Source organism: Monodelphis domestica, chromosome 1 (assembly GCF_027887165.1).
Source record: "Monodelphis domestica isolate mMonDom1 chromosome 1, mMonDom1.pri, whole genome shotgun sequence".
Classification (NCBI taxonomy): domain Eukaryota; kingdom Metazoa; phylum Chordata; class Mammalia; order Didelphimorphia; family Didelphidae; genus Monodelphis; species Monodelphis domestica.
Genome location: NC_077227.1, coordinates 539,160,540 through 539,407,458, shown reverse-complemented (window position 1 = coordinate 539,407,458; position 246,919 = coordinate 539,160,540). Strand labels below are relative to the sequence as shown.

General features: G+C 36.1%; 1 protein-coding gene across 3 annotated transcripts; it reads right to left on the bottom strand.

Moving 5' to 3' along the window:
- Nucleotides 1-7,390: 7,390 nt before the first annotated feature.
- MBOAT2 (membrane bound O-acyltransferase domain containing 2) lies at nucleotides 7,391-234,249 on the bottom strand. 3 transcript variants are annotated; one of them, XM_056813330.1, is made up of 13 exons: nucleotides 234,233-234,249; nucleotides 148,524-148,669; nucleotides 139,275-139,352; nucleotides 85,056-85,151; nucleotides 68,722-68,777; nucleotides 41,924-41,978; nucleotides 33,512-33,695; nucleotides 30,995-31,187; nucleotides 26,600-26,703; nucleotides 18,679-18,743; nucleotides 17,911-18,043; nucleotides 15,662-15,813; nucleotides 7,391-14,124 (listed from the first exon to the last, which is right to left on the bottom strand). In XM_056813330.1, exons 3-13 carry the CDS (start codon nucleotides 139,304-139,306, stop codon nucleotides 13,899-13,901), a joined length of 1,296 nt encoding a protein of 431 aa, XP_056669308.1. In that variant the 5' UTR covers nucleotides 139,307-139,352; nucleotides 148,524-148,669; nucleotides 234,233-234,249; the 3' UTR covers nucleotides 7,391-13,898. The 3 variants fall into 3 exon arrangements, with proteins under 3 accessions (XP_056669308.1, XP_056669306.1, XP_056669307.1); XM_056813328.1 differs by lacking the exon at nucleotides 234,233-234,249 and adding an exon at nucleotides 182,540-182,854; XM_056813329.1 differs by lacking the exon at nucleotides 234,233-234,249 and adding an exon at nucleotides 158,101-158,583.
- Nucleotides 234,250-246,919: the final 12,670 nt, after the last annotated feature.

Genomic DNA, 246,919 nt, shown 5'->3' with positions numbered 1-246,919 from the left:
TGGAAGCACCAGCCTTTGAGGAGGCCCCTCATCTTGGAAGAGGCCTCATGGCTGGAAGCCCAGCTAGATTTAATCCTCTGCCTTCCTCCCCTCCCCTCCCTGGGCTGGGGCCTCTGAACTCCAGCCTATTATCTCTCTCCCTTTCTCTCTTTCTTTCTTCCTTAATATCTTCTCTCTATTGTAAATAAACCACCATAAAGTTCCTTTCTGACTTGAGTATTTCATTGGGATTTAGAATTTAAATCCCTGGTGACCAACTAAAATATATTCAGTCTCAATCCTAAATTTTAGCCTTAACAGTTGTTGTTATTATTATTGTTAATTGATGGAAGAATGGTTATATGGAATAGAAGTCATTCAGAAAATAATAAAAGGAGTGACAGTCCAGTTAGCAGAAAATACAAGATACAAATACATTAAGTGATAGCATTAAATATAGAGAATCATTTCCATAAAGTCAGTATCTTAGAATATGAATCAGGTGGCAACACATACTGAGTCACACTATTAGTAACTAGCATTCATATGTAGAAAACAAATATTTACCTTATGATTAGTGACTCTAATTTTTTGTAGGAAAATGGTGAGAAACTCATGATCTCTGATATAAAATCTCCCCCAAAACTCACTGTTAGTAATTTTTTCCCCTGATTTATTCCAAAGATCAGATGATAGAAAACACAAGTTTGAGTCACCTAAACTGTTTTCTTATGCTAATATCACATGATTTTTTCTGGATTATTTTGATGCTTCAAATATCTACTGGTACATTTAATTCCACTGCCTAACTTGCTACCATTGGTAGAAAGGCACTATCTGCCTTAAAGTCTTAGATCTTGGTTTTCAAAACCACTTTCTTGGCCTTTTTTATTGTTCCCAGGTCCCCACTTTTCTCAAAGATATAGTCATTAACTAGCTGATGGCCTTTAATTATGTCTCTAGCTTTACTATTCCCTGAAATCTCAGTTAATTGTTGAAATTTTGTGGCTTTTAATAGAGATGAGGAAGACCTGCCCTTGCTATATCTAGTACCACCCTGCAAAAATAATTCCCAATAGGTCACAGATTGAGGGCATGGCTCCCTATTACAGATATAGAACAGTGCTTTCTTGATCCATAAATAAGGAAATTGAGGAGGGAAGTCACTTAATGGAACTCAGCCCCTTCCTTCCAAATTGACTTCTTCCTGGTAGATCTTTTAGTTTAAAAAGTCATTGTCTCATTCTCTAGAGTAGAGCTGATAAATAGGAGCAAATGACATAGTATGAATATAGATAGGAAGCAAAGGATTTGAGGTTTGGACCCTTGACTTTATTTCTTCTTCCGCTTGCCACTAAAGAAGCAAGAACTCTTATATTCCCCTATTGCCTACCACCAAGGGAACAGGAACTTAGGTGCTCAGCTCTTGCTTTTTCCATCTCTCTCTTTTTGGTAGTCAAAAAAAACATGGGAGCTCCATGCCTCTCAGTCCTGCTTGCTGCTCTGATTTTGACATAGGCTAATAAGTAGCACAGACCTGACTTTTAAGTCTTTTTCTCCTCCTTTTCTTTTTTCTCTGCTGGAAAATCTATGTGGTTGAAGTCCAGATATGTCTAAAAAGCCTTCTAAGAGGTAATCATAACCAGTGCCCTCTCACTTTATAGAAATAATTATGTATTGATATTTCCAGGATTATTATTTAGGTTTTAGGAAAGGATTTACACTTGTTGAGTAGGTCTCCCCAAAATGCTTGGTAGTTCATTTATACTAGGTTGGTATAACTAGGTTATAACTAGATTAGTGAACTAAGAATTTCTCTATGATTTATATTCTGATGATTCCTATTAAATGTCTTTCTATAGAGCAAAAACTGTGTAATTATTTGGTACCTTTTTCTTAACTGGCATACTGAGATTAGGTCCAAAAGATCCTGGGAATCCTGTTACCCCAAGCTATTTGGAGGTGCAGCACTCAAAACTACTGAAAGTTGGTGGGAATTTCCATCTGCCCTCTAATACCTGGTTTGTTTCCAACTTACAGTCATCATTACTGATAGTGGAATTAACATATTTGGAATTTAAGACTGATTGTGAAGTACATGATTTTTCAGTGTAAGGAAGGAGAAAATAGAATTTAAGAAGTTGAAGTCAAGACAGCTAGACTAGAATCAGTACACAGCGAAGAGATCTGTGCTGAAACTGTCACCATTCTGAAGGTACTAACTTTTTGGATGGATAACTTTTTGAGATCTCAAAGGAAGGAAGATAAAAGGGGGCACAATTGGCAATTTAATTGCAGGACAGAGTGTAGAATTGCATGGCTGATACAGAGAAGGGAAGAATGTAGACAGTATTGGTCTGGTAAATAACTGAAGGATGGAAGGATTGGTGAAAAGTCACAGTGAGAATAAAGAAAAGGATTGGAGGCTATAAATCAAGGGAAAGCTAAAGTGATCAAAAATTATGATCAGATTAAGGAATTTAAGAGTTCATTAACATTGAAACAAATACTTGTGATTGATGGCAAACTGAAGGAATAGCTGAATGTAATGGAGATAAAAGAGAGTAGACCATGATTTATGGCTTATCTAGAGGCCATAGTTACTTAGTGTTGAGGCTGGGATCTTAAAGCAAGTTTTCTTTTCTTATTTATCTAATGTTCTATTTATAATTAGTGGGAACATGTATAGAAGATGGCTGGAAGCTAGAACATGGCAGCTGAGCAATGGAATCCACCCACACCCACACCCACCTCCAGCACTTCACAACCCAAAGAAGCTGGTTGCAACTTTTTTAAGCTGGTCCAAAGCTATAGATGAGAGAAATAAAGCCCCGAGAGGGTGATCTGTAATACAAACCTGAATTCCTTAAATATTATTATTCATTTTCAAACCTAATAGCAAAATATAAAAGCCTAAGAAGGGTCTGTACCCTGAGACTGGATTCCCCTATTCCCATCTGTCCATGCAATGCTCGTCAATACCAAGTTTTACATATAAAGAGTAGCACACACTTCAAAATAGATAATCAAATTTTATACAACATTTATAGCATCATAGTATAGGAAGGGACTCTAACTAAGTAACTTACCCAGGCCAGCTATTTCTTTATTTCCCTCTCAGCTGGAGTCATCTGTACATCATTAAGCTGAAGACAACTCTATCCAGCAAGATCTCTTCAACCCTGGAACTCACACCACTTGTTTCAACACCCTCTTAGCCCCGGGGCTTCTCTCTCTGATTGGAGAGGTTGGACAGCTCCTCCTAGGATCTCCATCTAATGGCTCCCAGGCCATCTACATCTTCACTTCCTACCCAATTGCACTCCTCTGGTCCATCACATCTCTCCCAGATGCTCCTCTCCCCTTTGCAGCTTCTTTTTTGTGTTGTCTTGCCCCATTAGATTGTTAGCTCCCTGAGGAAAGGGACTGGATTTTTGTGTTTTGTAGTAGGTATATAATAAATGTGTTTTGATTGAGTTTGTCCTTCTTAGACATAAATTAAGCTAAGATCAGGGAAACTGATTATTGTTGTTAGAAAAAAAAAAGAATATGATTTATTTTCCAAAATATGCTTCTCGTCACAAACTCCTAAATAAATGTCACATTATAATACCCATCTATAGAAATGCAGGACAAAATCTTTTTTCGTATCATTTGCACAAAGCAGAGCAGTGGTAGTCGTTCAGGTCCTGCTACAACTCTTATGAAGACTAGATTGCTCTATATAGATAAGTACCTCAAGGGCAATGGCTATTGCAGGAATTTAACTAGATAGGAATAGGGAAAAACAAAGTCAGAAAAACAGGCATGCCTTAAGTCAAGTGTACCATGTTGACAATTGCCCAAGCAAACCCAAGGCTGATTTAGCATTCAGTATTTGAGGATAAAAGCAATCACATGGAAAGGAGTCATTCATTATTCCTCCAACTAGATAATATCCTCACCTTGCACCGACTAATGTTCTATCCAGACTACAAAAAAAAAAAGGCTCACTTATTGTGTGAGAACAGAAAGAGGCACAGAGAGTCTTGTCTGCCAAATGCCACTGATCCTTACCTTGTGTTTGAGGGTTCACATAAGTCAGTTCTAGTCCCAATTCTCAACACTAATTAGCTCTGGCATCATGTCTAATTTTATATTGGAATCAAAGTGCTGCAATCTCAATTGGACAAGAGCTTACACCAGTGACTGAGTCAAACAATCGATAAACGTTTATTAAGCACCAAGTATAGGCCAGGTACTGTACTAAAAATGGGGATAGAAAGAAAAGTAAAAGAAAGTCTCTGCTCTCAAGGAGTTCACAATCTAATGGGAGAGACAGTGTTCAAACAAATATATGCCAACAAGATATATGACAGGCTAGTGAAGAAATCATCAACACAGTGAAAGCACTAGAAATAAGAGAGATTGAGAAAGGTTTCCTGTAGAAGGTGGAATTTTAGCTTGGACTTGGAGAAATCCAGGGAATTCAGGAGGCAGAGATGAGGAAGAAGAATATTCTAGGCATGGGGGATTGCTAAAGAAAACACTTGGAGCCAAGAGGTGGAGTGTCTTAGTTGAGAAACAACAAAAAGGTCAGAGTCACTGGATAGAAGAGTGTGTGTGAGGGTGTTAGGAGGGTGGAGATCACCTATAAAGGGCCCTGAACTCCGAACAGGCCTTTGTATTTGATACTGGGCAGGATAGGCAGCCACTAGAATTTATTAAGTAGCAGGGTAACATGGTCAGACCTGAGCTTTGACAGCTGAATTATAGACTCAAGTAGGGAGAAACTTATGGCAAGGTGAACCAGCAAGCTATTCCAATCATCCAGGTATGAAAACATGAGGGACCATACTAGGGTGATGTCATTATCACAGAAGAGAAGAGGGCATATTTAAGGGCTGTTATAAATGAGAAATTGAATAAGCCTGGGTAAAAATTGAACATGGGAAGAGGGGGTGATGAGCAATAATGAGAAGTTGAGGATGACACCTAGGCTGAGGGACTAAGAGGATAGGATGGTGGAACCCTCAAAAGTAACAGGGAAGTTTGGAAAGAAACAGTGTTTGGGAGAAAAGATAATGGGTTCAGTTTTGGACTTGCTGAAATGGGCATTCAAGACGTTTGATAGGCAGCTGGAGACGTAAGAATGCAGATCAGCAGAAAAGTTAGATCTGCTTTAGAAATTTGAGAATTATCAACATAGAGATAATTGAATACATGGGAACTAATGAGATCACCAATTGAAAGATATATAAAAAAAGAAGAGGACCCAGAAGAGAACCTTGCAAAACACCTAAAGTTTGAATGACCTGGATAAAGATTAGAAAGAAAACCAAGGAGGGTGTCATATGGATAGGAGGAGGACTAAGATGGAGGAGAATCCTGAAAACTCTGAGAAAAAAGAATATGAAGGTGAAGATGATCAAGTGTTAAATGTTGGGAAAGATGAAACTGAGAAGAGGTCATTGGATTTGGCAATGAAGAGGCCATTAGTTACTTTGGACAGAGTAGTTTTTGGTTGAATGATGAGGTCAGAAACCTTACTGAATCATTAAGAAGAGGGAGAGAGAAGTAGAGGCACATATTGTAAATGTCTTGCTCAAGGACTTGAGCCACAAAAAGTAGGAAATAATGTGTAGCAGTCCACACCTATCCAGGGACAAGGGAAACAGAATGTAAAGATTGTCTTAGAAGAGAGCATGCTCAGTCTTGCGCATGGCTGGGAAAGCCTCTGACCCTTGACCCCAGCTTCCCCCAGGTTAGGCGGGAAAACAGGTTTCTTTGTGTTCACCTGGCTAAGAGAAACCACACCTATACCTTGTCATTAACCGATGATAATCATCCCTATGTATTGTGTACATTTGCATATCAAAGAGATTAAATACAGGGCCACAGCAAGCTCCGCCCTCTCTTCCTCTCTTGGATCTCAGCTCTCACTGATGTCTGTCCTTGCTGGAGCTTGGCCTCCGGCAAAGCTCCATCTTTAATTCCTTTCCTTATCTTCCTCTCCTACCTGGGACCTGGCTTTTGGCCAGGCACTCTCTTTTCTCTATCATGTCTCCGACCTGTGTGGTATTAATTGTGGATCTCAGGATGGATCATGCCTCTGAGACATCCTAAGATTGGGGTTATGCTGTGGCCCCATTATAATCAATAAGGCCTGGTTTATGACTCATTTCTGTCACCTCATATCTATAACTTGGCTTCACCACGCCCCTCGGGGTATCCAAACCTCTATCCTTTTTCTATCTTCCTACCTTGAGGCTTCTTGCGGGTTCAGGGAGCCTCATAATGGGATCATAAGGATGATGGAAAAATCAAGCAGACATGAGAAGGTTTGTAGTAAGCAGGGTAGCAGCCAATAATCAGAAAGAGATTGAACATAAGTAATGTGGAAGATAAAAGAGGGAGTAGTCAATACATTGGAGGAGATGGATCGGAATAGGATTACATGTGCAGATAGAGGGGTTTGCTCAAAAAGCCAACATATGGCATTTTTGACAAAAATGTGGGAAAATTGAACTACAGTTGTTTTCTGACACACACAGTGCCTAGTAACACTTCCACAGTGTTATTTATAATCATGTAATATGCATATCTCCAGGGTTTAGCAAGCTGAAGTTCAAGGTCCAATTTGTTTTCCAGTTGTCTCAGGTATAACCTTTTCAACTAGTGACTACTATTATTTTTTGGTTGGATCGGAGGGCAGAGATTATGTCCTGCTTGAATTTCTCCATTCTCTGTATTTAAATGAAACAAAAAAGCCTAAAAGGGAACTGTGATCTTGTATTGCCAAAACTTATTGCCGTACATGTAGAGTTAGAGTGGACTTCAAAGGCCATCTAGTCCATTTTATAGATGGAGAAACCAAGGCACAGGAAACTTATATAACTTGCCCAAGGGTATAAAGATAGAAAGCACCAGAGGCAGGATTTTAACCAAGATTCTCTGACTCTCCAAACTATTCTTTAGATTGTATCACATAGTCTCCTGAATAGTATATGCTTTCTGATATATGAGTTGCAGTGAGAGGTATGATAGTGCTACTGAAGAATCTGCCACTGTTCACATGTTAGAATATGACTAGTGAAATATTTCCTTCACTAAAGGAAAGCATTCAGTAATCACTGTAGTATTTTGAGCAAGCATTAATAAAAATACATTGACCTAATTTTGTTAACTTTGAATTCTTTAAAAATGTTCATTTCCAACAGTTCTATTTTATTAAAACAAATATATACAATTATATTTATGAATACATGAGTTCAAGCATCAGACGATTATCCAGCAAAGAGATGATTTATCTTTATGATATCCTCAGGTAAATTGTTAGGTCTAGTAGTAAGGGGTACAGAAAAATTTCCTGAAAGATTTTACCTTCTGGTTGTTCAATGAGAAGTCCTAGAAATTAGTAAACACATTCAGATATTTTTAAACTACTATTTAATCGATTTTAAAGACACACAAATTAGAAAAAAAACATTTATATGTAAGTTAAAAACACTTTTAAAACATTGCAGTATGCTTCCAGTGCAGCTCTGACAAAGACTAGAAATGGATAATTATTAAAATGACATCACAGTGTAACTAACAGTGGTATTTTAAATTTACCTATTACCAATACCTAGTTTATGGATCTGTTGAAAAATAACACTTTCTTAAAAAATATATTTTGGAATAATAAAAATGAATATCACAGACACTGTATTCTAATTTCAACCAGGAAGGCAAGTGAAGGAATACTACAAATACTGACTGCTAGAGCTGTTACTTTCTCCCTACTGGAAGGGTCTCTCTTCTGCAAAGATGTAAAATTCTTATTAAAGTAGAACAAAAGCTGGGATTAATTAATCACATTCTAATTTCTCAAATGGAGTAATTTTTAATAGTACATTCAGTTCCCCGAATGAGTTTTTGCATTCACTCCTTTTGTTTGGCCTTCTGAAGACAGGGTTCATTTTTTTCTAGCTGACCTAAAATAAATTTTGTATGCTGAATTGGAACAAATAACTTTTTAGTGGTCAACTCTTTTCAAAAAGATAAAATTTAGAAACAACAAAAATTAGGTAAACCAGCATAGTTGGATTAAAAATATGCTTAAAATTAGGAATTTTATGCCAAATCAGCAAAAAGGCATTATGATAGATGAGTAATTGTTCCATTAAAGAGACAACACAGAAGATGATTGCCAACTAATTTCTCGGGAAGAGATTACTCTAGAGTTGAGATTGGGTAGGAGCCAGACACTGTCAGAAGATGGTAGCCTGTGTCCCTCTCTCCACTAGGGCTTGTTTCAAAGTAATGAACAAACCATTTCTTTCCATGGTTCTGTGACTTCTGGTTGGCCATCGTATTCCAATTGATAATAGCAAACATTGCCAAACAACCCTGGAGAGATGGCTGTCAGTGGGGAAAATATGGTTTGACCTGGGCCTTTACACAATAATTTCTATATTATATAGCTTGGATTTTTTTCCCTTTCAAAATATAGCATTAAAACAAGGAAATAAAAATCAGTTTTAAAGATGTAACAAGTTAGCTTTGAAGTAAAACTATGCATTGAGATTATATTTCAGAAAATGGTTTTCTTCATCGTGGGGTTTACATAATATTAAAGAAGTATTAAAATATCTAGGAACAGTATATTAAAATCATTAGCCAATGTACCAACTAAAAATGGAACTGGCTGTTTCCATTACACAATAATAGCCTAGATAAAAGCAGCTAAATCACTGATTATGAGGGCATGATTACAAAATACCAACATGACAAATCTTTTTATTTTAAAAGAATACCTGTAATTTAAACAATTATAAATATATACTTTTATCACACTGTATATGCAAACATAAATAGGAGATGTAGATCATAAAATTTTTGATATTCTAGGCTCCAAATCCTCAAATATTTGAGAGGAAATTTTTCTTTCTGAAAGTATTTGTTTTCTTGCACATTGAGAAAAAACATTAACTTATTTGTGCAAGAAATAGAAGATGAAATAGATATCCAGTTAAGACCTCCAGTTTTAATCTAAGATAATTATATAGTAGGTAAGGGCAATGAGGAATAATTTCACAGTGTTCCTTAAAATTCTATCTACATTAAAGCTGATGTTTTATTTTTCAGCTTAGATGGAATTTTAATGGCTGAGTAACCTCCTTAGAATATAGATTTATAATGAAGACTCTGGACAGGTCTTTAGCTGAAACCAAAATAACAGGCACCATTCTAACTACTTCTCTTTTATGTTATTTTTAATCTTCCAATGTAATGCATAGTTTGGAAAACTTATGAATGAATAATTACAAACAACTGGTAGCAAAAGAAAAATTAAATAAGCATATATTAGGAATGCATGAACTCTAGCTTTTCCATTTATGTTCAAAATCATTGTATATAAATTACAAAGATTAAAAATTAACTATTTAATCTTGAAAAAACCTTATGTCAACTTTTACCTAACATATGAATTCTCTGATTAAATTAATGACAAACATTTAGCTTTATTCAAGTAAAGTACTTGTAATTTAAAATATGATAAAAATAACTTTAAGATGAAATATGTTTTAAATAATTTACAGTGAAATAATTAAAAAAATTAATTAACATGCTATTTCCTGGGTCATAAAAATCAGTAAATGGTGGAGGGGAAGAGGCTATTTAGTGTTACTTTTTTCTTCCTGTTTTAAAATCATACAAATAAGGGGGAAAAGCAGAGAAAGCAAGAGGAAAATCTGCCATATTCTCATTTTTACAAATTAGTATATTATTAGGGAATCATTTTATGAGCTCTATTCAGCAGAAATGCTACAATGACAAGCCTTTTGATTCACTGGACTAAAGACTTTTCCTGTTTCCATGACAACCTTTTGTGCAGTTATAGCCCTGTTTCATAATATTAAATGAATACAATTTATGCCAGTGGTCATATCTAATGAACTTACACATATCGAAAGAACTTGCTTGCTAATTCCACCCAGGGCACACCAGCCCCACTATGCACACTGTAAAAAAGTAGAGTTGAAAAGGGACCAGCTAATAGATAATCAAACTAGTTTTATGGGTGAGGAGGATTCAGACTCACCTAAGTTAAGGGACTTGCCCAAGGCCACATTAGTCATTAATTGCTGAACCAGGGCTAAGAAAATAGGCCTCTGGCCTTTCTGTTTTAGAACCAACAATAATTAAAAATGCAGTGTATTCCCTGAAGCCTTTCTTGGGCTACACATTTTCCTAGGTTTAAAATATTCAGAGCTAGAAGGGAACCTCGAGTTCATCAAGTTTAATTTCCCTATTTCATAGAGGAGAAAAATGGAAATTTGTGTAGACATATATATGTATATATATACATGCACGTGCTCCCTCTTTTTCTCCCCCTCTCTTCTCCCTCTCTTTCCAACTCTAACAGAGTAAAAACCCAAATGTTATGCAGCAAGATGAAGGAATATGTTGTTTGTTAGCCAAAAACATTTTCTTTATTACCTTTAATTACAAAGAAAATGTTTATTTTCAAGATAGAGAAGTGAACTGTGTAAAACAGTGATGGATTATTACTGATTTTAGTCAATATGATATTGATGATGACTAATTTAGATAACTGAAATTAACTATATGATAAAACAATAAAAACAAGGAGGGAACAGTAAGAACAATTAAAGTACATACTAAAAGTATAATAGATTCAAATCTAAACTGTGCTTCTGACCTATCTTGTATATATTAGTCACAAAGTAAAATTATTAGCACATTTCACTAATGCCAATTTTTTAAAACCCTTACATTCTGTCTTGGAATCAATACTGATCCCAAAGCAGAAGCACTGTAAGGGCTAGGCAATGGAGGTTGAATGATTTGCCCAGGGTCACAGAGCTAGGAAGTATCTGAGCCTACTTTTGAGCCCAGGACCTCCCATCCCTACAGCTAGTTTTCTATCCACTGAGTCACTTCACTGTCTCTCACTATTGCCAATGTAAGAAATGAAAAAATACAATCTAGCTGCACTATTATTTCAGTTTTTATTTTTTTTAAAACAAGTGCCTATTAGAGTACATCACTTGGGTTTAACACTTCTTAAAGACACAGCAATATTTGGTACTCTCAAAGAAATAGAAACCTTTACAATATTTTACAAATAATCGATCAATCAATATGTATTTAATAAAGTCTGCTTATCAAGAGCCAGGGTCTGTGCTGGGGATACTTATGGCATTGGTCCTCCCTTATTTTGCCATAAGATAAAATACTCTCTTTTAAAGAGGAAAAGTGAGAGTTAGAAACCAGAATAGGGGCGCTACTCTGCCATAATCCCTCCTGGACCAGAGGAAAACTACTTATTTAATTTGTCAGGGGGAAAAGAATCTGCCACATAGATATAGGCACATTTTATGCCAACAAACTGAGTGACTGAAAAAGATTTTTACTTTTTAAATGGCTACAGTACCATCACATAAGCAGATGGGAATAGTGAAGGGAAGAGAGGTGGCGGCAGCACAGAACAGAGAGGACTCCACTGGAAATACAGTCCTGGTTCTACCATTCACCAGCAGGGTGACCTTTGGCAAATCACTTTACACCCTGTTGGACCTCAGATTGTTCACCTGCACAATGAAGGGCTTGATTAGATGATCCTTCAGGGGCTCATCCAGCTCTGTAAACAAATTGTCAAACTAATAGAAATGGATGCTGATTATTTCTTTGAGAGCAAGGTAGATTCTTTTTTTTTAAAGTGTTTGAACTTCCCCCTCGATCCCTACTTACATATAAGGCTGCAACACAGACCTTGTGCTTTCCACTAACTAGAACATTTAAATAAAACCAATATACTTGGGACTCCTATAAAGAGTGCTTAGGCCTTCTGCTACATTCATCAATAAGTGAAAACTCTTTTGCCAGTAAATGTGACTGGTCTTTTCTGTACATTCATTTCTGTCCTCTCATATTTATTATTTGTGCATCTTAATTTCACTACATGATCCAATAATAAAACAATATGCTTTCATTTTCCATTCTTTCCTGGGAAGTTCTTAGGACAGGGCCAGCCCCACCTACATTTCCAGACAGATGTGAAACAAGAAGTTTCAACAAAGACTGAGCCAAGGCAGTCTGTGGTATTATTTCTAAGGCTCAAAAAAAGGCAGCTCTACATTTTTGCTGATTAGGACCTGCTAAGTGGCAGGTGTCTTAGCTTTCTTTGCTTTTCCTAAAAAGAAAAAAAAAACACACAACAAAACCTACCTCTATTTAGTACATTCCTGTAACACTTAAGCTATTTTGGTCTCAATCTGTTACTTGTAATTTATAATTGGTGACATATCAAAAAAGGTTTTGGAGTCTGTGTAAAGTTTGCATTTAGTAAAAATAAGGCAAAATAAAATGTCAGCTAAAAATAAATGAAAACACATCTTTCTCCCTTTTTTCAGTGGCTCAATAAATGAAGAGCCCTTCATACACAAACACCAAATATCACAAGGTTTAGGAGCCTTGAATGATTTTATGATGCTTCCTGCCAATACTATCTTAGTACAAAATAATTCTATGGTTATTTTTAGTCATTAACTCAGATAGAATTAATGCAAAAGGATTATGTGGCCCTGGGAAATAATGAGAATGTTGTAGTATTTCAAGGAAGAATAATAAGAACATGAAAATGGCCAAAGCTAAAACAGGAACATACTTTTGTACTTAGAAAACTTTAAAATACAGTAAAAGGTCTTCAATGACAGCATTTTAAGCAACATTTAATCATTCTAAATATTATTTTATATAAGCTTTTCAGTCTTAATTTATCAATCCCCTTAAACTTCTCAAGGCCTGAATTAGGTTGTTATGGTTAAGGGGCAATTGTTCAGTGATGAGCGTAAGATAACTTGCTTTTGTACTTAACCAAATAAAAATGTTTTACTTACTTCTATGACACTGTTTTACCTCTATTATTTAACTATCCTTTACTAAGGAGGTTTTATGCTTGGTAAGCTTTAGTTTTAAAATCCTAAAGAAATTTGGGTATTAAATATGTGAATATTCTAAATACAATGTTAAAATAAATTCATAATATTATGGGATAAGTAGCACTTCTGCTGAGCACCTGGTACTTACTTGCAATATATTGATCTGGGTCCTATTTTGATTGCCAACTTGTCTCAAATTGCAAGGTCCACTTAGTGTTTTCTTCTTTTTTTTAAAGTAAAAAAACTTAAAATATCAGTTTTGCCATGTTTAATTTACATATTTAAGAAAATCCTCTTAGAGGGGTTCAATCTGACTGACACAATATAATTAAATTCAGACAATCTAGGCTACCTATATTTTGGCATTGGTAATGTTTACAGTTCTGTAATCTACTTAAGTTGTTTTGAGATAACTGTAAGAAAACCCTCAAAATACTGAGATGTTTATTGCATTTTACAAACCATTTACAACATTCTGATTAAAATTCTTCCTTCTAATTTCCTTTACAGCATTTGACATTAAATATTTGAAATCTGCTTTTTACACAAATATTAAACATGAAAATACCATTTAGAAACAATTATTTCAGTAAATAGAGGGTTTAAGGCAAAGCATTCATCCAGAAAAGTTAAATTTCCTCTTTTCATCTAGATCAACACAATTGTTTCTACCCCCTCAGTGCCTTAGGATACACAACGTACATTCATCAAAGGGGCCCACATATGACCCTACGGACATACGTTGAAGTCCTGAGTGCACATTGAAATAATGGAAATATTTTCATATAAGGCATGACCCACAGGGACATGGCACAAGAGGGGTCAATTCACTCTAATTGCAGTCTATTTTACAATATATATATTCCCTATATATATATATGTCCTTTTTGTCGTTTAATTTTATTTCAATTGAATACAAACCCCTGCAAAAGGTGCTAAAACTGGTTTCCGAAAACATGAAAAATAGCCAGCCTAATGTTCTCTCCATCATTGTTTTAGTGTTGAATGTCTGGGAGTTATTTTTTGCTGTTGATTGCGGACATTATTTGTTTCTAAATAACTGTTCTGTTCCAAAGGGCTGTCTTCTTCCTCTAATTTTTTGGATTGTGAGAAGTGCTCTTCTTGCTGTATTTTCTTTTCTCTGGTAGGTTTTTTTCCTGGCAACAATACCACAACCAAGATGCCAGTAATGTGAAGACAGTAATACCAGGAGCTGAGAGAAAAAACAATTATTTAATCAAATTGTGAGTTATTAATAGTGCATAAATACATTCCTTATGTCCCATCCAGCTTAGGATATTCCACACACTTCTCTATTTTTTTCCCACATGTTATACAACTTTGTAAGCTATTACTATTATTGAGTATTTATAAAACATTACTATATAAACCTGGACTGCATATAAGCCTGCTATTAAATGTAACATTCTATTCCTCAGTAGGGACATCATGCTATGTCTAAATATAGTACATTTTAAAAAGCAAAAAATGCTTCATGGGTAATTAGATCCCTTGAAAATACTTCAAAGAATCCACATTAATCTAGGAAACTTTGAAAGTAATAACTCAAAGACAGTTCTGTGATAAAGCAGGCTTTGAAAAAATTTAACCTGGGACATTCTTAAATATCTAAACTACCTTATAACAAAATGAGGGAAAAGACGATCCACTAATGTAAGTTCCATGAAGGCTGTGCAAATTCAGCAAATAATAACAGTGATATTTCTATAAATTAGACAAACTGAAAAATGAATTAGACTAAAAGAAAAAAAACCCTTAAAATGCTGATATGACTAAAACTAAATTCCATCAGGTACAAGTAACATTATTGAAAGAACTTTGGAAACAAAATCCAGTCCCCATTATTTAAACACAGCTATAACAATTTACAATTTAGTTAAATAATTTTCAGTCAGTTTTTTTATGTCTCACATCTTATATCATGAAGGTCATCTGAGAAATAGCATTAAATATTCCATTTAGGAAACTTCCATTTTATTTTTTTTTTTAGTAAAATTAAGTTCACTTCTCTTGATTAGTCAGCTAACCAACTAGCATTTCTGCTATGTTATAGGAACTAGAGCCTTCAAGATCTTTCCTACAAGGAACTACAACAACCTCCAGGAATTGAAGCATAGTAAAAGAAGCAGAGCCAGGAGAACATTGTACAGAGACTGATACACTGTGGTACAATCGAATGTAATGGACTTCTCTACTAGTAGCAATGCAATGATCCAGGGCAATCCAGAAGAACTTATGAGAAAGAATGCTATCCACATTCAAAGGAAGAACTGTGAGAGTAGAAGCACAGAAGAAAAACAACTGCTTGATCACAAGGGTTGATGGGGATGTGATTGGGGATGTAGACTCTAAACGATCACCCTAGTGCAAATATCAATAATATTGAAATAGGTCTTGATTAATGACACATGTAAAACCCAGTGGAATTGTGCATCAGTTATGGGAGGGGTTGGGGGGAAGGGAGGGAAAGAATATGAATCTTGTAACCATGGAAAAATATTCTAAATTAACTAATTAAATAAAATTTCCTCAAGAAAAAAAAAAAACATTTCCACCTCCATTTAAAAGTCCCATCATATTAGAGAGCACAACTAATAATGTATCTAGATGTTAAATAATGTGGCCAAAATATAATTTGTCTATTCTACCTTATTTTCAAGGAGTTTCTTTTAAAAAATTTTTCTTAAAAAATAAATTCTGCCAATATATTTTTTAAAAGATACACTTACCTGAAAAACAAAATGGAGGGTTTTATAGAGAGAAGTACAAATGGTACAACTGTGTAACTTATTGCTACTTGAGTTGTTATCCATGTTATAACATCATAAAATAATTTAACTTCTGGAGGTTCAATAAAGTTATGTCTAATGTTGTTTCTCATCTGAAAGAAAAATACAACAGCAAAAGTATTAGCTTTCTTTTGTAAATTACACTGATCATATATTTAAGATGCTATCCTATTGTAGCTGAGATCCTTATAGATTCTTTAAATTTTGAACTTGTTAAAAAGGCAGGTGTTATGCATTTTAATGTTGTCAAGCAATCTTCATTGAGATATATGTCAATACTATAATTTTTATCAAGAAATGAAGAGCAGGATATTAATTGGCAGTTCTCACATGAAGAAATAAAAACTATCAATAAGCACATAAAAAGGTGTTCTAAATCACTCCTCATTAAAGAAATGCAAATTAAAACAACTCTGAGGTACCACCTTACACTTAGCAGATTGGCTAATATGGAAGGAAAGGAAAGAGATAAATGTTGGAGGTGTTGTGACAAAACTGGGAAACTAATGCATAGTTGGTGGAGTTGTGAATTTATCTAACCATTCTGGAGGGCAATTTGGAACTATGCCTAACGGGCACTAAAAGACTGCCTGCCCTTTGACCTAAAATACCACTGTTGGGTTTGTACCACAAAGAGATAATAATTTTTGTACAAAAATATTTATAGCCACACTTTATGTGGTGGCAAAAAATTGGAAAATGAGGGAGTGTCCATCGAGTGGGGAATGACTGAACAAATTGTGGTATATGTTGGTGATGGAATACTATTGTGCTAAAAGGAATAATAAAGTAGAGGAATTCTATGGAGACTGGAACAACCTCCAGGAATTGATGCAGAGTGAAAGGAACAGAACCAGGAGAACATTGTAAACAGAGACTGATACACTGTGGTTCAATCAAAGTAATAGACTTTTCTACTAGTAGCAATGCAATGATCCAGGACAATCCAGAGGAACTTATGAGAAAGAATGTTATCCACATCTAGAGAAAGAACTCTGGAAATGGATGCTCAATCACATAGTATAATAGGTATGTGATTAGGGCTGTGATGTTAAAGAATCACTCTACTGAAAATATGAATAACATGATTGAACCATAATACATGTATAACCCAGTGGAACTGCTTGTCAGCTCCAGGAGTAGGGAGGAGAGAGTAGGAGGGGGGAATATCATGAATCATAGAACCATGGGAAAATATTCTAAATAAAAAGTTAAAAATGTATATATAAAATAAAGATAATAAATTCTTAGAATTTAAAACAAATGCTCATGTTTCATTTTACTAAATTTTGCTTAAAGGATGGATATGGTCATATTTCACTTATATGGTACATCATATCTATCTTTCAAATAGTTTATTTAGAACTATTTGTTAATTTAACAAATAATTCTTTCCTTTTCAAGCTGCATTAGAGTATTCTATATTTTTTAAAACAGATTTAGCCATATTACTCTACTGTTCTATTATTATTCAATATATAAAATATGTAGAATCTCTTCTCCCCAAAGACTGGTAGTGATTTCTTCCCTTCTTTGATCTTATTGCACTTGATACAAATTCTATGAACTTGGTTTAATTTTATTAGATTCATAAAAATGTGCAGAGAGCAGGGACTATCTTATTTTTTTAACTCTCCCCAGTTAAGTGCACTGAAATTATCAAGTTCTCAATCAAAGTTTGTTGAATGAGTAGATCTTTGCCAATTCACTTTCCCCCTTTCCTTTAAAATAGACATTAAAGCTTACTGTGTCTAAGAGACACTCTCATTTATTAACTCCACCCTACTGTAGCTACTCAACTCATAGCACAGAATCCAGGTAGAAGTGGGGTTCCCTCTTCCAATTCTATTTTGCACTGGCTCCTCTTCTGTGGCTCTTTGGACTACCTTAATTTTTTTTTAATGTGTGAAGCCCAGGAGATTTTAAAATCTTTGTGAGTTGAGGTAGACCCCTGTCTCATTTGAATACAATAGTCTTCAGAGAATCATCTTCTAGATGGGGGGAACAGCGATCACATTGTTAATGGAGAATATGCCATCCAGTCTACTTGGAGGTCGAAGCAGACAGAGATCTGGTTGGCAATATCATGAAGTGATCACTTGAAACATTTTCAGAAATGAAACTGAACTGTCTCTTCAAACATACGTAAAAACACTATGATTTTGAAACACAAAATTTTAAGTACTCACAGTTCGTGCTGCTAATGTCATTACCATCCCTGTTAAAAATGTTAAGTAATATCCTGGATATACACCATGCCAAATGGCTGAGAGGATGAAAGTCTGAATGGTTGGGCTAAAGGAGGCTCTCTCATAACAGACCCTAGGAACCCAAAGGGAAAGACACATACATATAAGAAGACTGATGGTGATGACAATAATACTAAATAAACGTCATATAATAATACAAGATTCATTCCTTATAGATAATTGGATTTTTTGGTGGGGAGGGAATCCTAACAGATCAAATGAATTTTCTTTTTATCAATATCTTGCTGTTACCACGGGTAGGTTACTTAACCTTAGAAAAATAATTTCTACCTATTTAATCAGCACATTCAAACATAAAATGTTACTATTTTAAATGCATGGGCAGTTCATACTTTTTGTTATAATTCTACATACCTTTTGCAAAACACAAATTTTAAATATAATAATTATAATTGGCGTTCACAACTATTCTTGCTATATGAATTCTTTTCTATTCTATTGATATGTTTAATTAATTGCTAAAAAGGAGGTAATGCTCCCTTTCATCTTCAAAAACTGTTGTGGTATTAAAGATCATCTCCATTTCACACAGATCATAAAATCAGAATTAGCCATAATGTTACTTTAAAACATGGAAGGCACTGCTAATTTAGCCAAATCATAGAACTCAGCAGTTTTCAGTAGCAAAAAATGCAAAATGTCAACAAAGACTGGGTTGATAGGAATCACATATCTAAAAACACATACCTTTTAAGCCAAAGAGCTGTCTGAATATTCCAATTATCAAGAAACATTTTAAAACTAGTTGAAAACTGTAAGAAAAATGTTCTTATTATTTTCAACCAAACAAAAACAATGGAATTTCAGACGGATATTAATTTATTTAAAATAACTTATGCAGTTAGTCAAAACATAATTTTACAATTATTTATACTTGAAAATGAATTTCTATACAAATTATACCTGTAACAGATATCTAACTTTTACCTTTAGTGTTGCAGCATACTAACATTGATACATTGGACACACTGTAAGCAACAATTCATTTAAGAGGTTGCCTCTGGAATTCTCTATGATGATGACCCCCTCACCCCCAAGGTACTTTCTCTCTATCCTACACCACTCCACCTGTACTCTTCAGCTTGATTTTTGGTGTCATTTCCCCTTAGATTCTAAGCTCCTTGAGGGCAAAAACTGTTTCTTTTCCCAATGCCCGGCACACAGTAAACACTTCATAAATGTTTATTGCTTCACTAACAAATATTTACTAAAGGGATAATCACCTTCTAAACTCAAATGATATACTTTTATTGATGTAGTCTAAGAATATATCAGCTTTCTTGCCTGCTATATTACATTGTTGACTCACATGGTTGTCCAGATCCTTTTCAGATGAAGTGTGGGCAATTCATTCTCTATATTTGTAGAGTTAATTCTCAATCTGAGTAAGACTTTACACTTATTCCTACTAAATTGAATCTTATTTGACCTAGCCTAATATTCCAGGTGGCCATGATTTTTTATATTCTGCCTCTGTTATTTAGTATGTTATCTATCTCCCCACACCATCATCAGAAAATTGTATTAGTATGCCTTCATTAATTAGGACATTAATATATCCTTATTCCAGGCATTGTAAAAAATGTAAATTAATATTAATCCAAGCACTCCTTGTGAACTTCCTTCCAAGATGGCATCAAACTATTAACTATGCTTTGGGTCATTCATTTTATTTGGGTCATTCATTCATCATAGTTCTAAATCCATTTAATTATAAAGAGTGATAGCTTGAAGCTATTTTTTTCCCAGAAGAAGAGCATGAAACACTTTATTTTGAATGCTTTGCTAAAATCAGATAAACCATTGCTACAGAATTTTACTAGTTTAGTAACCATGTCAAAAATGAAATACTAGTTTGGTTACATATGGGCTCTTCTTAATGATTCCATGCCAGTTCTTCCTTTTTACAGCTTCCTTTGCTGGACATTTAACAATATCTGTTCCAGAATTTTGCCAGAAATAAAAATCAAACTTGAGGACTGTTAGAGGCTTTTCTATCATGTGATAACTGCCGAATAGCTTGTCTAAGACACCTACATATATGAATATATTCAATAAATAAGCCCCAACTGAATGGTAACCTGCTTATTATTATATCTTTACCATGGTTTTAAGAATAAAATCCAGCTTAAAAGAATTAAGGCTCTCAACAAAAGAATGGAAGAATGGAAAAATTCTTATTATAAAGAGAGTCTTAGATTTCTACAGATACTTTTTGTTCCACAGGATAAATTTCTTTCAGGGGAGCTTCCTTTGCCCTCTTTATAAATGTCTTTGACTATACAAATTGTTGTTCAATCATGTCTGGCTCTTTGTGACTCCACTTGGGGTTTTCTTGGCAAAGAAAAAAATCTGGAGTGGTTTGTCATTTCCTTCTCCAGCTCATTTTACAGATGAGGAAACTGAGGCACATATGGTAAAGTGAGTTGCCAAAGGTTACACAGCCAGTGAGTGTTTGAGGTTGGATTTTAACTCAGTTTCTCCTAACTATAGACGTGGTGCTCTCTCCACTATGCCACCTATCTCCTCCCCCCGCACACTGTGCCACCTCTCTTTGTTCTTTGTTTTACCATGTAGCCACTTATGAATTCATAAACACTTGTGCAAAAGAGTAACCTCACCCCCTGTCCCTGGGGTTCTGGGCAAGTTTCTCAAAGCCTAAACAAGGACATGGGAGTAAGCCATAAAAATAGGCCTAATCAATCTACCAAATTAATCATAGGAATGAGTCAGCACCAAAGTCCCTAAGCATTTATACATGGGAGTACAAGTAAAAGATAACCTCTTATTTCTCCACCACTCACTTTCTTAGAGCCTGGGAGTGGGGGTTGAGGGAGGTTGAAGAGAACAAATATTTATTAAGTGGTTACTATGTGCCAGGCACTGTTTTATAAATATTTTCTTATTTGGTCCTCTAAATAATTCTTGGAGGTAGGTTCTATTATTATCCCTACTTTATAATTTGGGGAAACTGAGGCAGACATAAGTTAAATCACTTTCCCAAGGTCACACAGCTAGTAAGTGTCTGAGGCTCAGTTTAAATTTAGTTCTTCTTCACTTCCTTCCAGGGTTCCATCTACAGTGCCACCTAGCTGTCTAAAGGGAAGAGAGGAAAACAGAGAAAATATGCTATTACCCCCTCCCATGCTTTTATTTATCTTGTTTTAGATGCTCTTTATAGAGCTGTAATCAGCCATGTGGGTTTGGTTTCATCTACCTAAATCTCATTAATAGTTATGAAGTGAGTTTTCTCTTTTCTGCCCCAAGACTAGGCCTCCCTGTTTCACGTAGGGCAGATCTCACTTTTAAATGGATGGCTCAAACCTGTTTTGTTTTTAGTCTGCATTGGGGCTCCCTCCTGCACAGGCGGCCGAGTGGTCCCCAGGCTTATCACACTCGCCTCAAATTTCCTGTAGATGCCCTTTCAAACTCCAGCCTTAGACTACTACACCATCTGCTTACCTTCACCCCACTTCTTGTACTGCTGAATGAAGATGGGAAAACCCACCAATAGGGACTGCCTGGACCCACTATAAGTTTGTTATATAGTCTCAATAGGGCCCTCAGGAGATATTATGAAGGTAGAAATGACAATACCTAAGCTTGACTGGATATGGGATGTGAGAGAGAGTGAGGCATGGAGGGTGACAGCTGAATGATAGGGAGTGTGGTGAACCTTGACAGTAACAGAAAAATTAGATAGGGGTGGTTTTGTGGAGGAAGATTTTGAGTGCGGTTCTGGAGACATTGAGTTTAATGTCTACAGGACATCCAGTTAAAGATGTCAGAAAGGCACTTTCCCCCACTCCCTAATTGAGCTGCTATTCCAGTTACCACACCGAATTTTCCAAACCTTTTCAACCCTTTCCAATTTTCTCAAACTTCTCACAGTTCTCTCAGGTGAGAACCTTGATCATATTTCACTGAAAAAACGGAGACGATTTACACAGCATTCTCTCTTCTCCCCAATGTTCCTCCTTTCCCACTGCTCAGATACCTTCTGTCACGATCTCTTTCTTCACTCCTGTTTCACACAGTGACATGGACTTTCTCCTTGACAAAGCAAACCCCTTTACATGGACAAGTCCTCCAGTTTTATCCCATCTTCTGAAACAGATTATCCACTCCATCATTTCTACTATCTCATTAATATTCAGTTACTCCCTGGCTACTGGGTACTTCCCTAGTTATTACAAACATGCCTATTCATTCTTCATTCTCAGATCTCTTCACTTGATCTCTATGTCTCTACTACTTCTCTTAAATTTTCTCTTCTCCCTCTATTTTCCAGATCTATCACCTTGTCGGTGAGATATTTTATGTTCTCTTCTAATTTCTTGGTGTTTTGGCTTTGTTTTATTAGTTCTTGCTTTAAAGCCTGGTTTTCTTTTACAGTTTGGTCAAACTGGTTTTGTAGATGCGTGAATTTCTTTTGCATTATTTCCCACTTTTCCTCCCAGAAGGCTTCCATCTTTTTGGTCATTTCTGATTCAAATTCTTCATGGGTTTGTGGAGAGTTTCCATTTCCTTTGGAAGATTTTGGAGCATTTTCTTGTATATCTTCTTCTATCTGCTCTGTATTTTGTATTTTGGCTCCATAGAATGTGTCCAAAGTCGCCCCTTTCTTCTTATTTTTCTTGGTATTTTGGGGCTTCTGTGCTTCTGTGGAGTTTGCCATCTCTGAGTGTGGAGGATTAGCTTTTCTTATCTCTGTCTGGTGTTCAGAGGCTTTAGTCCTGGGCAGATTGTCGGTTCTATGAGCTTTCCCTGGGTTAAACTGAATATGCCTCACTGGAACTGGAATGGAAGGGTCGGACCACAAGGCCACACTCTCCCCCCAGCTTGCTTTCCGGAAGTTGCCTTCAGAATCGCTGGCCGTAAGGCTGTTTCATCGGCCTGCGGGGGGATGGACTGCAGCTTCCCCAAGCTCCGAGGGCAGGGACTTTCACTGAGACTTGGATAGCAGGATCCAGCCCGTGAGGCTGTCTTGCCCGCCCTGAGGGTTGACCCTGCTCTCTGCAGCGGGAGCTCCAGGCAGTGACTTTCACTGGGACTCGGATAGAAGGCCCTGAGGGTTGTTGTTCCTAGGACCCTGCTCTCTGAGCCCGGCCGGGCTGCGGCTTCCCGGAGCCTTGGACTCTGCGCTCCTACCCCTTAGGTCCAAGTGATCTCAGGTTCTGGCTTTTGAGGGGAGCCGTACCTTTTGATCCGGGTCCAGGTCCAGGAGGAGGGTTCCCAGGGTCTGTGCTGTTGATCGTTTTGAATTTCGGCGCCTTAGGAGCTTGTAGTTTGAGATTGGTCGGGAAGGGTTTTCCGGAGATCTGAACTTTAGCTTTCTCTAAGCCGCCATCTTGACCGGAAGTCCTGTCTCTACTACTTCTCATCTTTTATATCTCCTTCCTTTTGTGGATAATCTCCATGAAAAGGCTGTCTATAACTAGTACCACAGATTTTTTTGCTTCTCAAAACTCTGAAGGATAGCTTATGACCATCCAATTGAAAAATCTATCTCAAAGTTTATCTTAACTTACAAATTGAATAGCCTTCTTCATCTCTGCAGCCTTTTCCCCTATCCTCTCCTTTCCTTGATTTTCCCTTTTCTTTAGATTTTCATGACCCTACATCCATTCTCCTGTTTCTCCTACTTAACTGGCCCATCCTGCCTCCTTAGCTGAATCTTCATTCATATAATTTTTCCCAAGAGGGGGCTCACCCCAAGGTCTATAATGGATCTTTTTGTCTTCTCCCTCTACACTATTTCACCTGGTAATCTTAAAACCTCCCAAGAGTTCAGTTATCTCTCTGATGCTCAGGTCTACTTATCCAGCCTCCAGTCCCAATTTTCAAATGCCTTTCTGACATCTTTAACTGGATGTCCTGTAGACATATTAAACTCAATGTCTCCAAAACTGCACTCAAAATCTTCCTCCACAAAACCACCCCTATCTAATTTTTCTGTTACTATCAAAGTTCACCACACTCCCTATCATTCAGGTTCACATCCAACTGTCACCCTCCATGCCTCACTCTCTCTCACATCCCATATCCAGTCAAGTTTAGTTTTGTCATTTCTACCTTCATAATATCTCCTGAATGCACACTCTTCTCTCCTCTAACACTGCCACCACCCTGGTGCAGGTCCTTATTACCTTATGTCTAGAATACTCCAACAGCCCCAAACTCTCCTCCTTCTAGTCCATCCTCCCCTTAGAGGCTAAACTGATCATCCTGAAGTATAGGTCTGACTTTGTCATATACCCATCCAACAAACTCCAGTGGCTCCCTATTACCTTTTTCTTTGTATGCACCCAAGACATATGCTTAATAAATGCCCATTGCCTGACTGGCACAGGACAGGATTCACCACTGTTCTCTCAGATCCTTTTCTTCTTGGCTTTCACAGTGAAGCCCTTCCTTTTTGTTCTCAAGGGATACTTTTGTTATCCCTGATTAAAAGCAGGGAAGGAGCCAGTAGATATAGAAAACTTAATATTAGAGCAGACTGAAATTCAACCCAGAGCTTACAAATAATCTCCACTACCCTAGGTCCAAAAAGTGGTCACTCACCCATCAATCCAGTCAATCCCATGGTTGTCCATTATCCTTAGTATAGATCTAATTTTTGCCAAGTTATCCTGACATCAAACCCAATGTTGACTCCTTTCTTTTGTACTAATTGTGGTATCTCTTCCTGTTTCCATTCTCTATCATTTAAAAAGTCTGAGATGGGTGTTGTGTCCTCTGTGCAATTTCAATTCCCCTTATTCTATCTTCCTGGACTTCTCTCTTTGGTCAGGTACTCAACTGGCTAGTAAGCATCTACTCTGTAGCTATTATATGCAAAGCACTGTGTATATTTATGTATATTTATATGAGTATAAATATAGAATTAATACAAAATAATATGATAGACAGATAGATAATTTATAGATGGAAGGAAGGAAGGAAGGAAGGAAGGAAGGAAGGAAGGAAGGAAGGAAGGAAGGAAGGAAGGAAGGAAGGAAGGAAGGAAGGAAGGAAGGAAGGAAGGAAGGAAGGAAGGAAGGAAGGAAGGAAGGAAGGAAGGAAGGAAGGAAGGAAGGAAGGAAGGAAGGAAGGAAGGAAGGAAGGAAGGAAGGAAGGAAGGAAGGAAGGATCCCACAGACTGAAGTTCTACAAAAGAAAACAGTTCAGTAAGCCTGGGATCCTTCCTATCTACTGAACTCTGTTATCTGCTTTTCCAACAGCAAATGAGAGGCCTGCCTGAAGAAAGAGCTGCTGGGGGGGGGGGGGGGAGAAGGGATGATAGCAAACCAGTAAAGAATAAGAGAGTTTCTGGAAAACCTGAAGAGCACAGGTGAGATTAATATAACAATTCTGTAACTGACCAAGTCAGCACAACTTCTGGTAGATTTAGCAATATGTGAGCAGAAACTCAGAAGGAGATGATGCAAGTAAATCAGGTTTGGGGTCTAGCAAAAGAGAGCAGAGGAAAAACAAATGAGAAGCAGATTTAAGGATAAAGGATAGTGTAGATGAAGTATGACACAATGAACACATTTATAGAGTAAATGGACAATCTATCTCTGAACTTGTAAATAAGGGGATGACCAAGAGCATGAGAAATCTGAAGTTTGAAGGGATGCTTCAGAAGAGGGGCAAATGGAACTTTCATGGGACCTGTGGGGGGTGGGAGAGTTCCAATTTCAAAAGCAATTGGAGTCATTGAGAGAAAGATCTCTTCTTGTCTGGGACTCTGTGGGGAGTTGGGTGGAAGAAGTACTCATCTCCAAATCCTTTTGCTGGAACTGAATGAAGATCTCAATGCCCAACTGAAGCCAATCTTTGGGATAGAGAATATATTTTTCCCTTAGGGGAACCCAGAGCATATTCCCTGAAGAGATTCTCCTTGGTCAAGCTCTCAAGAGTTATATTAGGAAAGAAATATTAGGGACCTTCCTTTTCCCCTCTGTCCTTTCTTTCCTTTCCCTTCCTTTCATTTCCTCATTCCTTCAATAACTCTATACCAGAATAAATTAGATACTTTTAGTGATAACAGAAATTGATTCAGAGTCTATGTAGTAGGAGGAGAATTTCAATCCATCAATTTAGAAGGAAGCTGTGGGGAGTATACTTACCCTCTAGTTTGACTGACTGACTCCATTAGTAACTGAATAACTCAGTAGAAGAAAAGAGGAAGTGCCACCTACAATTCAGTCCCCAAACAGCTGTTCAATGGTTCCTTCCTTTTTCTAAGTCCCCCTCACTATTACAACTTGTATGATCTTGGGCAAGTCATTTCACTTCTGAGTCTTATTTTTCTCAAATGTAAACTAAGGCCAAGTTTCTTACTAGCTTTAATGCTCACACAACACAGAATCTAGTTTTATGTTGTTATGGTTTTCTTACATTTTACTATTAAAGTGACATGATGATGAGCAATGCCTTTGAAAATGAATTAATGTGTTCTTTCCTTCCCTAGAGAATAAATTAAAATTTATAGATTTCAGTACTGAATTTTATCAATGATTCACAAATCATAAAGCTTAAAAAATGTTATTAGAGATATCTATTCCACACTTGAGATATCAGACCTTAAAACAGTCTACATAATAAATCATTCACCTACCTCTATTTGCTGGATTCTCAAATTGGAAATTAAGTCCCAACATTCTTTTCCATTTTTATCATAGCCTTTAAAACCAAATCCAGCTGCATTATTAATAGCATCAGCTGTATTAAAAAAGAGTCAAGGAAAAATAGTTATTGTTATAAGCAGATATATAAGGAGGTTTTAAACTGCATTTTTACACACAAATACATGTAGTCTAAGGTTATCCTAGCATTATTTCAATATAAATCTAACATTTTATTGTTGAAGTAGCATGTTGATAGACCATGTCCTTGGAAATGGAGTCCATTTTAAATGGTTTTTAGAAAAAAGGAAAATATATAACTGGTGTCAGAATATAATTCCTTTTATTTTGTACTTTTTCATTCTTCAGCCAATCTAGTTCAGGTATAAACTGTCTTCAGTATTTTCCTTATATAATCTTTTTCAACTAATTTTAGTTTTATGTATTTGCTTGATTAATTTACTTAATAAGCAACAGAGGAAACTACTGACTCAAAAAAGTCAATTTTCCAACAGGTCATTCAAGAGAAAACAATTCATAGAATGTATATCACTCAACTTTTTGTCTAATATACATATATTTTTGTCTAATTTGTCTAACATATGTATATTAGAGTATAATATGACTCTAAACTAGTATTCATTAAAGAGTAACAAAATAATAGAATATATATATATTTTTAGTATTGTATATGTAATATTTTAACATATTCCACAATAATTTGCTCCTATATTACCTGTATAGTCTTGGGCAAATCACCTTGCCTCTGGGATTCATAGACAGACAGACAGACAGACGGATGGATGGATGGATGGATGGATGGATGGATAGATAGATAGATAGATAGATAGCTAGCTAGATAGATAGATAGATAGATAGATAGGGAAAGGGGGAGGAGGAGAGACAGAGACAGAGATAGAAATAGAGAGGTGGGAGAAATCTTATAAGTAGTCTAATACAACCCCTTCATTTTGCAGAATGTATATTCTAGAGATGTTAACTGACTTTCCCAAGGTCATAGTAAATGTCAGAAGTATTTGAACATGGGACATAGGATCATAGATTTAGAGATGGAGGGGCCTTAGAGGCTTTCCATATTAAATTCCTTCATTTTGCATTTCACTTTGCATATGATCCTCTAGTTAATAAAGTGAGAAGTAAAGTAAACTTAGGCAATAATACATTCACTGAGTTAAGATAAAATAAAAACCTTAAATAAAACAATTCAAGGTAAAACAGAGGTCAGTCACTGTTTTAATGCAGTATTTTTCTTGCTGAAGTTCACACCTCTCCCACAATGAATAAATGGGCCTTTTCAACTATCTGAGGGAGCACAATATAAAAACCAGTTGTTATGTGTACCATAATTAAGATGGGGAAGCCAATATTTCTGAAAGACTACTGAATTTATAAACAGAGTGCCTTGATTCAAATCCCATATCTTCTACTTGGCCTTGGGCAACACCCTTAACTTCTTGAGGCCTCAGTTTCCTAATCTGCAAAATAAGGGGACTAAATGATGTTTGATGTCCCTTCCAGATGTAAATCTATGAGCCCATGAAAGCAACTACAGTGAAACTTCTTAACAACCACACTTAACGCATTCTGGGTTTTATTTCCTCTCCTATAAAAGATTAGACTAGTTAAGGTAGTTCACTTCAAGTTCTAAATCTATAGTGTTTTATGTATGCATTAATTGCAGCTGTATTTCCAATCAGTTACTTTTTAAATCTTATTTGTTTTTCTTGAGGAAAAAAGTAGAAAAGTCAACTACTGAAAATAATTTTTATTCATTCTCCAATTCCCAAAGGCCACAAATTTGAAAGTGAATTTTTAAACCATTCTGAAAATTTTTATCACTAGTCCTACAATAATTAAGAAAAGACTGATGAAATAAAAACCTCATTTTATACAACTACAATGACATTCATTCACAATTCCAAGTTCTTCATGAAGATTAACTGAACCTCTAAGTAGTTCTAGAAGTTTAATAGTATTATTGATACTGATAGATTTAAAATAATAAGAGGCTAGACTCATAGAACATTATTATATAACTTATAAATTGCATATCTCCTTAAAAATTCTGTGTTCTAACAAATGGGCCACAATTCTCATAGAAGCCTTAGTAGCACTATAGGATGTAGGAAAATGCTCACTCCTAAATCAAAAGCAGAATTTAATTTTGATAACAGGCCAGATTTTAGACATTTTTAAGAACCACTGCTGGTGAAAGCCATATTAATAACATGAAATTCTATAAGAATTAAAAAAAAAACTTTAAAAATACTATAAAACTCATGACAACAAAGTATTTTAATCTATAAATTTATAAAAATTAAAATAAATTCATTTGTTTGGTAAGAAAAGTAGGAAAAAAATGACCTCTGAAGCCAAATCATATACTTAATTCTCAGACTATGAAAAGCGCCTAGCTACTAAAAGCAAATCTAAAATGGCTTATAAATAACCTTAACCCTCTATTTGGTTAACTTATTGAATTATTTATTTATCCAACCAGAATTTACTGAGGACCAATCCTGTGTGAGGCTAATGACACTTTCTCTAAAGATATTAATGAACTGGATATTTGAAAAGATTATCCTCAAGGAAAGGTTCTGGAGGCATGGACTTTGGGAAAACTTGGTTCTCCCCCTCAGCTTATCAAAGCCTTCAAGGTGGAGTGGCAGGGGAACTCTCACTATTCTGAACTACATTTCCCAAAAGTTTGTGCTGCCTGTTCCCAGAATCTTTCCCTGCCTATAGGAAAATCAGTCTGAATATTAGATTACACAAATATAAGAAAGAAACATCTTGCCCTCTGAATTTACAGCAGAGAATCAGTTTCTTATATTTTGTGATTTAAAACAAAAATATTGCAAATAGAACTTCATTTGGAAACTACAAAAGGAAAAGAGTCATTGCTATAATGTAACATTCCCTTTAATAAACACCTCTCTTTATGGAAAAGATGCTAAGTGAAAGAAGAATGGCATTCATCATTTCATGTCCTGGTGGAATACTAATTTAAACAACTGGCAAATATATTGCATTTTTTGATAATTAGGAATTTATTACAAATATAAAGATAATAACATCTTGAATAAAGAACAACCTTAAATATAAAGAAATAAATGGCATATGAAAAAATGAGGTTGATACACTCTGAGTTTGAAAGGACTTTAAAGGTCATCTAATCCAACCTTTGAATTTTGTATATGAGCAAACAGATCCAAAGAGGACAAGTGACTTACAAAGGATCACAATGGTCTCAAGGGAAGAAACCAGACATACTTAAGGAAAAAATATAGTTTTATTTATTAAGTCACCTAGTGGATCTTAAAGTCTTCAATTTTAACCTCACCTTAAAGTCACTAGAAGACAGAATAAAGAAAGGAGAAAATAAATGCATAGTGCACATGCATTTGATCACAAAAAATTGCTTGATTTCAAAATCGAGTATTTTTCTGGTACTAAATCAAAGGAAATGATCACATGGTTCAATGGGGATATGATTAGGGATACAGACTCTAAATGATCACCCTAGTGCAAGCATTAATAATATGGAAAAAAGTCTTGGTCAATGACACCTGTAAAACACAGTGGAATTGTTCATTGGCTATGGGAAGGGGCTTGGAAGAGGGGAGGGAAAGAACATGAATCATGTAAACATGGAAAAATATTCTAAATTAAGTAAATAAATATACTTAATTTTAAATAAATAAATAAATCAAGGGAAAGCTATACTAAATGATTTAGCATCTATGTGGTCAACCAAACTGAATATATATATATATATATATATATATATATATGAATATATATATATATGTATGTATTTTTTTTAAACCCTTACCTTCCATATTAGAATCAATACTGTGTATTGGATCCAAGGCAGAAGAGTGGTAAGGGCTAGGCAATGGGGGTCAAGTGACTTGCCCAGGGTCACACAGCTGGGAAGTGTCTGAGGCCAGATTTGAACCTAGGACCTCCCATCTAGGCCTGGCTCTCAATCCACTGAGCAACCCAGCTGCCCCCTAAACTGAATATTTAAATATTAAACTGTAGTAGCATCAGTTTATTAAGTTAGTCAGAAGAAATAGGCTTCAATACCAATGCCCAACTTTATTTTACCATATTATAAAAACAAATCCAAACTCAAATGAAATCATGTTATGTCTAGAAACCTGGGGAAGAGTATTTTGTTTTGTTTTTTAGTTGCTATCAGGCTCTGAAGTCAATTCAAAATAAGTAGGAGAACTCATTTTAAAACAATCTTAAAATCAACTTATACACCCTCTGAGTCTAATTTTAAAAAATCATCTTCCTTAAGATGGCACTCTTAACCACAAAATATATTGGCCTAAGTAGTTTTAAATTTCACTTACCTAAAGTCCATGCAAAATAATACTTAGGTCTGGCAGCCATAATGGAGATATATAAGTAAATAACTTTTGTTGGCAGTGAAGCTGTAGCTTGAAAATGATCATCAATGTTGTATTCTACAGGTAATGTTTTGGAGACAGTCAAGTGAAATAATAAGGAAAGCCCACAAACTAAGAGCTTCTGCATTACTGCAATCTGAAAGGCACAAAGCAAGAAAGGATTTAGTGAATTACATCAACTCCTTAGAATGGGAAGAATATAAAATCTAGTCCTGAAATTATATTTCCAGTAACTGAAAACTCACTAAATATTAGACAAGAATGTTTAATTCAATAGAGTGAAAGTAAAACATATCTATTTGTGTTAAAATTAAATTTCTATGAAGTTTTTTGGATAGGAACAGTTTTCTGGTTTCAGACAATGAGGAATTCCCCTTATCAATGCAATCTGCCAACTTCTTAACAACTTCTAGTCTTCTAGGGTTACGGGGGTGGGGGTGGAGGGGAAGGGGCTGGGTGGTTCAGTGAATTGAGAACCAGGTCTAGAGATGGGAGGTCCTAGGTTCAAATCTGGCCTCAGACACTTCCCAGCTGTGTGATGCAGGGAAAGTCACTTGACCCCCATTGCCTAGCCCTTACCACTCTTCTGCCTTGGAATCAATACACAGTATTGATTCCAAGACTGAAGGTAAGGGTTAAAAAAAAAGAGTTTAAAGAAGTTAAGGAACTTGCCCAGGGTCACATACCCTAGTCTATGTGTCAGAAGCAAGACATGAACCCAGATCTCCCCGATTCTAAAAAAAACCTCTCTATCCCCTATGCCATGCTGCTTCAAAGCAAAGTATTATATATTGTAGTAATTATGTTCATTCTATCAAAGGAAGCCACTAACATTAATTTTCCCCCAGATGAAATCATATTTATATACTAAAGTATAAAGTAAAGAAAAACCAAGTGTATAGCCAGTCAGTTTATAACAATATCTTTATCCTTAGCAAATTAAACACTATTTTAAAGTTATTTTTAAGAGGGGAAAAAAGCTCAACTAGCATTTCCAAGGTTTTTATCCTTGATTAGTAATCAAGATCACAACCAATAATGAAATCACAGTTCACATTATTTCCTCAGACTGTCAGATTCTTCTTCATCATAAAGTAAGACTAAAGAACACATCATTTATTGAACATGCTCAGGGAATGAGATAATTAATATGAATTAACTTTCTAGGTAATTGAAGGTTATCTTTTTCAGCATCAAGTCTTTGTTGAGGGAAATCTTTCTAAAAATTATCATTTCTCACTGACATTTTTAACAGAGTAATGATAAAGAGATCTTAACTCTCAGGATGACAATGTCATCATTATGATCCTCAATCATTATACTCTGTTACATGGAATGAAGAGACATATTCAGAGGCTCCTGAGGTAAGTGCAGAATATAGTTACTTGCCTCTACACTGAATAGCCCCATATTACTAACTTTCTGAGTTCCTTTATCCTCTATTGTTGTTGTTGTTGTTGTTTTATAATCTGTATCACATTTGTTTCTTTGTGTTGCTGGCCTCTAGCTAGCAACAACCTGCATTACCCTTTCCTCTACTGGGCATGGAAAAATTAGACAAAAAACTTATTAAAACTGTATTTAACAGTAAATATGTACTTAGTGAGGAACCTGAAGAGGTTTGCTATGGGTCAGGTATGGGAATTTTAACTTCTCTTAAGGCCTCAGAACTATTTCTTTGCAAAATAAGGCCCCTTTCAGAGCTCTAACATTTTTAGTGAACTATGTTACATTCATTTTGGTGTCCTGAAGGCTTGGGGGAGCCTATTCCCAAGTTTTTGGACATGTTTAGGTTAGTTGAGATTGCCTTTTAAGTGACAGCCAGGCAGATGAGGTATTTGCTATGTTTTTATTAGTATAATTTTAGGAGGATTAAGCTATTCCAAATTTCTAGAGTAAAAATCTAAAACAACCACTGGGTTGTTTAAGAAGTTTTAAGTCATTATTTGAGAGATGACCTTTAATGGTTCTGATTTCTCAAAGTTCAGTGATTAAGTATTCCTTTAAAGAATCTAGTCTCTAGTGATATAGTAAAAACAAATGCTTTGAATTATATCTTTTTAGTTCCCTGATTTTATTTATAATTTTTCATTAGGTTATTTACTACTTGTATGAACTAGGACAAGTCACATAAGCTCTGTAGACCCATCTTCTCATCTATAAAGAGAGCAGGTTATATTAGATGATCTCAAAGGTCACTTCCAACTCTAAATCTATGAACTCTTGAGCATCAACTATCATTTGAGGTGGAACATAGTTTATAGAAAAAGTAATCTTGTCTTTGTTAATGAAACCGTAGGTAGGGACATTTATCTATTTAAGTATCCAAAATTATTTTAATGAACATTTTTGCTTAGATAAAATAAATCACAAATATACTTGAAAATGTTAATGTCTATAAGTAATAATTCAGAGTGAACTTTTCGTGCAATCTTCCGGTACAAAATTCAGAGTTCTTACATTTGGAGATGGCTCTGTTCTTTCATATTGTCTTTCTTCTTTTCCATTTGCTTCAGTCTGTGTCACTTGGTATGATCTGCCTTCAATGAAAGTAATATAGTCTTTGTAAGAGCATAATGGGCCTGCCAGGATACCCATGAAATTACAGTTGTAACTTAAATACTCCAGCAGACTTGGCATGCGTCTGGAATTCAAAGACAAGCATCTTGTAAGATGTAGCATAATATTTTTAAGAGGTTTACTACAGGACTATCCATTCCTCATATTGTTGTTTCTCCTATTTCTATTTCTGAAATAAATGAGTTCTTTTTGTTTCAATTCCTTAATGAGAACTGCAACCACAAAGAGCACCAAAGTTAAAAGGATGAATTTGGGAATCATAAATCTCTGTAGAAATATTCATTCTATTTCCCACTAGGTAGCATGACTTAAAATGGATTAAATGTAATGATGTGTAAATTTATGTAAATTATTCACAGATATGAAATATTTATTCCACGGACTGCTCATTATTCTATGTGAGTCCAAACAGACTGCTGCTTAGTATGAAAAAAAGTTAACAATTCTGATCAATTTTAATTAATTATATTATAATACAATTGTCATAATTATATTATATATTATATAATATCATACAAAATACATTATGTAACATTTTATAATTATTATAATAAGTAATACAATAATTAATACAAATGAATGAAGAGAATTTGTGTTTTTCTCTTTTAGGCTAGTTCTACAACAAAGGGCAATAGACTTTTTGGGAAATGATATGCTGTCAATGATTGTAAAAGGAAGAAAAAAAAGCTCTTTTACATTCTTTCTCTTCCTATGACATGAGTAAAAGGACTATCTTGGAATACTTCAATATTTCAAAAACTTGTGATTTCACTGCACTGAATATTCTCTCTATTCATGCAAACCATAACCTCTCTATGATTTAGAAGGTCTTTAAAAGTTATTATGGCTAGAAATCTCATCACCTGGAAACCAATATGAGTATATACCCATCCAAATTTTGGAAGGCTGATCCTTAAAGAACATATATATACTATCATAGGATCTGTCCTTAAAGCCCTTGCTGCATAGAAAGACTTGTCAGGGCTTGCATGTGAAACTTCAGATTCATCTCCATGCCATCAAATGTCACTAGAGTGGTATTTGCATGGAAGATCTTGGGACACATATTTCCTTAATCTGAAATCTTACTCCCCCCACCAAAAAAAAGCAAGAAAGGCCTATAAGATACAGATACATTTCATTTCCAATAAATGGGACTAAAATATTTAATTTCTATGTTACATAAATATATAATCATTTAGCAAGACTGAAAAACTGGCATTTAAATCATACTGTCATCCAATGAGGTTTAAAGGAAATAACGGAAAAATTTAATCATTTTTTAAAAGGATAAACTGGATTCAAATAAGCTTCCCTTTAGGGGCTTCAAAATTAAGGCGTTAAGAACAAACAGCTTTAGGATTTATTAACTTGCAGTTTTAGTTCTTTGTTTGAAATTCTGAAAGAGTATTCTATATTTCCGTTTCCTAATAGCCAACCCCCTCCTTTGACACCATCCTCCACTGGCTCAAAAATCAGGAACTTTTTTGTGATAACCATAGAAAAGTGATACAAATGAGCTACAATAAACCTGCTAAATTATCTGAATCCTAATTGTAGAACTTCTTATACTCGGGCAACTAAGTTCTATATTCTTCATCAATCAATTCAATAACCAAAACAAAAGCCAGTTATTAAAACATTAGTATATTTTACCATGGTCAAACTGAGTATATTCTAAAACTAACAAAAGCTAAATTCATTGATCTATAATTTTTGGTTCAACATTAATACCAACCAGGTAAATTATTTTAAGCTCTTCAACTTTTTTGGTAACTTAACATTAGCTAAAAATATGTATTTCAATAGTATAATACTGATGATAACTAACATTTATACAGAGCTTTAAGATCCACAAAACACTCTACATACATGATCTCATTTTGATGCTGACAATAACACTAAAGGGAAAGCTCTACATTCCCCATCTTATAAGTAAAGGAATGGAAGTTTAATTAACAAAACCAGGGATGTTAATGAAAAGAATTGAGGCTGGGTATTTCCTAAGTCCATCACGTTTTATTCTACATAATTCTACCTCTCCAAATCTCCTATAATGCTATTGCATATATATAATTTAATAGATAAAAATTGTATTTTTCATAATTTTTAATTCTTACTTGGGTATCCCTTAATGTATATTCTGATTTATTCTTCTAACAATCTCCTATTAACACTGATACTTCTTAATGAAACTATTTTATATAACAAAGAAAATTAGAAACTTAAAAATATTTTCATTACATAAAACTGATAACTGCAATAAGATTAAGTCATTCCTTGTGTAAAAATGAGGTACATGCACTATTAGCTGTTAGCAGAGTATAATAGTAAAGCAATAAACTATACAGAAATAATGACTTAAAAGTTCATTTACTAGGATAAAAGATCTAATCTATTGTTTCAGAAGCCATCATAAAGTATTCCATTAGTCAAAATCAATAAAAATAGGTATCTATTTGTGAAAATGAATTATAATTGTTCAAAATTTTAGAAATTTTCTGACTGTTAATATGACAACAATAAAGAAAACCACAGCAATCCACTTTATAATTTTTATTAAAACCTGCTTATATCAATGCATCATAGTTAACAGAAATGAGTACTAGCTTATGGATTTCCTCTCCTATTCAACCCTGGCCATCATTGTCATGAATCTTAATACTCAAACTGAAGACCTCCCAACAAGCTGATCTCACAATTTCTTTGCTTCTTCTACAAAAACAATCTCCTCCTTTCTCCACCTTACTTCAACCAAACATCAGCACTGTCATACCTTGTACTTTATCATCTTTCAGAAGTGTGCCCTGCAGCTCTGGAATCTGGAGTTATCTAACATACAAATAATACCATTTCTAAGATCTTGATATTTCCCTCAGATCTAACATACACATAATACAATTTCTAAGATCTTGATATTTCCCTCAGACCACAACCTCTTATCTGTCTATTGCATCCACTAAACTTTACTCTTTTTCCTTATCATGACCTACTAGGGGACAAGCCCAGGACTTGGGATTTCATTCATCTGAGGAACTTCTGGGTTAGGAAATTCCCTCTACCAATGCAAGCTGGCATCCTGTCCATGAACTGGTTAGAGCACAATTTGGTGCCCAGGGTCATTGTATGTGTCAGAGGAAAGTTCTGAACCCTGGCTCCTAGGCCAGCTCTCCAAATTCTCTCAGGACCTGCAAAGGAACCTTTCCTCCAGGCTACATCCAGAGCTCTGAGGCTTGCCTTCATCCCCAGCGCTGGTCCCTGATACTTCTCTAGTCCCCACTCTAAAACCTCCAATCTCCCAACTTTCCATCACTCTCACAGCCTGTGAATCCTTCTCTCTGGGTTGTCTTCGCCATCCAATTTCTCTGATCCTACATGAACTGGAACTGATACCATTCTCTCCAAATTCATGGGCCCAAAATAACAACCATAGCAATGGACATTTATATGACTCTTTGAAGTCTGCATCCATTCATCCATTATTTTACCTAAAACAGCACAGTGGGGTAGATAGTACAGTTACTAACATCCCAAGATCACTGAAGAGAAATACAAGAATCAGAGACTTGAGTAGCAATGACCTAGTCGCTGGGCTAGGAAGTGCTGCGAGCAGGAACTGAAGTCAGGTCTAGCAATGTATCCACTATGTCACACTTTCTACCTAACCTCAAATGGATTCTGGTTGCTGATAAACATTTCTATTCTACTTTTCTCTTCACCCTATTTCACTGCTCACACCAAATGCTTCATTCTTTTATCTTCTAGCTTTTGTCTATGCTAACTCCCATAATTTCAGCAAGACAACACAGCTTTCAGCTTTAGAGATGATTAAGGCCATGTGATGAGCTTCCTCAGCACTGCCTCTGCTCTTCAAAACTTATTTGTTTCACTAAATACTTCTCCTTGCTTATAAGCACAGAATTTGAGAAATCCTTAATTAGTCTTAAGAAGACTAATGACCTTTATTTATTATTTTTATCTCTTTTCTTCTTCCCTTCCTTCCTATAGCCCCCAGGAATTTGAACAGGCATTCTTCCTTGTGTATTTATCTTCATCTGTCTAAAAAGATCTCTTTCTAACCTTATAACATAAGGATACTACCATTCTCCCAGTCATTTACACTCACAACCTGAGTACCATCCTCACTTTTTCCCTCTCTCTCACTGCCATTCCTCTCTGCTTCCCCCTCCCATAACCAGTTGGTGGCCAAGGTCATACAAGATTCTACTCTCCCAATATCTCTGGATTATGCTTCCATCACCCCCTTGACCTGCAAGGAGCCTGATCCAGGCCTTCCTCACCTCAAACGGGGATGACTCCAATTGCCTGCCAATGTTTGGTAGCCCTGATGCAAGTCTTTCCCCACTCCAGTCCTTCACATGGCTGTCAGAGAGATCTTCCTAAAGTATACATGGGGCCATTTCACCCTCTTTCCAATTCAATAAACATCAGTGGCACCTTTTACTTTCAATATAAAATACAAAATCCTCTGCTTAACTTTTAAAGCCCTTTATTACTTGGTTCCCTCCAGTGTGAAAAGTTCTCCTCCAATCCCACCACCTCTTCAGTCTTCTTCTTAGCTTGGTGGTTCTTGAATTTAGTAATTATATTCCTCAAAGCTGTCATCTGAGGATTTCTTTTTGGAGGTGATCTGTGAATTCTTTAAATTTCAATTTTATTTTCTTGTTCAAAATCTCTGGGCAGTTTTCTTTGATAATTTCTTGTAACATGATGTTCAAGGATTTTTCTTGATTATGGCTTTCTGGTAGCCCAATAATTCTCAAATTGTCTCTCCTAGATCTATTTTCTAGGTCTGTTGTTTTTTCAATAAAATATTTCATGTTTTCCTCAGTTTTCATTCCATTAATTCTGCTTCATTGTTTCTTGATTTCTCATAAAACCATTAGTTTCTAGATGGCCAATTCTGATTTTGAAAGTACTGTTTTTCCTCTGTCAATTTTTGGTTCTCCTTTTTCAATAGGTCCATTTCTTCTTGCATCAGTTTCATTTCTCCTTGCATCACTTTTATTTCTTGTTCCCACTTTTCCTCTACCTCTCTTAATTGGTTTTTAAAGTCCTTTTTGAATTCTTCCAGAATATGTACCCAATCCATATTTTTCTTTTGGACTTTGCATGTGTTTCCTTTGCTTTCATTGTCCCCTTATATGTCTATACTTTGCTCTTTGTCTCCATAAAATTCTTTAGTTAGGTGCTTTTTTTGTTATTTTCTCATTTTTCCTATATAATCTTGAGTAGGATCTGTTTTCTGGAAAGTTGGGGTACCCTCAAACTTCAGTCCTTGCTTGATGTAATTCTGAATTTATTTTCCAGATCTGAGTGCTGAGAGCTCTGGGAGCCCCCTCCCCCTGCTGATTCAATTGACCCGTGAGATGTTGATGGCTTAAGAACTTGCCTCAGGCTTGGGTATAAGCTTTTGATCTCACTCTGACCTTGATCAGATTAGAGGCTGATCAAAGTTTAGTCCCAGGCTTAGGGTCAAGTTTTTGGTCTTGCTGTATACTTGATCCAATCAGGTATATCCTAGAGTGCCCTGTCTTAGCTCCACCCTGATCTTTAGACAGAAAGATCATTAATTAGTACTTAGTACTGTCAGCCACCCAAACCATGTACTATGTCCTTATCCAAAGCCCAGACTGGAAATCCTGGCTTCACACTGGGTCCACACAGATCAGTCCCCTTCAGCCCAGATTGCCCTGGACTTGGACTTCAGATTTCTCCACAAATTTGAAATTTCAAGGTGTATGGGTTGGTTGGACCTTTACTTTGCCCATGCAGGATCTCAGGATCTGACTGTTGGCTTAGTATTAGGTTCCAAACTTAGGACAGCATATGCGGGTTGGGGTGGCTTGCTCTTCCATCCTTGCTACAGCCTCTTGCTGGCTCTGCTCTCCTTTCACCCCAGTTCCCCAGATGATCTCCATCTACCTTTTGGGTTTTTAATTTCTTAAAAGTTGTTTCACTCGGTCTCCTTGTTGGTTCTTGCACAGCTGCATTCATTTTGTGGTGATATTTTAATCTTTGTCAGAGAGGATTTTCCCAGTCCTCTCCTATATTACTCCCCTCCACATATTCTGTGATCCATGACATGGGTTCCTTATTGTTTCTTGAACAAGACATGCTATCCCTTGACTTTGGGCATTTTCACTGGTTGGAAGATTCTTCATGCTCATCTCCCATCTCATGGCTTCCCTGAAATCCTTCATATCTTTGCTAAAATCCTACTTTCTACAAGAAGATATTCCTTTGATCCCCCTTAATGCTAGCTGTGCCTTCTCTATGTGATTATCTCCAATTTATCTTTTATATAATCTTGTTTGTACCCAGATATTTGTATGACATCTCCCATTAGACTATGAGCACCTTGCAAAGAGGAATTGTTTTTTGTATTTCTTTCTATCCTCAGAACTTAGCATGGTGCCTGGCACATAGAAGATTGTTTAATAAATGCTAGATTTCCAATTCCAATCCACCTACAAATCCTTTTCTTTTCAGTTCAGTATGAAATATCTAGATAAGAGACTACACAGATTGTCTCCACTTCCTCTCAATCCACTTTATCCTCAAATATTTGAAATTTATAATTTTCCTCCACAACTCTTCTGAAGCTACTCTTTTCAATAATCACCAATGAGCTAACAGCAAAATGTAATGATTTTTTTTAGCATTCATCCTGTTTTACTTATCCACAGAAGACCCTGTTGATCACTTCCCTGCTCACCATAAATCACATTCTATATACTATATTAAGCCTTAAAAAGAATTACCCACACCATGTAGTTTATTTTTAGTCCATTTTATGGATTTTTAAAACGAGGTTGAGAAAGTTTAAATAATTTCTTCATAGTCACAGGGCTAGTAAGTGCTGGAATAAGGATTTGAACACAGGATTCTTGAATCCAAGTTTCGTGAGTTTTTTCCCCCACACCCAGTTTCATCCCTTCTTGGGCATTCTCTCACTCTCTCATTCTCAGCTATAGGGACACTTCATTTCCTTTTTTTTTTTGTATTGCCACATTTTCCCCTAGGCCCATCCTTGTTCCTCTTCTCTTCATGTCTATACTATCCTTCGGCATTCTCTTTCACTCCAAGAGCTTCAACCTTCTCTTTAGTCCTGACCTCCCTTTTGAACTTGAGGCCCAAATCTCCAATAGTCTAGAGGATAAGGGTGAAGGTAGATTCTATTTGTATCTTTCTTTCTAAATCTGTTCTAATTTCTCTAGTTATCTGTGAAGTCACCCATTTGCCTGTTTTCTGTGTCTGAAATATGGTTTGTTTTCCCTTACCTCTGCAATCTAATCAGTTAGCAGCACTTGTTGATTTCTCTTCCCCCAAATCTCTCATCTATCATTTCCTCTCTATTCCCACTACCACCAACATCACACAAGTCCTCTAGCTATTGTCTAGACTACTATAATAGCTTCTATCCCCATTCATTCTTTAGGTCTAGCTGATCTTTTAACTATTCTAGAATCATCTTTCCTTGATATATAGATCTGTTTGTCACACACAAGAGCTGAGAAACCCCCAAGAGATCCTGTTTGCCTGTGTGGAAAGTTAAAATCTCTTCTAGGCATTAATGGCCCATAATGATCTGAAGTTCACCTACTTTTCCTATCGTATCTTTCTACTCCTTTGCTTTCTTCCCACCCCAATCCTTCTACCAAAATATCTTGCATGTTCTGGCCTCTTTGCTTTTACTGACATTGTTCCCTCTCCTAGAAATATTCTTTTCACCTAATAAATTACTACTTATTTTTAAAAACCAAATTCAAGTGCCTTTCTCCCTTTCCCAACAAGACATCCATCTCTATCCCTGAGAACTGATAATCACCCTGTCCTTCAGACCTCCCATAACACAGTTGGTTCTGCAATTCTCAAGTGAATTAATACAATTAATATTGCATGTTATCATAAGGTGGTTTACTATTTTACTCCCTACTGTGACATCCATGATGGCAGGAACTATGTTTTATCTAAATCCAGAATCTAGTACAATATTCTGAAGACATTTAATATTTGTAAGGTGAATGCTAAATGAATCAAAACAGGAAATATATCTTTTTTACTTATGAGGGGAATTCATTTTTATTTTTTTGAATTGTCACATATAATATAACGATAACATTCTTTCTCCTCTCCCACACTACATAATGAACATGCCAATTAAGAGATGAGACATCAATATGAAACTCTAAAAATATTATTAACTTTGAAAGATTGTTGAACACAAAAAACCAAGAGACTAAGAATTAGATACTATAAAGAACATACCTTACAGCTAAACCTCTCTGTGATGGGGTTAGTTCTTCTTCTTTTCGAAACATACCTATAAAGCAAAAATAAACTACTTCATAAATGATATTTTTAAGCGATACATAGCATCTGATCCTAGAACTGGAAAGGAACTTCATGGAGTTGGTGTGCATCATTTAATGGAAAAGTAAACTGTTGCTTAGAGTCAAAATGATTTGTCCCAAAGTACAAAGCATCCCTTATCATGATCCGAGCTGGAGGCAGAGTCTAGGATTTCTTCCAATATTTTCTATTTTGCCACACCACCTCCTTTAGGAATACTATTATTCTTCATAAACAAACATCAATTATAACCAATGCTACAGTGAAATTTATAGCAGCATTTTTCCCTCCATATGTTTGAACAGTATCACCAGTGACCTAGAAATACCATTACTTTTTATATAGGAAAACCTAGTAATCTCAGATTTATAAGAAATTAATAATCATGGAGAATTGAAGCCCCTAATGTGCAAGTCTCTAAAAAGAGCTAATTGCTAATGAATAAATATAAATAATCCCCAAAAAGATTCACTTGATTGTTTATGTGAAGTTATTAGAGTCTGTAACAAAAGCTATATAACCATGAAAAATAAGTGGCTTTTACTTCAATAGATTACTGAACTCATTGCTGTAGGTACTTATTCCAGGGATGCAGATCATAACATATTGCCTTCTTTTTCTGTGTGACTTTTGACATTGTCCTGTAATCCTCCCTTAAGGGTTAATCCAATGGAAAGGAGTCTGTCTCTAAATTTCAACATATTATAGATACCAAAGGATCAGACTGTATTCCTACTGGCCATTCCTTTGACATGAGCAAGTCACCTCCTTTTCTGCTAATACATCTCTGATAACATTCTTTATACTATTTCTATTGTCCAGTTTTTCATTGGCAATAGATTGCAGGGTATTCACAGGTATCATTTGCCTCTCCAAGGCCCTGGAGTATTCTTTCACAACCCTTTGGAGACCATAATGTTCCATGACTTGTAGCCATACAACCCCAGGAGAAAAACAGAATTAAAAAGATGCAGCTTTGTCTTAGAGAAAACCTGGGACCATTAAAAGAATTTTGAAATTTTCAAAAGCCATTTGACTTTCTCTTCTCCTCATTACTTTATGGGCCCTACTACATCAGCTTCAACTTCTGTCTAAAATACACACCACTGCAAAGAGCTTTACAGGCTGTCATTCAACTGCAAACCACTGTCTGGACAGCAGGTATTTTTCATTGCCTTGGTTTTCCCTTTGTATGTTACTGATTATGTCAAACTCTTTTGAGGCATTATATATTTCATCCAGAAATCGCTGCCATCTTCCAGGACTTGACATAACTAGCACAATGTCATCCTCTATAAGGAGCATCTGGTGGATCTAACCTTCGACTGGGACCTTATTACAGAACTCCTCCAGGACAATAGCAAACACACCTTTTGATGAGCAAATATCTTTCTGTTTTATATCTCAACAGAAATTAATGGTTAAAGGATCATGGAAAAGAAGTTATTCTTGTGACTTTTCAGAGAATCTTGTACAATTTTCACATATGCCTGGGAAATATTTTGTTGGAAGATAGCCTTTAGGATGGCATTTCACTCTAATGAATCAAAAACTTTTGTTTTTGTCAAACTGCATTCTCTGAATCCTTCAGTCAATTGTTTGTTAGATGATAAAAATGTGAAATGCAATAGGATCAAATTTTTTGAGCTAGAATGGGTCTTAGATGCCCTTTAGTCCAAATAAAACCCAGAAGTGAAACAACTTGTACAAGACCAAATACAGTAAACAGCTGAATGTTGATTACAAGAAAGGACTCAAAATAAAGTATTCCAAAACTCATCTACACCGAGGCTTGTAAATCTGCCTCTTCTCAATTAATAACCCCAACATAAAAGATGTACTCGGTGCATATGTAGAATATTTTTATACAAATTCCCATATAAATGGGAAAGTAAATACATGAGTTAATAGTTATTGGAATTTTCTCAGTTGCCTTTTTAAAAACAATAATAATATTTGAGATATTTTTCCTCTCTTGGTAATTTCCTCTTACCTTCAGAATTGATTCTTCAATGTACTTAAAACCATGATGTTCCCTTCTCTACCTGGACATCCTCTGCCTATATTTGGTCTAGATGTGCTCATCCCCCTCCAATTTGTGGCATGTCTTCCACACTACCCAATATTCCCACTTCTCCTTCCAGTCACTTTAACACTGTCTTCTTTTCTTTAAATACATGAGGCAGAATCAGTGCCTGCCAATTCTTGCCAGGTCAGAGGAGCAGGATGAAGACATAGATATTGCTATAAGGGATTTTTGAGCCTGCCAGACTGTTTATATTCAGTGTGGTGGTCTTATAGAATTGTTTAGGGGTAGAGACACAGAATGAGAATTCTAATTATTGACATTCCATGGGGTTGAGTCATCTGGTTTTTATTTTGTTATGGGGATTCTGCCTTATATTGTGAATTCAGCTATAAATTACTCTATATCTGACATGATTTCTTTTAGGCTTAGACATTGTAAAGGTTTTAAGAAAACAGCTCCTCTGACATCTTCCAGGTTACATGATATGGCCTACATTTTTTAAGGAGCAGCAAGGGCTAGTACCCAAAGGCCAGTCCTAGAATCCAGAAAACCTGGGGTCAAGTCACAGTTATGATATACAAAGCATCTGGTCACAGGCAAGTCACTTATACTGGTATATCCCTGATGATTCTCAAATACCAACTGCTTACTGCTTATCTGTATTGCTAGAGAGATTTTCAATTTAAGGTGGTTTTTTAAAAAATCAATGAAAACAATTCTGAACCAAAAAAATTATTTGATTTTATCATTCCTTTGTAATGTACTAGCTATAATAGCAAAATTTCCTCTAAATGTTAATATTATTCTTTCTTTCTTTCTTTGTCCTAAACACTGATGATAAAAATCACATCACAAAATCAAGATAAACTATCTTTCCAACCCAATAAGCATTTATTTAGCACCTACTATGAGTACTGGGCAGCTAAGTGGCACAATAGAGTGCCAGCCTGGAATCAGGAAGACTCATCTTGTAAAAATGGAGATTTGAACCCCAGACTTCAATCCACAGAAGTCCTTGGCAGTTCCCAGAATTCCCTATAATATCACCTGAATTCCCACTTGGGCTGAGAACAAAATTTGTATTTAAACTGACTGTACCGCCTACTTGCTCGCTCCATTTCCGCTTCTAGGCTCACCCGTCTCTCTAGCAGGCAGGCAAAATGTAGTGAGTAGGTTACACGTGCTTTTCTTGTTTTGTATTTCTTTATCCTTGGTTTCTAATAATATTTAACAAACCTCTAAAATATAATACTTTTAGTAGAAAAGCTAATTTAACTGTTACAGTCTTACTGAGTTTAAATCTAGCCTCAGACACTTACTATCTGTGTGACTCTGGGCAAGTCACTTAACCCTCATCTATTAAATGAGCTAGAGAAGAAAATGGCAAACCAATACAGTTTCTTTACCAAGAAAATCCCAAAAGGGTTTATGAAGTCAGACACAAATGAAAAACAATTGAACGTCATCTACTATGTGTACTAAGGATAAAAAAAAAAAAGACAGCTCTTATCTTCAATAAGTTAACATTCAATGTCCCTCTTTTAAGTTTTAAAAATCTAACAGTATTATCAGCTGTAAAAACATCATTCATACTAGTTTCACTGATGATATTACTATAGGTACACCTTGCTGAAATACAGATGGTAGTCTCCTGGATTAGTTGACTAATTCCTTTACCATCTTCACTCTATTTGCTAAGTAACTGCATTAGTATGTAGATTAGTAAGTACTCTACTACCAAAATGGATAGTTAAAACATCAGGTTATTAGTGTTACTGAAAGTACTTTGGAAGAATTCTTAAACTAATCACAGAAAAACACACAAGAAGCCACATTTTGAAGGAAATGCAGTTGTACTTATAAGCACTTTGCAAGATGCTACTGGAATAACATTGCTTTAAGATCATTTAAAAATATAATTGAAGGAGTAATTTTTTCATGTTTTAGAACAACTTAATCTAATACTCAAATCCAGTACTGTCTTTCAAAAAAACCCTCTCTGGTAACACCAGAGGTTTCAGAGTTTGTAAGAAGCCCATTTTTGCTTTTTCTTTTGGGGCCATGAACAAATATAAGTACTTCTAGCAAAGTTTAAAATCCTTTACTGAAACTTCCGGGTAAGCATGGTGGCAGTTTAGACGCAAGATGCTTCCTCTCCTCAGCACCCACCAATATAGACTACCTCAAAAGACCAAAATAAAACCAAAAAAACCCCCCAAATTCATCAGAACGAAGGGACTCTACAGTAAGGCACAGCATTGAAGGTACATGGGATTTGGGCATTTCCACACTATAAGGAGGTAAAAAAGCTCCCACCCAAATGTGAGCTGATCTACCCTACCCCATTCCACCTATGGAACCAGAGTCAGAGCCAGTGCACGCCAGAATCAGTGAGTGAGCAAGGGACACCTCTAGAGTCAGAAAGGGTGGCACCTCTAGGTCCTTGGGAGCTGACTAATACCACCAAAGAACTACCCCTGAGAGCAGATAAACATGAAACCCTGGCAGGCTAGGGAGCGCAGACTGTGGATGTTCTGAGGAAAGTAATGCATAGAAGGACAAGGAATAGCTGAAGTTGCAGAGATTCGAGAGATTGCCTCAGGCAAAATTCTTGCTCCTTAACTCCATACACAGAGAGCCTGCCCATCTCATGCAGATTTCTAACTAAAAAGGAAAGGAAAAACTTCCACAGTGATGGCAAATTGTTCCAGGACCTTCAACCTCCCTCCACCAAAAAAAAAAAGAAAGAAAAAGGCATTGACCCTTGAAAATTTTTATGGAGGAAAAACCTAGGCTACAGAGGAAATACAGGAGGGAATTCAAATAAACCAAAAACCTTCCACAAAATGGAAATTGTCCACAATTGAAGAATTTAAATTGGAGTTTATCAAAAAAGATGGAAGCCTTCTGGCAAGAAAAGTGGGAAGTGGTTCAAAGAGAAAATAACAGCCTGAAGGACAAGAACTCCCAATTGGAGAAAAAGCTGGATGCTACGAAAAGCAGGAGAGACCAAACCGAAAAGGAAAATCAAAAGATTATAGATGACAATCAGTCCTTAAAGACCAGAATTAGGCAACTGGAAGACAATGATCTTGCAAAAGAAACAGAATTAATAAAGCAAAGTGAAAAGACTGACAAAATAGAAGAAAACATAAAACATCTCACTGACAAAGTGACAGATCAGGAAAACAGGTCATAATGAGACAATTTGGGAATCATTGGCCTACCTGAAAAGCCAGAAATAAACAGAAATCTTCACATCATACTACAAGAAATCCAAGAAAACTGCACTGATGTTCTTGAACAAGGGGGGAAAATAGACATTGAGAGAATTCATAGAATACCCTCTACACTAAATCCTCAAAAGACAACAATCAGGAATCTAATTGCCAAATTCCAGAGCTTTCAAGCTAAGGAGAAAATCCTACAAGAAGCCAATAAGAGACAATTCAGATACCAAGGAACACCAATCAGGATCACACAAGACCTGGCAGCTTCCACACTAAAGAACTGCAAGGCCTTGAACATGAAATTCAGAAAGGCAAGAGAAGTGGGTCTTTAACCAAGGATCACCTATCCATCAAAACTGACTATATATTTCCAGGGGAAGTATTCAACAAAATAGAAGATTTCCAAGTATTCGTAAAGAAAAGACCAGAACTAAGTGGAAAGTTTGATATCCAAACACAAAGATCAAGAGAAACTTGAAAAGGTAAATAAGAAAGAGAGGGAAAAGGGGAAAAATGTTTTTTATTCAAACTCTCTTCTTTAAGGGCTACAATTAGATCAAATTATATATATATATATATATATATATATGTAGAGAGAGAGAGAGAGAGATACTAATATATAGGGAAATGTTATTTGTAACTCTTAAAATTATATTCATTATTATAGTAATTAAAAGAATCATTCACAGGAAGAGACTGGGGCATTAAGGGCTATAAGATAATATGCAAAAAAAAAAAGAAAAAGGGAGGAGGCAATCAAAGATGGCACCAAGAGATACTTGAGGAAATAAAATGAATAGGAAAATCTTTATCACACAAAGATACACATGGGAAGGGGAGGGGAAGAATACTCTTATAAGAAGGAGAGGAAGAGAGTGCTAATAGGTAATATTTAAACCTTACTCTCAGTGAAATCAATTCTGAGAGGGAAGAGCATCTTGAGCATTTATCTTATCCTACAGGGTAAGTGAGAAGGGAAAACTAAGGCGGGTAAGGGGGAGGGAGTACAAAAAGGGAGAGAAAGAGAGGGGGGAGAGAACTTAACAGACTCTAAAAAAACAAGAAGGGAACAAAAAAGGGAGGGGCCAGAAAGGGAAGCATATTAAGGGAGGGGATTAGGGAAATTGATTAAAAGTAAACCACTGGTTTAAAAGGATGTAGTAAAAAATAAAGGACAGAACTAGGAGAAGATATCAAAATGTTAGGGAATACACAAGTGACAATCATAACCTTAAGTGTGAATGGGATGAACTCAACCATAAAACAAAAACAAATAGGAGAGTGGATTAGAATCAAAAATCCTACCATATGTTGTCTACAAGAAGCACACCTGAGTCAAGTAGATACTCAAAAGGTTAGAATTAAAGGTTGGAGCAAAACCTATTGGGCCTCAACTGATAGAAAGAAGGCAGGAGTTGCCATCATGATATCTGACAAAGCCAAAGTAAAAATAGATCTGATTAAAAGGGATAGGGAAGGTAAATACATCCTGATAAAAGGGAGTATAGGCAATGAGGAAATATCAGTAATCAACATGTATGCACCAAATGGTATAGCATCATCCAAATTTCTAATGGAGAAACTAGTGGAATTGAAAGAGGAAATAGATAATAAAACTATACTAGTTGGAGACCTGAACCTACCACTATCAAATTTAGATAAATCAAATAAAAAAATAAATAAGAGGTAAAAATATGACTGAAATCTTGGAAAAATTAAAATTAATAGATATATGGAGAAAAATAAATAGGGACAAAAAGGAATATACTTTCTTTTCAGCAGTACATGGTACATTCACAAAGATTGACCATTCACTAGGTCATAAAAACATAGCAAACAAATGCAGAAAAGCAGAAATAATAAATACAGCTTTTTTCAGGTCACAATGCAATAAAAATAATGATCAGTAAGGGTACATGGAGAGCCAAATCAAAATTGAATTGGAAATTAAATAATGTGATTCTCCAAAATCTGTTTGAGAACAAATAATAGAAACAATTACTAATTTCATTGAAGAAAATGACAAGGATGAGACATCCTTTCAAAATCTATGGGATGCAGCAAAAGCAGTACTCAGGGTAAAATTTATATCCTTGAGTTCATATATTAACAAATTAGGGAGGGCAGAAGACAATGAATTGGACTTGCAAATCAAAAAAACATGAAAGCAAACAAATTAAAAATCCCCAGAAGAAAACTAAATTAAAGATCCTAAAAATTAAGAGAGAAATTAATAAAATCAAAAGTGAAATAACTATTGAACTAATAAATAAGACTAGAAGCTGGTATTTGAAAAAAAGTAGACACAGTCTTGGTCAATCTAATAAAAAAAAGGAAAAAGAAAATGAAGTTAAAAGTATCATAGATGAAAAGGGAGAGCTCACCATCAATGAAGAGGAAATTAAGGCAACCATTAAAAACTATTTTGCCCAATTATATGGCAATAAATATGCCAATCTAGGTGATATGGATGAATATTTACAAAAATATAAATTGCCTAGATTAACAGAAGAAGAAATAGAATTCTTAAATAATCCCATATCAGAAAAAGAAGTTGAACAAGCCATCAAAGAACTCCCTAAGAAAAAATCTCCAGGGCCTGATGAATTCAGAATTGAATTCTATCAAAAATTCAAAGAAAAGCTAATCCCAATATTATACAAACTATTTGGCATAATAAGCAAAGAGGGAGTTCTACTAAATTCCTTTTATGACACAAATATGGTACTGATTCCAAAGTCAGGCAGGTCAAAAACAAAGAAAGAAAATTATAGACCAATCTCCTTAATGAGCATAGATGCAAAAATCTTAAATAGGATACTAGCAAAAAGACTTCAGCAAGTCTTCATGAAGGTTATTCACTATGATCAGGTGGGATTTATACCAGGAATGCAAGGAGGGTTCAATATTAGGAAAACCATCCACATAATTGACCATATCAACAAGCAAACCAACAAAAAGCACATGATTATCTCAATAGATGCAGAAAAAGCCTTTGACAAAATACAACACTCATTCCTATTGAATACACTAGAAAGTATAGGCATAGAAGGGTCTTTCCTAAAACTAATAAACAGTGTTTATCTAAAACCATCAGCCAACATCATCTACAATGGGGATAAACTAGATACATTCCCAATAAGATCAGGAGGGAAACAAGGATGCCTATTATCACCACTATTATTTTACAGTGTACTAGAAACAGTAGCAGTAGCAATTAAAGAAAAAGAAATTGAAGGTATTAAAATTGGCAATGAGGAGACCAAGCTATCACTCTTTGTGCATGATATGATGGTCTACTTAAAGAATCCTAGAAAATCAACTAAAAAGCTAGTGGAAATAATCAACAACTTTAGCAAAGTTGCAGGATATGAAATAAACCCACATAAGTTATCAGCATTTCTATATATCTCCAACAAATCTCAGCAGCAAGAATTAGAAAGAGAAATTCCACTTAAAATCACCCTCGACAATATAAAATACTTAGGAATCTATCTGCCGAGACAAACACAGGAACTATATGAACACAACTACAAAACACTTTCCACACAATTAAAACTAGATCTAAACAATTGGAAAAACATTAACTGCTCATGGGTAGGATGAGCTAATATAATAAAAATGACTATCCTACCCAAACTTATTTACTTATGCCATACCCATTGAACTACCAAAAAACTTTTTTACTGAATTAGAAAAAATCATAACAAAGTTCATTTGGAAGAACAAATGATCAAGGATATCCAGAGAAATATTGAAAAAAAAAATGCAAAGGAAGGTGCCCTTGCAGTCCCAGATCTCAAACTAAACTATAAGGCAGTGGTCATCAAAACAATACAGTATTGACTAAGAGACAGAAGGGAGGATCAGTGGAATAGACTTGGGGCAAGTGACCTCAGCAAGACAGTATATGATAAACCCAAAGATCCCAGCTTTTGGGACAAAAATCCACTATTTAATAAAAACTGCTGGGAAAATTGGAAGACAGTGCGGGAGAGATTAGGTTTGGATCAACACCTCACACTCTACACCAAGATAAATTCAGAATGGGTTAATGAATTGAACATAAAGAAGGAAACTATAAGTAAACTATGTGAACACAGAATAGTATACTTGTCAGACCTTTGGGAAAGAAAAGATTTTAAAACCAAACAAGACTTAGAAAGAGTCACAAAATGCAAAATAAATAATTTTGATTACATCAAATTGAAAAGGTTTTGTACAAACAAAACCAATGTAACCAAAATTAGAAGGAAAGCAACAAATTGGGAAATAATCTTCATAAAAACCTCTGACAAAAGTCTAATTACTCAAATTTATATAGAACTAAATCAATTGTACAAACAATCAAGCCATTCTCCAATTGATAAATGGGCAAGGGACATGAATAGGCAATTTTCAGTCAAGGAAACCAAAACTATTAATAACCACATGAAAAAGTATTCTAAATCTCTTCTAATCAGAGAGATGCAAATCAAAACAATTCTGAGGTACCACCTCACACCTAGCTGATTGGCTAACACGACGGCAAGGGAAAGTAATGAATGCCGGAAGGGATGTGGCAAAGTGGGGACACTAATTCATTGCTGGTGGAGTTGTGAATTGATCCAACCATTCTGGAGGGCAATTTGGAACTATGCCCAAATGGTGCTAAAAGACTGTCTGCCCTTTGATCCATTCATAGCACTGCTGGGTTTGTACCCCACAGAGATAATAAGGAAAAAGACTTGTACAAGAATATTCATAGCCATGCTGTTTGTGGTGGCAAAATATTGGAAAATGAGGGGATGCCCATCAATTGGAGAATGGCTGAACAAATTATGGTATATGTTGGTGATGGAATACTATAGTGCTGAAAGGAATAATAAACTGGAGGAATTCCATGTGAACTGAAATGACCTCCAGGAATTGATGCAGAGTGAAAGGAGCAGAACCAGGAGAACCATGTACACAGAAATTGATACACTGTGGTACAATTGAATGTAATGGACATTAGTGGCATTGCAGTGTTCTTGAAAAACTTGGAAGGAACTATGAGAAAAAATGTTATACACATTCAGAGGAAAAACTGTGGGAGTAGAAACAGAAGAAAAACAACTGCTTGATCACATGGGTCGAGGGGATATGGCTGGGGATGTAGACTCTAAATGAACATCCTGATGCAAACACCAACAACATGGAAATAGGTTCTGATCAAGGACACATGTAATACCCAGTCAAATTGTGCGTGGGCTATGGGAAGGGTGGGGATAGGGGAGGGAGGAATAGAATACGATTCTTGTTAGCAAGGAATATTGTTTTAAATTTACTAAATAAACATTAAAAAAATAAAATCCTTCACTGACAATTATTAAGTGAATGACTTCAAGCAAATCTCTTTAATGATAATTGTTCACATTTATATAGCACTTTTAGGTTGCAGCTACCATATATTGTCAGTGATATTATTCTCCTTTTTACATATTAAAAAAAATAGCCTGTGACTTTTCCGAGGAAACAATGATAATAATTAATCATATAAACATATAATAAGCTTGAATCTCCAATTACTTTTCAGACAACTCAAGCCGGATGTCCAGCAGACATCTTAAACTAAATATATCCAAAACAGAATACATTATCTTTTCCCTAAACCCTTCTTTCCTACAACCTTCCCTTTTATCACTCAATTACTCAGATCTGAAATCTAGGAGTTGTCTTGGATTTCTCATTTTCCCTCATACCTCCCCCCTCCCCCCACCACTTCCAAGCTATTTGTCAATTAAACTGTTACAACATCTTTCAAATATGCTCCCTTCTATCTTCTGACAGTGCTACCCCTCTGAAACAGACCTATATCATGTCATACCTGAGTCTGTCTTAAGACTCTCACCACTCTAATTCATCCTCCATTTAGCCACTAAAGTGATTTTCCTAAAGTTCAGTTCATATTGTGTCACCACACACACACACACACACAGAATATTTGCCACACTTCTGCATGTAACAAATAGAACTCAGGTTTAGAAAGTGCTTACAGGGTGGTGAGAAAAGTGATTTATAAACTCAAGTTCTAGACAAATGAGTTCTGTTTATTTTAACAGTGAAATTATTTTCTGACCATCCTTAAAAGAAGCTTTGTTTAAAATAAATAGTGTGATAAAGATCTGTAGATATGTTTACTTTTGCTGTTCTATGACACTATTTGTCAGCCCTAATGAATGACAAATCCTGGACCCTAGGTGCCGTGCAATGTGCTGAGAACACAGGTACAAAAGGGAGCAGTCCCAGTCCTCAAGCAGCTTCCACTCTAATGGTGGATCTACACAGCAGATCCTCTGGCCAGGGATTCTGGCTCTGGAAAGCACCAGGGAAGGGACAGCTAAACGGCACTCGCTTTCCAGAAGCCAGGGCAGAGGGGCAGATGAGAAATGGAGCACCACGGCTGGAGTCCCAAAGATCCAAGTTCAGATTTGGCCTGAAGACATACACTAGCTGTGGGACCCTGGTTGGATCCTTTCTGTGCCTACTTCCTCATCTGTAAAATGGGGACAATTCTAGTAATATTATCATAATACCTGTTAATGATAGATCATAATAATAAAATAGAAAGATATTTGTAAAGCACTTTGCAAATCTTAAAATGCTATATAAATATTGGCTTTTCCTATGATTGTTAATATTTGATTTTATTACTATGCTGGGAGCATCAGGTGGGAAGTGGCTAGGTGGGATGGGGTGGGGTGGGGTGAGTATGGGTGGGTGGGGTCTGGGCCTAGGAACTAGATGCAGCTAAGTGAACATGCCCTCACTCCCTGGGCAAGGCAATTCAGTCCCCAAAGTAGAATTCCTAATTCTTAAGAGACAAGAAATAGATGGTAACTGGCTGGTGGGGGCACTACCTCATCCAGGAACTTTCATTAGCACTATCTCCTCCCGTCCTCAGCCTCAGCCTCTCCAATTCTACGGGCCACTTCCCTGCTGCCAAGAGACATGCCCCAGCAGAGCCCATCCTAAAGGAGCTTTGTTCTGTCCTCTTCTCTTGCCTCTTTCCTTCCTTTCTGTCCCAGGCTCCAATTCTCCTCCTACTTTTCCCCTGCCCTCCTCTCCCCTCTTCCTAACCCATGTTCAAATCTTATTACTTCTATTGCCATAACACCTCTGGCACCTGTCCCCTGGCCTTTCCTACAAGGTTGCTGCCTGTGTTCAGGTCCTCAGCTCTTGCCCAGACAATTGTAATAGTCTCGAGGGTGAGCACATACTCCTATTTCCACTATCTCTGCCCCAATCCGCCTTCCAAAAGGCCACAACTCCTCTGCACAAAAGTCTTTGCAGTGGCTCCCTACTGTTGCTAACATGAAATACACATTCTGCAGACGGGCATTTAATGCTCTTTCTAATGTATTTTTCAAACGTACTATTACTTCTCTTTTTCTAGTCTATGAATCAACCAGACTGCAATGCTTGCTGGTCATAAGACCACATGTAGAGAGCTGGAACAGACCCAAGAGGCTATCTAGTCCAATCCTTATATTTTGCAGAAAAGGAAACTGAGGTCTAGGGTGGTTGAGCTACCTAAGGCCACATGGGTAATGACAGAGGCAGGTAACTCTGAATTCTATCTCCTACCTCTGTTTATTTGACATTTTGACAATTTATTTGACAAATAATATTGACATATTATTTGATCCCATGCCTGGAATCCCCGCTTCTCATCTTCATTTGTCAAAATCTTTAGCTTTCTTCAAGGCTTTGTGTAAGGACTTTTACTCCAGTAAAGCCTTTCCTGGGTCCTTTCTCTTAAGGCTCTTTCTCTACTCAGAGTCCCTTAAATTTACTTATCTATTAATTCAATCACCAACAGAATATCTCTCCCTGAAGGCAGGAATTGTTTTATTTCATTTCTTGAAAACCTCAGGTACTCTATATAGAGTAGTTTAATGTTTATTGAATTGATTTACTGGCTCAAGAAACACTGATTAACATACTTCTGGGTAGCAATACAAGAAACAGCCAGAGCAGCAGTTGTATATAACTGTCAAACAGGGTTCAGAATGACTAGAAATGGAAAATGGCAAAAAAAAAATTGCCAGGCCTTTTGGTTGTACATGATCCAGTCAATGATTAAAATCCAGAAGAATTAACTCATGAACAATTGTTGAATTTTATCAAACAAAATAAACTGTGGATATTTTAGATATATATATATATTTTTTTTTGAAATGTTTAACTTTTATGAAGCTTCTTTATTTTGTTGCCTAGTACATTTCCTCCCCACCAAAAAGAAATCCAAGAATTTTTATTTCCTTCATAGTCATTTATGCTATGAATTTGTAGAGTCCTTGCCAATGGTTTTCATAAAATGTTCTTCTCTGGGTGGAGAAACCTGATATTTTAGATGAACTTTGATGATTTTTTCTTTAGCTTCCTTCTGTTTCTGATCATTTTCTTTCACTTCAGGAAGTTCTCTCTGCTCTTAAGAGTGCTTATGCTTAATATGTTGAATTCCCACATTAACTCTTTTGAATGGAATCTTGCCCTTAACCAGTATGCTTAACAATGCCTATAGCATGTTGAGTAACATTACAGGTACATTCAATCTTTCCATGGTAACATTTCGGAGCATTCCTGGCTGAACTGTGCCAATATACTTGATATCCATTCACATATATGGAGCCAAAAGGATAGCACCATGTTTTCTAAAGGATCTCAAAAACATTTATCATATCCTCCTCCTTTTTCCTTTTATATTTCTCATTCTGTCAACTTAATAGGAGATGGTGAAGTCAGCAGAAAAGAAGAAAAGCCTAGTATGCTCTAATTAAAAAGGAAAACAACAAGAGAAGAGTACAAACATGGAACACTACTGATAGAAAATTCATTTTGTGAAAAACAAGCATTTATGATTTTATAATACATTTATCGAAAAATTGCATTTTGCACTGCAACCTCACGAGACTTTCTCTTTTCACACAATTTCCCTGAAAGGAGACAATCACAAAACCTGGTACCAGAACATAATTGTATAGTGCAAATAAGATTTTGCATGATGCTCTGATAAGAATAATTAATCCAAAAAATGTTTTTCCTTTTCAGTTATACATTTGAGTGTTTGCCTTGATAAAATAAAATTCACTTAAGAACTTCACAACATCTTTATAAATATGAAGACTCAACACCTTTGGACTACTGAGAGTTAAAAATGTGCACATTTTGATTAGGGCTTTTGGCTTTAAAAATCTTTCTATTACAAATATTAATACTATGGAAATAGTTTTTGAACAATGATACATGTATAACCCAGTGGAATTGCTTGTCAGCTCTAGGAGGGGGGAGAAAAGCAGGGAGGGAAGGAACATAAATCATGTAACCATGGAAAAATATTCTAAATAAATAAACTAATTATTAAGAAAGGAAAAAAGTACATATTTTATTGGCTTCTGAATATATTTATGAATGCTTCATACCAGAATGCCACTAAGAAAACAAATACATGAACCATTGCCAAAATGAATATATCAGAACACTCATTTAATTCTAACATTTTAAAAACACACACTATACGTAAGGTACTGTACAAGCTATTTCAGGGAATAGAGAAATAAGACATATCATTCAAGGAGCTTTTAGTACAGAGAAAACAAATACTCATGTAAATCTAAAATAAAAAACACAGCACATGAGATGCAGTAAATAAAATGGGAATTTAGATATTTATAGAAATACCAAAATTTAATTCTTGCTCCAGTATTTTAAAAAAATGATTTTAAAAGGGCTTTTGAATCTAATAAGGAATCTACTTCACGATTTCAATGGATGTATGACTTTTTTTTCAATATAGGGTCTCCCTTCATGTGAATATCACTACCCATCTCTTCCTCCTATTGCTATATGACTCTCATGTACATCCTCTGGTGATGGAGGTCGGGCCTTCCTCTAAGATTCAAAGACCTTCCCCTAAGTACTACATGGACATTAGTAGATTATGTGGGTTCTCTACCTGTTATCACTTGCTCTCACTACATGACTAGCTCAACTCTTTTATACTCACATTTCTCTAATGATGATTTTTTTTCTTTGAAGTTTTAATGTATTTTGTTTTTGTTACAAACATGTCCAGATCACCTCTTACTCTGTGAGAATTCTCTTATGACAAAGGAAAACAATTTTAGCAAAACTAACAATACAGTGACCTCATCTCAAAGTACATATAACATTCCATACCTGTAGCACTGCCTCATAATCAATTTCTAAAGTATTTTTAAATGAATAGGAATCTATTTCCTATCCCTCTCAATACCATTCCCACCCCATTGAGCAAAAGAAAAAAGAAAAACAAATTCCAAGTAATGAATATGCATAGTAAAGCAAAACAAATTCTTTCATTGGCTTTATCTAAAAACATATCTCATTTTGTACTCCAAATCCATCACTTCTGTTAAGTGTGGTTAGCCTGTTTCATCATCAGTCCTTTGGAATCATGATTGGGCATCGTGATGATCATGATTGTTAGAGCTTTCAATGTTGTCTCTGTATGTTCTTGCTGCATAAATTGTTCTCTTGTCTGTTTATTTCATTCTTCTGTTTGTAGAAATCATCAAAATCACTTGATTTTATTATATTGATATCAAAGTAAGAATTGTTCTGGTTCTGCCACTTTGCTTTGCATCAGCTCATTTCATCCTTCCTATGTCTTTTTGAAACCATTTATTTCCTCATTTCTTATACCACAATAAAGCTTCTATCACATTCATATACTAAAATTTGCTTAACCATTACCCAATTGATGGGTATCCTCTTAGTTTCCAGTTGTTTGCCATCACAAAATGAGTTACTAAATATTTTTATACACCTAGGACCCTCTCCTTTTTCCTTGATCTCTTTTGGGTAATAGGTCTAACAGCTGTGAAGATAGGTTAAAGGGTATAATATGGACTGCTTAGTAACCTTTTGTGTATAATACAAATTGTTTTCCAGAATAATTATAACCATTTGCAGGTTCACCAAGAGTAAATCAATGTATCTGTTCCTATAGTCCCTCCAACATTTTTCTTTTTATCATCTTTGCTACCCTGATAGCTATGAAGAGGAACTTCAGAGGTGCTTTAATATGCAATTCTCTAATAAATGATAATTAGAAAAAAATTTCAAATGTCTATTGATAGTCATGATATTCTTTAGAGCAGCTTCTTCCTGTACAATTCTAAGTAGTAATATCTTGAAATATATGCATTATAGTTAAGGGTACCATCTATCTCCCAGTCACTCAGGCTTACAACCTTGGTTGTAACTCCTCACTCTTACTTCCATATTTAATCTGTGGCCAAGGACTGTTGATTTTTACTTTTGTAATTTTTTTGTATAGTTCCCTTTTCTCTCTCTGCCACCCTGCCAAGAGCCCTCATCAGCTCATGCCGGAGCCACAGCAATAGCCCAATGGTGTGTCTCCTTGGGACAAGCCTCTCCCCACAGCTATCAAAGTGTTTATACTAAAGTGAAGGTCTAATCAGGTCATCCTATTATTCAATAAATTACAGCAGCATCTTTCATTCTTCTTATATCTTCCATCCCTCTCCCCACCATCTCTGCACCCCAGGGGCCCTGTGATACAGTGCCACTGGCTCTCTAGCTATTTCTCAAACAAGACACTCTTTCTCCTTATTGGCCATTTTCACTGACAGCCCCCCATGCCTGCAAAGCTCTCTCAGTCTCCATCCCCACCTCCTGGCTTCCTTTAGGTTTCAGTAAAAACCCTATCTTCTACAGGAGGCTTTCTCTGACCCTGCTTAATTTTGAGTCTCTTCTCCTTTTGTTTATTATAAGCTTATCTTGTGTAGAAAATTTTCATAAATAGTTGTTTGTGTATTGTCTCTCTCATTCAATTAAGCCAGAGATTTTTTGCCTTTCTTTGGATCCCCAATGTTTAATAAAATCCCTGGAATGCAATAAGTGATTAATAAATGTTTATTGACTGACTGCCTCATGTTCATCACTAGTCTTTGTAAAAATGGATTGGAATCCAGGACTTCAATACCCACAATCCTTTGCTCCACTTCCCCAACATGCTTTGTAATCTCACGCAATTCTGAGGTGGGCCGAGATCGAGGAAGGATTTAAGCTGATTGCAAAGGCTTTTGTGGTCTCTTTTGGACTTCCGTTTTGGAGCAGAGGCATCTCTTCCATGATGTGAGATTATCTTGTCTAGGCCACTCTGGCCTAGGCACATGTTTCTTATCCTGTCTTTTCTTTAATCCATAACTTTTAATAAACCTCTAAAAATTCTAATACTCCTTGCAGAGAGAAACTAATTTCTACCTGCCTCAGTCTCCCCTAAATTTTAATCTTTACATCTTTCCACTGCTCTTTGGAAGAACCTCCACTTAAGGTCTTCAGGGAATGTGGTATTCCAGGGCTCAGAGCAGCATCAGAAAAAGTGTTTTTAAAAAAGGAATCTTTGTTCCAGGGAGAAGCCTGGACTTATTAGCAAGCTTCTAGGATCTCAACAAAGTCAAAATCATCCAATATATAAGAAGCATACTATTATGTGGTCACAATAGCTAAAATGCTTTTCTATACTTATAAACCAAGACTCCCAAAGTGAGGGGATTAGAAAGGAAGGAAGGATAAGGAAATTCACCTGCTTATCTGAGTCTACCTCTGCCAAATACTGGCCTAGCAACATGTTATATGTACAATCTAAAAAGCCCACTAGTATGGAGAGGCTCGTCATTAGATAGGCGACTATAAATCAACGAATCTTTGGAAATGACATGGCAAGAAACTGAAATAAATAGGAAATAATCCTGTATGAATCCCTTCTTCTGCTGCTATGATGATGCTGGGGGGAGGGGAGCAAGTAGATAGACTGTAGTAAGAACAGTTTTGAAACTGTCTAGAAAGTTTATTATTAATTTTTAAGGATATTACTTTTAAAGGATAATCTTTGCTCAATGAATAAGAGTTTCACAGTACTGGAATAATTGAGTTGCTGCTATTGATATTAATTTTCCCTATAGATAAAATCAAAGAACATGATGAAGTTGCTTCTATGTGGAGAAATAGCTCCTCAGAGGCCAACAAAGGAACTGTTAAAATGTTAACTTATACCCCAAAACAGTATTCACTCAATGTTTCTTCAATTCACCCTAGAGTGCTTCTAAGGAAGACAAGCTAAATAGAGTACCATGAATAAACTTCAGGTTTGGAACAATTTCCATATTAGAAGATGGAATCAATAATTTGTAAGGAGAAAATGGCAATATCTTTCAAACTAAGTCCATGTATATTTTAATATTTATTACTTCATTGAGTAAGTAGAAAAATATTAAGGTGAAAACTATACTATAATCTGATGTGGGATGATTAAATAAAATACTCAAAAGTCTCACTGATACCTTATATATATTCTCTTCAAGAAGAGAGATGGTGAACGCTAGAGTAAAACATAATGTATAATCATCATAACAAAAATAAAATTGACTATATCTTTTTTTAAAACCCTTACCTTCAGCCTTACATTCAATACCATGTATTGGTTCCAAGGCAAAAGAGTGGTAAGGGCTAGGCAATAGGGGTTAAGTGACTTGCCCAGGGTCACACAGCTAGGAAGTGTCTAAGGCCAAATTTGAACCCAGTACCTCCAATCTCTAGGCCTGGCTCTCACACCACTGACCTACCCAGCTGCCTCCAAAATTTACTATAACTTAATAGAGAATAAACATAGAGAAGTTACCTCAAAATTATTCGTTTGTGGTCAATTAGGAATATCAACTGGTTAAAGGTCAAAATTAATTGCCAAATTAGCAGAAAGGGCAATAAAAGTGGTACGTAATTTAAATAGCTCAATCTGATCACTTTTTTTCCTGATCACTTTTTAAAAGTTAATAACTTCCCCCAAAGGTGAAATTGATAAAAGTAAGGATCCTAAAGACTCAGACTGTATCATTTCTTAGGAAAACCAAATGAATATATAATAGTTTTCACAGGAAGACCACCAAAAAAAAAAGGTCCAAGAAACCACCTCGACTGGGAGACAGCTTTTCATTAAAAAAAAAAAAGCTGCAACCATCAGGGGCAACAATGGTTTAGAAAAGAGTTCACTATAAAACAAGAAAGAAGAGGAAGAAAAGAAAATTCTAAGCAGTATGACATCATAATACAATGAAAAGCAGATAGAATAAAACTGTGGTAAGATGAAAATGGTAAGACCTAGAAGAGCCCACATATCCCACAAATACTCTAGAAAAGCTCTAAAAATGCACATTAAAGAATAATGAAAAAGAATCAGCTATAAATTCCTCTATTCAGTCTTAGATATCAGAAAAGGTCTGGTATCATAGTGCTAAATTGTGAAACAAAGATAATCTAGAGTAAACACAAAGTAAAATAAGAAACTGCCAGAACCACAGAGGGATAATAAGCCAGGCAGTGCCCAGCACATGCTACCCAGGAGCCCTACCCCTAACTGAGACAAGAGACAATCTGGAATGACCCAGGAGTCCATCAGTGGCAAGAGTTTAGGGGAGATCCATGACCAAAGTGAGCGATCCAGGGGCCAATCTGAAACAGAAATAGGGAAAGAGCAGCACCCAGTACAGATGACACAGGGGCCTGCCCCATCCTCATGCACAATAGCAGACAGGAATATAGCAGTGTCGTAGAGCAAGTGCAGTAGGAAACAGCCAGTGCAGTGCCCAGTGTGTGGGGATTCAGGGGATCGAGAGGAGGCAAGAGACAGGGCCAGAATCTAGGCAACCTATACCTGACCACAGGTCCATGCAGCCCATACTCTATCTAGCATTCAGGCATCCTGGGCCAGAATTACAATAATAGACAAGGTTAGACAATGCCTGTAAAATGTAGGGCCTAGTCTTAGTCACAGAACTTAGAATTAAGCACAGCCTTACTCACATCATCCAGGAATATGGGAGTGTAGTTGGACCCTAGCACAAGCCCCCAATCCAGAAAGTGATGCTAGAGAAATGAGTGAACAGGAGAAAATGTCAAATACAACATAGAAATACCTTGGACTGACAGAAGCTCAAAAGGGTAAACCCAGAAGAAGAGAAAAATTCCACAAGTCCAAGTAGAACCTCAGAGAAAAAGAATGTCCTGGCCACAAGGACCATAAGAGTACCTGGAAGAAATGAAAGAAGAGATACAAAATGGAACATATAGGGAGGAAAAAATGTCAGGGAGAATTAATATCTTAGAACAGATGGTGGTAAACTGGAATCAAGAATTCAACTCTCTGAAAACTAGGATTTAAAAAAAATAACTCCATGAGACAATAAAAAATAGTAAAACAAAAGCAAAGAACTGAAAAAAAGAATAAAATGTAATTGTATGTTACCAAAATAATTGGCCTGAAATATAGGTCAAGAAGATATTTTATCTAAGAATCAGTGAACTACTTAAAATCCATTAACAATCAAAACCATAGTGTGAATATAACATTTCATTTCAAGAAGTCATGAATGTAAATTGAACCAAAGAACAGGGTGAAAATAGAAATAATCCACCTATCATCTGAAACAAATCCCTAAATGACAGTTTCTAGTAATGCTATAACCAAAATCCAGAGATTCCAAATTAAAAGAAAAATTATTGCAAGCAGACAAAAAGAAAGCATTCAAGTACCAAGAAACCATAATTGGGATCACACAAGATTTGCCAGCTGACACTATAAAGGAATACAGAACTTGAAACATTGTGTTCCAAAAGGCAAAAAGAAAAGATTTTGGCAATACTGAGTAGACAGAAAAATCCAGTTGAAAATACCTAGAGAATATAATAAAATATAATATAATTATACTGCAGAACACAACTATCAAGCACTTTTATAGTACAAAGGGACCTAAATAATTTGAGAAATATTATTTGGGGTAGGTTGAGCCAACATATTAAGAAAGACAACACTATCTAAATAACTTAATTTACTTATTCAGTTCCATACTAATAAAACTTGAAAACAATTTCTTAAAAGTGAAAAGGAAGGTGGCCTAGAAGTAACAAATCTCACAGTATAATACACAACAGCAATCTTCAAAATGATTTGGGGCTGGTTAAAAAATAAAGATAGTCTAATGCTTGCTAAAACTAAAAACTGGGTTCAAATCTGATCTCAGACACTTCTTAGCTGTGTGGCCCTGGGCAAATTACTTAATGCCAATTGCCTAACCCTCACCACTCTTCTGCTATAGAACCAACATTCTGTATCAATTCTAAGAGTAAAAGTTTTGTTTTAAAAACTGCTTTAAAATGGACAGTAATCTGGCAGAAAGTAGGTGTAAGCCATCATCTCAAGACATCTTCAAAGATGAGTCCAAATAGATAAATGACTTAGATATAAAGAGTGATATCATATGGGAAGAGTTCATGACCAAGGGCAGAGAGAATCATACAACAATTTTAATAACAAAAAGCTTTTGCCCAAATAAAACCAAAACCAGCAAAAATTAGAAAGGAAAGAGAGGCAAATACAGGGAAAAAAATCTTAGTAACCAAGTTTTTCTGATAACATCTAATATCCAAGATTTCTAAGGAACTGCCCTAAATTTATGAGAAAAATAATTGTTTCTCAACAGAAAAGTGGTTAAAGGAGATGAACAGGATTTTCAAGGAAAGCATTCTAAAAATGCTCCACATCACTAAAAACTAGAGAAAGTCAAATTAAAACAACTCTTAGTTTCCAACTCACACTCATCAGAAAGGTTAAGATGATAATTGTTGGAGAGGGAGCAGGAAACCAAGCACACTGGTACATTATGGGTAGTGCTGTGAAATGTCCTAAAAACAATTTAGAATTATGCTGAAAGTCACTAAAAGTCCTTTGACCCAGAAACATAACTACCAGGTCTATCCTCCAAAGAGAACACTGCTCATGTATTAGAGAATGGCTAAACAAATTATACTATATTAATGTAATAGAATATTATTTTGCCATAAAAATGATAAAATGGGTAGTTCCAACAAACTGTGAGGAGATGTATGAACAAATACAGAATGATGTCAACAGAACCAAGAGACCAACTTAACAACATTAGAAAAACAACTTTGAAAGATTTTAAAACTCTGATCAGGCAAAAATAAACCATGATTCCAGATGACCAAACATAAAACAGGCTACTCATCTCCTCACAAAGCAGTAATGAACTCCAAATTCAAAATGAGATCTGTGGATTGGGGAAGAGTTTATGACCAAAGGAGAGGATCACAGAAAAAAAATGGACAATTTTAATTATATAAAAGTTAAAATTTTTAATTTTTCAAATTATACATAATTTAAATTATGTTTATAAATGGGGAAATTTTTGTAGTAAGTTTATGACAAAGGTCTCATACCTATTCAACATAGGGCACTGATTTAAATCATAAGAACAACTATTTCTGATAGATAGATGATTGAAGGATATAAACAGCTTTCAGAGGAAGAAAATGAAGCTAATAACAACCATATGGGAAAAAAAAAAACACCAAATCATTACTAATTAGAAAAATGCATCTTGGGTTCTAACTTATACTCATCAGATTGACAATGACAAAAGAAGAAAATAAAAATTGTTAGAGGGGCCCTGGGAAACCAGACACACTAATACACTACCAGTGGCATGATGAACTGGTCCAGCAACTTCTATGCCTAAAAAGTAAAGAAAATTTTGCATATATACCTGTTGATCTAGCTATTCTAATACTAGATCTATACTTGAAGGAGATCAAAGAAAGAAGAAAAGAATATATATGTAAAAAAAAATATATATATATATATAGTAGCTCTTTCTGTTTTAACAAAGAACTAGAAATTAAGGGGATGACTTTCTATTGTGAAACTTAAATTTTGTTATACAAATGTAATGGTACACTGCACTGTAAAAAAAATGGCACAATGGACAAACCTGAGAAGACCTGTATGAATTGATACAGTGAACAGAACCAGGAAAACAATTTATACAGTAACTACTGTGCAGATGGAAAATTTGCAATACCTGGGCTACCTTCCCCGCATCCTTTTAAGTTATGTCCTCATTTTACATAAGAATGCTTAGGAGATAAATTGGGCTGAGACTCATGTTGTGGGGTTCTTTTTTTCAGAGCTTGTGCTTTTGGTGAAGTGCTGCAGGGGTGAGTCTCTGTCTCTCTTTGCTCTGCTCACTTGACTGAAAGAACCTTTTTTCCTTTCCTATTATCATTATTATTATTATTATCCTATAATTTTTGGCAAACAGGAAGGGATTTCAGAACTAGAGGAACCAGATTTCTTTTTCTGCTGTGGTCTTCCCTCTCCTCTTTTCTTTCTCCCTTCTCTTTCCAGGAAACCCTTCAAAGCTTTCTCAGGCTCATTGCCTACACTTGACCACCAGGAGAGCTGGGTAACCAGGTCTCTCCCTCACAGAGGCTGTTCCTGCCAACTCTTTCTGCTGCTACTGCTGCTTGCTGTTCCTGCTACTGGTAAGCTTTAAATTTCCTGCCCCAAACCGCAGGCCAGTGGAGGGAGATCAATTTTTCCTTTTCAGGTGGGATACTGGGCCTCTTTCCTAACTAAGTCCTGTTCCAAAAACAACAACAACAAAAAAAAAACCCACCCCACCCAGTTTCCTATACTCCCTCTTTACCTGAATTTTTTCCTCTCATTTTTTATATTTACAGCATATGGTACCAATATTGAAAAGATTTTTTAACTGCTTTAATTTTTGCAATAGAATAAGCTAAGATGTCCATTTGCCTAGCATATATATGCATTCCCAAAAAGCTTTGGAATTTCAACCTGCCACTAACTTATATCATGAGACTTTTGTTCAATGACTATGTCTGAATCAAGGCAAAAACAGACCACAAAGGAGCTCAGAAGCTGACCTGCAAAGTGCCACATAAGTACAAAAGGTAAAAAAAAAAAAATATATATATATATATATATATATATATATATATATATATATATATATATATATATATATGGGGATTGATGACATTCTGCGCAAATATCACAAGGACTTGATCATGTATGAGACCTGAGGTTGTGGCTGTTTTACATTTGTTAAATGCAGGACTTCCTTGTACCACACTCTTTATCAAGTATATAACATCAGTTTTTCTGGCTCAGGATCCATTATCCTTGAAAGCAAGGGAAAAAAAAGGTCGAACCAGGGAATGCTATTTCCCATTTGTTTCAAGACCTAGTTTTTTTTTCTATTTTTTTTTTCATGATGTGACAACTTATTGTAGTCCAGACTGCTAAACTGGGTTAGTGAGTGATTGTTGTTGCAGGCTTATGGGACATGGATCACTACAAGAACCTGTTGTGATTTGTGAATATTTTTTCCCTTTTTCCTATAATTTTTTTCACATTTTTGAAATTCTATATTTCATTTAGAGGTCATTTTTAAATTTCCTTGATTTCTTTGATGTTTTTGATAATTGATCCATATTCCTTATTACTTGACCATGTATCCTTGTGTGATTCCTAAGTATATCCCTATATCCTCCTCAGGGGGGAATGTGTTTTTATTTTGTAATGAAAAGTTTTAAGTTCATTTTGAGAAAAAAAAATTTAAGGGTAAGAAATTTGCTGCCTTCTGGAATCCAGAGATTGAATTCCTTGTGGAAGATGCCATGGAGATGCCTGCAGAGACTGCATGCTGCTCTAGGAGTTCCTGAGCAAAACTGAATATGCAGATCTGAACTTTGAGGGGTTGAATACATTTGTTTATATGTACTTTGTTGTACCAAAGGGGACTTCCCCCTAATTGGTTTTTTTCTTGATTCTCTTTTGTTTCCTTATCCCCAAATTGTTGTATTTTCTCTATGCAAAATTGTATATATCTTAATTATGTTTAAAATGATCCATTGGAGAGACTGGTCTCCCAAAGGATCACAGGAGGAATTGTACAGATGGAAAGTTTGCAACACCTGAGATACCTTCCCAGCATCCTTTTAAGTTATGTCCTCATTTTACATAAGGATGCTTAGGAGATAAATTTGGCTGAGGCCCATGTTGTGGGGCTCTTTTTTCAGAGCTTGTGCTTTTGGTAAAGTGCTGCAGGAGTGAGTCTCTGTCTCTCTTTGCTCTGCTCACTTGACTGAAAGAACCTTTTTTTCCATTCTCTCTGATTATTATTATTAAAATCCCAAACTACATTATACATATGAAAAACAAGGCAAAAAACTTGAGAATTCTGAGCAATGTAACAACCAATAATGATTTCTAGAGGACTGATGATGAAGCCTGGAACTGACCATTTATCTCTTGGCAAAGATGTGAGGGACTCAAGATGCTGCCTAAGACAGATGTTTTCAAACACATCCAGTATAGGAATGTGTTTTTCTTGACTATGCATATTTGTTACCTGGGCTCTAATGTGTTTTCCTTTTTTTTTTTTAAACCAACTGGGGCAGGGTAGGAGGGAGAGAAAGGAATGTAGTAGGTAGAAAGGAAGAAAAGAGGATCTATTAAGGAATCTTTTTTAAAAAATAAAAAGGCTGAGAAAAAATATAACAATAGAAAGAAGGCCAAAAAGACCCAAAGAGAATTAACACTGCTCTAAATGTTAAAAGTTGAACTTATCATATTAGCAAGAAAAGCAATTCATACAAAAAAGATTTGCATAGTATAATGTCTGTGTATATACATATATATAATCCTCTCTTTATTAAAGTTTTTAAATTTTTTAATATATATACAGTGAGTGACCCAGGGTCACTTTTACCCTATAATCAGGTACTATACTATGCATGCTCTACTCTTCTGAGATACCCCTATAATGTGAAATAAAAGCAGGGTCAGGAAAATACTTTTTAAAGCTTTTATTTTAATTGTCTTCTATATTTACATTGCCCTTTTTTTTTTTAACACATCTCTCACTCAGTGAGCCACATTTTATAAAAAAGAATAAAAAGAAAGAGAAAAAAGCATTTCAGTAAGGCTAGCTAACACATTAACTGAGTTTGACCTAAGGTCTCTGAATAAATTTACCATTTTTCCCTTCTACTATTCTGCTTCTAAAATATATTTTTAGCATGCATGTATATATTTATAGTATAAATATTTATAGACACTTGTATCTATACACACATATAGACACATTATACATAATTATTACTAAGCTAACATCCTTCCCAAATTCTTCTATAGATTTTCTGAGATTTGGAGTGCCACAAAAATGTCATGGGGAAAAATTATTGTAGTGATAACTCTGAACATATAATTTCATTGTTTAGAGAACTTCTTGTATAGAAACTCCTTTCCCAAATGGAGAAGGGTCAACATTTCTAAAACTTGTAATCTTACAGAACATCTAGAGGATAAGTGACTTATTCATGGCCATATAGTTAAAAAAGTTTCAGAGGTCTGAATGAAGGCCAACTCTTCTGTCCATTGAACAACACCTTTTTTAGGGTAGATTTTATTTATCTGAAAAAATGGAAGAAAAAAGTCTTTGATGAAGAATTTAAAATAAGTAAATTCAGCTTAAAATCCTTACCATCGTGAATCTCATAAGCCAAACTAGTGATCTTCTGTGTAATTATCATCATTGGGCTGTGGCAAAGAAAATGAAAACATTTTAAAAGAAAATCATAAGCACAATACCTAAATATTTTTAAATGATTTCTTCATTGTTTTTATGACAATAAGTTGATTAGAAAATTTCATTCTACAATTTGTTTACAAAGATATGTTTCAAAGAAAAAGAGAAACATATCAGTAGTAACAAAAACAAATGGTATTTTTTAAATTCTGAAATGTAATTATAACATGTTTCTATAATCTTAGTGTAATCATTTTTCAAATAAAAAAGATAAAAATGAATATCTTATGTCTAGTAAATCATGAATGTTGCTATTTCAATATGGTTACATTTCTAAAGAAAAAATTCATATTGGAAAAAACAAGTATTTTCCTGATTAATCTGAAAAGTTAAGTACAAAAAGAGGTCCTTTACTCCTTCAAAGACATTTACTAGTGATAGTTATCAGATAGCCAAGACGACCACTTGTCAAAGTCTTAAACCTATATATATAATAATGAAACTAAGGGGCTAAGCTTCATATATTGATGAACTAAAGTGAAAATAATGTGCACATAACTAGAGGCATTTCAATAAAACTAATCAACACATTCACCAAGTCTAAAATTATATGCAAAGTTCCATACCCATTATTCCTCATCTCTGCAAAAAAGAGAGGAAGGTGATTCTCCTCATCTTTTCTTTGGAAATAAGTCTGGTCATTATAACTATATAGCAACATTATATTTTTATATATGATACTCTGGTTCTACTTACTCCACACACTACCACTTCATGTTAAGTCTTTCCCAAGATTCTCTGAATTCTTTCTATTGATGATATTTTTATAGTATAAAAAATTCTATTATGCCCATATAATACAATTTGTTTAGGCATTCTCCAAATGATGGACATTTACTTTGTTTCCACTTCTTTGTTACTACAAAAAGTACAGATATGAATGTTGTGTTGTATATAGGGACTTTCTTTTGGTCCTTTGTGATCCTTGGTTATGTATCTAACAGTGGAACCTCTAGGTCAAAGAGCATGGAAATTTTAGTCTATTTTTTAAAAAATCCAAATTGCTTTCCAAGATTAGGCTAATCTACATATTCAACAGCATTACTGGGTATATCACTGCATATTTAAAAAGTATACAAGAAGGGGGCATCTGGGTGGCTCAGTGGATTGAGAGCCAGGTCTAGAGATGGGAGGTCCTGTGTTCAAATCTGACCTCAGATACTTCCTAGCTGTGTGACCCTGGGCAAGTCACTTAACCCCCAATGCCTAGCCTTGGACCTTGGAACTGAGACTTAGTATTGATTCTAAGACAGAGATATTGATTAAAAAAAAAAAAGAAAGCTATCGCAAGTCCTGACACAGAGGCATGATATATTAGTAAAAGCAAACTTCAATTATCAGTCAGTTAACATAACAGTTAACATATCAGTCAGTTAAGCATTTACTATGTACCAGATGCTGTGTTAACAGCTAAGGACACAAAGAAAGGAAAATATATGTAGTTTCTGCCCTGAAGGAGCTTCCATTTTAATATGGGATACATCATACAGACAACTACGTATATATAAGATATAGATAATGTAGACGAAATCTGAGAGGAAAGTTACCATAAGTGGAGGAGGAGAGGCTTCCCCCAAAACAGAGCCATGAAGAAAGCCAGTAGGTGGAGGGGAGGGAGAAAGCATTATAGGCATAAGAAACAGATAGTGAAAAGGGAGGATGGAGAATAGCGTGAGAGCTCCAGAAAGGCATCATCACTGAGTTGTAGAGTTCACTGACGAGAGTAAATGTAAGATGATTGGAAAGACAGGAAGGGGCTGGTTCTTGAAAAGCCTCAGAAGCCAAGCAGAAGATTTTATATTTGATGCCGGGGAGCTCCTGGAGTTTATTTAAGGCAGTAACATGATCACGGAGTTGAGGCTGACATTGACAGTGTGAGCATGGTCCCTAGGATGAAGGTAGCGCCCCTGACAGTAATAAGGATTTGAAAAGAAAAAAATGTCTGAGAGGGAAGATAATGACTTTGGATTTGGACATGTCAGGTTTGAGATGTCCCCAAAAGCAATTGATTATAATATATTAGAGCTCAGGGAGACGTCAGGGTGGATATATTTGCCTGTAACCTAGAGGCTTTGAAGCAATTTTAAGCTTTAACAGCTTAAATAATTTTAATAGCTGAAAACTGTGCTAAGACTTTTGGGACACCTTAAAGAGCTGAAAATCATCTGCAGAGACAATTGAACCCATGAGAGCTGATGAGATCACCAAACAAGACAATATAAAGGGAAGAAAAAAAAAAGAAAGCCCCAGCCAGAGCCAGGGGAAATACCTAAAAAGTTAGTGTAACCAGGAGGAGTAGCCCAGACTGAGAAGAGGCAGAGAGAGAGTCAGGAGAAGCTAGGAGAGAGCAGCACCATGTAAATCTGGAGAAGAAAGAATATCCAAGAGAGGAGGGTGAATGACAGGGTCAAAGAGCCATAGGAAGGTCAAAATGAATGGGGACTGAGAAAAGGTCATTAGGTTTGGCAATTAAAACATCAATGGCAATAGTTTCATTTAAATGATGAGGTTAGACATGAGAATGCAGTTAAGAGAGTGAGAGGAAAGGAAATGGAACCATCAATTCTAGATGTCTTTCTCCAAGAGTTTAGACACAAATCAGAGAAAAGACATAGGATGATAACTTATGGAAATGGCTAGAACAAGTGAAAATTTTTAAAGGATGGGAAAGACATGGGTATATTTATAGGCAGCATGGAAGCAACCAATAAAAAGGGAAAGAGTGAGAGTAATGGAGGTGGAAATCTGCCAGACAAAATGAGATCATTCATGGGCAACAGTTAAAGATTTTGCCTTGACAAGGAGAAGGGACACCTTAATTAATCTGAATATATGCTGAACTTTTCTCTCTGCCAAAAGCAGAGCAGGAAATGCATTTTTGACTTGCCTTAATAATAATTTCATCCTTAAAAAGATAGAGGAAATGATATGGGGAAACAATTCTGAGGAAGTAAAAAGAGAGAATTATCTAAAACCATACATAAGATACACAATTACTTTACTAAAACAACTTAATTTTTAAAAAATGCATGTAACAGCAGGTGAAAGAAGTATGGCTAATAATGCAAGAGGAATACTAAAGTTTAGCATGATTCTATAAGAATTGTGTTAAAAATTCTAAAGCTCAAGTTAAGCTAACTTTCAGAAAGAAAATTATGGGGAATAAAACAGATTATTTTTTAAATTATATTGAGGAAGAGAAGAATAAAAGAGGGAACATGGACATTGAATGGAGGGAACCATCAAATATGTATACATCAAAGGCCTACTATGTACTAGACACAATGTTGAGGTCTGGAGATACAAAGACATAAAAATGGAAAAAAAGAAATAATTCTTGCCCTCAAGAAGCTTACATTTAATTGTAGGAGTCAATACATATATGTGCCATAAATGTTTTACTCCTTGAAACATATGCAAGAATGAGCCTGTAAGGTTTATCTCATGAAGCATGCAGAGAATTCTCCTGGCAGAATTTAAGGATACATATGCATCAGTGCTAAAGAAGTTGAGCTTTGCCAAGTGACTGCCCTTACAAGTGACTGATTAGAAAGACCTATATTGATTCAGAGGACTTTAAAAAGCAAGTGACTGTCCTCTGTCTTACACTTTCTTGGCTCAATGAATAGCAAATTGTTTCCTTCTTGGGCTTTTTGTAAAGGATGAAGAAAAAGCTGCCTTTCCTCTATGTTAGTTGAAACGGTGAACTCTAAGAATGGGCCCCTGGCCCTTCTGTTTTGTGTTCCTGCCCTAATTACAGTTGACCAAACAGAAATTCAGATGTGAATATGTATTTAACAATGAAAGCAGGCTCAAGAATGTGATATTGGGGTCCATCTTGGATCCTTCGACTGGAGATGACTGGCCCCAAGAGGAATGATCTGAAATTATGTTCTTCTTAAATAAGATGAACATCAACACAAGAATGAAACCAGCACCCACCAAGAGGTCAGAACATATAGACCTGGAAGGAATTGTCTAGGCAGTGCAAAGCCAAGGAAAAATGAGACATGTTGATTTAGGGATCTCCCAAAATATTTCATGTCTTGATATTTTAAGTATTAATCTCCTTGGAGAATGTAATAGTATATTGTTATTAAGTCTTAAATCTTTGTCATTGCATGTTTGTGAATCTCTTATGTTAAGCATTTCTTTTGCACAGGGAAAGGCTGTCATCTTATACCTGTTCTTCATTGTACAATGAATACCTTTCAACATCCTCTTTTAGGAGATACCTTGACCTAACCTAAGCTTTAAATAATTCTTCCTCTTAATGGAAAGTAATAAATGCCTAAGCATCCCAAGACTAGCAGTATTTTTATGCATATGAATAGATATAGAATATTTACAAGGTAGTTTTTAGAAGAAGGGCAGTAGTAGCTGGGAACATCAGGAAGTGCTTCATGTAGAGTCACTACTTAAGTCAAAGTGATCCTCAGAGGTAGAAACTGGAGACTGGAATGATGATTCTCAGAAAAGAAAAAGAAAATTCAAGAACAGAGGTCTGAATCAAAAAGACTATAACTATATATATATATATAAAGAGCTATAACACTGGGCCAAAATCTATAAATATGAAACTTAATAGCAACAAATGTAAAACAAAGCACAAAGTTTGCAAATGTTAAGTTGAAAAAATATCAAATTAATAAAATGTGTTTGGGCATCTTTTGAAGAAAGATCTTGGTAGCTTTAACAGGAAAGGTAATGAGTTCTGTTTTGGACATGCTGAGTTTAAGCAACCTAAGGGGCATCCAGTTTGAAATGTCTAATAGGCAGTTAAGAGAGCCAAGATTAAAGCCTGGGAGAAAAACTAGGCTTGGCTATGCTAGCAGTCATCTCTAAAGAGGTGAAAATAAAATCCCTGGAAGATTAGGTGATCACAGAGCAAAGAGAAAGAAGAGAGTCAAAGATAGAGGTTTGCAGTATCCCTTTAGTTATAGGAGTGTTATATGGATGATGAACGAGTAAAGGAGAAGGAGTGATACCAAATGATGACAGAGAGTTGCACAACTCTTCTGTTTTTACTTTCTCTGCCAAGAAGAATAATCTTTGGACTGGAAAGCACAGAACAAAAATGGATAACAGGGAGGTGGCACTCAAGATAAATGAGATAGAGGGCTACTCTTGATGAGTTACATTTGAAGGCAATTAACAAAGTGACAGATGTTACTGATGAACCAATGCCAGAAATACGTTAAAGGCCATAAAGAACTAGAGAAGTGCTATAGGAAAGGAGAATACTATCCTGTTTCTTAAAAAAGCTGTAAACCATTTGCCAATGAACTCGATTGATTACTGGGATATTGAATGGAAGTTAGGGAACATCTAGAAAAGTAAATGGTGAGGGGCAGCTGGGTGGCTCAGCTGGCTGGATTGAGAGTCAGGCCCAGAGACAGAAGGTCCTGGGCTCAAATCTGCTCTCAGACACTTCCTGGTGACAATGGGCAAATCACTTGAACCCCATTGCCTAGCCCTTACCACTCTTCTGTCTTAGAACCAATACTGTATACTGTGGGGGGGGGGAGGGATAGGGATACTGTGATAGGGATTTAAAAAAAAAGAAAAGAAAAATAAATGGTAAATCAGGGTGGTAGGGCCACAATTTCTTGACACAACTCTCTTTCCATATATAACCCCTAGTGGTTTCTGTGATGAAGCTTCCTCCCTTGACAAAAACCTAAGTGGTCCCAGCTCTGACACTGTTTTCCTAGCCTAAGACCAATAAAAAGTCCAAGCCAAGGAGATTCCATACTTCTCAGACCTGGAGGTACCTGAGACCATCTAAGTTGCTATGTTTGATGACTAACTGACCAGAAGAAGTATTTCACGGTAGAGACAAGGAAAGCTAGGTTCAATAAAGCCAAGTGCCATTGTATTCTTAGTACATTATGGCCAAAGTAAACCTTCTTATGCATGCCTCATTTTATCCCAATATTAAACCTGAACTAAGAGGCTTTAGAGCCAAATTTTTAACAGCCAGGAAACATCAAGAAGGTCATACAAGTCTAACCTAACTTCTTTTTCTGACATGGTTCCTAGCTTGGAAGACAAAAACCATGAATAATTCCTTTAAAAACTAGAAAAAAAAACATATAACTTTGTTCCAAGACTCTGATCATTAATGTCAAGTCAGGCACAAAACAAGAACATATATGCAAAACTATGGTTATCATGTAGGAAATCCAGTAAAAGGCCTAAACAGATGAGGGTTTCCTTCCTGATGGTCAAATTCCTCTGGATCCCATGTGCAGACAGCACTTAGTGACTGCAACATGGCCAAAAATAACACAGTCTTCTAAAATAAATTTATAATCACTTGAAAGAGTTTGGGCTGCATTAAAATAGGTATTGCTTCCAAGAATGAAGTGGTCATAAACTCACTGTACTATGCTCTTGTCAGACTACATCTAGAAGGACACTGATAATCTGAAGAATACCCAGAGGAGGGATAAAAAAATCCTAATAACAAATATGCCTAATCAAGCAAAACAAATTCCAACATTAGCCTTGTCTGAAAATGCACCTAATCCATCTGCCAAGACCCTGTTCATCATTCTTTTGGTATTATGATCATTGTAGTGAACACAGTTCTGAAATTCTTTAAAGTTGGCTTTCTTCATATAATGTTGTTAAGGTATAATTTATTCTCAGGATTCTACTCACTTTAATCTTCATCTGTTCATTCAAATCCTCCTAGTTTCTTTGAAACTGTCCTTTTTGTGATTTCTTATGGCACAGTAATTTTCCACTATATTAACATATCACAATTTATTCAGCTGTTATCTAATTGATGAGCACTCTCTGTTTCTAATTCTGTGCTATAATAAAAAGAGATGCCACAAGCAATGATTTCTGTGGGATACAGTTGTGGTATCACTGGGTGCAAGTGTATGTTCAGTGTAGTGACTTTTGGGACATAGTTTCAAACTGCCTTCCCAAAATGGTAGAACCAATTTATAGTCCCGCCAACAGAATACTAGAATATCTGTTTTTCCCTAGTCAACCCCTCTAGCAACTGTCATTTCCCTTTTCTGTCAAAATTTGTCAAACTGAAGGGTATGAAATAGAATCACAAGGTTGTTTTAATTTGCATTATTCACTCTTTAAAAATATTCTTCACAGCTCAGGCCCCATTTTAAGAATACATCCTTTACAAATCCTTTACATATAGATGTAAAGCAGCTGATGTTATATATTTATGTTTCCAAGCCAATTAAGATAGCCCTTAATCTTTCCTTTTGTGGCTAAAATATAATTCAATTTTTAGTCCTTCTTTATAAAGTCAATATTCTAACTTTTAAAATAATTTGGTCTATATAATAAATTCTAAGAACACCTTGCATTCCTGGGAGTTGAATGAAAAAATTTTGATTTCATTCAATTAAAAAAAAACACTTTGGGGAAAAAAATCACATTCTTTAAATGAAGAAAATTAGTCTTGATTCTTTTCACAGTACTTTTGGGTAATTTCCTACATTTAACCCTTGAATTCTATACACAATACATAGAAAGACATAAATATAATAAGGATTAATATTGTATTTTATATATCTTTGTGCTTTTCTTCCATGATGATTAAGGTTTTAAAAATTAAACTGTACAATACTCCTGTGAATTTAAATGGTTGTAGTGATTTATATGAAAGATGTGAACAAATGAAAGTAGAAACATTTAAAAGAACTTTTCCCAAATTCTCATGCTATCAATGACAAAGCCAAGAATGCTGCATTGAACTACTGTCTACTTAGCAAAAAGATAAGGTGAACCAAATTTGACTTTCAAACTAATTTCTAAGGAAAATAAAAATTAACTTGGATTTGTTTTTCTATTTAGATAGTATTAAAATCCTATTTCTAAAAATGTTTCTCCAGAGCAACCAGGTCCACTTGGCCCCCTGATCACAAAAACCTGGACAATAATAACCTAATCAGCATCAGAGCTGGGATTCTGGTAAAAGAGGACCAAAGGATATACCTTCTTATAAGTAATAGGAACATAGACATCAGAGTTCTAACCACCCAGTTTTTTCCCTTCTCTACTGGCTAAAGGCCAGAGACCTCCTTACAGCTAGAGAATGGGGAAGACCTAGCAGCCTGTGAAAATCTCCTTTCCCTTCTTGAAAACTATCTTTACCATTGCAGATTAAAATATGGCACTTACACTCCTAATGGTTGACTAAGGAAGGTAAGGTAGAATACTTCCCATGAAGCATTGGCATCATGAGGAGGGACATATGTTCTTGGACCTCTTGCTCAGGGTTTGTTCCGTGTTCTCTGGAACATACAGCAGAGATCAGAAATGTGCTATTAAAGCCTATAACAGCACAAAGACTTTTGGGGCACTTTGCATAGCTATGTAATTGTGATTTGCATTGTTGGAAGGAGCATCCAATTGAAGAGAACACAGATTCACTTGAGTAGTTTATATGAATTTATGTTTTCTCCCCCAAGAGACTCTAATCTCTTTAAGAGTAGGGTTTTAATTTTTTTATTTTATTTTTATCTCTGAATCATGTGAAATGTGCTTTTTGATGGAAATTTTACCTTTTACTATTGATAGCATATATTTATTTGTATTGTAACTTAGCCTCTTGATTACTTTGAATGTAGAGACACCTTCAAACTTCGTTTTCTCTGATATAAGGCAAACCTTACTGGAGTCATGTGTATCAGTCTATTTTCATAGCAGAAGGCTTATTGCTTTAAGAAGAGCAATATCAAATTTGAACAGCTTCTCACCTTTTTGCTAAAATGGAAAACAAACTGAATTTGGAGTCAGAAGATATAGATTAAAATCTGGTTTTGTCCCTTAATACCTTGGTGATCTTGGGCAAGCCACTTCACCTTTTTTAGGCCCCTGTTTCCTTATTTGTAAAATGAGGGAATAGGCTTAAGCAACTTCCAAGATTCCTTCCAACATTAACTCTATGGTGCAATTTTAAGTATGAGTACTATTTAAATAAATTAAACAACCCCATCCTGCCCTTCCGGTAAAATTCAAGATGCTGTTCTGATAACTATAACCAGGTGAGAATACTTCTCACCTTAGTCAATCATCAATTTCAAATTAATTTCAATAAAGCCCTGGACCAATTTATTTCACCTTGAAAGACATTTGATGAGCCTGAGTGACATCGTACAGCAAGTCTGTTTGGACTGGTTGAGAAAACTTGGTCATGCTCTGAGTCATCTATAACATAGCAGATAATTCAAAGTTAATGACTGAAGCTTTTGACAGCTTATAGTGCCTCTGAGAATAACTGCTAGGAGCTAGAGAAGAAGAACCCATGCCTTGGCTTGAGGAGAACCTTGTGAGCTTCAAAAGGCCTGGTAGATTCTGGACTTCCTATCAGTAAGCTAGCATCATTCCCAAATAGCTGATGGCAGCACCTTCCATTGGGAGGTGATAATAGACAGATATGCTAAGGAAAAGCAATTTCAAGGCAATGCAGGGAACCTAGTAGAAAGTTCCACCATATCTAAGGAGAGAAAATTACTTCCAACAACCAGGAACTATGAATCCCCCCTTAATCCTATGCATTCTCTAAGCTTGAGCCCACTTTCCCCTGGACTTCATTTGCTGGAGAATTTGTCTCTCTCTTTTTTTTTCCAAGGGAAAGGGGTATATGTAGAGAAGGATGCTTTATACCAGCTCTTCTCAGTATACTACCTTAGTAAGTATGCCTTTCTAAAAGCTAGTTAATAGTGGATTAATTGATATGAACAGATCATTTGGGAAGCACACCTATTGAGATATGCAAGCTACAAAGTATTAGAAGGATGCCCCCAAACCTTCAGCACTATCCCCTAGGACCCTGAAGGGAGATATATTAGTTGAGATCCGGAGACCCAATTTGCCTATGTTAGCTATTATTGGGAGAGTAAGTCCAGAGCCAGCATACACTACATTATGTTCTCTTTGAGGCAGGTACATTAAGTTCAGCAAATTTTCTCTATCCACATCTGAAAAAAGGAACATATGCTTCCTCTATAATGGGAAAACATCCCAAAATTCTCTGAGCAGTATAATTTGTATGTAACCTAAAGTGTTCTAAAATGAGTTACAATGGATTGAAAAGGAACAAACTGTTCAACATTTCACAGTTTCAACTAAAGGAAACCAAGTTATCAATCATGGGATTGTATTTTTGAAATGGGAGGAGAGTTCGTCTAGTCTACCTCCCTCATAAATAAACATAAATTTAAAAAAAAAGTAATAGAACCAAGGCCCAAGGAGCCTGGAAGGCATACTCAAAGTCACAAAGAGAGTATGGGTGTCAGTCAAGATTTGAACCCAAGGCTTCTGACTTTAAATGCTATTCTCTTCTTATTCTAATCCCAAAATAAAAAAAAATATACGTGCATATATATATATATATATACATATCATTTATTTGTTACAAAAAAGGTAGTAAGATTTATCTCCACTATACAATATAGTAGAATATTTTTCAGAAAGTTAACATTAAAGTGGAAAGAAAAATTTAATACCAATTGCAAAGATCAACTTCCATGTATTATAGACTATTGAGCTAAGCTCCAAGGCTGAATTTATGATATAAAACTTATGCATGAATGAAGTCAGGGCAATAAAGTAGTGCAATTAGCTTCTCTGATTACCTTATATCCAGTAAGAGCCTGAAAGCAAACTCCTTTACTCAGGCCCTTTATTTAATTAATTAATTTCTTTTTAAAGAAGCCCTTACCTTCCGTCTTAGAATCAATACTGGGTAATGGTTCCAAGGCAGAAGAGTTGTAAGGACCAGGCATTGGGGGTTAAGTGACTTGCCCAGAGTCACACAGCTAGGAAGTGTCTGAGCCCAGATTTGAACCCAGGATCTCCTGCTTCTGGGCCAGTCTCTCAATCTACTGAGTCACCCAGCTGTCCCTATACTCAGTCACTTTAAAAAAGTGAAAGAATAGCCACTTTTCAGTCCAGAACCTAACATCTATGTATTCTTATAGACTCTATGCCTGAACAGTGCTGCTATGGAAACGAGACCCAAGCAGATGCTGCCCTATAGCTTACCGGTTGTTGTTATCTTTGGAATTTAGTTTCTGAGATTCTGTTTAGAAAGTTTCTGGGAAACAGAAACCAGAATAAGCATCCATTTTTATTCCCCACCATATGGCAGTTGTGGACAGTGTTAAGCAGGTAACCTATTTCTAAGGACCAATTCCTCTGCCCCTTCTTCTGATTGCAGATAATGGGAATTGGAAATTGAGCAGTTTTCTTTCCCCTTGCTGGCTAAGAATTAATAGTGCATGCATGACGTTATTCCACAGCAGCCAGAAAGAACCTGGCATCTCCCCTCACCTCAAGGTCCCAGGGTAAAGAATAACTAGCCCAATGCTCATATCTCCATTAAGATGGTGGTTAATTTCCTCTTCCTTGGGCTTAATTTAGGAGAAGTTGGTCCTGCTTTACAAATAGCAGCGAGAGTTCTGAGATTTTTCCTATCCAGAGTGTTTGCTAACCTTGATTCTATACCCTACCCCATAGTGTATGTGTGTGTGTGTGTGTGTGTGTGTGTGTGTGTGTGTGTGTGTATCTCTTTGTCTGATTAATTCTGCCATGGGAAGACATGTGAACCTTGTAGAGATGAGAGGAAACACCATTAAGCAGAAGTTAAGATGAGGAAATACTGTCTACATTTGGCACACTGAAACAATAACCCTCTAGTAAGTGTGCATACATATATGTGCTATCTATGTTTATGCATGTGGGTTCATATACACATGGAAGTATCCACTTTAGAGGTTCTTAGCCCAACTGTTCTTCACATTGACAAATGGGCCAGCTCAACAGTACACCCTAAAGGCTCCTTATCCTGACTCTTACTCTCTCTGGTAAATTGGGCTTGTGGAAAGCAGTAAACTGTAGACTCCTCGGGGGTCTTGGAAAATACACTCTCGAGGGGCTCTGGGTACCTTTTCTAATACTATCACTCGAGCTGTCTTTCTAGAAGGTTCTCCTCAGTATTATTAGTTACTATCAGTTAATCAGCCATTGTTAATTAGTTTTTAGAAAGGAGTATTTATTACAATAGTATAGTTGATTCAAAGCATGCCCCAGAAGTCTGTGTTACACCCTTTCCACAAGTACACAAAGTACAAGAGAAAGTGAGTCCAAGGGTGGCAAAGGGCTAACTCACAGTTACTAGAGCCCTTTTGCTGGAGTCTTCAAGATATTCTTCTTGGGTATGATAGAGCTTTTCTGCCATCTGTGTCTAGTCTGTCCTTGGATCTTCTTTTAGATATTGTAGTCAAATTAAGTCAGAAACTATGATGGGATGCATATGAGAAAACGGAAAGTCCTCTAGACTTCCTAAATTCCTATGGTCTTCTCCCATCAAGTGAGAAGGGAGCAGAGGGAGACCAAGACTCTGATTTCCCCCCACCCTCCCAAATGACTGCCTTCTCAGGGGTTTAGCTTGAATGTTCTCTCCTCTCTGTTCAAATCTCTGGGTGTTCTGAACCAGCTCTCTGGTTTTAGATCAGCCCTAAAGGAAGTTAATCCAAACCTTTTTTTCTGAATAATGTCATTTCAGGTGATGACTAATTTACTCTGTCAATCCCTTCCCTGACACACACACACATACATGTGTATAATGTATGTTTAGAAACATATACTTATTTACATGTGCACATATATATATATGGGTGGGTGAGGATACACACATATGTATGATGTTCCAAAAGTTTTAAGCTTTAACAACCTAAATAGATGTACACACACCACCTCCATCTCTCTCCCTCATAGAGATAAACTCTGGAAGCCAAAAGGGGATCTTTGTTCCCCACAGAAGGTTCATCCATGAATCCTCCAGTTACAAGGAAAATTGTCCTTAAATTATTTGTCTTGCAGGAGGGGAAGATCTATAACTAGACTAGGAGATGTAGCAACCAGTCTGACTGTTTTCCTACTTGTCCAAGTGACTAGTTGACCTTATAGCTTTAACAATCTTAAAGAAAAATAAATCCCTTAAATGCTTTGAGTTGGGACCAACCTCTACATAAATTCCTTATACACTGGAACTTTCCTCATTTGATATTATATGATGTAGTTTGATAGAACAAATTCCTTGGAGAGAATGTAAACTCCTTGAAGGCAAGAACTGTTTTATTTTTACCTATATACTCCTTATCCCAGGTGCTATCACAGTGCCAAGCATGTAGTAGACATGTCATTAAATACTTGTTGACTGACTAATATGTATGTTCACAAGTACATGAAATTTATGACCAAGAAAGGCAAACAGTCCCAGGAGATAAATATATAAATGCATTCATTTTGAGGAAATTGACATATATTAAACACAAATTCAAAGAACTAACCTATTTATTCAAACTTGGAAACATAAACTAAATGATAATAGCAAGGATATATTAGTGAACAGCAAACTTGTGAGATCCTTCACTTGATGACAAATTCAACTTTGTGAATAACAGTAAAGCAATGGAAAGATCTGCTACTTTAGACTTGATTCTGACTAGCCAGGAAGGAGTTTGGTCAAATGGAATCTAGCTATAAGAACCTTGACTTGACCACATGAACTGTGCTTAGAGATTTTAACAAATGGAAGAGCAGTCAGACATATACTCTAAACCACAGGAAAACAGATGTCCTCCAAGTCAAGCCTAGGATTTCAAAAAGAGAAGACTCAAGCAAAAAGAGAAACTCAATTAGCAATGCATTTGCAAATGATTTTGATCAGGAACAAAAGGGAAAAGATATCTAAAGTTAACTACAATGGCTATAAAGGGAGTTCTCTGATTGCAAAATTTAAAAGGAAATGTATAAATGATAAAAAAAAGAACACAGAATCTTGGACAAAACCAAGAGTTTCATCAGTCTTTAAGCATGCTCGGCTTCTAGTTCTCTGGATTTTTTTCTCCTCCAGGTTGGTCCTAGCTGCTCCTCTTCCCTTTAAGTTTTGCCATCTCTCATCAGAATGGAGGATCCTTGAGGGGGCAGGGACTGTCCTGTGTGTGTGTGTGTGTGTGTGTGTGTGTGTGTGTGTGTTTTCCCAGTATTTAGCACTGTGCAGGCACAAAGTAAATATTAATAAATATTTCTTGACTTAATAAATGGCTAATTCCCAGAAGGAACTGTAGCTTCCAATAAATGATGAAAATATGTAAAGGGCACCCTTTTGTTCTGGGCTAAGGAAGGAATAAGTCCAACATAAAGGGCACATAAGATGCATGTAATCTTAAAAGAAATTACTCAACTCTTATTTTGTTTCTGTTTTTTCTATTAAGCAAAATAATCTTCAGAGGAGAGTTAAGAATACGTGGTTAGGTGGTGACAAAAGAGTATGAAAGCATCTAGCTATTTTAAGTGAATTCAAATCTTGAGGATCAAATAATTATACCTCAGAGAACTGAAAGAGCTTACAAATAAGATTGCCATCTATTACTGATACTTTTATAAGAATCATCAATAATGGAACAAGGTTGTTATCTTTGACAAAACTAGTGACTTGAGTATATGTAATTGAGTTCTTTTATAATTACCACATTGATTATGTATCACAAAGCTTAACAAATAGTACTGATTTCATTTTTATTTTTTCAAAGTATATCTTTAAATTGATCACCTTAAATATCCTTCATAACCTAAATTTACCTATGTGTAATATATATCATCCACCTCATATTTTTCTAACATCCACAATTATATTTATGCATTAATAAATATTTATTGTATAAATACTATGGAGAAGGATATAAAATAAAAATAAGATGCTACCTACCCTAAAGGACATAATTATGTGTTCATGAATATCTAATATAAAGAGCTCATGTTTCTTCACACCTGTGATCATTGAGGACATCTGTTATGATCTTAGCCACATCATCTTTTACACTACAAGACCCCTCATCTTTTTCTCTATTGTTCCGATCTTGGTTGTAAAGATGTTTACTACTCTCTTTACTAAGTTAAGTCTTCTACAAGGGTCCCTCTAGTGCCTTAGTTCATCAAACATTTCTCTCTATTTTATATTCAATGTCTTCTCTACTGAATTCTTTCTCATGGCAAAAATACCCTTAGGGATACATTATCTAACTGTTATTCTGTTATGTTTTCATTCATTCTTTTTTCCATGTCATTTTTCTCTTGGTTCTCTTTCTTTTATTTTTCAAATTTTCTCAGTCTCCTTCCTTGATTTATAAGTCTTCTTCCATATCCTAAGTTTTCTCAAATGATTTGTCTACAACCCTTTTCTCTTTTTTCTTTACACTCTTGATTTGTTATTCATTATCATAGCTTTGTCACCTCTAAGCAGATGACTATCAAATCTATATATCCAGCCACTATCTTTCCCCTGAACTTCCAGTCCTACATCTCCAACTACTTTTTAAATATTTCCATTTAGATAAAATAATAATTTCTATTTATCTAACACATTAAAGTCTGTTTTGAGGAAAACACTTAAAATTTCCTGACACCTCAAGCTCAATACATAAAATACAGAATTTGTCATGTTTCCTCATAAACTTCTTCCCTCCACTTGACCACCTTATTTTAACTGATGCTCCCTGTCACACATCTGAAACTTTGAAATTATCTTTGATTCATCTCTCTTTTTTATTTCCATATTCAATTAGTTATGAAATTCAGTAAATTCTACCTCTACAATATTTCATCCTTGTCTTCCTTCAAGTTAGTGAGTGTGATATGGATGACAATTTAACAGAGACTAGGAAAGGGAAGAATCAAAAGAGAGCAGGGTCATAAGAACCCACAGGTGAAAGGGTAGTTACCAGTGTAAAATACTACCGATTTGAGAAGCGTGATGAGGACTTCCAAATGTCTTAGGTTGAACTTATTTCTTTAATCTTCAAATTTTCTAATAGCATTTTATATTTATCATGTCCTATCTTTAGTCATAATAGACCTTCATTTCCTTGAGAGTCAGATGTGGTTTTTGGTTTTTTTTTTACTTTATATCTTCCCAAGACAGGTTGAACTATAAAGCACAATATAAAGATGCTCCAGAAGAGGGAACAAGGTTTGAGACAAAATCAGAAATCATCAATGTTTTATGATAAACTGAATATTTAAATATATTGTGTCTAAATTGGATAACTTGAATAAAAACAAATAGAAATGGTAAAATAACAGCTATAAAACAAAGTGTGTTACACAAAATAATCAACTCATTTAAATATTAAAATATATCATATAATTATCTTTCAAGATAAACATTTTATTCTTACCCTGAAAAATCAGCAGAATATTGCCCATAATCGAAGATATAGACTCTGGTAATTTGGCACACTGTAAGGTATCCCAAAGCAAATACAAAACAGTATCTGGAAAGCAAAGATATATGATAAATCATACAACAAAATAATTCAGAAATTTCCACACTAAAACCCTATGATCACTATTCTTTGAACAATGACTAACATTATCGGGGTCTTTTCTTAATTTTCGCCCTTCTCAATCTCTCATATTAGTTTACACTTTGTTAATTATCCCCTCTTCTCTGGATTTTCATGACCCTGATTTTTCTTGGTTCTTCTTTCTTGGTCTTATCTCCTTTATTGTCATCTATGTCATTCATTAACTGTTGCTGTATCCCAATAGCCTATATCTTACACTCTCTTCTCCCTCATTTGGTGATCTCACCTTCTACTGGTTTAGTTATCACTTCTATGCAGATGATTCCCTAATCCATATATCTAGCCATAGATGGTACAATGGGTAGAGTGTCCAGTCTGGAATCAGAGAGACCCAAATTAAATCTCACCTCAGACACTGTGTGACCATTAGTAAGTCATAACTTCTGATTGTTTCAGTTTCCTTAATTTAAAAATGAGGGTAATAAAAGCACCTAACTCATAGGGCTATTGTAAGGATCAAATGGGCTAATTGTAAAGCTCTTACCACAGTGCCTGGTACTTAGTAAGTGCCATAGAAGTGTAAGCTATTATTGTTATATGTATATACATACATGTATGTGTTTTTCTACATAGCTTTAGTCTTAACTCCAGAGCACCAGCCCCTCGTGACCAACTGCCCACTGGGCTTTTCAAGTGACTGTATGTCTGAGAGACATCTAAAACTCATCCTGTCTAAAATAGAATTTGTGCTTCCCTCCATTAAGCTTCCTCCCAAAGACTGTCTTTCATCACTAGAATGTCAGCTTCTTTGAGGTTGATATTGTGTTAGTGTCTTCCAAACTTGTATTGGTCTGATTGGCCTCAGCTGAAGACATTATAACCTGACTCCAACACTGTAATTTCAATGATCTTCTCTGAAAATGAAGGATGACACCACCACCACCTAACAATGTTTGTATTCCCATCGCTTCAACCATATACCTAAAACATTGTCAGCAATGGCTGCTGACACAAACAGTTCTTTATTGTTATCTAATACCTCACACATTTACTAGATGAGTGAAGCTGGACAAATAATTTAACCCTGCTTGCCTCTGTTTCTTCATCTGTAAAATGAACTGGAAAAAAAAAACTGCAGACCATTCCAGTATTTTTGAAAAGAAGACCCCAAGTGGAGTCACAAAGAATTAGAGAAAACTAAAGCAACTGAGTAACAACAAAGCACATACATTTAGTATTGCTATTAATTTACTGTCTATGGTACCTTTTAGTAAAATGTAGTTTCCAGTCTATTTCTTTAGGTCTATTTTTGTTGTTTAGTCTGATATCATGATTGCTACCACTGCCTTTTTTATTTCAGCTGAAACATAACAGATTCCACACTAGTGTCTTATTTTCAATCTGTGTATACTTTTCTATTTCAGATGTGTTTCTTGTAAACAACATATTGTTGGACACTAGTTTCTAAACCATTCTGCTAATGGATGAGTTCATTCCCATATTCACAGTGACTATTGTTAATTTTGCATTCCCTTATAGACTATTTCCCTATATTTTTCCTTCTCTTTGTTTCCTGCCTCATCTGAGAGTTTATTTTACTCCTAATGAATATGTCCTTTAAATCCTTCCCCCTTTCTTGTGGCCACTTTCTCTATTTACCTGTTGGGTGAAGTGTGTGTGTGTGTGTGTGTGTGTGTGTGTGTGTGTGTGTGTGTGTGTGTGATCAAATTCAAGTTCAAATGAGAGTGAGGTTCAGATGTCATTTACTGCCTCCCTCTTGATTTCTATAACACCTCAGATATAAAATAAATTATTTTTCATTTTTCTTTTCTATTTTTGCCTATGTATTCTTCTTCTGAAATTTTTATTCTTCTTTTAAGCTGCATATTTGATCAAAACATAATATCATCACTTCTAGGCCCTCTATGACTCTGAGAGATAATAGATTTGTGAGGGATTACATATATATGCTCTCTTCACATAAGAATGTAAATAATTTAAACCTGTCTTATCACAACGTTTTTATTCTTCTTGATACCAATGTTTGTATGACAAATTTCCTACTCAGAACTATTTTGTTTTTATTTCAGTAAGAATTTGTTTTGTATTTCAGTAGGCATGCTCATTAGTTCTCTATTTCATTAAAGATCCATTTTTTCCTGTCCTACTATATCTAATTTTGAATAACAAAATCATTTTTTGTTTTATTTTTAAATCATTTGCCTTCTGGAATATCATACTCCTTTATGGTATCAGCTGCCAAATCATGTGTGAGCCTGAGTATGACTCTTGAATTCTATCTTTCTAACTGCTTGCAATTTTTTTTTTCCTTTTACTTGGGATATCTGGTTTGAGTCTATAATATTCATGGAAGCTTTCATTTTGACTGGTGGACTCTTTCAATTTCTACATTTCCCTTTGGTTGTATAAAATCTGGACAGCTTTCTTTTATAATTTATTGGAATTTGATGCTCCTTTTTGTCACGGCTTTCATGTAGTCTAATGATTCTAAATTTTCACTCTTCAATCTGTTTCCCAGTTTAGCCATTTTTGCTATGAGATACCTCATATTTTATTCTATATTTCCAATATTATGATTTTGTTTCAATATTTCTTAATATCTTTTGGACTCAATAGCTTCTATTTGGTCCATTCTAATTTTCAGCTAGTTATTTTCTTGGGTATGGTTTTGTACCTCTTGTTCCAAGCTGTTAATTATCTTTTCATATATTTCTTCCAAATCTCTCATTTCCAAAACCCATTTTTGTTTTATTGTTGTCATTTAGTTTTTAAAATCATCTTAAACCTTAACAAACAAAAATACATCTTGCTTTATCTATTTAAGGAATTCTGAATGGATTCATATCCAAACTGCATTTTCTATGAATGCTTTGACTTCTAGATATTTTCAAGTCATTCTCTTATTCTGAATTTGTCTTATGCTTGCCTATCTGCATAATAACTCTTTATGATGAAGTTTTTTGTTTGTTCCTTCTTTCTTCCAAATTCTTGATTTTGAACTTCATGTTAGAGTTGGGGGGTATGTCTGAGTTGAGCTTGTCATTCTCCTTGCTTTCTGGGTCCAGGTAGGGACTTGCAATTTTCTAGGGCTTCCAAAGTGATGTAATCTGGCATGAAATCCGCTTTCCACATCTGTGCTTTCCAAGTTTTTTTTTTTTACTTAGTTTTGGATTTATTGGCTTATCCCTGTTTTGAAGTTTCATTAGACTACTATTGGACTCAACCATTAGAAATTTCTACAGGTTCAAAGCCACTGAATTTTAGGTTCCTCTTAGGTCTGGGATTCCTATCCTGGTTATTCCACTCTGGACTTCAGCCTGGGCTAGAAGTTAGGATGGATTTCTTGTTCTGTTGCTATGATCAGAACCACACAGTTATGCTTTGCTTCTAAACTTGTTCCTTGCTCAGTACACAGCTGGAGCCTATAATCCTCTTTGCCAGTCTGAATGAAAATCCTTTCCTCTGTCTATCATGGATCTATGATCTATCTTGGCCTATGTTGTCTCCTGTTCCAAACCCTGGAGCCAAATGGTCTTCACTTTCTCAAACTCAAGGGTACAAAAGTTTGTCTTGGTGTGATCACAGCAATTTTTAAATCACTTCACTCTTTGGCTGGGTCTTCCCAGATAGTGGAAAGGTAGTCCCTTTCCATTGAAAAGTTGGTGACTATTAACTCTGTTAGTGAATGTGCAGAGATTCAATTCAACAGTCATTTTTAAAACAGTGCCAGGCCCTCTTCTAGGCTATAGGGTTATAAATAAAAATGAAACAGTCCTTATTTTCAAGGTAAGACTTTCTGATTGATTTACTGCCATGAGGGACAGGCAAGGAGTCATCCTAAAGTTTGAAACAGATGTCTGTTAGATTTATTGCATTTGACACACTGGCACATCATTAGGCTTGGTGATAGCATGGTACAGTGGAACGAATGTTGGGACTTGGAAACTGAGAATCTGAGTTTGATCTTGTTCTGCCTATGTGACTTTGGATATTTCTGGACTTCAAGTTCTTCATCTGCAAAATTAGAGTTGGATTTAGTGTCTAAGCCCACTGAAGATTCTAAATATTTGATTCTATTGTTATAGTGAATGGGGGCTTCAGAAAGCCAATACCTCACTTGCTACTTCAGAGGGCTTTACCTTGTATAAAGGTATTTTTGTCTTCTTTTTTCAGCCTTCCAAGCAACCTCTGTTCACAAACAGAATGCATTCAATATCTTTTCAAGATTCATCTAAAAACACTTAATGAAACTAATCCTTGCACTACTATGCAATCCTAGATCAATTAACATCCAAAATAGTTTTTAGACTAGTAGGAAAACAGTGTCCCAAAACAGTTTTTACCTAAAGTCTATGAACTTTTAAAAATTTGATAATTTTATTTCCATATAATTGGTTTCCCTTGTAATATTTTCATGTTATGTATTTTAAAACATTATTCTGAGAAGAGCTTCAAAGACTTCACCAACTGCCAAAAGAGACCACAACACCGAAAAATTTAAGAACATTATGGAGTAGACTATAAAGAGGCAAGATTTAATTGAAAGAGATTTGGGGTCCAAAGAACTAGGTTGAAATCCCAACTCTATTACTTACTACCTCACTGATTTTGGGGAAGTTATTTAATTTCTCTGAGCATCAAAGTCCACATCTCTAAAAGAAAGGAAACTCCACTAGAGGACTGAATACTGAGGTTTCTTCCTGTGATCCTATGAAAAAGCTATATAACAATAATCTATGCAAAACCCTAAGGAGAAGTTTCTATTAACACAACAACCTGAAGAATACACACTGGGACTATCTTATTCAACTAATTTCCTGCAACTAGTAAAAATAAGAGAGTCAGCTGTGTCAGTTTAGTTAGTAGAAAATTAATACCTGTGATACTGCCCAAAACAGCATTTCCTCTGGGTTATTTATACTCGAACCAAAACAGCAACAGACTCAATCAGTGTATTCAGGACATGCTCAAGAAAGACCTTAAGCTCAAATCTGGTTTTGCTGAGAAAGAACTGTTACACAGTATTTATAAAGCAGCATAATTTAGGATACATAATAAGAAATTGCTGAAACCTTAAGAAGCAATGCAGCAGGGAAAGATAGGCCTGAACATAATTATACTGGGAAACTTTAAAAAATAGTATAGAGTCACACAATTTAGGGCTGATGGGTATTTTAGAGTTTGTCTAAATTTCAGAGTTTGTCTCATTTTAGATATGAGACAGCAGAGGTCTTTCTAGATTAGGTCTCTTGACCAATACTGTACTTAGCAGTGCTGGTCAGCACTGATTTTTCTTTCTTTTCAGCTACCTATCCTTACTGATAATATTTGATAGAGCTAGCATAATACGAAAAAAACAAAGGGGAGTTAACATACAGCCTCTGACAAATACCAGTTGTATGGCCCCAGGGAAGTCTCCCAATCTCACTGTGCGCTAGGCCAGTTAATGTCAAATAGAAATAGGACTGTGAAACATAAGGATCCTTGCAGGCTGGATAATGACTTAGTATTAAATTTTAACATTTTCTTGTATTTTCATTTATTGTTAAATATTTCCCAATTACATTTTAATCAGGTTCAGGCTGAATGTTTTGACACTTCTGCTCCAGGTACTGTTGTTCATCCTTCATTTCAAAAAAGACCCCTGACATCTTTACCAACTAGGAGGAAGGGAGATCAGAAAAAGGGTCAAAGGGAAAATAGTATTTTAGTTGTGCTGTAAGCTATGATCAGGAATATTTTTAAATATTATCATGTGTTTTTAATATCACCTTCATTTTCAAATATGCCATTGCTCTACCTAGACAGCAATCCATCATAACAAATAACAAACAAAGAGGAAAAGCATTTTGGCAAAACTAACCAATATTTCTACCATGAATTAACAGAACAATGTTCTGCATAGTTCCCTACTTTTACAAAGAGGAAAAGCAATACATTTTTTCATCAAGTTTGGGTCATTATAGATTATAAGTTTAGTTCTGTCTTTTTGTCTTTTATATTTACATCACATATATTGTTTTCCTTGTGTTAACTTTATTCCGCAACAACTCATAAGTTTTCCTATGATCCTCTGTATACATCATCACATTGTGAAGATGGCATTAACTGCCCTTGCCTGTTTTTAGAGTTAATCATCCGAAGTGTATGCATCCCACTTATTCTTAAGTATGGGGAGGTCTGTGACCCATGTGTGCTATAGTAGTTGACTAATCAAAAACCCACTGACTGCCCTCTGGGAAGTCCTAAGCAAACCTATAGCTACAATTGGTCCACATAAAGTGGAAGGAAGGCACAGGAAGTGACGAAAGGAAGGGTCTTTAAAAGGGGCAAGAACTCCCTGTACCTAACGCTTTCACCTTGGAACTTGACCTTGGAGGAGCTCTGGCTTGGGAGCTGGGGACTGCTCTTCTTTTTCCCTTAGAACTACCACATGGGTGAGTGAAAAAGGCTGACTCACTTTCCTGGCTTTTCTGAAGGTACTAGCCTCCAGAGAAGACCCCTTGTCTTGGAGGAGGCCTCCTGGCTAGAACCCTTGTTTAATTTACCTCTGGATCCCTTTGCTGGGGCGTCTGAAGTCCTGCCTGGTTCGGACCAGGCCAGAGTAAATAATCTCTCTCTCATATCCTTACTTTTACTCTTTCCCTCTAGTTTACAAATAAATGCTATAAAGTCATTCGAGCTTGAGTAATAATTTTTGGCAACCATACGCTTATAAATTTAGTCTAACCCTTTAATTTTTAACCCTCACAATATTCATAATTTTTTGTGGTATAGTATTATTCCCTTACATTCTTATACTACAATCTGTTTAGTCACTCCCCAATTATTGGACATCTATTTTGTTTCTGGGTCTTTGTTGCAGCAAAAAACTGCTATAAATAATTCTGTACATATGGGATCTTTTTCTCTCTTTACCCTTAATGTATGCTTAACTGTGGAATCTCTAAGTCAAAGACTAAAGTTATTTGAGTCAATTTCTTAGCACAATTAAAAACTGCTTTCCAGAACAGTTGCATAGTGTGACTCTCTTTCTATAGACCTTTCAGGATAGACTATTCCCTCTTTTGGCATCTTTTCCAATGTGCTGGGTTTAATGTGAAACCTCAGAGCTGTTTTAGTGTAGCAATGAGGTCTTGTTTTGGGGAATCAGGCAATGGAAATAGAAAAGAGCCTATAGATATAATAAATGATAAAAAAGAGAATAAGAATAGGCAAAACCTAGTACTAATTGGGAAGTGAAAGAAAGGAAAGAATCAAAGATTACAACCTAGTAAAAAGTAGTATTTCAGGTAGAAAAAATAAATTTGGACAGAGTATTTTAAAGTAAAGCATTTACTGTCTCTGGGCCTCAGTTTGCTCATATATGAAATGAGGGAGTTGGATTGGTTGACCACTCAGGTCCCTTTCAGCTCTAAATCTACAATTAGATTCTAATATTTTGGGGAAAGAGTAAAATCTGTTTTAAGCATGCTGACTTTAAACTGCTGGTAGAACATCCAGATAGAATGTTCTATCCACAGATGTCAATAATGTAAATGTAGGAATAATCAACACAAGGTAGAAACCATGAAATTATCAAAGGGAGTAGGGTGTGTGTGTGTGTGTGTGTGTGTGTGTGTGTGTGTGTGAGAGAGAGAGAGAGAGAGAAAGCTAAAGATAGACTCAGGCTAACAGTAAAGAAGAGGGTGAAAAGAACCAAAGTTATTTAAGAGTATCCAGTAAGAAGAGATTAACAATGTCAAAAGCTGTAAAGAAAATCACTTTAGATGAAAAAAAATGAAGATATAAATATATCACATGCTATCCTAAAATCTGAGAAAGGCATAAAGAAAGGATATAAAGCATTTGATTCATAAGTTAGAAATGAATGAGATATAGAAAATACAATTATTCAGAAGTATTATTATCTAGTATTTTATTAAAATATTACCTTGGTAAGAGCCTTATTATTAGTTACTAGCTATTTCTTACAAAAATCCCATGCAATATTTTTACAGAATTGGGAAGTTCAGAACTAGCAGTAATTTACCACTAGTTGTATGCTGAGCAAATCATTTGACCTCTCTAGGACTTGAGTCCAATATGAAAGATGATGGCACATTTGGACAAGATGACCCTTGAGGTCTCTTTCAGTATATGTGCCCTCCTCAATCCCATCTCACACTATCATAAGCATACTGCACCCACTATTATACCTCAACTTCTTTTATTGACTAATTCCTTCCTTGATATCTATAAACATATAGTAGCCTTCAAAAACAAACAAAAAACTTCCCCATATTCTTCCAATCATGCAATATTATCCTACTCCTTATCCCTTTCATAGCCAAATTCCTGGAAAAACTGTCTACACAGGGTGCCTTAACTTCTTTCTTTTTACTCTCTTTAGCATTCTGTATTCTACCTTCTGCTCACTACTCAAATGAAACTTCTTTCTCTGTAGTTACAAATAATTTCTTAACTGCTCAATCAAATTGTTTTTTGCCTTGTTTCTCCTCTTTCTTATCTCTCTGCAACATTTAACACTTTCTGGTCATTCTCCCCTCTCTGGGTTTTTGTGACAACCTCTTGATTCTCTTCTGAGTCTCCATTTTTGGATCCTCTTTCATGTCATGCCCTCTGTAAGTTTCCCCTCCCCCCAAGGCTTCATCTGGGGCTTTATCCTACTTAACACTCTTGACTGCAGACCCCATTAGCTTCAATAGTTTAATCATCATCTCTGCTGATAACTCTCAGAACTACACATCTACTCACGTCTCTCTCCTGAGATCTAGCCCTATCTCTTGGACATTGAAACTGGATGTCCATAAGCATCTCCCATGTCACTACACCCCTCTCAAACTCCTGATGACTCTGTATTAGTTCTAAGATGAAATATAAATTCTTCTATTATGCATTTAAAATGCGTCACCATCTGGGCCTTCCTACCTTTCCAGTGTTCTTACAATTTAGTCTGCCCCCCTCCACACTATGGTGTAGTCATAGTGGCCTCTCTGATGCTGTTCTTTTTTTTAACCCTTTCCTTCCATCTTGTGTTGGTTCCAAGGCAGAAGAGTGGTAAGGGCTAGGCAATGGGGGTTAAGTGACTTGCCCAGGGTCACACAGCTGGGAAGTGTCTGAGGCCAGATTTGAATCTAGGCCTAGTTCTCAATCCAATGAGCCACCCAACTGCCCCCTCTGATGTTCTTAATAAAAGCTTCCTCTACATAGACCTGAAGACATTCTCTCTTTTACCACTGCCTCTTGGAAACCTTGGTTTCCTTCAAGACTTAGATCAATCATGACTACCTACATGAAGCATTTTTCCCAAACTCCCCAGCTATTAGTATTAGTGCCCTCCAAAATTATTCCTATATTATATATGGATATGTATACAAATATTATATATATACAAGGAGTTTATTATATATTAAATACCACCTACATCCTGCATATTCATAAACACACATACATATATATGCATCTCTCCCCTGAGAATACAACCTCCCAGTTGTGAGACTGTTTCATGTTTGTTTTTGTGTCCTCAGCATTTGGCACAGTTCCTAGGACATATTAAATCTTTAATAAATGCTTGCTGACTGCTATCTATTTGATCCCCTTAACTATCTAGGATAAGAAATATCTCTTTACAAATACTCACTACAACCCTCTTGATAAATGATCATTCTGTCTCTGCTTTTTAATACTTTCAGGAAGGGAGAATACATTATTTCATGAGGTAACCCATTCCACTTATGGATAACTCTAATTGTTGAGTTTTTCCTATCATCAAACTTAAAGTCACTTCTCTGCAACCTTTACACCTTGTTCTTAGGTTTGCCTAGTAGGTACAGAGAAAGTCCAATTCTCTCTACGATGTAAAAATCTTTCAAATGCCTTGAAGGTGGAGAGCATAGTGCTCTCTCTCCTCCTACCACCAAGTCTTTTCTCCAGGGTAAGCATAAGGTTTCAGGTGGACCCTGAAAGAGATTTCTGGAGCCACTTGGTTCAATCCCCTCACTTTATAGTCAAAAATACTGAAGCCCAGGGAAATGAAATAAACTCAAGACAGTAGAGGGAATAACCTTATCAACCATGGGATTTGACGACAGGTCCTCTGACTCCAGATTTAGCCCTCTTTCCATGTACTATCTGGTCATTCAGTCTAGGTTCTCTAAATTTCCAGTTCCTTCAAATAATGTTTATATGGCTTGAGCTATGGCTTATCACAATTCTTGTTGCTCTTCTCAAGAAATCCTCCAATTTACCAATGTTCATTCACAAAAAAAAAAAAAAATTGGTGCTCTTAACTGAACACGAAATCTTGGCTATAGCCAGGCAACAAAAGTTCTGCCTGCTTTAATGCAACCCCAGGTCTTAGGAGAGTTTTGCGATGCCTATTATTCACACTACTGACTAATGATGAATTTTATAGTCTTCTAAAACCTTCAAGATCATTTTTAGGACCAACTTTCATATAATCATTCCTCCCCCATCTTTATTTGATTCTTGAACTGGAGTGTGAGATTGTTAATTTATTACTACTAAATCTCACCTTCTTTGATTCACCTCAATTTTCTAAACCACCAAAATCTTAAAGGATCCTTTCATCCAGCATGTTAACAATCTTTCCTACTTTTGGGTCATCTAGATATTTGATAAAGATGAATCAAATTAGCCAGGTCACTGAAAAACAAATAGCAGCAGATCAAGCACATTTTACTGGAGTTCTCCAATGGAGACTCCTTGTCTTGACTTTGAACCACTACTATTCAATTTCTTCAGCCCAGCCATATAACCAGTTCTGAATATATTTAACTGTAGGATTATCAGGTATACATCACTCCATTTTTTCCAAAATGATAGAATGAGAGACTTTATCAAATGCTTTGCTGAAATCTAGGCGAATGATTCAAAGAAATTTGGGACTACTTACAAAAAGTGATATAATACATAGGCATTCCCTGATTTACCCACATTGCCACAGATAGTATGTGTCAGCAGTAGGTCCTGAACCCAGGTCTCTTGGTTCCAAGGTCATCTTCTCTCTATTCACTGTTCCAAGCTATTTCTCTTTATCATTTCAATAATAACAACAAAGGAAAATAACACCAATTTAGTTTATTCTTGCACATGCTTTGTCAGATGTTTACCTTTAGATCACCTGAGTGGAAGCCATTCATACAATTTAGCTCTGACCTACCCATCCAGATTTATCAGACATAACTCCCCCCTACATATTACCTTATAGCCCAGCTGTCCTACATTATACTCCCTTTATACAATATTCCATCTTCCAACTCAGTCTTTTGCTAGTGCTGTCCACCATGCCTAGAACTGTTATTAATCTATCTTCATCATCTACTTTGGAGGAAGTCCAATGACTTTATTATCCAATCTACATAATTAGATATACATATCCTGCAAGTAGTTTTATCTGTCAGTTAGCCAAAGGAAAAAAATTCCCCAAAACTTTTCCTCAGATATAGATTTTTTAAAAATATCACTATCTGTGAATTAGGTACGTTGCTTCCATAGGTATGGTATATCATTGGAAGTATGTTTTTAGCATTTCTATATCACGTTCCTTTTGCCTATCAAATCCAAAATATTGCTTTAGTTGATGAAGTTAAAACTATTTCTTAAACAAAATCTTAAAGACATAAATAATATTAATGTCAATATTTCCCAAAGGGTGGGCAAGTGGATTAGCAACAAAGTATATTTAATTTGTTAAATTTCTTCCAAAAATAAATTACAGCAACAATAAATTTCAAATGCTACATATTCTGTTAAAAAAAACAGGCTATTTTTTTCATCCTGTTTCAGTCATCCAACAAAAATTACTATCTAAGACAAGTCATGCCTTTCTCCTTAAAACATCTTATAACAAAATAGCATTTTAAAGAGTGGGATCATAAAGTTGTCTAGGCCAATTTCTTTCACAATGAAAGCAGTCACCAATTTACAAACAAGTGGTATTGCAAAATTCAATTTAGAATTCAATTGACAAAGTTGGACTAGATGGCCTTTGAAGTTCTTTTCAGTTCAAGCTATAAGATCCTATGAACTGTTTGGAACCCATGAGAAAAATTCCCAAAGAAACAATGTTATACATGGCAGTGAGCTAGCACATACAAGCCTATTTATGAAAATGTATTCAATGGAACAATGCTTCTGAATTCCAATGAAAAAAATCAAGACTTCCAGGAACTTATCTCTACCTTCCACAGTGATGATGACAAGAGAGCCCCCCCTCTCTCAAACCCAGATAGTGTAAAAATTAAAATTAATATATAATAACTTTAAATATTATATTTTATAAGATTTATTAATAATCACTAGAAGTAACAAAAAATGTAAAAAAATAAAACCATGTGCCCATGGCTAATCTACCTGTTCAAACAACCCATTCCACCTGTGTCCTGACCCAGGAAGGAAAGAGAGCTAGCCACTGAAGACCACCCTATTTATCCCCTGTTTCCATCAGCATGTAATGACAGGATGTCAGTGGACTCCTGGGAAATGTAGTTCAAAGGCACAAGATTTCCAATTACACACTAGGGAGAATTCCTACTTTACCAACACGCTTTTGCCTTATCAGAGCAGCACTGGGTAGTCTCTAAATGTTCCCCAAAAGAGAAGGTGTATGGAAAAACTCTTCATAAGTCATGTATTTTTGAGACAGAGAATGCTTGTGTAGCCAAATGCAATTTAATATATTTGCATTAAAGTGATTTTGGTATTTTTCAATGGAAACTGTAAGGTAGGGCTTCCTAATTTATTTTTATGTCATAGATTATTCTGGAAGTCTAGAGAAACCTATGGACTCCAGAATAATGCTGTTAAATTCATAAAAAAAATATTGGATTATAAAGAATATCAAAGTATTTTAAACAAATTCATGGACCTTAGGTCAAGAACTTACTGTAAGGGAAAGGGTAGCAATGGAAAAACACTACTAACCACACTGTGTATCTTTAAGTTTTTTATCAGTTAATAGCTACAAAACACAACTATAACAACATTTGTTTTGAAGGGTGGTTATAAGTCCTTGTAAATTTCACTTAAGAGAGACAGAAGTCATTGATCTGTTGATAAGAGAATTATTTAACAGGATAGAGAGGCACTGGCAGCAATGCAATGATCCAGAACAATTCTGAGGAACTTATGAGATAGAACTTTGTCCACAACCAAAGAAAGAAGTGTGGGAGTAGAAACACAAAAGAAAAACAACTGCTTGATTACATGGGTCGATGAAGACATGATTAGGGATGTAGGCTCTAAGGAATCACCCTAGTGCAAATATTAATAATATGGAAATGGGTCTTGATCAATGATACATGTAAAACCCAGTGGAACTGCTTATTGGCTACAGGAGGGGGGAGGAAAGAAGGGAGGGAAAGAACATGATTCATGTAACCATGGAAAAAAATTCTTAATTAATTGACTAAAACATTAAAAAAAAAGACAGGATATAGAGGCTACCTCTTCCCAAACCAGTGGGGCTTGCTGATTTATTAACAAATGTACAAATTTGGTTAATGTATCAGGCTCTAGAGGTGTTCTTAAGTCTCTTGTCTACATGGCACAAACAACATATTCAGAGTCTTTCACATGGTACAGGTTTAATCTCTGAGTTAGGTTAGTGTCTCAGATAATTTTTATAAATACTCACAAGTAATCAGTAGTAATTCTGTATAATGCCATATCTCTGAACCCAGAGACTCCCAGCCTAGTATACTTTTAGGTAGGTATTTTCCCTCAAAGTAGCTCTGTTTATGTTTTAATAAGGAAGAGGTCTATTACTATATTGTATAGGTACTACATTAAAGCATGCCAGACAAATACTATGACATAATTATTCTATTCATTCTTTTGTTTATTAAAGTAAAATAAGTTTTCTACTACTAGACATCCAGTTTATCCACTCAAATTCCAAGCTCTGTTGTCATAATTGTTACAGATGAAACCTTTCAATTGACATTTGCAAATAAAATTGGTGGACCTGTCTCCAGAATATAGTAAAAAAAGTGTCAATATTCAAAAAGATTACATGAGTCATACAATGTAAAAGTCAGTTCTGGATTGTGTCAAATATTTAAAACTTCAAATAAAAGATTCTGACATTCCTTGGCTGAACATAATTTCATTAGTTAGGGATTGAAAATAATTAATTTCTCACATTATATGCCTAACTGTTAAAACTATATACTTTTGCATTATTCATTGGAGCCATGTTCTCCAGCAACTATATGACTCTTTGGAAATCCTTTATAAGCCTCGGTTAATAGGAAGAAACTCTACTGCTTCACATTTCTTGCTCAAAACCTGATACTTTGGCCCCCACTCACACAAGCCACAGTGGGAATGGGAAATCCTCCAGAAGTGCCCTGACAATTAAAAATTATATGAAGATAATTCTTACAAGGAGTAGGTCAGAGTACAGATTCATCACTTCCAAAGTGCTTTAAAAAGTTCCTTCCATTCTATCTCTGTGCCTTTATTGTCTCTATTTCCAAGCCCCTCCAAGAGTGCTTTCCAGAAATCTCTGTCCAATCCAGTATTCAACACTGCATTATGTGCCAAGAGAACAAAAGGGAAAAACAATATAAGTCTTATCTTCAAGGAGGGCTCATCCCATCTACCCTCTACAGGATAAATTCAGTCTTGACATGGTTTGCAAAGTGGAAGAACAAAATAGAGTGGGGTACTACTCCCTTTTGAAGATCCACTGAGTCACTGGCTCTTCCTGTTCTGTAGTCACATAAAAGGCTGGCTTCACCATCCCCAAAGTGCCCAAGGCACATGGAGCTGGAAACAGCCAGGCGTCACCCCTTCCTCAAAGAGCCCAAGACCTGAAAAGTATGTGTGGCCAGCAAGAGTCAGAAAAGGTAGCTTTGCACATGCCTTGGTTTACATAGAACTTTCTTCATAATAATCCTGGGAAATAAGTGGTTTAAGTGTCATCACCTGTTTTAAAAATGAGACAATGTGAATCAGAGAGGTTAAGTGACTTTCCAGTAATGACACAGCTCCCAGTAGCAGAGCTAGAACATGAATCCAGCTCTCCTGTGGTTCACGATCTTTTCTCCCAGCCCCTTCCCTTCTATTAGTAGACTTCAACATAGAGCTTGTGACTTGCTCCTCTACCCCATCTCAGCCAGATGTAGGAGACATCATCCCCCACCAGTGTTCCTGCATCATATTTTGTCAGCCTGTCTTTCTCTCTGCTCCAGACTCTCCAGCTGTTCTCTGTCTTCCCTATGGTCTCTTGTACCCAGGTTTTTTCTTGGGACCTTGCCCTTGCAATAACCACATTCTCCTGTTTCCCCTGTTCTCTTCTTTCAAGACCCCTGATCCCTTATCCTACCTCCATTCTTGCCTTGCCAAGCTCTCACTGGGCATCACTTCCACAATCTGCTGCCTTCCCTTCTGGTTACATGCTACTTAATGAAGGTGGAAAAAATCACAAAGGTAGACCTAGTCCTCTACAAACCCATGTTACATAATCTCAGTTGGCCCCATTGCAGCAAGACAATCCTCTTGCACCTCTCTGATAATTCATTCTAGCCCATGCCACAGTTGTTTAGTTATGACCAAGTCTTCATGACCACATTTGGGGGTTTTATGGCAAAGATACTGGACTGGTTTACCATTTCCTTCCCCTGCACACTTTACAGATAAGCGTGAGGCAAACAAGGTTACCTTGCCCAGGGTCACACAGCTAATGACCAAGGCCAAATTTGAACTTAGGTCTTCCTGACTCCAGGGTTAGCATCTACTGAACCACCTCGCTATCCCCTTCCTCTTGTCATTCTTATCTAATCTGTGGCCAAGTCCCATCTATTCTACCTTGGCCACCTTTCTTGTCTACATTCCCTTCTCTCTGACACTGCCACTAACCACTTCATATCTGAACAACTGCTTGTAGCTTTCCAGTTGATCTCTCTGTCTCATGTCTCTCTCTTCTCCAATCCATCTTTCACTCAGCTGCCAACATGACCTTCCTACCATATTACCACCACTTCTTCCTTACTTCCCTATTCAATGCTGGAATAGCCCAGTGGTTGCCCCTCCAGGATCAAATATAAAATCCTCTTTTTGGCTTTGAAAGCCCTTCATAACCTAGGTCTTCCCTACCTTTCCAGGCTTCTTTTACACCTTGCTTACTTCCATACTAACCTGCAATCCAGTGACACCAACCTCATTGCATATACTAACAAAAATTTATTAAACCTATTATATCCTTATTTGAAAAGCAAGCTATACATAATGAAGTTCACAGTTTCAGGTACAAAAAAGATGATATGAAGATTTCTAATAATCAAAGTTGAATGAGGCTTTAGCTACAGAAAGAGAAGCTGAAATTTGAGGTGGTAGTCACAGAAAAGTCAAAAGATGAATGAATTGCATTGTAAGTCATAACTGAAGTGAGAAAAATGAGAGAATTTACTTGAAAATACCATCCTGAACTATGAAAAAGAATAGGAAAAAACAATTAAGTCTAGCAATATATGCAAGATACAAAATGGAAAGCATTATGAAAATTAAAAATAGAAGATTTCTTTCAGAAGAAATTAAAAACTAAGAAATATTCCTGCCCTCAAAAGATCATTAAATTATTAGTCATAGAAACATAAGGTTTGCAATTGGAAGAAACCTGAGAGATCACTTAATCCATAATCCTCCTTTATAGAAAAGGAAAAGGCAATAGAGAAGTTAAATAACATGCCTAAAATGACAGCCAAGGTTCAAAACTACATTCTTTAATAATTTATATTTTTATTAAGCATTTTAAAATTAGAATTAATGTATATATAAAGTATTGTGGCCCCTATTTCCATATTTATAATTTTGGACACTAAGAATAAATATTTTACTTATTTATTTATTACAAATTACATGTAATAAATTTCCAGTTAAGTTTTCTAAAGTTATATGGTCCAAATCATCTCCTCCCCTTCCTCCTTCTCCCTGGCCCAGAGCTAGAAAGAAATTAAATCTGGGTCATACATATATTATCATGCAAAAATATTTCCATGTTAAAGAATAAACATTTTAAAGAAGGATTTTAAAACTTTGTATATGCTAGACTATAGCTCCCCCTATATACTCTACTTGGATTTTTCCCCCTTAAGAACTTTAAATGCAAAGTTCTGACAAATTATGAATACTATTCAAAATGCAAGTTCTGTTGGGGTAAATATATTTATCCCTACCTATTTCTATAAACTTCACCTTCAATTTCTTAAGAATGAAACTCCAACTATTTGTGTTTCAAGATGAGAATGAAGAACATTTATTAACTGTTTACTATATGTCAAACAATGTCCTGAATAAATGCAAAAGTAATAGAGTTCTTTCTATAGCAATGATTATTAGTGTTTTGTTTTTATATGGCCGGTTCTTCCTACCAGAAATTAATAGTTTTAACATTTGTCATCTTTCAACTCCCACAGCAACTGAGTGCTATACAGGCATTTTTCAATATGCAATAAGTGATACTACCCCAGAGCTCATTTCTAGGCTATGAATAGAAAAAATCTGCAAATATTATCACCTACCCAGTCACTTCAAAGGGTTAAAAACAAAGCTATTCTGACATTCTGACAAAGAGAAATGCATGCCCATTATTACTTATAACATCCTTTCACTAAAATGCTTGGCAGTTATCCAAGTTGTCAGAAATTTCCTCTGTAATTCATTGTCTGTTTTTCCAGCAACTTCACTGAATAAGGATTATGTTTTTCAGGCTAGCTTCAGAAAATAAAAGAAAATTACATTCAGTTTTATTCTAACATAAAGCTAATTTATCCAAGTCTTTTTAAATGAACTCATACAAAAACCTGGGCAAAACAAAATATTACGTCAAAAGTAGCATTTATACAGTGAGACCACAAAAACTAATTCTTTATAAAGAAGAAAAACAAAATCTGTCTAAATAATTTGGTTAAAGCTTTAACAAACAAAGGGATTAAAAGAACTATTAGATTTTTATGACATCTAAAAATATGTAAAGTAATTCCAAATCCAAACTGATTTTTAAAGTGCTTTAAATGTTAACTCTGCTGCTCAAACCAGTTGCTCCAAAAGCAAAATCAGCAATTCAAACCACTCTTTCATAAATATTTTTTAAATAACAATAAAATAAAGTGGGGAAAAGTAAAGGTGAATGCAATATAACTGTAATAAGCAATCTTGGTTCAGAAGAGAATATAATGAAAATCACCTACATTTTTTTTAAGAAGTAGGAGGCTATGGAGTTAGAATGTCATTTTTACTTGTTACTGATTCACTGTTAACATGTATTTCCTTAACTTTTTTTCTTCATTAATAATGAAGGTAAGGGGGTAGGGCAATGTTAAGTGGGAAGGGAGGAAAGAGCACATTTGGAACTAAATGTAAAATTAAAGGCACCAATTGGTTTTAAAAACACAGGTCTAATGATTACCAAGCTATCTAAAGATACAACTTTTGAAATTTTACTTTTGTTTTCCTTGTTTCAAAAAATTTTAAGTATATCAATAAATCTTACTAAAACTGAGACTACTGAAAAGGGAAAGGAGTGAAGGGAAATAAAGGGCTGGCTGTCTCTCCTATTATGAGATAATACTAAAGAGTAAATGTGAGATTCAGAAGTTAAATTCAAAAAATAGTCAACAATGTGGCACAAACTGAATGACTTCTATATGAGGAAAGGAAAAGAAAGGGGGAAGACAAAAGAAGTAGTGGTGTTGTATACATTTTCCTTGTAAAATACAGAAAGGCAAGATGTTCCTTATATTAGTGCCCAATTAGCTAAATATGCATCTACTCTGGTAATATTTAATTTTAAACTACTTCTAACTTAAATCTCACCAGTTGATATTTAATTCTTTGTTTCTCCTTTCCATGAAATCACCACTCTTACTTCAAAACTTAGATGGATTAAAGTACAACTCTGGTAAAAATAAGATCATTTATTAAACTGTGGAACATTTCAATAGATTCCTCTTGACTTGAGGATAAAACTAATTTACTCACATTTGGCTTAAATATTTAGAGTGAAGTTGATCACATATTATCTAATATATGCACCAACCACTAAATAATCACTCATATTATATATATATATATATATATATATATATATATTACCTCTAAGTCTTAACCAATTTACCTCTCTCCCTCCCAACCTCCGCACTCCAAAAAGAGGTGTCCTGGAAAAAGAATTACATTTTCATTTATACCAGTCTTCAAATCCCTTGACTCTCAGCAGGTTCTTTAAAGGCTTGAGGTCTATAAATTACTGGATTCTGTGGCCAATTATATGAGGAAGGTAAAGGCAAGAAAGGCTGATTGTTAATTTGTCCAGCTCTTTATTTTGAATGAGTCTTAATATTCCAGATAGTAGTAAACACTAGAGATAATGAAACATAAAGCAACCAAATTATGACTCAGACTGATTTTGCTTCTAGTGAAATAGTTTGGCAATCTGACAGCTGGAGTGGCATGCTTTAGAAAATTAATAGCCATGTCAGTGTTATGAGAAATGCTTTCAAGAATCAAAATATAGACTACATTGAACAGTGTCCAGAAAGAAATGACATTAGTAACAAAAGTTTTACATAATCATAAATTCAACTCTGATTAATATGCTAAAATATGATGCTTAGTTCCTTTTAATTGAAGTCATGAAGAAAATATATCCTTCATTTTTTCAGAATACAAGTTTGTACAACTATTAATACCTTCCAATCCCAAATCATACTTTTCTGAAGTTGAGTTCAGATTAAAATGTATATGTAAACTACATAGTATACTGAAAAATTATTGGCCTGAGTTTAGATAGTACAATTATGATGCCATTTGCCTTAAATTCCTATTAACTGGTTTAAAAGGCTAGGGGGGAAAAAGCAAATATGCTGACCAAGTGTAATGATTTAAAAATAAGATTTATGAAATGTTCCATATTGAAATTTGAATCAGATACATGATAACCAGATACCTGAGCTTTCCCATACAGCCCCAATTTCAGGAAGAGACAGTAAACTTTTAAGGAAATTTTGAAAAAAGTGAATCCTTTGTCAGATTATGCATACCAGTTTTTAGTTAGGGAAATGTGGTCACTATATATAAATGGCCTATCCATACAAGGATATTTTTTTGCAAGTTTCTTACCAAAATAAAGCTTCAGACCCATTTCCTAATTACAAAGGCTACAATCAGAATAGCTATGTCTACAAATTATAAAGGTTTTAAAGACGTGTACATCAAAACAACTAAGAGTCTTTAAAAAGCTAGGAATAAATTCTTTCAAGTGAGTCATAAAAACATAAGGTAGACATTTTTATTGCAATCCTTTTTGTGACAGCAAACAATTGCAAATTGGCAGTGGAGATTGGACATGCCCATCAATTGGGGAATGGCTGAACAAGTTATGGTATATGAATGTTATGGGGACAATTTATACAATAACAACAATATCATAAGGAAAAATAACTTTAAATAACTTAGGGACTTTGTTCAACACAATTACCAGTCATGATTTCAGAGAATTAATAATAAAACATGTTATCCACTCCACGTAAAGAGTTAGTGGACTAGTGTCCACTAAACCATTTTATTTTCCTTTTTGTGCATGACAAATATGGGAACTTGTTTTGCTACTTGTAATGGATTTGGGTTTTCTTGGTTTTTTAGTAGGTATGAGAGAGGCAAAAGGGAGGAAGTCAGCTTGAAACTGGAAAAAAAATGAATTAAACAACAACAGTAAAAGCCTGGCAATTACATGATGCCAAATAATACCATGGAGCCTCTTTAATATGATCCACAATCATAAAAAGAAATCCTCTGGTAATCTGCACAATAAAAACCAAATATAATATTAAAACTTTTTTTTCATCCAGCAAACTACTAAAAGAATACAGAAAAAAATAACTATTCAAAAAGTCTTGGCTAAATAGGAAAAGAGTAGATCACCATAAATCAAGAAAAAGAAAACTGATGCAAATATTAAGGGGAAAAGTCCTTTATTTTAGGCTCCCCATTATATTTTACTAGTTAGGGTTTTTAGATTAAACTAGAAAAATAAAAAATTCAATTAATACTTAACATAAAAATTTTATAAAGTCAGCATCTACATAATGCAATAACTGAATTTAATGAGCATTTAGTTATCATTTATTTGGTGCTATTGAGAGTTAAGAAATAAGGGTAGAATCAATACAAATTCTGAAGGAATTTTTTTCTGGTTTAGGATAAAAAGAGTCCAAATAAAAGTTTCCACAGTTATGGTGGGAGGCACTACTAAAGTTGGTGTCATATTATAGAAAATAAGTAATCTGAAGAATAATTAGATAATAATGATAATGAAAATTTATAGGAAGTTTAACAAGTTTAAGAACTTTAGAAGTTCTTTGACAATTCTTAAAGAATTAAAGGAAAATTTAAATTATACATTTAATCCAGTGAAAATGGGAAAGTACATGATTCAAAGAACATAATAAATAGCCAAAGGGAAATTATGCAGTATTCAGAATGAAATCAATAGTTATACATGAAAGCACACAGAACTAACATTTAAGAAAGAAACTAATAACTTAACTTTGTTTTTAAAATAGTGAAATGCAGGTGCTTACATTTCCACAATGTAGTGTAAACCTTAAAATTTCTTAGACTTATGAATGTTGGAAATTTCATACTTGGAAAAAATTTCCTACTGATAGTAAGAACTCTATTGGAATGTGAAACCCCTTGGCATGGGAGGATCCTTCTCCTCCCTACTTAAGACTACTTTAGGACAGAAACCTTTTGCTAAACAATGGAAAGGGCTTTGACCTATGCTTAAGCATAGAACAGGAAGTTCTTTGAGTCATGATTGATTTTAGAATTGATACAATAGAGAGACTTGGAATGACAGAACCAGGTCTTGGAACTTACAATCTCCACCCTACTCAGTCTAACAGGATTTAGGAAGGGCTGCAGCATAGATCAAGATTTAATTATTTGAGAATATGACCTACAACAGACATGTGCAAAGGAAACAGACCTCTGGGCGGTCCTGGGTTAAGCTAGAGCCACCATTGGCACAGGGGAGACATCGACAGTGATTGGTAGATGTGAGAACTGAGGGGAGGGGACTTAGATGGTTTCCTTAAAGATAGCGGGGTCTGAGGAGAGAAGGGAGGAGGTTTTGCTCTGAGCAAGGTGGCTCTGAAGGAGGACTGAGGAGGTTGCTCTGTGGGAGGACCAGGAGAGAAGGCTGGCTCTGAAGGAGGAGAATTCTCTGGAAACATTTCTTGAAAGGAGGCTCTCTTGAAGGTGGAGCCTGAGGTTGGCATGAGAAGTCTTACCTAGAGAGATCTTGGGTGAGTGATAAAACCAACTGACTGATTTATTCATTCTTATTCCTTTCTTACTTTCTCTCTTTTTCTATTGATTAATCAGTGTATTATAAATGAAATTTCTCTATAAAACCCAGTTGGCTTGGGCATATTCATAAATTGGGAATATATTCCCTGGCGACCATCTTATATTTATATAAAACCAAGACACAGTAGAAAACATGTTTCAGTGGTCATAATTGATATATATTTCCCTTGCTCCCAAAACATTTTAATTATCACAGTTTATGGCTCCCACTCTCTTATCTACAACTATTTAACGCTCAAAAGTATTTTAAATCTAACAGTAGGGAAAGGTAATTTGATTAATGGGAAGGGAATAAAATTTAGTTTAAAAATAGGTTGTTGTTTTCAAATTTAACCACTAATCAGGATATTTTTTTCAGGGTCCCCCCACACATACATACACACATTAGAGCTGGTAAATAGTTGCATTAAATTCCTTTAGTCAACATTGACATGAAATTTCAAGACTTCCCTAATGCCTTAAAAAAGCAAAGAGACATTCATATTATGAAGCTAGAATATTATAATATTGATGTTATCTCTGTAATATTTGAATTTCAAAGTTTCCAAGGCTTTGAAAGTTTCCACTGTCAACAAAGTCATATTTTACCTTACTTTCTAAGATAAACCCTATGTTCTTCCACACTGCCATGCACACATAGTCTGCCAGCAGAGTTGCTGCTGCTTCCCCCTCCCTGGAATGTCCTCTCCTCTTCAGGAGGACTTTCCAGGCCTGAATGATGATCAAGCTTCTGAATGAAAACTTCTCTTCCAAGGCTGAAGCCTCCCAACCTATTTAGGCCACTCTCAAAAACCATAAGATACAGGATTAGATGGCACCTTAGAAAACATCTTGTCCAACTCCTATTTTAGTTCATTTTCTTCTCCAAATCCTCACTTTAGAAGGATGAAAGAGGCCCTGAGACTTAAACAGCTTGGTCAAGCCCATCCCATTAGCACTAACAAAGCTGGAATCCTTCACTAAATTTCATTTGGTCTATTCCACACAGGGGAGGAAGAAAATGCTCCTATTGGGCTGCTGGGCAGAGGGGAAGAGGATGTGAACAAATGTGGTCAAGCATGGTAGGGAGGGGGAGGGAAACAGCTCCACCCAAGACCTTTCTAGTGAAGAACTGGGGAGGGGGGGTACATGCCCATAGAGAGCACTCTGTGTGCCATCTTTGGCACTCATGCGGGATGGAATGCTGTGCCCCCCAAACCACATTCTGTGCCAACCACATGCTGGGTACACCTCGCTCCCCCTTACCCCACACAGGGGAAAGAGAAAGCACTCCTATTGGGCTGCTGGGCAGAGGGGTGAGGGATGTGAATGAATGTGGTCAAACCTTTTAGAGATGGAGTGCTATGCCCTGCCCTGCCCTCCCACCCCCCCAGACCACATGCTGGGTACACCCCATTCCCTCCTTACCCCACCTAGGGAAGGAAGAAAGCACTCCCTTTGGCTGTTGGACAAAGGGGCTCGGGAGGTAAAGGAAAAAAAAAAGCATCAGGCATGGTGGAGAAGGGGAGCGGAGCAGCTCCACCTGAGTCCCTCTACCTTTCTAGTAACAAACCCTGAGGGTGTGGAAGGAGGGTAGCCAAGTGCCTACAGAGAGTGCTCTGCATGTCATCTTTGGCACCCATACCATAGGTTTGCCATCACTGTCCTATGTGAATCTTAAAACTTCTCAGACTTGTGAATGTTAAAAATTTCCCTATTGGGGAATTCCCCATTGGAACAATTCCCTACTGGGAACATTCCCCATTTAAAATGTGAGAACTCTACTTGGATCAGAAATGGGAGGACCTCTACTCCACCCGTACTTAGGACTGCTTTAGGGGAGAGAACTCCTTGCTGAACAATGAGAAATGCTTATACCCATACTTATGCCATGCCTATTTTTAGAAAGGGGTGCTAAGTACCTATAAAGGCCAGGCAACTTGTGAACTTACAAGGAGCAAAGAGGTGAAAACTTACTCAGAGCTTTCCTGATGTGAATTACTCAGAAGTTTTAGTCTACCCAGAAAAGGTGAGAGCAAGATGTGAATTAAGAAGGTGATAACAAAATGTGAATTAAGAATGGTCTGTCCTTTGAAAAACATCTACTGTGATTGGTGGATGTAAGAATTTAGGCGAGGTGACAAAGGAGAAAATGCCCTATATAAGGAGATGAGAAATCTGAGTAGAAAACAGTCAGCTGGGAAAGGCTGCCTTGAAGGGACTCTCTAGAGACTCTCTTGGGGACAATTCAGATTGAGGCTTGGAGCTGGTGAAGTCAGCTGAGATGGAGCTGGCCTGGTGTCACTAGAATTCTTGCTTAGACAGATCTTGTGGTGAGTGATAAAAGACTGACTGATCTCTCTCTCTTAAGACTCAGGTCTAGGCCATGTTGGCTTAAGGCCCTTCATACTTATTCCTTTCTTATTCTTTCTCTCTTTCTTTAATTCCTCGTTGTATTATTAATTAAAGTCTCTATAAAGCCCAGTTGACTTGGGTATATTCATAATTGGGAATATTTCCCTGGCGACCACCTTATATTTGATTTTAAACAAGACACTGTAGTGAAAACATATTTTCTGCGGTCACAATTTACTCACCCACTCTTATATCTATCACAATTTATATCTTCCATTATTTTAATTCACTACAGTTTACCACACCCAACTCTTTTAATTATTACACCTATCCTAGTCAATTCAAGAGACTTAAGTTCCCATTCTGAACAAGGCTGTGCATTTAATCACACTGATAGAGATTCGGATGTAGTAGGCATGAAGGGAAGTCCTCTTCCCCTGCTCCCCTTTACAAGGCCATCTCCTGGGGCTGCTTCTGGATCTCAGGGCTCACAGACCACAGAAGGGAGAGTGATGCTAGTCTACACCAAGCTAGAGAGGGCCATGCATGCAGGGAAGCCGGGGCTGGGACCAGATGGAGATTGATACAATAGCAGCCACAAGAGGCAGGATCACAAAGACCAGCACAGCAGAGAAACATGCAAACCAGACTGAGCTCTTCACTGGTACGGCAGGTGAGTCATGAGAACTCCATAGAGCCTGGGCCGGAGAGGAAAGAGGCTCTAGAACATGACAATATGGCCCGGAATGTCTACAATTCCCTTAAAAGGAGTGGGTTTTCCTGACTACCACACAGAGAGAAATAGGAGGCACCAAGTGAAAAAACAGGAGGCACCAAGTGAAAGCAGGTGCCCTTGTACCAGGACAAAGAGACCCAGCAACAGCTGTTCCTAGAGGTCTAACCCTGCTTCCTACCCAATTCTAACCACCACACTTGGGGGCACTATGCTATTGTGGAAGTAATAAGAGCTAGCATTTCTACAGAGCTCTGAGACTTTTCAAGGGTTTTATAGAGACTCGTTTATCTGTAGTTAGTTAGTGGTAGTCTTTCGGTGATCGAGAATGACTGAAAAAAAAAAGTCTCTATCAAGTAATATCCTGATGTTTCATGCTCCTAGTAGGAGTTTCTTTGTATTTTTTCTTTGATTACGACCTCTTAAAGGGGTGACCCGCCAGCCGCAGTGTGCTGACCGGGGGTTTGTAGGGCAGGCAGTGTTTGGAACACCTTTTCTAGTCTCCTCCCTTGATTAGGGTGAGCAGTGCTATCCTAGAGAGGGCTGCTCAGTCGCCCAGGATGCTGCCCAACGTCCCTGCTGCCCACAGGGCCGAGCGACCACTGGTCCGTGGGCCGCCTACATGCAGGATCGTGACTACAACTGCCAGTGGTCACCTCCACCTGTTGCGTCGTCACTCCCCCGATCACCGCAGGTCTTGAAGAGGGTGGACGGGGTTAGGATAGATGAGTGTGCACAAAGATACTTGTATGTGAAGGAGATTTAAGTGGAAAAGTCGATGCACAGACACAGTTCCACTCTCTCAGCGTTGGAAGCCTGGGTCCAGTGGCACGAAAAGTCGTTACACCTGGAGACTTCCTCAGCTGCATTGGATGGCCATGTTGTCTTTTGTGCTCCAACACGCCCTGAGCACTCCACAGTGCCTTGCTGCGTCGCCCTCTCAGCTGTTGAACCTTCTTGTTGGTTTCTTCCGCCTGTTCCCCCGAAGCAGTCTTCACATGCTGGGTGAGCAAAGCCCTAGTTCACCAGGGGTCAACGACCCAATGGCTACCCTCACAAGGTTTAGCCGGCTTGTGGAAGCCGTTGCCCGGGGTGTGGCCACTGCCGCATGCTAGCAGCTACTGGGAGCCACAAGTGAGAGCTGGGTGTCAGGTGAGGGTCAGAGGCTGGAGAGCTGCCCTAGGAGGGCACGGCAAGCCCTCCATACCAAGGTGCTACCCCTCCCTGAGCACCCCAGTACTATCATTATCCCCATTTTACAAATGAGAAAACTGAGGCTGAGACAAGTTAAGTGACTTGTTCAAGGTCACATAGCTAGTAAGGGTCTAAGACAGGGCTTGAATTCAGCTCTTCCAGACTGTAAGTATAATACTATCCACCATGCCCTCTCACTGCCTACATACAGTGCAATTACATGTAATTACATGTAGTAACTGCTTCCTAAAGTTCTAAGGCCTCTCCTTTCTCAACCACTACAACTACTGAGGATCTGAAAAAGAAAGTCCTTGCCACATCAATGGAAATACCATTAAAGAAAATAAATTACCATTTGTTACCTAAGGACTATTTCCAACTGACTGGAAGTTAGAACCTGAAAGTGTTTCCTTCCTTTTACAATGTGACTACTTTAGAGCAGGGAATCTCTTATTATTCTACTTGCACATGTCACAGTATATTGTACAGAGTAAACACTTTATTATTTTTTTTCATTCATTGTTTCTTCTGTATATCCTGTAAAATTGAAGCTGAGCTGGGCAAAAGTCTTGTACCTAATATTTGTTGGTTCCCTGATAAAAGAAAATTTGACTTGAGGGCTGGGCTAGGGTGGTGTCTGTGTGATTATAAAGAAAAGATAACAGATACAAGAAGGCACAAAGCAGGTTGGGTACTGGCTGGATATGTGGGATGAGGAACAAAGAGGAATTCATGATATGAGAGAGTCTGAGTTCCTGGTGCATTGGTGGTAGCCAGGACAGAAAAAGGGAAGTTCACAAATGGTCTGATTTTGGTGGGAAAGCTCATGAGATCTGTAGTGCAACCCCTACAGTCTTACTGGTGACTGCCTCCAAGTACAAATCCTAAAGAGGTCTGCTTCCTCCAGACAGAAAGTAGAAGATCTGGGTGGCAGCCAAGGTATGGTCAACTTAAAGATGGAAGGGTTCCCCCCCCCACCGCCCCCAGCCCTTGGTATTATAGCTATAGGTTAGGTAATGACTGCCCTGAGGAGCTGATGCCTATTTCAGAAGGGGAGAGCTTGAGACTATGCACATTGGTGAGCAAGGGTGGACTGAGGTATCAGGCAATGAAAGGTGAAGATAGTCCTGGGTTGTACTGAAGACAAGCCTCCATTTTCTCTGTATGGTTGGTTCTGTATATCTGCCTTCATAGGTCAAAACCTCTTTTGCCTTTACTACACTCTACAGTGTGGGATACTGACTTGTTTATATACTTACTTCCTCTTCTGCCCTCCTTCGTTAGATCCTCAGTTCCTAGAATTCAGAAACTACAGTTTTTGAGCTGTCTGTTCTCAGTACATAACCCTGGGAGCCTTGTGCTTCTTAAAACCTCACTACATTGAATGTGCCATTAATACTTCACCTGAGCTAAATCCTTTAGTAATTATTCTGCAGGTAGAATCCATTTATTTAAGAGTACCTATTGAAGTATTAAATGTTCATATCAGTATGTTCTGATTTCTTACCAACAAGTAAAAGAAGCAGCTCTGCTGTATCTGAAGACAGCCTTGCACTATACTTTTCTCCCAAAACTAAAAATGAGCTAGTTTCTTAAAAGCTTAAAAGTTTAAGTTAAAGCAAATATCTAAGTGAATAATTATTTATCTTGATTATACTGTGTACCTTTTAGTGAGAAAACAATTCAACTGAACAAACATGCATTAAATGGCTTCTGTGTGCAAGCATTGTTGCTAGTTCTGGAGATATATGCCACAGTTAAATAGTCTCTGTTCTTATAAAACACACATGTTACTACAAGGAAACATATACACAGTTAAATACATCTACACTGTAGAGTTCTTATAGGAATGAAGCTATGTGCATGCTCATTTCTCCATTAAACTATAAACTTTTTGAGAGCAAGGACTGCGTTTTTGCCTTTCTTCTTATACCTAGAACTTAGCACAATTCCTAGTAATCAGCAAGTGTTTAATGAATGCCTGTTGAATGAATAAAAAATAATTTTGGAGGGCAGAACACTAAGAAATGGAGGAAAATGGACTAATCCTATCTGGTAAGGCCCCTCAGTAGAGTGATGAGATCAAATCTATGCTTTAGGAAAGCCACTTTGGCAGCTTTATGGAAAAAGGTTTGAAGTGGAAAGAGGACTCACTAGGGATATCATGTCTTATGGTTAGCTGCATATTAAATAGGCAGTAAAATATTTCTAATGATGACACAGAAGCCAAAATTGGCATAGAGGATATCAAAGAGCTATTTGATAAGGAACAGGGGTGAGTTCATCATTTATCAAATGCAAATAATAACATTATAAATCCAGTTGTTTCACTAGTTCCGCAAAAACAAAAACAACACCTAGAATGAAGCTTCTAGAATGTTGGGTAGATACTCTGTTGAGTATCTCTGAGAGAATGTGAACAAGAATTATACAAAATGAGAAAGCAGAGCTGAGTTCCAATAGGTACTAGTGGAAGTATTACCAACACTAAGGAACTCTGAAATCCACTAAAACACCATCTACAAGGTTTATAAATTTATACAGCCCTGTTGCCTCAGTTATGTACCCAAAGAAAATAATTCTCCAAAAGATCATTCTAATTCAAAGACAATGCTACACCAGTAAATCTAGTATTTAGAATCTTGAAGTCAAGATGATATTAAAACAGAACCAAATCCCTTTATTAAATCTATCTGACAGGGTACCACATTGGAACTTTGACCTTTTCTAACTAGTTCAAGGATGAATCAGCAGGGAGGAGATTACAAAGTCTGTACTCCATGTTTAACAAATGAAACATTTATTACAGTCTACTGTTGATTTACCACTTATAAGTTCTGCTTTATAACCTGAATAAACATAAATTCATATCCTTTACATGAAAAATATCAGTAAGTTTCTTCCTTGTGTACCAATACTCTAACTTAACATACACTTTTTTAAAAGCCTTTTTTGATGTTTAAACTTAAGTAGGCAGTTTATTTCAGAGTGATATTTCAGATGTGTCAATATGGAATGGGAGAAAGGCACAATGGAAGGACAAAGGTATGGACATGTATTAAGGAAGAGAAGAAAAAGTAAAACAATAAAAGGAAAGGTTAACGGTTGCACTGTTAAGTTTTGTACAAGTATGCTGACTCAAGCATCTGAAGAAACTCAAGAGCAAAACTATGGAATCTTTAAGCAAAATATGTAACTTATTCTTTGTTGAAGTACAAAACAAACTGCCTAGGTTTATCAAAAAAGTTTTTTAAAAGGACATCTGTACCTAGCCTCATGGACATGACCCAGGAGCTTCCAAGACTCTCTCCTGAAATGTTGAATGGTATTATTGCTCACCTCTCACCCCAAAAGACCCTTGACCCAAGGCCATATCTAGCAAAGGGTTGACATGAAAGTCAAGACTTTGTCTACCTTGTGCCCCTCCAAGACTTTACCCAGTAAAAGCATGACACCCTGGCCTCCTACCCATTTTCCCATTCCTCTGCCTACTTCTCTACTTGTACAGGGGAGGCCTCCTTGGATCTCACAGAACTAGCAACTCCATCTACCCTGAGGTAGACTCTCAAAGGAAACCCAGAACAGTAATCTTGTTCCTCCAATTTCTCTGCAATCACTGAAACTCGTTAGCATAATCTTATTCCCTATTCTCATCCCATACTGATGATCACAAATGCTGTATGAATCCTGCCCTCCATTCTCATGGGGCCCCTCCTTTATGTCTACACACCTGAATCTTACCATCCTTGGTTCCACTCCTGCCTCCTTTCACTGTGCCCTATGGAATGCCTGATTCATAATGAACAAACTTGCTATTGTCTGAGGTTAACAAAAAATATAACCATTAGCCAGCATGTGAGCATTAGGAAAGAAGCCAATCATTCCTGAATGGGCAGGCAGGAGCCCCTGACAGGCCTGGATAACAGCACACATGACCCAGACTGCCCAATCAGAAAGCAGAGTAGGTCATTGGCTGTCAATTCCAGTCCCAAACACAAGCCCATTCTTGCTGCCCTTAATTTGTATGGCCTGACCATGTGCCAGGCTTTTGGGAATCCCAGACCTGAAGAAGCAGCTCACTGCTGGGGAGAGTGTGGTGGTTAAAAAAGACCTAGTGATATCTTTTTTTTCTCTCTTGTACAAATAAGTAATTATAAATCTAATATAAAGCTCCAAGATTAATTTTAATTACAATTTTAAACCTTTTTTTCACTCCTTCCATTTTCTAGGTCTCAGAAAGACAAAACCTCTCCTCATGAGCATTTCTTGTGCCACCTTTTTTATTACTACACTTTCTTTTGTAAACTCTTTCCCCAACTCTAGTAATGAAAGGAAAGTCAGAATACTCTAGCTCCTCTCAGCCATTTCCAGACCATTCCCCCACCAACTTCACTAATCGGTTTCTCCTCTTTTGAAGTTTACACTATCCAAATATATCAAGTTCAAATCCTTGTGACTATTATCTAACACTTCCAAGACATTCTCCCTTCCTCAATATGTTCTGTGCCTGGCTCTCAGTTTTTCTCTCCTCCCCATCTCTTCCCCTAATATTTGGGAACTTCATATCTATTGTTACTCTATCAAATACTCGTGTCCCACTTCCTTCATTCTTCTAATCCACTTCAGTTACAGTGATGGTCACACCTTTAACCTTATCATCCTATCTCTCATCTTCAGTCTCTTAATATCTATTTATTCTTTCCCTGCTGCTTACAAACATGTCATCTTCTCCATAATTAAAAATTTTAATTGATCCAATAGTACAGACTAGCACAGATCCTTTATCTCTCCTTTTTTTAGTGGCTAAATGTGTTAAAAAAAGCAGTCACTTCATCTTCCAATTGAAATTGGCTTGAATGTTAGAGGGGGGGAATGGATTTCTCTTTGTAAAATTAAATTAAATTGTCTTTAAAAAGGATAAGCAAGTGAAACTGAGAAGCAGTTGAACAAAAAGGATGAAAGCTGGGAGAAAAGAGTGTCATGAAAACCTACACTGAAAACAGTTACTAAAAGGAGACAGTGACTTTCCAGAGGAATGGTGATGGAGAAAAGGCCATTCCAAGTCTGTGTTCTTGTCATCATAACAGCTTTTCTAATAAGAGTCAGTTTTTATTAACTTATTCTTCCAAGCTTACTTTTTGAACTGGGACTTTGTGTTATCTCCTGGCTCTTTGCACTTGGTAAAGGGAATGTCTGGGCCTTGTTTGGTCCTAATTTGTATTCTTTGGGTACTGCTTTTGCTTTCTGTGGTTACTGAAGGTCAGGAGCTGCTGAGTCTAGGACCTACAGAGCTTTCAGTGTACCTAAAAAAGTTTGATCTAGGGCCAGGTCTGAGCAAAGACAGTATGGCCTTAGCTTTGCAAGCTACACAACACAACTGTGGGCTGATTGTCCCTACCTGGAGACCCAGTAACATGCTACTGGCCCCAGCCCTCATTTTCTAGTTAAGTTTCTAAGCAAAAGAAAAACAGAATGAACCTTGATATAAACTCCTTGTCCAATCAGGACAATGCAAGACCCTGCTCCAGGGTCAGAGTCAATCAACAGTCAACTGCTGCATATTTCCATTCCTACTCCTTACCCAGAACACAAACTAGGGTCCATGACAACTTCTGCCCCTAGGCTCATATCTCCTCACCATGCAATGGATCTTCTACCCAGATGTGGAAGATGAGCAGAAAAGGTGACACTTGAGTCCTAGTTCTTGCACAGTCTACCTTGGTGGATCTGAGGTTGCCTCTTGACCAAAAACATAGTTTCACGCCCTGTTCCACATGGCTCTCTCCTGAATACACCATGAATCCATAAGCCTCTGTCCACCTCCCAATGTTGTCCTGGGCTGAAAAAAATTACTGTAATTTTCCCTTGGATATCCAATACAACTTGATCTGGTGTTCTCTGTGTGTCTTTGCTGGTATAGTTGTGGTGGAGAGCTAGGCTTTATTACTTCTTATTCTGTCATTTTGGGTAATGCTTCTTTTTTGCTGGTTCTTCATGTCATTTTATCAAACTGTAGGAGTTCTCAAAGGCTATGAACTCTTTTTTCTCTATATTATTCTCTATATTATCTATCTCTATATTATCTCCATATATTCTATATATATATTCTCTATATTATCTCTATATTATTAAACTTTATTGTCTACTCTACTCCTCTACCCTACAATTGTCATCTCTCTGCAGATGTGTTAGGTTTTCTGCTGAGCTAAAAAATATCCCAGTCATTTAAAATTCAACTTGACCAAAACAATCTCATTAACTTTTCCCCCAAACCATTCCTTTTTCATTACTTCTCTATTACTGACAACAACACTATTCTAGTTACTCATGTTTGTAAGTGTGATGTCATCCTAAACTTCTCAACTGCATTCATCTCACATATCCAATCCATGGTCAAATCTTGTAATATCAACTTTCACATCTTTCACACATGTTCTCTTCTCTACTCTCACACAGGCACAATTTTGGTGCCAGCCCTTATCACTTCTCTCCCAGACAACTGCCAAAGCCTTCTAACAGGTCTTCCTATCTCATAACTCCAGCTATCCCTTACAACGTTATTACCAGGATGATTTTTCTAATGTAGAATTCCAACCATGTCATCTCTCTTTTCAGTAAGATCCAGTGGTTTTCTATCTCCTCCAGAGTCAAATATAAAGTCCTCTTTTGGGCTTTAAAGCTTCTTATAACCTGTTCTCTTCCCATCTTTCTGGCCTTCTTAGGCCTTACTACCTTTTTATATATTCTATGATTTAGCCTGTCCTTGGAGGCCTATTTATAGTTTCTTCAACACGATATTCCATCTCCTATGTTTTTGCAATGGCTTTTCCGTGATTAGAATGATACATCCCTTCATCTTTACCTCTTAATTTCCCTGGTTTCCTTCAAAGAATAATTTAGATTCTACCTTCTGCAAGAGGACTTCACCAATTCCTCCAGTTGCTAATTCCTTCTCCTTTCAGACTACCATCACATCTACTCTGTATAATCTTCAGTGGACTTATTTATATGTTGTCTTGTACAATAAGTAATGTAAGTATGCATGTTCCTTGAGAGCAAGGACTATTTGCCTTTCTTTTTATTCTCAGTATACTATATACCATCACTGGCATATAGTAAGCAATTAATAATGTTACTGACTGATTTAAAAGAAGACAAATCATTCTCCAGTTGATAAATGGTCCAAGAATGGTCAAAACAAGCAGTTTTCAGATGAAAAGTCAAAACTATCTAAAATCATATGAAAAAAATGCTTAAATAATGACTGATTACAGAAATGCAAATTAAAACAACTATGAAGTAACACCTCATAATCTATCAGTATGGCTATTATGACAGAAAAGGAAAAAAATGTTGGAGGGGATGTGGGGAAATTGGGACACTGATGCCCTGTGAGTGGAATTGAGAATTGATTGAACCATTCTGGAGAACAATTTGGAACTATGCCTAAATGGCTATAAAAGGATGCATATCCTTTAACCTAGCAATGAACTAGTAGGTCTATACCCCTAAGAGATTTTTTTTAAAAGGACCTATATGTACAAAAATATTTATAGGTGCTCTTTCTGTGGTAGTAAGGAACTAGAAATTGAGGGAATGCCTATCAACTGGGGATTGGCTAAACCAAGATGCAATATATGACTGTGATGGGAATACTCCTATGCAATAAGAAATGATGAGCAGGATCCTTTCAGAAAAACTTGGGAAGATTCACATGAACTGATGCAAAATAAAGTGATCAGACTGAAGAGAACACCATACACAGAAACTAGCAATACTGTGTGATAATCAGCTATGAATGACTTGGCTATTCTCAGAAGTACAATGATCTAAAATGATTCTGAAGGACTCATGATGAAAAATGCTATCCACCTCTGTGGACAAGAGAGGTACAGACTGTACTGCAAGGACTTCTCTTGTCCACACCTCCAGGGAAAGAACTGATAGAACTGATGGATTCTGAATGTAATTAAAGCACATTTTTTAAAACTCATTTTATATTTGTGGAGGCTTTTTGGTCTGTTTCATACAGAAATATGTTTTCATGATAGAACATATGTAACCTATAGCAAACTGCCTGTTATCTTTAAAGAAGGCTGAGGGAGAGGGAGGGAGAGGGAGAGGGAGGGAGAGGAAGAGGGAGGGAGAGGGAGAATTTGGAACTCAAAGTTTTTTAATGAATTTTTAAAATTTTATACATAATTGGAAACAATATTTAAAGTGATTTAAAAGAAATAATGCTACTGACTGAATGATCCATAATTGCCCAAACTGATTTGTTCAGTCATGTCAGTCATGTCCAATACTTTGTGACCCCTCATTGGGGTTTTCTTAGCAATGATACTAGAGTGGTTTGTCTTTTCCTTCTCTGGCTTGTTTTACAGATGAGGAACTGTGGGAAACAAGGTTAAGTAATTTGCAGCATTACATAACTCATCATTACATATAGTAAATGTCTGTGGCCAAATCTGAACTCAGGTCTTCCTAACTCCAGGTCTGGCGCTCTATCCATTATAGCAGATAGATACCTGACAAATCTTATAGCCTTTGCTTAACTCCTTATCCTTCCTGATCTCTATAACATTTGACATTTCTGACTGCCCTTTCCTCTTGGATACTCCTTCAGCTCTTTAGAGTTTGGGAGTCTTTTTTTTTCTTTGACATTGTTCTCTCTCTTGGTTCTCCCCCTACTAGGTTAACCAATCTTCCACCATCTCCTTTACAAGATCATCATCCATATTACATCTATTAACTGTGATTATTACTCAAGAATCTGCATTAAGTCACCATTTCTTCTCTCTCTCTCTCTCTCTCTCTCTCACCCCCTCCCCCTGCATTTTCTTCTCCTCCTTCATCCTCCCTCCTTCCCCCCCTCTAACTTTGTCAGCTCCCACTGATTTAATTATAAGACTTCCAGAACTAATATCCCAATTGAACTCATTTCCTTCATAAAATACTTGTGCAATTTTGAAAATTTTAACTTTGTTTCTATCATACCTACTAACTGTGACCAGGCAGCTAATGTCTGGTGGTTAATTTTCTTGACCCTGGGGTATAAGTAAATGATTAGAATTTCAAATCAGCTAGACAGAGGTCATACTTATCTCTATTCACTTGAATTTAAATAAATACACATTTATTAAGCAACTAATATAAATATAAGGCAGTGTATTAGATCCTAGGAAATATTAAATAAGACATTTATTGTAGAATAAATGAAGAAAGAATTTATGTATCCTTACACACAATAGGAACTCTAAAACATCTGAATGGATAATCTAGCTATCCTAAAGAATTAAATCTAATTTTAAATTTTCTACTATAACTATTATATGTGTGTATATTTATGTTTAAAATAAGCAGTGATCTCAATTACTGAAAGAATGATGAAGATAGAATGACTAAGACAGTCAAGGTTCTAAAGACTATGCTATGAGTACTGGAGAAGGAACTAGACAACTAGGGCTATTTAGCCTGAAGAAGAAATGACCTGAAACAGCTATTATGTCACTTCTAAGTATTCTCAGAGCTATCATATGGAGAGGAATAATGCTTGTTTTCCCTGACCTCTGATGACAGAAGCAGTAAGTGGAAATTACAGAGGTAGATTGAGGATCTGACCAAAAATGGACTAGGATGCCTAAAGGTCTAGTAGGTTCCCTAATCATGTTTGCTGTCTTGATGATGATAATATAGGATGGGATTTGCTCCATTATCATTTTAATCTGTTCAATAAAATAAACTAGCCTATACAATCCAGCAAAGATATTTAGGAGTAGATTATTCACTGATTAGATTGATTTAATACACAATTGAAACAGACAATGATATGCTGGTCAGTTGTTCCAAGCATTTAAAATTTGTTTCACTTCAAAGTTATTTATAAGGATTTAGAAAGACACAAATTATATACACTTAAGTATTTACAGATATAAAGAATACAGGGCTTGACAATATCTAATCTAGAAGAGTTTTTGTGAACCCCAGATTCCTGACAAATTGTTCTAGCTATCCCCCCAAATTGAGATTTCATCTTTTGTCTCCATGCTTTTTCTCACAGGCTAGACAACCCATGTCTGTATTGCATTTCTTCTTGTTCTTCTCTGTGTAGAATTTATAAGGGTTGTATGAGCCTTAAAGCTCATGTCAGGAGTTACTTGCTATAAGATTTTCTTAACCTACCCAGTTAGTACTTTTTCTTTCCTAGAGTTATGTTTTTATCAATTTATTTGTACATATGCTATATTCCTTAACTAGAATTTAAATTCCTTAAGGACAAGAATTATTTGATTTTACACTTCTAGCACCCAGAATAATGTCTTTCACAGAGTAAGTGCTCAATAAATGCTTACTGAATTGAATTAGACAACTCATGCTCAGAGATTTCTTGATTCTGTATCTTTGTCTAGCCTTTTAAGTTCCATTCTCTTCCATTTCTTTAATTGCATGAGTAAAAGATATGCATGAACAAAAATTCACCCCTTTAGAAGCCCTGAGGATTTTATGGATCAATCATCAATTGGCACTGTAAAGCCAAAAAAATATGCTATACATTGTTAAAACAATAAAGTCATGGTATCCAAAACAAGGGAGGTTATATAGTACAACTTTAGTCTTTTAATTAATTTTACTGAATCTAAAGCATTGTGTCTGGAGGTACATGCTACATTTTAGTAAGGATGTTAATAACAGACACATGTCTAACACGAAGATCAAAAGGAAAAGGGAGTCCTTATAAATCAGGGGTTCTTAACCTTTTTTTTGTCATTGCCCTTTGACAGTCTGGTGAAGCCTATCCTTGCTTTGAATGTTTGTTGCCTAAATTCATATTGAACAAAATGCTACATTTTAGGGGTTAATAATAATAAAGATGTAAATTTTTCCAATCTAAGTTCCTGGAACTCACCAAAATCTATACATGGACCCCTAGGGAGTTTATAGACCCCAAGTTAAAAACTTCCAAAGATGAGAAAGTCCTTTCATTTAATCATATTTAGCAATAATTTTGTGCTAATTGCCTCGATTTCTGAAACACTGCAAAGACTCCTAAGCTGCAGTCATTCAACTGGACTAACAATTCACAAGGAAAAATTAAGTGTATGAAGAATGTCTGCTGTTCAAATTCTGATAAAAACTGGAGCCAACTTAAAGAATTAGTCTATCAGTATGAATAACCTAGACAGAAACTGTAGAGGGGCATTTAAATAGACTCACAATTAATTTTTAGAAAGCAGAAAAATGTGCTAGAAGGCCTGTAAAATGTTTTTAATTAACCCAAATTTCTTGAAGCAGGCCCAACTCTTTAAAATTTGGTGTTGTTTGGCCAATCACAGAATAATTGAGACTCCCAAGACTTTAAGTTATGGGTCACAAAAAATGCAATAAAGTGGCAAATAATGAGTGGGAGCAGGTTACAAGATGTTACCAACAGATTTACACAAAAATGGTATAAAGGATGTCATTAGAGAGCTATGACTGGGGAAAAAAATGATGGGCCAGTTAAGTAGCAAGAAGGTGAACCAATAGACAGACAGAACACTCCATTCAATTAAAAGTAAATATATTATTTATGTGACATTAGAAGAGAAATGAGGACTCTTTTTGAAAGACGTGAACATAATATAACCCGAAAATGTTCCATTCAACAAGCTGAAGGTACAATATACTAGCTTAAAGTTATGCCCTTCTTTACTAGAATATTTATTGATGTGAAAGAATTCAGGAAACCTGGAATGCCCACTAACTCATCCCAATAACATCTCAATATGCTCAAAGATATCCTAAATTCAAATAATGCCTGAAACTTTTTAAACTAGAGAACAAGATCCTTCACCATCTTAATTGGAGTGTATTTTCTCAAAAATTAACTATTAATATAAAACTCAAAGAGGCTTTCTTCAAAGAGTATGTAAAGTATAAGACATTTTCAAACCAATATTTGCAAATTACAAATGACCACATGAAAACATATTCCAAATCACAAATACCTTTGTTCCAAAGTCATCATTTAAAAAAATGAAAATTCAAGAAATTCTGCAGATTCATTTTACTCTATGCAAATTGGTTAAGATGAAAAAAGACTTGAACAATATTGCAGGGACTGTGGAAAGACAGGCATAAGGATGCACTGTTGGTAGAACTAAGTGACCAGTCTGTTCCCTTTTACTCAGCAATTCTACTTGATTGCATATAACACAAAAGAAACCAAAGGCATAAAGATCCAACATGTAGCAAAATAGTCAAATTTCCACTCTTTGTAAGCAGTAAAAAACTAAAAACAAAAGTAGGTGCCCAGAAATTGGGAAACAGCTAACGTGATGGTATATGAATACAATAATGTAAATTGAGGAATAACAAATAGGAGGAATTTAGCTTAATATGGGGAAATTTATATAAACTGAGGCAAAGTGAAGTAAGTAGTCAGGAGAAAAATATACACAGTGATTAAAACAAAACAGATGAAGAAATTATTAAAAGGAAGTGGAAGCCTGAGCAATGGAAAAAAATAAAAAAGGTTTTGAAAAAAAAAGGGAATGAAATATGTCTTCACTTCATCATAGAGAGGTGAAGGATAACTAGAGAAAAATATGATATATATGACTAGGCAGAAACTCTGTATGAGATGTTTTTGCTTAATTGTTTTCCTTCACAGCAAAGAAGAGTTCAATATGAAGGGCATAGGGATGTGATTTAAAGATGAGAGGTATCAATATACTATTTTTTAAAATTCTAAAACTAATATCATTAGTCTGACTAAAAATAATTTTTGATGGAAGAGACCTTCAAAATTTAAGAAAAAAAAGAAAAAAGGTAGAATTGAAGTAATAATAATCTACTTAATAATTCTGCCATTACATTTTATATTTCTTTTGTAGTAAAAACATATATGATGATAAGTAAACAAGATTTGAACCCTTTTTAAAAGTAGCTCAACCAAATTATTTTCTCAACTATCGAAACCTCAGAATGAGGTTATATCCAATTCAAGAGGTATTTACTAAGCACTAAGGGAATCAGGAAATTTTTCCTGTATGAGATAATAAGCTGTACCTGGAATGAAGCTAGGGATTCTGAGCAGAGGTGAAAAGGGAGATAAAACAATTGGTATATTTTCTGATGTAAACACACACAAAAAAAAACCAAAGATCAAGTGATAATAAAATTTTCTTCCCTTTGCTTTGGGTATCTTCTTGAACAGATATAATCCACAGTTGCCTATTTAGGAAATAAGGAATAATTCTAATGTATAACTAAATCATTGGGACATTATAACATATTATAGTCACAAACACTTTGTCCCTTTAGTCCAAACTACTAAAAGACTAGTCTAAGTATGATCTTTAGAGAGAACCAAAGAGAGAACCTATTACCCTTAAGGGTCCGGTTTACTTCTTGCCATATCTTGTTAACTCTCTTGGGGAACACAGAATTGTCCTCAACTGAGGCTAACATTTCCCCGATGGATATCCAACTGAGCCACTAACTCTTTTTAATTAACTATCTGAAAACAGATTTAAGTAGGCTTTAGTCTTTGTATTCTAGGCAGCACTTGGAGGTAAGCATCTGTCCTTAACAACAATTTTTGGGTTAGGAAAGGAAAATATTTTTATTTATACATCCAAATTATAGGTGCTCTGCTAACTTACAAGACAATAGAGAAAACTTAAGAACACAAAAATGCAATTTTTAATAAAGATGTTAGAAATAAACAAAAACTTTATATCTTGACACTCCCAAAATGAATGACTCCATTGGTACAGGCATTGTTGCTACCGAGGCAGATTTCAGCACAACCCCTACAAAGCTGTAGTTGGTCTCCAAGAGGTGCTAAGGCCAAAAAGATCCTCATCCTGCGATGATCTTGGTAGTGAGTCTCTCCAAATTTAAATAGGTTGATCCTTTGATGAGAACAGAAATACAGCAAATGACCAAGCCCATACTGAGAATCCCTGATACCTAGCAGGCTCTGTAAAATGTTTTCTTCTTTCTGACACAGCTTTGAAGTATTCAGAAAAGACAAAAGGCACAAGGACTTGCAGAGCCCTTTTCAGGGATGCTCATCCTTGCTACCAAACTCTCACCTATAGCCTTAAGAAGCTGAAGTATGTACAGTGGCAACAGCCCAAGAAGCCACCTTGGCAGGGGGCTAAACCAGGTTGAGTGGAACTGAGAGGCCTCAAACCTGTTGGTGAGATAGGAGAGTGTCTGCCCCGGCATGTGAAAAAGCTCCCCTAGAAGAGGGGAAAATGAGAACATTTTGTTCTGATAGCCACTAAGGAAGCAGAAGCAGGTGTTGTGCATGAAAAAGTGTTCTAAATCTCTTATAATCACAGAGATGAAAATCAAAACAACCCTGAGGTATCACCTCACACCTAACAGATTGCCTACATGACAGCAACAGAGTAATGAGTGCTGGAAGGGATGTAGCAAAATTAGGGCATTAATGTACTGCTGGTGGAGTTGTGAACTGATCAAACCATTCTGGAGGGCAATTTGGAACTACACCCAAAAGGTGCTAAAAGACTGTCTGCCCTTTGATCCAGCCATAGCACTGCTGGGTTTGTTCCCCAAAGAGATGATAAGGAAAAAGACCTGTACAAGAATATTCATAGCTGCGCTCTTTGTGGTGGCAAAAAAAAAATGGAAAATGAGGGGAGTGGCTGAACAAATTGTACTATATGTTGGTGATGGAATACTATTATGCTCAAAGGAATAATGAACTGGAGGAATTCCATGGGAACTGGAACACCTCCAAGAATTGATGCAGAGTGAAAGGAGCAGAACCAGGAGAACATTGTACACAGAGACTGATGCACTGTGGTACAATCGAATGTAATGGATCTCTCTACTAGCAACAATGCAATGACCCAGTACAATTCAGAGGGACTTATGAGAAAGAAGCTATCCACCATATCCAAAGAAAGAACTGTAGGAGTGGAAACATAGAAGAAAAACAACTGCTTGATCACATGGGTTGATGGGGATATGATTGGGGATGTAGACTCTAAACAATCATCCTAGTGCAAATAGTAATAATATAGAAATAGGTCTTGATCAATGACACATGTAAAACCCAGTGGAATTGCTTATTGGCCAAGGGAGGGGGATAAGAGGAAGGGAAGGAAGGAATATGAATCTTGTAACCATGGGAAAATATTCTAAAATAAATAAATAAATAGATAGATAGATAGATAGATAGATAGATAGATAGATAGATAGATAGATAGATAGATAGATAGTTAGATGGATGGATGGATGAATGAAGGAATAAGCTTTTTTAAAAAAGCAGTTGCTGTGAAGCAGTAAGACTTTAGTAAAACACAAAGAAGCCAAGGTCACCCACTATATCCCGGGCCATCCCCTATCTTGGCTTTCATCTTGCCACTGGAAGATTCTGGAAGAGAGAGTAAGGCTGATGGCTTTGTGCAACTCTGCCTCACATATCCAATTCATGCACAAGTCAAGACATCACCCTGTGATGTCACTGGTCCTCTCTGAAAACAAAGGACAAACAACAACAAAGAGCTCACTGTAACCTCCATATCATGATGAGATATTACACGATGACTGTGGTAGAATATTAAACTGAAAACTTCCAAATATTTTCATCAATTATTTCTGTTGTAACATAAAAGGAAAATATTAGAAGCTAAGAGAAGGGAAAATAGAATACTAAACACTGAATCAAAACCTCAAGTAAATGACTGCTAGCCCCCAATATTTTTAGTCATGATCATACTGGCCATCAACTACATATAAATTTAAAGGATTCAGAAGAGACCAAAGTACCTAGTCTAATTCTTTCTTTTATAGTTGAAAAAAAGGATTTGAAACTAGATCTTCTGACTTCAAATTCAATGTTCTTTCATTTACATGCCATCTCCTCTTCAAATGTAAATAGAAATATATTACACATATTGATTTTTTAGAACTATCATAAAATACAACATACCTATGAGGCAGCATGAAATGAAAAAAAAAACTTTTCAACTAAAACATCCAAAACCATCTAAGGAGATTCTGGCCATGAATACATTTAATCATAAAAGCTTGTAATAATTGTTAAGCCTATCATGTAGACCCAGCAGTTGAAATATGTTATGTGAGAATATATACTATTGATCATATGATATTAACACTGTATAGTGAAAAAACCATGGTCAAAAATTATTTGTAGGGATTCCAAAAAACGTACTGTTGTTTCTATTACTGTAATAAATAATGTGGGTTATATGTCAGTTTTAGTCATGAATTCTATTCCTATTTCTCTCTATGCCTATTTGGCAAAACTGAGTGTTGTACTTTGTCAAAGGCTTTTCTGAAATAACCATGTGGTTTGGGATGTTTTTATCTTTAGTATCATTATCCTGAGTATAATCCAACTTGATCATAGTGAGTATATTTTTTTTTATGAATCACTGTAGGATTTTTGCCAGTATTTCATATTAAAAAATTTAGGTGTTTTCCACTAGTGATATCAGGCTATACTGGATTTTTTTTTGCCCTATCCTTCCTTGGTTTATGCATTTGTGCAATACTATATTTCTCATAAAATGAATCTGGTAGAGCAATTTCTCTCTCAATTTTAAGAATAATTTGTATAGTACAGGTATGATTATTTAAAGATTATATAAAATCCTTCTGCAAGTCCATCAGGACCAAGTGTCTCCTATTCCACCCCATCACCTTTCACAGTTCTTTTATAAGTAATTTTATATCTTTTTCTGAGGTCAGACTATTTAAGATCTCTATAGTTCTATTAATTTGTTTTGCATATTTCATAGGGAATTGTAACATACTTCATTTATCACAACAATGACTGAACCCAGGGGATCAAAGAACCAAGGACCAGGTTCCTCACCCTAGTCTAGACTCTTTCCCAAGAGTCCAATCCAGGAACAAAAACTCAGACACCAGATCTTATGCTGCCAGTCTGAGGCAGAATGGTCTGGTAGAAAAGAAGCCAGCCAGGTAGTGGGAAGGCATTGGCTGGACTCCTAGTTTTGCCACTTCCTAACTTTTCTCAGTTTCCATCCTCTTCTTTATATTTTAGCAACATCTGACACTGGTGACTAACTCCCTCCCTGACATTTTCTCCTCTTTGAGTTTTCCTGACATTGTTTTCTCTCTTAGTTATCTTCTGGTCTGAATGCTCTTTGATCTCCTTTGCTGGACCTAATTGTGGGGTCACCCCTAAGATCTTTCCTGATCTTCTATCCCTTTGATCTCTTTGATCTCTCTTTTGGTGACCTAATCATCCTATGGCGTTAATCATCATCTGAATATTGATAACTTCCAAATCTAAACAAACAGCCTTAATCTTTTTCTGGGATCACAATTCTATAATCAACTATCTTTTCTTGTCTGAGACTTCTCATGTTTTTGTTGTTATTTTTCTTCTGAAACTTAATGTGCCTTCAATTCCCTGCATAAGACATTAAACCCCAAGTCATCCTATTCAATATTGAATTTTAATACTCTAATTTAGAAGAAGGTGTATCCATACTTTGTGCTTCCCATTGGATTTCCAGCCTCTCTTTCTGCCTCTATCAATTGAGAAGCATCTCCTCTTCCTCTATCAAGATCCTCATGGCAGTTATCTACCAACTTGAAACAATTATCTATCAATCCCCAAATCATTCTACCCTCTTTCTCAGGAAATTAAAACCCAGTTCACAGCCTTTCACTCCCCACTTCTACTTTATTAAGTAATGCAAATATTACTATCCTCATTTCACAGATGAGCAGACAGATTCATCAAGATTAAATGATCTGTCCATTGTTACACAGCTAATAAATGTTAAAGCCAAGTTAACAGTTAACTAAAAAAACAAATGCTGCAAAGATTGGTTTAAAAATATTTGTAATTATCTTAAGGTTTGATAAAAATGGCTAAATGCAGTAAGTTTTATTTTTTATTAATGTATTAAAATTTACACCAAAAAACAATTGCCATTATAAAGAAAACTAACAAGCATAAGGAAATCACTCCTCCAAAGATCATTTCCTATCTAATTCTTGTCTGCCTAAAGGAATCATAGGTAAATATACTACCTAGATGGTACACTGGGTTACACAGTCTCCTATCAAGTTTAAGATCCACTCCAGGAAAAATTAAAGAACCAGAAACCATATTAAAGGTCTTCAAATCAAGTCGTCAAAACATAAATTGTTTTTAGGGTTGCCATTGGCTATAAAATTATCCCTTAGAATAGTTTATTTAACTTTCCCTGGACTGACTGAATCCCAAATCCATATTCATGAGTTACTAGAATTATGGTAGTAATTGGCCAGTTGGGAAATTTTCAGTTGTACCCTCTCCCCCTATTTGACACAGAACTAGAAAAGTTGGTAACAGCAATAAAACAAAAGAAAGAAATTAAAAGAAAAAGCAATAACAAAAAAGGAAACTAAAATATCCCAATCTGTAGAAGATAGCATTTGCTTGGCAAACCTCAGACAATCAGTGCCAAAACTGAGATAAAATAACTCCAGACAATTTGGAGGGGTTTTTTGTTTGTTTTTGTTTGCTTATTCTTTGTTAAGATTTGAGAGCAACTTGATAAGGAAAAAAAGCCTTCTATCAAGTGGTTCAGCAACTGATTTATGACTAGTGATCTTAGAGAGTTGCCTGGGAAAAGAAAGGTTAAGTGATATTGTAGCAAGACCTGATTAAAGATGGTCTGGTGCTTCAGTTTAAGAATTAAAACAAAATGAGTCATTAATAAAACATCTAAAAGTTAAGATAAGGTTTACTCAGCCATAGTATAGAAGAGATTTTCAGCAAGGATACAACACTGATTCAGCCGAGTGCAGCGTCTCTGTTTCCATATTAGACATGATAGCACAACAGTTAAGACCGAAGAAAAGTCACCCCTGCCCTTTGGAGCTCACTTTTGAAATTAAGTTCCTAGGAAGTTACAAAGGTTAATGGCCAAAACGTAGTCCCCAAAGTAAGTGACAGCAGCTGCATTATCTTTCAAGGAAAAAAGTAACTTAAGTAACAGATAATGTTCCCACCAGAAGTGACTTATTCAGGATCACACAGACAATACATGTAAGAGATGGAACTGGAACCTAGGTAATCTTGACTCCAAAAGGGGATTCTCACTATTATACTACTCTGCCTCTCTTCAGCAAAATAAAGGGAAGAAAAAATCCACAAAATTATCACTATTTCAATATATGATTAACAAATAAAAGCCTGGAGGAAAAGATTCACAACATTTTTTAGACCATTCACTAAAACTGCAGAGAAACAAAATATCCAGCTAACCTTCTAAGACATGAAAACCTATAGAAAAATAACTACAAAACATTCTCTACAGAAATAAAGGAAAACTTAACAGCAGAAGTAGTCAATGTTTACTACTAAGCCAGGCCAACATAATAAAACATAATCTATATGATCTACAGCTTTAATAACAATTTATATAAGTTATTTCATACAACTAAGCAAAGTAACAAAAAATTCATTTGGAATAATAAAAAAGGAAGAATAAAAGATGTCCTACATTATCAGATTTTGAAGTATATTACAAAGCAACAATCATCAAAATGGCTTTGGCATCTAGGTAGAATAGTAGACAGCCTAGTACTCAGAGAGTGAAGAAGACCTATGTTTGAATCCTGCTTCAGACACTCAAACCAATATATAACTAGACAAGTGGCCTCAGTTTCCTCATCTGAAAAACTGGGACAATATCACCTATTTCAGAGAAGTGCAATAAGGATCAAATGAGACAATATAAGTAAAGTGTTCTGGAAACATTAAGCATTATATGTTACTTTATTTTTAATAATGGTTAAAAGTAGAGAAATGGATGGGTAACAGATTAGATAAGCAATGCTTAGCACAAATAAGTATAGTAGTCTAGTAAATATGTAAATATTTTACCAGTATTTCTTTACAGCAAAAGCCTGGAATACCACTGCCTCTAAAGAACTAAAGACAAGCCTCACAAACATGGCAATGGAAAGGTGCATATATGATAGGTGTGTACAATAAATAACTAAGGAGGAGCTCCAAAGAAGAACAGGAATAAAGGATGCCATTAAGGAACTGTATGGAAGAAAGTGGAGATAAGCTGGTCACCTGGTGAGAAAAAAGAATAAGTGTCTGGAGCATCACAGTTACTGTACCCCTGCAATTTGGGTCTCCAGCACAGTAAATGAAGCCCACTGTGTTGATCTCTAGGTGGATGGCTAGGAAAACTGTAAACCATACTGGCAGGAAATGGGTTCAGACATCCATAACAAATAACACAAATCAAGATGGATAAATAATTTCTATATAAAATCTTTTCTAAAAAAAAGTAGAGCAAAACAGGAGATACCTTTAGCATCTATGGTTAGGAGAATTCATAAGTAGACAAAGGATAGAGAGGAGGAAAGAAGCAAAAAAGACAATTTGATTATATGAAATATAATAGTTTTTACACAAAAATGTAGATAGAATAAAACAAGCTAATGATTAGGAATAAACCTTGGTATCAAACATTCTTGATAAAAGTCTGATATCCAAGGTATATATAATTGACATATATTTACAAAACTAAGTCATTTCCTAATACGTAAGTAGTTAAAGGATATAAAGTTTTCAAAATAAATATATCAACAAACATATAGAACAAAGAATAAACATATAAAACAAAGATTTCAAATTAATAAAAGAAATGTATATTTTAATAATTTGGAGGTATTAACTCATACTCATTTAAAAATGGCAATGTGGATAAACTAGAAAATGGTTAAAGTCAGAGGAACTATGGAGAAAGAGGGAGACTAATACTCTGTTGGTATATTAAATCAGACCTAATATTCTGGAAAACCAATTAGAATTATTTGAGAAAAATAACTGGTATTTATAGCCTTTTATCCAGTAAATGATTCTACTACTGGATGGAAATCTTGAAGGAAGTCAATGTCAGAAAGGAAGTTCCCTCATATACTATAATGTTTATAGCAGTACTTTTTGGTAGCAAACAACTAGAAATCAAGGCGCCCATCAAGTAGGAAATGGCTATACAAACTGTGGCATATAAATATAAAGGAATGTTGTTGTTCTGTCATTTCAGCCAAGTATGACTCTGTGACCTGATTTGGGATTTTCTTGGCAAGAATACTGGAGTGGTTTTCCATTTCCTTCTTTAGCTCACTTACAGAGGAGGAAACTGAGGCAAACAGGGTTAAATGACATGTCCAGTAATAGTCTGAAGCCAAATCTGAGCTCAGGTTCTTCTGATTCCAGGGCCGGCATTCTTATTCACTGAGACATTAGCTGCTCCCAATAGCTCTAACTAAAAATATAAAGAATTTAAAAACCTGGTACAAACCGCTTTAAAATGATGAAAGAGTCTGGAAAAAATATAATTACAGTAATGTAAATGAAGACATAAACCAAAAGACAATAGAACTTGGATCAAATAAAATGAGTAATTTTGTTTCCAAATGACTGATAATGGAATACCCTTCCCTCCTCTCAGGAGAGAGGTATAAAATTATGGGTATGGAATGTTATACTGTCATTTTCCATTACTATGTCATACTTCTTGGATTACCTTGGGTTTTTTTTTTTCCAAAAAAATGTTTCTTGGCTTTTTCATGGTCAGGGTCAAAAAGGTCATTATTAAGTAGACAATACTGCTTTTTCTTTATATCTTCATCACTTGGCACAGTATCTGGCACGCAGAAAGCACTTAATAAAGGGTTGGTGACTGATTGAGTCTTTCCAGACTTATTTGCACTAGTTCTCAAACAGGTATATTCTGCTGCTGGGACTGTTCTTATAGGCCTTTCCAGCAAGGTGGTACCTATCAAGAACTTGTCCTTAACAAGAGGAGCAGCTAGGTGACATTTGGGGTCTAGAGTCAGAAAGACATGCAGGCACTACCTGTGTGACTCCAAGCAAGTCACTAAACCATTTTTGCTTCAGTTTCCTCATCTGTAAAATAAGCTAGTAAAGGAAAGGGCAAACTACTCCAGTATCTTAGAACAAACAAATCCTAAGTAGGGGCACAAAAAGTTGGACATGACTAAAATAATTGAACAATAACAACAACAAGTAGAAGGGACTTGAGTTTAAATCCTGACATAAGTTGTAAAACCCTGGATAAATCACTTGACCTCTCTTAACCTTATTTTTCTCAATTTTAAAATGAGGATAATTCTTGAAATGTCAATTGCTTTGGGTTATTTGTTGTAAATATTAAAATAGTATGGAAATGTAAATTATTATTACTATATAGTATATATTATATATTATTATAGATGGCAACAGATTATGCAGGCAGTACACACAAAGCAAAGTTGCTTCAATTTCAACTAATTAATTATGACCAACTAATAAAAGAAATTATTTCTCCATTAGAAAAACTAAAAAATACAAATAATAATGGTACTCTGTAACCAGCAAAATTATAGCTATCTTCTTTCAAGTTAATTAAAAAACTACTAATAGACAGACATTTTAACAAAAATGCTTCAAAATTGTGTTCAGAAAATAAACTTAAAGATAGATCAAGAAATTGTCAATTATTAAACTATAATCAAGTGATAAAATCTGAAACTTCATTCCCTTATATTTTATATAAATGTTTAAAATAAAGTTAACAGGCAAAAAGACTATCTTGAAATTCTAAATTTCAGTATTTTCAAAATGCAAAAACATAACATTTATTTCCTAACATAAAGCCTTAGTGATAATGAATTGTTAACTAAAAATAATTGCTAGCATTTATTAACTTTAAGGTTTGCAAAGAATTTTTACATATATTATCTCATTTGATACTCACAGAAACCCTTGAAGTTAGGCACTGTGTTAACCTTATTTTACAGATGACAACTGGGAAATGCACAACTAGTGTCTTCAACAGATTTTGAACTCAGGTCTTCCTATTCTATCCATAGTGTCACCTTAATTATCATTCTTAAATCAGAAGATCTCAAGTAACTTAAAATTACATAAAGTATACCAAAAATAATTCACAAGACAAACAGCATAGTATTCTACTCTTAAAATATAACACACTACCAGTTCTAAGGTCAATAAGCAATATAAACACATCTTGAGTAATAGACTTCAGTTTAAAAAATTCCTTTTTAACAGAAACCATGAAATCTGACTTTGTGTTTTATCCAAAAGTGAAGCAATTCTATGATAAAACCTGAAGTGGGGATAGGGCAAGGGGCCAGACTTTGAGTTCACCCATGTTGGAGTTCCAAGTGAAAAATACCTGATACCAATGCAAGTGGGAGCCCCTTTTCCCTTCCCCCCCAACCCCTGCATCTTGGAGCCTTTGAGTGTGGTGTAGAGCTCTGAGGAGCTAAATGATGCCACCAGTGTGGATTAGATGTCCAACTTGAACCTAGGTCTCCTAATATACCATGCTTCTCTCAAAATTGGAAACGAATCACACAACTTGGAAACTATCCTGAACTCAAGACAGGCATTATTATCACCACATTGTTAAATACTGTGAGGGGACATCTTCCATTCACTAAGTTAAACAAAAAAGGACTCAGATATTTTACCAGATTTCTCATGAAAGTGATGATCTAGACAGTGAACAATATATTTATAATGAATGATAAATCAAAGAGAATATGAGTAATGGCAATGTGTATTAGTGGTATGGTTAAAAGGACTCCCCTATAAAATGAGGACTTGTTTTCCTTCATTGATAAGTGGTCAAAGGAAAAGAATAGGCAGTTTTCAGATGAAGAAATCAAAACTATCAATAATCAGATGAAAAAATATTCTTCATCACTCTTGATTAGAGAAATGCAAATCAAAAGAACTCTGAGGTACCAACTCACAACTAACAGATTGGCCAATATGACAGTAAAGGAAAATAATAAATGTTGGAGGGAATCTGGCAACCTTGGGACACTAAAACAACTGCTGATGGAGTTGTAAACTGATCCAACTATTCTGGAGGGCAATTTGGAACTATGCCCAAAGGGCTATAAAATAATGCATACTCCTTGATCCATTAATACTACTACAAGGTATGTATTCCAAAGAGATGTTTAAAAATGGGAAAGGATCTATTTGTACAAAAATATTTATAGCTGTGCTTTTTGTGGTGGCAAAGAATTGGAAACTAAAGGAATGCCCCTCGATTGAGGAATGGCTGCACAAATTGTGATATTTGACAGTGATAGAATACTATTGCGCTATAGGGAATGATGAACAGGATGATTTCAAAAAGAGCTGGAAAGACCTTCATGGACTAATGCAGAATGAAATAAGCAGAACCAGGAAAACATTGTACACAGTGTAAACCTTAAAATTTCTTAGATTTATAAATGTTGGAAATTTCACCCTTGGGAAATTTCATACTTGAAAAATTTCCTACTGATAGTCTATTGGAATGTGAACCCCATTGGCATGGGAGGGTCCTTCTCCTCCCTACTTAAGATTTCTTTAGGACAGAAACCTTTTGCTGAACAATGGAAAGGGCTTTGACCTATGCTTAAGCATAGAATAGGAAGTTCTTTGAGTCATGATTGATTTTAGAATCGATACAATAGAGATACTTGGAATGACAGAACCAGGTCTTGGAACTGCCAATCTCCACCCTGCTCAGGGTAACAGGATTTAGGAAGGGCTGCAGCAAAGGATAAAAATTTAATTATTTGAGAATATGACCTTCAACAGACATGTGCAAAGCCACAGACCTCTGGGCGGTCCTGGGTTAAGCTAGAGCCACCATTGGCACAGGGAAGACATGGACAGTGATTGGTAGATGTGAGAACTGAGGGGAGGGAACTGAGATGGTTTCCTTAAAGATAGCGGGGTCTGAGGACTGGAGGAGGTTGGAGAGTTTTTGCTCTGAGAGGTTGTGCTCTGAGAAGCTTGCTCTGAAGGAAGCTGGAGGTGGAGGCCCCTGAGACTGTTTCTCCATTTTGGTCACGTGAGTGATAGGGACTGATCTCTTTTCTTTGCCTCAGCTATCTAAGGGCTTGGGCCTTTTGGCCCAGCCTAAACAGAGGGGGTATTTAAGTCCTATTCCCTTATCTCCCCTTTCTCTCTCTCTCTCTCTCTCTCTCTCTCTCTCTCTCTCTCTTTCTCTCTCTCTCTCTCTCTCTCTCTCTCTCTCTCTCTAATTCCTTTCTTCCTCCTGTTTGTAATTAAACTCCATAAAAGGTTGACTGCTGACTTGAGTTTTCATTTAGGAATTACATAGCTGAATTCCTTGGCGACCTTAAATTAATATATATCAGTCTTTTAAAGTGATTTCCTTGTCACAACAGTAACAGCAATATTGTGCAACTATCAAATGTAATACTTGGCTATTATCAGCAATACAATGATTCAGGACAATTCTAAGGGGCTTATACCAAATAATGCTATCTACCTCCAGAGAAAGAATTGTTGGAGTAGGAATGCAGGTGGGAGTCTTGGCTTTTTAAGATTATTCACATTGTGGTATCTGATGGTGCTACCAGGCTATAAGGAATGATGAACTGGAGGATTTCTATATGAACTGGGAGAACCTCAATGAACTGATGCAGAGTGAAATGAGCAGAAGCAAGAGAACATTTTACACAGAAAGTGAAACACTGTGGAACAATTCAAACTAGTAGCAATGCCACATGCCAGGACACTCCTGAAGGACTTATGTAAAAGAATGTGATCCACATTGAGAGAAAAAAACAATGGGAGTAGAAATGCAAAAGCAAAACATATGACATCACTTATTATATGCATATTTGGGTATGTGATCTGGGGTTGAGGCTTTAAAAAATCTCTCCATAGCAAAAATGAGCAATATGTAAATGTGTATAAATTAATAACATTTGTACAACCCAGAGGAATTACTTGTCGGCTCTGGGAAGAGGGAGGGAAAGAAAAGGAATCATGTAAACATGGAAAAATATTAAAATTTTAAATTAAAAAAGCTATTCACTTACAAAAGAAAATGCTATGTAAATAAAATTTTTTTAAAAAGTAATGAGGACTTGTCAAAATACATTGTGAGCCATTTTGGATGGTGAAAAAAAGATGGTAGTAGTAAATGGCATATTTAAGGAAAACTTATAGATATGCAAGCTGACCAAAATGTTCCTTTGGGTGTCTGGGTAGCTTGGCAATCCCAAATAAGCCACCAGGGCAAGGTTTGCCTACATTGTCAAGGTTCCTCAGAAAATTTCCTTGTTGACTTCATATTTCTGTGTTTTTTTCCAGTGAACTGATAGGACACATCTAAAATACGTAAATCTAAAACTGATAGGATACACCTAAAATACGTAATATATTTTCACTTACAGGTAAATGTTTATTGTGAGTGAGAAGGATAAACATAAACATGTATATTCATACATATACATATAACTGAATGCAAATAGTCATTAATGTTGTGAATATTGCAGCAAAGGATACTAAGTTTTACTAAACAAATTCAAAAATACAAAGAAAAGTATATTTGTTCATGTAGAATTTATTGTTAAATCACACTATATAGCCATTCTCTCATAAATGTCCTTCAAAGAGGACAAAATCTTAAGAAGTTCAAAGAGGAATGTTTTCAAAGCTACCAAAAAGTTGCCAACTCTTTTCCTGTTTGGAAGGGGAAGAACCTTAAATTAAAATCTTAGCTTTGCCCCTATCACATGCACAAGTGCGTGCATATGTGTGAGTGTGTGTATATATGTGTGTGCAGTGCTATATTACATATTGCCTATATTTAACCAGGGTCTCCAAAGAAAACTTGAGAATATTTTGAAATAGAAATATTAAAATCTCCACGTGTAAGAATGAAGATGAAAACATTCACTACTTATACAGCAGGAACTGCAACATCTCAACTCTTAAGGGTGTATTTCTTTAAAATAAAAAACAAAAAACCCTTACTTTCTGTCTTAAAATTAATACTGTGTATTGGTTCCACAACAGAAGAGTGGTCAGGGTTAGGCAATGGGGGGTTAAGTTGTTAAAAAGGGAGAAAGAGAGAAAAGAGAGAGGAAAGTGGAGAGGAGGATTGTGTATGGGTGAGCAGGGAGATTTCTTTCTCTCTCCACCAGGAGACTACTGGTTGCCTTTCTGCAGAAAGCTACAGTATGAAGCCAGATTTGAACCTATGGCCTCCCATCTCTAGGTCTGGCTCTCAATTCATTGAACAACCCAGCTGCCCCAATGGCATCTTTCTAAAGGCAGCAGTTGTAACATGCTTTTGGATTTTCAAAATGGAAAGAGAACAAGCAGAGCTTTTCTTTTTGCCTCCAAGAAACTTCTCTCTTCAAAAGAACTTATATTTAAAAAAAGAGTAGGGAGGCCTATGCTAATATATCAAAACAGGGAGCAAGAAAAAGATAAGTATAATATAAAATCACTTCAAATATATGTATCAGTAAATATTCTAATCAGTTTCTCTATTTTAGGTAAATATAAAATTATTAATACTTACTTATGCATATTTTCAACTCCTATTATGATCATGATAGAGTATGAAATTCCACTTTGTACAAGAAAATGTAAGGCATACCTACAAAAAGCAAGGCAACTGTTAGAAGAACAAAGTTAACATTCAAAAACATCCACTATCCATTTTGCAACTGAAAAATAACAAAAAAGGATCAGTTACTCATTCAGGAATTACCATTACATGGCAAAAACAAAACACAATAAACTATATGTGTATATGGTGTTTTCTTATATGAACATAGATCATCCATAATTCTACTAAAATTAATTTTTTACTGATAGTAAATAAAGTATGGCTCAATCACATGAAAAACATCTATTATTTAAGTTTCCAAAAGTAATAATATCTTTTAAAAGCAGTACTCATAAATGGCATAAAAGCAATTAATGAGAAATTAATAAAACATTAGGAGAAATTGCTCTATACATATACTCAGACTATGAAAGCTACAGGTAAGTTGTTTCCCTAAACTTCCAGTCTATTCAATTATTTCTTTAAAATTTCATTAAATTTAATTTTTCCCCATTTACATGTTAAAAGTTTCCAACATTTTAAAAAGCATTTTGAGTCTCACATTCTCTCACTCCCTCTTTTCTACCCTTGCTAAGATGATAACCAATATGATACAGATTTTACATTTCCAAACTTCTAACAAAAAAGGTTCTAAGATGGTGTTGTTCTTTCTGAAGTAGGCATCTACTATTAAACAGGAAAATAACTGAGACTATGAATTCATTCTATAAATATCAAATACATATGTGATTATGAATTCTTCTGGTTAAATTAAGATTGTTCTTTCCACTTTAAAAAGTATGTAAGGAGGAAAAATCAAGAGAGTTTCCCCTATGAGTTTAATGAGAAGAGGGATGGAATGGATAGGAAGGGGGAGTGGAGGCCAAAAAGAGTAAGAATAATGGGGATATAGAGTGGTAAGTGGGGGTGGGGGAGAAAAGGAGAAGAAAGGTACAAAGCAGGAAGGAGATGAAGAGAGGGAGAGAAGTGAGAAAGTGAAGAGAGAAAAGGTGAAGCAGGTGGAGAGAGAAGAAAGTTGTTAAAAAGGAAGAAAGAGAGAAAAGAGAGAGGAAAGAGGAGGATTGTGTATGAATGAGCAGGGAGATTTCTTTCTCTCTCCACCAGGAGACTAATGGTTGCCTTTAGCTATAAGTTCCCAGGAATCTTCCTAACCACAACTTGAGAAGTGAATGGAGTTTCCTACCCCAAAAGGTGGTGGTGGCTGCAGTTGGAGAATGTAATGTTCCTGCAGCAATCCATGAGCGAGCAGACAGCTCTTAGTCACTCTGCATGAACCCTACTTTCCTGGGAGCACAGGGATTGGCCTTGGGAAGAAAAAGGCTATCTCCTCAGGGAAAGAGAATGGAGAATCATGGTAGGGGTTATGAGATGGAATGAGACAGATATTAGAATAAGTGGCAGACTAACTAAAAGTAGGAACCTGAATCCAACTCTTTGGACTCCCAGGTTAGCTTTCTCTCCCCTAAGCCACACTGCATCCCATTTTTCATTTTAGTAATAGTTTTTCATCTTTGATGTTTCCTATTGGTTGAATTACTCTACCTATGCTTAGAATTATTTTTAATTTTAAACTACATGATACAAGTGGTCACTAATTTTCCAAAGGGTTGTGATTTAGAAGCTAATTTGTAAGTCAGTCATTTGGTGTTCTAAATGTATTTTCCTGCAAAAACAAGATTATAAATGATGCTTGGTATCCTAAGCTAAGCTTCCCACAGAATACCGAGCCCAATGCATAAAAAGAGAAAAGCAGACTCCTTAACCTGGTATTGACTTATTCCCCCCACCAAAATCTGACTCCCACATACCTTTCCAGCCTTCTTTTATGAATTCTTCCTTCTAGTCAAATTGCTCCCTAACTTTGACTTGCCATCTCTGCATATTTGTAGAAGTCATTTGCCATGAAGAGAACACCCTCTTCTCAGCCTCTCAGAATCCTTTTCTTTCCAAAAGAATCAAGATCAAGGGCTAGCCATTCTGTGAAGACTTCCATAACTTCCCCATTGACAGTACTTTCTTCCTCATCAATTTTCCTTTTGTGTACAAGTTTTATTCCACTCAAAAGAATATAAACTCCTTAAGGACAGTAAACATTTCCTGTATGTCTTGTTATCACCAGAACCTAGCACACAGATACATACATACACACTACTACTACTTCTATTGCTAATGTTACTACTACTACCACCACCACCAACATTAATGAGGAAGAAGACTGATAATTGAAAAATGTTCCTGAAATTCTGTATATTTGCAAAAAAAAAATAGTAGAAATATTTTAACAGGGTTAAAATACAAAAACAATAGAATTAAAGAGTCATTATATCTTTAGAATAATTGCTTGAAGAAAAGTAAATTTAGTTATAAGGGATGAAGGCATAATCGAAAGTTTGGTAGCAAGACTAATAGGAACTTCAGAACATTTTAAAGGCATTTAGTTAAGAGTTGATGGTACTTCTTCCCTGGGGTCATTTCTTTAAATGTTTCTAGAGAAGTCCAGAGAGCTGCCTTCTTTTTCAGCCACTCAAAGTATTCACAAAGGAATAGGGTCTTGTTTATCAGAGTGTCACAATCCCTATAAACCACACTAAAGGCTGCAGGCACACTTTCAGTTTTTAAACTTTAAAAGAGGCACCTCAGTCAAATTCAAAATCTCATTCTGTTTTTAATTTTCTATATCTCCAATAAAACAAGGCTATTTATAGGGTCAAAGATTAAGAGCTAGAAGGGACCACAGAGGCTGTTAGTCCAATATATTACAGATGACAAAACTGAGGCTCGAAGAGGTTTTTAGTGACTTTTCCATAGTGATTGGGCAGCAAGTAGGGGCTGCTAAGTGACCCAGCAGATAGAGAACTGACTCTGGAGGAAGGAAGACCTGAGTTCAAATCCAGTCTCAGACATGTATTAGCTGTGTGACCCTGGACAAGTCATGTAATCTCTAACTGCTTCAGTTTCCTCAACTGTAAATGAGGATTATAACAGCACCTACCTTCCATAGCTATTGTGAGGGTCAACTGAAATAATAGCTGTATAGTACTTGGCAAAGTGCCTCAAACATAGCTGGCACTTAAATACATATTTTCTTCCTTTCCCCTAAAGGTCAAGGCAGGATTTGAATCCATATTCTCTGGCTCCAAAGTCAGAACTCTTTTCACTAAACCACACTTTCTCCTATCAAAAAGTGATGAATCTAAAGAAAAGACTGCTTTTTTGTGTGTTCCTGGCCCTTAATTCTGAATCTGACAAATACAAAACATTTTGTAAATGGGGGATGATGACAATAAGAAAAATCTAGCATGATAGAAATAAAAAAAAATAAGTTAAAGATTCTAAAGGTGCTACCAAAGACAACCTTCTTATAGAACTCAGGAATTGGTCATGTACCACTGAAGGAAATAACTATATTAACAGAACTTTGATTTTTATCAAAATACTGAATTAGATTCAAGACACTGTGCAAGGCTCTGGGAATACAAAAAAATTATAGTCTGTGGTTTAATAGAGTATCAATTCAGGGCTGAGGGTAAAGGGGAAAACTACTTAGTATAATATAAGATAGGAAGTGCTAGAGAAAAAGGAGAAATTTACACTGTCTCTAAGCAAATTTAAAGAAGAAAAAATATGTAACCATGGATAGAATGGAAGTTGAGAGCACCTGAGCTTTGCCAAGGATTCTGAAAGGTAGAGATGAGGAGGCAATATACTCTAAGCAGGAGGAAGAGCCAACCTCAGTAATCTTCAGAGTTATAAGATAGAATATTAAATTTAGGTAAAGGCTACTAAGTTAGTTTGGCTAGAGGAAATAAGTGTACTAAAGGGGTGTGTTGAAATGTGTCATAGGACTATAAAAAAAGATTGCAGCCAAATCATGGTATAAGGATTTAGCAGACTCTCTCTAGAAGCTGTTGGAAAAAAATTTTTTTTTTTAAAGGCATTACCTGCCTGATAGATAATAATCCTCTGGTAATGATACTTTAAAAAAAAAAAGCTATCTGCATTTTAAATGTCACTGTTATTTAATCACGTGTCTGGATGCTTTGTGACCCCATTTGAAAGTTTTCTTTTCTTTTTAAACTCTCACCTTCCATCTTTCAATCTATACTTAGTATTGGTTCCAAAGAAAAAGAGTGGCATGGGCTAGGACTTGCCTAGGGTCACATAGTTAGGAAGTGTCTGAGTCCAGATTTGACCTCAGGACCTCCAATAGGTCCAGCTCTCAGTTCACTGAGCCAACTAGACACACCATTTGGAGTTTTCTTAGCAAAGATACTGGAGTGGCTTGCCATTTTTTCTCCAGTTCATTTTACAGATGAAGAAACTGAGGCATGGGGTTAAGTGACTTGCCCAGAATAACACAGATAGTAAGGGCCTATAGGCTGATTTGAATTCAGAAAGATTAGTCTTCCAGACTTCAGGCACAAGGCTCTATCTACTGCTCCACCTAGCTGCCCTTAAAATGTAAATATCTGTAAATAAAACAAGACAATCCTAGAAGAATATGGCTCACAGAAATATAATACCCTTAAGAATGTATCATTCCAAGAGTTTGTCAGAAGTTAAGAAGTGATCAGAGGAAAGTCAAAAAACAACCAACAGAATTTAAATGGTTCAAATCACAATCCCTCTTGAAGAATAATAGCTATTCACTGTTCTTGGTGATTAGCGCAGTGCTAGTCTTCAAGGAAATACTTAATATAATCAAATGTTTAAAAAAACATTTTCTATGAAATGTTTGGAATGGCTACAAATATTAAAATGAGACCAGAAAAAAAAGTGCAATAACTGTCCTGTGTAGATAACTCTACCTGAAAATGATCCAGTAGAAATTGAGTCATCAAGATATAGATCAAGTTGGGGCATTTTTTTCCTTTCAGAGAATTCTTATGTCCAACTATAGAGGACACAGAATTCCACATCTATGATAGTGAATAGAACAATAAAAAAATCAAATAAGCCTAAGACTCTATATTTACTGCCAGAGAATAATTATTCCACTAAAATATTTTATAATTTTCATCAAAATCTGTTTATATAGCAGCAACATTTATTCAGCATCCTCCAACTAAAGACACACTACACACATTGCTACTTCTGCTAACAATTCCTTTTCTGAATGTGAGTATTCATATTAGTGAAATATTAGCACTGTAACTGAGAGTTACCAACTGTAGTTACCTATGAAAATGTATCCTTTACTACAAAAAACTGAAAGTAGTGTGGAAATGAAGGGTGGGGAAAGCTAGAGGGAACAGAAATGCCTTTTTATTTTTTCAAAATTCTTTCTTTGGAAGATGAAAGTCTCAGAATCAACAACAGAGCCCAAATAAAAAGATTTAATAATACCATGTTAAAATCTTTTGATCCACCAACTCCACCAAAATTTTATGCAACAGAAACTTGTTTTGGCACAAATGTTACATAAAGAGAAAATAGCCTAGTTATAAAAGAAAATGTATACCTTTTATAACCTGTATGTTTTCTGTCCTTTTTCATTATCTTTCAGAAATTCAAAATCTATAAAACTGAGGTTAGAGATGATGTAGTAAAAAGGAACTTTCCCAACTCTTAATCCTGCTATCACAAATGTGACAGATATTAACCACCTTATTTTTTCCATTTATTTATAATTATTACTATCAAGTAAAGCATAAAGAAGATAAATTCTTGCCAAAGTGCTCACTGAGCAGAAGTTCAAACCAAGAAAGGATTCTTAACTTATAAATATGCTTTTTTAAAAGAAATATATTTTGATAGCCCTTTTTTTCAGTAAAATTTGCTTCCTTTGTAATCTTATATATTTTGTTTTATGCATTTATAAATTTCATCCTGAGAATAGGTCCATAGGCTTCAACAGACAGACTGCCAAAGGGGTCCCTGACACAAAAATATTAAGAATCCTGAGGACCTCCAAATGCTACCGATTGCAGGATGGCAGGATGATGATTACATCAAATCCAGAATATTTCAGAAACTTCTAGGAAAACTCTATAATCATTCTCATAAATTCTACCTAACAAAAGGAAGGGAAAAAAACCACTTAATGTGAATGAAGAACTTTAGACCATGATATATGGAAGAATAAGAGAATACTGAGTGGCACTTTTATTGAGGGCAGACACTTTAAAGAGATAATGCTAGGCCCAGAATTCAATAAGAAGAGAAAGAAGACTGGGTTGGAATGCCTTTTGGGAACTACAATTTTTAAGGACAATAAGTTTCTCTCTAAAATAAAAACCCATCTTTTTTCACACCAATATTATTCTGGTGATGTTTTATGTGACTATAGACAGATAATTGTAATCTCTGAAAAAAAAACCAATGGCTAGGTGTATGAAGGGCATAGTTACAGTTGCAAAACACTATTTAAAAAAAAGAATTAAACAAGAGAAACTGTAGAAAAGATATTATTTGACAAATAACCAGAAAAAAAGATTTACCAACCATTTAGTAAAGGTGATGGATAACCTACATACTCTGGAATGCCTGCTACATAAAAAACAAACTATTTTATTTTAAACTTTTTTCATGCCCTCCGTCTTCTCGAACTGAGACTTCAATTTTCCCTAATGGCATGGCTTCCATGGCTCTCCTTTCTGGCACTTTCTAATTGCAACTTCATTCATTCACCCAGACTCACTGGCTGTAGTAGAGTAAAGTTGAATTACTCCTTGCTCCTTATTACCAATTCTAGGTTCTCCCCTCTACCACTATCACTAAATCAACTCTTCCCCCTTTGATATTCATTTAGTAAACATTTATCACCCTCAAGACACTCTCCTTCCTGCTTCAAAGGTTTTGGTGCCAGGCTTACTGTCTTTTCTCCTCCCCAAATTCTGCCCTCATACTACAGATCTTCAAAATACATGTTCTCTCAAATACTCTAAATTCTCAAATTATTCATGTCTCATGACTCATTTCCTTCACTTCACCACAGCTACCCAGTCATAATTTTAACCTTGCCATCAACACAAGGGTCCTATATCCACGTTCATTATTCCACCTCTTCCTCTGCCTTGACACTCTTGCTGAGAGTTTGCTCTTCTTTGTTCAATATCTCACATCTCTGAGTGACCTTCTGCCACTCTCTCTTTCTTTATTCCTTTTTCACACAAAGAGGTGGTCTTTCTCTTCCCCCAGGCAAACTTATCTACATGAATCAGTAGTCTGTTTCCATCCTGAATTCTCCAGGAGATTGACCCTCCCTTTATCCCCACTCTCTCACTAATATTCAATTTCTTCCTGTCTACTGGCTGTTTCTATTCTAACTATAAATATACCAGTATCTCCCTCAGTGTCAAAAAAAAGCTCTCACTTCGTCCATCCATCCCCACAAGCTTTTGTTATACATCTATCCTCCCTAAATTGTGGCTGAACTCCTAGAGAAGGCTAACATCAATGTCTCCACTTCTTTTCTTCTAACTCTTTTCTTCGGCTTCTGACCTCATCATTCCCCTGAAATTAGTCTCTCCAAAGTTACTAATAATCTCTTAATTGTCAGATTTTATGGTCTTTTGTTAATCCTTATCCTACTGAACTTTCTGCAGCTCCTGAAACCACTGATCACCTTTTCCTTGATATTCTCTCCTCTCCAAGTTTTAGAGGCACTGTTCTCTCCTGGTTCTCTTCTACCTAACTGATTGCTTTGCTGGCTATTTATTCACATCATACCTAATACTGGGGGTCCCACAGGGCTCTGTCTTGGGCCCTCTTCTTTTCTCCCTCTATACTGTTTCATTTAGTAATCTCACCAGCTCCCTTGGTTTCACAATTGTTATCTCTACGTTATTGATTCTCAAATCTACTTATCCAATTCTCACCTCTCTCAGAACCTCCAATCTTTCATCTCCAACCACCTTTTAGACATCTCAAAATGGATGTCAGACATCTTAAATTCAACATAATTAAAACTGAACTCATTACCTCAATTCACCCTCAAAAAGAAACAAATAATAAACAAACAAAAAAAAACCCTTCTTCCCAATTTCTCCATTATTAATCCTCCCAATCACCCAAACACACAACCTTGGTGTCACTGTCAACACCTCACTTCTGCTCATCTCCCAGGCCAAGTCAGTTGCCAAGTCCTGTTAGTTCTACCACTGTCACATTTCTTGTGAATATTCCTTTTTCTTTTCTCGTACTACCACCACCCCTTTGCAGGGTTTCATTAATCCTAACCTTGGCTATTGCAACAGCCTGATGACTGTCCTCCCAATCCATCCTCTACTCAGCTGTCAAGATGATCTCAAAATGAAGGTTTTATATTACCAACTTATACAAGAAACTTCCATGTCTCCCTATTATCCCCAGGATAAAATATAAAATATTCTGGCTTTCAAATCCTTCAAAATCTGGTCCCTTCTTGCCTTTCCAATTTTCTGATACCTTAACTCTATTCCCCTCCATTTAATCTGTGATACAGACCTCCTTATTCCTGGCACATGACACTCCATCTCTTGATCTGATCTTTTTTACTGGCTGTCCCTCAGACCTGGAATTCTCTCCCTCCTCATCCCTGTTTCCTAGCTTCCCTGACTTTCTTCAAGGTAGTTCAAGTAAAGTTCTATCATATGTAAGAAGGTTTTCCCAGACCTCCTTTATCTTGATGCCTGTTCTCTAAGATTACCCCCATTTTATCTTTTTCATGGTTTATTTGTATATGGTTACTTAGATGTTGTCCCTCTTATTAGACTGTCAATTCCTTGAGAAAAGGGACTAGTTTTTTATTTTCTTCATATCTTCAAACCGTGGCACAATGCCTGGTACAGAATAAGTACTTAAATATGCTAGCTGACTGATTCCCTTGGCATCTATGCAGTGAATGTCAAAAGAATAAGAAGAAAGACATCAGCGATGAAGACCATGTGATGTGGTGGACTTATGGAGAAGAAAGACAAATATGTCCTAGGATAGTGAGCATGAAGTAGTTGGGATATATACTAATTAAAAGAATACCCACATCAGTGAAATCATATATCAATAGAATACTACTATATTTATTCTCACTTCAAATAAAAATTTTAAACAAAATATATAAGATGATTAATAGAAAAAACTGTATGAGAGGAATTAATACTTCAACAAACTACTACTTCTGTTGTTTAAAATGCATTCACTATTATAACTATACACTGATAGCATTATCCAACTCAAAAATATGCATTTCCATTTAAAATTATCAAAACAGCTACTTACCATCCAAAGCAAAAAAGTGAAAGATAAAGGCCCAAAAGGGTGGCAACAACATGTCTTATAAAAGAGCTAGTTTTGCTTGAATGTAGATAAGTTCGAAACCAAACAGCTGCTAGCAAGGCAAAAAGTTGGCACACTACAAAATTGACCTGTAAAAAAGAATATATATATATAATATTAGTAATATAAGTTCCTGTGTTCATTTAATAATACATTTTAAAATTTTATGATGGAAACACAAAAAGCTGGATTAAAAAGATAAAGGTTATTAGTTGTGGGACCATAGTAACTATATCCTTAGATAATATACAACATACAAAATTGGACTCTATAGTATTCCCATGAACTATTTCATGAAGCAAAGTATGCTTAAACTGTGATTTCATTCTGAAATTTATCTTTTAAATCATTACAATATAAACTAAGTTCATAATTTATTCAATGTTTATTAGTATTTCTCACCTGAAGAAATAAATATATGTTTGACTATATCTTAATAGTAGAGAATCCTAAAGTATTACAGTCATCAACACTGGGGTCTCCTCTTGCCACTGATTTAATTTACAACCACTCTACACTTTTAGTAGCTGAGCTTTGAGAGCTGCTGAAAGTGCCTAAAAGATGCACTTTGTAGCCAACCTTCTCAACGTGGCTTGTGTAATGGGCCTGTATATCATAATAAAAGAGGGAAAATGAGAGTAGTACTCTGGGTTGTAATTCATCATTCTTTTTTCCTAATACTTCTTGTCATCAAAATTTTTTACTAGAAATATTTTACTCAGAGTCTATAATGTTTGAAGGCTAAGGAAAGGTAAGTTTCTATGTTACTAACTGTATGTGCTCAATAGAGTGCTTTGTGGATTACTAATTATAATGTATCTTAGAACTGAGAAAAACTTTGAAAAGAAAAAATAATTTTATGGTATAGAGCTATTTGTAACAAATATGGGGATCTATTTTTAGATTGATTCTTTACCCAAAGAGAGAGAAAATTATTTCCTTCTTGCATTCCTACTGTAAACAGCTAAATGCTATTGCACTAGATGGTTTTTAAGAGACCAATATTCTTTGAAGGGTCTAAACCAAAGGCAAATTTCTTTCTAATAACTCAAGCATCTTTCCCCAAAGGAATCTATTCATATTTAAGTAACAAAAACTCAGCAAAAAGTGAATGCTTTTTCATAAATATCTAAATATTTTTAAAACTAAGCTTAGCAATATTTTAAGAAACTTGAAAGCAAGTGTTATTGCTTATCAAATACCAATATCCTTTTAAAATGCCACTAAAACCCTGTATTTCTTTCAACTATAAAAAAACTTTCAGGGGTTAAGATGATGATTTATTTTGATTAAGTTATATTCATTGATAGAAGGAAGGATTTATTTGGAAGAGAAAGAGCCTTGGGAGTTAATCTATTAACCAGCAAACATTTATTAAAAGTCTACTATATGCCAAGTTGGTTATTCTCAGCTTCGTATAGCCCATCTGCTGATAAGACTCACTGAGGTATGGCTAATGCACAGGTGAGAGTTGTGCAAATATGAACAACATATGTGATTATAATTGCTGGACATGGCGGCTAATAAAATTACTAATATCTACCTTTGGAAATCAGCTAAAATTGAAACAATTGCTTCAGAAGTTACCTGTAATAAATGATATCCACCAAACAAGATGACTTCTAATTGAGAAGACATCTTGATCACAACACTAATTCATAAACTTACTCTATCCCTTTACATACATATATATATATATATATACACACATAGCACAAAGCCTTTTTAAAATGGAATAAAATTTAGAATAATAGAAACTAATTTTCATTGTTAAAAAACAATTTTAAAAGATACCTAATGCAGATTTCTCATAAACAGGTACATGATAAAGGTTTTAGAAGGAGAACGTTACTTATTCTTTTAGTTGCCAACCAAAGGCATACTTTAAAATTGCTACCTATAACTGCAGAAGCTAGGAATGAGCAACGAAGGGAGAAGACAAGATAAGCCAATTTAAAAACAGCATTCTCAAGAACAGGGGTGGGGTTAGTTCTTACCCTGGGGGAGTGGGCTATGAACTTCTAGAAATATTTTGATAACTATATTTCAATATAATTGGTTTCCTTTATATTCTTATATATAGTATTTTATTCATTTTTAAAGCATTACTTTGAGATGATGTCAGTTCAATAGTTTCATCAGACTGCCAAAAGGGTCCAAGACAGAAAAGGGTTAAAAATCTCTGCCCTTGAGTCACCATGTGCATGAACAGGATTTCAATGGCTATGAAAGTAAATCATTAGGGGCTTTTCAGGTGTTAACAAATGACTATAGTTCCAGAAGGTATATAAATAGAAGGAAATGGTCCAGCAATCTGATTTATACTATGTTACTCCCTGAGGCATTTTTTCAGTTGTATATTATAAATGCAAAATGATCTACCCTAGGATATGGGCAAAAGGTTTATAAGAAATACCTCTCCATATACTAGAAAACGTAAGATTTGTAAGAAAGATGTGTGACTACATGTCAAACAGGCTAAGGAAGGAAGCTGAAAAGAAAAATATTTTGAGTTAAAAGACTCCAAATCAGTGTTGAGAAGATGTAAAATGGAAATGAGACAATGTGACAAAAAATAAGAAGTAAGGATTAAAAATATTTCAGGATCAATATAACTAGTCTGGATCTAATGTAGCAGCATTCCTGCTCCAGAGAGTAGGAATGGCTCACAGATGCATATAGGGTAAAGAATACTATTTTCAAATCCAAGAAGAAAATAACCATGGTTGTTGGTGGTGAATCTCCTGGTAAGAACACAGAAGTAATACAAACACATCTGACATAGCTAGTTTAGAATGGAATCCTAGAATATGTACTAAGATTTGAGTTCTCCAAGACTTATTAAATGCACCTATCATTTCTGTCAATTGATGTAGTGTTCAAAGACACTTTCAGACCTAAAATGTATTACTGGTGACTCTGACCATCTTGGAAAGAAACAAGAATTTAGAAGTATAAATGTTATTGTATTTCTTTCTTCTAGTTTAAAGCTCTGATTATGAACAAGAAAAGAAGATATGGGAATTAAGGTCTCAGACTTCAAAAAGTAAAATGTTTTCTGAATCATTGCTTAAGGTACCAGAATGAATTAGAAAGATTGAAAACATCCAAGTTTTTGAAAGTCATTTGGGTGAATGAATACTTGCATCCAAGGAACATTAGACACACAAGATCAGATATTTCAAGTCTTGAGAGACTTTCATTCTTTGAATTTGTATCCCCACTATCTAACTCAGTGCCTGGCACAGAGTAGGCTCTTAATAAATGTTTGTTGATTGAATGACTCAAAGTCATCAAATCCCCTTATTTTACAGTTGAGGAAATCAAAACACAGAGGATGATTTATCTAAAAAGAAACTGTAGAAAGTGGAAAAGCTGGGATTCAACCATAACTCAAGTGCCAATATTATATAATGTACTACATAGCCTTGGAAAAAATTATCTTTCATGATATTGTACCACAGGTGATTGCCCTCTTCAACATTTACAAAGACTTTGATAAAGTGCAGAAGAAATGCTGAGAAAACATGTAAAGTATACAAGGTTGAAAGAGATATCTAGTATTCTAACTAAAAATTAAAATATTACAAAACACTTATATAGTGCTTTAATGTATGTAAAATTTAAATATCTCAATCTACCTTCACAATAATCTTACAATAAAAGTAGTTGGTGTTAGCATCCCCATTTTACAGAAAACTGAGGTTAACAGAAGTTAAATGACTTATCCTTCTTAAATATTAACACAGTTAATAACACTAAGAAATGAGGTTTGGGTTCAGGTTTTCCTGACTTAAATCCATGCTGCCTAGCTAAAAGCAGCAGGATCCAAAATAGAGTTAAATTTAAAAGAGCATGACTAAACAATAGTTCATGTTAAAGACATAAGTTTTAGAACTTTAATTTATTGCAAGTTCCAATGAATCAAGAAAGTAATGTAAGTAAAAAAAAAAAACTAAGGCAAGGCATAGACTTCATTAATAGAAGACAATCTTTGACCACAACAAATGTTACCACTATTCCAATTGCTCATCATATACCTGGACTTATTTTATTTTAAAATTCATCTTCAAGCCAGTTTAAGATGGACCATAAGAAAACAGACTACTCCAGGAGAATTAATGTCCCTGAAGGACAAGGACTATTTTGGTTTTTCCTCTTTTTAAAATAGTCCTGAGTCCTAACACAGTAACTAGCACTCCTAATGTTTTTTAAAATTATAGAACCACAGAATTTGATAGGTAGAAGGGACCTCAGCCACCCAAACAATACATGAGAGAATCCCCACTCTAACAGACCTGACACAGTCATCCAACTTCTGCTTTTAAGAACTCCAAAGAAGGGTAACCTATTATTCCTTGAGGAAGACTATCCCATTTCTGGACAGATGTAATTGTGAGGAAGTTTTCCTTGATATCAAGCCTATGTTTGCAACTTCCACACATAGCTCCTGGTTCTGGCCCCAGGGCCAAACAGATTACCATCTGGTATTTCCTCCATATAACAATCCTTCAAATACTTTAAGACAGCTATCATGGTTCTCTCTACCCTCCTCTTCCCCAGGATAAACATGCCCAGTTCTTTTCACCAGTCCACAAAGGACATGGACTCAAGACCCTTCACCATTTTGACTTGGTTTCCTCTGGGCATCCTCAGATTACCCTTCTTAACTCTGATGCCCAGAATGGAACCCAATGCTCTAGATGAGGTCAAAAGAGAACATAATACAGTGGAACTACTGCTCAAAGCTAGGCCCCTCTTAATTCATCCCAAGACAGAATTAGCTCTTCTGCCTGGCATATCACACTGCTGACTCATATTGAGCATGGAGTCACACTATATTCTGCCCTTTTCAGATCTCATCTGAAGTATGGGAGATTTAAAAATATTTTCACTGAAAACTGCCCAAGTAATTTTTAAGAAATTATAACTATATCAAGATACAGTGATATCTACATATACACACTTACATATACATAGAAATACACACATATTATATACAGAAATCTCTGCATGTGTTTAAAGTTTATAGATTCCAGATTTTAGATTCCTTGTCTAGAGAGTTACTATAACCAAATACTCATCAGCCTATGAGTAACCTGTTGAGCCTATGATTTGAACTAGGATGTATCTTGGACAAAAGATGCATAGTCAGTCCATCACTGAAAAGTTCATATTCAAAACCTTTCCAGCTTGGTAATACCTAAAAGAACTGGAGTAGAACAATGAATATACTGTCAGACTAAGTAGCTGTGTTGATCAGTTTTCCTAAACTACTTTCTCCCCCTTTTTATTCTTTGTTACTAAGTATGACTCCCTGGAAAGGGAACTAGGGAAAATATATCTGGAAAAAAAAGATTTTTAAAACAAAAATATATCAAATTTTAAAGACTATGTAAAGTGACAAAAAAGCTCCTTGGAGTTCAGTAATACTTATAAATTAAAACTTTATTTTAAAATAAATATAACACTTTAAAAATCTATTTTCATAACATTCAGTCCACAGAAGTATGTTTGGTTATTTATTATATTAAGTTATAGATAGTATGAAGTGGCTGGAGTGGTTTTTCAGCAATCTGAGATTGAAAGGCTTTTGCTATATACATGGCCCTAATCTTATTGGCCAAGAAGGATCAGAGATCTAAGAGCTAGAGACAAATGCTTCAGTCTAAAGCATCTTCTAATTTGTCCCTTTTTTTGGAGAGGGGAAGGATCTGGGGGGCAGAGGTGAATGGGAAGGGCAAGGGATTCTGACCTTGAAGATGGGCCAAGGACAGCAAAATGTAAGACTTGAGCCCATATCTTTATGTTGAATATTTCAAACCTGGAGTGGAATACATACTCCTTCCCAAGTGGGAACGGACTGATGCTTGATGACTGATACATGATGCAGGAGAAGGAACAACTTAGAGGTTAGCACTTGTTGGCATTTAAAATTGTTCTCTCGTTAAGCCGCATTTTTTTACTATGCATTAGAAACCATATTAACACTAGAGAGCTAACTTGTTTGAATGTGAGAAGGGAGACTGAAAAGGAGAAGGGACAAACCTCTGAGGAGGAGAGATATAAATCACCGAGGTTTTGTGAACTCAATTTGGATTCTGCCATTGCTAACTATGGCACGTTTAATGGAGGGGAAATTTATTAATTCATTTTCAAAATTGCCTCCAGACAGAGAACAATCCTCAAAGATAATCAGAGTCGGCATGACAGGCATTGTGCCAGAGGCAGGTAAGGGAGCTGAGATGGGCAGCCATTTTTTCTTCATCTGGGCTTTAAAGGTCAGTAGCTCAGGAAGGAAAGTGAGATGTAGGGGAAGCTCCACCTCCACAAAGGGAGGGGGAGTAAATTCCCCAAGCTTGTGGATTCAGGGTCTCAGTCTCATGGTGACTGACATCTCAGCTGCCTCTCTGGCCAGAGCAACCTAGACTTATTTCGTTTGGATCCAGAACCCTCCCAGCCCCACACATTTAGAGTCACTAGTCTAAAGGATTTTTTTCCTAGTGTAAATTTGTATTTCAGTATTCCATTCTTCTGGGATGTGACAGAGTCACAAAAGCAAGGAAGGAGCTGAAGTATACCACAGGTCTCCAGCAGAGGCAAACAATCTGCTGGCAGGTGGGGAGAGTGCTGATGGTTCAAAGGCACAGGAACATCAAGACTCAGAGTAAAACAGCTCCAAGGTATCTAGGGGCAGGAGACTTGAACAGGAAAAGTTCAGATTTAGAGAGCACTTTGTGGTTTTTAAAACCTTTACAAATCAAATCTCATTGGATACCAACAATAAATGGGGGAAGTATTATCCTACCTTTACAGATCAAGCAAGTAAGGCCTAGAGAAGTTCAGTTTCTTGCCCAGAATCACCCAATGAATCAAAAGCATTTTTAAACAGGTATTATACTAGCACTGAGGACACAAAGACAAACATGAAACAGTTCTTGCTCTAATGGAGCTTATGCAACTGCTAAGTGCATTAAATTTAGAATAGATCTTCCCAATTCCAAGTCCAATGCTCTCTCTTAAATAAAGCACATTAGGCAATGCCTAAAAACTCCAAGGAAATTTCTTGCAAGGCCACAATTTCTATGCCATCTTCAACTTTTCATTCTCTCAGTCACATTCATTCAGTTGCCAGATCTTGTCATTTCTCCCTTAAAAACATTTCTAGCGCTCAACCCCACAGCCAAGGGCACGGCATTACCCCCTCTCTCCAGGACTATGCCTCCAGTTGTCCTCTCCCATTCATTTACCACAAAGCTGTCAAAGAGATTTTCCTAACTCAGAGAGTCTGGCCATGTCTTGCCCCTACCCAGTAAACTTCAGTGTCTTCTACTGCCTCTGGATCAAATATAAACTCTTTAGGACACTGGCCCAAACTTACCTTCCCAAATTTCTAATCCATTACTCGGAACACTATAATCTAGCCAAACTGGCCTTTTTAACTGTTCCTCACTTATAAAGATCAGTCCAACTCCTTTCTCCTGTAATTGCAATGAATGCTGCCCATACTTGAATGTATCTTTCTTTGTATTTGTATCCTCAAAAGCTGCTAAAGACCAGAGCTATAATAAATGCTCATTAATTGATTGATTGGAATACATTCTCTCTTCACCCCTAACTCTTAGTGCCACTCCTCTCCACAATCACCTCCTACTTATTGGGTGTACCACTTATGCCCATGTCACCTGCCCTGATAGAATACAAGTTCCTTGAGAAAATTGAATTGTTTTTCTTGATATCCCAGGCACCAGGCCAATAACAGGTACTTAATAACACTTGTTGACTAAGAAGGAGCAGGTTCCTTTCACTAAGAAAATGGGCTTCAAATTAGCCAGGAGATGAGTCAGACTCTCTTATCCTTTCCTTTGCCCCAATCCCACTAAATAGATCTGGGAACAGAAGCAACAGATGAATACTTTTGCTTCTCCATCAAAGAGCAACTCCTAGAACAGAGAAAGCCTGAAGGAGTTTCCTTAACACATCAGAGACAGGATCTTTTTTGTAAAAAAGTGAGGAAGCTAAGAAGCCATTTTTAGAGCTGTTACCCTCCTCCCATGCCTAATGTGAGATGTAGTCTTGGAGATCTGCACCACCACTATTCTCCAGTACTTCTGAAGTCTAAAGGCAGCAGTAAAGAATAGCCTTTAATAAATTCCTTTTGAATAATTAAGTTTTGTCATAGGCTCTCCCTCCTTTTCTTTCCCAGAACAAATGCTGATGTACTACAAGCATCACCCCTTTGGAAAGGGACTTGCTATTAAATATAAGAGAATTTAAACAATTAATTTTATCTTAATTGAAATAATTGAAATCTAATGGAAAGTCTTAATTTACAAGGGAATAATGATGTAAAAGCATATAATACTACATAGAGAAATTAGAAAAAAAATACAATATTCACTTTGACTTCCAAGTCCTTACCAGATTTATGACATCAGGTCATGTAATCTAGGCTCACATTTCTCATAATATGGGAAATTATGATAAAGTTATGGTAAAGATGCAACAAGAAAACAGGCGTGGAAACACAGTGTAAATTGCAAGGTATTTATTATGGTATACTTATCACTATCATATAAATAATGATAATGATGATGCCAGAAAAGTAATTGCCCTTAAGCTAACATGTTGAGGAGCCCTTCTAAATTGAGCTAGGTTGGTCTTGAGCTGAAAGCAATATAGTCTTTCCTAATGGACAGGCTAAAAGTCAACTAAAGTGCTTTTAAGCCTGATAAAACTCATCTTGAGGAGACATCCAAGTAAGACCTTACTGGAAGCTATAAGAAATAACAATGGAAGATCTTTTGCTATCAGAAATCAATTTATTTATAAATTCATTTTTGTTTTTTGAATAATGTCCTTGACCAAATTCTAACTGATATAAGTATGAATTGTCTATATTTGCCAACCATTACGTAAAACTAAATTGCTAATTGCTAAATATCAAGATCCCTTCTGAAGCAAAGATTTTATGATTGGATTTCAATGTAGTAGACTGAATATGTTTAGAATTTATACAATAAAGAATAACAATTGTGAAAAATAATATGAATCTGTTCTGCTTCCCTATCTACAGCATTACATGAAAAGAAATCAAGAACACCCATATTGGTCTGAGGAAAGGGAAAGGTGGAGCATATGCAGGAGGCAGCAAGGAATTTTAGACAAGCTGCTTGGAAGCAGATGAAAGCTTGTAACCACATCAAAAGGTAATCAGTTTAGGTTAATATTTTTTGTGCTTCCCCTTCCTCAACATTCACCCTCCCCTACTCCCCCTCCAAATAAAATGAAAACTGGCACAAGCTTTTGGTGGCTGAAACCAAAATGCTGAAAAATAATTTTTCAGGAAAAAAGACCTATCAGTTTCCCTACCAGTTTCTGAATCAAATTTCAAATTTTTTATTGCTCTTAGCCACATTAATGTAATAAGAACTCAAAAAGATATTTAGGTTTTGGTACTGGTTCCACTTATGAAACCTTGAACCTTAATTTCTTTATATATAAAATAAGTTCTGCTTACCTCAAAAACAGGTAAGATGTGAAGGTCAAATGAAATAATGGATATTAAAGCACCTTGTAAGCTGCAAATTTAACACAAATACCAGATTATGTATTATCTCCAGGAAAAAATGATTCAGTGTTGAGCCAAGTACACAATTTAATGAGTGGAGAGGGAAAGACTTAGAAAAGCTAGACATCCATTTAACACAAACATGTTTGTTATATAACATGCTTGTCTTTTTCCTCTCAATACTCAAATTTTAGGTTAAGTTCAGTAAACTTATTGTCAAAAAAAATCCTAAATTTATTATTAACAGTAATTCATCAAGTTGCATCTTCTTTATAATCTCCAGTCTTTTATTATGGCTTAATGTCAGAAAAAAATTTACTGTTAAATATTAAATTTACCATGTAAACAATCAAGCAACAGAATCTGTTTCTATTTTATAAACTAACTTATGAGTTTGACAACCTGCCATTATTCATGGCCTAGTTATCCAAGTAACATCTCTTTTCTAATAACCACTGGTTCTAAAATCAACCTTCAAAAATGCTTATGAAGTGAGTCAACAGAATTTATCCAATAATGTTGTCATAGTTATATCTAAAATTTTCATCAAGGTAAGTGACAATAGAAGCAAAGGTAAGTAACAGACTAAAAAGAGCACCGAGTCAGTAATGCAAAAATAGGGTCAGAAGTACTGGAGCTCAGTGTACTGAGCTGGTAAAGGAGCCATAGAACAAAAAGTTTTCTTTAAAGCAAACCTGTGGGAAAACAGGAAGATCCAAGAAAAAGAACTGCTGGAAAGGACAGGATGATGATCACTGACAGGGAAGAAAGACAGACTTGCTCAGCTGGTGGCTTGCTTCCATTTTCTTTACCCAAGAGAATGACTCTTGGATGAAAATCTGGGAGTTGACACCCAAGATAAATGGGGGGAGGAAGGGGGAAGAGGGAAGAGAGAGAGAGAGAGAGAGAGAGAGAGAGAGAGAGAGAGAGAGAGAGAGAGAGAGAGAGAGAGAGAGAGAGATTGCTCCTGATGAATTCAAATCATCAGAGAAGATGATACAGTAGTAAAAATGTTTTTAATAAAATAATAAAAGAATAGGTCATGCCAGATAAACTACATTTCCCATTTTTTGACAGCATTACTAAACTGGAGATGAGGAAAATTCTATGATCCGTAAATCATTTACATTTTTGTAAAACTGTCGACAAAATATTTCATACTCTCCATGTAGTAAAAAGATGGAAAGATGTGGGTAATAATACAATTAGATTTGGAACTAGATGACTTGTTGGATTCACAGAATGGTTAATGGTTTAATGTCATTATGGCTGAAGGTATCCAGTAGAGTTGCCATAGGAATTGTGCTTGGCTCTGAGGCTGCTGAACATTTTTATCAATAACTTTGATAAATGCACAGATAGCAGATTTAGGGCTGAACAGCTCCCAGGAATAGGGAGGTGACAACCCCTCTGTACTTTGCCCTTGTCTAACAACATCTGGAGTACTGTGCTCGATTCTGAATACAACATTTTAAGAAGGACACTGATCAACTAGAGAAGGGCAAAGGAGGCCCAGGCCATTAAGTTCCTGCTTGACCTCCTTGCCACAAGCCTGTGCCCCTTCTCCCCAGTCCATTCACCACATAGCTGCCCAAGGGATTTTCTCTCAATGGCGGGTCTCCAAAGGCTCCACACTTCCTGTAGGCTCAAATCTTTACTTCCTCTATTTAATCTCTTCCCTAGGACCTTTTCAGTCTTCTCATGCCCAGACACCCTTCTCTTCACACCAGCCACCACACTGTAGCATGGCCCTCCAGCCCACCTCCATGGACCACACGTCCCCCACACCTGGAAAGGAGCTCCTCTTCACCTCTGTCCCCTGGAATCACTTCCAAGCACCTCGAGCACCATTTCCCATATCAGAGGCTCTTAACTTCAAGTTAAGATTTAAGGGCCCATGAATGTGGACTGGGGGGAGGAGCCACTTTTATTTCAATGTAACTAGTTTCCTTTATTTTTTTTATTTTATGCTTTAAAAACTTTATTCTTAAAGGAGGTTCTTAAACTTCAACAAGATGGCCAATGCAGACCTCAACACAAATAAGATTAAGAACACCCATTTTAAATAGTAAAAGCCTTTCTCGTCCACATCCCCCACCCCCAGCCAAGATGCTAGTGTATTCCCTTCCCAAATTATCCTATATTAATTCTGGATTTCTTAGAATTAAGTACTGTGCCATAGTGACAGCAAGCTATTCTTAATACCAGGAAGGTGTGGATTCTAGTCCTGCCTGTGACACATGCTGGCTGTGTGACCCTGGGAAAGCCACCTATCTTTTCCATGCTATGGGAAACTCCATACACGTTTCAGAGAAGGTTCCATCCTTTATGGATTGGAGGAATTTCCTAATCCGGAGAGCTCCCTAGACCAGTGAAATCACAAGTCCAGTCCCTACCCCTACACACTTACTGTTTATGATGTCTCCCTTATTAGGAGGTAAACTCCATAAAGGAAGAGACTTTTTCACTTGGCATACCTAGAGCTGAACAGCAAGAGGAATCGTGGCTAAAGCTGGCCTTAAAGTCAAGAAGAGCTGGGTTCAAATCTAGCTCTGATGTATACTGGCAATAGGATTCTTGCGCAAGTCACATCCAATTATTCTCTGAGCCAGGGTCACCAAACTCACAGAATGTCGTGCTGCCCAACCAGATCAAAATATAATTGGGAGAGGAGCTAAGTAGTACAGTGGATACAATGCTAGGCCTGGAAACAAGAGGGCCTAGGTTCAAATCTGGCCTCAGATACTTACTAGATGTGTAACCCTGGCCCAGTCACATAATCCCAATTGTCTAGCCTTTGTAGTCTTAGAATTGCTGCGAAGACAGAAGGTATGGGTTTAAAAAATCTAATTGGGAAATGCCTAACAAAATAAATAAAATACAAAAAACACAGGTAATGGTTAATTTTTGGCTTTCTAAAGTGACTATGGGGCCTGCAGGTATCCTATTTTGAGTCTGCTCTAAGCAGCTCTCTGTGGCTATCACTGCAACAAAGGTGCCAGCCTCCATTTGTAGAGGGAATTCTTTATGCCAGTGAAATCACTGTAGTCCCTACTCCTAGGTTTCTAGTAGAGTATCTGACACATGGTGAGCACCTGAAAGACAAGGTCTGTGGACTGAAATAGAATGGTAAAGGGCCCTGGGTTCATATCAGAGAAAGTGCGCTGGAAGGAACTGAGGATGTTCTACCCTAAGGAAGAAAAAAAAAGGCTGTCTTCAGCCATTTGAAGGTCTGTCATGTGGAAAGGAAATTAGATTTGTTCTCTCTGGCTCTAGAGGAAAGGCTGGGAATAATGGATACAAGTTACAAAGAGGCAAATTTAGGTTTGATGTCAGGAAAAACTTCTTAAAAGTGAGAGTTATTCAAACGTGGAATTAGTAGCTCAAGAATTAATAAATATCATCTCACAGGAGCTGTTCAAGCAGTTTGGATGACTGCCTGTCATGTTAGTTACATTAGGGATTCTTTTTTTTTATGAGTAGGAAATGGATTAGAGAGACACAGTGAGGTATCTTGAAATTTTAACTTCTGTGATTTTATTTCTCAAACACATGCAAACTCAAATTTTATAATATAGGTTGCATCCAAAAGTTCATATGAAAATCCACTATTTGGATTTTTTCTCCACAGAAACGTTTTTTTTTTTAATTTAATACATTATGCTGCTGAAGTATAGTACTAATACCATGGCCTATATTCTTGAGGGCCATAGGGAAAAAAAGACTCCAGTTTTCTCCTCCATTCTTTAGTACAGGGTCAATATATGCATTGGCAAACTTCTAACACACCAGTTTTTCTTTGGCTCCCTGTCTTCCTTATTTTTCAGTACTCCTATCCCATATCCTCAGTAGTATATACCTAGTATTGCATTCTGTTCAAAACTGCCCTACATTCCCAAAGTGTCCCAAGCTACAAAATTAACTCTCTCCAAAGAAAGAGAACTCAATATATACAAAAATATTTACACCAGCTTTTTTTTTTGTTAGAGCAAAGACCTGGAAATTAAGGGGATACCTGTCAACTGAGGAATGGCTAAAGAAGGATATATGAACATAATAGAATATTATCATGTCATAAGAAATGTTATGTTCAGAGAAACTTGGGAAGACTTTACAAACTGAAAGAATAAAGAAAAACAACCAGGAAAGCAACTTATACAACAAATTGTAAAGAGAAAGAACTTAGATCAATGTAACAACTAACCTCAATTCCAGAAAGTTAATGAAGAAACATGCAAATCACCTCCTGACAACAACATCATAGACAGAATCAAAGCACAAAAAGGACATATATTTTTCTACATTGCCATTAGAGGAATTCATTTTGTTTGATTATACATATTTGTTCAAGGTTTTTATTTTGCTTTCAGAGGACGCAGGTAGAGGTAGAAGGGATGGGAAAGGTGGTGATGACAGGTTGCAAAAAGAAAAAAATGATCATAAGTATTTTTTAATTCACAGAATGACAACAGAAAATAGACAGGATGGTTTTGAAAATTACAAGTTCAATATATAATATACTTAAAAATTAAAGTAATTTGTAGGTAATAAAAATTCATAGTTTCTTGTACAATGCTTTTTCTGTTCTGCTCACATGGAAATGCTCATTTTATTTACTATTTAAGTTCAAAATTGAAAAAAATTGAGTAATAAAATTAACTGTCTTAATACTTTCATTCCCTGGTTACAGTTAGTTGTCTTAGCTCAGAAGTATAAGGAAAACAAGTCACTGGATTAATTCACACTAAGGCCCTTTAACCTCTAAGAGGTATTTGCATTTTTTAAAGGATTAATATTTATTAATTTAAAAAGAATCTCGAACTGGTAGGATTTGGGGTGGCTAACAAAGAAGAGAGAGGCAGCACCTTGTACTTGGTAGAGCCTGCCTTAGAGTTAAGAATAGATGAATTCAAGCAGTATCTCTGAGAGATACTGGCTGCATGACCTAGGGCAAGTCCATTATTCTAAAAAGTGATTTTTCTAAGGTATATGGTTTGATCACACTACTTTCATACAGAGCAAATTCCAATGGGTTCACACTACTACATTATTGGTGGAGCTATGAATCAGTAGAAACATTTTGGAATTATATAAATAAAATACTAAACTGTTCATATCCTTTAGCTCAGAAATTCTACTACTACTAGGCTTAAACCCCAAGAAATTCAATCATAAGAAAAAAGTTCTCATATACACCCAGTATTTATTGCAGCACTTTTTATGAAAGCAAAGAATTAGAAACAACCAATAGAAGAATATCTAAAAAAATTTTAGTGCATAGAAAATTGTGACACAATGGAATTATGAATAATGATCAATGACTATGAAGATACATACAAAGAACTATATGAACTGATTCATTGAAGTAAGTATAGCCAAGAAAATAAATATATATTGACTCCAACTATATAAATGAAAAGAACCTCCCCCACAACAATAAATTTGCAAAATGTTGCAAAATTAGAAATGATATAGCCAGAAAAGTGAGATATAAGAAGCAATCCCTACCCCAAAATTTTGCAGACGTGGGAGGTCCTGAATATGGTACATTGTACATATTTTCAGACTTTTTAAATACACTGATTAGTTACACTTTCCTCTTTTTGGTCTTTTTTGTCTCTAAAAATATTCTTTATTATAGAGTATGGCTCTCTGGAAAGGGAGGAGGGTTTCCAAAAAAATTATGGTGACATTAAAAATTACTTCTAGAACCAAAAATAAATTCCTAAGACATTTAAAGTCCTTCATGACCTGGTCCATCCTGCCTTTTGACTTACTGTACATTACTGTCCTTCACACACACACACACACACACACACACACACACACACACACACACGTCACCTCCACCTCTTGGAGGTCTAGCTTCCTTCCATGTCCAACAACACCTTCTAGATTTTCTCTATGCCTCCAACCCCAGGCATACAAAAGGCACCTTGAGGTACCTTCACCCTGAAATTACCCCTTATCTATTTTATACTTTGACTCTACCTAAAAATATATACGTTGTCATTCCTCATTGGGCCATGGCCATCTCAAAGACACAAAGTGTTTCAATTTTGTCTTTATATTCACAGAACCTATGTAAATTAGGGTTTTAATACTTATTGACTGAACAATTAGTAGAGATATCTACATCAACTTCTGAGGCTTCCCTCAGATTGAAATCTTTCTTTTAATAGCTTCTCCCCTAGGTTTACTTCTAACCCTACAATTCTTTGTCTCCAAGTTTACTTTTTGTTTGTTTATTTTTTACATTGGCTCCCAGTACAGCATCAGGAAAAAGCCTTTTAGATAGATGAATCATTTTAAAGTTTGTACTTTAGAATGGTCTCTATAGAACTCTACAGTTTTCCTAACACTTTTTTCACTATATCTTTTTATCCTTGTAGCAATCATGTCAGATAGAGAAGGCATATACATCATCTATATTTTATGGATAAATTACATATAGCATGAAGAGATTATATTAGCTGACTAAGATCATAGAGTTCCTATACTATAGACAACTAGAAAGGAACTGAGGAATAGCAGACAGCCAGTCTCAGAGTCAAAAAGACCTGAGAGTCAAAAAGCCCAGTTTCTGTCATGCATTAACAGTATCACTAGGCAAGTCATTTAACTTCTGTGTCCCAAGGAACTCTCTAAGAGTGCAACCAGAAAAATATTTTTGAGTGTGACCCCTCAATGTATATTTTACTTATTTTTCAAAGTATATATATATACTACCATATTAACAGTAATATACATTATAAAACTTACACACACAAAATAGAAATTAAAAGGATGAAATAAAGAGGAAATAATATTTCACCTTAAGAATCAATAAGGAGCAACTGGGGTTTATTAAATAGCACAGTGAAATGGCTAAATCTACACTTCAGGAACATCACCTTGATGGCTGCATGGAGGATGAATTGGAAAGATGAGTGACTTGAAGAATGGAGGCCCAACTATGAAGTTATGACAATAATATAACAAGATGTGCTGTGGACTGAATCAGGGAGGTGGGGCAAGAAGCATGTAATGTAAGAGAGTGTACAGGTATTATATCAATATGACTTGGCAGCTGTTTGTATATGTAGGGTTAGGGAGGATGTGACTGCTTGGTCACTAGAAAGAGAAATAGGGAAATTAAAGATTAATTTTACAGAAAACAATGCAGAGGTCTTTGATGCAGATGGCAATTCACCCAATTGGTGTACACACCAATAACAAGTATCAGTGTCAAATCAGTTGATATGTCAAAAAGTGCCAGGCACTGTCTACACCCTGGGGGTACAAAGCCCTGCAAAAGATGGTTCCTGCCTCCAAGGAGCTCCCCATCCAGCAAACCAAGAGGTACCCACAAGCTATGTTCAAGATAAATAGAACTGAAGAGGACTGGGCAAGGTTTCCTGTAGAAGGTAGGATTTTAGCCAGGTCTTAAAGGAAGTCAGGAGGCAGAGATGAAGAGAGAGTATATTCCAGGGTTAGCTACAGCCACAGAAAATGTCCAGAGCCAAAATACAGAGTATCTTGTTGGGGAAAGAGAAGTCCAGTGTAACTGGATCGAAGAGCACATGTGGGGGATAAGATATATAGGAAGAATGGAAATGGGGGTGGGGGTAGAATAATGAAGGTCTGAATGCTAAAAAGAGTTTCCTGTTTGTACCTGGAGGTGAAAGGGAGTTGAGAGAGATAGAGCCAGAGGAGGGAAGGGGAGGTTAACTTTTCCACACAGCTGTCAAAACTAATTTTCTTAAAGCACAGTTTGGCGGTGTCACTCAAACAAATTTCTTTTCCCTGTGCCTGTTCGGCATCATTCTAATTCTTAAGCAAGGGCATTTAAGTACAGGTTTTAAGAGTTTCATAAACTGTGCTTGGGGGATATAAGGATTAGAGAACTAGCAAAAGTATCTTCCTAGTGCAAATCAGCTGGCTCTCAAATATGAGAACATACCCTGAGTGCTCTTGCAGGGGCTCTCATTCTGCAGGGAGGAGCCCACTTGGCACAGGAACCTTCGTTCCCTAGCTAGTGGTACTAGTAGTACTAAGCCACTCTTCCTAGGATCCTTCCAACTGACCCTGACCTTGCCCCAGATTTTTGTTGCCCTCTCTTCTAAACCACAGATAGGTCTGAAAAGACTGAAAATACAGCGCCCCCACCAGCCCCATTACCCTGTCCTGCTCTTCCTCTATGCTTATGTGAAGTTACTATGTGATAGCAAATAGTAGTGATAGCAAAAACTTGAGAGACAATATGGCCTGGGCAGTGCAGGCCTAAGAGGAAGCCTGGTGTGGCCTCAGCCAGTCACTTAACTCCTCAGTATACCAGGCAGCTATAAATTTCATTGGTAGAGAAAGCTTCCAACACAGATGCAATCACAGATCTATGCAAAAAGAAAAGTGTCTGAAGTTTACTATAACCAGACTAATATAATCAATTACTAATTTCACTTCCAGCATTCACAAAATCACCCCATTAATTCACGAGCTCCTTACACCTGGTCATACTGACTATCAACCTATTTTTATAAGCAGTCCTTTTGAATTTTATTTTATATCCCAGAGTGTCCTACCTAAATTTGTTATCATCTTGAGAAATTATTATTCTCTGTCAACTAAAAACAAAAACAAAAAAGGTTGAACAGATTAATCCCTTCTACTGATCATACAGATACTACTTGATACATACCCATAAGGTAGATACCAAAGCACTTATAAAAAATTATTCATCAGTTCTAAATCCTTGAGCACAAATGAACAAACAAGGTAGTTTTTGTATAAATACCTTCAAGCTTTTGTGCAGCAAAAGCACAAAGAAAAAAATAAATAGAACAAAAGTGAAGGGGAAAAAAGCAACACCTTAAATGAGTAATGAAAGGGAAGAATTGAATTTTTTAATCGTACAAACCTACACATTCAAGGCTAAATTGTAAAGAATTAGAAACATCTCACATAAGTGGGAGATTTATTTTGAGTTGCTTCAGAGCTAGAAGTTACAAGGAGGCTGATTCTGGCTCTCTGGAAGGAAGCCCTTACTAACAATTAAATCATTCCAACAATGAAAGCAGAATCTCTCAAAAGCTTGAATGCTCTCTGTTCAAGTGCAGAATTCAAAATAGAGGCCAGATGACCCACTCTATAGAGATGTGCTAGACATGAATCCTGTTCTGAATGAGAATAGACTATAGAGAGCAGTTCTCAAAATATGATTCATCAAACCTGTGGGTCCCAATGACCTTTTGGGGGACCTGCAAGGTCAAAATTATTTTCATAATAATACTAATATAATTTTTGTAGTTGTTCAGTCATTTCAGTCATTTGAGACTCTTTCTTTGTTACCCAATGTGGGGTTTTCTTGGCTAAGGTAGTAGAATGGTTTGCCATTTTCTCATCCAACTCATTTCACAGATAAGAAAACTGAGGCAAATGAGCTAAGTGGCTTGTCCAGATTCACACAACTAGTATCTAAGCCTGAATTTGAACTATGTCTTCCTGACTTCAGGCTCAGCTTCTCTATAGATTGCATCATGTAACTGCCCAAAGCATAATAATAATTCTATTAAAATACTTGAGACTTTTTCCAAATACATATCTATGTGATGCCAGATTTTCTTCATATACTTCATCCAAAACAACATATTGTAACAGATTGAATGCAAATGAAGATAAGAGAATCCAGTTGTCTTCTATTAAGCTAGACATTAAAGAAATCTATAAAAATATGTAAAACGATGCCAACTCTTCTAATTTTTTTTGTTTGGGGAAATAGTTAATTTTCATAAAATATGCCATGTTACTATGTAGTGGGCTATTATTTTAAATGAATTAATATTTTTTAAAGTATATCAGCTTTCATTTCTAATATGGTATATGTAGATATAAACTATATAAACAAAAGATCTTTTGTGACCTGGGGCCCAAAAGTTTGTGAGCACTTAGACAATAAATATCCACAATTTTATATAGCTTTACTAACAACCCAATAACAAAGATAGAAGCAGTGCCCATCTTATTGTCCTTATTCTACAAATGGGGCAACTAAGTCTCAGACTCATGCTGAATAAAGTACTTAGCCTAATAAATTATTCAAGCTCTCTCCAATCTAAAATTCCATATTTTCAACGTCCTTCATCATATCATCCATGTCCTGCACCTTTCACATAGAAAATCTACACTATGTCCTGGGACCTCCCTCTCAAGGTAATCTCAACAGCTCCTATTGACTAAATTATCATCACTATTGAGGTGACTTCCAAATATACATATCTAGGCTGAGCTTCAGTCCTACATCATTAAGCACCTAATGAACTTTTTCATTTAGTTGTCCCATAGGAACCCCAAACTCAACATATATAAAACAAAATGCACTATTTTCCCACAAAACCTATACTTCTTTCTAATGTCCCTATTCTATTGAGGTCATCCTTCCAGACATCTAAGTTCACAGCTTCAAAGTAATCCTTCAGGCTTCCATATATCAGTCACCAAACCTTAACAATTAATTGCTCCACAACAACATTCATATCCATTCCTTTCTATCGATTAGCATAACCAAAATACCCTAGTTTAGGTCCCCATCATCTCTTAGCTTTTAGACTATTTTAATAACTTCCTAAATGTTCTTGATGAATCCAGTCTTTTCCCAATCTAGTCCATCCTACACACCACTACCAAATTATTATTTACCATGGTATTCAACTGGTAAAGAAAGTCCATTAGCTTCTTATTGCCTATCAGACAGGAGTTCTTAATCTAAAATTGATGAATTTGTTTTTAAAGTATTTTGATAACTGTGTGGTTTTGTTTGTAATCCTCTGGATTTTATTTTGTATATTTAAAAATGCTATTCTAGGAAGCAATCTATAGGCCTAACCAGACTGTGAAAGAGATCTGTGGCAAAAATAGAGGTTAAGAATTCCTGCTCTTGGTTAAAATATAAACTCCTCTATTTGCCATTTAAAGTCTTTCACAATTTAGCTCCACAACATCTTTCTACATTGATCTGACATTTCTTCTTCTCACAAAACCATGTTCCAGTCAAACACGTCTATTTACCATTATTCCATATCTAGTATTCTATCTCTTTTTGTGCTTTTGTTGTCCTCCATTCTGGAGCACTGTCCCTCCTTATCTCTCCTCTGTCCTCCTCATAAGAACTCCTGAAAGGTTCAGCTTAAGTATCATTTTCTATTTCCACCCTTTCTCAAAACTACAGTTGCTGGTGCTCTCTCTCTCAAAATAATTACTTTGTATTCATAGATCTATGTACATCTTGCAACCTTACAAAAGAAAATAAACCCCCTGAGACTATTTCAAGGACTATTTCAATTTTGTCTTCTATTTCCTGGAGTTTAAGTGCTTTGCACATAGTAGGTAATAATGTTTGCTGTATTAATTTGTCCCATAAGACAACTATTCGAACTTGATTGTAAGTTTCTCAGAATAGCAAAAATGGCGGAGTAGAAGGAGGCAATACAGCGCAGCACTCTCCTACAACAACAAAGACCTTGGAAGAACAGTAGGCCAACTTATAACAAGGCCTAATGCTGACTTGGATAGGAAAATGATAGCATTTTCCTAGCAATGTTTGACTTAGGGAAAAAAAGGCTCAGCAGATACTGGGGACAGGTCTAAGCAAGAGGGTGCTATACAGTGTCTACCAGCACAAGGAATGAACTGGGGCTTGTGGCTGTGTAGTAGGGGCAAAAAGAGGTCCTAAATGCATCAGGTACGGAGTTGAGATGCATCAGGAGCCAAATGACACCTCTGATCCTTGCACCGACAGTTAGGTCACAAATCCATACAGACTGAACAGAGATCCACGTCATAAGGACAAGGAGTTATCATGAGCCCAAAGGAACAGAAAAAGAAGCAAGAAGAAATTGTGTGGTTTTCTGACTGCAGTGGGATATTAGAAAGAGACCTGAGATCACATTTCAAGAAACTGTAAAAGAAAACTGACCATATCTCTTAGAACAGAGGGCAAAGTGAAAACAGAATCCACCAGCTACTTCCTCAATGAAACCCCAAAATGAACATGTCCAGGAATACCATAGTCAAAATTCAGAACTTCTATGATAAAAACAAATTACAAGCATCCAAAAAAAAGAAAGAATTCAAGCACCAATGGGTCAGTGGTAGATTAAACAAAATTTGAAAGTTGCTACTACAAAGAATGGAGAGACTGGAACAAGACATACCAAAAAGCCAAACATATAGACTTATAATCAAGAATAATTTAACCAGCAAAATGGAGATTAATTCTACAGGAGGGAAAATGGATCTTTAATGGAACAGAGGACTTCTGAATTTTGCTAATGAATAGACCAGAGCTGAGTAGACATTTTATATAGGAATTAAAATAAAGAAAGATAAATATGAGCAAGCAATTAGGAGGGTCTAAACAAGGATTGAGTGCTATATTTTAATAATGAGAGATGAAACAACTGTTCCTTCAGGACCCTCATGATACCAGGAGTCATACAGAGAGTTGAATAAAATAAGAGCCTAGGAATGATTTCATTGAGCATTAATACTCTTTTAGGGAAAGAGGGAAGAAAAAGAATTTGAGGGAGAAAAGGGGGTAGAAGGAGCAGTGAAAATTTCCTCACATAATCAAAGTAGACCCTCACTTTCATCTGAATGTGTCTAAGGAGTGTAAAATATGCACACACACAGAGTTTGTACAGAAATATATTTCACTCAGCAGAGAAATAGAGTGGAAATTAGAAGTGGGAAGGTAGAATTAAAGGAAGAGAAGATTGATAGAGAGATTAATCACAAACAAAGCAGATTCTAACCATGAAGAGTGGACTTTGAAGAAAAATATAAAAAGAGTATGGACCTGTAATTAGGTTCTGGGAGCAAAAACAGAATGTGTTGAGCAAAATGCTGATGCTGGACACAATCCTTGCTCACCAGCAACATCTTTGTGATGAGAAAGCAGATGACAAAGAAAGGAAAAGATATTAAAAGAATAGGATGGAGAGAAATATATTATTTATGTTCATAACTGTGAATGTGACTTGGATAAATACTCATAATGCAGAGAAGGATAGAAGAATGCATATTAGACCAGACAACAAATACAGACTTGATTAAAAAAAGATAAATTAGAGAAGCTACATTATGTTGAAAGTTGCCAAAGAAAGTGAATTAATTTTTAATTAACTTTTTCCTTTCTTTGCTCTCTGTCTTCTCTTTGCAAAGAAGATGGTGGTGAGCAAGGAGTGTGCTCATATTTAACACATATGAACCAAATGGAATTTCATATAAACACTTAAAGGAAAAGTTAAATGACTTACTGGTAGAAATAGACCATGATGGTATAAAAATGAGGGGTTCTCAATGTATTCCTTTCATACAAAGACAAATAAAACCAAAAAATAAACAATAAAAAGTTAAGGAGATGAATAGACTTTGGAAAAGTTAAAAATTATATATCTCTGGTGATTATTACACAGAAATAGAAGAGAATATTCATGTTTCTCAGCTGTTCTTGACATACTATGCTTTTTAAGTTCCACATTAACAAAGCAACCAAGCTACTAAAGGATTACTTTATAAAACTAAAAAAATGCCAGAATTCACCTAGAGGAACATTAATTTAAGAATCTTAAGGAAAATTATTAAAAAATATGAGATAAAAGGGAGCCTAGGAATGCTAGATCTCAAACTATATTATAAAGCAACAATCATCAAAAACTATTTTATTTTAGTTAAGAAATTAAAAAGATCCATCAGTGTAACAGATTAATTATAAAACATACAGAAGCAAACAACCACAGTAGCCTATTATTTGGTAAACCCCAAAACCTCAATTTATTAGAGTAATGGAAATCACTATTTGACAAAAAACTTCTAGGAAAAGTGGAAAGAAGTGTGGCAGAAACTAGTTATGGACCAACAACTCATACCATATACCACATGACTTGGACATAAAAAGTAACATCATAAACAAGTTATACAAGAAAGGAAAGACTTTTGAGATCTACAGATAGAACAATTCATGCCCAGAGGATAAAGATGATCAAAAAAGATAAAACTGACAATTTGAATTATAGAACATTAAAAAGGTTTTGCATAAACAAAACTAATGAAATTTAAAATTAGAAAAGCAGGTAAATGGGGAAAATATTTTTACATCATGATTCTCTGAAAGGTATCATTTCCAAAAGAAGAACAAGTCAAAATTTATCAAAATAAGAATGATTCCCCAATTGACAGCTAAAAGAAATGAACAGGCAGTTTGCTAAGGCTAAAATCTAAGCTATCAGTAGACATATGAAAAAATGTTCCACTTATATATTTTATAATTGGAAAATTTTAAGTTAAAGCATCACAAAGATTCTATTTCACATTCACATCAGATTGGCCAAATTAACAAAAAGGGAAAATGACACATATTGGAGAGGCCATGAGGAAACATGATCATCAATATACTTGGTAAAACAACTAGAGCAATAGATTGGTCCAGCCATTCAGACATTCAATTTGGAATTATCTCAAAAATCTATGAATCTGTATATATCCTTTATTTAATTCAGAGACACTACCAAACCCATATTCCAAAAATATCAGGGGAAAAAGGGCCCAAAATATTTACAGCAGTACTTTCTGTGGTGGCAAAGAAATGGAAACAAAGAAGTCCCCTTTGATTGGAAAATGGCTAAACAAATTATAGTATATGAATGTCATGGATGACTATGCAGTAAGAGATAATGAAAGGATGATTTCAAGGAAATGTATGACTTGTATGAACTGATGCAGGGTGAAATAAACAGAACCAAGAGAACAACGTATAAAGTATAGCAACAAGATTGCAAACACAAACAACTTTGAAAGACTTAAGAAATTAAGATTTTGATCAATGCAATGACAAACCACAATGACAAAAAAAATAGATGTCAAAGAATATTCCTGCCTCCTAATTCAGAGGGGATAAATGCATGGTGTAAATTAAGATATATAACCTTTTGGAAATGAATCTTGTAGGAATTTGTTTCACCTGACTATGCATATTTTTTACAAGAATCTTTATTCTCAATCCTCCCTACCCCATTTTTTCACCAAAAACCTGTTATCACTTCTATTCATGGTATAGTTGATTTAAACAACTGATTTAGTAGTTCCAGGGATGAAGCAGGCATGACATCATGTATAGTCCAAGAAAATATATTAAGTGCCAAATTCAGAGTTGTAAAAAGATACAGGATTTTGTCTAAATTGGATAGGCATAAATTAGATTATTACAAGTCTTTCTAGGGATTACTCCATAGTAGCTGAATAACATTTTTAAATGATATTTTATCAAGGCTATTTTTTCATTCTATGTAAACCAATGCACAGCTGTGTTGTTGGATCTGCAGACAGAATGTAACATTAGCAGTGTGAAATTCCAACCTTCCATTTTTAAAGGGTGTTAACTTTCAAGCCTATTTCCAAAACTGTGACCCTTGTCATGTACAAACTCCTACAAAATGCAAAAAGAAAAAAAAATCTTCAAATGAGAACTTCTTTTGGTCAGTATGTATGGAGTTCTCACATAGAAAAAGAAAACAACATATAACATTTACTTATATCCAACACAAGTCAACATCCGAAACCAACTCTGATGCCATCTTTCTGTCTGCCATCAACCACACTCCTAACTACACAAAGCTGTCCCTCCACATCAACCTTCTCCTCTGTCAGGTGTATCTTAGTGAGGAGAACCCTGTGTGAACATCTGAAGGGTTCTTCTCACTACACCATTCAATGAACTGGCAGATCCAGACCTGTCATTTCAATAATATAAGGAATTCTTGGCAAAGAAGCTCATCTTTAAGATGGGCCACTGTTTTGCTATTGTATAGTTTTTGTTGAACTGGGGAATTAAGTCACTTGCTCAGAGTCACAGAGTTAATGGGTATCAGGTGGGTCACCTGAACATAATTTCCCCACTCCCAGATCAGTTCTTTATGTACTACACCAACAGTGGATTGTAATATGACCTTCCACAACTGAAGTAGCTTTTTTAGTAGATGTTTCAACAAATGACTTACACTGATCTTGTACTGATGGAAAGCCCTGGATCTTTTTCAAGTGAATTACTATTGGACCAGATTCCCTTCCTATCCTTTCTTCCTTCTCCATTTTTCACTAATAGCCCCACAAGCACACAGAAATTGTGAAACTATTTTTTTTAATCTAAATGAAAAATTTTACAGTTGGCCCTAAAAAATTATGTATGTCAGTAACAGTCCTACCCACAATCCTATAGAGAGCCTTGGAAATCTCCAATCTGATAACAACCATAATAACTACCTCTTCCAAATCTGGGTCATCTGAAAATTACCAAAGTACACCAATTATCACAAAAATATAAAATTAGAGTTGGAAGGTACCCCAGAGTTCATTTACTCCAAACCCCTAATTTTAAAGTTGAGAAGGTCACTCTGATTACTACTAGAGTTATAAAGTAATACAGCTATCATTTGAAGCCAACTCCATCCTACCTGTATCTTCAGCCTTATCAATGATAAAGAAAAATTCTCATAAAAACATTATCTTGGGCATATGCTCAGAAGTTTAACCGAATTTTTCAAAATAAAATATCTTCATTGCACTATCTCTATCTTACATAATTGAAAATCAAAGAAAATGAATGACTTCTTTTATATTGAATTCTAATTCTACCTAAATCCAGCCAATCTTTGTGTCTAAGTTTTCCTATTTCTCTGCATTGAAGGGAAGATGAACAAAGAAGTAATAACAGTAAGTCAATTTAGCAAGAAAAACAAAAAAAGTAACTACTTCATGATTATTAATAAAATGATTATGATTTTAAAATCTGAAGGACAATAATATGCTTAGGATATGGATTTTCTAGTTAGCTGCATTTTTCTAATCAGGCAGAAAACCATAATTTGCTCCATTTCTTGTCATAAATCTTTCCAAAATACAGTCTACTCTGCTGATTTAGAAAACACAGAATACTGAACATAAGGACATTTAAAGAAAATTTAGTGCAACCCACTCATTTAACAAATGATAAAATTTAATTCCAGAAAACTATGTTACTTAGATATGGATCAAATAAAACTTACTCCTTTAACTCATGATAAAACAGAATTCCAGAAAAATAAAGTGACTAACCCAGATTCATATAGTTAGTGCATCAAAGCTGGGACAAAAGCAAAGGTCCTCTAGTTTTCAAATTCAGGACTTTTCCTACTGTATCACATTGCCTTAATAATCAATTTTAAAACCTCATAACCCTGAAGTGAATCTCACTAAAAAGGAGTTTTATGGACACAAAAATGTATAAATAATCATGCTTATGTGTGCATTGACCAGAAGAGACTCTGGCAATTGTGTGTGTGTGTGTGTGTGTGTTTTTAAATAAATCCCTATTATGAGCCTACTTAATAAATCCCTATTATGAGCCTTCGCTGAAGCCTGCCTCTTCTGAAAGTGGCATAATCCCCAAAAGTAAACTTTTTAAGAAGTTTTTGAGAATTTATTTTTTCTATAAATAACTGTAAGAGAACAGAACAAAAATAGGAATAACCACATAAAATAAAAAAAGTAAAGAAAGACGAAGAAGCTGTGTTCGCACTCCCTTTATTAAGTTTCTTTATTTTTCTGTGAGCTTTTTGTTTACTGCTGCTAATACTACAAAGTGGTTACCTACTTCTTGCTACAGTATATTTCTTGTCTCCCACGATGAAAACCAAAATGGAGGTCATTTAAATAGTTTAGAATCATCTGGTAAATTTCAAAACTTGAAATCATAGTTCTTTAGAGTTAACAGATATTCCTCAGACACTATAATTCCTGTCTTTATAGCTGACCAGGATTCTCTTGAAAAATGGGAGGTACAGGTACCAATTGTGATCTATCTTCACTCTACTATGAGATTTTTTACTATAAGTCTATCACCATATAACTTTAATCACCATAGACCTAAAAGATTACACTGCTCTCAATCCAGCATTGCCTCCACTACACAATAATTACAGACTTTGAGAAAATGAAAAGTAGACATTCCTCACTAAAAAGTATTGAAACTCTGGTCTAAATCAGCTATTGGAAAGTTTTATAGTTGTCCAATATCAAAAATCTAAGTTGAAATCAAGCTGTTGATTCAAAACTTTAGTAGCTTTCATTTTTGCTTACCCAGCAAAAAGACCCAATATTAGCTTTCGAAGAGACTTCAAAGGTCATCTAGTATAAGCCATAAATGAGTGGCTATCTCTCCTAAACATCCCTCCAAAATAAGTGTTCTTTATGTTTTATCAACTACCACTTTAGCTTTTGAATTTCACGTAACATATTAATTTGTATGTTCATAGTGAAAAAACATCAAAACCAGAAGGGATGAGACGTCAACCAATCTAACACTTTCAGATTTTACAGATGCAGAAGTCAAGGCCCTTAAAGGTGAAGTGACTCAGGTAAGGTCATATATTTGGTTAAGTGCCAACCAATAAGTATCAATTAGCAATACATTGCAATCCAGTAGGAAGATATAGAGAAATTTCATTTAAAATAACTGCAGAGGATAAAATACTTGGGAGTCTACCTGTCAAGACACACATAGGAACTAGGTGAACACAATTACAAAACACTATACAAATACAGACCTAAACAATATTAGAAATAGTAATTGCTCATGAAAAGGTTGAATCAAATACTAAAAATGACAATACTACCTAAATTAATAGGCTTACTCACTGCTGTATCAAACTACCAAAGATTATTATATAGAGCTAGAAAAAAAAATAACAACAAAATTCATCTGAAGGAACAAAAGGTCAATAATATAAAGGGAAGCAATGGGGGGGGGGGAAGAGTAATGGAGCCTAGCAGTACCAGATCTCAAACTATATTACAAAGTGGTAATCATAAAAATAATCTGGTACTGGATAAGAAAGAGTAGTAGATCAGTGGAACAGATTAGATACATAACACACAGTAGTAAATGACCACAGTAATCTAATATCTGATAAACCCAAAGATTCAAGCTTTTCAGGCATCAACTCACTTTTTAACAAAATTGCTAGGAAAACTGGAAAGTAGTCTGGTAGAAACCAGGCATAGACCAACATCTCAGACAATATACTAAGATCAGTTCAAAACAGGTACATGACTCAAACATAAAGGGTAATATCAACCAAATTAATAGAGCATGAAAAAAACTTATCAGATCTATGGATAGAGGAAGAGTTCATGATCAAACAAAAATAAAGAGGAACACGAGAAATAAAACAAATAATTTTGATTATGTGAAATTCAAACTTTGGAGTTTTTGCACACAAAACCAATGCAACTAAAATTAAAAGGAAAGCAGAAAACAGGGGGAAATGTTTTACACCAAGTTTCTTTGATAAAGATAATTTCTCAAATACATAGGAATTGAACCAAATTTATAAAAATAAGAGCCAGTTGTCTAACTGATAAATGGGCAAAAGATATAAAACAGGCAGTTTTCAAGAGTAATATGAAAAGATGCTTTAAATAATAATTAGAGAAAGGCAAATTAAAAGAACTCTAAAGTACCAGCTCACACCCATCAGATTGGCTAATGTGACATAAAAGGAAAATGGCAAATGCTGGTGGGAATGTGGAAAAGTAGGTACACTGATAAAGTTGGTAGCACTGTGATCTGGCCCAACTATTCTGGAGAACCATTTTGAATTATGCCCAAAGGGTTATAAAAACTCTACATACCCTTTGACCCCAGCAATGCCATTACTAGGTCTGTACCCCCAACTACCACCAAAAAAAAAAGAAAAGGATTCCTATATTTAAAAATGAATATTTTATATTTATGTTATATATGTAATTTATATATTTATAAAAGCTCTTTTTGTAGTGCAAAAAACTGGAAATTAAGGAGATGCCCATCAATTGGGGAATGGCTGAACAAGCTGTGGTATAGGATTGTGATAAAATGCTATAAATCTAAGAAACAAGAAGGGGATGATTTTAGAAAAACCTGGGAAGACATATGAGCTAATGCAAAGAGAAGTGAATAGAACTAGAACAGGGCACACAATAACAGCAATATTGTAACAAGGCCCAATAGTTAAAGACTTAGCTACTCTGATTAATACAATCATGACAACTCCAAAGGACTCATGCTGGAAAATTCTAGCGACCTCCAGAGAAAATTGATAAACTATGTATAAATATTTTTTTAAAAAAGGATACATTACAAACTCAGAAAATTATGGAAGAAAGTACAAAAGCACTTGAGAGGCAGAGTACCTTAATTATTTAAAATGAGTGTAAAACATGAAAAAGTTGCATAATGAAGTGAAATCAATATAAAATTTTTAAAAATTAAGGAGTTTCCCTCCTTCTCAAGTATTATCTTCCTTTTTCAAATTTCACCTACTCACACACACACACACAAAAAGGTGTTAGCATAATCTTCCCCCCAAAAGTGACTCTATACTCTAATATGAACCATTCCTCACTAGCCTTTTGCCACATTCCATTCAAAAGATCAGACTTTAGAGATATCTACTCAGTTGTGATAGCATTAATACCAATGGTTCCTAACAAAATGGCTGAAAAACAAAAGCATAGAAAGGTGATGCCCTCAGAAATTCTTCAGATAATGATAAGGGTAGATAACTTACAAACAATTTATCACTCTAAAAATTTAGCAGTTAAAAAGCCCTCTAAAAATGGGCTTTTTTAGGAATATCTATAATAGAATATCCTCTCTTATTCATCTCAATTTTTGCATTCATTTTTGTCTTTTTATTTCCTTTAAAATACATCTTAATGATCAAAGAAATAAGCTAAATTCTCTTTTAAAAAAAATATTCATCCTGTCCTTTTTGCAGATAATATAGTTGTCTTTTAAATTTATCCTGAAAACTTTATGAATCTTTTTTATCAATATCACCTACTACATATAATTCTGAAAATAAATTCCTAATGTACATCCTAGAAAATGTCATAAGGATGTTGAATCCTTTTCATATTTAAACCTCTTATACGTCATCTAAATATGTGTTGTTTTTCTTCTGGAAGACAATAGGGTAAATACTTCACCTAAATAAGATCTTATTGTTAAGAGCAGAGATAGAACCTGGACTGGGAACTACAACATGTGCAAAGTGGCTCTACCAATTTAGATTACCACCTTCTTAGCAATCTTAAAGAACTGCCTTGAGCATTTTAATGACTGTCCCAGGGTCACACATATAGAAAGTCTAAATGGTGGGGTTCAGAGGCCAGGGATCTATCCACTATCCCTTTATAGCTTTCCTGATTGATAAGAATAAATTGGTGAAATAAACTGAGTAAATGCCTGTCAAGAGAATTTGTGAAAGGATACAGATAAGGATATGCAGGACAACAGTTTGAATCAATGGAACTAATACATGAATAAAATTCACAAATTAATCCAAGTTAAGACTGTAACTTTCATCTTCTTTATTCTTAAATCAAACATTGCCTTTAAACTCTTTTGCACTTTTTAAAACCATTATTCTACAACATTCCTTATTTTCTGATCTGACTTAAATTCTAGTTTGTTCTATATTTTTTCATTAATTCCATGAAAAGTCATTTTTCTCTTTTCACCCTAATGTGCCTTTGATTCTTCATACCTCCAATGTATTTTATAATTTTCTAAATTTGTATAGTAAAGTAATGGACATAAAATGAATATAACATGTTTCATTTCCCAGTGGTTTTAACCAACTCACTGTTTTCACTGTGATAATAAATTCTTTTTTTTATTAGAGGTTCCTTTTCAAGTAAAAATGAATATGAATGTAATATAGTTGTATATAGTATATTTGCATGTAAGATCTTCAAATAATGACTATTTTAAAATTAACATTTTTACAATGAAATGTCAATGATCCAAAAGCTGCACCAATTATTTTTTAAACCTTGTCTAATGTTTGGGTTAAGTTATTAGGTAGATAAGGCCATTGTTCTAAGAAATATTTTTATAACCATTATAAAAAGGAAGCCCTTATGCAATGATTATCCTATATTCTCTCTCAATGCCTAACTGGGCAGATCAAATTCTCTCACAATCCAGACTCATGATTAGAAAATATATATAACACAGCCAATATATTCCAATCTATCAGGTCAGAGGTTTCAAGAGAAAAGCAAATCTCACAGGGTTTGGAGATCACCTACAGATGATCTAGAAGTCAACTTTTTTTTTTAAGCCCATTTTTTCCCTTGCTTTTCCTGATGATTTTAACATGACATGACTGAGTTCAAAAAGGCTGTTACAAAGAATAAAAAGAATTAAGAATAAAAGTTTAAAAGTCATAAGCATATATTAGATTATACCAGAAGAAAAAAAATGCTTTCTCACTCATTGCCATGATGACAGGTGAACATGAATACAGTCTTTAGCTATGACCAAGAAAATAAGCAACTAGCTTGCCTCCTTTTCTCCACAGGTATAATGGGAATTCTTGATACACTGCCAATTTGCTATCATGCTGGTGGATATAAACAACGACTTAGTAAAGTAAAAAATGTGAAGCACTGAAAGTCATATCCCACCATTTGGATACTATAAAGCATAAGTTAGAAACTATTTTAAAAGACAAAGAAATTTTCATTGAACTGGGTTCTGATTCGTTCTTTACCTGTACATTTAATTTTTACCACCTAGTTTGACAGCAGTGAATAACATTTTCCTTCACCATAGGATTACTATTAGGAAATATAGTTCAATTTATAAGAATGCTAACCATTAAGTATTACTGATGTTCTACAAGTTTTTTTGGGGGGTGGGGGGGTGATACCTCATTTAAAAATTTTTTACTAATCAAAAACCATAAAGTGTAGGTATTTACTCTACTACTTTAAATTAAAAACTATTTAAAGTTCATCTGAAACTTTAAAAAGGAGCAAATGATGACTTCAAATAATAAAACTTTTAGCTTGGAATAATGAAATAAATGCTAAGATTTCAAAAAGCTTTAATTTTTTGCCTACCTATCTGGCCTTAGAATTCCTTAAAACTTTGCCAAGACCAATGGCATATTCCCTAGGAAATCAAGTCTCATAAGAAGCAGTTTCAAACACAGAGGTCATCTCCTAACCCCTTCCTCCTTATGTGAAATTCCTCGTGACATCAATGAAAGCAACACATTAAAGATCAAGGGCAATTCATGAACACTCTGTAATATTTATCTAAGAAAGTCCTGTAGCTTTACCAAATCAAGGCACATTGATGACATTAAACTAGAATTAAAAAATTAATTATCTTTGGCTTGAAATTGTGCTAATCCTTTAACCCGCCCGCAATTAGCAACACTTCCAAAGTCTCTCCTCACCAATAAAACTACTGAAACTTTTTTCCCCTGATAAAACTGATGCTTTCCTGCAACCGTCTATTCCTCAATATTTCCTCTACAAGTAAGGTAAAATTAGGATACATCTAAATTCTACATGCACGTATACATCAAACTTCCGTTTAGAAAGGAAATTTTAACGCATTTTTCAGCTGGGAAACCAAAGATTCCCACTTTTCTGCCTTACTTTTCCCTGCCCCAAAGTGTTTCTAAATCTGATGACTTTTAGCGCATCACACAGTAAGACAAGCAAACTGTATATTTTAGAAGTGTACCAGGGCTCAAATAATATGCAGGTACACCTAAGACTTATTTGTCGGTCCCTCCATCCCCTCACTGACAGTTTCACCCTGAAGCTCCAAATGCATCTGTACAGGTGCACTCCTGTAGGGGTTGGGAGGGAATGGCCCAGAGGCTCAGCTCGGCACAGCTGGCTGAGAGAGGCAGATGCGCGCGAGAGCTCCACATACCCTGACTTCGGCACCCCCCACAGACCTGGGCACATCCTTGCAACGAAAGCAACTACAGGCTGGTCATTCGGGGTGCGTGCACCTAGCCAGGACCCCAGAGCAGGGAAGGGAGGTACATTTCCATCATAACTACCACAACCCCCTACCCCGCCCCCCATACACGCTCCTCTTTTATAAATAGCCACCACAATGTGCCTTGAACAGGAACTCTTGCCCATCCCCGCCCCCCGCCCGCAAGCCAAGGAGGGTGGGGGGTGCGGATGGAGATGGGGGCTGGGGAGACTGGAGACAAGAGACCGCCACAGAGGAGATCGTTGTGATTGCACAATATCAGGTTTATCGCCCTCTTCTTCCTCGGGTTGAGAAGCACACTGGATACTGGGGGTGGGGGGGGGGTAATTCCTCTGACCTATCCTCCACCCCCCTCCCCAAGATTCCTGTGCAATTAATTGGGGGAGGGGGGTGAAGACTAAAATGCCACCCGATGCCTGGTCCTCGCTCCCTTTACAGACACCTCGGACTAGCAGGGCGGGGCGGGGCGGGGCGGGGGCGGGGCAAGGGGAGGGTCGTGGGGAGCGCGACCCCCCACGGGGATACCTGGTCTATGGGCAGCTGCACCGCGTTGCTGAGGGGCTGCAGCAGGGTGGAGCCGGTGGTGCTGGTGGTAGTAGCCATGGCCGAAGCCTCCTCTCCCCAGCCCGCCCGCCCTACTGCCTACTCCCTCGCTCACTCCCTAGGTAAACCTGCTCCCGAGGCGGAGGCAACCTCGTTGGCGGAGAAAGAGGAGGAGGAGAAGGAAGATGGGGATGGAGCAGCTGCTGCCGCCGCCGCCGCTGCTGCTACCGCCTCTCTGGCCCCTTTCGCAGCTCGCGGTAGGAGGGGGGGTGTAGAGAAAAGGAGGAGGAGGTGGAGGGGGCGGCGACCAGGCATGTCCCTCCTCCCCGGGCCGCCACTGCTCCTGGGCTCCGCCCCACATCAGATCCCACCCCCCTGGTCATCTTCGTAGCCTAGGGTACGACCCGACCAGGCCAGACCTGGCTCTAGTTGGTGGTCTCCTTGAGCCTAGTCCCCTCCCGACACCTTTCCCCGCCCCCCCCCACAACAACAACAACAACAAAAAAACCACTTCCTAAGGCTGCGAACGCCCCTTCCCCAGCTCCCACATTCACGCGCCGGACAGCCCCGCCGCCCAATCCCTGCGCAACGTGCAGACCCCTCAGCCAATCAGAGGACGCTAACCAATCAGGGCAAGAGAGGGGAGCGTCTGGGTGAAGGGATGGTATTCACTCCCCCACCTACCCACCCACTCCTTTCTCCCTTTCGCTAGGCTAATTCCTGTTGGAGGAGGGGGTATCGGACTCTGGGAGGTGAAAAGATGCCCTTGGGTGTTCGTTCCCAACACACCCGGAAAACATTAAATAAGTCATTCTCCTTGTCTGGTCCCCAACACTCCCCCTCTTTACTGGGAGGGGCTATGGATAACAAAGGGTAATGGGGTGGCTGGCACACAAAGGGAGTTGTGAGGAAGCTGGGATCCCAAGCGTCCCTTTCCACTCTCTTTGTTGGGGGGTCGGGAGGCTCGAGCAGGTAAGAAACTAGAGATGAGTGAAAGTACTCGCGATCTCGACCACGAAACTCTCTTCCTCTGCTCGGGATGTCTAGAGCCCGGAGTGGAAATCTAACTCCTGTTGCTTTGTGATGTTTCATTCACCACCCAACCCCCACTTGGTGGTTCTTATGTTGAGAGAGATTGGATTTTAGAACTAACCTACACTGTGTATGCCCAGGGAAGCCAGCCGCCCTCAGTAGATTAAATCTTAATCTTTATGGAGCCAACAGAGTTGAATTAAATGACCCAAAACACTGTGAAAGAATTGTCCCACCAAAGTATCTGTCTGTCTGTCTGTCTGTCTCTTTCTCTTCCTCTTCCCTCCCCCTTCTACCAGCTGGATCATTGCAACTCTCCTGTTGAACTTGGCTATGTACAAAGCAATCTGTGTCACTAGATTGTAGATCTTTGTTCATGAACTATTTACATGCAAAAAAGTTAAGACAATACACTGTCAATGCCCTTTAAAAATGCTAAAGGCATAAAAGTGAATTTTGCGGAAGATAATAGGAATACTTCAAATAGGAGGCTCTAAAAAAGTTTTTTATTTACATTATCATTTCTATTACATAAAGTTACTATTTAAAGTATGACCCTTTCTCTGTCAACACAAAAATTCTTCACAGATGCCTCACAAACTTACCTTTCTCCACCATATTCTGAAGCAGAAAACATAGCCTCACCATGAGAAGTAAAGGGACTATTAATTCCAAATGTCAATCATTTCTTGATTCTTTGAAAGTCAGAATAAAATGCAGATAAGCTATTAAGGCATTCTTCAATCAATGGCAATGATTCTAAGGTAAAACTACTGAAACTATTCAACACTACCCCTGAATATTAGTATTAAGTGAAGTTTTTTTAAGCATTCTTTTGATGTTGAAGTTCTCCAAATACACCTGTTCATATACACTGTATTCACTGCCTCTTCAAAATAATAAATTTGCCTTATCATAGATGCTGAGGGAAAAAAATAGATGAATATGCCCAAACTGTGGAGAGAGAGAGGTACAGATATGTATCTATTTGTATGTGTATGATCAGAGCAGGACAATCAGCTAATTCAAGATTTGCAGAAAAGATCAAGATAGACTATAGTTCTGCAAAAAACAGTTGTTTTATTATTCAAGAAAGTTGATAAGATCAGAACAATCCAAAAATAAAATAGACTTCCATAGGAAGTAGTGGGTTCCTCCCAACTTGAAGTCTTCAAGTGAAGATCAACTGGCCATTTTTTAAAGATAGTATAGAGGAGATTCTTAGTCGGAGAATAAGTAGTGCAATAACAAACATTTACTAGAGATTAGATGAACACCACAGCCCATTTTAAATTCAGAAATGTTATGGCTCTCTAACAGTCTCCTAGTAATACTATATGTCTGCTTATTGTGAAACACCACAGTCTCTGAAGACTCAAAATTACAAATAACCCAAAGGTAATGGGAAGACACATGGACATGAAGAAGCTACCATATATTAGTATTGATCCATGTATGCAAGGAGTGGCATTAAAGATATTTTCAAAGCTATGTGGCCAGAAAGGATTATGGGCTGATCATGTAGTAAGAATGGGAGGCAACAGATTGATAGTAATCTGTCCTGAATATTTGTGTTTATTAATATTCCTGATTACACTTGAATAGGGAAACTTCCAGGGAAGAAACTGCTTCTATCAATATAGGAATAAGGTGGTTTGTCCATAACCATAGGTCCCGCCATAGCCATATGAGTTGGAGGTAGGAATTGAATCTGTTTTCCTAAGTGAAACCAGCTTTTGTACTATACCACACTATCTCCACACATTTTTTTAATATGAAGATATCCACTGCATCAGTAGATCTTAAACAGAATCTATAAAAAATAACTTTGATAAGAATGACACATTGATAAGCCATGAGTTTAAATAATTTAAAGAAAATAAAATTCTAGATACAGTAATTTTTTTTTAAATTAAAAGACATGGAGGAGTAACCCTACTGATGAAATAATGGATTAGTCAAGATATCAAAGTAAGTCACACAATTTATTTATGGATATTGATCAATGCTCGTGATTTTTAATGATGTGATACAACTTGAATCCATGCTTTAGACATGTCATGTCTTTGACTCAAAGGGACAGTAGAGAGATATTAAAAAAAATAACCTCTTTCACTTTTAGGCCATATTCTAATAAAAGCTATAATGAAAGTGATAGATAGAGTGGTGTAACACTGGCTGCACCTGTTATTAAGGAGATTTTCAGGTTTTAAAAAAATTGCCTAACAATTAGTTTGGGGCTAGACTATGATTTCAATGGTACAGGAAACTCCCAAATGAGAAAACTCCCTTATATGAGTTAGTCCCTTCTCTACAACTTATATAGTCTTAGAAAATTGTTTAGAGTATTCGGAGCTGAAATGCCTGTCCCAGGTTCCCATAGCCAGGTCTTTCCTGGTTTGAAGTCATCTTTCTATTCACTCTTCACATGATGCCTACTAGTGTCATTTCAGAAAATGTGGCATATGTGTTATGTATGCAGATAGAGATATGCATGTATGTACATGTAAATGGTAAGAGTATGATTTGGTGAAAAGAGAATAGAGCTAGAAGTCAAGAGACATGGATTTTAGTACTGGCTCAGTCACAGATCTTGAGCAAATCCCTTAATCTCTCTCTGCCTCAATTTCTTCATCTGTAAAACAGGTATAACAATAACCTATTTAACTAGATTGTTCTGGTTGTGAGGATAAAATTATATGGAAGGTATTAAAAGACTTCTAAAGTGTATCATCAGAACATTAAAGTTGAATAATATGCTAATTATTCATGGTAATCATAATAATTATAATCATAATAATAACCTCTTATTAGTTTAGTAACCATATTAACATGGAGCCATTGTCCTAGGTTGAATGGTTTGGGGATTGATAAAAAATTAACATAATTAGGAATTAGAAAAGTAACAAGGAAGAATGAAAAACTGAGTTAGGGTGTTTGAAGACCACGAGTTTTGAAGTGGAAAACATTGGGAGACGAGTACTGAACTTAAGAGGGAAGAAAGAAAGTGACCTGACTGTCCATATGTGACAACAAGGTTTTATATGGGTAGGGAATGAACTTTAAAGTAAGAGAGGTGGTTGCTAAGTAGATGGGGTTAGAGAAAGGGTCTGAAAAGTGACAGTAGATAATAAGGAAAATGTCAACTCCTTCCCTGGTCCTATATTCCATAGTGTAAGAAATGAAATAGCCAGACTTGGAGGGGGTACCAACAGAAAACTTTTCAATGAATATCCTAAGACAAAGGAAAGAGAATGGACAGTTGTTAATGTTGTTTTAAATAATAAAGGATTCAGAGAGAGCATTGAGAAGGCAGAGCAAAAGAGTGTAGGGAATAAATTGGGTTGTGTGAGTTTACTATTGGGAGAGACTACATATGCCCTCATCACTTCCAAATCTTTGCTGAACCCTCATATCCTATATGGGAAGGACACCAGACCACAGGAACATGCCAGACACAGACTACCCTGCCCCAGTGAGAAGATGAGCCTCAGGATAGGTAGGAACTTAACAATCACAGGACTATGGATGGCAGATTCCTGGCTAGGAAATAGGTGGAATGTAAGAGAAAGGAAGCACACATTTGCTTGTTAGTGCTTGAGGCAAATACCCAACTTCCTTTGTTAATTCTGTCTGTGGAAATTAGCACATTAAAAGACGTCAACACTTTAATATGCTGACTCATAAGATGGTTATGGTCATTGATATCTCCTAAAATCCTTCTTTCTTGCAAACTTATCCCTTACTTTGTTCATTCTTCTCAGTATATAGTTTGTTTACTCTCTTCTACCTATATTTATTTCCCTTAAAATAGTAAATTGGAGTACATTTAAACGCATAGTTTGTTCATTCTATATCTTTACACTTAGGTACTTTGAGATGGACATTGAATGAATGAATGAAAAATACTTTCTCTTAGGGAATGTATTTCTTCAGGTTGGTTGTGTCAACTTGAAATCTGGAAACCCCTGGTTTGTAGCAACTTGAAATTTAGAAACTCCAAGTTTGACTTTGCACATGAGGAGTTTCTCCCCAGGGAGATCCCAGACTCACAAGTTCAGACTAACAATAGACCTTAAAGTATAGATGGTCCCCCTTAGGCTGGGCTAGGAGACTCAATCAGATGTTAAGTACCCTTAGTGTCCTGCCTTAAGTGTCCTGGTAGTTTTTCCCATTGTGCCAAAGACCTTTTCTAGGTGTCCTAGTCCTTGGCTGGATCTTTCCCTTTTGTGTTCATTGTAAAGCATCAGCCTTTCCTGGATAATCCTGTCTTGTACTTCTCATTCTTTGTAGCCATTATAGGGTCAAATGCCCCATATCAACCATATTTCCCTTTCCTTTGGTCCCCCAAAAGGTATATAAGTTGCCCAAGTTCTGTTGTTCTTCAGTGCACTATGATACAGGGATACTGTTTTGGCAGAGTGCCAAGGCCTTCCACTCTGTATGGTTTTGGGGCACTTGACTCTGTGTGGGTTTTGGGCACTTGACTGTGTGGAGGCCTAAATATTGAACACTACCCCTCTCCTGATTAAAGACTTGTTTTGTCTATTAAATAGTTCTGTTTTTTCAAAGTTAACAGTTGGTATCTCCAGAGGAGCAGCCACCACCCAACTACTACTCAAATATTTTCTCAAAGTCCTAGGAGTACTTCTGTTGCGAGTCTGATGGAGGTTGAGGTTAGATATACTCCCATTACTTAATAGCATGTCTCCTAAGTCCTCACTGCTATACCATTTCCTCAAATCAATGTCACAATAATACTATCAACTTAAAAATGAAATAACAATAAGTCAAAAGTTGGAATGATCATATCACATACTCAATAAAAGTCAAGAACAGGAATAAAATTTACTCAGTAAAAGACAATACAACAATCTGCAGATAAACCCAAGTCATCTTGTCCCACTGATGCACATAGTATCCATAGAGAAAATCAGGTCAATTCTTATGGAAACCTAGTAGGGAGGTACATAAGTAGGAACACTCAATCATCTATGGAAAGCTTGGATGATAGTCCTTGATATCTTTGCTTTCTATACAGAAAAGTCTAGACCATGTGTTACCTACTGGGCAAAATCACTTCTCTGTCATTGACTCCCCTTATAGTCCTTCCAGTTCTCCAGTTGGACAAAGCCAATTCCCTGTTGACAGGCCACTTTATCAATGACAAACTCTTGTCACAGCCTCCCTTGTCAAGGTGCTAAGAAGCTGTTAGGCTTTTTCAGTGATTAAAAAAAAAATTCATTAAACCAGAGAACTGCTGAGGCACACAGATTTGCTCTGGAAATCTGAGATGTTTCTTTCTCTCTAATAGTAAATAGAGAAAGGATCATAGACTCTTTCTCCAGGTCTTTTAATAACAGGGGATACTGTTTTCTCTAATCCACTTCTAGCAAAGCTAAGCCTCATCTCACAGCAAAGCTAATCTTCCCCCCTCCCCCCTTAGGTCTCTTCCTCTCAAACCAGAGAGAGCAGTAGAGTTCAACACAATCAAAACCTTGACAAATTACCCCATTCTCAGGTTATAGCATCTACTTTTAAATTAGCATACCCTGTCTCTAGCCTTTCATCTGAGCTCAGAGCAAATACTTTTTCTCTTCATCCATGTTCTAGTCATTCAATTCAAGTCAACAAGAATTTATTAAATGCGAAGTATGTGCCAGATATTATATTAAGCTCTGAGGATATAAGGAAAGATAAAAACAGACCCTGAACTCAAAGATTTAATAATCTAATGGGGAAGACAACATATAAATAGTTATGTACATAGAAGTTATATATGGGATGAATTGGAGATAATTATCAGACAGAAAACATTAACTTTAGGGGGAACTCTAATGTTCTCTTATACAAGATGGGATTATTGCTATTGTCTTCAGGAAAACAAGGAAATAAAGACAAGGAAAAAAGAAAGCATTTTAAACATAGGGAACAAACATTAAAATTACAGAATCAGAAGATATAATTCAAGGAACAATGAGGAGAACAGTATCTCTGGACCACAGAGTACATGAAGGGAAGTAAGATGTAAGAGGACTAGAGGAGGGCATGAGGTTATAAAAGTCTTTAAAAACCAAACAGCAGATTTTATATTTGAGTCTGGAAATAAGAAGGCGCCACTAGAGTTTTTTAAATAGAGAGAATTGCAGTCAGACCTCGATAGCTAAATGAATGGTAGACTGATGTGGAAAGACACTTATAGCAGGGAGACCAATCAAAAGGCTGTTGTAATAATCTAGTGGTGATGGTCTAGCTAAACTGGGGTGGTGTCAGTATCAGAGGAAAGAAGCAAGAGTATTTGAGAGATATTGCAAAGGTAAAAATCAAGAGGTCAACATTCTATATTGAATATAGAAAGGTAAAAGAGTGAGGAGTGACAGATGGCACTTAGGTTGCAAGCCTGGGTGACTATGAACATGATGTACCCTCTATAGATATAAGTATTTAGGAAGAAGGGAGCATTCAGGGGAAAGAGAATGAATTCAATTTTTGACATTTTAAGTTTAAAATATTTAGAGGACATCCAATTTCAGAGTTATAATAAGAGCACAAATCTATATATTTTGGGAGAAAAAGATAAGAAAGATTTAGGGAATACCCAGAGTTAATAGGGTAGACTTAGAGCCAGCTAAGGAATTAGAGGAATAGTCAGATAGCAAGAGAGAATCAAGAGCTATGAAAACCTAGAGAGGAGAGAATATCCAAGGAAAGAGGGTAATTGAAAGTGCCAAAGACTTCAGAAATCAAGGAGAAAGATTGAGAAAAGACTATTAAAAATAGCAATTAGGAAATAACTGGTGATTTTAGAGAAACTAGTTTCTGTTGAGTAATGATGCTGGAAGCCAGTTTGTAGAGTTGAAGGTGAAAGGAAAGGAATTGGAGATTAATTGTAGATAACTTTCTGAAAGAATTTAGCCATGAAAAAGAGAGATATAAAATATTAGATAGCAGAGTTGGATGGCTCAAGTGAGAATTTGAGGATTTTAGAGGGGTTTTTTTTTTTGCTTGTTTTTAAATATTTGGAGGGGGGACTGAGAAGATTCAAAGAGAAAGAACTGTTATTTAATGTATGTGAGATGATGTTGCAACTCAATTTTCTCTACTAAGAAGAGTGATCTTTGAACTGGAAAGGACAGAACACAAATAGCTAATGGGATGTTAATACCCAAAATAAATGAGATAGTACAAGATCATATTTTCCCCTAGTGAGTTCATGTTATCTGGCCTAAATGATTTACATTCTTGTATACTGAAAGAACTGACAAATATGATTGCTAAGAATGATAGCCACCATGATTGATCTTTGAAAGAGAACAATGTAGGCATCTTTAGCTAATAGAAGGAAACAACTGAGGGCAAAGCAATAACTCTCTTCAATTATTTGAAGGGCTGTTGATACATGAGAAAAAGATTAGCCATATTTTCCTTTGTTCTAGTGGATAGAAGTAATATTAATGGGTAAAGGCAGCAAAGGAGGGAAATTTAGGTTTGATATGGAAAAAAAAAACCTCTATCAATTAAAATTATCCAATAGTAGAATGGATTACCTTAGGAGACAATAGATTCCCCCTTACTAGAGGAATTCAAGAAGAGATTTGTTGATCACTTGTTTACTGGATTACAGAAATGATTATTTTTAAGTATGTTTTAGAAAAGATGATCTCTGAGGTCCCTTTCAAGTCTGAGATTCTATGATACTGTGATGTGGGTGTCCTTGCTTTTACTGGCACTGACCTTTATTATCCCCTTCTTTTTATGATCCAGTTCTCCTTATAACTCTCTGGGCTGGGTATCGAGTCCCTAGAAACCAGATACTTTATGTGGGAGTTGTCTTTAACCTATAAAGGGTTTAGTTACCATTTCCCTACACTGTCCCTTGCCTAAGGTCTGGCTCATCAGAAATGAGAATGAGGTAGCCAGTTAGGAGACCCATGTTCAGTTGTGATTATTGTAATTCAGATTTTAAATTTTCTTTTCTTTTTAGAAAACAGATACTGGTTGTCTTGCTTTAGAGTTTTAAAAATAAATATTTTTAAAATAACATACTTGGCTGCCATCAACAAATATGAAATTTTCAGCATAAAAAGGATAATTGCATATAAAACTGCGAATCTACCATGGATAGCTTAATTTAAAAAAAAAACAGTATATACACATATATACAGCTATCCCTTCCACATTGCAGGGGTCAGGATCTGGAAAATCTATATAAATTTTTTTGTCTCTCTCTTCAGTACCAGAGAAGAAATCTGAATTCTTTCTTTTTCTTTAAGGGGGTGTTTAGAGTACCTTATTTTAAATTTGAGTTAATTATTTGGTCATAGACTACACATAGGTCAATGTTGATAGTTCTTCATTTCTGCCCTTTGTGTGTCATCTGCTAGCTTACTCATTCTTTTTGTAAACTCTAACTTCTTACTTATTTTAACTTTAGACAAGAAATTATATATATTTATGGTATCAAAAGATAAAATATGTTGATAGGATATGATACTATATATTTTATGCATTTCTTAGTTTCTAAACCTTTTCCTTGTCATGCCTTGGTATGTCATCTGCAACTTCCTCAAAACTTCCCCAAAGTTTTCATTTAATTTCTTATGCCAGCCCACAACATATTGAAACTGTGATGGAGAAAATTGCAATGTGGAAAGGATACCTGTATCAACTTTAAGATAGTACTAAAACTATATTCTCATACATGGCCCCTTCTGACCTTCCTCCTCTCTTCTGTGTATTTTTATAAGTGTTTCAGTGTCACTTCTTTTTTTATCATTATCATTAACCACCCACATATACACACTTCCTTCTAACTCTTTCCCTGTCCCAATAGAAACCTTCCTCTATGCCAAATATAACCAAGTAAAATGAATTTGTATTGTATCGGTAATGTATAAAAATATATATCTCAGGGCTCCGAGGTGATGCAGTGGATAGAGCACTAGACTTGGAATCAAGAAGACCTAAGTTCAAATCCAGCTTCAAATACTTTTTAGCTGGGTGACATTGGACAAATCACTTAACCCTGCTTGCCTAAGAAACAAAAAACATGTTTCATTCTGTTCCTGTAGTCCATATCGTCTCTCCATCAAGAGATGCTTCCTCGTCATTGTTCTAGAATCATAATTGGTCACTGCCTCAATAAAAATTCTTAAGTCTTTCACACACAGTTGTTTTCCTTTACAATTCCGTAGTCAGGATATAATTGCTTTGTTAGCTCTTCTTACTTCACTCTACAGTGGTTTCCAGTATAACAGGTACACAGGGTGGCCACCTACACAGTATTATTACCCCACATCTCTCACTCAGGGTGTGTGCATACCTCTCCAAGCAGGCTTTGCTATCACCTCTAAAGGTCTAGATTTCCAGAGAAGGATTACCATCATGTAGTCACATTCAGATTTTCTCAGGACCTAAGGACAAACCGTGGAAGTAGAATTTCCTTCTCCTACTCAGCACTCTAGTTCTTAAGTCTTCCTTTTGCACAAAACCATCTACTTAACAGTCACAAAACTTTTATTTCTTAAACATAATCATTTACTTTAAAATAAGGCAAAAGAAATGATCACCACACCGCAGCTACTCTTATAAAACAAACATAGGCATCCTCAGTAGATCGTATTCTACACACAAACCTGGACTACATGAAATGCACTTTGCAGATGTGGGAAAGAGTAGGCACTTAAAGAAATCTCTCATGAGATTAGGAAGGAAAGACTCACGTACTCAGGGGAAGCTACCATGCTGAAACTATAAACCTTAGTGTTTCTATCTCAGGAACTATATGTAAAAGTGTTTTGGGTTTTTTTTTTTCTGAATGTAGTTTCTGTTTTGAATAGATATTTCCACTCCTAAAACAGGTGAACTGTGCTCAATTTGACTAACCTATAACTGAGCACAATCTCTCAAACAAACGAGCCGATCTGCTTAAGTGATCCCTTTTCTTCCAAAGTGTTTTTCTGTTCACTTCCAGCTTAGCCAATGCCATTCTCAAATATGTTCTTTCAGATCCCTCTTTTCCTGCTTCTTTCTTTGTCTCTCTTGCCCTCGTTCTGACTCTATCTCTATCTTACTCATATTCAGGGTGGTTCTATGTATGTGTCTATAACATGAGCATGCATGTGTGTAGTATGTGTAACTCTACATGTAGGCATGTACAGTATATATGTAGAGCATGTGATATATTATAAATATAGAGATACATATTTATCTTTCTATTATAGATATACAGACACATGTATGTATCTATATATAATATATACTACAGATAATATGTATCTACAGGTATGTAGATAGATACATATGTATCTGTATATATTACATATATATACAGACAATCAAATCCCTATATATCTTTGCTATCAAACCTTGATCAGAGATGTTTATTGCAAAGATTCTTTCCTTGCTAATATTTTCCCTTCCATCTTTAATTTTTTATGAACAAATTCTAATCTGACTTAAAAACATCACATTTCACAATTTGGTCTATGATTAAAACCCACAACATACTAATATGAGTGGAAATCCAGAATAAAAGAGATGGCGTGTCCAAAGGTATCTCAACTTAGTTTGGGGAAATCTGCTCTCCTAAAATAAGGATGTAGCTGGACTAGCCATAATTTTTAATTTCACTATTCTATATATTGTCAAATAAGAGATTGTGGGTCAACAGCAATATCATTCTCCCTCTTCCATTTGACAATTTAATCACTTATGCCAAGAGACAAATAAAGGATGAGGTTATAGAATTTGCTACTGCTGTCAGCACAACTTGCCTTCTTGGATAACTTCAAACATATGGAACTCTGTATATGACATGGAGGGAGGTCTATTTAAACAGATTATTTTAGGCCTACTCTACTTTACCTGAAACCACTGATGGGTGTTTACAGAGCTGAGGTAAGTATGAGTGGCCTTTTTTCTCCAACACAATCCACAATAATATGTTGCAGATTCTTCCCCTGATAAAGACTTTGCTATTCCTAAACATTTCTAACATACAATGGTAGGTCAAAAAGTGGTAAAACTATGAAACATAGTAGGTGATAAAAGAATTTCTGAAATGAGCTACTTACATGCAAGCATCAATTCATAATTTTTAGAAAGATTGTGTATTTTTGGTGGCATTTGTCCAGATACTTACTCCCTGATTAATGATTTGGAAAAATTAAGCTTTCATTAGATGTCATCTTGTTCCTGTCTCTGTAAACAATTCCTTCTAAATTCATGAATATTCAGCTTCTTTTGGTTGCTGTCCAGCTTTTAACCAAAGGATCATAGAGTCTTCTAGGATAGAAGCCAGAATCTTGTTCTCTTTGCATAAAGCAATTGCCTTTCCATTTATTTAATATATATCTAGTTTTTGGTCTCTGGTTACTTCTTTAAGAGAGCACTTAAAATTGTCCCCCACAGGACTGTGAATATAAGAAGGATCAAATTAGTTGAGAAATAAAATCAGTTCATATTTCTTTGGCATTAATCTGCCCCCACCATAGGGCCATGAAGTTTCTTGTAGGATTAGAATTTTGTTTTTATGAAGCAAATATATATATATATATTAATTATTTACTATACCTGATCCATTTACCATATTAAGTCACTTCAATGGGTTATAAAAGTATGATTTTTCTATGTACAAATAATAAGTTCACATTCTATTGTCATAAACTGCAATGTATTTGTCTGGAATTAAGAATATCTGCATTAACATCTTATCACTCCTACTTTCTACCTGTATGACTTTGAGTCACTTAACCTTAATTGGCCTCAGTTTCCTCATCTGTAAAATGAGGGAATTGGATTAGATGAACTCTGATCCTATTGTCAAACCTAGAAATTTAAATTTGTTTCAAAAATACAAAGTTAAAACTCAGACATTTATTTATTAGCTGTATAACCCTGAGCAAGTCAGTTAGCCTCTTGGTGTCTCAGTTTCTTCAAATCTAAAATGGGGATAATAATAGCACCTATCTCCCAGGATTATTGTAAAAATGAAATGTTAACATATGTAAAGCACTTTCCAAACCTAAAAACACATTTAAAATACTAATTATTATTGTTGTTGTTGTTGTATTACATTCCTGACTAACCATAATGGCCAAACAAGAGGTTTTTATTACAATTAGAAATCTACTAATTATTTTTAAAACCTTCTGTCTTAAAATTGATGCTTAGCATCACTTCCAAGGCAGAAGAGTGGTAAGGACTAGGCAGTTGGAGTTAAGTGTATCTCATTCATTTCTATGAACACATAAAATTATCACACATATTTTTAAAACACTGCAATTATTAGTTATTGTGCCCTTAGCATTAGATAGAACCCCAATGGGAGATATACAGGGGAAACAGAAGAATCACAAAAGATGGGAAAGCAAAGATAGGTTAGAAATTTCAAATCCTGAGTCTGACACTTAATAGTAATGTGAAATTGGGAAAGTCAACATTTCTGGGCCTCAGCTTCCTCATGTATAAATTAAGGGAGTTGGATTAGATAATGCCAAAGGTCCCTCGTAGCTCTAGATCTTTTCTCCTACCCACACTAATAAAATTAGAAGTCCATCAAAATATTCATTTTGTCAGCCACCATCTTGTTTCAGGATGCCACAATTGAATTTTCATAGTGGACCAAGTTTCTTTAAAATCAATCAATTCTTTTGAAAGTATCACAAAGCATTCAGATATTTTAAATTTTTCTAATTGAAACAGAGACCAGTAAAATAAAAAAATGAGAAAAATTAATTCTTGTCTATCCTTAATACATAAGTAGCAGAAGGTAAATGTGGACCTCTTGTAGCATCTTTTTAAAAAAAGGCCTAATTCTCATTGTTCTTACTATAATGCATTTTTAGAGATCTATTATCCTAGAGAGCAATTATTTGATCCTTTGCTAAAAAATCATAAATAATAATTACAGATAAAATTACAAGAAGCTTGAAAATAATTAAATTAATTTTGTATTCCTACTGCAATGCCTTCTCTTCTTTCTCTCATTCTACTAATATTCCTTAGTTACAAGAGCAATACTACTTACCTAATCAAAAATTCTTGGTGATCTATTACTGTTTATTAAGTAAGTCACAAATGTTAGAGTTGGAAGGAACCCTGGAGATCCTCTAGGCCAGGGGTTCTTAACCTGGAGTCTTTAAACATGTTTAAAAATATTTGATAATTTTTTGCATTTAAAAGCATTATTCTGAAAAAGAGTCCATAGACTTTGCCAGACTGCCAAAAAGATTCTTGACATAAAAAGATTAAAAACTCCTGATCTAATCTAACTTTTCATCTTGAAAAGGTTAAAAAAAATACACATTCCTTATTACAGCCCTATAAGGTATGTCATATAAGCATTATTAGCCCCATTTTATAGGAAAAGAAATTGAAACCCAGAGAGATTACCTGACCAAGGCCACACACTTAGTAAGTAACAGACCAGGTCAGAAATCCAGAACCCTTTACAGGTCTGGAAGTCTTTCAAACATGCCCCATTTGGCTTCTTAGTGTGACATTCAAGGCTCTACACAGTCATTCTTCCATCTGCTTTTCCAGGCTTATTTCATAATACTTCACTGACTTCACTGTTCCAACCAAACCAGTGTACTTACTGTTCACTAAACATATCCCAAGTTTTTAATTTCTGTGCCTTTATTAATTTCATTCCACATTCCCAGAAGAATCTACTCCAACATCTCTAAAGGTTGAAATCCAAGCCCTCCATCAAGACCCATTTCAAATATCATATTCTTCATGTAGATTTTCCAGATCTTCTCTAGCTAAAGTAGTCTCTCCATCCTGTAAATTCTCATAACTCTTTTCAACTCTTTTGCATATTGTTAAAATCTGTTGCTGGGACTGATAGAGTTTCACAGAATTAGATGATCCAAACTCTTGAAGGCCTCAAATACAAGGACTTGACTTAACTAGAGGTAAAACTGCCTATTAGATATTTTGAATTATATGTTCTATAGGTATCTCAAACTCAACATATACATGAGAGAATTCATTATCTTTTCCCTGAACCCATCCTCCCCCCAGCCCCATTTCTGAACTTTTCCTATTTCTGTCCAAGGAATTGACATCCTTTAAGTCACCAAGATTTGCCCTCTAGAAGTCATCACTGATTCCTCTGTTTCCTTCAGTCTACACATCCAATTGGTTACAAATCTTCTTGTTTCTATCCCTACAACATTTCTTCCATCTACCTCTTTTTCTCTACTCATACAGCCATCACATCAGCTCTGGTCCTAATCAGCATTTGCCTGGAGTGGTATAAGAGCTTCGTAATTAGTCTTCCTGCTTCACTTTTTTCCCTTCTCTTATGCATCCTCCACATATCTGCCCAATATGTACCTGAAACACAAGCCTAATCAAATCACTCCTGTACTCCAGTGGTTCCATATTGCTACTATGATCAAATGAAAACTTCTCTGTTTGGCTTTTAAAGTTCTTCACAACCTGATCTTACTCTGACATTTTAAACTTATCATACCCTGCTCTCCTTCCTAGACTCTATGTTTTAGCCAACTTGGGCTGCTTATTGTTCCTTATATATGATATTCCATCTCACATCTCAGTTTGCCTTTGTGTTGACGATCTCCCAGGCCTGGAATATTTTCTCCTCATCTCTGCCCCTTAGAATCCTTATTTTCCTTCAAAATTCAGGTAAAGCAGCAGCTTCTACATGAAGCATTTTGTTATACACCACCCTTAGCTGCTCATACTCTTCCTTATAATAACTTTGTTTTTAGTTAGTACATACTTATTGGTATGCTTATAATATAACATGATGTGGTGTGATATGGCATGGCATAACACAAAACAACAGAATAGAGTAGAATATACTCCTCGTTATGGATTCTTTCATTTTTGTCATTGTTTTTGGGTTACCTAGCACAATGTCTGTTTGACATTCAGCAGGTGCTTAATACCTATTTTATGGGATATTTAGGGGAAACTAGTACCTCTGGTGTGAGAGCTTGTTAAGCCCTTTTCAGAGCTGCCCTCCTCCTTTGGTGTCCACCTTTCACCCAGGTCTCACCTCTAGCTCCAGGAAACTGAGGTATACCAGGACCACATCTCATTAAACTGTCTCAACAAGCAGGCCAAACCAAGGGGAGGGTGAAAACAGGCTTCAAATTCATTGGTGATTTAGGAGGATGTCCACCCCAGGTGTGGGGAGACTTTCTCCTATAGAATAGGCTAATGAGAACAATTTGTTCGATAGATCACCAATGTAGCAGAAACAGGTGCCCTGGATGTGCTTAGAGCTTGCTTAGACATTGAAGAAGTCAAAATCATGCCCTGCATTCCCAAACCATCACCAGTCATGTTGATTTTTGTTTTGCCACTAGACTTTGATGACTGTACGAGAGAATGAGATTGATGACTTTGTGCACTTTGCCTCATTTAAATCTAATTTATGCCCAAGTCAAAAGATATCATCAATAACGGTGTCATTTTGATCCTCTTCAAGTACAAATGACAGCAACCAACCAATCCAGGTGTTGAACAAATACTTTTAGGTGAACTGATTGGAGATGATTAATAGTGTGACAGTTGCCAACATCAAGAGAAGAGTATTTGAGCAGTCCTGTGACTCTTTATTCTGGGGTTAAATTAAGATAGCCCACCAAATTCCCTCACATTAGAATGAAGATAAACACCTTCAAAGTGAAACTAGGAAGGGGAAAGGAAGGGATGTGCTCAGAAATGTCAACAAGAAGCTTTAGACACAAAGATGTTCTGACTAAGACAGGAAGATGGTGTCTGCAGTGGTCTAGGAATCCTGTATGCATGTTTTAGAGAAGTTCCTGGATCAACTCTAGAGTCATGGCCAAGAGTTTTATTGAAAGATGTCTGTTTGGTTTTTTATTCTAGTTCATAGATACAGATCAGCTAAGACATTTGGAGTTTCTAGCCTAGAATGCTTTAAGTGTGGAAATTTCTGGATATGGAGCATTACAGAGAGACAAGGCAGAAGAAAAAGTGAACAGCAGGCCAAGAGAAGGGGAAGTGACCAAAGACTCAACAAACTCCTGGGCAAAGAAAGATAAGCTTAGAAAAAAAAAACAACAACAAGTTGTTCTGGACGACACAACACCCTTCCATGCTTTACATTGCATTATAATCATTTGTGTACATGTCTTATTATTTTCATCTTATTAGAATGCAAATTTCTTAATGGTAGGACTGTGTCTTGTACATAAGACATCATACAGAGTAACCACTCAATAATTGTTGAACTGAAATTTTCCAGTAGCATACCCCATCTTAGTTTTATTGAATAAAAGTCTCTTCAGTGATGCTAAGTTTATAATTTAAATATGGAACTAAATTTAAAAACACCAACTGTTTTTAAGAGTATAATCAGTGCCACTTAAAAATATCTTTGCAAGCACAAGTCAATAAAAAGTTTAGAAAAATTCACACTATTATGTCTGTGATGGTTTAGTTCCATTGATGAATATCTGATCCAGGAGAATGTAAACTCCTTAATATCAGGGATCTGATTCATTTTTCTACTTGTATTCTCAGGGCCTTGCTCAGAGTTGGCACATAATAAATGTTGAATTGTTAAATTACTAACATCTAGATCATGAATCTACTTCCTTAGTGGGCCAGTTGGCTTCATTTTGTTCCTGGTTTTGCATCCTTAATTCTGGCCAGGCAGTCATTTTGTAAAAGTCATTACCCACTAGGAGAGCTGGCAAAGAGGAGATGCATAGATCAGTAGAAATACATCACAACTGTTGGAAAAATATCTTAAATCATATGCTCTTCTGATGGGTGCATAGATTCATCTTGGCATATATTATTAAATAATCATTACCATTAAGTTCTTCCAATGATTCCATTTGGCCTGGAGGGGACCCAGGATTTTCAAAGGCTACTCCAGCAGACTGCCAATTTTGGCAGGTCCTACCAAGTTGGAAAGTCTTCAAGTATAGGCCCTGTGATAGACTGTGTTTCTCATTCAAGTAATGAACTAGCTAAGTTTAGAGAAGCTCTTTACCAGATGAATTTTTTGAATGAAAGCAACCTATGAAGATAAAGGTGTGGGGTATCATGGGCACTGGTGTAATAAATACCCATATAAATGAATACACAAATGCAAACAATTTTCAAGAGTCATTATATGCATGGTAAAATATTAATTTCAATATTTAACATTTATAAGTATTATTGGAGCAATGAGGTGGCTCAGTGGATAGAGGACCAGGCCTAAGATGGAAGGTCCTAGGTTCAAATCTCAGACACTTCCTAGCTATGTGACCCTGGGCCTCAATCGCCTAGTCATTATTACTTTTCTGCCTTAGAACCAATATTTAGTATTAATTCTAACACAGAAGGTAGGGGTTTAAAAAAGAGATTTATACCAAATCCTGACTTCTCCAATCTTATAATTCTAAGAACTTAGGCTAAAAAAGGGGAATTAATGTTTTAAAATTTGGTCAAGCTACATAGCTACAACTCCAGTTTTTCATTGCTACTTTTAGTACTAAAGTTTGGTTGAATTAAAATGTAATAATGCTTACTATGTGCTCAGCATTTCATTAGGCATTATACAAACTAATGAAGAAATAAAGGGGACGTACTTTGGACTAAACTTCCTACAATGCTTTGGACCTCGTTCATTGATGAAGATTCAGAGAATTATTAGAACATCTAGCTACAGTTCCTCAATATGCTTCAATTTGAGAAGGAGACTACTCTGAAGAGTAGTGAACAAAGGAACAGTACCTGTGAAGCAGATGAGTGATGAAATGGTAAATCAAGAGAGACAACAGAAATAGACACAATTGTCCTTGCCTGACTGAGACATTTCATCAGATATTGTGAATCTTAAAAATTCTCAGACCCTACTTCATAACTCTTGGTTAAGACCATTCCCCATTTTAAACAATGAAGGGACTTAGTCAGGAATGTGAGAACTCTACTCCACCCATACTTAATCATACTTTAGAGGAAGATAAAGTTGTAAACTCTTTACTGAACAATGAAAAGTACTTAACTCATACTTTTAGTGAAGCAAAAGCCTTAAGCTAAGTCTATTTTTAGGAAGGTGCTAAGTACCTATGAAGGTCAGGCAACTTGCAAACTAGCAAGGGACAAGCTTAACAAAAGAGGTGTGAGGTTTTAGTCTACTCAGGTGTGAATTACTTAAAAGTTTAGTCTACTCAGGTGTGAATTCAGAATGGTCTGTCTTTTGGAAAACATCTACCATGATTGGCAGATGTGAGAATTTAGGGAGGTGACATAGGAGAAAAGTCTCTTTCAAAGGAGCTGTCTGAACCAGTTCAAGAGAGTTGAGGAAAGATGCAGCCTTGGAAGCTGAAGTGGAGCTTCCTGAGCTAAACTGGAGGGTCTCTCTGAACACTAAAATCTTGCTTGGGACAAATCTTGTGGTGAGTGGATTAAAGACTGACTGATCTCTCTCTTAGGGCTTGGGCCTAGGCTGGCCTAGGCTGGCCTGGGCTGGCCTAGTCCTTTTCCTATTATTTTCTCTTACTCTCTCTCTTTCATTTATTCCTTAAATTTGTATTCATTAAAATCTCCATAAAACCCAGCTGTCTTGGGTATATTTCATATTTGGGAATTTTTCCCTGGTGACCACTTTATATTTTGATTTAACTCAAGACGATGTCTTGAAACCATATTTCCTTGGTCACAGTTTAAACCAACCACTACTTTAACTGTTACAATATAGCCAAAGCAAGGCCAATTTTTGTCTGTTTCGGATGTCTCCCTTAATTCATTATCTTCAGAAGGCATTGGAAACATCATCTGAAAAATACAGAGAAAAGGATGTTTTCCCTTTGTGACTATCCAATATGAATTGCTGTGTGTGTTTCAGACTAGAAGAGGAAAAATAAAATGAATTATTTTATTCATTGAATAAGGAGAAGAAAAAATACTTCTTGATTAAAGAGAAAATATACATATTCTTGAGTTAAAAAAGCAAATTCATAAGTTGAGTATGAGAGAAACATGGCTAGATGGAAGTTTATCAGAAAAAGATATGAGAATTTTAATGGACTACCAGTTCAAGATGTATCAGTGATGGGATATGTTAGCCATGAAATCTAACGTGATCATAGACTGCATAAAGAGTGGCATTTCATCTAAGACTAGGAAAGTAATAGCACCATTGGACCCTGCTTAGGTCAGAATTATATTCAATTCTGGATACCAGAACTGAGTATTTTGGGAAGGACATTGATAAACTGAACAACATCCAGGAGAAGGCAATCAGAATAGTGAAGACTCTTAAAATTCAATCATGCCTTATGAGGATTGGCCCAAAAAAACCTGGAAATGATTAGCCTGAAGAGAAAAGCTATCTTCGAGGATTTGAATGGCTATTATTTAGTAGAAGAAATACATTTATTTTTCTTGATTCCAAAGAGCAAAATCTAGGTGGAAGTTGCAAAGGAGCAAATTTTACCTTGATGTAAGGAGAAACTTCCTAACAATTTGAGCTATCCAAAAATGAAGCAAGCTGTTTAAGTTGGAAGAGAATGCCTCTGAGGTCCATTCCAACTCCAAGATTCTGTTTTAGTGTTTCTGTGAAAATTAGTACATTGCTCCATAGAATAGGTGCTAAATAAATGACATGTCATTAAATCGGAATGGAGGCTTATACACTGGAAATCAGTATTAGTATATAAAGTCATTATGGCAAATTGAAATTTAAGTAAGACTGAGAACTTGGAGAAACTCCAAAGTAGGGACATGACAATGATGAAAGGGTTGGAGAAGAACAGTTAAAATAATTAGGACTATTTATACCATAAGAGAAAGCTGAGGAGAAAATGTGTTATTTCTTTAGAGTTCTGCATTTCTGGTTAGGAATGGATTCTCTCTCCTACTCAACCCTTCCCTCTCTACAAGCTTCCTCTTATTGTCCTTGGTACCACAATCCTTCCTGTCACCAGGCTGGACCCAGTATCTTCCTCCACTCCTCACTTGAACTCACCTCACATATTTTAATTTGCCATTCTTTTACCTTCACAACACACCCTTGAATATGTCCCCTTTCTCTTCCTTCACAGTTCTTGTACAGATCCACCTCATCTCTTACTCAGATTAGCTTTCTAGTTGGTTTCCCTATCTTAAGTCTTCCCACTCCAATATATTTTTCTACTCAGCTGCCATTCCTCTACTCAATAAACTCCAGAGGCTTCCAAATGGAACCCATTTTTCAGGCTCCTTATACTTTAAGTTATGTACTGTATGACCAATGTTCACTGGTCTACTTGCAGTTCCTCTCAAATGACAGTTTCTCCTGACTCCATGCATTTATACTGGCCATCTCCCTGTGCCTGGAATGCTTTCCCTTCTTCTACTTCCAGGTTTCCAAGACTCCCTTTTAGACATAATTCAGGGGCAGTTAGGGGACTCAGTGGAGAGGCAAGCCTAGAGTCAGAAGGACTTGGGTTAAAATCTGGATAGCTGTGTGATCCTGGGCAAGCTATTTAACCTCAATTGAATAGCCCTTACTGTGCTTCTGCCTTGGAACCAGTATTCAGTATCAATTCTAAGACAGAAGGTAAAGTTTAAAAAAAAAAATACAGATCAAATCCTGCCTCCCACAGGAGGCCTTTCCTGGTCCTCATTCCTGCCTCTCCTTTTCCTTCCCTCTATTCTCCCAAAAGGATTTACTGGAAAAGGAAATGGCAAACCACTCTAGTAACCTTGCCAAGAAAACCCTATGGATAGCTGTGATCCATAGGGGTCACAAAGTATCTGTTAGACTGAACAATAACAATAAAAATTTCCCGTTTATATTGAATATGCCTTGCATATACATAGTTATTTGTGTAGGATATGAGCTCCTTGAGAGCAAGGTTCATGTTTTTACCTTTTATTTAATCCCTAGTAAGGGCCAGTTGACTGACTAACAGAATAGAAAAAAATGAGTCTAAATCTCAGGAAGTAAGGAAGATTTTGTGCAATAACATCCTCCCCCTCCTCCTACTTTAAGAATAGTATAATTCAATTTAGTTCATTTCAAAAGTCATTTATTAAGTGTTTTCTATGTACAAAGTACTAGACATTATTGTTTTTGTTCAGTAGTTTTCAATCATATCTGGCTCTTCATAACCCCACTTTAGAATTTTCTTAGCAAAGATACTAGTATGGTTGCCATTTCCTTCTCCAGCTCATTTTACAGATGAGGAAACTGAGGCAAATAGGGTGAAGTAACTTGTCCAAAGTCACAGAGCAAGTGTCTGAGGCCAGATTTGAACTCATGAAAATAAATTTTCCTGATTCCAAGCCCAGTGCTCTACTATACTATCTAGTTACCTACTGAACTAGGTGGTAAGAACAAATATTGAGTGCCTGTCCTCAAGGAACTTAAGGTCTCCTGGGAGGCTAAAACATGTACCCAGGTAAGTAAATACAATGTAATTTGATGAGGGGAAGTTGGAGACATTAGGAAAATCTTCACAAAAAGGGTGGGGAAGGCATCCAAGTTATAAGGGATATTTTGTGTGAAGACAGAAAGGTGACAGAATGTCAAGTTCACAGAACATCAGTTAGTGCTATCCAATAGGAACCAAGAATTCATAAAGTAGAATAAAACATGAAGAACAGTTGACATGAATGAAGTTACATTTTATCAGTACAGAATATAAGAATGCAATGTCAAAATCTACAAACAAGTTCACTCTGTCTTTGAAGGGTTATACTGACAAACTGCTTTCACATTCAAGAACTCGGAGCTTAAGTAACTCCCTCCCCTCTCTCCATTAGAGAAGGCACCATTTGAAATAAAGATACATGTATATATAAAACTGTCTTATTTATATCTATTTATCAGTTCTTTCTCTGGAGATAGACATACACAAGTCATTCTTCAAACAATATTTATGCTGCTGTATATAATGTTCTCTTGGTTCTACTCATTTCACTCCATTATTTCATGTAGACCTTTCTATGATTTTCCAAAATTAACATGCTTGGCATTTCTTTTGGTGCAATAATATTCCATCATCATCTTGTGCCACAACTTGTTTAGCCATTCTCCAATTGATGAGCATGCCTTCAATTCCCAGTTCTTTGCCACCACAAAGAGAGATGTTGTAAATATTTTAGAATACATAGATTCTTTTCCTGTTCCCCTAATCATTTTAGGTGGAGTTGCCTGTGTATTTTAATAACAAATAAACAAATTAATTAAAGTAAAATAATTAGGAGCTTAGATGAGACAAGAATAAGACTCAACTTGAGAGTGTGTTATTGAAAATTTATCATTCATTATTAAGTTCCTAATATGAACAATGCTCTGTGCCAGTTGCTGAGGATTTAAGAGGAAGGCCTACAGATCATTTGTGGTACAAGATAAATATTTACAAATATCCCAGTGTACTTCCTGTAATCAAACAACTATATATTTATTGAGTGCCTGTTATCTATGAAGTATTGTTCTGGTGCTGTGGACATAAAGACAAAAATAAAAAAAATCTCTTCTTTCAAGGAGTTCATAATTACAGAATAAATGCAAAATAAATACAAAGGAGTTAGGAAGGGAAAACACTGCCATTTGGGGAGGAGCAAGAAAGGCTTTCTAGGGAATTTGATACTCAATCTGTGTCTTGAAAGAAGTGAATGTGAGTGAATGTATGAGGTGGAGGTAAGGAGGATGCATTCCACACTTGGGGATGGCCAGTGTAAAAACATGGAAATGGTGGGATGAGGTATAGTGCTGTGTGACTAACAGAAAGAAGTACAGTTTGATTGGATTATAAAGTATAGGAAAGGGAATAATGAAAATATAGGAGGCAAAATCGTGAAGGGCTTTAAAAGCCAAATAGTTTACATTTTATCCTAAAGGCAATAGGGAAGTGGAGTTTGATTAGGGTAGTAGGTCATATCAATGTTAAAAAAATATCTTTTTCTGTTCTGTGGAGGAGAGACTACTTACCCTGGGGAGGGACTTGAGAATGAGAGATCAATTAGTCAGTCAAGAAGCATTTAACCAGAACTTACTAAATATAGGTCAGGCACTTGTGTTAAGTGCTGGGAACACAAATACAAGCAGACAGTGCCTTCCCAGAAGGAGCTTACATTCTAATAGGGTTAAGAGAACTCATAAAAGGCAGCTGAAAGGAGGGGTTGAGGAAAGGTTCCCATTTTAGGCATGGTGGAGGAGTTTGGATTGTAGCCTAGTGAGAAATAAAGAGATAACTGGCCTGGACACTTTCCTTAAACAGCGGTTCTTAGAGGAGCTCTCTAACAAGAGAAAGAGGCTACAAAGACTGAGAGTACTTCTTAGTTATGAATTTCAGGCTGAAGTGATTTTCTAGGATGAAGAGTTTTCTGGGACATGATGAAGGAGTCTGATGAACAATGAAATTAGGATAGAAGTGATGAAATCCTAAACAAGGCTGATAGCTGTAAGAAGAGATAGATGTGGGATGTGAGAGATGTTGTAGAGGTAGAAATTGCAAGATTTGGCAACCAATTGGCTGTGTGATGTAAGGGAAGAAGATGAAAGGTTAAGAAGAATGCCAAGGTTATTAACCTGGGAGACTGAAAAGATAGTGCTGCACTTGAGAGAAAGAGAGGAGGCTTTGCATGAAAGATAATGAGTTCTGTTTTATATATAATGATTTTTAAATTTTACTAGATCACCTAGTTTAATGAGGTAGGACTGGAGCTCAGAAAAGAATCATCTGCATAAAAATGATCATTAAACCCATGGGAACTGATGAGGTCACCAAGAGACATTAGACACAAGAAAAGAGGACACAGGACAGAGTTTGGGGATATATTCAGAGTTATGGGGCATGATATTGATGGTGATCTAGCAAAAGAAACAGATAAGCAATGGTCAGACAGGGTGGAGGGGGACTGGAAGCAAGTAGTGTTATAAAACTTGGGAGCAGCACTGAGCTTAGAGCCAGAAAGATCTGACTATGTCACTCTGAGCAAGTCACTTAAACCCTTTTTGCCTCATTTTCTCTTTTGTAAAATAAGGACCCATTGGAGAAGGAAATGGCAAACCACTCCAATATCTTTGCCAAGAAAACCTCATGGACAAAAGTACATGGACTCATGTAGAGTTGGGAAAAGTACATGGACTCATGTAGAGTTGGACTCAACAACAATAACAACAAAACAAGTATTATAAAAACCCAGAGAGTAGAATATTCAGGAAAAATGGGTAATGGTCAGCATAGTCAAATGCTGTCAGTTGAAAAGAAAGAAGACTGAAACAAGACCATCAGAGTTAGCAGTTAAAAGGTCTTTGATAATTTCAAAGATGGCCATTTCAGTTAAGTGATGAGAGCAGGAGATAGATGGCAAAAGTCTGAGGAACAAATGAGTGAGAGGTGAGGAAGGAAAGGCATAGTATGGAGAGCTTTTTTTTCAATGAGAAATAGAAAAGAAATGAGAATAGCCTGAGAAGATTTGATAAATTGGTGAAGGTTTTGTGCTTTGGAATTTTTTTTTAAGATAATTAAGAACATTTTTTGAGGGGGTTATTTTTTGTTTTGAAGGAGGTGGGGAAAGAACCAGTTTGCTAGGGAGAGAGCAAAGTCTCGAGAAAGTATACAGCTGAAGGGGCATTTTAATTGAGAAAAGGAGAAGAGAGAGTAAAGGCACAGATAGAGCAAATAACCTTGTCAAGGTCATTTCATCAAAATGAAGTAAAAGAGGACCAAGTAAGAAATACAGTGGGCAATTATGTCAAGAGGTTGTGAGATAAAGAAATAAGGGAAAGAATAGCTCATGTGGAATGGCCTCATTTTCCTCAGCACAGTAAGAGAGAAGGTCCTCTATTAAGAGAGGAGAGAGATGAGAGTGGCTCAAAGAGAAAGAGGAGTTTGGGAGTACTTTTTGATGGGGCAAAAGGATTGTCTTGTTGCATCAAGAACCCCGCTGAGATTAAATAATATACATTTGTAATTAACCCAGTCAGCTCAGTTGGATGACTTCCTCTAGCTCTGTTCAGTAGCACGTGAAGAGGAGAGACTGTAAAATTTTAGTGAGGGGGAGGATGTACAGAATGTGTTTGTTGGCATGTAGTTTCAAAATCTTGGGGATAGAATTTCTACAGGGACTGCAAGCCCTGCGAGGGACATTTTTTTCCAGTTGGTCAGCATTGCCTGTTTTGATTTGGAGTTGTAGAAATAATACAAGGTGCAAGTTAATGTTCAGAAGTTAAAAGTGAAGAAGGAATAAAAGAATATACAGAGCAACATGCATGGAGGCAGTGAAGAGATATAAACTAGCATGACTGCAAACATGTGCATAATCCCCTTTCCAGGACCTGAAACTGTGTAGGCAGTAATCCCCTTCATCTTTTGAGGCAGATAATGCTGGGTGAAAGATCATTTCTGTCCTTTTGACCAGAGCAAGCAGTCAGGGGAACACAGGAAACTGGAGTATGCTATAGCTATCATTTCTGTAGAAATGATGTGCAGCCCAGTGTGTGGGAACCCAGGACCCAACCCTTTATTTGCCTACTGCTACACTGTGATTATCCCCTGTATGGCTGGTCTCCTGTTTTCCTAGCCTATGTTGTAAGGATTCCTCTTATCCCACCGGGAACAGAATGTTTGGAGGTAATAGGTATTTATTGTTAAAATATGTATTACTAATTACATGTAATAACAAATTTCCACACAAGTTTTCCTAAATTCTATAATCAAACTCATCTCCCTCCCTTCCTTTCCGATGTTGGCAGGCAATTCAATCTGGGTTATACATGTATTATCATAAAAAATATATTTCCAAAATGTCCATTTTTGTAAGTAATCTTATAAAATTATAAAAAATTATAAAAAAATCTTATAAAACCTTATAAAACCAAAACCCCAAAACATAAACCTAAATAAAGAATCGAAAAATCACATGTTTTGATCTTCATTCTGACTCCAACAGTTCTTTTTCTGGAGGTGGATAGCAGGCAATAGGTATTTTTTAAGCTAATGAACCTCCAAATCCCCCTCTATCTTTTGCAGGGCAAGAACAGGGATTTGCTGAAATTTCTATTACAGGGGTTGCTATTGTTATGATTATCATATCAAAGTTTAACTATTAGTTTGTTATTGGAAGAAATGCTAATCCCTGAATCTTTTAGAGGGAAAGACTCATGGATCACTATGAGGAGACTTTGACCTGTAAGGGGAGTGCTAGGTGATTGACCATCACCTTGTAGTTCAGATCCTTTTCATCTGCCCCAGTTTCCTTTTGCAAATGAGACACATCTGTTAAATCAATAACTATATGCCTATATGCCTACTTTCCCATAATCTATATATACATGCTTGATCAAATTGTGAAAAGGGAAAGGCAGACATTTGTAAATAAGATTATACTGTAGAACGCTTCTTTAGAGGTGGCTGAATGAAGTTAGAGAATACAACCTCCCAACGTGCTTATTGCTTTTTGTTTATAAAAAGCCATTTAGCTTAGTAGGACAAAACCTTAACTTTAAGACTGGTGTACCCAACACTTAGGTAAAAAAAAACAATACTAGAGAGCTTGAAAGGTATAATAACAGAGCCACTTTGGTACAATGAATTTCTGACTAATATCAAGGGAGGCAAAAATAGGAAAATGTTTTCTCACCAAAGTTGTTTTCCACTGTCATGAAACAAGTCCAGTATGATTGTGACCAGAATTCATATAAAAGAGGGATTCCCTATAGATTGCAACGTTCCTGATGATCCTCTTTATAAATGACACTGTAAGTATGACATCAAGCCCTGGGATATTGGAGAGCCTCTCAAATTAGATCCATAATCACACACACACACACACACACACACAAACATTTGGCCTATCTATACAAGAAAAGTTCAATGGATGAAGAATGCCTATTACTTTGATTATGATTTGCCATTAGATAGACAAGCTCATCTGGAGTCTATCAGAAGATACATCCCCTAAATAGACAGTGTGGATGAACCAGTGATTTAAACTCAAAAGTAAACAGTAAGGCTAGATCAGGCTGGATTGCTTTTGGGAAATTGTGCTTTTAAGACCCCAGACTTCTTGAAACAAAAGGCTCGTGATTTTAACATCAGTATTCTTCCAATGATGCTACATGGCCCAAAGTTATAGAACACCAACTCTGAAGAATTTAGATTGTAGGTCATACATCGGACAAAGAAGTGATGTTTGGTGGATTCTATCATAATACTTATGAAAATTTGTGCATAGGCTGTGGCATAAAGGACATCATCAGAGAAATATATGTCTGGGAAGAGAGATTGGCCATATAGTGACAGTCATATAGTGACAGTAAGGGAGAAGCAGTCCCTATGCTTCATTAGTATTCATGTAACATCAAGAGGACTAAGAAGAAGGGCTTCAGCATAGGAAGGAAGATTTATGGATGGCATGGATAGTCACACAGAGTAAGAAAGAATGCTTTTGTTATGATCTGCCCTGTTGGAGGGAATACCTACATTCCAGAAAGCAGATGCATTGATGTATTAAAAAAAAACACTAAAGCACTTCCTAGCTGTGTGACCTTGGGCAAGTCACTTCACCCCCATTGCCTACCCCTTACCACTCTTCTGCCTTGGACAATACACAGTATTGATTCCAAGACGGAAGGTAAAGGTTTAAAAAAAAAACACTAAAGAAGTTTTTAACACCTTCCAGGTAACCCTGCATTATCTATAAAAGTATTCATTTTTACATTAGACAAGTAGCAAGGTATGAAAAAACACTGGTTATAGGATTTACATTCTTATTCAGATATTTATTAGCTATGTGGTCTTAGGCAAGCCATTAACTTCCAGAGCCTCAGTTTCTTCATTTGTAAAATAAGCATAATAATATTTGTTTTGCCTTTCTCACAGGGTTGTGAAAAAATTGTGATATAGGAATATTACTATGCCATAAAAAATTATGAATGTGATGAATATAGAGAAGCATGGAAAGATCTACATGAACTTTTGCAGAATGAAATAAACAGAATCAGGAAAACAATATTTATGTTGACTAGAACAATACTATTAAAAGAAAGAACAATCATAGATAAAAAAAATTAATGTGAAATGACAAAGAACAAGTATAGCTCAAAAGAAGAGATATGAGAAGACATTTCCACTTTGCCCCTTTGCAGAAGTGACATATTGTATATATTTCTAAACTTTTTAAATATACTGATGAGTTATGCTGATTCTTCCTTTTTTGATTTTTGTCTTAAAAAATGCTACTCATATGGAATGACTTTTAGAGAGAGGGATGCTGGATGGCAATATAATGATATAAAAATGCATCAATAAAAACTTATTTAAATGTTTTAAAGTGATAAAGAATATTGATTTTGTATGACTACTCCAGAGTTCTTGATTTAATTCAATAAAATTAATTCAATAAGATACATATAGGGGGCGGAGTCAAGATGGCAGCTTAGAAACAGCAAAAGTTCAGACCTCTGAAAACCCTTCCTTACCAAACACGGACTGAATGCTCCTAGGGGACTGAAATTCAAACTTAACAACAGGACAGAGCTGGGGAACCCTCCTTCTGGACTCAATTCAAAAGCCTTCCAGGAGTTTTTGGCCTCAGAGCACATACAGGCCAACCTAGCTGAACTTAATCCGATCAAAAGCCTCCAGAGGATAGGGAAGCCAACATTCCTCCCCCAGAGACTGTACTGAGAGATCTGACAAAGCTCCAAGAGGGGAGACTGATAGCCCCAAAACAATAAAAAAATGAGAGGAGCAAGAGCACAGACAGATACAGGAATCAAAGAAGGGGTAAATATGAGAAAACAATAGAAAAAGAAGTAAAAAATTACAACAGACAACTTCTGTACAGGTAACAAGCAAAGAGCAAACAAAACAGAGGGGGAGGGATCAGCAAAGGAAAAATAAGAAATCCCAGCAAATTGGATACAGGCTTTGGAAGAACTCAAAATGCAATTCAAAACACAATTAAGAGAGGCTGAAGACAATTGGGAAAAGAACTTAAAAACTAAGATAAGTCATCTAGAAACAGAAAATAGTGTCTTGAAAGCCAAAATCAACCAGGTGGAAAATGAGGCAAAGGGGATGAAAGATGAGGTAAAGAAGATGAAAGATGAGAAAAAGGAGATGAAAAACGAGGTAAACAGGATGAAAGATGACCTCCAAAGAAAATCAGACCAGAAGGAAAAGGATGACCAAAAATCCAGGAATGAAATCCAGTCTTTAAGAACCAGAATAAAACAACTGGAATTAAGTGACCTCACAAGGCAGCAGGACACTATAAAACAAAACCAAAAGAATGAAAAAATTGAGGAAAATATGAAGCATCTCATTCACAAAACAGAGGATTTAGAAAATCGTTCAAGGAGAGACAATTTAAGAATCATTAGTCTACCAGAAGACCATGACAAAAGAAAAAGCCTGGACATCACACTACAGGAAATTATTCAAGAAAACTTCCCTGATATCTTAGAACAAGAGGAAAAAGTAGAGATTGAAATAATCCACAGATCACCTCCTGTACTTAATCCCCAACTGACAACACCTGGGAATGTTATAGCCAAATTCAAGAACTATCAGATCAAAGAAAAGATATTAAAAGCTGCCAAGAAGAAGTCATTCAGATACCACGGAACCACAGTGAGGATAATGCAGGATCTGGCTGCATCCACACTGAAGGACTGAAAGGCATGGAATGTGATATTCCAGAAAGCAAGGGAATTTGTCTTATGACCGTGAAAAATGTGGGTTTTAAGACTGTAAATTGCCAAAACTGTAAAGATAATTTTAGTGTTTTGATTTTAATCAAAAATAGGTGGTCGCCATGGGAAAAAAATCCCAAATATGAAAATACCCAAGTCAGCAGGGTTTTATGGAGATTTTAATTAATACAAATGAAGGAATTAAGGAAAGGGAGAGAGAGAGAATAAGAGAAATATAGTATGAAGGGCCTAAGCAAATGGCCTAGGCCTGAGCCTTAAGAGAGATTAGTCAGTCTTTAATCACTCACCACAAGATTTGTCCCAAGAAAAACTCCAGTCCTTCACTGAAATCCTGAACTCCTGAACTGAGTTTCAGAGACCTAGCTCCAAACTAACTAACTCCAAAATTCCAACTAAAAACACTCCACCTCGAGCTCCTTCCTTTTAAAGAAAATTTTCTCTTGTCTCACCTCCCCTAAATTTTCACATCTACCCATCACAGTAGATGTTTTCCCCAGGACTGATCATTCTTAGTTCACATCTTCTTTTGTTATCACCTTCTCTGATTAGACTAAAACTTCATACCTCTTTTGTTAAGCTTGCCTTTTGTAAGTTGTTTGACCTTTAGTGATTAATTTAATCTTTATAGGTACTTAGCACCCTTTTGTATTAGATCTAAAAATAGACCAAGCTTAAGGTTCTAGCTTTACTATAAGTATGAGTTGGGGACTTTTCATTGTTCAGCAAGGAGTTTACAATTTTATCTTCCCCTAAGGCACTGTAATGAGTAGGGTGGAGTAATATTAAAGTTCCCAATACATTCCTGACCAAGTACCTTCATTGTTTAAAATGGGAAATATCTTAACCAAATCTTCTAAGGTACAGTCTGAGCAGTTTTAAGATTCACAATCTACAACCAAGAATCAACTACCCAGCAAAACTGACTATATTCTTACAGGGGAAAGTATGGTCATTCAACAAAATAGAATTCCAAGAATTCATAATGAAAAGACCAGACCTGAACAGAAAATTTGATGTCCAAGAACTCAAGAGAATCATCAAATGGTAATTTAAAAGGAGGGAAAAAAGAAAAACAAAACAAAACAACAAAAAAAAATTTTTAAGAGACTCAATAAGTTAAAATGATATGTATCCCTATAAGAAAAGAGGTCATTGGTAACTCTTAAAAACTGTTGCTATTTCCTGGGCAGCTAAAAATAGTACACTTAGAGGGAACAGTGACAAACTGTATAGGACAAAAGGACAAGACATAAATAGGTATATATATATATATATATATATATATATATATATATATATATATATATGCATGCATAAATACATACATGTGTGTATGCATATATATATATATATAACTAGAGCTAAAAATAGGTTAATATTAAAAGAAATGGGAAAAGAAACAAATGGGGGTAAATTGATATGTCACAAAGAAGCTCGTGGTGGGAGGGGAGTGAACATCAATAGACTGGAAGGGTAAAGAGGTCGGAGATAGGAAATACCAGCTCTTACATGCTTTGAAATTGACCGAAAGAGGGAAGAACAATTCAATCCATTGGGGCAGAGAATAGATTTGAGCCCTATAGGGGAGTAGAAAGGTAACAAACGAACTGGTGGGGAGGGAAGCAGTATGAGGGAGGGAGAGGGTGGGGGGGTAATTTTAGAAAGACTACAGGGAAAATAAGGGGGGGAATAAGAAGGAAGGGGGTAGAAAGGGACGTAAAATAAGGGCAGGAACTAGGGGGACTGATTAAAAACAAACATTGGTGTAGAAGGAAATAGTGAAAGAAGAAAAGGCAGGACCAGGAGTAGAAATCAAAATGCTGGGAAATACACAGCTAGTAATCATAACTCTGAATGTGAATGGAATGAAATCACCCATAAAATGCAAGGGAATAGCAGAGTGGATTAGAATCCAAAACCCTACCATATGTTGTCTACAAGAAACACACATGAGGAAGGTAGATTCGTATAGGGTGAAAGTAAGAGGGTGGAGCCAAATCTATTGGGCATCAACTGATAAAAAGAAGGCAGGAGTTATAATCATGATATCTGACAAAGCCAAAGTAAAAAGAAATCTAGTTAATAGAGATGCATCAAATGGCATAGTATCCAAATTTCTAAAGGAGAAACTAGAGGAGCTCAAGGATGAAATAGATAGAAAAACTATACTAGTTGGAGACCTGAACCTTCTTCTATCTGAACTAGATAAATCAAACCAAAAAATGAGAAAGAGGTAAGAGAAGTGAATGAAATCTTAGAAAAATTAGAGTTAGTAGACATGTGGAGAAAAATAAATAGGGACAAAAAGGAATATACCTTCTTTTCAGCAGCACATGGTACATTCACAAAAATTGACCATGTATTAGGGCATAAAAACATTGCAAACAAGTGCAAAAGATCAGAAATAATAAATGCAACTTTCTCAGATCACAATGCAATGAAAATAATAATTAGTAAGGGAACATGGAGAGGTAAATAAAAAATTAATTGGAAATTAAACAATATGATTCTCCAAAACCGGTTAGTTAAAGAACAAATTGTAGAAACAATTAATAACTTCTTTGAAGAAAATGATAATGATGAGACATCCTTTCAAAACCTATGGGATGCAGCCAAAGCAGTACTCAGGGGGAAATTTATATCCTTGAGTTCATATATTAACAAATTAAGAAGGGCAGAGGTCAATGAATTGGGCATGCAAATTTAAAAATTAGAAAGCGAACAAATTAAAAATCCTTAGATAAAGACTAAATTAGAGATCCTAAAACTCAAAGGAGAAATTAATAACATTGAAAGTCAAAGAACTATTAATTTAATAAATAAAACTAGAAGCTGGTACTTTGAAAAAACAAATAAAATAGACAAAGTATTAGTCAGTCTAAAAAAAGGAAAGAAATAAACCAAATTGACAGTATCCAAGATGAAAAGGGAGACCTCACCTCTAATGAAGAAGAAATTAAGGTAGTCATTAAAAATTACTATCCCCAATTATATGGCAATAAATATGGCAATTTAGGTGATATGGATGAATACTTATAAAAATATAAATTGCCTAGACTAAAAGAGGAAGAAATAAATTACCTAAACAACCCCATATCAGAAAAAGAAATTGAACAAGCCATCAAAGAACTCCCTAAGAAAAAATCCCCAGGTCCAGATGGGTTCACAAGTGAATTCTATCAAACATTCAAAAAACAACTAATCCCAATATTATGCAAACTATTTGACAGAATAATCCAAGAAGGAGTTCTACCAAATTCATTTTACGACACAAACATGGTACTGATCCCAAAGCCAGGCAGGTCAAAAACAGAGAAAGAAAACTATAGACCAATCTCCCTAATGAATATAGACACAAAAATCTTAAATAGGATACTAGCAAAAACACTCCAGCAAGTCATCACAAGGGTTATCCACTATGACCAGGCAGGATTCATACCAGGAATGCAAGGATGGTTCAATATTAGGAAAACCATCCACATAATTGACCATATTAACAAGCAAATCGACAAAAATCACATGATTATCTCAATAGATGCAGAAAAAGCCTTTGATAAAATACAACACCCATTCCTATTGAAAACACTAGAAAGTATAGGAATAGAAGGGCCTTTCCTAAAAATAATAAACAGTATATATCTAAACCCATCAGCAAACATCATCTGCAATGGGGATAAACTAGAAGCCTTCCCAATAAGATCAGGAGTGAAACAAGGATGCCCATTATCACCTCTATTATTTAACATTGTGCTAGAAACACTAGCAGCAGCAATTAGAGAAGAAAGAAATTGAAAGTATTAAAATTGGCAATGAGGAGACCAAGCTATCACTCTTTGTGGATGATATAATGGTCTACTTAAAGAATCCTAATGAATCAACTAAAAAGCTAGTGGAAATAATCAACAACTTTAGCAAAGTTGCAGGATATGAAATAAACTCACATAAGTCATCAGCATTTCTATATATCTCCAACAAATCTCAGCAACAAGAATTAGAAAGAGAAATTCCATTTAAAATTACCCTAGACAATATAAAATACTTAGGAATCTATCTGCTGAAGCAAACACAGGAACTATATGAACACAACTACAAAACACTCTCCACACAGTTAAAACTAGTTCTAAACAATTCAAAAAACATTGATTGCTCATGGGTGGGATGAGCTAAAATAATAAAAATGACAATCCTACCCAAATTAATTTACTTATTTAGCGCCATACCCATTGAACTACCAAAAAACTTCTTTACTGAATTAGAAAAAAACATAACTATGTTCATTTGGAAGAATAAAAGATCAAGGATATCCAGGGAAATCATGAAAAAAAATGCAAAGGAAGGAGGACTTGCAGTCCCAGATCTCAAACTATTCTATAAAGCAGTGGTCATCAAAACAATTTGGTACTGGCTAAGAGACAGAAAGGAGGATCAGTGGAATAGACTTGGGGTAAATGACCTCAGCAAGACAGTATATGACAAACCCAAAGACCCTAGCTTTTGGGACAAAAATCCACTATTTGATAAAAACTGCTGAGAAAATTGGAAGACAGTGTGGGAGAGATTAGGTTTGGATCAACACTTCACACCCTACATCAAGATAAACTCAGAATTGGTGAATGACTTGAACATAAAGAAGGAAATTATAAGTAAATTAAGTGAACACAGAATAGTATACGTCAGACCTTTGGGAAGGGAAAGATTTTAAAACCAAGCAAGACTTAGAAAGAGTCACAAAATGTAAAATAAATAATTTTGACTACATCAAATTAAAAAGGTTTTGTACAAACAAAACCAATGTAACTAAAATCAGAAGGGAAGCAACAAATTGGGAAACAATCTTCATAACAAAAACCTCTGACAAAGGTTTAATTACTCAAATTTACAAAGAGCTAAATCAATTGTACAAAAAAATCAAGACATTCTCCAATTGATAAATGGGCTGGGGACATGAATAGGCAGTTTTCAGATAAAGAAATCAAAACTATTAATAAGCACATGAAAAAGTGTTCTAAATCTCTTATAATCAGAGATATGCAAATCAAAACAACTCACACCTAGCAGATTGGCTAACATAACAGCAAAGGAAAGTAATGAATGCTGGAGGGGATGTGGCAAAGTAGGGACATTAATTCATTGCTGGTGGAGTTGTGAATTGATCCAACCATTCTGGAGGGCAATTTGGAACTATGCCCAAAGGGCGATAAAAGACTGCCCTTTGATCCAGCCATAGCACTGCTGGGTTTGTACCCCAAAGAGATAATAAGGAAAAAGACTTGTACAAGAATATTCATAGCTGCGCTCTTTGTTGTGGCAAAAAATTGGAAAATGAGGGGATGCCCTTCAGTTGGGGAATGGCCGAGCAAATTCAGGTATATGTTGGTGATGGAATACTATTGTGCTAAAAGGAATAATAAAGTAAAGGAATTCTGTGGAGACTGGAACAACCTCCAGGAAGTGATGCAGAGTGAAAGGAGCAGAACCAGGAAAGCATTGTACACAGAGACTGATACACTGTGGTACAATTGAACGTAATGAACTTCTCCATTAGTGGCAATGCAATGTCCCTGAACAACCTGCAGGGATCTAGGAGAAAAAACACTATCCACAAGCAGAGGACAAACTGTGGGAATAAAAACACTGAGAAAAGGAAACTGCTTGACAGGGGTTGAGGGGATATGATTGAGGAGAGACTCTAAATGAACACTCTAATGCAAATACCAACAACATGGAAATGGGTTCAGATCAAGGACACATGTGATACCTAGTGGAATGGAGTGTCGGCTATGGGAGTGGTGGAGGGAGGAGGGGAGGAAAAGAAAATGATCTTTGTCTCCAGTGAATAATGTTTGAAAATGACCAAATAAAAAAAAATAAGATACATATATATGTAAAGCACTATACTAGGTACTGAAATGCTATAAATAAATAAAGAAGGTACTGAACTTATTTTGAAAGAGCTTATAATCTAACCGGAGATAGAAGTATACAAATAACTAATACAAGATAGAGTAAAATATGTGTGAATGAGAAGTCAAGAAAATATGCTCATTGTTTTTTAAACCATTACCTTCTGTTGATATTGTTGCTATCCTAATTCACTGATTGTTATATACTCCTCAAAATGACTTAAAATTAACAAATGAATCTAGTTCAACCATAGGCCTCTACCTAGCTACTTTTTTCTGATGGTGGGTCTACATTAACCTTTGCTAAAATTAAGGAACTCATGGACAGTAACTTTATCCAATCTGTCATCAATCATGTTTTACAATTTTAAAGAAAATAATGAGACGAAAATGATAGTATAGGTTTCTGAAGAAATTTTAGAGAGGACTGTACAAAAACAAAAAGTGAAAACTTTCCTGATCTCTATCACTCAATATATTACTATATATTCAATAAGAAGAGTAATAATGCTGGTGAATTACCAATGGTGCAGCATCTTAACACTTGAATCTTGATTGTTTGTTGTCATGTTTAATTGAAGACATTCAATACAAAAAAACCCCCAAATTCTGCCCATGCTCATTTTTAGCAGAAGAGGTAGTCTTTACTAGGAATTATGTAGCTAGTTCAAGATAAATTCCTACCACAGTAACTGGGGCCAGAGTTCAGATGGATCAATAAGGCATTGCCTTATTGAGCACAGTCAGAAGTATGGTTCCTAGGATGATTTTGGAGAAAAAAAAAAAGGAAAATCATTAATAGTATCCTTCCTGGAGCCAAGTGGTGGTGATTTTTTTTTTTATTGTGCTTCCTTATCAGAGGTACCCACCAGAGCCATTAGGTAAAAGATTAAAAAATTCTTTCCTGGTTACTTAAAAGTGAAATCACCTGGTATTTCTACATCAACTCACTTTATACAGAGATGACCCTACAAAGGGACTTGCAAACCTTATTGATTTACAAAATAGTTAACCAACAGGAAAATAGTATTATATATTCTGGTCTGAACTCTAACCCATTGTTAGACTTTTGGGGATTGTTTTTGTCCTTTTAAATTCCTGTAGTTTGTGCGCTAGAATGATTTACAGTAATGTCCCACTGTAATTTTGCAGCAATAAAAGACTGTCATGTTAAATGTCTGCTTGATCCCATGCCTGTTTTTTACTGATAGCCAACACAACAGGCTCCTTGTCAGGATTCCTGACTTAAGTCCAAGTCCTGTTCTCAAATACACATATTTAACTCCCACAGACTTGAATAGGAACAGTGATGGTACATCCAGAGACATTGGCCTTTAGCCACATATACTGTACAAGGATCTCCTCCCACTTCCCTGCCTAAATAGCTTCAAGGATAACAAACCTGGAGTGAGCAATTTTGTTGCTTCTGGGGGAAGGGTGACCCCTGAATAGAATTTTAGTAACAAAACTGCTGAGATTGCAGTAATCGCCCAACAGGTTTTCATCAGCAGAACCAGTATAATAGCTATTCAGGTGGGGTGGGGGGTGTAACCACCAGTTTATCTTTTTTTTTTCTTTCTGTACTTCTGCCTGAAAAACTTTAAGAAAAATATTCTTTGGAGTAGTTTTTCAAAGATAAAAATTCATTAGATATTTTAAAATCTTTGTATAACAATAGTGGCTATTGTATTTCCACTTAATGGAACATCAAACAGAGAAAGTTTTAATATTTATATTGTCTCACAGTTTACTATTTTTGCATGTAATTTTTTTCTCACATACATACCCAATGATGTCTTCTACCCCTCTGGAGTACCTCTTCTCCTTAAAATAAAAAAAAATAAAAAAATAAAGCAAAACAAACAAATAAACAAACAAACAAAAAAAAACCCTTACCTTCTGTCTTAGAATCAATACTAAGTAGCAGTTCTGAGGCAGAAGAGCTGAAAGGGCTAGCCCATTGGAATTAAATGACTTGTCCAGGGTCACACAGTTAGGAAGTATCTGAGGTGTTCAGATTAAAATTCTCTGGAGATTGTATATTAATTTATAATTGTTTATTACATAATAAGAGTTGAAGTTGGAGAGAGATAAAGACTCATAGTCACATCACCTCACCTAGCTAATGTGAGTTGCTGCTCCCCTCATGACTCTGTTAGAAAAGTCAAAAGGCCAGCGAGGTGCTTCCTAGCCAAAGATTTTGTGCCAGTTGCCCCTCCAGGGAAGTTCCCAGTCCATGAAACCTGCCTTGTCCTACTATCCCTGACATAACTCCAGTGATGTCAGTCATTTTGTGTCTACCAGGTTGGACAAACTTGATCTCAGTCTGGTCAGAGGAGGGTTTTGGGGATACCAGGAGTCTCTTGGGACAAGAGGCAAATATCTTCCCAGATGCCAGGGAGCCAGGAGACCTATAGCATCTTCCCATAATAAGCATGGGTGCCCCATTAAAGGCATAGAGCTGAGACTGATGGATTTTCAAAACTTTCTAAAAAGAAAAAAGGGTACAATTTATATTAAATTCACACAGGGGTCAGATCTGAACCCAGGACCTCCCATCTCCAAGCCTGTGTGCTACCTCGCTGCCCCACACTTGCTCACATTTTAATGAAAGTGATGTGAACCAAACATTTAAATTTGCTGCTATTTCAAATAATGCAGTTTCCTCAAAACAGTTATTCCATTCAACAACATTTATTAAACTATGTAAAAAATTTGTGATTGCATGCAAGATGTGTTAAATATACACATGTAAAAGCAATATTCTCAATGTTTAGCTGTGTAGTGTCTCTGCTGGGTGTGTTGGTCAGCTAGGATCCCAGATCAAATCCAACTGTGTCAACTCTTCACAACTTGGACCTCAATCAGGACCAGCTCTCTCTGACTTACTCTTTGAAGCTGCTTCCTTCCTCAAGTCTCTGGATCTATCCAGAATGTGTGTCCATAACCTCTGATCTTACTGCAGAAATCTCCAATATAACTTCTTTTTAGGAATTATTATGGTACTCTAAGCAGGATGCTAACAAATGCCATTCAGAAAAGTTGTCATTGCCACAAAAACTCAAATAAATTTTTGCTGGCTATAGGGGTTTCTTCTGGTCTAGTTCTTCTGGAAAATGATATGGCCAGTTAGAGGAAGTGAGTCTGCTTGTTTCTAGGTCAGATACAGGGTTTTCCTCTATAAATGCCTTCCATCTTGAAATTCCTTCCAAGGTTTAGCCAGTCAAAGACCTACAAAGGATTTCCAATTTTTGATTCTGATCTATGAAACCAATGGGGTTCACACTTCATAAAGGGATTTCTAAGAGTGCCAACATTTTGCCGTTAGTAATACCTTGCTAGGAATGATAAGCTCTTCATCCGTGGTCATATTCTATAATTATATCAACTGAATTGAGAAGGAAGAATCACATCCTCTCATTGCCTCAAAAAAACTTCAGGGGCAGCAAATTGCTTTTTAATTTTAGTAGCAGGATTATCAAGCCCCCCCCCTTCCTTTATGAGTTCAATCATTGAATGAACAAATCACTTTAATTCTTCTTTCCAATATGTTCATGCATTGACTGTATCTAGCACTCTTGTTTTAGAGACTCTCTTCTGACAAAGAACCCAGGAACACTTCGGGGACCTTTTCTTTCCTTGAATCATTGCCCCTATCCAAGTGAAAACTTGAAAGGCCAGTGCCTGGCATTTTCTGAAGAGTATTCATCAACTCCTTTTATAAGCTTTCAGGTTAACAAGACTTGAAACATAAGAGTAACTTATTTAAAAATTAATGGATACAGAAATGATTCATATATAAGTCCCTAGAGAATTCAAAAGCTTCCTCTTCTAGTAAGCCATCATACCCCATCCTCAGACTATTAAAGTTTTTCAACAAGCATCAACAAGTGCTCACTATGGGGGCAGGTAGGTAACTCAGTGGGATTGAAAGCCAGGCCTAGAGATGGGAGGTCTTGGGTTCAAATTTGGCCTCAGATACTTCCTAGCTGTTTACTAGGCAAGTCACTTAACCCCCATTGCCTAACCTTTTCTGCTCTTCTGCCTTGGAACCAATGCACGGTGTTGATTCTAAGATAGACGGTAAGGGGTTTTTGGTTGTTTTTGTTTTTGTTTTTCTAATGCTTGCTATGAGGCAGCCACTGACAGTCTCTGACTTACTGTATTGCCCTTGGTTGGGCTTTAGGGGTGGTGGAGTGTGAAGAGGAAGGATTTGCTCCTCTCCATTGCACTCCATCTCCTATAGTTTTTTTTTAAACTCCCAGGAGATGATGGTCACTTTTTACAGATCCTTCTCTGTCCTCCATGACCCTGACTCCTATACTTTTTATTGCAGTACTTCTGCCTTTCATTATTTCCTGTATCTCATCTCTGAGCATCCCTACAGAGATGCCTCCCATACCTTAGCTCCCTTGCTTGTTTCTGCAGTGGGTGGAGTTGATCACTTTCTACAGAGGTCCTCTTTTCTAGTAGTACCTCTTTGTTATAGCTCAAAAAAAAATCTTGAATATTTGTTGTTTGGAAAAAAAATGTTTAGATCCAGTTCCTACAACCCCTACCATACAATGCCAACAGGTATAAAGTAAGAAATAAAACAGTAAGTGGTTTTTTGGTGTAGTAGAAAGAGAGCTGAGACTGGAATCAGGAAGACCTAAATTCTAATGTGGCTTCAAGTCCTTCTTACCAATGTGACCGAGGGTAAGTCTCTTAACCTCTTCCTGTTTCAATTTCCTCACTGTAAAATAGGGATAATACCACCTTCCTTATTAGGTTATTGAGAGGATCAAACGAGACATGCCTAAAGTGTTCATAGCACTCTCTGGAATATAGCAGGTACTTAAGAAATTCTTGTTCCCTTCAGTCTTCAAAATAATTCAAGATTTAAAGATAGAAACACTGATTGTGTGCAAAGTACAGTGCTAACTGATGGGGATATAATTTTTTTTTAAATCCTTCTGCCCTCAAGGAGCTTACATTCTACTTGGAGAATACAGATATATAATTAAATATAAAATTATAAGAAGTAGCTAGGTGGCATAGTGGAGTACCTGAGTTCAAATATGACTTTAAGCCACTAGCTTATGTGACCCTGGACAAATCACTTAACCCTGTTGTCTCAGTTTCCTCATCTGTAAAATGAGCTGGAGAAGGAAATCACAAACCACTCCAATATCTTTCCCAGGAAAACCCCAAATGGGGTCATGAAGAGTCAGACACAATTGAACAACAAGGAGCATATGGGATACAAATGGAGAGGAAGAAAGTTAACAACTTGAATAGGAGGGTAAATCAGGAAAGGTATGGAGAAGATGCCATCTGAACTTTGCTTTGAAGGGAGCTAAGAATATAATGATAAAATGTATATAAAACACTTTGTACATCTTAGCATACCTAGCTGTTATTGGTGCTTATTCCTTTTTTGGATAATGAATACTTATTTTGTTTGGATCTTTCCCTTGAAAGTAACACTTCCAGGATAGGTAATTTTATTGCTATGGGCACTCCTTCCAATGATGCAGAGGCCAACTCCTCTGCAGCTTATTAAAAAAAAAAAGAAAGAAAAAAAGCTTTAAGAGCTGCACTAGCCCCAAAATTCGTCACGCTGCAGGCTACCTACCCATAGAGAAAAGTTAGATAGTTTTCCCCAGGCTCCATCTGGGACTTTGATGGAGAGCTCAGGAGACTCCTGAGGAATCTCCTTGTCAGCTGCTTTTGACCTGGATTGTGATTTTTAACTTCGTAAGCAGCTTTTTAAACTACCTTCAGAGCTGCCTAGTTACCTGTGGGTATTGGAATATATTTTAGTAAAAGCACTGTTTGTTTGTACCCATGGGCAAACCACTTCAGTATCTTTGCCAAGAAATTCATTGTACTAAGTACAAAATAGCCACATAAAAGAAGGTTCATTCTTTAAAGCCTTTTCAGCTTTGTAGGAATAGCTTGGGTTCCACTGGCATGGCCCTGGAGAACCTTGGGTCACCTCCATCCAACAATGGGACATGAGAGAAGGACTATGATGGAAGCAAAATTACATAGTGAAGGAAAAAATCTAGAGAGTAAAGAGGTCTGTTATCCACTCAATCTCATTAAAAATGCCCCATCATAAAGGGAGCAGAGAATAACATGAGCTTTAGACTTTCTATAAGCATTATTACTACAAAGTTCTGTTTTAATATATTAATATATCGGGTAGGTGACCCTTAGTTCTCAGTAATGATGTCAGCAGAGTTCAAATTCCTACTATGCTGAATATGGTCTTAGCAACAGATTATTTGCTTTCAGAGGACTAACATCTCAGAGTATGGAGAGGCTCACCAATAGTAGACTATTTAGTGATGGATTCTTTAGCTATGATAGTAACATACCACAAAATAAAATACCGCATTCGTCTTCAGTCCTGTACAAACTTCTTCTGCTCTGCAGTGACAATGGCAGAAAATTAAGTAGAAGATGCTAAGAATCACGCTACATTTATTTTATTTTATTTTTACCAATTATATATAATAACAAATTTCCATATGTTTTCTGAAGCTATATGAACCAAATTGTCTCACTCCTTCTCTTCCCTCCTGCCTCCCAGATCTGACAAGCAATTCAATCTGTGTTATACATGTAATATGCAAAATGTATCTCCATATTGTTCCTTTTTACAAATTAATAATCTCATAAAACCCAAACCCCAAAACATATACCCAAATAAACAAGTGAAAAATCATATACTTTGATCTGCTTTCCTATTCCAACAGTTCTTTCTCTGGAGGTGGACAGAATTCTTTGTCATAAGTCCCTCAGAATTGCCCTAGATCATTGTATTGCTGAGAGTAGGTAAGTCTTTCACATTTGATCATTCCATACTGTTACTGTGTACAGCATACTACTTATTCCACTCTACATTAGTTTGTGTAGGTCTTTACACTTCCTTCTGAAATCATCTTGTTCATCATTCCTTACAGTATAATAGTATTCCATCATTATCATATACCACAATTTGTTCAGTCATTCCCCAATTGATGGATATCCCTTTAATTTCCAATTCTTTGACACTCCAAAAAAGAGCAGCTATATGTTTGTCCAAACATGTCCTTTCCCATTAAAAAAAAATCTCTTTGGGATACAGACCTAATAGTAGTATTAGTGGGTCAAAGGATATACATTGTTTTATTGTCCTTTGGGCATAATTCCAAATTGCCCTCCAGAATTGTTGGATCAGTTCACAACTCCACCAGCAATGCATTAATGCCCCACATCCCCTCCAACTGTTATCATTTTCCTTTACTGACATATTAGCCAATCTTATAGGTGTGAGATAGTACCTCAATGTTGTTTTATTTTGCATTTCCTTATGTTTATTGATAGCTTTGATTTCTTCACCTGAAAACTCTCTTCATATCCTTTGGCCATTTGTCAATTGGGGAATGACTTGTATTCTTATAAATTTTACAGTTCTTTATATGTATGAGAAATGTGACTTTTGTCATAGAAATTTGTTTTAAAATCCCCACTCCCTAGTTTGTGGTTTCTCTTCTAATTTTGGTTACATTGGGGTTTTTTGTACAAACCCTTTTTATTTTGATATAATCAAATTATATTATTAAAAAACAAAAGGCTTTCCCTTCAGTAAGGAAGAAAGAACAGGAAACAGATTCAGAATGCCTGTGTAAGCTCTGATGAGAAGAGACAGGTCCCTCAATTATGCATAAATTGTAATTTTCAGAAGTAGGTTCACCAAACCCTTGTGCTCCCAGAACTGGATCCTAATTGGTCAGTGCCATTTTATATAAGTAAAGTATGAGGCTCAGTTTTCTGCTGAGAATAAGAGGGAAACATACTGTGGCAATCTTGGGAAGAAGTGTGGAATGCCTGATACGGGTAATGTCAAAAACAAGCAATTTAGGGAAGAATAGAAAGAATGACTTTTGGCTATGAAGCCACAGTTGAGATTAGGTGATATAAATCTGTAGTAGGCTGGGTCAGCATGTTCCCATGACTTCCTCCAATACTCATTGCTCTGAAGCAATTTTAGTGAAAGATGAAGATGGTCAGGGGGGTAATCCAAGGTTGGGAGTTGTTGGCAAGGCATAAATAGCAATAGGAGAAGGTGCAAGGAATTTGAGAAGACAGTGCACAGTAGAACTGGTTAAGTATAGGTTCAAGATTGGGACAAGAGGAAAATGAAATGGGAGCTAGGAAACTTACTGTGGAGATGGAGAAGAGATTTAAGAGGAATGAATCCTAGTAGAGACTAAGGCGTACTAAATTTTATTATAGGATGAGAGAATTTTGAGATTTAAAAAAAAAAGCTATGCAAAGATGAAGCATATTGCAAGTACAGTTTCATATTTCATAGCTTTGCATGAGTTTAAAAAGATTAAACAGACTTTCATTATATCCCTTTAGCTCAAAGTCCTTTCTCAGGCATTTTAATCCAAATTATTCTTGAGTTAGTTTTCCCCTTCTTTCTCCCATCCTAAGTTTAAACTAGTCACAGCCTTTAGCCACCTGAAGAATTACTGTGTTCATTGCCTATTCAGGCTAAAAGGAGCCTTAAAGATTATCTAGTCCAGTTGCATCATTTTACAGATAAGGAATCAGATAAGGCTCAGGAGATAAAATGACTAGTATGTAGCAGACTTGAAATTTGAACCCAAGCCTCCTAACTCCAAATCAGATTTTCTTTCCACTACAGCATAAGTAAAGCCCTTTCCTGTCTGGGCCCCAGATACAGCCTGTATTTGGCTTCTGATCAAAACTATTATCAGGGTAGCACTGTGCTTACCATTTGCAATGATGACCAGTTTGTTCTTGCTTAGGAATCCTTTCTCCTCTGTTTCTAGCAGACTGTATTTTTCATTCTAATACTTTCCAGAACATTCTTTGACTATCTTTCCTCAAAGACATTTTTGAGCTCTGTGAAATCTGCATATACTGTCCCCTCATCCTTGTTGCTGTCCTGCTGTCAATGTTTTATCTCTTTGTCATGGTGAGGTAGGAATAACACCAGATTTGGAGCCAGAGAATTTGAGTTCAGATCTTGATTTTCTTTACTAGCTATCTATGGTCAAGCCACGTAACCTCTAGGTCAGCAATTCTCAACCTGAGGTCCACCAATTAAAATATATATGTATATATATTTTTTAAACCCACATATCAACATAATTGGTTTCCCTTGAAATTCTATATACTTAATTTTATTCATTTAAAAACATTATTCTGAGAAGAGATCTATAGTAGGCCTTTACTCTGTTGCCAAAGCAGCCCAGGAAATATACAAAAGATTAATAACCCCTCCTCTAAGGCTTTAATTTCTTTATATATAAAATGAGGAAGGTAATACTAGAAAGTATGGCCATTATAGGTCTTGTACCTATGGTCTAGTGACTTAAAGATCTATTCATCATATGTTTTCAATGACTTACATTTGGCTCCTGTTCTTCCTCTCTTCCCCATCTCTGGTTTTTACCATCATGGTATCAAATATTCATATTGACAATTTCTGTTGCAAACTGACCACATAACCCCTCAGCCTTTTCACCTGAAAAGACCTTCTCCACCATAAATCAGCAGCACATCTTCCTATGTCCATAGTTTAGACTTCTTACTGTCACTCAAAATGGGATCACTGTCAGAAAATAGAATGTTAGAATTCTGTTTTCAGATTACAGTCTGCTAGTCTAGTCCTCTGCTATTGTCTTGCTCATACTCTTTGGTTCCTTATTTCTGTCCTTCCACTATGTCTCTCCTACTCCAGCCTCACTTGCCTCCATATCCCATCTTGTCCCCATGGTCTGCTTCTTTAAAAATGTTACCAGCTGCTACTCTTTTATTTTTTAACCCTTATCTTCCGTCTTAGAGTCAATACTGTGTATTTGACTCCAAGGCAGAAGAGTGGTAAGGGCTAGGCAATGGGGGTGAAGTGACTTGCCCAGGGTCACACAGCTGGGAAGTGTCTGAAGCCAGATTTGAACCTAGGATCTCCCATCTCTAGGCCTGACTCTCAATCCACTGAGCTACCCAGCTGCCCCTACCAGCCGCTACTCTTGAATCCCCTGCTTGTCCGACCTTCAAAACATCCCTCTGTAAGATCCATCATCTAATTTCTCTGTTTCTGCTCAAGAGATTCTCAACATCAATGGGAAAAGTTATGAAATTAAACTGATTTTACCCACTACAAATTCACAACTCTTGACTTCAGCTGGGCCTTTATAGCTTTTCACTTCTCCTTGTACTTTATCTGTATCCATTCCTTGCCTTAATCCAAAATTGTATGAAACTTTTCCCCCCTCCTCTTATACCTTCCTGCAAGCTACACTCTACTTACTGGGAAAGACTTAGCTTTCAATGTCACTTAGAAGTATCAAACATGTAGCCCACTGCCCAGTCACAACACTCCCAAATACAGCAGAGTCAGAGTCAAATGAAATTGGGAAATGTTTAATAAAATTTTATAAAAATTAAATAGAGCAAAAATAATGTTAGTATGTGGCTTTCTAAGTCAACATGAGGGCAGTAGGAATGCTTACATAAGATTTAGTGGCTCTGTATATATTTGAGTTTGATTTAGAAGACTGAGGCCATATGACATAAGTTACTTCAGCTGCCCTCTTCAGGCAAACCTTCAATACTCTTTCTCCACCTTCTTCCAATCACAATAGAAGAGCTAGTGCTACTACTACCAAATGAAAGAAGGGAGGAAGGAAACAAGCCTTTACTAAGTGCTTACCATGTGCTAAGCACAATGCTATTATCTCATTTGATTCTCACAACTGGGAGGTAGGTGCTGTTATCTCTATTTTAGAGTTGAGGAAACTGAGGCAGAGAGAGGTTGAATTCTTTGCCCAGGCTCACAAAGCTAGTTAGTATCTGAGGATGCATTTAAACCCGGGTCTTCCTTATTCCAGGACCAATGCTCTTATGTATTATACTACTGAGCTATCTCTAGGGCTAAGTCCCTGGTTCCATTCCTTCTCATCTCCTCTAGGACCTTGCTCTAGCAGTCATCCCTTTTCTGGGTTATCTCTCTTCATTCCTTGGATTCTTTTCCATCTACATCACACTTACTCTCATACATACCTTTACTCTGTATTGTACCAGTCTCCCTTGCTGGATTATCATCCTTGTCCTATTTCTTAACACTGGGTGTTCCCAAAGACTCTGTCCTGGATTTTCTTCTTTTCCCTCTCCATGCCCTACTTCACTGAGCTCTTTAATAGATCTAATGGGTTCAATTATTATTGCAACACAGATGGCTCCCGTATTATGTATATATATAAATATATACATAATATACTCATATGTTTTACATATATATATATATATAAAACACAGAGATATAAAATACACACACACATATGTAATATATCCTGGACTCTAACCCTCATTAGCATATCTATGACCCACTGTATGTCCCATAGGCATCTCAAATTCAATATATCCAAAATAGAGTTTATCTCTCCCTCCCCAATCCACTTGTCCTTCAAACTTTATTTCTCTTGATTGCACCATCATTCCTTCTCTTTCCCAGATTTGCCACCACAGCTCCATTTTCATTGTTTTGTCTTTGCATCCCCAACATCTAGTACAATATCTTTGAACCTTCCTTCTCCTTCAGTACCCTCAATAACTTTGCCTACTCTTGTCATTTTCACCTCCATGACATCTCTCTCATCTGTCTGCTAACTATTCACATGGCTGTCACCTTAGAGCCATGATGGTGAACCTATGACACATATGTCAGCACTGACACATGTAGCCATTTTTAATGATACATGACTGCATGCAGGCTCAGCGCACCTCAGGCCGCCCAGGGAGTCACTTTCCTGCAGCCATGGCTGTGGCCATGCTCCGGCCTGGTGGAGGAGGGGAGGCTGCTCCATGTGCTGGCCACAGGGGCAGGGAAGGGGGTGAACTACAGGCCAAGTGTGCCAGTGCCTGGGGCTCCCAAGGGGGCGGGGGGAGGAGCATGCTCACAGAAGGAGCACACAAGGCCAGGCAGCCTGGCAGGTGGCAGCTGCTGCTCTTGCAGTGCCCCTAGCTGGCCAGCTGAGGAGGGAAGGGGTGGGGTGGGACCAGAAGAAGACTGGACAGGGCTCCAGCCTAAGTGCAATGGAGTACCTGGAACCAATTACCAGACACTTTTAGCACCTAGAAAAATATAGCAATGGCTTTACTCACAATTTTTTCCCTCTACATGCTTTTGTGAGACCTTATTCTCAGTGTTAAATAATATCAAAAGAAACAGATTGACAGATGAAGTTAGTAGCATTTGCTTGGGATTGAAGTGTTCAAAATACCAACCTTCAATTGAAGATTTAGCCAATGAAATTCAGCAACAAAAAGTTACTAATAGCCAGTATAGTTAAAGAATTCCCCCTCCCCCTCACTTATCTTAGTTCAGGGCACCACACACAAGTTAAATAATATCAAGACCAGCAAAAGAAACAGACTGACAGATGAACAAAGAAGTCACTAAGCAGGTAAGTTAAATAATTAGTTTTTGGTTTATTAAATACAGTTATATATTACAATTATACATTTTTGTTATATAAACCATCATGAAATTATTTTTTCTCAAAGTGACACACCACCCAAGTTATGCTTCGTTTTTTGGTGAATTTTGACACACCAAGCTCAAAAGGTTGCCCATCACTGCCTTAGAGCAAGCCTTCATCATCTCTTGCCTCTACTATTGAAACATCTTCCTAATTGGACCACCTAGTTCTCATTTCTTTCCTCTCTAAACCATCTGCCAAAGTAATCTTCACAATACCTAATTCTAACAATTTCTCTCTAAATTTAATAATCTCCAATGTCCCCTTTTTGCTCCTAGGACAAAATACAGCTTGACATTTAAAGCCCTTTACAATCTGATTCTAGTCTACTCTCCAAGCTTATTTCACAAATTTTCCTCTTCATGTACTCCTCATTCTAGTTAAGCTATCCTATTTGCTGCTCCCTGAATTTGGCACTTTATCTTCTGCCTCCATACTTTGTAGTTTGTCCCTGGTGCTTGGAATGTCTATCCTCTTTACTTCTGTCTCTTAGAATCCCTGTTTTCTTTCAAGTGCTGGTGTATACTGATTCTTACAGGAAGCCATACCTGATCCCCTAGCTATTAGTGCTCTCCCTCTCTCCTCCTTTTATCATGTTTGTATTTAATTTGTTTCCATGTTGCATTCTCCCATTAAAACATCAGTTCTTTGAGAGCAAACTGTTTTTCCTCTCTCCCTCCCTCCCTCCCTCCCTCCCTCCCTCCCTTTCTTTTTTAAAACCCCTACCTTCTGTCTTACTAAGTATCAGTTCTAAGGAAGAACAGTAGTGAGGGCTATGCAACTATGCGACTTGATCAGGGTCACACATCTAGGAAGTGTTTAAGGTCACATTTGAACCCAGGACCTCCTGTCTCTAGGCCTAGTTCTTTATCCACTGAATCATCTAGCTATCCTTCTTTTTTCTTTTTACTTATTGTATCTCCAGATATAGCACAATCTTTTGTATCAAATAAATGTTTATTACTTTGGGAATTTGATTTGATTATATATTAAGCTCCTATTAGATGGTAAGCTCCTCAAGGGCAAGAAATGATAGCATCACAACATTTCAGAACTGGAAGGCACATCAGAAGCCATCCACTTCAACCCAAAGATATAATAAAATAAACAATCCAATAAATGATTGTCTAGTTTTTGTTTGAAGACCTCTAGCTCACTAGCTTTCCTAGTAGCATTTTCTTATCTAATTTTTTTATTTCCTTTGGTACTTTATCTGCACATATAAAGCATTTGGTATATTTTTCTTGTATGATATTGTATTATATTGCTTTACATTTTCCTTAATTGATCTTGAATCCTTAGCTGTGTGAACTTGAAATCTGGAGACCCCCAAGTTTGTCCCTGTTCCTGTGAGAATATGTTCCAAGAGAAGTTTCAGACTTAGCTATTTCAGATTGAATAATAGACCATAATATACTTAATGGCCCTAGTTAGGAGCTACCCACCTAAGCAAATATTAAGTACCCTTTTGTCCTGATAGTTTCTCCCGTTGTATCAAAAGTCCCTTTCCCAGGTAGCCTAGCCCTTGTCTGAATATTTCCCTTTAGTATTCATTGTAGGTAGTCCACTCCCTTGCATCCTAGCCTCTTGTTGTCTTTCCCAGACATGATTATATCTTGTCAGTGTAGCTTTGACACTCCTTTTTCCTTGTAGCCATGGTAATGTCAATCAATCATATTTCCCTGTCCCTTAGTTCCCCAAAAGGTATATAAGTTTCCCAAATTCCATTGTTCCTCAGAGCTGTCATCTAGTGCAATGATTCTCCCAGGGATACTGTTCTCATAGTTCCAGGATGTAGATCCTGTAAGGGTTTTTGGTGCTGGGCTCTGGCCAAATATTTGGAACTATCCTTCTCCTGATTAAAGACTTGGTTTTTCTGAGTACTTTAGCAGTTCTGTGTTATTTCCAAGTTAACAGGTGATTATGAATATTATGTCTAGCTCCTCTCATTTCCTTAATTCAGCTCTTCTTATACATCCTTGTCCTGTCTGCTTTCTTCCACCTATCCTTCCCTTCTTTAAAAACAACAATAAAAACTTAGTTCTTCATATTTGCTTGTGGGTATAACTTTTTTAGCTGAGAGGTCAATTTCTTTCTCTAGCTTGAAAGTTACATTCTGTTTCACAATATTGCCTTTTAGAAATAAGGCAAATATGTTTCCATATTAAGGAAAAGTCCATTGAAATCCATTAGAAATTGTTAAAAAAAATTGTGTTTGGACTCTGAATATTTATATAGGTGGTCGCCAGGGATTTAATTTCTAAATCCCAAAATGAATTACTAAAGTAAATGGAATTTATGGTAGTTTATTTACAATAGAAGGAAGATATTAAGGAATGAGAGAGAGAGAGAGAGAGAGAGAGAGAGAGAGAGAGAGAGAGAGAGAGAGAGAGAGGAAAGAAACTCCGGCTTCCTCTGAGCCAGGTAGAAATACTAAGGCCCTAATCAGGGAAAAGGGTTTCAAGACCATGAGCCTTTCTCGGAGTTTTACACCTACGAGAAAGGCAGGTCACTAAGTCAGCCTTTCACTCACCAACAGTGACCGTCTAAAAGGAAAGAAGTCTGGGTGTCTGTCTTCCAGTCATTCCTCAAGTGTCTGTCTTCCAGTCTCTCCTCTGAGTCAGAGAGCTCCTTGATCTCCTGGAATCAAATATCTTCTTCTGGCCTCTGATCCTCTTTTTTTTAAAGATCTTTTTCTCTTGTGTCACTCCCCTAAATTTCACATCTACCAATCACAGCAGACACTCCTCTCCAGGACTGCCCACTCTTTAATTCACACCTTCTTTGGTTAGATTATACCTTTTTGGGTTATTTAATGCCTTTTTTGGGTTAGTTCACCTTTTGTAGTTACTTAACACCTTTTTGTAGTTAAAATGGGTAGATCTACTGAAAATACTGAGTTATCACCTTTTTGAGGATTAAAATCTAAAAATAGATTGTGGATTACAATTCAATCTTCCCAATAAAGGAAGAGCTAAATACCTTCATTGTTACAATCAGGGGAGAGATAAATTCAATCTTCACAAAATTTTAATGTTTTACATACCATATTTTCATTTTAACCCAAATATCTTCAGGAGAAAGGCCCTTAAATTTATAATCTCTTTTTGGGAAGCAAGCATTTTCTCATGAGACTTATTAAATTACAGCTTTTAATATCATTTAATAGTGACTATGCTACAGTTCAAAAAAGGACACTGATCCTTTGCTTTTAGCAAGGTTGGTCCTTGGACCAGACGTAAAAACCTGTTAAAAGGCCTGCAGTTAGGAACTGCCAAAATTTGTACCTCTGAGACTTTGAGAACTTGGGATCTCTCAAAATCACAATGAAGCATCAGAGTAGGACTTTAGTAGTCATATCCTTTTACATGGCTCATAAATCTCAGCTCCAAGTAGTAAGTTCTGAGAGGAAAAAATAACAACATAGAGTTATATAAAGGACTTCAAATGATAATCTGAAACTTAGACGCTTCCATTAAAAACCTTTCCAAAGGCTCTTGCTTTCATCCTGAAAGCTTTCATACCCATTCTTAGTCCCAGCAGGGAAGCTGATAATTAATCACACAATTTTAGAAGCATGATCTCACTCTCTGGGTTATGAATAGGTATGTGAAGAATGGCTGGTTTGCAAACAACAACAACAGCAACAAAAAAAAACACACAAACAACAACAAAGCACAAACTAAGTTTCTGCATTCTCTTGAAGAAACAGTATTTGGGACTCCCCTTAGTGCTGGTGGCTGAATTTAAAGGAATTCAATAAGTTCTCTTGGCATATGTGGGCTAAGGTTTAATTATATCTGGGAGCACTGTGAAAAAAAGTCAATGCAGCAATGAATGAGCCTTGGTCTCTAATGGCAAATAGCTGAAGTTTACAAATTCCATGGGGTCCTGAGAATGCTTCTAGGATCTTTTAATACCAGAACCAAATAGTAGGTGACCAGACATAAAAAGGCACTTTAACAGTATGACTAAAGACTTAACCTTGCATTTAGACAATCTGATGCTTCCTTAAAGATAGAATTACACACTGCTACTTGCTATGTATTGTATCCAGTACCCAGCACAAAAGCCTTGAAGTTAAGTGAATCAGTTTGTTGCTTTATTGAGCCATAAGAAGTATTTTGTTTTTATAGCTAATAAAGAATCACAGAAGAGAACCAGATAGTGAATGTTTGAAACTCAGAAAATGAACTGATATAACCATTCTGGAGAGCAATGTGGAACCATAACTAAAGGGCCATAAAACTATATATACCCTTTAACCCAGCAATACCACTACTAGGTCTGTGTCCCAAGAGATCAGAGATAAGGGGAAAGGTCCTACTTGCACAAAAATATTTTTAGCAGCTCTCTTTGTAGTGGCAAAGAACTGGGAACCTGGGAGGGGGCGTAATCCATCAATTGGTGAATGAATGAAAAAGTTGTGGTATATAGTTGTAATGGAACACTATTGCACCATAAGAAACAATGAACAAGAAAAGTTCTGAAAAGCCTGAAAAGACTTATATAAACTGATACAAAGTAAAGTGAAAGAACCAAGAGAACAATATATCCAGAAATATTGTATAGTAATTAGCTATGAAGGACTGAACTATTATCAGCAAAATGAGGTCCCAAGATACCCTCAAGGAACAAGTGATAAAAAATTCTGCCTAAAGAAGGAACTATTAGAATCTGATTATAGATCAAAGCATGCCAGCTTTCACGTTATTTCCTTCATGAGTATTTTATTGTATGTGTGATATGTATCTTCTGTCATGGCATGAGGAATATACATTGAACATTGCATGAAAGCACTGGTATAACCTATAAAAGGCCATTTACCACATCAGGGAGCATGAAGGGAAGAAGAGGGAGGGGAGGGAAGGAAAGAATCAGAATCTTAAAATGTCAGAAAGCAATCATAAAAAATAGTTTCTCATGTAATTGAAAAAAATAAAGTAAAAGAATTATAAATATACTAAAAATCAAAAAAGAGAAGGAAATAGTCTAATGGAGGGAAAAATTTTAAAATCTAACTCAAGTAGAAAAGGAGAACACTAACACATACTTAAGGATCCCTGCCAGCCCGTACTGACTTGGAAAATCATATATTATAAACATCTAAATTCTCTTGTATTTTTATTTATTTTGCTAAATATTTCCCAGTTTTAACCTGGTTGGTTCACACTGCATTTGGAATGTGTGGGCAGGGTGTCTGACACCTCTCCTGTAGAACCTTAGGGCTAGAAAGGCCCTTCAAGGTCATCTACTCCAAACCCTCCATTTTACAAATGTGAGGTATTAGAAAGTGAAGTAACTCACCCAAGAATAAAATTATTGGGGGAGCCTGGACTAGAAGCCATAGCTCCTGATTACCAATTTACTGTTCTTTTCCTTACTGCACTCCCTGGTGATATAATCAACACAATTGGCCATTCCCCTTAAGAATATTTTTTTAAATGGAGCAAATTGTTCCTGACTTAATGAAAAGAATAGAATACAGATAAGCTCTGTGGAAGTGGAAGTGAAACTTTGAGCAATATCATAACCACTAGAATGCACAATAATAATGTCACATTGTTCTGCCAGTTTGAAATAATTTTCTAAATGACTTCATAAATATTCTCTTCTATGACTCTCATGAGAGTCAGGACCCAGAAAACTCTTAACTGACTAGAACAATGGGCTGAATTTTAAGAAGAAAGTTTATAATGATAAATATAAAATATCAATTTAGGTTTTTAAAAAATCAACATCATAAGTCCAAGGTGGGGGAGGTGTGGTTAGATATTCATTTATCTTTTTTAAAAATGGAACTTTTAGCAGATAACAAATTCAATATGAGTCCCATTATGATATGGCACCCAAAGCAAGCTGATATGACCTTTGCCTACATTAAGAAGGATATAGTGTCCAGAGAGGGGTTAGTCTTGCTGAATGCTGCCTGGGTCAGACCAAGCCTATAATTCTGTTGTCAGTTTGGGACATGGCATTTAGGAAAGGTAAGTTGGAGAGCATTCAGAGGAAGCCTACAAGGAGATGAAGATTCTAGAGATAATGCCAACTGACAACTGGCTGAAGGAAGAGTGGATGTTAAGCCTGGAGAAGACTGAAGGAATATACGTTAGCTTTCTTCAAGTATTTGAAGAGAGATATCCAAGGAGAGACAGATTAGTCTGATTTTGCTTGGCCTTAGAGGGCAAAATCCAGAAGTAATTAATAGGTGGAAATTACAAATATGAAAATTCAGTCTTGATGTTAAGAAGAAGCTCCTAATAATTAGAGCTATTCTAAAGTAGAATGTATTGCCTTGTGAAAGTAGGATTATAGATTCTGCTTCCCAGAAAATCAAGCAGCTGCTGGATAAACCATTCGTCAGGCATGTTGAATGTAGATTCTTTTTTTAGGCATGAGTTGAACTAGAAGGCCTAGGAGAAGGTCCTTTTCAATTTGAAGATGCCATGAGTCTATTATTGTATATTTAGGTAGAGCAGTGGTATAAAATTCAATAGAAATGGGGATCACTAATTCATATTCAAGGATCCCTTACATGGTGGCACGTTGACTTAATTTTAAAATGCAATATTATCTAGGTTTTATTGCATATTTATTTTGTTAACTATTTTCCATTTACATTTTATTCTGGCTTAGGGTGTGCTCATGAGTATTATAGGCCATGGGAACATGTTTTACGATCACCAGATTCTAGCTGAGAAAATGGAGGCAAGAATTTTTTAAGTTGGGGATCATATCATTTTTCATTTTTGTAAATCCAGAACATAGTACTATACTTTGGATAGAGTAGGAGCTTGATAAGTGTTTGTGACCCACCCACTCACGTATTTTTGTAAAATCAATTACTCATCAATCTTCAGGTCTGTCTATGTTTCCTCCTGCAAGTACTCTTTACCCATGTAGAGATTTCTGGGGGTTCAGAATTTTGCCAAGCAGATGTAGCATCTATACAGTGACGGTGAACCTTTTAGAGACCAAGTGCCCAAATTGCAACCCTCACACTACATGTAACCCCCTTACCCTTACCCCAGACAAGGGAGGGAGGAAGCTCTTGCATTGGGCTATAGAGGGACAGGTCATGTCAGAAATGTCCATAGGTGCATGTGGAGAGGGGTAGGGGAACAGTTCTCTACAGCACACATGCCATAGGTTCACCAACACAGATCTATTAGGACTTGGACTTCCCAATCCCCAGTACTAGACTTACTTCTAGACTCTTTCCCCTATTCAAGCTCCATTCTGACTATCATAAACACCTATCAACTTAGCTAGCTTCCAGCCAATCTTCTCTATCAATTAGAAACATTAAGACATTGTCCTGATGTTCTCTTGCAATGAATTGTTGTTCAGTCATTTCATTTGTATCTAATTTTTTATGACCCCATTTGGAATTTTCTTGATCAACTCATCTTCTTCAGTTCCAGATACAACTAACTTATTCTCCATTTGGAATGTCTGTCCAAGATATATATGTATTTTTTTGTTCAACTCCTCATGATCCCATTTGGGGTTTTCTTTACAAAGACACTGTAGTGGTTTGCCATTTTCTTTTACAGCTTATTTTGCAGATAAAGGTAAGAGGATAAATGACTTGCCCAAAGTCATGCATCTAGTAAATATGTGAGGCTATATTTGACCTCAGGCTTTCCTAACTTCAGACCCTGTGCTCTGTTCACTGTGTCTTCTAGCTGCTCTTTATGAAGAGGATCTATGTTATTTATCACCAGGAGTAGCTGTAGGCCAAAGCATTTCAAATGCATCACAAAGCAGCATTGATTTCTTTAATATCTCTATCAGTTTGTGGATTTACCTTGAATTGGAAGGGTTATATCAATATCTCAGATTACTTATCCAACCAGCATAGAATTTTGACTAACCCAGGTTTCTTAATTCCTAATCCAATGCTTTTTCCTTTATACATTCCTGAACTTCTAATGTTTGTGACTGCTATGAATAATCCTTCATATTTTTTAAACATAATAAAAAATGCATGAGGCTGGGGCAGAAGATCCTGCTTCAGGTCTGGAGACAGGATATTCTGGCTTTAAATCTAGCTTTAAGTACTTTTTAGATATGTGACCTTGGGTAAGTCACTTACCCAATTGCCTAGCCTTTACCACTGTTCTGCCTTGGAACCAATACTTAGTATCTATTCTAAAATGGAAGGTAAGGGTTTAAAAAAAATTGAGTGCGACACATCATATTGAAAAAATTCTGTTTGTGCCAGCCAGTCAAAGAAGCTTTATCATCTAGTGCTATTGTTTCCCTCCAAAATCTCAATCACTTATATTTGCATATCATTCCATCCCTGGGACAATCTCACTTAAGGCTTTGGAAATGTCATAGCCTATATAGCCAATTCAACAATTCAATTCAATAAACATTAATTTAGCACATACTATATACCAGGCACTGTGCTAAGTGCTAGTGATACAAAAAGAGGCAAAACCTCTCTGGCTCTCAAGGAGCTGATAATCTAATGAGGGAATCCACATGTAAAGAAAAACATACTACTAACAAATAATGATAAAACATTATTAATAATAAATGTAGATAAATGATCATTGATTAATAATAAAGAAAATAATAAGCTATACATAGGAAATAATTATCTGAGGGGAATCACTGGAATTAAGAGCCACCAGGAAAAATTTCTTCTAGGAGGTGAGATTTTTGTTAGGATTTAAAGGAAGCCAGGGATATCAGAAAGTCAGTGGAGAAGGAAGAGCATCCCAAGCATGGAAGATGAAAAGATGCCAGGATCCAAGAGATGGAGGTTCTTGTTCATGGAACAGCTAAGAAGCCAGTGTCACTGGACTGAAAAGTACATTTTGGGGAATAAGGTACAAGAAGACTGAAAAGATAGGAAAGAGCCAGGTTATAGAGGGTTTTGGATGCCAAGCATGTTGTGTTTGCTCTACATTAACAGAAAAGAGATATCTTGATATCTAGCAACTATTTTATCACAAAAAGCATTTTGTATTTGCTCCTGGAGACAATAGAGAACCACTGGAATTTATTGAGAAGGGTGGAGAGGTTATGACATGATCAGAGTCCAATTTTAGGAAAGTCACTTTAGTGACTGAATGGAGAATGGATGGAGTGGGGACAGACTTGAGGCAGACAGACTCACTAGCAGGTGAGTAATCCAGGTATGAGATGATGAGTGCCTGCACTAAAGTGGTGGCAGTGTCAGAAGACATTTGGGAGATGTTGCCAAGGTCAGATCCACAGGCTTTGACAGCAGATGCAACATGAGGATTGAGAGAGAGTGAAGAAGCCAGGATGACTCCTAAATTGTGAGTCTAGGAAGATAGTGTTGCTCTCTACAGTAATAGCAAAGGGAGAAGGTAGGGTGGTGGGGAGGTGAAGGAGGCTTTTAGGGGAATAGTGAGTAAAAATACTACAAGACTATAAGACAAATTACTATAGACTGAGATACAGTTTTCTCCAAGGCAATATAATAGCTTATTAATAATAGCATGTAAACTGTTAGTAAAAGTTGGCTATGCTGGACCATCTTAGCCAAAAAGCCAGGTATCTGAGCATAATCCATTTATTAATAAGGGTAACAATAACCAGTAAATTGGGTCAATAGCCTGACCAAAGACACCAAGTGAGGACTAAAAGGGTTTTTTAAACCTAGGTGTATCTTCCTTCTGATTGGCCTGACTACTTCATTTGGACCACCCCTAGCAAAGTTGTTATTTATCCTTCATTTTCAAAGAGGAACAATGGCATAATGGGTGATATTTTGACTTGTGCTTGAATTGGGCTTAAGTAAGGCAGAGCTGCATGGTCACCAGCCTCATATGCTCTTCTGTAGTCATCAAAGTAAGACAAAAGTTGGAACAATTAGGCCAAGAAGCAGTGGATGATCTTGGCATCTTAGATATCATTCCACAGCATTTGCATCAGCAACCTTCATGGCCACTGGAACAAATTGTTATCATTTACTCTTTCCACTAGGAGAAGTTTACACATGCTATGGGGTAGACACTAGCCTACCTCACCAACACTGCAGAGAAAGGTAAAACAATCCTGATCCATTGGCATTTTAATGAGGAAGTGGATTAAGAGTTACCTTGCCTCCTCCCTATGACTTCCTCTTTGGGAAATGGGAGTAATCTTCAAGTGATAAAATTAGGTGTGGCTGACAATTATGGAATGCTAATTGCTCAGCTAACTCTAGTAATCTTGGTCAGAAAATCAGAACTAACCCAATCAGGTTCCCCTAGTTTGGACCCCTTTTGGGAGGCTGAATCACCCCTAATTTTAGCAAGGAGGCAGAAGAGTTGTTCCCTAGGGAGGGCCTAGCTCAATCTATTTCTCTGTGTATCTGTTAGCAAACAAGTTCCCCCCAGGCTAAAAGTGTTCCCATTACTGACTAATCTTTAGAGACTGCTTTATGAGCTAGACTAAGAGGAGTGGGGGAGGTAGATTACAGAGTAATATTTATTAATTATCAAATGATACAGCATATTATTAATTTTTCTCAAAGGGAAAGATAATGAATTCTGTTTTGGACACATTGAGTTTAAGATGTCTATTGGATATCTGGCTCAAGATGTCTGAAAGATGGTCAGAAATGCAAGATTAAAGGTCAGCAGAGAGATTGGGGCAAAAAATATAAATGTGAGAATCATCAGCATAAAGATAGTAATTAAATCCATGGGAGCTAATGAGATTACCAAGTGACATAATACCTAGGGAGAAGAGTGCCCAGGATAAAACCTTGTAGAACATCAGAGGGTGTTAACTGGAAGAGAATCCAGAAGAAGAGACAGAAGGGTGATCAGATAGATATGAAGAAAACCAGGACAGAATGATGTCTCAAAAACCTAGAGAGAAGAGAGTATCAAGAAGGAATGATCAACAGTGTTAAAGTCCACAGAGAGGTCAAGGACAATGAGAACTGAGAAAAAGCCACTGGATTTGACAGTGAAGAGACCATGAGTGACTTAGGAGAGAACAGTTTCTGTGGAATGATAAAGTCAGAAGCCAGATTATTAAAGGGTTAAGATTGATAGTGAGAGTAGAGAAAGTGAAGGCATTTATTGTAGGAAGCATTTCAAGTAATTTAACTACAAAGGGCAGAAAAGAAATAGGACAATAGTTAGCTGGGATGTAAAGATCAAGTGAGGCTTTTTTCAGTAGGTAAAAGAGATGGCAACTTTTTAAATCTTTGTGATAAAATGGTCACTTGTAAAGTTAACAAGATAAATCTTTTCCACTAATGTAGAATTTCTTAAAAGACTATCAAGATAAAAGAATATCAAGAAAAAAAACAAGAATTTGACCTTCAAAATATGAACAAAATTATAGAAATTAGGGATAAAAAAGCCAAGTTTGACCTATCATTACATCTGATGAGTCTTCAAATTACATAGAGGGGTGGAACTTCCTATCACCCTGCCTGAGACTATGCTACTTTCCTAGGACTTCTTCCCTAGCTCCCTGGCACATTTTATCTGCAAAATCCTCAAAAGATGGCTAATGATTACTTCCTTTAGAGTTAATGCCAACGAACTTAGTTTCTAGGATTGTCACTGATGAGTCCCCATCAGTGTGCTCCCCAATGATTATCAGCTAGGCTTAATTAACTTTTAGATAAGGTAGTTGCTAAGCAGATATTACAAGGACAATTGTTAATAGCTGCCCTCTTTCCCTCTCAATCCAAGGATACATTCTGCTTTCTCACACTTGATTCTAGAGAAAGTAGACTCAAAGTAGAGAGCATTCATAGCCAAAGGATCAACCTATAAATTCTCAGGAGTGGAAGTCCCTTTCTTCCTTTGTGAAGTCCTCAAGAAGTTCCCCTTTTCAGTTGCTCTCTGCAAGAGTCAATGCACTTAAGGAGTCCTAAAATTGTGTTTTCTTAGTGTGTCTAATGTGTTTTCTATGTCTCTCATCTACTGAGAAAGATGTGTTTGTCAACTATTGAAGCACTAGGAATATTATAAGCTTCAGTGGATGTGCTCTTCTATCTCTCTCTCTCTCTCTCTCTCTCTCTCTCTCTCTCTCTCTCTCTCTCTCTCTCTCTCTCTCTCTCTCTCTCTCTCTCTCTCTTTTTCCCCTGCCCCTTCTTCTTCTCTCCTTTTTTCCCCATCCTTCCTCCCAGGTCAATTCCATTGCAGATCACTGTCTGGATTTGAACAAGTTTGCTATTTTTACATACACATATACACATATATCCTCACTGAGCATAAACTTTGACCAAAACTTGACAAAAACTGAATTTTGAGCATTTCCTCCCTGATGCTCTTTTTTCCAATTGAGCACAGCTTTACTGTTTTCAATTTCTCAAGGTAGAACATTAGCATCTCTGAGGACCTTCTAAAATTCTCAAGGGATGGATATAGGTTGATTTGAAAATAAAGACTAAAAATAAAAGTCTCCTTACTTGTTATGAGAAAAGAATCTAGTATCTTTCTTGATGAATACAGTTAAAGACATGCCAGGTACAATTCTAAATGATGTGACTATAAATAACAAAAAGGAAGGCCATCCCATGGCAGCTAGGTATCTCAGTGGATAGAGTACTAAACCTGAAATCAGGAAGACCAGAATTCAAATTTGGACTCAAATATTAGCTGTGTGACCCTGGGCAAGTCATTTAAACTCTGCTTGCCTTGATCCACTAGAGATAGAAACAGCAAACCACTCTAGGATCTTTGCCAAGAAAACTTCATGGACAACATTGGCATGCTGTGGGGCACAGGTCACAAAGAGTGGGAACATGTGAATAAAGGAACAATAATAAGATTATCCTTGCCCTCAAAGGAAATTACATTCTAATAGAAAAAGACAAAATATATAGTAGGGGCCCAATTTCAGTTATTTGTGGTCAAATTTACAGATAGTACAGTAGGTTGCTCAGTGAATATTTTAAAAGGAAGGAAAATTATTACATTTATTATTAGATAAAAGCAAATAATCAAGAATGATAAGAAAATGAAGGAAAGGATAATTTCTCTGATAATTAATTGGAAATATTCTATCCTCTATCTTAGTATCTTTCAAATGGAAAAACAACTGAGCTGGGTCTGTCCCTATGGAGGTCTCTCCTGCTTTCACTTTCACGTTAAAAAAAAAAAACAACAACAACCCTTACCTTGCATCTTAGAATCATTACTGTGCATTGGTTCCAATGCAGAAGAATGGTAAGGGTTAGGCAATGGGATTTAAGTGGCTTGCCCAGGGTCACACAGCTAGGAAGTGTCTAAGGCCAAATTTGAACCCAGGACCTCCCCTCTCTAGGCCTGGTTCTCAATCCAGGGAGCCATCCAGCTGCCCCCCCCCCCCCACTTTTACTTTTTTAAAGTTTTTTTTTGTTTTTGTTGTTATTTTTTGCACTGGGAGATGGGAGACCATGCCAAGCTAAAGGGCAGGAGCAAGGAGAGAGAATACATATGTTTGTGGTCAGCAAGTATCCTATGATATTAGCAGTTTCAGCCCTCCACAGTGGATCTTAGAATTTATGCCCCCCAGATAGGAGGCCCTAATCTGCAAGGGAACTGGAAAGGAAGAACAGCACTCTTGTGCCAGCCTAACAGGGAAGCCAGGAAATAATGTGGAGGCCAGAACTGACCGATGAGAGCCAAAGGACCCAAAGACATAGTGCAAGTTAAATCACTGGATTTAGTTAGGAATGCTTTGGGAATTTTCCAAGACCCTCACCCCCACATAGGGGAAAGCCAAATGTAGCCATTAGATGTGAAGTATGAATTTAAGAAAACCAAATGTAAAAAAATGAAAAACTGCAATGTGTGATTATGAGTTGAGTGTTTAGTGGAAGCTATTAATTTGGCAACTACAATCTTAGTTTACCTCCTTGAGTACTTTGGGAGTTCAAGCATAGTTACTAAACTGAACAGTTGTGCAATTTTTATAGAAGTCTGACATTTTCACTGATTCTGAATGCCAGAAAGTGACAAAGCAGATCTTCTAATCTGTTCTTTGATGCATTACATAACTTACATAACTTCTTTAGTTTCCTTGCCAATTTATCTCTCCATCCAAATTTTATAGCATAGTTGGATGGTCATTTTCAACTTCTGGTGCAAGTATCAAAGGAAAAATATGAATACTAATAATACTCTATATTCTTAATCAATCAGTTTTTAGGCTCAAGTCTGCCAGAAACAATTTTATTTCTAATTCTTCTATATTCAAGCCATTTCTCGCTTAGAGAGAGAAATGAACTGTTAGAGTTGACTCATGTCCTCCAACATGACTCTCTGACCTGAGAATATCTTGGGTAACATATTTAGGGATCATGAAAAAGGAAAAGATATCTTTAAAAAGAGAGTCAGGTTTACCATTTCATTAAGAAGCAATTGTCATCCTTATAAGTTCTGGTTGACTCCCCACATTCCGGGAATTCAATATATCCTCCCTTGCAACTACATTTTTCAATGGAAAATAGTAAGTTATGGTTTCGTCACTTCTTATGAATGAGAAAGCAATCATGTGAACAAGTCAAGAGTTAAATTTGTTTTTTTACCTTTAATCCATCCACCTAATGAAGGGCTTCCCCACCCCCTTTGTCTGGACTTACCACCCAACTTTCCAATGGGCTCTCCCCAAGAGTCCAAAAGAAGCTTTAGAAAAAACAGAATTTCTTAATTTTTTTAGTTTTAACATAAATTAAGTTTTAAATATGTTACCATACAAGCTACTTGACCTTCCATGAATCATTTTTACTCTGTTACATGTATCCTCATGGTTTTTAGAAGTTTGCTTTGGATTGAAAAGTGGTAGAAAAGATACTTGATCTTGTTACAATGTAAATTACTTCCTATGGTAACAGAAAAAATATATATTTCCATCTTCTCTGAATAATAACTTTTGATTAAAAGAAACCTTATGAAATGTTCTAGCTGAGGTCCCAGTAGAATGAAATCTATTTACTCATTATGTTAGAATGTCATTTACAAAACTTAACATAGCTATACAGATAAATGCTGAAAATTTCTGAGCTATGAGATGCTTGTTCTTCAACGTCCCTTCAAGTTCCGATCCTCTGGTCTTGTCTCCCATGTTACCCCATTCGCTCTATTCAGCTTACTATACTCTGGGGAAAACGCAAAATTTATTGAGCTTCTTTAAAGAGGCAGGCAAAGCATACCTCCCGAGAAAGAAGTTGTGTGGTTCAGGGGAAAGAACACTGGATTGGATGTAAGAGCACCTATGTTTGAATGCCTGTTCAGCTTACTGG

What these genes read in the sequence shown, in the direction of transcription:
- MBOAT2 (XM_056813328.1), bottom strand. Translation starts at nt 182,617, where the DNA reads ATGGCTACTACCACCAGCACCACCGGCTCCACCCTGCTGCAGCCCCTC. An exon ending in TATTCTGCTGATTTTTCAGG is followed by an intron (nt 68,778 to 85,055) that starts GTAAGAATAAAA and finishes TCTTTGCCACAG; the next exon opens with CCCAATGATGATAATTACAC. An exon ending in GGCTTATGAGATTCACGATG is followed by an intron (nt 41,979 to 68,721) that starts GTAAGGATTTTA and finishes TTTGCTTTATAG; the next exon opens with GTATGTTTCGAAAAGAAGAA.